We start from the raw sequence: 288,358 nt of genomic DNA, 5'->3' as shown, positions 1-288,358 counted from the left end.
TGTGAAAAATACCATTGGAATTTCAATAGGAATTTGCAAATTGTTTTGGGTAGTATGGACATTTTAATACTTAATTTTTTCAATCTATGAGCATAGAATATCTTTCAATTTATTTGTGTTCTTTAATTTTTTCATCAATATCATACCATATACAGATTGTTCACCTTAGTAGAATTTATTCCTGGGTATTTTATTCTTTTTTATGCAATTGCAAATGGGATTGTTTTCTTTTTTAAGATTTTCTTAATTTGTAGAGAGAGGGGAAGGGAGACAGAAAAAGAGGGGGAGAAACATCTATGTGTGAGAGAAACATTAATCAACTGCCTCTCATATGTGCCCTACTGGGGACCAAATGTGCAACCCAGACATGTGGCCTGACTGGGAATTGAATCAGTGATCTTTCTCTTTGCAGAACGACACCCAAGCGACTGAGCCACACCAGCCAGGGCAAGGGATTCTTTTCTTTTCTCTCCTTTTCTTTTTTCCTCCCTCCCTTCCTCCCTCCCTCCCTCTCTTCCTTCCTTCCTTCCTTCCTTTCTTTCTTTTTTTATTGTTGTTCAAGTACAGTTGTTTCCATTTCCCCCCCACCACTCCTCCTGCCCCACCCACCCCCACCTCCCACCCTCAATCCTACCCCACTTTGGCTTTGTCTATGTGTCCTATATACACATTCCTTGATGGCCCTTCCCCTATTTCCCCCCATTATTTCCTCCCCCCCACACCCCTCTGGTTACTGTCAGTTTGTTCTTTATTTCCATGTCTCTGGTTATATTTTGCTTGCCTGTTTGTTTTATTGATTAGGTTCCACTTATAGGTGACATCATATGGTATATGGCTTTCACCATCTGGTTTATTTCACTAACACAGTGCTCTCCAGATCCATCAATGTTGTCACAAAGGGTAGGAGCTTCTTTCTTTCTGCTGAAAGAAAGAAATGAAAACTTACCCATTGGTCTTCACAAGGAATCATAGAAAATTAGAACTGAAAGACACAAGTGAAGCCAGGAGTAGGCACAGGCAGTGACCACTTACCACCTTGGAAATTAATTCTAAAGTTCAGGCAGAGGCTGGACCTGAGAAGTGGATGGAAATAGAAGTTGATGGAACTGTCATGCTGTACTCCCCATGACAGCCCACTACCACAAGTATCTGGACAGAGATTGGATTAGCCAGTAGGGAGTCCAAGGTGTTACAGTAGTAGGCAATTTTGACTTAATTGCAGACCACTTTGTTTGCACCTGAGAGTTTCAATAGTGAAATTGGAGACCTGACAACCTGACACAAACATGAATACTTTGACTCATCTCTGTAGTGATATCATGAACTCTGAGGGAGCTAGCCTTCATAAAAAATATTCCCAATAGATAGGCATTAGGAATATTTATGTAATTATAAAACAGAAAAAAATGAAGAAACTAGGAGACAAAACATTAATCTCAAAAGTATAAAGACAAAGGTGAATTTTCAGTGACATTCTACAATATTATGCTGAACCAAGAAAGCTGCAAAAGAGTACATACTATATGGTTCTATTAATATGAAACTCTAGAAAAGACAAACCTAATCTTCAGTGACAGAAAACAGATGAGGCAGAACAGGACTGTTGGAATATTGGGAATGTTCTGTGTCCTGATCACAGCGATGGTTACATGGCTGTGTACAATTGCCAGGACTCATCAAACAGTACACTTATAACGGCTGTGTTTAGTGTAAGTGAAGGATACTTCAGTAAAGTTGGTTTGAAGAAATTCTCTCCTCTATATTTCTGTTCTCCCCAAATCAGCTTACTTTAGCTTTCTACCTTACCCCTCTCTCCCTGATACCCTATTACTTTTTGAGGACTATTACATTCATTCCTTTCAAATATAAATTAATTTTGACAGCCCTCAGCAACATCCAATTCTCACAGCTCCACCCTTTTGCTGATCTTCAAAACACAAACTCCACCAGTTGTGATGAATAAAGGAACCCCCCTCCTTGGAAGATAGGAGCTGAAAATTGTAAATATTTATAAGTCATTATTTTTTCTCTGTCATATTCAAATAAGTTGCCCAGTGGTGGTGATAAAGTCTTAATTATAACCCCAAAGTACCCAATTTACCAGCTCAGTGACCTTCCACTGTCCATTTACTTCAGTTAAGACAAACAGCATGACCTGACAGAGAAGAAATATTGTGGGACAGAGAAATTGATAAAATAAACATGTTTATTATGCCAGCTACAGCTTTGTACACAAAATTCCCTTTTTGTCTTCTAGTTAATTCACTGTATTTGAATACACATCAGGTAAATCCCATTTTCTTCAGGGGTAGGAGATGAGGAGGTTGAGGGATGTTAATTTGCAATCATATCAGGTGTTGTGTCACCCAGGCACACTCCTTTACAGAGAAATGTATGTAATTATCACAAGCAAGGACCACACACATATCAAAGGTCATCTGAGCTGAAGTTATGTGATTTAGGAATTCAGTAATGTTCTTTTTTGTTGCTACTGCTTTTTGTTGTTTGTTTGTTTTGTTAAAAACTAACAACCAAATGTACAAATCTAAGATATATTTTAATCACAAGTTTCTGAAGAACAACTCACTTATTGTCTTTCTACCATTTCAAGTTTCATTCATTCATTCTTTTCCTATATCCTGACCCCATGGCAACAGTACTCAGCTAAGAAACTAAGATGCGTATAGGAAAGGTACTTTTTTCTCCCCATATCACCAATTAAGTTAGTTAAGGAAAAAAATAACTCAGCCCTAATTGTCTTTTAGAATACAATGTGGTTTCCGCCCCCCCTTAAATCAAGGGCTATTAATCCACTGGAAAAAGTAAAGACAACAACAACAAACAGATAAAAACTACCTGGCTTTTTCTGCTTTTTTAAAAATAATTTTATTTTGAAGAGAAAGAATTATGCCCTGGCCAATGTAGCTCAGTTAGTTGGAACATTGTCCTGTAAACCAAAAGGTCATGGATTTGATTCCCTTCAGGACCTATGTCTAGGTTGTGGGCTTGGTCCCCAGTTAGGGCATGTGCAAGAGGCAACTGATCAATATTTCTCACATCAGTGTTTCTCTCCTTCTTTCTCTCCCTCCTTTCCCCTCTCTCTAAAATCAATAAGCATGTCCTCAGGTGAAGATCTAAATAAATAAATAAATAAATAAATAAATAAATAAATAAATCTTTTAAAAGAAGAAAGATATAACATCTCCCACATATCTGCTTTTTTATTATATTTTATTAATTATGCTGTTACAGTTTTCTCAGTTTTTCCACCTTTGTCCCCTTCTACCCAGCCGCTGCCACTAACTCAAGCAATCCCCACATCTTTGTTAATATCCATGGGTCATGTGTGTAAGATCTTTGGCTACTCCATTTCCTATACTGTACTTTACATCCCCGTGGCTATTCTGTAACTGCCTATTTGTACTTCTTTTTTAAAATGTATTTTATTGATTATGCTATTACAGTTGCCCCACTTTCCCCCCTTGACTCTCCTTCACCCTGCACACCCCCTCCCACCCACATTCCCCACCTTTGGCTCATGTCCATGTGTCATACATATAAGTTCTTGTCTTCTACGTTTCCTATTCTATTCTTAACCTCCCCATCTATTTTCTACCTACCGTCTATGCTACTTATTCTCCGTACCTTTTCCCTCTCTCTCTCCTCCCACTCCCCTGTTGATAATCTTCCATGTGTTCTCCATTTCTGTGGTTCTGCTCCTGTTCTAGTTTTTTGCTTCATTTGTTTTTCTGTTTTTGTTTTAGGTGTGGTTGTTAATAATTGTGAGTTTGCTGTCATTTTACTGTTCATATTTTTTTATCTTCTTTTTCCTGGATAAGTCCCTTTAACATTTCATAAAATAAGGGCTTGTTGATGATGAACTCTTTTAACTTGACCTTATCTGAGAAGCACTTTCTCTGCCCTTCCATTCTAAATGAAAGCTTTGCTGGATAGAGCAATCTTGGATATAGGTCCTTGAGTTTCATGACTTGGAATACTTCTTTCCCACTCCTTCTTGCCTGCAAGGTCTCTTTTGAGAAATCAGCTGACAGACTGATGGGAACTCCTTTGTAGGTAACTGTCTCATTTTCTCTTGCTGCTTCTAAGATTCTCTCCTTCATTTTAATCTTGGCTAATGTAATTATGATGTACCTTAGTGTGTTCCTTCTTGGGTCCAACTTCTTTGGGATTCTCTGAGCTTCCTGGATTCCCTGGAAGTCTATTTTCTTTGTCAGATTGGGGAAGTTCTCCTTCATTATTTGTTCAAATAACTTTTCAATTTCTTGATCTTCCCCTTCTGCTTCTGGTACCTCTATGATTCAGATGTTGGAACATTTAAAGATGTCCTGGAGGTTCCTAAGCCTCTCCTCAGTTTTTTGGATTCTTGTTTCTTCATTCTTTTCTGGTTGGAGGTTTCTTTCTTCCTTCTGGTCCACACCATTGATTTGAGTCCCAGTTTCCTTCTCACCACTCTTGGTTCCCATACATTTTCCTTTATTTCACTTTTCATAACCTTCATTTTTTCCTCTGATTTGCTACCATATTCAATGATTCTGTGAGCATTCTGATTACCAGTGTTTTGAACTTTGCATCTGATAGGTTGGCTATCTCTTCTTCCCTTAGTTGTATTTTTTCTGGAGCTTTGATCTGTTCTTTCATTTGGGTCATTTTTTTTTGTCTCCATGCCCATTACATAGTAACGGGTGGAGCCTTAGGTATTCACCAGGGTAGGGCAACCCACGCGACTGCATTGTGATGCTGTATGTGGGGGAGGGATCTGAGAGGGAACAATGGCGCTTGCCCTGCTCTCTGCCAGATTTCAGTCACTTCCCCTGCTACCCACAATCAAATTGGGTTCTTCTGGTGCTGATTCCCTGGTTGGTGGGTTTGTGTATGTTCTAGGACCCTATGGGTCTCTCCAGTGAACTCTCCTGTGAGGCTGAGGGTTTCTCCTGCTGCTGCCTCAACCACCCACCCCCCAACCAGGTGTTTTTCAATCAGAGATTTGAAGTTTTATTTTCCTGCTCTGGAGCCCTGGGTTTCAAGGTCTGACTCACTCCCCAGTTGTTTCTCCTGGTTTATCTGCATGTGAATGTGGGACTGCCCACTCCACCAGCCATCACTTCCCTGAGTCTGCCAGCTTCCACCTTGCTGGCCAGCTGCAGCTTTGCCCACCCTGATCCTCCAGCTGCTGCCCTACCACAAGTCCTCTGCGCCTAGCTGCTCATCTCTGCCCCTCCTACTTGTCTGGATGAATGTTTCCCCTTTAACTCCTTGGTTGTCAGACTTCCATACAGTTAGATTTTCTGGTTGTTTTTTGTTTTTAAATTTGTTGTTGTCCTTCTTTTGGTTGTGCAAGGAGGCACAGTGTGTCTACCTACATCTCCATCTTGGCTGGAAGTCTGCATCATTCTTCTTGACAAGGCCCACCTTCAGGAGAAACTAGTTAACCAAAGCCTTACCTTCAAAGGTGTTCCCAACTCCAGCCAACTCTAGACATCCTGTCCCACCTAATGTTGGCAGAAAACTTGAGAAACACTTGTAAAGTTAGCAGTCAAAAGGCACAGGCTCCCTAAAAAACTGAGACCTAATCATATGACTATGAAACACTTTACCCCCCAACCTCAGCACTACATTAGTAGAGGCTTTCTTATAGCAGTTATCTTTACTCAGGACATGATGTCCAGTTAACAACAACAAAAATGACAAGGCACACTAACAGGCCAAAAAACTTGGTAAACCAGACAGAACAAGGATGTTGGAATTACTAGATCAGAAATTTAAAATAAGTATGATTAATATGCTAAGAGCTGTAATGGATAAAAAAGACAGCATGCAAGAACAAAAAGACAATGTAAGCAGGGAGATAGAAATCCTAAGAAAGAACCAAAAATAAGTGCTAGAGATTAAAATCACAGTAACAGAAATGAAAAATGCTTTTAATGGACTTATAGTGGACTAGACATGGCTGAGGAAAGGATCTCTGAGCTATAGGCTATCTTACTAGAACCTCCAAAAATCAAAAAACAATAAAAAAAGATTAAAAAATCAGAACAGAATATTCAACTACAAAAGGTATAACATATGCATTCTGGGAATACCAGAAAGAGAGGAAAAAGTGAGCAGAACAGAAGAAATATTTAAAATAATAATAACCTAATGACCAAGAGTTTCTCCATATTAATACTGGACATCGAATCAAAGACCCAGAAGTTCAGAGAACACTAAGCAGAATTTAAAACTAATAAAAATTTAAAACCTACGTCAGGTCACATAATTTTCTAACTAAAAAAATTGAAGATAAAGAAAAAAAAAATCCTGAAAGAAGCCAAAGGAAAAGACAGCTAAGCTGTAGAAGAACAAAGATAGGAAGCCACAGAAGCAAGAAGGGACAGGAGTAAAAGTTAAAGTGTTGAGATATTAAAAAAACAACAACAAAAAAACCAGTAACCTAGAATTCTGTACTCTGCAAAAAATTTCCTTCAAAAATGAAGAACTAAAGACTTTCTCAAACACAGAAAAATTGAGGTATTTTGTTGCCAGTGGACCTGTCTTGTAAAAAAAAGTTAAAAGAAATTTTTTAGAGATAAAGAAAATGACATAGGGCAGAAACTCAGATCTACATAAAGAAAGGAAGACCATTGAAGAAGGAATAGTGAAGGTGATATAAAAACTTTATTTTTCTCATTCTTATTTGATCTAAAAGATGACAGTTTGTTCAAAACAGTAATAGCAATACATAAGTATAGTCAACTGATCTTTGACAAATGAGAAAAGGCAGTACAATGGAGCAAAGACAATCTTTTCAATAAATCATGCCAGAACAACTAGACATCCACATGCAAAAATAAATAAATAAATAAATGAAGCTAGACACAGACCTTACATCCCTCTCAAAAATTAACTCAAAATGGATCACAGACCTAAATGTAAAATATAAAACCATAAATCTTCTAGAAGATAACAGGAGAAAACTTAGATGACCTTGGATGACTTTTTTTAGCTACAACAGTAAAGGCATGGTCCATGAAAGAAATAATTGATAAGCTGGACAGTGTCAAGAGAATGAGAAGAAAAGCCATGGAGTGATAGAAAAAAATATTTGCAAAAGACAATCTGTTTAGAGGCTATTATCCAAAATATATAAAGAACTCTTAAAACTCAGTAATAAGTAAAGAAACAACGTAATTTAAAAATGGGACAAAGACCTTAACAGACATCTCATCAAAGATGATACATAGATGGCAAGTAAGTATATGAAAAAATACTTCACATCATATGTCATCAGAGAAATACAAATCAAAACAGCAATGAATTACCATGACCCACTTATTAGAATGCCCAAAATCCAGAACAATGACAATACCAAATGCTGACAAGGATGTGGAACAACAGGAATTCTTACTTGTTACTGGTAGGAATGAAAAATAGTACAGCCACTTTAGAAGACAGTTTGGCAGTTTGTTACAAAACTAAACATACTCCTACCATATGATCCAGCAGTTTTGCTCCTTGGTATTTACCCTAGATATGACTGCACAAAAACCTGTGCACAGGTGTTTATTTTTTTTAATGTGAAATAATGGGCCTAAAATGGCAATGAGGCAAAAAAAAAGTCAAAGATATAATTGATACAAAATTTATATGATAACATCTAATGCATTTTTCAAAAGTGGACATACACATTTACATCTAATTGCTACAGGCAGAAAAAAGAAAATATTATGATTAATTACTAAATTTACTATATTACTGAGAGGATATGCAACCTTGCTGGGCTTGGGACAAGACTCCAACTCTCTAGCTAGAACCCATTGCATTTTAGTATGTAAGGAAGACCAAGGTATTGCCTCTGGATGGAGTACCTGGATGTGACCTCAAGATGCCATTCCATTGAGAAAGGGATGAGCATGTTGTCACTGAACACAAGAAAGTATACAGTGCCAGGAAAGAGTATCCTTGGAGATGTGCAATAAAGGTGTTGTATGACCTAGAAGGTAGAAGGTGGAATATGCACCAGACAAGAAGCCTCAAAAAAATCATGCATACAAAGCCATATGTGTGTGCAAATGTTTAGAGAAGATTTATTCACAATTGTTCAAACTTAGAAGCAACCAAGATGTCCTTCAGTGAGTGAATGGATAAACTGTGGTACATATTCGGCATCATAAAGAAATGAGCTATCAAGCTACAAAGAGACATGGAGGAATCTTAAATGCATATTACTAAGTGAAAGAAGCTAATCTGAAAAGGCTAATTTCTGCATTGTATGATTCAACTATATAGCATTCTAGAAAAGGCAAAATGGTGGAGACAGTAAAGAGATCAGGTTTGATGAAGGCTGGGGGCAGCTGGGGTGGGGGAGAAAAGGAATAAGAGGAGCACAGAATTGTTTAGGGCTGTGAAAATACTCTGTATAATACTATAATGATGGTTACATGTCATTATACACTTATTCAAACCCACAAAATGTGCAACACCAGGAGTGAACCCTAATGTAAACTATGGACTTTGGATGACAATGATGTGCTCTGGGAAGGGAGGACTCACTATTGTACAGCAGGATGCCTGAGAAAGTAGATCTTAAGAAGTATTCTGGTTGTCTATTTTTAGAGTTTGTATTAGTCTGATTGGGCCACCTTAACACAATACCACAGACTTGGTGGCTTAAGATGAGTCTGTGGTATTGTGTTAATGGAAATTTATTTTCTCACAGTTTTGGAGGTATAAAGTCCAAGATGAAGACACTATCAGTGTTGGTTTTTGGTGAGGCTCTCTCTTCAGCTTTCAGGAGGCACCTTCTCTCTGGATCCTCACACAGCCTTTTCTTTGTACACACATAAGAGAAAGAGAGAGTTCTATTGTCTCTTTCTCTGCCTCTTAGAACACCAGTCCTATCAGATTAGGGCCCACCCATACGACCTCATTTTACCTTAAATACCTATTGTAAAGGCCCTGTCTCCGAATATAGTCACAATGGGGGTAGGGGATTCAACATATGAATTTTGGGGACGAGTTAGCCCATAACAGAGGTGAAGTCTTTAAGTCAGTCTGGAAAAAACTTTTATTGCTATAGTTAAAATCACTGTGGTGGCTCTATTATTGACCAAACACTGCCTTTTGCATTAAACCAACTTGTTTCCAAAGTTGTTCATCAAGAAGGCGGTGGGTAAATTTGCATAGAAATCATGGTGCCTTCTAAGAAAAAAAGCTCAGACACTTTCCCTTTTTAGATTCAATGTTAGAACAACTTTGATAGATTGAAGGATTCCAAATGATTAAAGTTAGGAAGAAAGAACAGTAAGGATCCTAATGGGAAACTCAACCTGAGAGAGTGGGTAATCTAGACAGGTTACCTAGGCTTAAGTGAGGAGGCTGGCTCTGTCCTTGCACAATAGCAAAAGTTGGAATGCCTACCTGATCAGCTACACTCATTGCATATTTGTACAATGATTGTGGCATGTGTAAATTAAAAGAGCAGTAACATTAGAACTCTGGCAAACAGTTCTCTTGATCAAGCTGGACGAGGAGGAATGTCACTGTGGGAAAGAATAAGAATACATCAAACTCATGTAATGCATAGGACTCAAAGCAGCCAAAAGAATCTTGAAACAGAATAAAGTTGGAGGACTCACACTTCCATGTTTCAAAACTTACTAAGAGCAATTTCAGCCATGAAAGTGTGGTACTGGCATAAAGATAGACTTATAGAACAATGAGATAGAATTGAGATTCCAGAAACAAACCCATACATTTATAGTTAATTGATTTTTGACAAGAGTGTCCTTGTATTGTCAACAAATGATCATGAGACAATTGGATGACCAGATGCAAATGAATGAAGCTGGACACTTATCTCATACTATATACAAGAATTAACTCAAGATGTATCAAGTTACTAAATACAAGGGCTAAAACTATATAATTCTTAGAAGGTAATGGGAAGAGTTTTGTGATATGGATTTGACATTGATTTGGATATGACATAAAAGCACAGGCAACAAAAGAAAAAATAGATAAACTGGGTTACATTAATTGAAAACTTTTGTGCATCAAAGAATGCCATTAACAGTGTGAAAAAGAAACCCAAAGAATGATAGAAAATATACCTGACCATATATTTTTATATATTGATATGAGATTAACATCTAGAATATATAAGGAACTATAACTAAACAACAACAACAAAAAAGCAAACAACTTGATTTAAAAATTGGCAAAGGATGTAAATAGACATTTCTCCAAAAAAAGATGTACAAATGGCCAAAAAGCATGTGAAAAGATGTTTCAAGTCATCAGCAATCAGGGAAATGCAATGAGACACCTTTTCATACCACTATGATGGTTAGAATTTAAAAAGTGGAAAGTAATAAATGTTGGCAAGGATGTAGAGAAATTAGAACACTAATACATTGCTGATGGGTGTGAAAAATGTTGCAGCCACTGTGGAAAACAGGCAGTTCTTCAAAAAGTTACAGATGAAGTTACCATATGACCCAGAATTTCCACTGTTAGTTATATAGCCAAGAAAAATAAAAACATTATTCTACAAAAACACATGTACATCAATGTTTATAATAGCATTATTTATTGTATCCAAAACCCAGCCCAAATATCCAATTACAGAAATATGGATAAACAAAATGTAGCATACTCATATTATTGGACCATATAAAGAAATGCAATACTGATACAAGCTACAGCATGATCAAACCTTGAAGATATCATGTTAAGTGAAGGAAGCCAGTCATAAAAGACTACATATTATATAATTCCATCTGTATGAAGTGCCCAAATCAGGCAAATCTATGAAGACCCAAAGTAGATGTATGGTTGCTTCCAGCTGGGGGTAGATAGATTGTCAGGAGGGTGCTAGGTAATAGGTATTAGAATTTTTTTGAGGTGATAAATATGTTCTAAACTTGGCTGTGGTGATGGTTACACATACCTGTGAATACACTAAAAATCACTTGTGTGCTTTATATGGATGGATTGTATGGCTTGTGAATTATAGCTCAATAAAGGTGTTTAAAAAAAAAAAGAACAAACAGGCCTTTGAAGACCAGAGCAGGGCATTTAAAGCACCTTCTTAAGACTTTATTGCATCACTATGCCTGTCAGCACTGTGGGTGCTGAATAAGTGTCTGCAGAATCGCATTAACTCCCATTTCAAAGAAACAAGCATCTGGCACACCTATGTTTAAAGAAAAATCATCAATCTGAACCCTAAACACATTTTCCCTCTTCACAGATCTGTTGCTTAAAATGTCAAACCTTTGTAGGTTACTTCCTCACCAGAGAAGCTGAACCCAAAGGTATACAGCTGACATTAAACAGGGTAGATACTCTGTTACATAAACACTTCAGTCACCGCACCAAAGGTGTCTTATTTGCCAAACTTGTATCTGTAAAATGCCAATTTAACATCTGTCTGATAAAGGTTTAAATAAAATTATGTATGAAAGTGCTTAGCAAAGTACCTGAAACAGAGTAGTCCTCCATAAATGGTAATTATAACTATTATTATCCCCTACAAGAAAACTCTTAAAAGCATCTTTACTTATGAATCTGCCTATTGAAACAAAAACTTGATATCAAATTGTATGGATGTATGGTCATTTCAATTTCTTCCACTTTCTGATTTAAAATGAGTTATTTAAGCAAAATATTTAATAAAAAGTCAATTATCTAGACAGCTAAGAAACTGTTTAATATTTGTGACACAGTCACATTCACCTAATTGTTTGGCCACAGCTACATAATACCCTCTTTTTTAAATTCCACACAAATCACAAGTATTAAAGTATTGATTTTCTACATGGAGGAGGGATAAAAGAGTGAAAGGACATTGCTTTACTGCATACCAAACAAAGGTTACCAGCCCAAATATTTTAGTTCAAAAGCATTTTTTTCAAAATACTGGGGGAACAAAGAATGAGATTCAGAGAAGTGCTTTTCATCTAGAACCTGCAGTAGAGCACTACTACTGCTGCCCTAGCAGCCAGGTCACTAGATGGCTTTGCAAAGGAAGCACCTGTCTCGACCTTGCCTAGTGTGAAGGACAGCAGCTGCATTGTTACTCTGTTCTCATTTGCATCTCTCTCAGTCAAGATGCTTCCCAAATGTTTCTAGAACAATGATCTCAATGTCATGAAACTTGTTATGACTTCCCACCTGTTCCTCTCTATCCCACAAGCAACGTCCTCACTCAGCAAAATTCAAAACTTAGTTCTCCTCCTCCCCACCCAGCCCATGTAGACAATGGTGATGTATCGTGTGATGAACCAAACGCTGCCAATGGACTTATGGTCAGCCCTTTTCTATTTTAAAATATATTCAGAGCAGACACCCACTTAAGTTTTTAGTTTTGAGGCACTGCTCCCAATTACTGAAACTAAGACCAGTACTTGAAAAATGAAAGTAGTAAAAATAGTGATTTGGGGTTTAGATACAAAAGTTATACACACCTAATGTCACAGGTCAAGTTCCCCTGTTCCATCTCTTCCTCAGGACCCTCTCCCTAAAGAAAAAAAAAACACTCTGGAAAAAAAAAGAGTCTATTGGGAACCACCACCAATGAGAGGGAAAAATAAGCAGGATTGGGCAGAAGGAGAAGTTCAATTGAAATTCATTTGCAGTAGAGGCCTCTGCTGACCTTCAAGGGGGAATAGTGGATCTGTCATGGCCCTTCAGGGTGGGCTTCCCTTTGCCTCTCTTTGCCAGATATTTGAATTGGAAAAATCAATCTGCCAGAGAGATTTGCTTCTCAAAGAGGTGATTAGGATTGTAGGTTGTCCGAGGTCCCCCATGATTGTAAAACAAACCTCTACCTGGCAGATAGATAGATGCAGGTAGAAGTGGCTGATGTGACAGCACTCAAAATGGTCATTCTCAAATGAGGACCGTGTATTCCATGCCTTCAACAAGGACACCTACCCTCCTTGCTAGTAAGCTCCAGAAACAATCCCAGACTCGAGAATTTAAGAACCTGATGCTAAAGCGTTTAAAAAAATATTTAAAGATGTTCTTCCAAAGGGTGAACCCTTAAAGCCTGGATCTTCCCATGCCTACTTCATGCTCAGGAATTCACTTAATAATTTACACAAATGTGATTTTTGTGTGCCATTCACATTGGTCTCTTTAACAGTGCTTTGAGTTTACTGAAGTAGACGTATTGAGTTGTTGTTTGTTGTTTTCTTTTTTCTTTTTTTTTTTTTCAGAAATGGGTATAAATTTCCCTAAAGACAGGTGTGGGTCAACCAGGCAAATTGCTTACATACTAACTCAAATTATTCTATATAAAAGTGCTGTTTAAAAATACTGCAAAGTTATCCTGCTATCTTTGTTGTTCTTTTTTTTTATTTGAAACTTTAAGCCAAGTTCTTTCTGAAGACCAGGTACTTTAAAAAAACACTGCATATAAAATGTTTGAGAAATTTAATTTTATTTCACATATGCAGGCAGAAAGTTTGGGGGAATTCAACAAAAATAATTTTTATAGATGCTCATTACATTTCTTTACATTGTTTCTACATGGGTATTCCACAAAAGAAAAATATTTCATGTATTAATTGATTTAAAAGTAGGTGCCACTGTTAGTGGAATTGTAGACTGGTACAACCACTATGGAAAACAGTATGGAATTTTCTCAGAAAACTAAAAATGGATCTGCCTTTTGACCCAGCAATTCCACTGCTAGGATTATATCCTAAGAACCCCAAAACACCAATCCAAAAGAACCTATGCACCCCAGTGTTCATAGCAGCACAGTTTACAATAGCTAAGGTTCAGAAGCAACCTAGGTATCCATCAGTAAATGAATGGATCAAAAAACTATGATACATTTACACAATGGAATTCTATGCAGCAGAAAGAAAGAAAGAGCTCCTACCCTTTGCAACAGCATGGATACAACTGGAAAGCATTATGCTAAGAGAAATAAGCCAGGTGGTGAAAGACAAATACCATATGATCTCACCTTTAACAGGAATCTAATCAACAAAACAAACAAGAACAATATAACCAAAGGCAGTGAAATTGAGAACAGGTTGACAGTGACCAGAGGAAAGAGGGGAAGGAATTTCAGGGGAAAAGGGGAAGGGTTTGTAGGAACAAGTATAAAGGACACATGGACAATAACAAGGGAGGAGTGGAAACGGGAAGGAGGTGGGGAGGGCTGGCGGGTGGTCTGGATGGGAGAAAAAGGCAGAAAACTGTACTTGAACAACAATTAAAATTTTAAAAGTAGATGCCAGTGTTTTACAATTTTTGTTTTAAAAATTAATTTTATATAATGGCATTTCTTTTTAAAAAGTTGCTGGAAAACTTCTGATGCAGCAAGTCAGCTTGGACCCCATGCAGAATGCTAATTTGTGGGTTAGTTTTCTATCGGTGGAGAACAAACTACCACAAACTTAGTGGCTTAAAATAACACCCATTTATTAACTCATTGTTCTGTAGATCAGGAGGTTGGGTGAGCTCGACTGGGTTCTCTGCTTAGGGTTTTATGTGGCTGAGGTCCCTGTTCCTTTGCTGGTTATTGGATCAGGGTCACTCTCAGTTTTAGAAGCCAATCTCCAATTTTCAAACATTTCCCTCTCCATCTTCAAGGCCAGCAAATGGCATCAAATTCTTCTGCTTCTGCTGTTTCTGGCTTCCTCTTCTGCTAGCAACTCATGAAACCTCAATGCTTCAGTAAGGGCTTATGTTAGGTTAGGTCCTCTCAGATAATTACCCCATTATTAAGTTCAGTAGATTATCAACCTCAATTATATCTGAAACATCTTTACCATGTAACATAATATAATCATGGGAATAAAACCAGGGGAAGGAGATCATGGGGTTCTCTGAGAATTCTGACTGCCACAGCCCAGGTAAAGGACCAAGCAGATTGCCAAAGTGAGATATACTGTCTCTAACATACTAGCCTTCTTTCTGGTGCCTTGGAAGCCAAATAGACAGCAATTTTTTTTCTTAATCAATAGAGGGATTGCTCATTGTGAATCTATAGTCTCAAGAAATTTTTCTTTGTGAGCAGAACCTAAGTTTTGTTAGGGTTTATTTGACACTCCTGCAGACAGGAGGGTGATAGCATGGCAGTCAGGGCAATTGAGACTGAGTCTTCCCACTTCTCAACCAACAGGACATTAATCTATTTAGTGAAAGCTTAGGACATCAGAGGGTAGACATCCTTGTATTAAATCTTGATTCACTCATTGGTGACAAATTAGGGCATTGGGGAATTTGCCTTACCACAACTTCTTCCCCATGTTTCATCTAGATCAAGAGGATCCCTCATGGTATTTATGGGATGGGTAAATACAAGTGTGTAACACATAGATTCTTCCTGTACATTTAAATGTAGATGCAATAATGGAACAGTGACTTGGCCCAAAAGTCCTATCTACAAGTTCATGCTCACTTCCTTTTCCTTTTCCTCTTCCTTTTCTTTGTCCAAATCCCATCAGTTGAATCAAGTGCCCTTCTCCCTAAAGGACCAGGTATGATGATCTCCTGGGTGCCTGTATTCAGCAGAGCCATAAAATTTTGAGGCACTGACCTGGCTGGTGTGACTCAGTTGTTTGGAATGTCAACCCATAACTGAATGGTTGCAGGTTCGATTCCCAGTCAGGGGACATACTTAGATTGTAGGATTGATCAGGGCAAGGATAAACTCTGGTCTGACAACCACTCAATTCTTCTCTCTCACATCAACATTTCTCTCTCTCCTTTCCTCTCTCTCCAAAAAACAATGAAAAATGAAATGTCCTCAGGTGAGGATTAAAAAAAGTTTGAGGCACTCCCCACCCTGCCACCAAGTTCTCCAGAGTCCTTACATGGGTGTATATGACTTCTGTTCAGCTCTGTTCTCCCTAGGGACATGGAGACCTTGGCCCTACCTCGAATAACTTTTCTCCTTAAAGCAGCCAAGGACCACAGGGAGGGAGCTGGGAGATCAGAGGGACACAAAAGGAGACAGTTGCTCAATGCCAGTAAGCAAGCGAATTTTCGGTTTCAACTGGGTGCCTTCTCAGGCTTACCCAAGTAACTTTTTCGGCCCACCAAAACTCTGTGTTCTTATTGATGACACCATTTATTTTAGCACTGGAAACCCTTTGAGTCAGCAGCCAACCCACATTATCTATTGGCTGGGATTACAGGGCATGATAATATCTGATGCAGACACCGGCCCACAGTGTCCACGTCATTATGGATGAAATGAGACATTCACATGGACTACAGAGTCTGGTGGAGGAAAAGGGACAGCATGGCTTTTCCCTCAAGGGGAGCAAAAGCCGTGGCCTGTGCCGTGACAGGTCTTTATTAGGTTTCTCTGCCGGTTACAAGATGGTTAAGAGATGTACAGGGCCTTGCCAAGAGCCATTTCTCACCGAATCTCTATATAAAACCTGAGGATAAGATGACTTTGGCTCTTTCTTCTGAAAATGCTTCTTAATTGGAATGCAAAGTGATTCATCACAATTTAGAAAATTATAGGTAAATATGGCTAATAAAATCAAATTTTAGGGGAAGGACTCATGACTCCCCCTTTTTTTGTTTTTTAAGAAGATTTTTAAAAGTATGATGAGCCCATTCTACAATTGCCTGACCTGTCGGATTGTAAGGTATTCCTGTTTTATGTTGGATATTCCAATGCTGAAGAAAAACCTGAGTAGAATGGGCAAGGTATTTAGGGTTATTATCAGTTTTAATTTGCTGAGGCCATCCTAAATGACTAAAGGCCTCAAGCCAATGTGCTTGTATATTTTTAGCAGATTCTCCTGTTAAAGCAGATGCATGTAGGGCATCAGAGTAAGTATCAATAGAAATATGAATGTACTTGAATTTTCCAAAGGGAGCATTAATGAGTGACATCTGTTTGCCAAATTATTTAAGAACCTAGTCTTCAAGGATTCCTGTAGATGGGGGTGCCTTGCTAAGGGCTTGGCAATCAGGATACACTTTAATGCTTTGCTTAGCTTGGAAAGACAGGTCCCCTGCTATTTCTGAAAGCTGCAATGAGTTTAAGAAGCAAGTTGTTCTCAGGACCTGGTAGCTCCTAGGTTCAGAGTTTTCAAGGAAAGTGGGAAAGATTGGGGGGGGTAGGTGCTCTGAAAAAATATATTTCAGACAAAAATGGTTACACGCCAAGGGCCTTTTGTGACTCGATTGACAAACCGTTCCCTCCAGGAGAATAGCCAGTTCTTCCCCAAGGAAACAATTAGTGTTTACAGGTACTGAGTTAAAAAGTGGTACTTAATCTTCCATGGAGAAGGGCTAGTTCTCTCTGGGCAACAGTACACCTAAATTTCATTTTTACAATAAAGGTCACGGCTCTGGCATATACAAGGAGGATTCTTAATACTTCTTTAACACGTCACACCCCCATCCCACTTATAGCATGCTTTAGGATTGACAAACTCATGAACACATTCATGACTTTTAGAAACAGTTTTTTCTCTACTGGCAAATACATTTACTCTTTTTTAAAATTGGAGTTTTGACCTGCTCTGTTTCTAACCTGGGCCAGTTCACCCCTCCTTAGGCAACCTGGTGGCCCCCCACTCCCGGGAACTCACCATATTGATGCCGAACTTAGTGCAGACACCCCATCGGCACAGCACACTACAGCCCAGAACTCCTGGGCTCAAGCGATCCTCCTGCCTCAGCCTCCCGAGTAGCTGGGACTACAGGCGTGCACCAGTGTGTCCAGGACTGCACCCGGTGCTGGGTGAGGGGAAGGTCTCCCCCAGTGTGCACCGGGGAGAAAGGGAGGCAAGGGAAACCAATCTCCCCCTCTGTGCTGCTGTCGAGAACCAGCAGAGAGACGCAGCCCTGACTCAACTCACTGTGAGCATGCACAGGCAGGTGGCTACAGCCGTGCTGTGCGTGTGTGCGCACAACCGTGCTTCGGCCGAGCTCACCGGGCGGGCTGTGAGACTCGGCAGCTAGCGCAAACCGCGAGAAGGACCTAGATAGTGCACATCGGTCCCTTCTCTTCCATAATTCCAAATCTAAAAATCCCTTATCTGGAGACATTCAACAGCCCCATAACTGCTGAACTAGCTTAAAACATTGCTCTTGTTCTTTAGAGAGCCGGTTCCCCATGGTTGAGGACTCACAGCAAAGTGGTCACAAGAGAGGGTAGCAGGAGAGGGTGATCTAGGAAGAAAGACCCTTTTCCTCTGAAATCCAACACAACCTTATGACATTCCTGAAAAGCACTCGGGGTCCTCGGCCCTTACCTGGGCTAATGTGCTCGTACTCCAACCAAGTTGGTGTGTTGTCCATGACCATGATGGTTTGTAGCCCTGGGTCTCTGTTCATGGGTGCCAACTGATGCAGACACTGGCCTGCAGTGTTTGAGTCATTATGGATGAAATGAGACATTCACATGGACTACAGAGTCTGGTGGAGGAAAAGAGACAGCATGGCTTTTCTCTCAAGGGGAGCAAAAGCCGTGGCCTCCACCATGACAGGCCTTTATTGGGTTTCTCTGCCCATTATATGACGGTCCTCATTTACTATGCATAGGTTCGTTTTAGGTGGTTACCTTTTACAGAAAACAAAGGAGCCAATGCTGCTAATCACATCACAGAAAAGGGATATTTGCAAATGAAAAGGCAAAAGTGGTTTACCAGTTACACTCATCCTTGGAAAGGTTTAGCATAAATTTTAGGAAGTTACTTTGCAGTAAATGTCCTCAATTCAGGGTGAGGGAGTTTTAGCAAAAAGCAAGAGTCATACCGGCCTAGGTACATTGCAGGCCCGATTCCCCATGGGAGAACCTATCTGTGGTCATGGGTCCTGTGCATCTCTGAGTGGGAGCTGGGCCCATGCCACACATAATGGTCTCCTACAAACATCTTTCTCCTCCTTCCTGGAGGAGAGGGAGATATAACCAAAGCACCATTTGTAAGCCATGTTTCAGTTCTTGCCACTCAACCTCTAAACATTAAGAGCTAAGGTAGTAGGAGACTCTTACTCCCCACCCAACACCATTTGGGCAAAAGCACTCACTACCAAATCCCAGGAAGTCTTCTCATGTTGTAGCCCAGCTGATGAGGTGATGGGATTTTTCCATTCCTATTCCGGAAAACTGTGGCTGTCAGAATGCTATCTTCACCACCAAAAAATATACATAGGACCAACTCAAAATGGTACTATTCTATTTAACAAAACACTGAGTTGCTTTTCAGAGAAAACAGACCAAAACCGCAAGTCATGCAGCTGAAGCATGAGTAGAGGAGAGAAATTTGACCTCCAGCTGTACCCTGTACCAAAGTCTCCCCCCATTAATTCACACACACATCAACACTCTCTCTCTCTCTTTCTCTCTCTCACACACACACACACACACACACACACACGCGCGTGCGCGCGCTCGAAACCAAAGGAGTGGGACATAACCAGAACTTGACCACCTTATCATAACTGGCCAAGCCCCAATACCCTCCAATTAAAACTTGCCCCACCAGCACTTTTGCATACTTTTTTTCCTCTAACCCCCAACAACCTACCCCAACCCTGCATTGGGGAGTTTTGGCTTTTGAGACAAAGCTTTCCCCGTTCTTCCTGCTTAATGCTCTGCAAACAAAATGATGAATTTCTCCACTGCAGCTCCCAGTGTTTAGTGCATGGCTCTGCTAGCACTGCATGAACAAACTTACTGTTCAGTAACAAAAACTTTTGAGATCTAGGAAGAGACTGAATTTTTACCCTGATTACAAGCCAGCATGTTAGCCTATTACTGTGTCATGCATGTTGGCAAAAACACAAGTCTTCTGAGTCACACACAAAGGACTTTATTACTCATGCCACAGCATGCAGCTAGAGCTTTGTGTCTGTGCCAGTTACCCTTTCCCACCAAGTCCCACAGAGGTGATGTGAAGGATCCCAAGTGGATGCTACACAGGCAAGTGGGTTTGTGTCACAGATGAAGAACCCTGAGCTACAGACCAACCTACCTGACCTTTGCCACAGAGTGAGACATTAACTTTATTAGACTGGATTGCAAACAAATCTGTCCTCTGCTCTGGCTTCCAAGAGTTGTCAGTGCTTATGCTCACAAGACATTCAGAAATGTGACAGACCTATGGGATTTGTCTCCCCATAGGGACATCCACTCTGTCTCCCGGTGGGAAAATGGCAAGTTTCTGGAATAGCACCTGTGATGGAAAATATTATTCCAGCCATTTCTGAAAAATACTGTTTGCTCCAGTGATGTTGGGCAATAAACCTTTCAGTGACTTCATTGCTCTGTCCTTAAAAATGAGGATTTAATAAATGTACCACTTAGGGTTCTTGGAAAGATACTATAATACATGTAAAGAACTTGAATAGTGTATTCCACATAGTAAGGGTTAAGTAAATACTGCTGGTTTTATGATTAATTATATGTAGCTAATATATGCATCTTAGTATTTCTATAAAGGAGAGATTCTGTGAAGTGAGAGTACTTAGTCATGGGATATATACTTGTTCAAATTCTGATTAGATGATGCTAAACTGCCCTCCTAAAGTGTAGTTGTAGTCTACATTCCCACCAACAGCACACAAAAATGCAAATTTTTAAAAAAAATCTCGAATAAAGTTGGTCTAGTTTTGTAAATTTATACAACATAGCATGTAAAAATGAAAACACATGGATTGTGTTCCAAATCTACAGATTATGAGTGACTTTGTTCTATGTCTTTTTTTCTCCAAACTGTAATTTCTTTATCTATGAAATGGGGACAAGGCTGCCCATATCTATCTTATGAAACCACAGTGAGACTCAAGTGAGTTAATATAGAAGAAGGCATGTTATAAACAGTAAAGATATTATTTATGAAGTAGGTCTATGCTTTCATATAGCCTTGTTTACCATATGAACATTTAGATCTATTAGATAAACCTTAGTAGATATTTAAGTGCTTACATGGCAGCTTCAAGTAGCTATTGTGAATTTCACAGTTCTTGTCTCTATTGGCTCTAAAACTACCCAAGCCACCCATTGTGGAAAAAAAACTATTCTAGAACAAGGGTAAGGAGATTTTCAAAGTGGTCTACCAACTTCTCAATCATAAAAGCAGTGAGAAAACACTGAGAAAATAACTCATTACATTGGACTAAATAAGATTTTTCAATTTTATAAAATATTAAAAGCCAAATAAATGATAGGATGTCAGTTTACAGTGAAATCAGGATTCTAGCAAGCACTGTGGAAAGTGTTGGGAACTTCCACAGCAGGAGGAACTCAGGGAGAAGGCATAGCAGCAAGGACATGGGGTAACAAAGGGAATGAAAAACTAGGAAAATTGGCATTTGGACAACAGTGGCAGAATATGATGAAACATACTATGCTGCATCCTACCAAGGTTGATAATAAAGCTAATAGAGCAATGACCTGTGGCCATGAAAACCAGAATGCCAACTAATGTTTTAGGTCTAAACAATCTTGGAAGTCTACAGTCTCTACTAGTTTTAACTCAGAGTTAGGAATAAAATATTGAACAAGGTTATTATCTCATACCTGAAAAGTTGGCTCCCTGGCTGGAGGGAGGAAGATATTCATTTGCCATGAAGATCACCACCTTTTGGTGCAAATAATAACTGCTCTCAGAAAAATGGGGTATCGAAGCTTTTTAAGAATTCCAAATGCCCTATGATATCTCAAAGAACAAAGAAATCTATCTAAAGTCACTCGCAGTCTCAGGATGGGTGACCTCCCAATACTGGGATTCTCAACATGTATGGCATAATTTTTGGCTGCCCTCACCATGTTAAACATACTCTTGTTTGCCCACTTCCCTTTATTCTCTACTGAGTTAATGTCTCAACAGGCAAGGTCATACCATGGCTCTTCCTGAACATACTCTCCTTTAGAAATAACTCTAGTGTTCCTCTCTGAGCCTAGAGGTTTCTATGAGATGAACTAGAACTATCACTGAATTTTATTTTTATTCAATATTTTCTTGTTATGTATAGACATGAACTACCATTCACTGAAACCTACTTATTCTCTATAATTTGGGAATTAATTATGGCGAGTTTTTGAAGGCACTGTTTTAAGTGTTTAGAAATAGAACCAAGCAGCCATTCTTAGAAAAGTAAATCAAGTCAATAAAAGAAAAGAAAATGTCTTGTATTTTTTGCTATAAAAGTATCTGTATCAAATTACCCATGTTGTACTACAGAGGCTTGGAACATATTTTTTTCCTTATGTAACTTTTACTCACTATTTTTGTTTTGTGGTGAATAAATGAAAAATGGAATAAGAACAAGATGACCTTTCCATTTTGTCCTAAAAGGAAAAACAGGAAGAGTGAGCACTGCCATCTTTTGGTTGCACAATATAATAATTTTATATTGTTACACTGAATAGCCGGGAGAATACTGTTAGTCATCAAATGAACACAAACATTTATCTGGCATGAGTCAATTCTTTAAATATTTTCTCATATCTTTCTTCTCTAAAAGAAAATATTTTCTCATATCTTTCTTCTCTAAAGTAATCACAGAGATTTTGAAATTTAATTTGTTTTAATAGTAGACATAAAGTGGCTTTGTTCAGATTCACTTAAAACTACTAACAGTTCTAATTATATTTAATAATTCTAAAGGATTCTGAGTGGGAAAAGAGAAGAAGTGGAGAGTTTTTTCTTATTCAATCATTAAAGCCTATTTCATAATAGCAGGGGCCAAAAACTTGAGCAAAAGGCTGGACTTCCTAAGACAAGGAAATGTTATGGCAGACGCTGCCAGATACTCACTACAGGGTTTCATCTACACCAAGCACGAGAAAAAGTATAGGAAGTCTGGATGTGGAATAGGTACATTCCAGGAATGTCCTATTTTTTAAGGAAACATTGTACTACTATAGAAGGAAGCCCTGAGTTTATCAAAGCACACTATCGGGGCCAGCCTCTTAGCTGCAGGGAATTCATACACACTGCTGCTCCATGACACATATTTCACTTCCAGGAGTCCTAAAGAAAAAACTTGGAGTAAGTAGGTAGAGAGTATATATTTTGAAGAGAAAACTTGTGAATTTGAAGAGGAGATAATTCTGGAAAGGAAATATAATGCCCTCAGCTTATGTGTGAATCCAAAAAGGGAGATATCAAAATAAGATTTTTAAAAGGCTCATCATGGCATAAAATAGAGTATAAAATCCAAATGAGGGTTTTAGGGATATTTGGGATAAAAAGGGACATATGGAAATGTCACAGCAGTTAAGCGAAAGGAAGTGAACTGCATTTGACATACATTTGAATATCCTTGAGTCTATCCTGATATTCTCCTTTTGCTGTAGAAACACATGCCACTTTTCTACATATACTTACATGTTTTCTTCCATAAAAAGGAATGGAATTTCTTAGTGTTATATGAAACACACACACACACACACACACACACACACACACACACACTTCAGTAGGGTGCCAGAGAATAGACTGGGTAGACTGGACTCAGTTTCCAGTCACGGGTCTCCACCACCTAGCCAGGCACCCTGAAGTCCAGTAGTTTCCCTCAGCCTTGCTTTTCCTAATCTGCAAAACAAGCTTGCTGGATTCTGAAGCTGGGGTCTGCAGACATTTTGCATCTACAGATCACTTTCAAAGTTCTCTAAACTCTCTAGTTTGAGAAATATCTGACTAGATTATTTCTAATAGCCTTCCTCCCTCTCAAATTCTAAGACAAAAGATGTTTTTCTTCACTAAATCCTTCCATACCTAAAGAAGGAAGAAAAGTCAACATGTTTAGTTTTTTCCTCTGTATTTTTTCTTTTCTTCTGACATGCAGTCATTCCATTGTTCTGAATTTCTAGAGCATTCCAATAGATATACATTTAATTTAAAATTTTCTAGTGGCCGCATTTTTAAAAGTAAAATAAAACAGATGAAGTTAATTTTAATAATATATTTTATTTAACCCAATATATCCAAAATATTGGTTCAATATGTCATTATTGTAAAAATTAATGAGATGGTTTATAATCATTTTTAGTACAAAATCTTTGAACACCCAGTATATTTTACACTTAACTACACATCTCAATTCTAACTACTCACACTGTGAATGCTCAGTAGTTACATGTGGCTGGTGTCTGAAGATCCCATGTCCAGGAATGTCCAAATAGAGTCCTATTGATGAGAGCTGACTCTCTGTCATCCAGGTTCCCTGAAATATTTTTCCCAGTCGAGTTATCCAATCCCAGAACCTAGAGAAGGTCTAGAACCCACAGAAAAGGTTCAGAATCTGAAGGGCCATCTCTCTACTCTAAACTCCCCTGTGCAAATATTTCCTTCCTCACCCAGCAGTCCAACCCTTCTTAGAACACTTTGTAAAAATATACTTGAAAAGTGGTAATTCTTTCCTTTCTTACCCTAATGCTGCTTCTCCACAACACACCCAATAGTATTTTTCTCAACAAACAATTCCCTGGGGAAGAACATAATTACCTTTCTATCTTTGGATTCAGGCAGATAATGATTACCCACAAAATCCCTGCTGTAGAAACAAAAACATTTGTATTAGTGTTCTTCATTTTGTAAACAATGGGGAAACTTCCATTCATTCACCAATTCTATTGCAGGAGACCTGATTCAAAAACTGTTGCAATTACTGTATTTTTTTTTGCCGTTATTGTATGTCATAATAGCAAAAGAACATGGGAATAATTAGTCTAGTTTGGACAGCAGTGATCTAGATTTCCTTTGAGACATTATGCCTATCCTTTTACTTAAACACCTGGAACATGAGTAATTGAAGTAAATAAGAAATTTTGCAAATTGAAAGAGGTAGACTATTTCATATGGGAGAAGATAAAGATTTTTTCATTCAGTCAACATATTATATAAAACAAAAGTATTGAGTTCAGAGGGTAAAGAGAAGCTCTGGATTGAAGTGTTTCCTCCTTTCTTAGGGAAAAAAAAACATGAGCATAGACTTATCTAGATCAACACCTGCTTACTTAGGAGCAGTTTGTCATAGTGTGCCTCTCCAACTCTTTCCCATCTCTCTAAGTACAGGTTTTGGCCAGCCAAAAGGGCTGGAGAAGCTAGGGGACAGAGGTGGGTGGGGGCGGGATGTCAGCATCAGATAAACCACCAAGGAAATTATTGGTGGGAAAATGAAATCACACTATATCTCAGTCAAACCAATGGCTTTGATACTGATTAATTTGTGTGCTCTTGGTGTTGATGGTTCCACACAAGTAGCATCACGCTTTCCCTCCATTCGTCATCATTGGTATCAGTTCAAAAAGTTGAGCTCCGATGAAAGGAAGAGAGATTACAGTGTACATAATTTAAAGATTAGATTTGAAGTACTGCATGAATTCATGCAATAAATTAGCACTGTACATTTTTTGAAAGGTTGACACTTGCTGAAATGATGTCACATTTTGGTGTTCCTTGAGACAATTACTACAGTAACTTTCCTAGGTCTCTGTACTTTTCCCAAAAATTGCCATGGGTGCCTGAGCATCAGTTCCACAAAGGAGGGAGGTGGACTCTGTAATAATGAAAATGAATGGGGAAGGTCAAGCAGTTCAGTGGCCTAACCAGTCTTAACTTTCTTAAAAATAAATGCAAATGGATTCTTTTTGTAAGAATACATGTCCTGCATTTTTTTGTGTGTGTGACCTGGCTACCTGTCTATCACTAGGCAAAAGTGGACTATGATTTTCTTCATTTCAGCAGTTATTATCTTCTAGCTTTAGGCTGAAAACGACCTTTCCTCCTATCTTCATCCTTTACTCAATCCTAAGGAATTATAGAAATGACTCGCAATAACCACTATACGGTGAGTAAAGGAGTGAACAAACTGAAAATTAGCTTAGGCCCTTCAGATTCTTGTACAGGAATCAGTTTTCTTCACTTTGCCCCACCAAGTACTTCATTTAGAAGCAAAGTCTCCAGGAGGAAATAGAGTCCTTACTCACTCGTCCTGGGCATCTGATCTGATCTCCTTCACATTCCACTCAACTATTTCTCCATCCCAGAATGGGGTTTTAGGCCACTCCTTTGAGAGAGATGAAGCCTGTCAAGAAATGTGAAAGTTCTGAAATTTACCCAACTTACACTGTAACAAGTTATCCCATTACTGTTCTGTGAGTGCTGGCAGAAGACACAAGACTCCTAGGTCAGAGACAAAAGCCTTTATTACTAACAGCACAGCCAGCAACATCAGCACATTTGCAAAAGTTTCCCTGGCCAGCACATAACACAGCACTGATGTGTGGGTCTCAGGTGACACCTGCATGTAGAGTGGGTTGCCTTACAGGAGAGGAACCCAAGGTCAAGGGCCCAGCACTTGAGCAGGCAGCAAACAAGCCACTTTCCCTCCAATGTGACCTACTTAATAACCTCTGTGACTAGAGAAACTGCTCTGTATCAGAAGACAGGAGCATGCTGGGACAGTGAGGGCACATGGCAGACTGCTTCTCCCAACAGGCTCGCATACATTTGATAATTAGACGTTTCCACTCAAAATTACCATAATCCAAAATCCCACACCACCAAGTGCTGATAGCCCCAGGCTGGCTATTGAAGACTGCATTGTGTTGTATTCATTGCTGAAGGAAAATGAGATTGTAGGATATAAAACTGTCTTCCTATGTTTGAACAAAAACACTCAAACATACCCCCCCAACCTTTCCACAGTTTCAGTTCTTGCCAGACTATTACATAAACTCTCAGTTCGTGTTAGATTGTGATACCGAAAAAGACACATCACCTAGTCTCCAATTTGGATGAAGATTTCAACATAAAAAATAAATATGTCCAATAAGCAACTCAAACTTCATATGTTCAAAACCAAGGTTCTGGTCTTCCCCATCCCTCACACCTGCTCCTCCTGTGGTTCTCTGCATTGCAGAGAGCAACTCCATCCTCCTAGTGGCTCAAGCCAACAGTTTAGAGTCATGCTTGCCATTATCTATTTATCTATCTATCTATCTATCTATCTATCTATCCATCTATTCATCCATCTACCTAATCTCTCATTTCACAGCCTGCTCAGTGAATCCAGATCCTAACCTGTGCACTCCCTCCATTGTAAAGCCACCATAATGTCTTGCCTGGATTATTATAATTGCCTGCTAACTGTTTTGCTACTTAAGTCTCTGCTTCCTCCTGTTAATTCTAAATCCAGGAGCCAAAGTGACCCTTTCAACATGAAAAGCCAGATCATATTTTTCCTCTGCTCAAAACTTCCCGTTGACTCCCAACTCATTCAGAATTTTAGAGAGTCCTTACAGTGACCTTCCAGGTTCTATATAATCTGTAACTCCTGCTTCCCTCTCTGATCTTATTTCTGACTATGCTCCTGACTGCCTCCTCTCCAATCACTCTGGCCCCCTATCTGCTCCCAGAACACAGATGGTGCACCCTAGGTGGGGCTCTTGCACGGCTATTTCCTCTGCCCTGATCCTTCCCAAATGTCCACAAGTGTCTGCTCATCCCCTGCCCAGCACCCCCACACCTCTTCTTTCCTTTTATCCATAGTACTTATCACCATTTGACACGCTACAGATGTTTATTTTCTTGTTATTATCTGTTTCTTCCTGTTAGAATGAAAGCTCTGTGAAGTCAGGAATTATTTCTCCACTATGCTCATTGCTGTATTCCCAATGCCTGGAACAGTGCCTGCCATATTAGGCATCCAATAAATGATTGTCAACTTCACTAATTCAGCAAGTATTTATCATTGCCTTTTCAGTTTGCAGTCTAAGGACAAGAGAAAGATATATCAACAGGAAATTATAACATAGCAGGTTTAAGGCCACATTTAGAGAAGTGTAAAGTATTCTACAGTGATAAAGAAAAACTAGGTTGAGGAGAGCCAGATGTGAATCATTTTAAAAATAAGGACCCCCAGAGAAGTCCCTCTGACATCCTGCATGTCCTGATTTGGCATACCCAGCATATACTATCCCACCCAAGGCATTCTGGTGGTTTTGTTCTAGTTGTGATTATAAATGTACCAGCCATTGCCTTTATAAGTAATAGCAAAATAAGGGACAATTTACTTGTCAAAGGTGATGGGAATCAGCTAAAGCAATGTTAAATCAACAAAAATGATTTTTAAATTAGTTCATAGTGCTTTGTGTACTTTTTACATTGAGTTTAAGTATCTTTAAAACTTTACTGAACAATGTATCTAATTATGCCAAATTATTTTTTATATTATTAATGTGGGTATATGTTTCACACAATTATAATCGTATGGACCTACATAACTTTTTAAAATCTATACCTTTCATGGAATGTCACTTAATTTACATACACACTCCATAGCATGGTCTGTGTGGCTTTCTCACATCCTTTCAGTCATCCCATTTTTCAGCTTCTTTTGATGATTTCTCTTTCTTTAATCAATATGGGCCCAAATAAGCCATCAAATGGAAGCTTTCTCTGTAGGCCCAGGGTCACAAAATCAACTTTTAAAATAATCATTTTCCTTTTGTCTTACATGCCTAGAAGTTCATGTGTTTTGTTGTTTTTTATTGAGGCTTTAATTGGGGGGGGTGTCTTTGTTTTCCACAGGAGAATATAAGTGATAAAGACAATATCATTTCTTTTTCCACAGGACATGGAGCTTTGCCTGTGTCCCCTTCCACTGTCCCCACACACCCTTCGGTCTGCCTTTCTCTTCTCCTGAGCCCATGGGAAGCAAAAGATCCCCTTCAGGTTAATAAAACTCAACAGTGAACAGTTAATATGTGACAAGTACTGCCAATGTGCCAAATATTCTTACATGCTCTGCCACTGATCCGCATAACACCGCCACGAAGTCGGCACACACGCAAACCTCAGGCTCAGGGAGGGTGAGCACCTTGTCTGAGGTGACCTGAGTATTGTGTGGTGGGACACGTTTTTTCCCCTTTAAAGGTAAAAATTTTATTTTTGAGGAACTTCATCCTGTACATTTTCAAAGACAGTCACATGAGAAAGAAAAAAGTTATCTTCTTCTCAATCTAGATATAAACAAGAAGGACATAAAATTTCTTTTTAAATCACAACACTTAGAAGTCTAGCATCAGCATCCAAATGAATAAAAATGGAAGGGAAATGCACTTAGTATATATTTTTTATTTCTTTGGTTGGGGTTCTAGCTATGTGGCTTGCTATTTCTTCTTTTAATTAATATAGCCAGAACAGTAAAAACCAGGAAATAAACATAAACCCAGTGGTTGCTGAAACTGGAGAGGTTGCTCTCTTGTTGTCTGTGCAGACATTACCAGGATCCCTGCTGGTGGGAAAATTTGCTGACATTTTACCTTTGTAATTGTTTGTTTTGTAAACATTCTAATGTCCTCATCTTGGTTAGTCTTCTACTTTATTGCCTGGATGCTTCTTTGGTTTTGATAAGGCCACGGCCTGATTTTTGCTTTGTTTTTTGTTGCTGTTGTTGTTTTTTGAATGGACAATTCTTTAAGTAACCTGCTGATAATAAGGGTGACTGGGGAGGCTGGTGTTACTAAACCAAGCAACATTGGTCTGGGAAGCTGACAAGGAGTAACAAGGCAGTGAGCAAAACCGCAGCGGTCACAAGAAATCATTAGGAATGTCGACTTGTAGAGTTCTGGATATATTTGTTCCTCATCTTGGAGGAAAGGTAATTGGGTTACTTTTTAGAAAGGCTCCTTTCCTAGTTCTGGTTTTGCTCTGGAGTGAGGACTACCTAATTTGATTTGAGTAGAATGGTGGTAAAGCCCCTCAGATTTAGGTCCCAGTATAATTCAAGTTGGCATGACTGATGAGCACAATAGTGAGAGCCTCAGCAACTTGCAGGACCTGGTTCTTCATGACTGCTCTCCTCCCACCCCATTACCCCTCTAGTGCAGGACCAAGTTTTATTTCATGTCCCGAGGACAGCACGTCCTGCAGAATTCTGCCCTGGTCTCTCGGTTTTCTGCCTAAGAAAAGACCCTCTCTATTTGGCTCAAAAGGTTCCTCTTGCCAAATTCAAACTAACTATGGTCTGAATTGATTGTTATGTGTTCCTCTTCCCCTTTAACAACCCCAACCCAGAAGTTGCTATGGCTTTGGCTCCTAGAAAACCAGAAACTGCTCTTGCCGTTTTTTCTATCCTTTTCAGTTATCCAAAATATTCATCACCAAACCTTTATGATTGGTTTGCCCTTAAACAAGACTTGGCCCCTCTTTATTATACTGTTCAGTTGGCATCTGGGGCCATGGATCCTGGTGACCACAATGGCAGGTGTGACAATTGGGGAAACCATCTGCCTTGCATAGGATCTTCCAATAGCAGCTGCAGCTTCCTGTTTGAAAGCTCAAGCCCCAAAAGACCCACCTCTAAGTCAGAGTTTCCAGCCTGGGGGACTTTTCTAGTCTTTAGCTCATTTGCACAACAGAGATGACACTAAACACAGGGGCTCCCCTGTTCCTCACAACTCAGGTGACCAGCTCTTGCCAACCCACTCCCTTCCCTTGGCTCTCTCTGATTATTCATGTATGAATTACACATCTTCCCCATCAAGAGGACTGTCTTCTGGTCTGGTCTGTATTAGAACATTCTCAGTTTTGAACGGTATTTTTCACACTGCAGTCTTCTACGTACTGTAGACACAATTTTTGTCATGGTTGAGTACCACCTATAGCATTCATGCATTCATTGTTTTTCTGCGAAACAGCTCAGCTTTTAACTTTAAACTTAACTTACCTCTGTGTTGTCCTAAAAATATCATTTTCAAGATTAGTAGTTTGAGGTGCTAGTGATATATTTTTAAATACACATAACTAAACACATCATTATGAGAATTGAGCCCATTGGTGTCAACATGATACAACTTTTTGTTTCAGGAGATTCTTGCCCAAGAAGATACGATCATACACCAATAAGTAACTTTATTGTTTGTTTCAGGAGATTTCTGCAAATGACTTTATTTAGTTTGCTGAGCTGAGCCAATTGTAATCAGACAGCTGTTTGCTCCCCAGAACCTTGCCTTGCTGTGTCCTCCAATCTTGAACCATTATGTCATAAACTGTGCCCAACCCCAATCCATCCTCTGCCTTGGAAGACACACCTTCAAGCATTTGATCCCAGACCTCAAAACCCTATAAATATTCTTCCTTGAACTTTCTTTCTGAGGCACAACTAATTTTTGCAGTAAGTCTAATAAACCACTTTGCACACTCAACAGGTTTTTCTGGTGGTCTTTGGGAGCTGACAGTCAGCAACTATGACATTTTAAAATGTTCAACCATGTACCAGCTAAAAACACCTCATACACTATGAATGGTGTGCATAGACAAACATTTCCTTTAAAAAACAAACAATGAGAGGAAAGAGGTCTTCTAGCACTCTGTTCTCTCCCACTACTTGCCCTTTTCCTCCTGTCCCTTATTTTCTTCTCCTCCCCTCCCCCTGTCCTCACCATGAGGGCCCTTTTTGCACCTAATCTCTCCCTGCCTTCTATGACTCTGAAGGCAGGTACAAACTAAGGGGCAAAGGTGATTACTGACAGTTGAGCAGATAATATTACCTTGGGAGTTAGAAAGTAATAACCAGCCCCTGTGGTTTGAAAAGACTGTTAACCTAAAAAAGGATAATGGACCACTCATGGAGCCACTCATTACACTGGCCATGTTACATCCAAATTTCAAATAGATGTGAAAATTTAGCACTCCAATACAGAACAGTATCAAGCTCAGGTAGTTGCTTACATGGTATGATTTGAGAGTGTTGAGAACCCTCCTCTTCCCCAAATTTCTTGATTTTCTCCCATGTCCTTCACAATGCACAGGTTTTAAAGGATATAAAATTTTAGCTTTAACTTAGGGAAAACATTAACTTTAACTTAAGAACTCCCTCTCTGGTGCTTTGAAGATGCAACATTTCATAATAACCATTGGCATTTATTGTCATTGTCTTAGCAATAGTTTGCCAGTTCAGTTTCCTCTGGGATAAGGTTGCAGCAGGTTGGGGAAGGAAGAAGGAAGAAGCAAAAAGCATTGAGGAGAAACCAAACCAGTGAGAAGGATGCAATGGAGCTGGACACAGATACAGAGAACAGATCGGTGGTTGCCAGAGGTGGGGGGTGGGGGATGAAATAGATGAAGGGAGTCAAAAATTATGAACTCCCAGTTATAAAATAAATAAGTCCTGGGGATGTAAGGCACAGCATGATCACTATAGTCAACAATACTATATTGCATATTTGAGACTTGCTAAGAAAGTAGAGCTTTAAAGTTCTCATTACAAGTAAAAAATTGTAACTATGTGGTGGTGGATGTGAACTAGACTTATTGTAGTGATCATTAGCAACATATAAAAATATCAAACCATTATGTTATACACCTGAAACTAATATAATGTTATATGTCAATTCATATGTTACTCTTCTCCTGGGACCTGCTCTACTGACACAAAATACTATTGTTATCTTTAGGCAGTAAGTCCCCTAGGGTGGCACCATCCCTTGAGAAGGAAAAACCATAAGAGACACAGGTTCTGTGAAATATAGAAGGCATTATAGAAGTAAGGAAAACACTTCCACTGAGACTTGCCATAAATGAAACAGATACAAGCAGAATAACTGAGCGAAGAGCTAAGGCTCTCACTGGACTGCCCTGAAGAAGAAAAAACCCTTATTGGGGTTCAAGCTAATTCACAGGTTTTAAATTGTTTTAGGGATACTTGCAATTCCAACAGAGAGAAATCTAGGGCAATGAAAGAAAACAAGACCTATTTAAAATGATATCAGTAAACTGGCAACCCCTGCTGTTTCTAGTAGCTACTTAGTTTGTGTGCCTACCATGCGATGGGTCCATTATCTACTTACACATTTGTTTCTGACAACAACTCCATGAAGTAAGAATTATTAGCTTCACTTTCAGTTTCGGATGCTGAGACTCAGAAAGACTAACATACAGCTAGAAGTTTCTGTGTTGAGATTCAAAACCAGGACTGTCCTGCTCCAAATATGTGCCTTATCCGATAAAGCTTTGGGATCAGTCCTACCCTATCCTTACACCAAACAGAAAAGAATAGGCTGGGCTGACCAGAGTAGAGAGCCAACTTACACACCTCTAATGGTGTCCTATTTACTCCTTGAGGGCATCTTAAATGGCCTTTTGTAAATAAAGAGAGCATGTTTACATACAAGGAAACCTAATTCATTTGAAATAAAACATAGATTTTTAGCTTTAGTTTAATTGTTTAGAACACTAAAGTCTTTTTAACGTTGTTGACCTGACCCAGAAGATGAAAAGCTCTTTACATCATGTCCTAGTACACACAAACACACATACGTGTACCATAAGTTTCACAGAATAATATCCATTCCACACTTGGGAGCATTTGAACATTTTAGATTCTAATCTAGTCTTTTCTGTTGTTCATGGTTTTCTTTAATGATTCTTTATTTTTATTATTGTGGTAAGAATACTTAACATGAGATCTTCCCTCTTAATGAATTTTCAAGTGTACAATACAGTGTTGTTAACTATAGGCACAAGGTGGTTCAGCAGATTTCTAGAACTCTTTCATGTTGTGTAACAAACTTTGCACCCATTGAACATCTTCCTATTTCTCCTTCCCCTCAGCTCCTGGCCATCAGCAGGAGCTTTCGTGTGTCTATTTTATATATCTTGTAAGTGGCATTCTGCAGTGGAAAACAGTATAAAGACTCCTCAAAAAGTGCAAAAAAGATCTTTTCTTTTTTTTAGTACAGTCACAACCCATTGTATTGATGTCAGGATCCATATGTTTGAAATACATTGATTGCAAGGAACCTTGAATTCTTTTTTGCTTTAAATTACACAGTAAAGTAAAGGTGATATGGAAGACATGTGAAATAAGTAGAAAGAGCAAAAGGGGGAAAAGAGAAAGAGATTTAAAAAATTAATTATCAATGGCCACTCAGTGGAAAATTAACAACCTTATGCATTTTTAATTCTTGAAAAGAGGAAGACATGCTACTTATAAATGTTGCTTATTTTTTTCCTACAGATTGATTAAAGATAATGAAATACCTAATTTGCACCCTGACAGGTTGAGCATCATCTGGTAACTCAAAAGGCTGCGGGTTCAATTCCCAGTCAGGGCACATGCTTGGGCTGCGGGTTCTTTCCCTGGTTAGGTCAACATGTGGGAGAAGCAATAGATCCATGCTTCTCACAGCAATGTTTCTCTCCCTCTCTTTCTCCTCTCTCTAAAAATAACTAAAATATTTTAAAAAGTAAAACACCAGATTTGCTTCACTAAATAAACATTTTAAAGTCCAAAAAGAAACTAAAACTCAAAGGTGAGTTCATCTTCTGTGTCTCAAATAATATTCATCAGCTCACTTGCTAACAAGTCTCTCTCTGAAGCAAATGCACCAAAGTGGATGGATATCATTGACCACTAGATGGCAATATAGAACAGGAGTAGCTCTTTCCTTATCTGTGTTTAAAACAGGTAGGTTGATCTATGCTGCAGAACAATTTAGAAACCCAGGGTTATCCAGTAATTCACATGAATTTAGCCTGAACAGTTACTCAATACTCCTGGCATGTTTCTGACTTGTTTTAGACCATCCCAGAATTTCAGCTTTATTCTTGTTGACTGGCTGGCATTTAAAATTAGTAATATTCTTGACTATTTCCTTGTGGCAGTACAGATGAACTGATGCTGTAAAAAGTCAAAGCCATCATAATGTCTGTACTTACTAATAATCTGAAAATTCAGCATATGCCATTAAGCTTTTATTTCTTGCCTCTTCCATGTAACATTTAAGAAATACCATGGGTCCTTGCATCATTTCTCACTGCTAACAATTTGTCTCTCTCTTAGTTGTTCTACATATCGTAAAGTTGATGGAAATATTTAATAGACATTTTAGTTCTTATTGTTTAACTGAAAACAACAGTTTTCTCAAATATACACTGGGAAGCCATTTTCCCTGAAAGAACTAATAGCTAGTAGTTGAAAATGTAAAATAAATAAAAATGTATGCTTTTTGAAATATGGAATCAGTCTTTTGAAATAATTCTATGTATGAGAGATTTTTTAAATTCTCATCAAATGCTCTAGCTGGTGTGGGCTGACCACTGGCCTACAGACCAAAAAAGTTGCCAGTTTGATTCCCAGTCAGGACACATGCGTGAGTTGCAGGCCAGGTCCCCAGTTAGGGGCATGCAAGAGGCAACCAATCAATGTATCTCTTGAGCATTGGTGTTTCTCTCCCTCTCTTTCTCCCTCCTTGCTTTCTAAAAATAAATAAATATTTTTAAAAATTGTCATCAAGTGATGCCTGTTCATAAGACTTATTTATATTTATCAATACTTGCAAGTCTTACTTATTTTTGATGTAGGTAAAGTGAAGATATTTTTGAATGATTGTCTCTTGCTACTTATTATACTTGTACATCATTTGAATTTTTATCAGTAAATACTTTTTTTTTAAGTGGTTCTTTTTTTTAAGATTTTATTTATTTATTTTTAGAGAGGGAAGGGAGGGAGATAGAGAGAGAGAGAGAAACATCAATGTGCGGTTGCTGGGGGTCATGGCCTGCAACCCATGCATGTACCCTGGCTGGGAATCGAACCTGGGACACTTTGGTTCCCAGCCCGCACTCAATCCACTGAGCTACGCCAGCCAGGGCTAGTAAATACTTTAACAAACAGAAAAATAAAGATATTTTGTTATAAAAATAATATGTAATTAGAGAAAATGTGCATTTTAGTGCAGCATAATCTAGAAAGTTATTACTAACAGGTCAGTTGAATGCTCACACAATTCAAGTGCTGTGTAGGTTAATTTTGAATATGAATTGCTGATTTAGGAAATAAAATTTCTTAATGTAAGTAGTTTCCACTGTGTTCTTATGGGTAATTAACTATCTTTCTTAAAGTGGAAAGAATAGCAAGTTGTTCATTATTCTTATTGTAAAACAATTAGTAAGACAGCTGGCAATAGCACCTTTATTTGTTAAAAAAGGCAAAATCGATATATATCTAATGTTTTACTATTCTTGAAGCTGCACAGTAACCCACATCCATGTGGTGGTCTGTAGGATTAGAGTTTAGGAATCACTTTCACTTGCTCATTTTATACTTTTAGTAGGTGTATGACACAGGTGGGGCATATCAAGGTTCTAAGAGAAAAGTTTCTACATAAGGTCATACACCTAATGAGTCACAGGGCCAGAGAAGGACAAACTGTGTGATTCTGAGTCCCAGCTATTTGTCTTTCATTTTTGGTACTTGAAGATTGTGCCCACAAATGTTCCCTGCAGGTAAATGAGGAAGAGGAAGTTTTTTTAGCAGACATTTAAAGTATTGGTTGCTCCTTCTTGCTTTTTGTTTTTTCACCTACATGTGAAGGGTGAGCTGGAAAGAGACAGGAATGATTCATAATAGGCTGCGTGGGCCCATCATGCTCACATCCAATGTTGAATAGCTTCTTCCTGACACCTGTGGGGTGGACTATACAGGTCCTAATGATCTTGAATCTTGATGCCATATTGATTTGTGATACTGTCCATCACCTTTCAAACTGCAACTCCCTGAGGTATAGCCATGTGCTCATTCAACAGATAAGTATGTATCAGCCACCTCTGAAGTACCAGGAACTTGTGTCAGATGCTGCATATGCAGAGGTGAGCACAGCAGACAAGCTTCCAGCCCACATGGAGTTTCGGGTCTAGCAGCATAGACAGACACTGACAAAATAAGCACACAGACAAACATGTAATCACTAATTCCACTATAAGACAGGTGTAAAGGCTATATAACAGTCAATAACAGAGGGAGATATAATTTAGAGGGAGAGATGTGTCAGGAAGTTTCTCTAAAGAAGCATTATTTGAGTTGAATGAGTAGGGCTTTGCCAGGAAGGTTTGTAGGAATGTTCCAAGAAGGACTGTACTATACAAAGACCCTGAGGTAGGAAAATGCTTTGATTCACTTGTTAGAGGGACTGAAGTTCCTGTGGCCCCAGTAGAGTGAGCAAAGAGAGGTGGCAAGAGAAAGGAAAGAGATGCAGGCAGGGGCCCTAGCACTGGGACATTGTAGTCCATAGTAAGAATTTTGTCTTTTATCCTAACAACAGTGATAAGCCATTGATGAGTTTTAAGTAAATAATATATGGAATCTCTATGCTTTTAAAAGATGACATCAGCAGTTTTGATTGATTAGAGTGGAGTAAGACTCCCAGTGGGACACCAGCTCAGGGGCACCTACTGTAGTTGGGGAACAGAGGGCCGCTGCAGTAGGGTGGTGGCAGGGAGGTGAAGGGAAAGAGAAATATCCAACTCCGGGTTGAATAGCATGTAGGGGGTGAGCAAAAAGAATGTGGGGCTGTCATCTACTGAAATTTGGAAAACAAGAGGAGCAGGCCTAGTGACTGGATGGGGTGTGATCAGGAATTCAGATGTGCACTTATTAGGGATGAGAAGCATGGGAAACATTCAAGTGGAGATTCAAAGAAAGCATTTGGATTTAAGGGTTCATTGTTGAAAAGAGAGGACTAGGCTGGAGCCATGGCTTTGAGAAAGATCATCCTAGAAATGGTACTAAAATACAATGAAACTGATGAGACCACTTCAGGACAAAGGAAAAGAAAAAAGGCCCAGAACACAGCCCAAAGAAACTTCAACATTTAAAAGTAGATAAAGGAGAAGGAAATAGTAAAAAAAGCTGCAGAAGGAAGCACCAGAAAGGCAGGAGGAAAACCAGGAGAGTGTGGCGTCTAACCAGGCATAGAAGAGATGCTTCCTGAGGAGGAAGTGGCCAAGGATGCATATGCCGCTAAGAGGCCAGTAAGACCAGAACCGTACCCTGTGTCTTGGAAAAGCACTTGGCAGTAGTTCAAAGAAAAGAGCGCAACATATGAGAAATGCAACTTCAACTAGAAGTAGCTAGCATCCTCATTTACTTTCAAGGAGGAACTTTTACCCACATAGCTATAAAACTAGCCTTACTGGGACATTTGCTTTTGGAGTACTCAAATACAGGTTTTCTATAACAGATTAGTAGAAGCTAATTGTATCACTTTTTCCCTTAATATTTAGTTATGAAAAATTTCAAACATACAGAAAAGTTGAATGAATTATGTCATGAATACTTGTGTATCTATACCTAAATTCTACAACTAACATCATGCTATACTTGCTTTACCACATATCAGTCCATCTAATCATCCCTCTATCCATCCACCAATCCATTTGGGTTTTGGATGTGTTTCAAAGTAAGTTTAGACATAAGGACATTTTACATCTAAACACTCTAGCACCTATGTCAAAAGTTAAATATTTCATGCCTTTTGACAAATATGTATCCTTGTGCACCATCCTATTAAGTTATAGAACATTACATCACCCCAGAAAGTTTGTCACTTCTGCCTTAACTTTAAGCAAGTGTAGATAATGTAGGTGAGAAGTCCTAGTGCTGGACTCATGGTAAGAACATGGCAAGTGTTAATTCCTCTTTCCCTTCTGCCAGAGAACTCTACCACCACTTGTATAGATTCACCCACATTTTCACCAAGATAGAAATAGACATTGAACTCTTCCTAAAAGTGCAATTGTAAACATTTTACAATAAACCCTTTGTAGAGGAGGACAATGGCATCCAGTGAACCAACCCCAACTCAGGAAATAATTCCTCAAGCAGAATCCTGTTCTGCTGGTGCTGAGCAAGCTTATGTCAAAGTCCTCTTATTTGTAAAACCAGAACAATAACCATCTGTATCATAGAAGTATACAATTCATTGGTATTTTAATATATTAACTGATACAGCCCTGGGGGAAAAAGGTAAAAAGATTTTAACATCAGTCTGTGAACACTTAGATTAACCAGATGTCTTTTTAGTTTGCCTCTCGGTGATGTATCCCGCCCCACCCCCGCATATTGTTTTGGAGAGGACTAGGGGGCATGGGACCCGAATCAGGGGTGTTCTGTGTGGAGTGCTGCACCTGCTCAGATTTGGCACCAGAATCAGGACTAAAGTTTCTAATGTGGTCTCCACAGTTCAAATATCTATTGTTAACTCTGAGATTTAAGCAGATCATACATGAGAGTGAATTGTTGGATTGAACAGAGGGCTTCTCAATAACTTACCCTAAGCCTGGTTTTAAGGAACCCAGACACATAACGTGAGGTAGCAGCACTTTTCAAGATTTCACTAAAATTTGCTTGAGTCTTTTTTCCCAATCTCTGTGAGAAGTCTAATGATCTCTCCAAATTTACTTATTAATTCTTGAGATTTTACAGACTTGTATTTACTTCTAGTTCCAAAATTCTGTTCTTGCTGAGCTCACATCTCCCTTGGGGTCCATGTCCACTGTTGTCTTTCTTCTGGGCCAACCCAGGCATGGAATTCAGCCTCTTTCCTTTGATTTCCCCAAAATCAACTTTCCCAAGCTAAGTGTTGTGGAATTCCATTTCTCTATCTTTAATCTCTCTCCCTTCTACTTTCCTGATTGTTGTAACCCCATTCCCAAATTCCTGTTGATGTTTAGATTCCAATTGGTTTAGCTGTGACTTTACTTCCTTATATTTTCCATCCATGGCCAATAGCCTTACTTCCCATCCACAGTAGATAATCAAGGTACTTTTCTAAATAAAGGTAGTTCAGTGTCAAAGAGTAACTTTGACACTGGCTGGTGTGGCTCAGTGGCTTGAGTGCTGGCTTGCGAACCAAAAAGTTGCCGGTTTGATTTCTGGTCAGGGCACATGCCTGGGTTGTGGCCAGCTGGGGACATGCAAGAGGCATTGAAGCAATGTTTCTCTCCCTCTCTTTCTCCCTCTCTTCCCCTCTCTCTAAAAATAAATAAATAAATCTTAAAAAAGTAACTGCTGCAAATTAAAATAAATATATACACACAGTGAGAAACACAAAAACATATATGCATGCCTATATGTATTATATAATACATTGAAATACATAAATAATTACATAAATATGGGTATTGTTAAATATATATGCATATTGTATATATATACACACACAACATATATACCCTACTACATAGATGCCTCTACATAATCTAAACTATTATGGGACTATGAACTCTAGCTCCTGCCTCTTTTGGGGGTTCTAATTCTCTTCTTTTTGTTTGTGCATTGCTAAAGATTCTCCTCTGTAATGGAAATGGATCCCATATAATTTGCATTGTTTAGTTTGGAAAATGAGAGACTGAAAATGTTTGTTCAGTCACTCATTTATTCAACCACATAGTCACTCAACATACAGTAATAGGGCACCCACAATAGATGGCCATATTGAATCCTATGGAAGAGAAAAAAATGAGTAAGCAAGGGAGGAGTTTATATCTTTAGAAAATTAAAAATCCAGCTGGCTATATACACTTAACACGTGAAACAAAACATCCTCAAATGCACAATTCTCATCAGAACAGCAAACTAGAGCAGAAAGCTAAAGCCTTGCAGTGTACACCAATGCTGCTGTTTCAGCAAAATGAGCAGGAGGAAAAAAACCACTGTGGTCAAAAGAAACTGCTGGCTTATGGATTTTTTTTAAATTACAATTTGCATGCTGTTCTAACAGTGTTAGTTCTGCTTAGATGGCACAGTGGCTTTCATGAAAATATGAGCTCAGCCTTGCCTTATGCCTGTTTAAAAAAAAGAGGTCATGTAAAATGACTGTAGTAACTGCACCAGGCTAGTTGAAAACCACAGTGTCTTTCAGATGAGACAAAAAAAACCACACACTGGAAATTTTTTGCCTGTTAAAAACCCCTTGAAGTTGTCTCAGAAACATACATATAGGCAATTTCCTCTTTTCTCTTTAGGAGTGTCTTCAAGGGAAACAGCTTTACAAAACTGCAATGTTACACCAGTGGAACAGTTTAGAAGCATGGGTTAATTTCAAATTGAGCAGCAAATGCTTCCTTAGTATTAAAGTAGTGTGGTAAGGAAGAACCTGGGCTTGTCGGTATCTGGCTAAATTGTGCATGCCTTGAAAAGAAGTCATTCTGATTCCCCCGGGTCTACACAAACTCCTGTCATGAGCACTGGGAATCCCGTTCTGCTAACACACTGGCTGTGCTTTGGGCTGTTGCTTTCTGCCAATTTTGTTTTAGATTGTGGCAGAAGGTGAAGATGCAGAGCTGAGACAAGACAAAATAATAAGAGAAGTATTTTTAACCTCTCTAACATGGTTATATTTGGGATTGGAGACTTAATCTTTACGTAGCTCTTCCAAATCTCTTCATATAGTTCTGCAATTTATGGCTGAAATCTACACTGAATATTCTAATTATTTAAAACACTTTAAACCACTTTGGAACAGAGATTAGTAATGACTGAACACATTCATAAAAACTCATGCCATATATACATTGTTACAATGTCTACATAAAAGCTGAGAACTTCATCAGTGTTCATTTGATATCAGCTAAGGGCAAAAAACAGAAAGACTTTCTATCTTATATGTTGATAAACATGCCTTATATGTGGTATTAGTGATTTTTTTAATCCACAAATCAAATATATACTTAATGTACCCAGGAGGAATTTATATATGAATTTCATGAAGAATAGCAAGTATTAAGATAATGACAGGATAATACTGGTGTATGAATCACCTGTTTCTCAGTGGTAGTAAAATATGATACTATTTTATGAAATATGAAAATATGACTTTTTTCCATAGCACCTGAAATATACAGTGGTGCAGGGACAGTAGTCTCCCCTCACTCACAGAGGATATGCTCCAATCCCCACCCCATGGATGCCTGAAACTTTGGATAGTAATGAACCCAGTATACACAGTTTTTTCCCACACTTACATACCTACAATAAAGCTTAATTTATAAATTAGGCACAGGAAGAAAGTAGCAATGATAATAAGATAGAACAATTATAACAATACTGTAATAAAAGTTATATGAATGTTGTCTTGCTCTCAAACTGTTTTATTGTACTGTATTCACCTTTCCACTTAAAGGAAGCACTTTACAGCTTCTCGTTGGCATATCTGAATTGCTGGCATCACTAGTCTTGCACTTTGGGCCACTTTTAGATAAAATAAGGGTTACTTGGACACAAGCTCTATGATATAGTGACAGTCAATCTGATAACCAAGACAGCTACTAAGTGAGTAACAGCAAGGAATGTACACAGCACAGAGATGAAGGATGCTGGGATCGAGTCACGACCTGGCCTGTGTGACACTCGCTGATTTCATCACCATCCTCAGCATGGCACATAATTTAAAACTTATTAATTGTTTATTTCTGGAATTTTCCATTTATTTTCAAACTGCAGTTGACTGTTTTTCCTTGCATCTTTCTGTGAAAAAATTAAAGATAAGTTATTTGTTAGAGGAAATGCTAATTGTCTTAATTTGAAAACATTTAGCAAGATGAACCTGGCATGCTGGATGTGAACATAAGAGAACTATGCCTGTTTCATACGTGTGCAACACTTAGTTCACACACTTCCCACCCCATGGAAGAACTGGCCATTCCTGGGAGGTCCTGACTTCTCACATAATGCCCCATCTTATTCTTTCACTTATTGACACTGCTTAATGAAATCAGGCAAACACATGAGGTACTCTAACTTGAAAGTCCTTTAAGTCGATACTTCAAATTCTATCAATTATACCTAGATTTAATATTAATTCTCTAAGTTTGCCTGAATGCTAGAAAAGTATGCTCCTTGTATTAAAAAGGTGATACTATAAACAAGTGGAGAATGGAGAGACTATCAACAAATGATGTTAAAAGTAGCAGAGGTGACTATCTCAGAGCCCTAGGGTTTCAGGTGACATTTAATGTATTTCTTAATATTTTAAATAATTGCTTGAATTTTAATAATGACCATGAATTGTTTATATAACCAGAAATTTATTTCTATTGTAAAAATTACAGTATTCAAAAAATTGGCTTTCTATATGTAAGTAAATAAAAGGAGATTCTTACATAACACTCTATTCACAGATAAGTTACAGAAAGAATAAAAACCAAAATATGTGAAGCAAAACTTTTACACTGTTAGAAGGGAATATACAGATTATCTTCATGACCTTGACTTAAACAGAATTTCTCAAAACAAGACAAAAAGAGCACAAACCGTAAATGGCAAGATTTATAAATTTGCTTATAATGTTTAAACAACACCAAAATTAAAGCTTAACTTGAAAATTTGATTAAAAAGCCACAGGTGAGGAGAAGATATTTGTAATATGTATTAAGTATCTAAGATACACAAGAATTTAGATTAATAAGCAACAGAACCAAACCCCTAATTTTAAAAAAGGCAAAATAAGGAATATAAAAGGAAAACTAAATAGCCACAAATTCACAAAGCAAAATTTGTGAAAACCAAATTCACAAATATATGCTCCTGGCTGTACTTAGAGAAATACAAATTAAAATTAGATACCATTTTATATCCCTCTGATTATCTATAAAATGTTTAACCTGACAATATGCAATATGGGAATAGATGCAGAACCTAGGAACTTGCATAAAGTGAAAATAAATACAACTATTTGATATCAAATTAACAACACAATAAAAATAAAAATGTATATTCCTCATGGTCTAGAAAGTCCTCTTCTAGAGAAACTTGCAAATATGTGCACAGGAGACAGTTACAAAAAATTGGGAATAATCTAAAATCCATCAGAGGGGGAATGAAAAATAAAGGATATTATATTCCCAAGGACATTAAAATAGGAGTTTTAAAAAAAGTTCTAGGTCTCTGTATATTAGCATTGTTAACATAGATCACACACACACAAAGGTACCATTGGGAGAAAAAAATGGGTTACAGAAATGTTAAAACAGTATGATACAAATTTACTTTAAATTTAAAAAACACTATATATTGAAGATGGATATATATATATACACACACACATACATAATAAGTAGAATCATGTACTGGAGGATACTAACAAGGGCTGTCTCCTGGGAGAAAAGTAGAGAAAGGCAGTTGAGGAGAGGAACAAAATGAACCTAAATTTTATCTGAATATTTTATTACTGTTATTAAAAATGCATATAAAGCATGGTGTAAAATATGAAAGTAGTATACTCAGATTCTCATTTTCATTGGTCAGAGGTTCAGCCAGCCATCCAGAGTCACAGAGCGTCTGATCTGCAGGGGAAGGACCTGCAGTGCCCTTGGATGGGACTGCATTTAGCACTAATAGGATGATGCAGTGCTCCAGCCTCAATTTCTATTTATAATCATGATGTAGGTAAAACACCACTGGATGCTTACATGATTCTAGGTGATATCGCCCAAAGTGTGCCCAGTGTGACCCACCTCACTCATAAATACCACAAGATACTGTAAGACATTCTGAAATAGACATCCACAGCATTGGAGGAAAAGGCAGCTCTGAGACTGATGAAAATTATATTGAGAAAAGAAATTGAAAGCATTTTGAAGAAAAACTCAGATTGGATGTGGGATTGATTAAACCAGTCGAAAAATATCTCCCCCCCCAAAAAAAACAAAACACCTGCCCCTGAACATATCTGCACACAGCCAAAGTACACCCGGTTCTCTCAGTGTGAGGAACACACATGATGAAGAAAGAGGGCATTGTCTTGAGGCATCTGCTCAGCCTGTTTCAGACTCTTCATCAGTGTACATTGCTCTAGTTAACCTTATCCTTTGTGTTGAACTTTTGGGGGCTCTTAAAATCAGCTTTAGTCTAAGTAAATCCGTGGCTATGTTATAAAGCTGGAAATAGAAAAAAAGTACTTCGCTAAATCTTTCACAGATTACTATATTTGCCTATGATTTGAAACCAAACTTGATCAAAGCTTTTTGATTAAACCAGAAAAAATGTGATTTATTTAAAAATAAATATTTGGACTTCCACAGATATTGACCTTTCTGGCTGTTTTGGGTGATTATAGCCGGACCCAGTTGCAGGCATGGGAACCACCACATTTTTGGCTTTTACCGTGCAAGACCTGGAAGAGCTTTAGAAGTTCAAGAGACCAAAGTGAGAGTACAACCAAACCTCTGGGATCTTGCTGGATTGTTCAGGTGGAGGTAGGGCTTGGTGGGATCACAAATCTTCCCCCCAGCTTTGCTGAAGGAAGCCAAGCTCTGTGTTGATTTATAACTGTTAGCAACTATTTTTGTCAATATTCTAAAAAATTATTGGGAAGTCTGAATCATTAAAAAAGTTATCAATCAACCCAAAGATAAGGCAAGCAGTTTTCTTTTGAGTAAAGTACAATTTGGTGTTTTTCCCATGTAGATGTCTAGGTCAGTATAAGGATAAACCGTTTGATGTTTGATACAAGCCTATGTATCAAAAATTTAAAAAGCTACATTTCTCAGAAGACTCCTATGTTTTTTTTGTAACCTCCTCTTCTTTTTAACAGGCCTAGTTAATACAAATTTAGTCTGATAAGTATGTCTTGAAAATAGAACATTCTACAAGTTCTATGTATTAATTACTAGCTGGGGTACTCATAGTATGCACTTGCAGTGCTATTGACAGACCCTGGAGACAAAGCTGATAATCATCAGGCCCTGACACCCATCTGGCATACTGGCCAGTGTCCATTTTAATTGGTTAGTACCTGAGCCTTACCAAAAGTTTAACACTTGCCTATCACCCTGTCCCAGAAGATCATTATGGCTCCAGGTGCATGGGTGCTGGCAGATTAGGTATCTCAGAATTGAAATCTGGTCAAGCTGTTCCTGATCCATTGCTCTTCCAATCTTCCTGTCCCCATTGCTGGAGCACAATCTGGACTTCATCGCTACCCTTAACCTTGACCAGTTCCTAGGACCTTAGGCAGGAAGCATCTGAACCTCTCCAACTCATCGCCCTTGACTTAGTGCTGAGTCCCTAGTAGGGAATACATGGTCTGACACCCTGAAGGCCCCTACAGCTTTTCTTCTATCCTTCCCCCCTATGCCCCCACTTCTACACAGACACACAGTTGTTCTCAGGATGTGCCAGCCTCTTTAACAACCCTAGTCATGACCTCAGTCATGTTGCTGCCTCTTTTCTCTGCCTGGAATGCATCATTTTCAGCAAAAGTGGTTGGCTGATATGACAGAGCTCCTTGATCACTCATGTTTCTTAGAACACTATTACCTTCTGTTTCCAAAGCAAGTTCTGGTTCCAGTGGAAAGCGTGGCCTCTTAGGGCTGCCCCCGCTTCCTCAGTCATAGCAGTAATACACTTACCTTGTACTTGTACTCTCACTTTACATGTTATCATTAAAATCCTTGCACAACTTTTGTGAGGGAAGAACCATTTCCCCCATTCTACCAATGAGAAAACTGAATTCAGAGGCTAAACAACTTGCCCAAAGTTACAGTTCTGGAAAGTTAGGAAGGTGAGATTCAAACCAAAAATGCTTCGATTCCAAAGCCCATGCTTTTCATACTGTCTTCATGGCCCAGTCTTAAACTCACTTCTTTTTTGTTCCTGTTGCCTGAGTTCATGTTTTGCTTCATGGTCAGTATCAAAGCCTCTAGGACTGGGGCCCTGATTTGTTTTGGCAGCTCATCCTCTGTGAATGGAAGGCTCCCGCTGACCCTGACTGAGCCCCCACATCTAGCTCTGTGTTGACACTGTTCCCTCTCACTGCCTGGCTGCCTGGATATCCAAACACAACCTGAACCTGCCATCACCATGCTCCCTTCTCTGAGAGGGTTCTAGACTACTGCAGGCTGGATCTCGGAAGCCAACTGCTGACAGAAACTATGATCTCTTGTTTCATCCCTTTGCATAAAACCCCAGAACCTAATTTTCTTTCAGCACCAGCAACAGGATCTGAGCCCCCATAGTTCACCCCGCCCCAGTGAGCAAGTTCACCTACAAATCTTGCCCCTCTTCCCCAGCCTTCTCCATTGGATTCCACATCAACAAGCTATGTCTAGTTCTTTCTTGAGGCACCAAGCAGGACAACTTCAGCAGAACCAATTCAATAAGACTCTGACTTAAGCCTCCTATCTTTGTTTATTCGTTCACCAGCATCATAAGTTGGGTTTCTCCAGAAGCCAGCTTAAAGATTTCAGTGAAAGTTTATTTTGGGGATGACCCAAGGAAATGTTGAGTGGGTTTCCCCTGTGAGTACCTGGGGTTCAATGTCACTGAGGAACTATGGATGACAGCATAGAACATATCTCTGAGTCATCCCACTAAAGAAAGGAAAGGAAACTTGGGGATTTTTCCTCCCATTCTCATGGTCATTGGCTAAGGCCTGCACCCTGTACTTTGGGCTGAAGCCCTCAAGTGGAAAGTTGTGGGTGTTTACAGTTGGTTACTCTGGCATATATTGTTATGGTGAATACTTAGGGGTTATAGACAGAGCACAGACAGCCTCTGATACAGTCAGTAAAAATAACACTTTGAACAATGTTGTTTCAGTGATTCTGGAAAGCATCCAGAGGAACTAAGCATGTCACAGTGAATACTGCCTGTAGAAGTCTCCCAAGGTTTCTTACATTTGGCCCATGAATTATATATCACAGCCCAAGTAGGACTGCTGTGGAGCTCCCTCCCCACCCCATCTCTGGCACATGCACCAGAATTCTCAGGTCTTTCAGGAAACTCTGAGGTGTTTCCTGTGTTTTTTACTCTTTTACTAATTGTGAGAATATAGTTCATCATTCATATTTAGTTGAGTCCTCTCCTCATATGAAAGGGCATGAACTAAGGACTCTGAAGGAGCACTAATAAAATACTCTTCCTACCCTTGAGGAACAGGTAGTCTAGCTGTAAAATTACAACTTGTATCATTATTCTTCTTTGAAGGAGTACAGGGTAAGAACTAAAGGGGTGAGTTGCATAAGAACCCTTCCAGCTGGAAAATCTATAAGGATGGGAATGAAGTCAGCTCAGGACTAGAATTAAAATGTCAGCATCACAGACTTGCATCCCTTATTTAAACTTCTTCCAAGTTACTGAAGATGACACTACTTTTAACACTAAGCTGTAGTTAGTATTCTGTCTGACTCCAACTATACTGTTAACTCCTTAAGAACAAGGATAATTTCCATATAGGTTATCTATCACCACATAACAAATTACCTCAAAACTTAATAGCTTAAAACAAAATACTTTACTATTTCACCATTTCTTTGAGTCACAAACCGGGGCACAGCTTAACTAGGTCTTCTCTCTCAGAGACTTTTACAAGGTAGAAATCAAGATCTTGACCAAGGCTTGAGTCTCTTCTGAAGGATCTGCTTCCAAGCTGTCATGGTCATAGGCAGGATTAAGTTCCTCATGGACAGATAAGCTGAGGGCTTCAGTTCCTAGACTGCTGTTGGCCTGAGGCCAACCTCCTGCTTGGTGGGCCTCTTCACCACAGCAGTTTGCTTCAACAAAGCATGGAATCCAAGAAGGCAATAGAGACAGAAGACAGTCTTTTCCAACTTACTGTATTTTGCAGTGTATAATGCACACTTATGTGCCCAATTTTTTTAGGGAAAAGTAAGGATGTGCATTATACATGGGTATAATGAATACATACCATGAGTATAATAATCCTGTGTATAATGAGCACAAAACCACAGGAGCACATTATGCAAGGGAGTACATTATACATAGCAAAATATGGTAATCACAGAGGTGACATCTCATCACCTTTGCCATATTCTATTGGTTAGGGTCAAGTCACTAGGTCCAGCCCACACTTAGAAGGAGAAGACTACATAAGGCCATGAATACAAGGAAGTGGGGATCATTAAGGGCATCTTACTAGTGTGCCTGCTACAATGTTCTTAACACCTGATTATAATAGGTATCAATGGTTATTATTTTGAAGGTTAAGTATTCCTAAGAAAACAGGGCAATTTGTAAAACTGCATCACAGCAAAAAGTACATTAGATTTCAGAGGGGGCAGATCATATAATAAGAGACTTTGAGGTTGTACATTCCATTCTCATTAGCAGACAGATCTACTTGAGAATGCAGTCGTGTTCTAATAGCTAGACTGTGAGTTCGCTGAGGACAGGACTGTATCCTTTATCTTGACATTTCAACTCTTGGTCCCCATCCTGGATACATGAAAGGAACTTGGCAAACATTGAGTGGATTGAGGAATGGTTTAGTGAATGAAAATGTCTGTCCCTCATAGGACTTTTTTTCTCTTGGGTTACACATTTAACAAAATATTATGCCAATTTAGAAAGTGGTCAGGAAAAGAGGAAGTTTTGCTATTACAGGAATATCAAACAAAAGTCAAAAAGGCTTTGAAGCCTTTTTTAAAGTTCTCATATTGGCTGTGTAACTTCATTTTTCAGTACCTTTCAAAATGCTAACCTGATAAAACCTTAAGACGGACAAAAGAAACTGTATCCAGTAAAATCATTACTGTCAGAATGAGTTGTATATCACAGGCATTGGCAAGTAGAATTTAGAATGTAGGTTTATCTAGCAAGGTTGACTAATGAGGATGTAGGTGCTGCATATACCCTGGCAAGTGGCATCTCACAGAGATTCTGAGTTGAAGTTCAACAGAGAAGTAAATCTATGTGAAAATTAGTGCAAATCCTTCTCTACATAAGGTCAGCTATAAATTTTTGCAAGCCCTTACAAGTCTAGGATTGAAGTAGGTTTTAAAAATGTGGTGTTATTACCTCAGATGAAATGCTGGTTAGGAAAGAGTTTTTGTTTGTTTGTTTTGTTTTGTTTTGAGTCAGAAAAATTAATCCTTGGTTTCAGAACTGAAATACATCCTCTTATTTTCCTTTTTTTTCCCCACCCCCACCCCTTGCTTTCTTTCTCCTTTTCTTTCTCTATTTCCATCTCTATCATTTCCTCTATTTCAAGGAAGTGATTTCCTGATTCCATACATGTAAGATATTTGGAAAAGTTACAAATATTAATGGCCAATTCAGTTGTCTTGTTCTATTTTGGGTGATTTAAATCATGCATATTAATACTGACATTTCTTAGTTGTTGATAGATGAGTAAGAATCAGATTGTATACTTCATAAGAATGATAGGGGGGTGCCCAGGAGCTACAAATTATGTAAAAACAGATCCCTTAAGTAAATAATGGAAAAATGACAGTTTATTTTAAGTCCTTTGAAAAGTTGAAAAATGATGCAAATGGAAAGGACTCATCTGTTCTTAGTCAGCTTTTGACCTTTAACTATATAAACATGAGAAACACATGAGCTAGAGCTAGGAAACAGTGTTACTTCTCTCCTATCCAGAAGAACAAAATGAATCTTCCCATTAAGTTTTGCAGAGATATACTAGAGCATTATTACACAGAACAGTTGATTTAATAATGTATTATTAAAGAAGGCAGTTATTGAGATATTGGAGATCTCAGTAACTTAAAAAAAAATCTGTTGAGTAAATTGGGCCAGATCTTTTTTAAAATTTTTCTAACTCTAAAATGTTGATACCAAGACTCATCTTATCAGACTATCTCAGAATCCTTACAATGATTCCTATCTTTCTACCTCCCTAATACACAGCCACTTCATAGCTGGCTGAAAAATTCTAATACATACCTTCTCAATACCAACACACAACAGTGTGCAAGTCACTGCCAAAGGCATCTTGCTTCTGTGAAGGACCAAAGAGGCCCCAGTACCACCAAGCGCCTTTGTTACTATTTACTGAAATTACTTGGTAGGAAGTGGGCCCCAGAGGAATAGGGAAAATGGCTCCTGTAACCATTTTTAAAATTTTTTATTTATTGATTTGAGAGAGAGGAAGGGAGGGAAAGAGGGAGAGAGGGTGAGAGACAGAGTGTTGTTGTTCCACTTATGCATTCACTGGTTGCTTCTTGTATGTGTCCTGACCAGGATTGAACTGCAACTTTGGGGTATCAAGACAATATTCTAAACAACTGAGCTACCTGGCCAGTACCTCTCATTTTTTTATATTAGCAGAATCAGTTTAAAAGGGTTGTTTTTTTTTTACCTCAATCTTTTAGTTGATCTCTAACAATACTTACCTTTCACTTCTTCCAGAGGAAAATGTACCTCCTAGAAACCCTATTTATGGCAAATTCCTATGTAGCCTTCAAGTGTCAGCCTAACACTAATGCTTCCAGCAAGACTTTGGCTCCTTCCTCTAAGTTCCAATTTCATCTTGCGTATAACACTCTGCATTATAATTGTTTTTCTGCAGTTTGTAACATCTTCCCAAGAAGGTGTTACTATCTCTTAGAGGTGCTCCATTCAAGAACAAGACGCAGTTGTTACAGGTAGTTTCATTTACTTGCAGCAAGGAAAGGAGACAGGCTCTATCTCTCAGAAGGGTGTCTTAGCCATTGACCACTATTTGGTCAGTTACATGTTGATTTCTTCTTTGCAGTAGGCTACATTTATCCTATTGAGTTCCTGTCAAGGTCGTAAGTGGTGTGCAAAATACTGTGCTGCATTTTAATATTTAGCATGAATAATATTTAGTAATAATATTTAGAACTGCCCAGACCTTAAGACCCTTGTCCCAAGACTTGTCCCTTTGTATCTCCAGTCCCCTATTGCCTAGCACATAATAGGAGCTGAAAATATATTTGTACAGTACATGAAGGAGTGAAAGTCTTTTCTGACCAATTTCACCCCACTCTGATCACTCTCTCATTATACAGCTTACACTATTTATACCATACCATGCAAGTATATGAAGCAAGTGAACTACTGAGATGCAATATAATTTTCTTAGTTAAGGAATAGTTTGTTTATATGAGTGAGGATAATTGTCTATTTAAAGAAATTTTGTTTGAATCTTTTTGTAATTGGTCATGGAAGACATGAATTCAGATATGCACAGAGATTTTAGGAGGAACTTTGTGAGAGGGAGTCCTGAGTTGTTTCTTATGCCTAGAATTAAAACTGCCCAAAGGCCTAAGAATTGGCCTACTTCCCTCCTCCCAGCCCACACTCACTGGTGCCCTAAATTAAAAACTGAAATAAAAATTAATAGCAGCAAAAGAAAGTACACTATGAAGAAGTTTTCATCTATTTAAAATAAATCAGTTTAGAAGAGAATTATGTATTAATTTCTCACTTTTATTTTTCCTTTATTAGGCTATTTCTCAAAATAAACACAGCTTTATTTCATCTTTTAATAAAATAACACATTATTGAAATAAATTCAAGCAATACAAAAGGTATGGAGAAAAAAGTAAAAATTACCTTTGATCCCATCATCCAGAAAGAACTCTTATTAACATTTCAATGTGTACCTTCCCATATTTTTTTCTATGCACACACAAAAAGTGTGGTCATATTATACATGCCTAATTTTTGTAATACATGTAAATTGTACCTGTAAAAATTTTTAAATTTAATATATGGTCATTTTTCCTTTATGATAAATACCAATCTTCGTTATTTTTAAATCTGCAGAGCAGCATCCCATTGTATGGCTGTACTGTAATTCATTCAATCATTTCTCTATTGTTGATCATACAGGGCTTCCAGGATTTCAGGATGAATAACACTGTGATGAACACATTTAGACACGCAACTTTGTATTTTTCCAGTTATTTCCTTGGGATAAATTCACAGAAGTAAAATTTTTGTCGGGAAAAATAGTATGCATATTGGCCCTGGCTGGCGTAGCTCAGTGGATTGAGCACGGGCTGTGAAACCACAATGTCACAGGTTCAATTCCCAGTCAGGGTACATGCCTGGGTTGCAGGCCATGACCCCCAGCAACCACACACTGATGCTTCTCTCTCTATCTCCCTCCCTTCCCTCTCTAAAAATAAATAAAATCTTAAAAAAAATAGCATGCATATTAACAAACTGCATACATACTGCCAAATTAACCTTACTTAGAGGTTAATCTTACAACGATCATCAATATTAGTGATTATAAATATTAAAATGTTGCCAATCTGTTAGGCAAAAATTATATTCATTGTCGTTTAGTTACTTTGGTTACTTGGTAGGAAAGCACTGACCAAATTCTGAGAGAAAAGTTCAGTTGAGCCATGGCAGCTACTAGGATTTAGTCCCACAGTAATTAAGTCACAAGTGACCTGAATCTGATCATGGCTTAAGTGATGTTCTGCTTATTATTTTTTTAAAGTTTGTTCTTGAAGTCTGTACAGTTAAGTTATTGGCCTTTTGATTTTCATTTCACCTTTTCAACCCACATATCCAAGATTAACTTGAGAAGGATTTGGAAGGATCTTGAAGTTATTCCTTACCCTTCCATCCCCCCTCATTTCAGTGTGAAATAGCATGAAATGGATCTAATACTTCAGCGTGCCACTGAGACTATATCACTCTGCATTGCATACTCTTGTTCCAAGCACTTTTTGCCCTACCCCAAAACTTTCTCTTACTCATCCAGTGGTAACTTCATCCTTTTTTCCCCTTACTTTGAGTTTTGATTTTATAACTACTGGCTCTTAGTTCTTCTATTCCCTCAGAGCAAGGTTGGGCCTGCATTTCATATTACTGATTAGAAAATCCGGCAATGCAGGCCAGTCAGTATTGTTAGAGCATGCATAGAAGAGGCAGAGCACACCATGATCTCCCTGAGGCTGCTTTCGTAAGTAGGATGTGGCCTAGGATATAACTATAATTTAGAATACCTGACTAAAGTGTTCTGCAGATGAAGTGGATCACCTTGTTTGATTCTGAAAAGAACTGTGTGCAGGAACCATGTTAATTATTTTCCATAAACTGAATGATTTAATGCTTTAATTGTACTTTCAGAAACTGAGGACCAAAGTTTTACAGAATCTAGCAAGTAATGAGGTCAGATTTCAAACCCAGAGACTTCCAGCCAAGATGGAGGTGTAGATAGATACACTGTGCCTCCTTGTACAACCAAAAGGACAACAATAAATTTAAAACAACAACCAGAACTGCCAGAAAATTGAACTGTGTGGAAGTTCAACAACCAAGGAGTTATAGAAGAAACATTCATCCAGATTGGTAGGAGGGGCAGAGATGGCAGCCAGGTAGAGAGGACTTGCAGCAAGGTGGTGATTGGAGAACCTGGGTGGGCAAGGTGGTAGCTGGCAGACCTGGCAAGGTGACCCCTGGGGGAGTGGGTGGTCTCACATTCGCGCGCAGATAAACTGGGAGGAACATCTGGGGAGTGAGACAGACCACGCAACCCAGGATTCCAGTGTGGTGAAATAAGGCCTCAAAACCTCTGACTGAAAAAACCTGTGGGGGTTGCAGTGGCAGGAGAAACTCAAAGCCTCACAGGAGTCTTCACTGGAGAGATCCACAGGGTCCTAGAAGGTACACAAAACTACCCCTCTCCCCTTGGGAATCAACACCATAAGGGCCCAATATGCTTGTGGGTAGAAAAGGAAGTGACTCAAGGCCAGCTGAGAGCCCAGCAAGTGCCACTGTTCCCTCTTGGACCCCTCCCCCACATACAGCACGCCTACACAGTGATGTGGGTTGCCCTACCATGGCATATACCTAAGGCTCTGCCCCTTACTATGTAACAAGTACACTGAGACAAAAAAAAAATATGGCCCAAATGAAAGAACAAATTAAAGCTTCAGAACCAATACAACTAAGCAATGATGAGATAGCCAACTTATCAGATACAGAGTTCAAAACACTGGTAATTAGGATGCTCACAGAAGTAGTTAAGTATGGTCACAAAATAGAGGAAAAAGTGAAGGCTATGAAAAGTGAGATAAAGGAAAATGTACAGGGAACCAACAGGGAAGGGAAGGAAACTGGGACTCAAACAACAGTTTGGACCAGAAGAAAGAAATAAACATTCAACCAGAAAAGAATGAAGAAACAAGAATTCAAAAAAAATTAGGAGAAGCTTAAGAACCTCTGGGACAACTTTGAACATTCCAACATCTGAATCATAGGGGTGGCAGAAAGAGAAAAGGAAGAGCAAGAAATTGAAAACTTATTTGAACAAATAATGAAGGAGAACTTCCCCAATCTGGAGAAGGAAATAGACTTCCAGGAAGTCCAGGAAGCTCAGAGAGTCCCAAAGAAGTTGGACCCAAAACACACACACACCAAGGCACATCAGAATTACATTAGCCAAGATTAAAGTGAAGGAGAGAATCTTAAAAGCAGCAAGAGAAAAGGAGAAAGTTATCTACAAAGGAGTACCCATCAGACTGTCAGCTGGTTTCTCAAAAGAAACCTTACAGGAAAGAGGGACTGTAAAGAAGTATTCCAAGTCATGAAAGGCAATGACCTACACCCAGGATTATTCTATCCAGCAAAACTATCATTTAGAATGGACAGTCAGATAAAGTGCTTTCCAGATAAGGTCAAGTGAAAGGAGTTCATCATCACCAAGCCCTTATTCTATGAAATGTTAAAGGGACTTAGCTAAGAAAAAGATCAAAAACGACTAACAGTAAAATGACAAACTCACGACTATCAACAACTGAACCTAAAAAAAACAAAAATAAAAACAAACTAAGTAAACAACTAGAACAGGAACAGAATCACAGAAATGGAAATCTCCTGGATGGTTATCAGTGGGGGGAGAATGGGGGAAAAGGTTTATGGAAGCATAAATAGTAGGTACAAAATAGACATGGAGAGGTTAATAATAGTATAGGAAATGCAGAAGCCAAAGAACTTAAATGTAGGACCCACGGATATGAACTTAAGGAAGGGTATGTGTGTGTGGGGGGGAACGTGGGTGGGAGGGGGTTGCAGGGTGGAGGGGAATAAGGGGGAGGAATGGTTCAACTGTAATAGCACGATTAATAAAATAGATTAAAAAAATAAAAGATTGAGTGAAAAAATCAAGTTAAAAAAAGTATTCAGAGGGAGGTGGGGAGAGATGGGAGTAAAGGACAGAAAACTGTACTTGAACAACAATTAGGATAAAATTTTTTAAAAAGTATTCAAATCCAACTCCCTCTTACTATAAAGTTCATGGTTTTCATTATAGCATGTCCTCAATAGTGCCTATTTGTGATGGCTTAAATGGAAAAGAAATGAGGCACGGTAGAGCCAAAATTCCCACATTAGGTCATTAGTCTAGTTCCTGTAACTCCCAGTCCTTGCCCCCCACAACAACACACACAAAAATTTTAAAGAGATGACCATTATAATTAGGGCCAACTTCTCTGGGCTTATATTAGCAGCACTCATTTAGAACACTGAAATATACCTATTAGGCAGCCATAATGTTCATTACACGTATAGAATCAAGTCAATTTCAATCAAGCCTATAGAGTGAATGGAGTAACTGATATTCATGTTGGTCTATGCCCAGAAACAATGGATTTGAGAGTGGGAAGAAGAACAGGAATTTTCTAAACAGTACCCACATTTCTATCCTAAGGACTCTGGGAAGAATAGTTGATTGTGCATTATGTTATTCATAAGTAGAGTAATTCTAGAAATGAACTCACATTACTGGGTGTGAGAGATATTAATTCTGACATTTTCATTTGAAATAATTATTGGGTCAAGGATAGGCAAAAGTCATGCTAGACATTAACAAATCTTTTGGACCTGTAAATAGAGTGGTGCCACATGTATTGGTAGTTGAATAACCATTGAATTGAAAGCATTTTATTGGGTTGGCCAAAAAGTCTGTTTAGTTTTTTTCCATAAAGTAAAAAGACACATTTTTCATTTTCACCAATAACTTTATTGATTTGGATATTTTGAGTATGTTGGCTATTTCCTGCTATTGGCTTCTAGTGGGTAGAGACCAAGGTGCTGCTAAACATCTTTCAATGCATAAGACAGCCCCACAGCAAAGAATTACCCAATTTTTCATACAGTAAGAAGCACTGGACCATAAGATGCACCTAGGTTTTAGAGGAGGAAAAGAGGAAAAAAAATTTCGAAGTAAAAAATGTGGTAAAATATTTAATAACATAAATAACATAGGCCCCCACCTGCCCCCACAGCGAGCCAGGTAAACTACATTCAGACTATAAGATGCACCCCCATTTTTCTCACTCCAATTTTCCTCCCAAATTTGGTGGGGGGAAGTGTGTCTTATAGTCCAAAAAATATGGTATTTGGCCAAAATGCCAATAGTACCAAGAAACTTTGCAAACCACTTTTGACACATTCGATCAGTCACAGCACCTTCTCCACACATTGTACAATCTTGGTTTGTTTTTTTTTTGCTTTTCAGTTGCGTTTTTACCTTTTTTGAAATAATAAAGCATAATATGCAAAAATTGTTGAATTTTTTCCTTCCATCTTCAATATTAAAATGGCTGCACAAAAATTCACCAATTTTGATAAATTTTTAGAAAAATGCATGCTGATATGACAGCTGTCACAACACACTGTAACAAAGTTGTTTCGAACTAAGTTAAAGACAACCAAGCATTGCTAGAGCCATCATATGGAAAAAAACTAAATGAACTTTTTAGTTCAATACTTCCTGTATCATATTCGAGAAAGTGTTAACAGGCTATTTAAACATTACTCTTTGCACTGTTTCTGCTTCTACATAACAGAAATTGGGGACACCTGCTAAGTTCTTACTTCTCCTTGGGCACTAATGAGGCATGTACTTTGTCTATGGACTGTGAATTCCAAAGATGTTAGTCTACTGTGGAAGACCCCAACCTAATATTTACTGACCACTGACTTTGCTAGGTACTTTTAAAAGGACTTTATAGGTATTAACTCATTTCACTCCCATAATAAACCTATGAAGAGGGTATGTACTATTAGTAAAGTGAAGCCCAGAAAGACTAACTTGCCTAAAGTCACATAGGTAGAAAGCAGTAGAGCTAGAATCTGAACCAGCAGTTTGATTCAAGAGCTTGTTCTCCTAACTATCTTGATAGATGCCAATGAGGCAAAGAAGTCTGCTGAAGGAACATCTAGGACACTGGAGAGGTAATAATTTCTTTTCTTCCTGAAAAGTCATCATCTGCATATAATACTTGGAACTGCTTTATCTTGTGAGTCACAGCTGAGTATGGTGGAGTAGAAAGATGGAAGACACTCAGGTTTTGAGGACATTCTTGAGCAACTGAATTACCTAATCTTGGAACTGCTCTACCTCTGGAATTCTTTTCACGTGAGATAATGAATCCAATAATGTTTAATCTACTTTAGTTAGGTCTCCTGTTACTTGTAGCAAAAAGCACACTCATTGATACACATACATATAAGCATAAATGCAACCTGAAACACACGACCCTTTTAGAGATGCTAAATACTTGCACCATGTACAAGCTTTTCATTCAGTCAATAAATATTCAGTGCCTTCCATATGCCAGGTACATTGTCAATTGTTGAACTGCACAGGTTGGGGAGAGCAGGTTTCCACACCTCTGGAGGTTATAATCATGAGGTAAATGTGGTAATGAAAGTGGGGCAGGCACATTTAGGGAAGCTATCATGAAGACTACTCTAGACTAGGAGATTAGAGAAGGCCCTAATAGAATATAAAGACAACACGCATACCAGATTAAAAGAATTCATGCCATATCAGTTAGAATCACTAAGTTGTAAGTTTGTATGTGTTTAATTGGTGATATGTTTTGGTTTTAGTTGTGTAAGAACAGCCTGGCAAACCCTCCACACAAAGCAGGAAACATTGCTGTCCATATTATATAAGTTACTGAATAAATACTTGTTGAAATTTCCAGAGATGACCAAACAAACATCAAGAAGGAAGAGGTTTTTTTTTTTTAATTGTGGAAAATTTCTAACATGTACGAAGGTACTGAGAACAGTAAGGAGAACTACTGCACGGCCTCCAACAGTCAACCACTCTTAGCCAATACCGTTTCATTTATAACGCCCACTCTCCATTACTCTGAAGCAGACTCTAGATATATTATTTCACCCCTAAATAAGTCGGTACACATCCTTAAAGCAAAAGAATGGGAACCAAGGCAATTGGAGGTCGGTGGAAACCTTCCGTATCTTCAATTCTGCAATCCGTAAAATATAATTTATAGGGGGTTGAAACGGAATATTTCTTAAAGTAACCACAATAAAAAAGGAAGTGATTAAATCCTTATAAGGCTCTCCACAAGGGAATCTCACCCCATAAATCCAGGTCCGTGTTTCAATCCCCAAGAGCCCAGGATGCCGCTCAAGACCGCTTCCTTTCAAGGATGAGACACCATTGAAGCCGGCAACACAAGACCTTTTTGGGCCCCAGTTGGGCCTCGCCCCTCCCCTCTCCCCGGGAAATGCCCACCCCCTGGGCCCCAGCGTCCTTCGCGAACCCTCGCGCGCCCCCGCTGCCTCTGCGTAGGCTGCGGCTTCTGACGCGTCCGGCCTGGCTCAGGGCCGCGCACGTCGTGCGTCCTAGGCGCTCTGGGGATCCTTGACTGGCGCCGCCGGGAAATACCAACAGTTTTTCCCACCATGTTCTTCTCTGCCGCACTCCGGGCCCGGGCGGCTGGCCTCACCGCCCAGTGGGTAAGGAGGCTCAGAAGGAGCCCCGGCGCTGCCTCCGCCCTTCTCCCTCTCTCCTTGTCTCCTTTTATTGTGAGCGCACGAAAGCCCCGGGCTTTGGACAGGCCTCCAGACAGCGGCAAGGACATTGCGGCCTTTGCCCTCTCCCGAGAGAGGTTGCTGCAGCTCCACCGCAAGCTAGGACCTCTGAGGGAGGGTCGGTAAATTTAACTGCGGAGGGTGCGTGGCCTCCTGTATAGGGCTGGGGAGATTACGCCTAACTTTGTCACGGAGATGAGGAAGAAGGGGCATCTTGCTGTTCTTCTGTTTTATCCAGTTTCACTCCAGTGCCTGGATCGGCCAGATCTGTTTCCTTTGGCCCTGCTCCCGAAGGAGGCAGCTTGCATGTCAACCCCCTTGACCTTGTTGTTGACAGATTGCAGCATTCTGGAGAGAACTCTGGAATTGTAGGCTCTGGCTTGATTATTTTAGGAGCGTTTCCTTAGGCCAAGGAAAGGGTGACCGCAATGTTTCATTTACTGCATTTGTGCCTTGAATATCAGAAAAGTTCGGTAAATAATCGTAACGAACGAACTACGTAAGAGAACAGCACCACAAGTACTGCACAGCAGGATTTTAGAGTTTGAATGGTTTTTTTGAGATCCAAGTACATCTCATATTAAGGCAAGGAAATTGAATCTCAGGTTGAAACACTCAAGTTGACTTAAAAATGCAGATTACAGACATGACGAGTATAACGGCATTTACTGGAAAGAAAGAAGCCTTTTTGTCCTTGGAGTAAAATAGAAAGGTTGAGTCAGTTCTCAGGAGAAAGGGATATAGATAGTTCATAGTAGTAGAGAATAAGTTCAGGGCTTCAGAATTACACCTGAGTTTGGATGGTGACTTAACCGCCTTTTCTATCTTTTCGACTTTGACTGTTATTTTTCTCACTTAGTTTCCTCAGTTGTAAAATGGGAACATTTCCATTTTGCACAGGTTACTCTTCTAATAAACGTTTGAGGTTCTACTGTGGGTCATGTACAAGGTATCCATATAACAGTGTGGATAGTAACTATAGGTAACATTTAGAGACTAAGTGCTAAGCATTGTGTTAAATATTTAAATTCTAAATCTTGTTGATGAGGTTGGTATTGTTATTTCTTATATTACATAATCAGATTTAGACATTCCCTGTTCTTGTGGAGTTAATAGTCTCGTATAAAAGGAACTTTAGATTAAGGTCAATATACAGTGTAAAAGCAGTGTTAGTGGTATGAATAAGGTCATCCAATTTGGTCTGAAGGTGGTGTGAGATTTTTCATGCAGGCAATAGTAACAGATTGGGGAATGGGGTCAGATGGATGGGGAGAGGGTATTCTAGGTGGAAAAAATAACATAAGAAAAGACTTGATAGTTGGCAAGGAAAAGGTTCTTGCTATGAAAAGCCACAAGCAGTGTTGCTGGACTCGGTTGTTACAGGTAAAGAGTTCCAAGATGAAATGAGAGAGGTGCGCTGGGCCCAGATCTTGAAACTGTTGCATGCCATACTAAAAATTTGACTTTACCTTAGAGGCGGTGAAGAGTCAGTGAGAGGTTTTAGAGGAGCAGAGGGACATGGTCAGTTTTCTGTATTGTGTAGATCACTGGATGGAACTGAAGGAAGATTAGTTTGATGGGAGCCAGAGGCAGGAAGACTAAATAGATTAGAGGCTCTTGCAGAGCCACAGGTGAGGGCATATGAGGATCAGGCCTTGTTTACTAGTAGAAAGGGTAAAATTAGAGTATAAATAGATTTTAGTTTCTTCTGTTTTTGAGGAAGGAGGTTAAAGGGTATAAATTGAAAAGTAATGTTAACAGTGAAAAAGAACAATAACCTCAGTTAGTAGAAGAACATTTTTATCAAGTTTCTGCAACTTTCTCTCTTTTTTTTTAACAATCATTACCTGGTATATAATATATACCCAATAAGTATTTGTTGAGTTGATGAATATGTTTAATTTTTTTACTTTCAATTTTATTGAGAAATAATTGACATCACTATAGAATTTTAAGGTATACAGCATGATGGTGTGATTTACAAGCTTTTACACAAATAATATATTGTAGGAAAAACATAACATTAAGAACAACAAATAAAATAAACTCAAAAAATGAAAATCACCCATTGTCTCATCAATTTGGAAATTACCAACATGTTTAACATTTTGAAGTGCAATTAACAGACCTCACAAAATTTTTAAAAATCAGATGATATTTTTTCACTGTTTTGTAGCCTTTTTTTCCCCATAGTACATTTCGATCAGCTTTCCTCATCAGTAAACATTTCTATACTGTCATTTTTAATGCTGCTGCACAGCATTCCATTATATGTTCTGTAACTTACATAATTAGACCCTTCCTCTACTTTTACAAATAGTGGGGTGTCAGATGACCTAGGAAAACACAGGAAAAGTGAATAAAGAGGTCCCTAATAAAATTGCTTTCCTAAAGGAGAAAACTTTAAAGAAACCATTTACATTTTCAAAGAAATTGCTTATTGTCTTACAATTTTTGCTTTATTAGCTAGCTGTTATTTTCTTCAGCCACAGGCTTTTGAGCTCATCGTAGCTTAAAAATTATCAAGAACTTAGTACTGTATCTAGAAGTGTTTGGAAAAAACTAATTGTGTGACCTTGAGCATATTTCTTAATCTCTTTGACCCTCATTTTTCTTTCTGTAAAGTGCTGTAATACCTTATTGAGTGATTGTCAAGAATTACCTAAAAGTTATGAATTATGGATCAGTAGTCAGAAGAGACTTTCTTCTTTCCTTTAGTAACTGCCATTGACTTTATAATGTTGGCATCACTGTGCAGCTACCTCCTCTCTTCTAAGCCACTACTTAGTTTAGCAGGGATGAGAGGGTTGTGGTGGCATTTTCAAGGATTGTGTTTTCAGTTTTAGAATTTTTATGTTTCATTTTTATAGTTTCTCTTTATCATTTCAGTCATTGATGATTTTTTCTTTAAGATAGGACCTTAAGTCATATCTTAATATGACCTTAAGTGTGGTTGTAGCAGCTTTGAAATTGTTTGGTAATCTCTGTTGATTGTCCTTTTTCTTGGAAATGGGTTGTTTTTGTTTATTTTGTTTTGTATGTTGAGTAATTTTGGGTTATATCCTGGATGTTGTGAATGGTATGTTTTAGAAGTTTTAGATTTTGTTAGTTCTTCCAAGGAGTTGTAGGCAGTTAACATAACTGAACTCAAACTGCTACCCAACTCCCTTGTGGGAAGCAACTGAAATATTGGTTCAGTTCTTTTAGCAGAACTGCTTGGAGTTTGCCTCATGTGCATGCATGGTTTGGGGTCATCCACAGAATTTGGGGCTTCTACTCTCTTGCTCTTCCTTTTCTGGGATTTCCCACTTTCCCATGTGTGCAGTTGTCCCAAACTCACCTGTGGTTCTTCAAGCCATTAAGGTTGCAGGTTTTCTGTTAGGGTTTTAGTTGCCCAGCACCCGATTGACTGGGGCCTGCCTTCAGGCTAAAAGATGTAAGGGAAGAAAACCTCCAAAATACTTCTTTGGCTTCTTCTAAGTATAGGCACCCCTCCTGTGCCTGCGTGCATTTGGTTTTTCTCTAATGCCTTCAGAAAGCTTTTTGTTCTTTTATTTATTAAAATATTTTTTCCAGATTTTAAAATAACATAAGTGATTTAGATGGATAGTATCTACTCCATCAGCTATACTAGAAGTTGAAACTTCTGTGGTAGCATTGTTTTTTCTAAATTCCAAGTTTTGAATGAAACATTCAAATGTTTAAATGTTTCTCTCATTCCATTAGAGATTTTTAAACCTGATTTTGCAATGCCCCAGGGTATCTACATTTTGCCTTAAAGACTCTAACGGACTTCTCAAAATTAAAAAAAAAAAAGGCAGTTGTATTAGTTTTCTTTTATTGCTGTAACAAATTACAAGTTTGGTGACATAAAACAAATTTACTGTTTTATGATTCTGTAGGTTAAAAGTCTGCTATAGGTCCAACTGGTCTAAAATTCAGGTGTTGACAAAGCTATATTTCTGGAGGCTGTAGGGGAGAATCTGTTTCTTGGCTTTTCCAGCTTCTAGAAGCTGTCTGTATTTGTTGGATCACGGCCTCCTTCTTTTCAAAGCCACCAAGGGCGTCAGGCTCCCACAGCACTTCACATCACATCACATCACATCACATCACATCAATCACATCACTCTGACCTTGCTTCCACCATTTGTCACATATCCTTCTCTGACTTTGTTCCCTCTTCCAGATTTTAAGGGTCCTGAGACTACCTTAGGCTGTGATAATCCAGAATAATCTTCCTATTTTAAGGTCAACTGATTAGCAATCTTAATTCCATCTGCAAACATACTTCTCTTTTGCTGTATATATTAACATATTCACAGCTTCCCAGAATTAGGACATGGGTATCTTTGGGGCATCATTATTCTGCCTGCTACAGCCTTAAGCAGTTTAGGGGAAAGAGAAAATGGATAAATTTTTAAGTCTGTTCAGTGAGTTTTGGTAGGCCATTATTGGCACACTACAAATTCAAATCTTTATATTGGAGGTGTGAAGTCAGTCTCCATTTCAAAGATATAAACAGTGGAACTTACCTCCTCTTTGGGCACTATTTAGTACCAGACCAGTACATTGTGTAATAAACTATAGGTTCATTGACCATGTCAGTCTGCTTTTCCATTGCGAAACCTTGACTTACCATTTTTGGAATTGGGTCAGGAAGCATGTTATAAATCAGTGGTAGGAAACTTCTTTCATTCAATAAACATTGAGGACCATGTTTGTATACACTTTTTGCTTTGCCTTACGGAGGGAAAGGGAAAGTGGCTTTATGTGTGGGATACTTTGCTAGATGTTATCCCATTTTCGGGTGAGACATCTAAAGATAACCCAGGCAAATATGCCCAGAATTACATAGTATGAGCCTAAATTGGGTTTGTTTGCAAGTCCTGTTTTTTAAAACTTTTTAACCTACCTTTCTGAAATTGCTCCAGTTTACTGAGGGAGATTGGTATGTGTGGTGAAGATTTAAATTGAATAGGTGCTATAAAGTGATTTCACTTTGCTTAGGGAAAAGAGATGGTGGTTCAGGGGCTTTAGAGGGGTAAGAGGAGGAGGTTAACGTTGGTCATGATGGATGAGGGAGGTATATGGTGACCTAGTGTAGGAGGTATAGGAAGCTCTTATGTAAAAGGACAGTGACATTAAAGAGCATGGCAGTATGGACAAGGAATGACCTATTGTGGAAGATGAGGCTGGACAAAGTCACAAAGGCCTTGTATCTCATACCACAGAGTTTAGATTTTATTCTGTAGTCAATGAATGATTTTAAGTAGGTGAGTAGCATAATTAAATTGATGCCCACCACTGCTACCAAAAATCTCTGGAAATGTGGCGAAAGGTGAGATTGGAAGGCAGGAGACCATTTAGAAGGTTATGGCAGTAATACAGGAGAGAAATGAAAGTGTTTGAACTTGGGATAATCTCAAGAAACATGAAGTAGTAGAAAAAACAGAATTTAAAAATTGTTTAGTTAGAATGGGTAAGACTTGGTGACTGACTAAATTGAGAGAGCGTAAGTGAGAGAGAGAAGGGGACCCTGGGATGTTTTTCATGATCATGGTTTAGGCCACTGGTCTGTAATGACTATCTAATATTGAATTACCATGGGGTTGAAAGAAATATATTGTTACATCTTTTTTTAAGCGAGTTGAGGCATAATTTAAAAAAAAATTGTCATGAATAGCAAATCGACATAAAGATAGGAAACAAAATAAATCATCACATACCATTTCTCTGCATAGAAAAAAAGAGTTTTAATAGGTGTCCTTGGGAATCAATATAGTAGGCAAACTTACATGATAATTTCAGAGGTAAAATGGTATAGAACCTACCTGTTTGTAGATGACAAATTTATGAATTCTTTCTGTAGAGAAGCAGTCATTTGCGATTAAACTGTGGAATTACGTATCTAAGGTGGCTAATAAATTTATCAGGGCATTAAAAATATGTGTCTTGGGAGAAATTTTGGAAAATTTTTTTGTAAGTTAAGGTTCTGAACCATGATTTGCAACCCAGAAAAGTGATCTAGTCTTTACTAACATCAATTTAATGTGCTGTTACAGTAAAATAAAGATATTAAAATATTTATGATAGAAATAGTAGTCAGTAGTAGAACATGATTTTATCCTTTTCTAGTTAAATTGTTTTATTCATGTTCCTGGAATGTCTCTTTATTCCAAAGTGAAACTGAATTCAAATGGATCATTAAGTAGCATAAAGATGTTAATTCAAACTTAATATCATTTCTTTTTTGTCTTTTTTCCTATTCTTTTTATTTTTTAAAAATATATTTTATTGATTATGCTGTTACAGTTCCAATATTTTCCCCTTTGCGCCACTCCACCTCATACCCCCATTCCCTCCAGCATTCCTCCCATTAGTTCATGTCCATGAGTTATGCATATAAGTTCTTTGGCTACTCCATTTCCTATACTTCTTAACATCCCCGTCTATTTTGTATTTACCAATTTGTACTTATTAATCCTTGCACCGTTTCCCCCATTCTCTCCCTTCCTCCTCCCAACTGATAACCAGCCAAATGATCTCCATATCTATGATTCTGTTCCAGTTCTGCTAGTTTGCTTAGTTTGTTTTTTAGATTCAGTTGTTGATAGTTGTGAATTTATTGCCATTTTAATGTTCATTGTTCTGATAATAGTCTTTTTATTATGCAATTCCCTTTAACATTTCGTATATTAAAGGTTTGGTGATGGTGAACTCCTTTAGTTTTACCTTGTCTGGAAGAACTTTATCTGCCCTTCCATTCTAAATGATAGCTTTGCTGGGTAGAGTAATGTAGGTATTAGGTCCTTGCTTTTCATCACTTTGAATACTTCTTGCCAGTCCCTCCTAGCCTGCAGTCTTTTGAGGAATCAACTGATAGTCTTATGGGAACTGCTTTGTGGGTAACTATTTGCTTTTCTCTTGTTTCTTTTAAGATTCTCTCTTCATCTTTAATCTTTGGCATTTTAATTATGATGTGTCTTGGTGTGGTCTTCTTGTGTCTGTCTGGTTTGTGCTTCCTGGACTTGTATTTCTATTTCCTTCACCAAATTAGGGAAGCTTTCTTCCATTATTTTTTCAATAAGGTTTCAATTTCTTGCTTTTCCCTTTCTCCTTATGGCACCCCTACGAGTCAGATGTTGGTATGTTTAAAGATGTCCCAGAGGTTCCTTAGCCTATCTTTGTTTTTTTTTAATTCTTTTTTCTTCTTGTTGTTCTGATTGAATACTACTTTCTTCCTTATGTTTCAACTTATTGATTTGATTCTCAGCTTTATTCCCTCCACTGTCCACTATTGGTTCCCTGTAGACAGACAGATCCTTCCTTCCTTCCTTCCTTCCTTCCTTCCTTCCTTCCTTCCTTCCTTCCTTCCTTCCTTCCCTCCTTCCCTCCCTCCCTCCCTCCCTCCCTCCCTCCTTCCTTCCTTTCCCTTTCTTTCTTTTTCTTTCTTTTCTAGATTTCTCCCCATATGACCCTAGTGCTCTTCCAGCTGTTGCCCTGGTTCTGAATATCATAGAAGGTCTGAGTCTGCCAAAGTCCTAAGTCCGTTGTGGACCCTTTAGTAGGAGTCTCCTGAGAATCCCACAATTTCTTCTGCCACCCTAATCCCTGCTGGTTTTTATAGCCAGAACGTATGGGGATTTATCTTTTTGGTGCAGGAACCCTGGGCTGGGTGGTCTCATCTGGGGCTGGGATCCCTCATTCCCAAGGTATCCTTCCCAATTTTTATCTACCACACAGGGATGTGGGACTGCTATTTCTCTGTCTCTGTGCCTCTCCACATCTCCATGCCTCTGTCTCTCACCTCTCCATGCCTCTGCCTTTCACCTCTCCACCCCTTCTACTCGTCTAGATGAATGTGGCTTCTTTAAATCCTTGGTTTTGAAGCTCCATACAACTCAATTTTTTGACAGTTCTGGGTGATAATTTGTTTTGTAGTCTAGTTGTAATTTTTGCTGAGGTGCATTTACATATGCCTCCATCTTGACTGGAAGTGTAATATCTTATTTCTTTATTGAAAATGTCTCGACTTCCGGCAAGATGGAGGAATAGGTGGACGCACCGTACCTCCTCGCACAACCAAGATTAGAACAACAATAAAATACGGTCAGCATAACACCCAGAACCGACAGGGGATTCATCTGAATGGAAGTCGGACAGCCAAGAAGTTGAAGTAGACCCGTACATCCAGACTGGTAGGAGACAACGAGCCAAGTGGGCGTGGGGCTGGCGCGGGTCGGCAGCGCACGGAGGTCGGGGGAAATTTGGCGCGGAATCGGCGTGACAGCCATCCGGGGCGCAGGAACGCAGCGGTGGACCCTGAGTACGCAAGCTGCGGCTGCCGGACCCAGTGGGGCAGCGATTGTGGACCAGGGCAGAGCTTGCAGCCCAGGAGCCCGGGGAAAGGTCTGGGCCCAGGAGAACTGAACTGCGGCCATTGATTCCCCCTTGCCCCCACATATAACGTCACAATCTAGCGACTGGGGCGCCCAGCCCCGGTTAACACCTAAGGCTCCGCCCCCCACCGTAACAAGAGCGACCAGACCGAGGAGAGAGACAGGGAAAGACATAAGACATGTGTGCAACAGAGCAGATCAGTCCCCCCAGGACTCATCCTTTTGAGTGACCAAGAAATAGCCAATCTATCAGATGCACAGTTCAAAACGCTGGTGATTAGAAAGCTCACGGAATTGGTTGATTTTGGGCGCAATTTAGATGAAAGGATGCAGGTTACCATAAAAGAGATGCAGGAAGATACGCGGAGGAGAGCCAATAGAGAAAGGAAGGAATCTGAGTCTCAAAACAATACAGTGGACCAGAAGGAAGATAGAATCAACCAAGCAGGAAAGCATGATGAAATAAGAATTCAAAAAATCGAGGAGAGCCTTGGGAGCATCCAGGACACCTTTAAACGTTCCAACATTCGAATTATAGGGGGTACCAGAAGGGGAGGAGCAACAAGTGGAAAAGTTATTTGAACAAATAATAAAGGAGAACTTCCCCAATCTGGCAAAGGAAACAGTCTTCCAAGAAATCCAAGAAGCTCAGAGAGCCCCCAAAGAAGTTGGACCCAAGGAGGAACACACCAAGGCACATCATAATTACATTAGCCAAGGTAAAAAGCGAAGGAGAGAATCCTAGAAGCAGCAAGATATAAGGGGACAGTCACCTACAAAGGAGTTCCCATCAGACTGTCAGCTGATTTCTCCAAAGAGACCTTACAGGCAAGAAGGGGCTGGAAAGAAATATTCCAAGTCATGAAAGACAAGGACCTACATCCCAGATTGCTCTATCCAGCAAAGCTCTCATTTAGAATGGAAGGGAAGATAAAGTGCTTTTCAGATAAGGTCAAATTAAAGGAGTTCATCATCACCAAGCCCTTATTTTATGAAATGCTAAAGGGACTTATCTAAGAAAAGAAGATAAAGAAAAGACATGTATAGTAAAAGGACAGCAAACTCACAATTATTAACAACCACACCTAAAGCAAAACCAAAAGAAACTAAGTAAACAACTAGAACAGGAACAGAACCACAGAAATGGAGGGCACATGGAGGGCTAGCAACAGGGGGGATGGGAGGAGGGGAGGGGGGAAAGGTATAGAGAATAAGTAGCATAGAATGTAGGTTGAAAATAGATAGGGGGAGGGCAAGAATAGTACGGGAAAGGTAGAAGCTAAAGAACTCATAAGAATGGCACATGGAAGTGAACTAAGGGGGGAAACGTGGGTGGGAGAGGGGGTACAGGGTGGAGGGGAGGGGAGGGGGGAAATGGGACAAATGTAATAGCATAATCAATAAATTAAAATAAAAATTAAAATTAAAAAACAAAACAAAACAAAACAAAAAAAAAGAAAAAGAAAATGTCTGACACGGTTATTATAATGGATATAAAGTAGATGAAGTTCCTAAAAATAATCCAAAACAGGAAACTTTGAAATAGTCATGTGCTAACTTGTTAAAAATGAGGGCTAATATTTTATCAGTTTACTCTCATTCTGATTGCTTCTTTTGTTGTACAGTGGCACAAATAACACCCCTTTTTACTATAAAATCTTATTATAAAATCATAAGCATGTAATTCTGTAACAAAAATATCACAGTCAAGCACAACATATGACATTTTAGATGAAATGTTCAAATTAAAACTATAAATTATTACACCCATATTATTACCCTGCCAGCCACACTCAAGCAGGCATTACTTCTGCTGGGCTCTGTATAAGCAAATTATTTGAGCCCTTTTTTTGTTATTTTGAAGAAGTCAACTTCAGTCATTGAAATTCAGTTGCTGAAATGCTAAGCAGTGTATATATATTTAGATTTTCTATAGGAACAGAAGAGTGGCATTTTCTGTATATTAAAAAAATAAAAAACAATAAATAGCTTGATTTATATATAGCATATACATGCATCCTTCTCTGTCTAAATAGGAACATAGTAAACCAAAGGAGGAAGGGTTTTTCATTTCTAATCTGTTTGCCTATATAAGTATGTTTGGTTTTCTTAATTAAACCCATTGTTTTCCTAGACCTGTCCTTCTAAAGCAGTGATTTTTAACCTTTTTCTTCTTGTGGCACACATAAACTAATTACCAGAATAGTGTAGCACACCAAAAAATACATTTTTTGCTGATCTGACAAAAAATAGTTATAAATTTTATTGATTTACAAAAAAATAGTAATTATCTACCATTTTTGCTCCAAAGTGACTTTTTTAAAGAAAGATTTTATTTTTAGACAGGAGGAGGGAGGGAGAAAGAGAGGGAGAGAAACATCAGTGTGTGGTTGCCTCTTGCACACCCCCAACCTTCAACCCAGGCATGTGCCCTGACCTGAAATCGAACTGGCGATTTCTTTATTTCACAGGCTGGCCTTCAATCCACTGAACCACACCAGCCAGCGCCAAAGTGACTTTTTAGAAAATCAAGTGCCTATGGTTGTAATAAAGGATTTCTGGTACCAAGAATTAACCAATCAGATGCAACCTTATTCAACATGACCAATAAGATGCAGCTCTGTTATGTGACCTATATATTTATGGCTTAAGACAGGGCATTCATACTGAGTGGCTATTGTTGTGTTGACTGCTGTTATTTCTTTAAAAATATGACAATCTGAGGGAAAAGAGCTCAAGTGTCCCTGACTAAATAAATAGGTATTACATGTTTTAAAAATTCTTACAGCACACCAGTTGAAAATTGTTGTTTTAAAGCTCTGACAACATCAAATTACATTCAAGGGGCTAATAATAAGGTCATGGCTTTTTTTGTTAGTACTACTAAGATCTAAGATGAGTTCTGGCACTAATTAGTGATGTGACCTTTATGAGTGTTCATAATCTGTTTGAATTTCTATCTTCTGGATATAATTTCATGAAAGTTATAAGGATAAATAGTGTATATAAAGTTTAGTGCCTGACACATAGTACTTCTAATAGTTAATAATAGCTAACATGTAATTATAGCTAATATAGTACATACTACCTGCAAGGTAGCATCACTAAGCACTTTACATGGATTCTCTCTTTTAATCCTCACAATAGTCCTATGAAGTATGTACTATTATTATTCCAATTTCACAAATGAGGAAAGTGGCTCTGGAGCCACTTTTTAACCACTGTGCTGAATTGTCTTTATTTATGGAATCTTAGATAAGTGATGGAAACCAATTTCTGAGGTATTAGAATGTGAAAATGTAGTTCTTAGAAACAGTGAGATTGACAGTTCTATTTGGTATTGGTCCTTTTCAACATCACATACACCATCAACAGGAAAGTATTTTAAAGATTAGTTTGGTGACGTTAGAATGATTTGGATTGGCGAAGGGTTAGCTAGAAAACTGTTAGAGTAATGCACAGACCTGAAATAATGTCCGAAATAGAGTGGTGATGGTAAGAGAGGAAGAGAACCAAGGATTTTTATTTTAAAAATTGAAATGTGATACACATACATGGCAAATTATTCAAACAGTATGCAAGGATATATATTATAGTAAATATAAAATATATGTTATATATTAGGAGTAAAGAATAAGATAAAGGTAAATTTATTAATGTATGTTGCATATATTCTGAGTAGATGTCCCTCCCACTCTAGATCCTTGGTCCCCCTCTCCTGGGATAGCTACGGTTTTCTTTTATAATATTTCTATATTCATATTATTTATTCCTTTATTCTTTATATACTATTCTTTATATTATAATTATTTTCTATATTTTGAAAAATCAGCACAACATGGAGACTGGGGTGTTTGTAGATTTGACCTTCTTGTCAAGAACTGTCAAGGCTCTGAGATTTTACTCTACTTGCAAGCAGACAAGTTAATGTGCCTCAGTTTTGTGGTTGTTGGCTGAGACTCTTGGGTCAGAGACACAGGACTTTATTATTCAGAGGCAGCATGAGCTTCATGTTCATGTTGGTTCCCCTTTACCTTCAAATCCCATGGGAGTGACATGGAGCAGCCCAGATGAATGTTATCCTTCCACTGAGGAGTCCAACCACAGCTGTAACCTTTGCCCCAGAGGGAGACATTCTCTACAAAAACCCTTGAAATGATAGTCTGAAACAAAAAACTGTTAGTGTTTAGTGTCCCTGGTCAGAAGATATGCGGAGACCTGAGACCTGTGGAAAATGGTCTTATCAACATTACTGCTTTCTCCTTTCCCACTTTAAGTAAAAAAGAAATTTGTATGTTAATCTCAGTGGGGAGGAAGGAGATGGTATTTTTCAACTATTTAAAATATACTTTCGTGAGAAAAATCAGCAGTCTTATGTGGGTATAAATAACAAAAAATAATGTGCATTGCTCTCTCTCTTTTGAGAGGGTAAGAGGGAAAGAGCCTTGTCTGAGTGGTAGAAGGAAAAAAAATAATGTGCAAATGCAAGAAACTCAGTAATTTGTTCTTTTTGTGCCTGTTGAGAATGACTCTTTGTTAGACTATATTAAGAAAGCCTGATTTTTTTGGGGGGGGGTTGCTTTACAAACAGATGTAATTTATTCTTTTTTAAGTTTTATTTATTTTTTTATTGTTATTCTATTTCAGTTGTCCCAGTTTTTCCCCCATTGCCCTCCTGCACCAATCCCACGGTCACTCCCCACACTATTGTCCATTTCCATGGGTTGTTCATACATGTTCTTTGACTAGTCCCTCTCCCCTTTTTTCACCATTACCCCCTTCCCCATCCCCTCTGGCCTCTGTCAGTCTGTTCCATGTTTCCATGTCTCTGGTTCTATTTTGCTCTTTAGTTTATTTTGCTCATTAGATTTATAAGTGAGATTATATAGCATTTGTCTTCACTGACTGGCTTATTTCACTACTTGACCTAATAAGTGAATTTGGCAAAGTAATGGGATATAAAGTCACTATTCAGAAATTGATGGCATTTTTGTACACCAACAATGAACTATCAGAAAGAGAAACTAGGAAAAAAATCCCGTTTACTATAGCAACAAGAAAAAGAAAGTACTTAGGAATAAATTTAACCAAGGAGGTGAAAGACCTGTACTTGGAAAACTATAGAACACTGAAGAAAGAAATGGAGGAAGATACAAATAAATGGAAGCATATACTTTGTCCATGGATTGGAAGAATTAGCCTCTTTAAAATGTCTGTACCAATGGCATATTTCACTGATCTAGAACAAAGTGTGATTTTTAAATTGTTTTAATTCTTAAAAATGCAGTTGTTTAAATCTTCCACTTCTAAGTTCTTAAATATTTTATCCACATGTCAGCTAAGAAGATAGGGTAATGGTTTAACAGATTGTATAGTACTTTAAGAGAAACTTCATTATTTGAACCTCAAAACACTCCAATAAGTAAATATCCCAGTTTTACAGGTATAGAAATTGAGGCTTAAAAAATTGTGACTTGTGCAAGGTTATATGTTAGTGCCATAGTGATGGGCTATATACAGATCTTCAAAAAAATTAACCTGAAACTTTCATGTTTTTTTTTTTCCGATAACATGCTTTTTCATAACTGTTCGCAAACAATAGTCGTCTGTCTTCAATAGTTTGGACTTTAAAACACTTTTTGCGGGGTAGAAGTGTCTGTGTATGTAAGGTCATGTGCATGTACTAAATTACAGGTCAGCCAGAGTGTGCCTCAGTAAATTTTCCAATATGTAACTACATAGGCCTAAAGACCAATTTTCAAGCCTCTTTTTTTTAAAATTTTAAATAAAAGTATGTGACAGAATAGTAAGGAAAGGATCAAATATTTAAGCTGTTTTGAGATTGGTTGTATTTAATTTGGTGCACAGGGAAATTGGAAGGAGATAGAGGATTAACAGTGGAGGTGATAAGTTTTGTTTTGTACCTGATGAATGTTTTTTCAAAGATTTTATTTATTTATTTTTAGAGATGGAAAGGCATGCAGAAAGAAAGGGAGAAAAACATCAATGTGTGGTTGCCTCTTGTGCACCCCCTACTGGGGACCTGGCCTGAAACCCAGGCATGTGCCCCTTCTAGTAATTGAACTGTGGACCCTTTGCTTCACAGTCCACCGCTCAATCCACTGAGCCACACCAGCCAGGGCAGTACCTGATGAATTTTTTTAATGTTATTAATTTTCTGTGTCATTATTTTTAGGAAATAAGATTTTTGTTGGAATTCTCAATATTTATTTAAAACTTCCCTATGTTGGGCTTTTTAGTTGCTTGTATTTTGCTATAACAGACATTAGAGAAAGCATTTTTATATAAATCATTGTACTCATTTTCTAGTATTCTTTTTTTTAAAGATTTTATTTATTATTATTATTATTTTTTTTAATTTTTTATTTTATTTTTTTTAAATATTTTATTTATTTATTTTTAGAGAGGGGAGGGAGGGAGATAGAGAGAGAGAGAGAAACATCAATGTGCGGTTGCTGGGGGTTATGGCCTGCAACCCAGGAATGTACCCTGGCTGGGAATCGAACCTGGGACACTTTGGTTCCCAGCCCGCGCTCAATCCACTGAGCTACGCCAGCCAGGGCTTATTTATTATTTTTAGAAAGGGGGGAAGAGGGGAGAAAGAGAGGGAGAGAAATATTGATTGGTTGCCTCTCAGGCATCCCCAACTATGCAACCGGGACCTGCCCCACAACCCAGGTATGTGCCTTGGCCAAGAGTTCAATGGGCTGCCATCCAAGCCATACCAGTCAGGGCTTTTTTTCTACTATTCTTTAGGATAAATTTCTAAAAGTAAAATTAAGTTAAAAGATAGAAACTTTCTTTGGTCTGTCTGTACATGATGCCAATTTGCTTTCTTAAAAGACGATCAATTTTTACCTAATGTATAAGCCTGCCCACCTCTCCATATACACAACAGAACTGAATGTTATCTTTTAAAAAACCTCTTTGCTAATTTGATAGCTGGAAAATGTTAACACATTTAAAGTTGCATGTTTTTAATTACTGGTAAGTTTAACTGTTTGAATTTTGTGACATTTTTGTTTACATTTACTCATTTTTTTTCACAAATTTATATGTATTCATGACCTCAAGCTGTTGACTTTTTGTAATCAAATGTGTTTAAGATTCTGGAGTCATCAGTGTAGAGTTAATAGATGAAAACAGATAAGCTATCAGTGGCAAAGAACTGTAGAGTACAGAACATAGAATAGAACTCAATCCTGAAAAAACCTAACCTGAGGGAGCACATAAAAAGCCAGCAAAGTAAGCAGAAAATGTTGGGTTAGAACAAGAAAAGAGAGGACTGGATACTTTCCCTACTCTTAAATTAATCCTTCCTTACTTGATTATGAAATCCTCTGTTTTCTCGTATAATTTAGTTAAGTAACTCACTGTTACTCAGTAAAAATTGTTATTTGATTTAAAATATGTGTGTATGTATATCGTCTCAGATAAGGTGGTTGTAGGAACTGTCTTACAAATGTTAGTTTCTGTTCATCTTTCAAAGCTTTATGCTGATGTTATTATAATGTTATTTGGGAATTATGGCCTTAGTTTTATGTTTATTTTTATACAGGTTCTGGACAGGCAAATCAGGGATATAGGCATAACCTTATATTAATTCAGAGATTAACCCTGAAACAATTTGGGAGAAATTGAATAAAAGTATAACAACATAAAATGTCATATCATCACTTGATATGTGTTGCATTTTAAAAAAATTATCATATATCTCTGACACAAAAAATATAATGAACACTGTGTATCCACTTGATGCCTAAGAGAGAAACAAAACCTAAATGGTTGAAGCCCCCTGTGTACCACTAGTCAATTGAATGCTCTCCTTCTACATTATCCTAATGCTGATACTTATTACTCCCATATTTTATTATATCTACCATTCTGTGCCTGGGCCTTGTTTTGTTAGTTAAAGCGAATGCTCTATGTAAACTTACTTCTTTAGCTGAAATACTATTTAGACCTAGGCAACTGATAAATATATGATTGTGTTGTATCACTTTATTTCTGTTATGTTTGGCTTCTTTTTGAATTCAACTCTTCTCCAGTTCCATGCTTGGTTTAATCCAGTGTTCTACCATCTGTTATTAATACACCTCTGAAATCAGAGGATTTCTGAACAATAAATGAATTACTTTTCTGTGGGGATGGGGAGTGGAGAAGGTAGAAATGATGGAAGGAGCAACAGAGCAAAGAGGAATGAAATGCAACGGAGAGGGTGATCAAATGGATTTCTTCCAAAACAATTGAGTATGGTCAGTCTGCATAGCATCCATCATAAGCAGCATTCTGAAACTGTTTGTATGGCAGAAGTTTCTGAACTAAGTAAAGAAAAAGGAAGATAAAGTAGACTGTGACTCATTTGCACAAAATGAAAACATGTTTATGGATGTCCACACTAAATGAAAGCTGGCATCCAACTTGATTCAGACAAAAGTGAAAAGCCAGTAAGTTAATGATATGTTAACTCTTACAAATGTATTCCAGTGGAGTGTTGTAGAAAGAATACAGAACTCAAGATCTGGTTTTGATCCTGGTTCTTCCACTTACTCTTATATGTGACCTTAGGCAAGTTAGTAACCTTACCTTTGGGTCTCCATTTTTTTATACCTCTCTAAAAATAAAATGGGTGCGGTGTAGGTTGGTAGACCATGTCTCTTAAGATCTTTTACTTCTATAAATTGATTCTATTGTTTTTAGTTATGAATCTTAAAGTATTACCATAGGAAAAATTTCTTAAGGCTTGTGATTTACTAAATCATCTTAAAATTTTAGGGAAGACATACAAGGAATTTGCATAAGACAGCTGTGCAAAATGGAGCTGGAGGAGCCTTATTTGTGGTAAGTTACTAGATTTCTTCACAATGAAAAGACTTGAAAATTTGGGTAAATCTGTTGTAATAATCCAAAGTATCTTAAATAGCCATGTCTTTGGTATATCCTGGCCATAGTGGGAATTTAAATATAGCTAATTGTAAATTCACTACTTTTCAAAAGATGTGTGGCTCCAGCTGCACCTCTCAAGTTTAAGTTGGTACCAGGGCAACTCTGGGAATAAGAATTTAGATTATTTGGTGAAATTACTGTGAGTGAGCCCTAACCTGTTTTCACACTTTGAGTTCTTAAAGCTTAGACCTTGGTTCACTGAAGATTCTGAGGCTGCAACTTGGGGAATCCCAAAATGGCACTAGTTAGAAACTTAGAGATTTTAGTAGTAGAGAGAATATACTGGCAGTCAGCCTTTGTATTTTTGGTTTCCAGGGTTTAACTATAGGTAAAGGTCAATGACCTCCCCTCCTTAGTTGTACAATTCAGAAAGGAAAAGATAATTTAGCCCCCTTCTCTGACAAAGATACAGTTTTCAGGTGTTACTCTCATATTGTTTAACGGTGGTTTACTGGACTTGTGTGATTTAGAGTTAGTGGTATAGTTTTGTAAACTGAATTATTTCCAGGGTCAGTCCTAATTGGCATACTATTGATAATTAAATTCCTGCTTTATATTTTATCATCTTTGTCTAAAAACATTAAGTATGCAATGTTTGAGATCATTGTCCAAAGTTTTCATTTTTCCTCTTCTATGTCCTTGAAGAGAAACTGAGTGTTAACATTAAGAGATTCAGTTGTGTTCACCTTACATACAAAACATTAATCATTGTAAGTGTTCATCTCATTGTGACTCATAAGATTTCCTGTTGATGTGCCATTTCTTGTGAGTTTTTAAAGAGGGCTTGATCTTTTATGGAGAAAAAATAAAGCTTCTTACTGTTGGCTAGTTTCTGTTATGGAAAACTAGCTATTGACTAGTTTCTATTACATGGGGAAGAGATGGTGTTTTTGCACCTTACCTAAGGTAGTGAGTCCCTTTGACAATTTGATACCCTCTCTTGGAAAAATGCACATATGTTCACACTCAAAATTCTGTCTTTATAAGGCTTCCAATAATTCGTAATGTTTTGGTAATTACATTAGAAGACCTTATTCTCTAATTAAATTGGATAACTGTTTGTTTTTTTTTTGGTCCTAAAGCTACTTCTCTTAAACATTAAATAGTGATTTCTAAAATTTTCTAAAATTTTGGATTCTGCTAACATTACTTTGGTAATCATATTCATTACATGTGTATTTAATAGTTGGTTTAGTCATTCTTTTAAAAAAATTTTTATTTATTTTTATGTTTTACAATGGTTCCAATTATTTCCCCCTTCAATCCCTCTGCCCAGCCCACCCCCTACTTCCATAGTCAGTCTCCACCCCATTGTCCATGTCCATGGGTCCTTCATATATGTTCCTTGACTAATCCCTTCACCTTCTTTCAAACAGTGCCCTCTCCCCTCTCCTCTCTTACTGCTGTCAGCCTATTGTGATTCTATGCCTCTGGTTCTATTTTGTTTACTCAGTTATTTTATTCATTAGATTGTTCTTATAAGTGATATCATGTGCTATTTGTCTTTCTCTGACTGCCTTAGACATTCTTTTTGGTACAGGGATAGATAGATTTGTATCTGTTGAAAATAAAGTGAAGAGATTAAATAATCAGTAATAGTAATGTGCAAAGTTATTCACACTTTTGAGGAATTTTAATAATTTTGAAATTTTTTTTCTTTTGATTAGCACAGAGATACTCCTGAGAATAACCCAGATACTCCATTTGATTTCACACCAGAAAACTATAAGGTATGATGAAATTAACATTATAATTAATATACAAAATATTTAGTATCTTCAGGTATATAAAAACAGGTGCTTTTTCTTTGATACAGAGAATAGAAGCAATTGTAAAAAACTATCCGGAAGGGCATAAAGCAGCAGCTGTGCTTCCAGTCCTGGATATAGCTCAAAGGCAGAATGGATGGCTGCCCATCTCTGCTATGAACAAGGTACTGACTTTATTGTTGCCTTCGATCAAAAGAGGTGAGATTGTGGATAGTAACTTCCTTGTATAGAAATGTCTCTGACAGTCATTAATGTCAAAATATAAGAGTTTGAAGACCTTTAATCATTTATATATTTCCCCAAATTATATTTGTGTTTTTGTTGGTTCCCTTAGTAATGCTGAGAACTGAAAAGGTAGAGTTTTTATTCTTATTTTTTATTGTTTATTCTATCACAGATATCCCATTTTCCCCCTTCACTTTCCCTGACCCAGCCCACCCCCACTTCCATAGTCTATCCCCATACCGTTGTCCATGTCCATGGGTCCTTTATGTAAGTTCTTTGGTTAATCCCTTCACTTCTTTCCATCAGTCCCTACTTTTCCCCACCCCTCTTATAGCTGTTAGTCTATTCCATGTTTCCATGCCTCTGGTTCTGTTTTGCACATTAGTTTATTTTGTTCATTATATTCCTTTTCTGAGTGAGATCATATAATATTTGTCTTTCACCAGCTGACTTATTTCACTTAGCACAGTAGTCTCCAGTTCCATCCATGTTATTGCAAAAGGCAGGAGTTCCTTCTTTTTTTTTTTTTTTTTTTTTGCTGCATAATATTCTATTATGTAAATGTACCACAAGTTTTTTGGTCCACTAATCTGCTGATGGGCACTTAGGCTATTTCCAAATCTTGGCTATTGTAAATTGTGCTACTGTGAACATAGGGGTGCAAAAATTCTTTTGACTTGGTGTTTTGGGAGCCTTAAGATATATTCCCAGCAGTGGAATCGCTGGGTCAGAAGGCGGTTCCATTTTTAATTTTTTGAGGAAATTGCCTACTGTTTTCCACAGTGCCTGCACCAGTCTGCATTCCCACCAACAGGGCACTAACAGTGGAGAACGGGTTCCCTTTTCTCCACATCCTCACCAGCCCTTGATTATTAATGATGGTCATTCTGACAGGTGTGAGGTGATACCTTATTGTAGTTTTAATTTGCATCTCTGATGGCTAGTGATGTTGAGCATCTTTTCATATGTCTATGGGCCATCTGATGTCCTCCTAGGAGAAGTGTCTATTCAGGTCCTTTGCCTTTTTTTAATTGGATTGTTTCTTCCTGGTGTTTAGTCATATGAGTTCTTTATATATTTTGGAGATTAAGCCCTCGTCTGATACATTGTTGGCAAATATGTTCTTCCATACAGTCATTCCTTTTCATTTGTTTATGGTTTCTTTAGCCATGTAGAAGCTTTTTAATTTTGACGTAGTCCCCTTTGTTTATTTTTTCCCTTATATCCCTTGCCCTAGGAGATATATTGGCAAAAATACTGCATTGTGAGATAATATGGAATTTTACTGTATGTGTTTTCCACTAGGATTTTTATGGCATCCTGACTTATATTTAAATCCTTTATCCATTTTGAGTTTATTTTGGTGTATGGTATAAGTTGGTGGTTCATTTTCATTTTTTTGCATGTACTAGTCCAGTCTCTGAAAATGTAAAACATGGTATATTACACTTGAGTGTGGCACCTTGGAATCAACAACCTACAGAAGTGCTATGGATGATTAATTTAAGTTAGTCTAGTCATATTTAAAATGCATTTTTTAGTCATATTTTCAGCACTATTCCAATATCAAGTTTACTCATTCTATTAATATAACTACAGTTGTGTGGTACTATGTTACAGTGTATACATTATTTACAAAGTACTATACAAAACTGTATATTATCTGATTCTTATGAGAGTCAAAAAACTAATAAACCAATGTGATATAATGGAAAACATATTTGACTTTGAGCTAAGAAGTCTTGATTTTTCTCTGGACATACTTCCTCATCTGCAGTGAAAATCTTTTCCAAATGTTACATTACAATTTCTAACTGATAAGAGCTAGGAACTATTTTCAATGCAACATGGTTTCTACTTGACTGACTCTGCAGAGCTTGTGTTCTACTTCATTCTTCTTTTTTACTTTCTAAATTTTATTTGGTCTATTAGGGTAGACCACTATCATCTTTCTTGGAGAATAGGAATGTCCTCGATTTATCTAATAGAATCTCAAATGCAGATTTTAGATTTAGTTCACTGATCTCTTACTTGCTTTGTACAGTACCCTAATACTGTTGTGAACCCCTAGTATTTTTTCAACTATGAAAAAGTGTTATAAAGCAAGCTTGGTTAGCACTATACTTAGTAAACATAGACAGGTGTTTTTTTTTTAAATAAATCACATTTCTTTGGGGTTACACATTGTTTTCCATATAACAGTAGCCAACTTTCTAAATAATTATTGTGGTATTTTTTAAATTATAGATACTTTTTGCAAAAACATGTTTTTAATAATGACAGACTTTTTGGAAGTCTTGCTGAGAGGTAAGTTTAGCAGAGCAAAATAAAATAAATGAGAAACTAATATGAGAACATTTAAAAAATATTGTCCTGTTCTATTTTGAATTGGATGTTTATGCGTGAAAAGCAGGAAATAGCATATACGGAATGCAATCAAGATTCTTTCCGCTTTACATTTGAGACTTAATGTTACTGTCTCTTTGAGAGACAGTAACATTAGAAAAGCCCAACCTTACAATAAGCAAAATCCAGAAACTCATATATTAGTTCCTTAAGCATTACTATGGTTCAAAGCCTTACTTCCAGTGGTAGGGCTCCAGTATGTATATTTTCAGGTTCCAGCAGGTATATTTTGAGACAGCTTCCCAGATTTAGAAGTACATACCTAGTTTAGTAGCACCAAATAAATCACAGGTGAGCTGTGATTAAATGTTTTGAGAATACTTTTCCTTTAGAATCCCTCATATGAGAAAGTTCAACATATATGCCATCTAAAATGTCATTTAGTGAGCTCTTCTTTTATGTCAAAACAAGGATACATATGTTATTTTTAAGAATGCCAGATGGCAGCCCTGCTTGGTGTGGCTCAGTGGATTGAGTGCCGACTTGGGAACCAAATGGTTGCTGGTTTGGTTCCTAGTCAAGGCACATGCCTGGGTTGCAGGCCAGGCCCCCACTTGGGGGCATGCAAGAGGCAACTGATCACTGTTTCTCTCCCTGTCTTTCTCTCTCCCTTCCCCTCTTTCTAAAAACAAATAAATAAAATCTTTAAAATATATTTGAAAAAAAAAAGAATGCCAGACAGCAAATCCGAAGACTTGATAGATTAGTAATATTAGATCACTGAGAAAGTTGTAGCCAGGATTAGTCATGATAGACTGTGTGTGGACCAGACCTAACTGCTAAAAAATGCCTTGTACACTAACAGACTTGCCCTGCCCGAGAGAGTTGTGCTTAGATAGTGAGTCCCTTGGTCCTGAATACCTCACACCCCCACATCCCCTGCCCAATATATCAAAACAAGTATTTTCTGTAAATACCTTGATGTGAAAGGTTGGGAAGTACTACTAGTCTGTAAGATTCATAGGAAATAGTAATGCGTGGATTGTACAGGAGAGGCATGTGTGTGTAGATATGTAAACCAATAGTGGCTAGTAGGTAAGCCTTTATTCTCAACTGTTTTTCTATTGCCATACCATTTACATACATTTTACATCACCAGTAACATCAAGGTTTTTTTGAAAAATTGGTGAAAGGTTGAAAAACAATGTTTTAGAGTTTGGTCACCAAGTTTTTGCCATTTAGAAATTTTAAATTACAAAATAATGAGTTGAAATTATCAAAATAGAAATTCTTTTTTTTAAAGATTTATTTATTTATTTTTTAGAGAGGGAAGGGAGGGGGGAGAGAGAAAGAGAGGGGGGAGAGAAAGAGAGGGAGGGAGGGAGGGAGGGAGGGAGAGGGAGAGAGGGGGAGAGGGAGAGAGGGAGAAACATCAATGTGGGGTTGCTGGGGGCCGCGGCCTGCAAACCAGGCATGTGCCCTGGTTGGGAATCGAACCTGCAACACTTTGGTTCGCAGCCCGCACTCAATCCACTGAGCTATGCCAGCCAGGGCAAAATAGAAATTCTTAATAGTGAAAGATTTAAAGATTTGGAGGAAAAGGATTGTTTTGCAGAGATGAGGACTGGGGTCACCATTAGCCTCTGGGCTCTGTATAGTTTTTTTTTTGTTTTTTTTTAAGTGTAAGGTGTCTGCAAAAATTAAAGGATTTATACTTTGCACATTCCACGTACAGGTATATTTTCTGCTTTTGAAGAACTTTTCTGTTTTTACCATATTTAAGCAATACTGAAATATGCATTTTACAACATACCTAAAGCTCAATTATTAAACCTTATAATTAGTTATTTAAAAATTTCCTAATATTTTTAGGTTGCAGAAGTTTTACAAGTACCTCCAATGAGAGTCTATGAAGTGGCAACTTTTTATACAATGTATAATCGAAAGCCAGTTGGAAAGTATCACATTCAGGTCTGCACTACTACACCTTGCATGCTTCGAAACTCAGACAGCATACTGGAAGCCATTCAGAAAAAGCTTGGTATGGGATGCATTATATTTATAAACTTTTATGAAAATTATAATTGTCTTTCTAGAGTTGACCTATTTCTACCTGACTTTTCCAACTTTTGTTATCTTACTGGATCTGTACTTCATGAGTAAACTTTTGTCATCCTGTTTATCTACCTTTATTTCTTCATAAATAAAGGTTTTCAGCCTCAAGCTGAATTTTCACCTTTTCTTTTGTAATCATTAAGTATGCTGGAAAAGCTTGTAGGAATTTTAAAGTTCTCATTGTTTAGGAAATTAAGTTTCATTGTGATAGCATGTGCTATGTAAAAAAGTGACTATATTGTCCTTTTGTTCTTTCATACTAGCCTTGGGACAAATTGAATATGAGAATAGTAAGAATACTTCAGGAAGGAAAGTTTGAAATGGGATTTTATTTTTTTCTACATAAAACTTCCATTGTTGCACTTATATGTAGCAAATAAAGTAAAATGTTTTTTAAAAAATATTTCTGTTACTAAATATAATGTGAAGTACTTGCATGTTGTAAATATAGTTGGGGAGTATTGAAGTATGTAAAACAGAAACCTGAAGACTATAAACCATAATCCCCCCCCCAAGATAAAATTCTGATAAAAGTTGAGTATATTAATTTTAGATTTTATATTGTTTAGGTTTTTCATTATTAAATACATAAATGTAATATGCCTGAATTTGCTTTTGCACCTTGACTACAGTGTAATATGTATGTTTCATTTTTCTATTATAACAAGTTATTCTGCAGTTTTGTGTATACTTATCTTTGAATACTTATCCTATTATATAATGAGATTGTTTATAGGAAGTAGAATTGCTGTGTCAGATTTTACTTTCTTTTGCCAAAATGCCTTCCCTTAAGATATCAGAGTAATTGTTTTCTTCACATTCTTAATGATTGACATTAGCAGTGTTCTGAGCCTTTGTCAGTCTGATAGTATAAATGATTTTAGTAGGTTGTTCATTATCACAGTCAAAATGAAAATTGTGCAGTCTGATATACAACATACCCTGGAGAGGAGTAGGAGTCCCCTGAAATTTGATTGTTTTTAAAGGAATGAGTTCACTTAAGAAATCCTTGAATGTTCTAGTAAAATTATACAGGGTTGTTTTCTTTAAGAAATTAAGTGCTCATAAATGTTTTTTGTATACCACCATAATATGTTGTTGGTTTGTTTTCTTTTTTCTTTTTAAAATCATATTGCTATTAAAATATAATCTGGTCCTTACACTGATCATTTATATTTTTAGGAATAAAGGTTGGGGAGACTACACCTGACAAACTTTTCACTGTTATAGAGGTGGAATGTTTAGGGGCCTGTGTAAATGCACCAATGGTTCAAATAAATGACAACTACTATGTGAGTATTTCACTAAATATAAATTAAAGTTGTATGATGTCATATTTAAAATACTTGTTTTCCCATCCTGTAAATGTTGGTTTGTGAATTACTCATTTAGAAGAAACTGTTGACATAAATACCCAGAGGCTTTTTTGTTTTTGTTTTTGTTTCTTGGTATTCTGTTCTTTGATTTTCAAAAATCAAAGAATATAAAACCTTTCATAAAAATATGCCAATTTTAAAGATTTTAGTTCTTTATTTTTATAGAGAGGGGAAGGGAGGGAGGGAAAAAGAGAGGGAGAGCTACATTGATGTGCGAGAGAAACATCATTTGGTTGCTCTCTCACAACCCCCAACCAGCAACCTGGCCTGCAACCGAGGCATGTGCCTTGACTGGGAATCAAACCTGCAATCTTTTAATTCATAGGCTGTCGTTCAAACCAATGCGTCATACCAGCCTGGGGAAAATATGCCAGTTTTAGCTTCTACAGAATTGTCCACCAGATGGCTTTGAAAAATTTATTTTTAAAAATTTTTGCATTTAGCCCTAGGAGATGATATATTTGTAAAACTTTTAAATTATGAAAAATTTAGTAATTGACATATATTAGATTGGCCAAAAAGTCTGTACAGTTTTTCTGTAAAATAAAACACATTCTTCATTTCACCAATAACTTTATTCATTTGTGTATTTTGAGTATGTCTCCTATCTCCTACATGTGTAATGTTGATTGTTAATTAATGTCTTGATTTAATAGCTATCAACTTCAGCTGGTTTACCCACCTGTGGAGCATTGTCCAGTGAAAAATCTCTAGCATGAAACTCCACAAACCACTTCTGACAGTATTTAATCAGTCACGGCGCCTTCTCCATATGCCACACAAATCTTTTTTTGCGTTTCAGTTGCATTTTTGCCTTTCTTGAAATAATAAAGCATAATATGCTGAAAATGTTGCATATGTTCTTTAGTTTTCAACATTAAAATGGCTACATGATAATTTACCTGTTTTTTTCTTTAAGTGCATGCCAATATGACAGCTGTCACAATACAACCTAACAAAATTGTTTTGAATGAAGTTCAAGACAACTAAGTACTAACTAGAGCCACCTTACAGAAAAAACAATCTTTTTGGCCACACCAATAAATACAGAAAAGAACCACCAGGACTTAACAGATAATAACATTTTCCACACTTCAGTAAATTATTTTTATTCTTATTTTTATTTGTAGAGATAAGCGATAGATGCAAGTAAACTGTTCTCATTTCTACCCAAAGGCCAATTATTTCTATTCATTCCAAGAGGTTCATTCCACTATTCATTCCACTATCATATATTTAGTGTATATTCTTCCTTTACATGTTTTTCAACTTTTTACATATATGTATACAGCCATACTAACATGTAATTCTATATTAGTTTTTCTGACAATTTTACAGAGATAGTATCATACCTCTTTTTCAGTACTGTTTTAGCCAGATACCACAAGTTTCTTTTTATTTTATTTTATTTTTTTAAATCCTCACCCGAAGATATGTTTACTGATTTGGGAGGTGTTGGGGGGAGAGAGACAGAGAGACAGAGAGACAGAGACAGAAACATCAGTTGGGTACCCACAACCTGGGTATGTGCCCCAACTGGGAATCGAACCCACAACCTTCTGGTTTTGGGGATGATGCTCCAACGAACTGAGCCACTTAGCCAGGGCCATTTTTCATAAGTTTTGGTAAGTAATAGTTTCAACATTTAGTTCTAAATATTTTTAAATTTGCATTTTGACCTTAGACATAATACCCATAATACCCAAGTGTGTAGTCTATTTATCTCTTTTTTTAATTGCCTCCTAGTCTAATGATATCATGGTTTTTATTTATATCTTGTTAGCTCATACTTCTTAAAAATTTGTTTGTGGAAATTCTTTGAGGCTAGTATTAAAGGTGTATTCTTCAAAAAGAGATTTGCTTTGCTACTGTCTAGAAGTCCTGGAAATGCTACTGACCCAAAAGAGAGTCCCTCATACCTTCCCCTTAGCCCCACAAATGTTGTAAAGTTCTAGGCTAGCAGTTTTTTAAGGGATGGTTTAATTTCTAGTTACCAGCTTTTTGGGGTTTTAACTTCATGTGGTTTGCATGTCTTTTGTGACCTGGGGCTTTGTCCCTTGCCACTCTAGACCAGCAATTTTCAACCTTTTTCATCTCATGGCACACAAGCTAATTACTAAAAATTCTGCAGCACAACAAAAATTATATTTTTTACCGAGCTGACAAAAAAATTTAAAAAGGTATATATTTTTTAAATCCTCACTTGAGGATATGTTTTTATTTATTTGAGAGAGAGAGAGAGAGAGAGAGAGAGAGAGAGAGAGAAACATTGATCAGTTGTCTCCCATACACACCCCAACTGTGGATCAAACCCTCAATCTAGGTCTGTGCCCTGACTAGAAATCAAACCTACAACCTTTTGGTGTACAGGATGATGTTCCAACTGAGCATCTGGCCAGGGAGTTATAATTTTGATTCATTCACACTAGACAGCTGTTGTATTGGCTGTTGTCATTTTTTTATTTGACAATTTAAGGGAAAAGAGGCCAGTGTCCCTGATTAAATAGGCAGTTATGCATGTTTTAAAAATTCTTGTAGCATACCAGTTGAAAATCACTGTTCTAGACTATGAAACCCTAAAGCTAAGTTTGCTTGGTGTTCCACTTCTCTACTTGGGTTTTCTTTGAGTTTTTGGTTTCTGGGTATTTCTTTTTGCCAGTATATTGATGAAATTTAAAAGCATTTGCAGTTGTTACAACAGGAAGTTCAATCAGGATAGCTATTTTGCCATAATGCCTGAAATGGATATCTATAACTTTTTTTAATGAAGGTGAAATTTGATTTCTTTGGCCTTTTAGATTTCTAGGGTGTTTTCATTTCCTGTAGTGATTTTCTTTATTTTAATGATCAGTAATTTAAATTTTTTGTCTATTTCCCATGCTTTAAAAAAAAGCCCTTTAAACATAAGGCAACAACTGTACCTTTTCTTATAGTTCTGCAATTTATTCATAATAATGAGGATCTTGATTTAAGGAGGAATTAGACAGTCAAAACTTTATATGAAGTGATATAAAGCTAAATATGGTAGCCCATGGATTCCAAGAGCTAAGATTCTTCCAGTTAGTAGTGGTATAGTCTTTGGCAAGGCAGTTATTTTTATGTATCTCAATTCAGTGGAAAAATGCAGCAGTCATACAAACTTTGATTGGATCCTACTTGGGGGAGAAAACAGTTACCACATTTTGAGGATGGTTAGATAGAATTGAGTATGGACTTGACATTTGATTTTTATTAAGGAATTATTATTAGTTAATTAGGTGTGGTAATGGCATTGCTATTTAAGAAAAATTTTTTATTCTTAGGAGATGGCCACCAGAAGTACTAGGGGTGCAGTATTATGTCTACAACTTGCTTTCAAATGGTGCAACACAAAAAAGAGCATATGGGTACATAATGTAAATAGGGCAATTTAAAAATTGTTCAGTCTGGGTAGGAATATGGTTACTCATGTTAGCTTTATAAGTTCTCATAATAAAGATTTGGGGGGAGGCATAAAGTCATTACATGAGTTTAAAGATTTATTCTAGCTATGAAGTTCTGAACATCTGTTAAACCATTAAGTTTCAAAGCAACTTTTTCTTTTCATAAACGTTTAATTCAACCAATATTAAAGCTTTTATGTGATCAGGTACTGGAGATACAGTATTGAATCATGATTTCCCTAGCATAGTACTAGGGTACTACAAAACATTTTGTTAAATACTTAACAGTTTTGAAGGGAGAGAGGGGATATAATGTAGTTTAGGCATTTTTCTCTTAGTTTAATTTTGCCATTCTGTTTTGACTGTCTTTTGATTAAACTTGGGTTGTAGCAGCTAGGCATACAAGTACAAATATTTCAGTTGTATTTGTTATTTAAAATAACAGAACCCTTTCTTGAGTTAAAAATTTTACACAGGGGCCTGGCTGGCGTAGCTCAGTGGATTGAGCACAGGCTGTGAACCAAGCATCGCAGGTTCGATTTCCAGTCAGGGCACATGCCTGGGTTGCAGGCCATGGCCCCCAGCAACCGCACATTGATGTTTCTCTCTCTCTCTCTCTCTATCTCTATCTCTATCTCTATCTCCCTCCCTTCCCTTTCTAAAAATAAATAAATAAAATCTTTAAAAAAATTTTTACACAGGTGCAGTATATAAAATATAGAGCAGTTTTAGTTGAAATGGAGTTTGGAGGGTTAGGGTCATCAAAATAAATGTGTCAAAAATAAGGGTTTGTTTTTTTTTTAACTTTCTCTTTGAAAATTAAGTGAATTTTGAAACTGAATTTCACCTGGGAAAGAAAGAAGATATCACTGGGATAGTAGATATTTAGGTCATATACTTTTAAGTTACTATGCTTGCTGGTTCTAATTACTATTTGCCATCTCAGTGTTTCTTCAGTGGCATAGCATTTGTTGAGCATCTGCCATGGCACTGTTCTGTTTTATATATTTTCTCATTGAATTCTCAAGTATGTTTACAATTGAAGAAGGACTTGGGAGGCTGAGTAACTTGTCTAATATTACTAACTAGTAAGTGATGGAGTGAGGACTGAAATACAGAACTATCATACTTCAAAGCACTAGTCTGTATTGCCTCTTCTGCAGCAGCTCTTATTGCATATTGCATTTAGCAGTATGTACTATATGATATATAGAAGTTATTTAGTTGCTCCTACCTTGATAACTAACTTGTAAATTGAGAGAGACAAACAATAAACTAAGTGATGTTAGGGATTTATACAGCTTTCAGTAGTAGAAAATAATTCTAATATTTTTTTGTAGGAGGATCTGACACCTAAGGATATTGAAGAAATTATTGATGAGCTCAAGGCTGGCAAAACTCCAAAACCTGGGCCAAGGTATGCTTTTATTTTTATATAATAAATTTTAAAGCTTTAGCCTGAATGACTCTTTCACATAAACTTAGTTTCTAAAACTTTATACTCCTACCCTTACTGGTGTGGCCCAGTTGACTGGGCTTCATCTCATAAAGCCAAATGTTGCCAGTTCCATTCCTAGTCAGGACACATGCCTAGTTGCAGGTTCGGTGCCCCGTAGGTGCACGTAGGAGAGGCAACTGGTCAATGTTTCTCTTTTACATCTGTGTTTCTCTCCCTCGCTCTCTCCTTCCCTTCCCCTCTTTCTAAAAATAAATAAATCTTAAAAAGAAAACAATAAAACTTCATATCCCACGTTCACAAAAGTTGTTAGGAACTTTGGATAGTATCTATACCAACCCATCATCTAAAGTAAGAATTTTTTTCCTCCTCTAAAACCCTATCAGATAGTCATCTAGTATCTACTTGAATGTTTATAGAGAAGGGAAATTTACTACAAAGAAATCTAATTTATTATTTAAAAGTTCACATTGCCAAAAGATTGACTCCAAGTCTGTCTCCTAATATCTAACGGTCCTATTTTACCTTTTGAATTAACAGAAGGTAAATTGTATGTGTATTTATGTTTAATATGTATAAAAATCATTATATTTATGTTGTTTACTCAACTGGGTGTTACTAATATTTGTGGGGTTTTTAATATATTTTATTGATTATGCTATTATAGTCGTCCCATCCCCTCACCTTTAATCCCCTCTGCCCTGCACAGCCCCTCCCACCTGCATTCCCCGAGCCCTTAGTTCATGTCCATGGGTCATACATATAAGTTCTTTGGCTTCTCCATTTCCTATACTATTCTTAACCTTCCCCTGTCTATTTTGTATCTGCCATCTATGCTACTTATTCCCTGTAGAAGGTAATTTTTATACATCTTCCACATGACAGATGGCTCTTTAGTCACTTAAAATAGCTATCTTGTCTTCCCCATATCCTTTTCTCAGATTTAATATCCACAGTTGTTTCATTGTTTTTCCTTGTATTAGAGAGTTTGGTCTCTCTCCTCTCAGGTTTTTCTAGTTGACTAGTGACGTTCTTAATGTGATACAAAGTAATTACATGGTTTGTTTGATACACACACACACACACACACACACACATGCGCGCGTGCGCACGCCATATGCCAAACAGTATGCAGAGCATTATAGGACTGTCTCCTTTTTCCAGACATTATGCTTGTAATAATGAAGCCTAATTACATCAACTCTGGCCTCAGATATATTACACCATTAATTGCATGTATAATCAGTTATGCATAGATCTTTTTCAACTTAAGCACAGTTTACCTAGTTTGCTCCTATCCTGCGTTTGTGTTATACTAATTACCAGTACTTTTCTTTCAATTATGAACCTGAGCCTTTGCTGCTAAATAAACCTCTATTCCATATCTATTTGTTCACATCACTTCTTAATACTAGTAAATATTAGTATGGTTAATACAGTTGTAATCCTTTTGTAAGTATTTCTTTCTGCTTATATTATAAAATTTCTTTCATTCAACATATTTGTAGGTTTTAATGTCCATATAGTATTCTAATGTATTGAAAGATCTGTGATATGTGTGTGTGTTTTAAGATTTTATTTATTTATTTTTAGAGAGAGGGGAAAGGAGAGAGAGAAAGAGAGGAAGAGAAGTATTGATGTTTGAAAGAAACATCAATCAGTTGCCTTTTGCATGCCCTAAACTGGGGACCTGGCCCACAACTCAAGCTTGTGTCCTGACTGGGAATAGAACCAGCAACCTTTCAGTTCATAGGCCAGCACTCAATCCACTGAGCCACAGCAGCCAAGGCTGATATGTTCTTTATTCCCGTTTTAAAATGTATTTTCCTACTTTTTGTTACAAATAACAAAAAACCCTGCAGTTGGATTGCTAAGTCAGAGGGAATGACTGGTTCTATAATCTGTACTCTAGAAGTACTAACTTGTTCCGGCAGACTAATAACCCTACCTAATAAGAAAAAGAGGTCAGTTCAGGATAACTTAAGTTTAGTAAAGGCAAGCTGGCCCCTATTGACTATTCTATTCTATTCTAAGAAACATATACTTCTTTTAACATTCAAATTGAATTTATTTAAATTGGTTTGGAATTTTCTTCCAAGTTCTTCACTTTCTTGGGCTATGCTTATGTTTTTTGGGGTAAAACATTTCTATGTGAAGAATCATTCTCCGTTTTGGAGGCTACCAAAGTGAATCCCTTTGAACATTACAGTATCTTTCTTAGCCACTGGTCCTGTCTCTTACCCCTGCTTCAAAAGCAGCTATCTTACCCTCCCCCCAAAACCCCCAGAAAAGTCTGTATCTTCCACAAACTTCAGCTTGTTTTTAGGACTCAGATGTTATGCTGCGCTTGTATTTATACTCAAATCTATAACTTCTTTCAACTTTGGGGTACTTTTTTTGATCAATTGATTTTTTTTAGAGAGAGAGAATGAGAGAGAGAGAAAAACATCGGTTTGTTGTTCCACTTATTTATGCATTCATTGGTTGATTCTTGTATGTGCCCTGACCAGGGATCAAATCCGCAACCTTGGTGTATTGGGATGACACTCCAACCAATTCAGCTACCCAGTCAGGACTGGGTACTTTGTTTTAATATGTGAAGTGCAGATTTCTTCATAAAATCTACTTGGTTTCTTTAGATGTTACCTTTTCTTGGTGTTTATAATTCTGTAGTCATAATTTTGCTTCTTAGAACCTTCTTCCCTTCTACCAATTACAGTGTTAATCCAACATTAATATTCTGTCCCACATTGCTTCTTTGTCTGCTTTGTTCCATGTCCTCACTGTTCATTTATTTCACAAACATTTCTGGGTGCATGCTCCATGCCAGGCACTATTTTAGGTTCTGCATGTAATTATAAACAAGGTAAAATGGTCAGATATTTTATATTCTAATAATGGAGATAGACAGCTAATATAATATCTGAGTATTAATGCTAAGACAAAGCAGAATTAGGGGTTCAAGAATGATTGGGGGCAAATTTAGTCAGGAGGGGTCTCTCTGTGGTGGTGACATTTGAGCCATGACCTGAATGATAAACCCAAAGAAACCATGTAAAGAATTGGAGTAACAATGTCCCAGGAAAGGGGAAGAAGATGGAGTAAGTCCCTGGAGGAAACACAAGATGACAATATGGTTGCAGTGAAGTGATAAAAAGGAAAGTGGTGGAAAGGCTCAGTGAGGTAGATAGGTGTGCAGATAAGTAATTTGAGTTGAATCCTAAATATAGTAAAAAGCTGTTGTTGGAATCTTTCCAGTAAGGAAGGATAGAGTGATCTTGTTAAAATTACTGTCCTAGTTGCTGAGTGGAGAATATTTGAAAATTTAGTGGATGTTGTGGAGCAGAGGAATTATGAGTGATGTCTAGCTTTTTGGTCTGAGTACCTCCATGGTTCCTTTAACTAACATGGGGAACATGTGGGGTACAGCAGGTTTAGGGAAGAAGAGTCATTTTTTGTACATGTTAAGTTTGAGATGTCTACTAAACATCCATGGTAGAATGCTAAAGATATATATAAGCCTGAAATTTAGGGGACAGATTAAGATTGGTAATATGAATTAGGGATTCATCAGTTGTTATAGATGGTATTGAAAGCCATAAGTCTGCATGAGATTACCAGGGGTGAAATCTGTTGTGTTCAATATATGAGATATGATAACATTGTATTTTAACATTAATAAAGAGTAACTGAGCACCACAGTTAAGCATTTTCAACATCTAATTATAGAAGGAATGTTGATAATCAGTAATTGTAGATAGTTCTTCACTGAGATTGTTTTTATAATGTTCTAGGTCTGAGCCAGAGACTTTAGAACTATTGGTTTCTGAACTTCTTTTATTTTCAACTTATCAACTCTTAATAAGCAGATATAAATCTTATTTTTCAATAGTTGCAGAAGGTCTACCAATAGTATATGTAAAGGTTGTACATTTTACTTTATTTTTATTTTTGACCCTATTGTAGATGTTCCCCTTACCTCCCTCCCCCTACCCCATCTTTTGCCCATCTCTATCTAGCCTGCCCCCACCTTCCCTCTGGCCAATACCCCACTGTTGTCTGTGTCTATGGGTTATGCATGTGAGTTCTTTGGCTGATCCCTTCACCTTCTTTCACCCAGTCCTCACCTCCCCGCCTGCCCCCCTTGCCTGACAGCTGTCAGTCTATTCTATGTATCCATGCCTTTGTTTCTGTTTTGTTTGCCACTATATATTTTTTCATTCATTAGATTCCACATATAAGTGAGATCACATGGTATTTGTCTTTCTGTGACGGGCTTATTTCATTTAGCATAATAATCTCCAGGTCCATCCATGCTGTTGCAAAATGTGAGATTCCTTCTTTTTTACAGCCTTGTAGTATTCCATTGTATAAATGTACCACAGCTTTTTTATCCATTCATCTGTTGATGGGCACTTGTATTATAAATAATGTTGTATAAACATAAATGGGTGTATATATTCTTTTGAATTGATGATTAGGATTCTTAGGATATATATCCAGAAGTGGGATTGCTGGGTCAAAAGGAAGTTCCATTTTTAATTTTTTGAGGAAACTATATTGTTCTCCACAGTGGCTTCCACTGGTCTGCATTACCACCAATAATGCACTAGGGTTCCCTTTTCTCTACGTCCTCACCATCGCTTGTTGTTTGTTGCTTTATTGATGGTAGCCATTCTGGCAAGTGTGAGGTGATATCTCACTGTGGGTTTAACTTGCATCTCTGATATTTTCATATGTTTTCTGGCCTTCTGTATGTCCTCTGTGGAGAAGTGTCTATTCAGGTCCTTTGACTATTTTTTTCAATGGATTATTTGTCTTCCTGGTGTTGGGGTGTGCAACTTTTTAATATATTTTGTAAATTAACTGCTTATTAGATACATCATTGGCAAATATGTTATCCCATACAATAGGATATGTTATCCCATACAGTAGGTTCCCTTTTTGTTTTGTTTGTGGTTTCTTTTACTGTGCAGAAGCTTGTTAGTTTGATATAGTCCCTTTTGTCTATTTTTTTCCTTTATTTCCCTTGCCCTATGAGATGTATCAGGAAAAATATTGCAGTGAGAGATGTCTGAGATTTTAGAACCTACGTTTTCTTCTAGGATTTTTATGGTTTTGCTACTTACATTTAAGTCTTCTATCCATTTTGATTTTTTTCTGGTGTATGGTATAATTGGTGGTGTGGTTTCATTTTTTTTGCATATACCTGTCCAACTTTCCCATCAACCATTTCTGGGTTCTGTTCAGTTGATCTATATGTCTGTTCTTATGCCATTACCAGGCTGTTTTGAATACAGTAGCCTTGTAGTATAGTTTGATATCAGGTATTGTGATTCCTACAACTTTGTTCTTTTTCTCAAGATTGCTGAGGCTCTTCCGGCCAAGATGGAGGTGTAGGTAGATGCATTGTGCCTCCTTGCACAACCAAAAGAAGGACAACAACAAATCTAAAAACAAAAAACAACCAGAACTGCCAGAAAATCGAACTGTATGGTAATCTGACGACCAAAGAGTTAAAGAAACATTCATCCAGACCAGTGTGCTGAGACCCCCCCAAAAAAAAGAAAAATAGCCCAAGTGAAAGAACAGATCAAAGCTCCAGATAAAGTACAATTAAGGGATGAAGAGATAGCCAACCCATTAGATGCATAGTTCAAACATTGGTAATCAGGATGCTCACAGAAATGGTTGAGTATGTTCACAAAATAGAGGTAAAATTGAAGACTATGAAAAGTGAAATAAAGGAAAATATACAGGGAACCAACAGTGATGGGATGGAAACCGGGACTCAAACCAATGGTTTGGACCAGAAGGGAGGAATAAACATTCAACCAGAAAAGAATGAAGAAATAAAAATTCAAAAAAATGAAGAGAGGCTTAGAAAACTCCAGGACAAGTTTAAATGTTCCAACATCTGAATCATAAGGGTGCCAGAAGGAGGAGAAGAAGAGCCAGAAATGGAAAACTTATTTGAACTAGTAATGAAGGAGAACTTCCCTAATCTGGTGAAGGAAATAGATTTCCAGGAAGTCCAGGAAGCTCAGAGTCCCAAAGAAGTTGGATCCAAGGAGGAACATACCAAGGCACATCATCATTAAATTAGCCAAGATGAAAGATAAGGAAAGAATCTTAAAAGAAGTGAGAGAAAAGCAGAGAGTTACCTACAAAGGAGTTCCCATTAGACTATCAGTTGATTTCTGAAAAGAAACCTTATAGGCAAGAAGGGGCTGGAAAGAAGTATTTGAAGTCATGAAAGGCAAGGACCTACATCCAAGATTGCTCTATCCAGCAAAGCTTTCATTTAGAATGGAAGGGCAGAGAAAGTGCTTCTCAGATAAGGTCAAGTTAAAGGAGTTCATCATCACCAATCCCTTATTCTATGAAATGTTAAAGGGACTTATCTAAGAAAAAGAAGCAGATCAAAAATATGAACAGTAAAATAACAACTATCAACAAATGAACCTAAAACAACAACAAAAAAATGAACTAAGCAAATAACTAGAACAGTAACAGGTTTACAGAAATGGAGATTACGTGGAGGGTTATCAGTAGGGAAGGAGAAGGGGAGAAAGGGGACAAAGATACAGGGAATAAGAAGTCTAAATGGTAGGTACAAAATAGACAGGGTGAGGTTGAAAATAGCATGGGAAATGGAGAAGCCAAAGAACTTATATGTACAACCTGTGGACATGAACTAAGGAGGGGGAATGCAGGTGGGAGGCGTGGTGCAGGGTGGAGGGAAATAAAGGGAGGTGGAATGGGACAACTGTAAGAGCATAATCAATAAAATATGTTAAAAAATAAAATAAAATGAAAAAAACAGATTGCTCCACCTAATAATGAACTAACAGAAAGGGAAATGAAAAAGCAATCCCATTCACAATTGCTTTAAAAAGAATAAAATACTTTGGAATAAACCTAACCAAGCATGTATAACTAGAATATTATAAGACACTGAAGAAAGAAATTGAAAAAGATACAAATAAGTGGAAACATATAACATGTTAATGGATAGGAAGAATTAATGTCATTAAAATGTTCATACAACTGAAAGCAATCTTAAAATGCAACGTAATTCCTATCAAGATTCTAAGGACATATTTCACAGAACTAGAAGTAGTACTTCAGAAATTTATTTGGAACCACAAAAGGCAACAGCGAGCCTGAGAAAGAAGGACAGTGTTGGAGGAATCAAGCTACCTAATATCTAACTATACTACAATGCCATAGTAATCAATACAGCCTGATATGGGCATAAACACAGACATAGATTAATGGAACAGAATAGAGAGCCCAGAAATAAGCCCACACCTTTATTATAGTCAATTAATATTTGACAGAGGAAGCAAACATATACAATAGGTTAAAGACAGCTTTTTCAATAAATGGTGTTGGGAAAATTGGACAGATATGTGCAGTAAAATGAAATTAGACCACCTGCTTATATCACACACAAGAATAAATTCTAAATAGATCAAAGACTTCAATGTTAGACCCAAAACTATAAAAATCCTGGAAGAAGATATAGGCAGCCAAATCTTGGACATTGCTCGTAGAAATTTTTTATTGGACATATCTTCCCAGGCAAGGGAAATAAAAGAAAAAATAAACAAATGGTCCTACATCAAACTAAAAAGTTTTTGCACAGCAAAGGAAATCAAAAAAATAAAAAGACAAACCACAGAATGGAGAACATATTCGCCAATACCTCTGATAAGGAGTTAATATCCAGAATTTTTAGAGTACTTAGAAAACTCAACACCACAGAAACAAACAGCCCAATTAAAAAATGGGCAAAGGACCTGAATAGACACTTCTCCAAATAGGACATACAGATGGCCAATAGAAATATGAAAAGATGCTCAATGTCACTAATCATCAGAGAAATGCAAATTAAAACCACAATGAGATATCATCTCACACCTGTCAGAATGGCTATCATCAGTAAATCAAGAAAGAACAAGTGCTGGTGAGAATGTGGAGAAAGGGGAACCCTTTTGCACTGTTAGCAGGAATGCAGACTGATGCAGCCACTGTGGAAAGCAGTATGGGGAAACCTCAAAAAATTAAAAATGGATCTGCCTTTTGACCTAGTGGTCCCACTTCTGAGAATATATCTGAAGGAGCTCAAAACACTAATTCAAAAGAACATAAGCACCCTTATGTTCATTGAAGCGTTATTTACAGACACCAAGATATGGAAGCAGTCTGTGTCCATCAATAGATGAGTGGATAAAAGAACTATGGGACGTTTATACAATGAAATTCTACTTGACTGTACAAAAGAAGAAAATTTTACCCTTTGCAACAGTATAGGTGGACCTGGAGAACATTATGCCAAGTGAAATAAGCTAGTCAGAGAAAGAAAAATACCATGTGATTTCACTCATACGGAAATCTATTTCCATATGAGTAGATTCCATATGAGTGTGATCTAATGAGCAAACTGAACAAACAAGCAAAGCAGTGACAGACCTGTAGACAGAGAGCAGATGACAGCTAGTGGGGGGGTGGTTATGGTGTGGAGGGATTGAGCAAGAAGGAAAAGGACTCATGAACATGTACAACACTGATTGTGGATAAGAGTATACGGGACCAATGTTAATGGGAAAAAATACAATAAAGATTAAATAAAAAAAGATTGCTGAGGCTATTTGGAGTCTTTTTTGTTTCCATATACATTTTTGGAATATTTTTTTCTAGATCTGTGGAGAGTTGCATTGAATCTATAGATTGCTTCGGGTAGTATGGACATTTTAAAGATGTTAATTCTTCCAATCTATGAACACAGTATATGTTTCCACTTACTAGTATCTTCCTCAATTTCTTTTTTCGGTGTCCTATAGTTTCCCAAGTATAGGTGTTTTACTTCTTAGGTTAAATTTATTTCTATGTATCTTATTTAGTCTTTTTTGTTGTTGTTACAGTAATAAATGAGATTGTGTTCTTAGTTTCTCTTTCTGATACTTCATTATTGGTGTATAAAAATGCCACCGATTTCTGAAATATATTTGTGTCATGCTACTTTGTTGAATTCATTTATTAGCTCTAGTAGCTTTTTGGTGGAGTCTTTAGTGTTTTCTTTGTACAATATTATGTTATGTGCAAAAAGGACAGTTTTACGTCTTCCTTTCCAATTTGGATGCCTTTTATGTCTTGTCTGATTGTTGTGGCTAGAACTTTCAGTAGTATGTTGAATAAGAATGGTGATGGGACATTCCTGTCTTGTGGCTGGTTCTAAGGGAAACACTTGTAGTTTTTGCCCATTTAGTATGATGTTGGCTATGAAAGGTTGTATTTGGACATGGTAATTCTAGAATGTCTTCCCAGCATGTGAAAAAAAGACCTTACACTCTTTCTTGAAGTTCTTCCTCTAACTCTTTCTCAAAGTTAATGTCTTGGATATATATGATAATAAGAGATAGTGTGATGAAAATTACAGTACCAAATTACAAGTTTTTTTATGCCAAAGCTCTCTGCTTACTTATTTGAGAGAGATGCTCATTGTGAATTTTTGAGTAATGTTTCAGTAGTAACTATTTTCTGAGTACCACTATGAGGTCTACCCTGGCAAAATAATTAGTAAAAAATGATGCCTCTGTGCTGTTCAAAACTGCTTTTTAATTTTTGGTAAATGATAGCTAAATAGAAAGCTGATGGTAAAATAATACTCTTTCTTATTTTAACATTAATAAACAAATATTTGTATACTGAGGTTGTTCTTATTTTCAATTAAAGTACTGAAAATAACTTCTAAACTTGTTTTCAAATTACTAATTAACATATGGATGCTTTTTAGTATCCATTAGCTAAAGTAATTTTGAATCCAATTTCTTCATGTTTAGTTTTATAAAGACATCTTAAATTAGCCCTTCTACTTTGAAAACTTGGCCACTTTTCTTCCCTAAGCAGATCATGTCTTGGTAGACTTATTTTCATCCATGTTAGCTGGGGGGGTCTCTGCAGGCGGAGCCCTCCCACAAGAAAGTATACAAGTTTCATTCTTTTGCATGTGTCTATCCAGTTTTCCCAATGCCATTTATTAAAGAGTCTTCCTCTTAGGGTTCCTGCAAAGATGGAGATGTAGGTAGAAACCCTTTGCTTCCTTGCACAACCAAAAGGAGGATAACAACCAATATAAAAACAATAAACAACCAGAAGTGTCAGAAAATCAAACTGCATTGAACTCCAACAGCCAAGGAATTAAAAGAAACCGTCAGCCAGACCAACCAGACCGGTAGGAAGGAGACATGCAGACAGGCCTACATAGAGAACCCGCAGCAAGGCAGACCATGCGGGCAGGGCTGGCTGAACGAGAAACAGAGACTCACAACTGACTGTGGACTATGGTAGGGGTCACCGTGGTGGGAAAAACTCCCAGTCTCACATGAGAGTTTGTTGGAAAGTGGGCGAGAACCCAGCAGGCAAGCTGCATTTTTCCCTCTGACCCCTTCCCCACAGACGGTGTCACAACACAGCAAAGAGGGTTGCCCTGCCCTGGCAAATACCTAAGGCCCTGCCCCCCTACAACTTAACAGGTGCACTGAGACAAAGAAATATGGCCCAAATGAAAGAAGAGAGAAAAACTCCAGAAAAAGAGCTAAGTGATGGGGAGATAGCCAACCTATCTGACTGGAATTCAAAACACTGGTAATCAGGATGCTCACAGAATTGGTTGAATATCATCGCAAATTAGAAGGAAAAAATGAAGGCTATGAAAAGTGAATAAAGGAAATGTATGGAGAACCAACAGTGACAGGAAGGAAACCAGAACTCAAATCAGTGATTTGGAACAAAAGGAAGAACTAAACATCCAACTGGAATAGAATGAAGAAACAAGAATTCAAAAACATGAAGAGGGATTTCTGGTACAACCTGAGGGATCTCTGGGACAACCTGAAACATTCCAATATCTGAATCATAGGGGTGCCAGAAGGAGAAGAACAACAGCAGGAAATTGAAAAGTTATTTGAAAAAATAATGAAGGAAAACTTCCCCAATCTGGTGAAGCAAACAGACTTCCAGGAAGTCCAGGAAGCTCAGAGAGTCCCAAAGAAGTTGGACCAAAAGAGGAACACCAAGGCACATCATCATTAAATTAGCCAAGATGAAAGATAAGGAGAGAATCTTAAAAGCAGCAAGAGAAAAGGAGAGAGTTACTGTCAAAGGAGTACCCATAAGACTGTCAGCTGATTTCTCAAAAGCAACCTTGCAGATAAGAAGTGGCTGGAAAGAAGTATTTGAAGTCATGAAAGGCAAGGACCTACATCCAAGATTACTCTATCCAGCAAAGCTATCATTTAGAATGGAAGGGCAGATAAAGTGCTTCCCAGATAAGATCAGGTTAAAGGAGTTCATCATCACCAATCCCTTATTCTATGAAGTTAAAGGGACTTATCTAAGAAAAAGAAGCAGATCAAACCTATGAACAGTAAAATGACAGCAAAATCCCAACTATCAACAACTGAACCTCAAAAACAAAAACTAAGCAAACAATTAGAACAGGAACGGAACCAAAGGAATGGAGATCACATGGAGGGTTGTCAGTGGGGAGGAGGAGCAGAAAGATCTGGGTTAAGGTCCAGGGAATAAGAAGCATAAAATAGTAGACAGGTAGAGGTTAAGAATGGTATAGGAAACAACAGTCACAGAACTTATATTACAACCCATGAATATGAACTAAGAGGAGGGGAAATGCTGGAGAGTTGGTGGGGGCTGGGCAGAGGCGGGGGATAAAGGGGACAAAAATATTGGGAAAACTATAATAGCAAAATCAATAAAATATACTTAATAAAAAAGAAATGTACACTTGAAACCTATATGATCTTATTAAGCAATGTCACCCCAATAAATTTGATAAAATAAAATAAATAGAACTAACAAAAAATATTGTATAGAAAACCAAGTTTTCTAGACTGCAATCAGGTTAAAATGATGAATGTACAAATAGTGTTGGAATGGCTAAAAAACCAGATTTACCTTTTGTGGTGGTGAGAACAGGTTGTGAGAACAGATAGCATTTTAATCATAAATTAACAGGGAAATTTTATTTTACTTTATTATGTGGAAACCCTAGTGTAAATTGTAGCTGTCAGATGAATGGATAGGGCCAGATCATTGCTGCTGTATTTGTGTTGTGAAGCATGTTTACAGATAAATGAGGGGAAAAATTACGTGACTAGTAAATTAAATGAAGTTTATAGGCTTTCCTAGGAGATTTTACAGCTTTTGTAATATTTTAATGTGCATTTTGTGAATGGTGGGGAAAGGAGAAAGTTTACAGGCAGATATAACAGACCCCTGGAACTCTTTTTTTCTCCCCCAAGTATGTCTTGGGGTTGTCATTTCATGGAACAAACTTTAGGAAGCTGGTCCAGGTTATTCTTAAAATAACTTTCTTATATAAAATTCTATAATCCTGTGAAGAGTTCAGGGAGTGTACATAGTTAATTCTTCCATTTATTGTTCCAGGAACTTTGGTTTTTATAATCTTAAATTGGCCCTTCGTGTTGGGTAAAGAGGGTAGCTGAGCTTAAACCATAAGAGGGAACCTATGAAAGAGGAGAAGAAAGGGTCTTCACAATAAATTAATTTCATTATTTCATTGGCAGTCAAAGAATAGCAGGTATGCCTGTTACTACTTATTTAAAAATTACAAAGCCAAATATTATTTTTTATTGAAGTTGAATGTCACTTTCCCACTTACCCTACAACAATTTCAGGCTCTGACATATAGTACACGCTGTCTGTTTTTTTTATCTGGTTTTTATTGTGACCTATAATGCAAATATGTTAAGTAATTTCTTACTCTAGGCATTCTTTGTTACAATTTTCTACTTTGTTACTTGCATTATATAATGTAATAGCTAGAAATATCTAATAAATGATTATGTGGGTTACTTTCCTGTCCTCTTGGCAAAAAAATCATTTTCTAGGACTCTAAAAAGCAACTTAAAAGATTGATGATGGAATGTGAAGGGCAAAGACAGAGGGCATAAAAAGATGTAAAGTGAACCAATTCTTCAGCTAAAACCTGTAGGAGGAATAAAGCAATTTAACAAAGTTAGGGAATAGGAAGGGTGAAGTCAGAATAGGTGCTGAGCTAGGCTGTTAGACAGGGCAGAGGTTGAGTGATCACCTGGGAAAGTATGTGTGTGGGTGACACAAAACAGAGAAGTTTTTCTCTGTGAATCAACTCTGTGTTGCTTCTCTTCATAGATTCCTATATAAGGACATAGTCTTCTTTTCTTTGTGTCTGTGTTAGAAACCTTGATCTGGTTCCTGTTTTTGGAAAAATGAATATGGTCTTTAAAAACATAAGTACAAATAGGTTTTGTCTTTACTGTTTCTAAGGGACATCTTCCCAAATCTTCCAGTTTCTGTTTACTTTCAAATATAGAATATAAGTGTGTATTCCCTTCTGTTCACTGTGGCAAATTGCAATCTAAATAAAATTCAAATACAAGAATAATAAATGTAGTAGCTGTTTTATTAAAACGCAATTTTAAAAAATGTCTTGTGAGTTGGGTTATTTTCCTGTAGTTAAGCTCTGATCCTTAGGCAGTTGATGAGTCCCCTGAGACTTGGTTTCTGTGTGTGTGAAATAAAGCCAGTGTCACTTGTCTCATGGCATTGTTGAGATTAAATGAGCTAATAAGGTATATACACTGCTCAATAAATGGAAACTAGTTTTAGCATTGTTTTTATAATTATAGTGAGTTTTGATATTCACTATGTCAGTTTTCTTGTTTAAGAAGAGAAAAATCTTGTAGCAGTTGAAATGTTTGTGTTAAATAATCTATGCTACTTCCTGGGGGGAAAATAGTTATTTAACTGGGCTGTTGTAAGGTAACAATTATAATTTCTTTAAGTAAAAATTTATAAATGGTAATCATTAATAGTCAATTTAATGTTACTTGCTTTTCTTTTCAGGAGTGGACGGTTTTCTTGTGAGCCAGCTGGGGGTCTCACCTCTTTGACTGAACCACCCAAAGGACCTGGGTTTGGTGTGCAAGGAGGCCTTTAATTTATATTGGATTGTAAATATGTCACTTGAAAATAAAATATCAATCTTCTATACATACATTTTTAATATTATTTGTTCATTTCAGCCTTTGTACACCTTGGTGGTAACCTAGCAACTTGCACCTCTGTAAGTACCATGTCAAAACATCAGAGCTCCATTTTAAGATCTTCAGCTATCTATGGCTAACTATGAAGACATTATTCCATAATCTAGTTAATAGTAACTCCAATGCCCCTGTTTTCAATTGCCAGGTCATTTTTATCAGTAATACTAAGTTATTGTGCCATAAAAATTGAAATTTCAAATACATTTTGCTTTTCCATCTTTAGCCATAGCCAAGTCTTAAGTTAACATGATCTTTCTATAAACCTTATATATGTCAGTGTACCCTTTAAGTATTTTTATATTTATAGCACTCAATTGTTACTGTATATCCAACTGGTAACTGATATCGCAAGTGGATTATAGGTATAAGTAAGGAGTCAAGATAGTTGTATCTAGATCATTTGAGTCCTTTAAAAAAATTTTGCCCATTTTTCTTGAGAATTCTGTCATATTTAACATTAAAACACTGCTTTTAATGATGGTGCTCTGAATACCTTTTAAAAATACATGACAGGTAAAATTTCATTATAATGATCCAAGATGGTTCCAAACTGTAAGTGAATACAGATTAAAATTTCCTTGAAATTTCTAACAGCAGGAGATGACAACTATATCCTGGCCTATGTGTTTATCACCACTCACTCCCTCATTTCTTCTCAGTTCTTAATGGGGCTGTTTTTTAAAAAGGTATATTTGGAGACAAAATTTACTTATTGCCATTTAATGGCAGAAATAAACCAAGAAACCAATTTTTCATCCTTCCTATTGGCAAAGAATTTAATGCCTATTTGGTGATTGTTTTGTTTTTGAGCTGATACTTAAAGTTACTAGGGGAAAAGCTACTGAATCCTCAGAATTGCTTGCTTTGTAATGAAGGGGCCATTGCTCCAGATAATTCTTAAGAGCACGTGATAATAGTTGTCAGAGTATTCACTGCAAAGACCTTACATCTGTATAGATTAAGTCATATAATAAACTATGTTCTGAGATTATATTTTTCATTTATTACATTCACCTTCCTGAAATAATGGCAGTTTCTTTAAAATGATCTAACTAGACTTACTGTAGTAAAACATGAGTTGTTGATTCTAAAGGTGTGAATATCTAAGATGGAGAGTAAATTTTGCCTAATGGGTTCTAGCTCAGTTATCAAATAACACACGTTTTATGTGTCTTCTAGTAATAACCCTAAGTAAATGTGATGAAATTTAACTTGGGTTAAGAATAATATTTAATGCTTGGGATCCTTGACCTCCTGGTAATGTTAGGAAGACAGACATTTCATCCACTTGCTGAAGATGGATTCTAGGACTTGAACTAATGGAAGACCAGGCTATACAATTAAAAGCCGTGTCAGCAGCATCCTAATCAACTTGCTTGTGGATATAAACTAGTTTTTTTCAGGCTTTTGAGACCTCTATCCATATCTCTAATAAGAATTTATTGATTTATGTATCTGGCTTCACATTGCAAAGGAAATTTACCTTAAGTTTTTTTTGGACCTTTCAAATAAATAGTTGCTGATTTATAACTTGCCACATATAACCTTAATGTGAGCTTCATGAAAAAATTTTTTTTGCAATTTGATTTCCACAAATAACACTTATAGGTAGTGTCCTGTTGAGTGTAGTCAGCACAGTGACTTGGATCATGGTTGCCTGAGTCTTTCATGTATTCAGTGGTTTTAAGAAAGTTGAACATATAGCTATTGCCATAAGCCATAGTTAATTCAAATTCAATATTAGCTACCTTTCAATTTTGGTGTTAGGTACTTAGTACTATACAAATAGCTATTGCCATTGCCATCCATACTAGTCAAGTTCTATGCCAGTTACTTAAATGAGAAACAACTTAATGATTTAAGCAGAGTTAAATTTTTAGTAATTGTTTTTTTCTTTGTCTGTTGTGCCATAAGTATCCGAATCAAATTTAATAGTTTTCCACCTGTGGCTACAAGTTGCTCTCAGTATTATTTTGGACCTATGTTTTAGAGTAGGAAAATAGGGAACTGGAAAACGAAAAAATACTGTTACTTAATGCAGGTTTATGCTTTAATATAGTTACTTGTTGGGATTTAGCTTTCTTTGTCAAGTTTGAAATGTTACATTGTCTGTGGTGACAAAATTTGTAACTGTACTCATTAAGTCACAAGTGGGTTCTGCTGCGTAGAGGCCATTATTAATGATGAGGAAGGTGGTTTCACTCCAATTATAATCCCTTTGGTGGTTAAAATAAGACATGGCACAAATTTTCGAGGATTAAACCTCGATGTAAACAAAGTGTCCAGAAGGTAGTTGGGATAAAATGGTTTCTCTCCAATTACGTAACCCCTTTGATGTTAAATGAAAACATGTACAAATTGTAACAGACTAACCTCAATGTAAACAGAAAGTATTCAGAAGGAAGTGAGGACCCGCTGCTGGGAGATGCAAAATTTTCCTTACGCACTTTTCTCTGGTACCTGCTATGTTCTCTCTGAAATACCAACTTGGATGTTGAAAAAATTCACTTAAATTTGTATTAAAATGTCATTGGAAGATGTGAATGAGAGAGAGCGTTATTATCAAGTCTGTGCTGTCCCTGCCCTAAGTGCACGTTCCAGTTCTTTCCAGACAGCTTCACACACCCATCTGGAGCAAGCGAAAGTATGCAAGAAGCCCGCCCTCTGAGCCACCAGCACACGTAGGGGCCCCTAGGGCTCCCGCACAGGTGCTGCGGCGCAAGCGCCTTGCGGCTCGGGGAAGGGCGGTGTGCTGATCCCCGCCTCTCCGGACGCACCGGAGCCAGCCGGGGGTAGTAGCCACAAGTAGAGCGGTAGACGCTCCTCCTTTGCTTCAAACCGAAGTAGCAGCATCGAGCCTATAAACCCGCCCATCCGTCCCTATAAAAATACTGTGAATACCCCATGCAGACTCTATTTTTCTTCGATACCGCCGCCATTTCCAGAAGTTTGCAGTGCTATCCATTGACCTGATCGCCACAAAAAGCTACTGCAGATTCCGCTGGCCGAGCAGCGTCAGCGACTCCTGTGCTGCTTCCTTGCTCCAATTTCTCCCCTCTAGGGCTGGTGACAGTGGAGGGGAAGCAGTGACAACTGGGTGGGGTGAGGGAGAAGGACAAGCAACTCCGGGTGCAGTTCCGGACTGCACCTCCCCCACCTCCCACTTGGTACCTTCCGACTTCCCCGCCCCGTGGCTGGCGTCGAGCTGAAAGAGAGGCGGAGCGGCGGGGAGGGGCCGGCGGAAGGGGTGGGGCGGTCACGCCGCGTGTCCCGTGCCCGCGGAGTCACGTGGCCGTACCGCAGCCAATTGCCGGGCGACGCTGCCCTGCGAGCTAGGAGGCTGTGGTGAGAGACAGACCGAGACCGGAGATGTTTTTAAGCCCGGCGTCGGTGGTGGTAGTGGCGGTTGCAGCAGCGACGAAGACAACGACAGCGACAGCAATACCTAAGCACGCGTTCAGGGGATAAAGCTTCCTGCGTCGACCGAGCCTCAAGTCCGTGAGGGTGAGGGGGGCGTGGCGACAAAGCCTGGAGGAAGAAGGGGCGCGGTTTCGAGCCCAGTCTCTGGTGCCCAAGAGGAGACCTCTCAGTTCTTCCCTGCTGCCGGCCTTCCCTCCCCAGAACAAGGTAAGGGACGCGACCTGCCCACCTCGTTCCTCTCTGCGCCGCCTAGCCTGGCCTGTGAAGTCGCCCGGCTGACGGTGACAAGCCGTTTGTGGCCCCGGCGCGGGTCCGCCCCGCCTGCCGCCTCCCCTCCAGGAGTGCCGAGGGGCCGCAGCGCAGCTGGCAGCTGCCAAAGGGGTTAGGGGTGCCACGCGGGGCGGGGCTGGGCCGGAGCTGGACTCTCCAAGCCACCGGTCCTCGCTCTCGGTACTGGGCTGCCGCCGTCTCTCGGAACATGGCGGGGCCGGGAGGAGCGTGTGCGTGCGAATGTGCGCGGCGGCCCGAGAGGGCGCCGTCGGCTTGCCGCCGCCCGACCCGGCGGGGCGGGTCGGGGCGGGGGTGGTACGCGCCCAGCTCACCGTGCGCGCTCGCCAGCCTGCCAGCGGAAAGCCTCCGCGGCCCCTCCCTGAGGGAGCATTTGAGGTACTGGGGGTCGGGGAAGAGGTGGATGAAAGAGAGAAGGAAAATTGTCACTCTAATAGTCTCGGGAAGGGAGAGCGGCCACGCTGCAGTCCTGTCTTAAACGCCAGTGTAATCTGTTCTTGTCGCATTGGGCAGTTGGTTCTCTTCATCATTCTTTGAGTGCTTATTCAAATGATGTTCTTAGACCTTTAGAGTACCTCAGGTTCTTAAATCTTATTTTGAGATGTAATATGGAGTGACGTAGCCTGAAGGATCTCAAAGCGTTAAATAAACGGTTGTACAAAGAGGTTACCGAAGCCCAGCTGACAGCTGTTTTAATAACAACAGTAAGAAACAGATTAAGATGGGAAGTTAACACTATTACACCAGTTGAAACCATAAGCAACATTTTAAGCAGTGTAGTCATCGACGTTGTCATTTCCAGTGGACACCCGCGGGTGAAATGGGTTGCAGATCCAGTGATCTGTAACGCTTTGGAATTACTATCGCTAATCCTGAAGGTGGAGTGAAACTGTGTTCTCAACCATCTATATATTTTTTTATTTTAAAAACGTTTATGTGAATTATAAAGGAAGATGAACTAACAAAGTAGCTATTTTTAAAGAAATTGACTGTTTATTAAAAACATATGCTCAAGTAGGCTGTTATAAACGTTGGGCACTGATCTGTGTTAGTTTCTTTAATCATTATAAAAAGGCTTTCCTGGAGATCAGTTAAGAACTGGCAGAACATACGATCTGTTGGTGCCAAGCAGCTTAAAAACAAAAATGAGGTAGTGTCAACTGTATAAGATCAAGTTGCTATGTTAACTAATTATGTTGTTAGGGAATGTCTTTAATTTGGGCTAAATGCAAAAACATTTTAAAATTTGAAATGTTTTCTCAGGAGATTATAGACAAGAAGAGACTACTTAAAAATCTTTGATAGTTCACACAAGCGCTAACTACATTTCTGAAGATCGGCATATGGTTTGACTAAGGTCAAGCAAGCTTAACTATTCAGGGTATGTATTGTATTTTAGGGACAGGCAGGATGTTAAATGAAGTAAAAACTAAGTTAAGAGGTACTCATGTAAGGAAAAGTTAAAAAAAAAGTGATAGGATGCCCTTAATGTTCTTAATCTCTGATTTCCATAGTTGTTGCTAGAATGGTTTTTATGAACAAGTAGAGCTGGGATAGTGGAAATCTCTGGGTGTGTATTTCATGAAGAATATTTGAAGAAAAGTAGAGACAATATATTCAGATAAGGAAGGAACTTAGGGGAATATATGTTGTGCAGTCTCTGCTTTTAGTTCTTTAAGATCAGAAAGGGGTCAAAAGGCTTTTTTTTTGGTGGGGGGTGGGGGGTGGGAGTGCCTAACCAGTGAAATGACTTCAAAAGGACAACATTTTTCATTAAGATACTTTCATATTACTTTTTTCCATATCGAATTGGTTGAAAATGTGGCTGATTATTCCGAGATAGATTGGAGAAATGGTAGTTAGTAAGGATATTTGGAAAACACTTCATTGGAAAAGAGGCTTTTATTCTAAAGAATAAGAAGAATAATAGTAAAAAAATATTAAATTTCTTGGGATAAGTTGATAGCAGTTAAATTTTCTTTAAACTTTTATGTTTTAAAAGCATCATTTCAGTCTAAAAAGAGAATGATTAGTGGTGTTAATTATTTCTGTCATAGTCCATGAGAGGCTTAGACTGCTTTCTGTATATAAACTTGATAATACTGAAGAAACATCTATGACAGGTATGAAGAATTTGTCCAGTAATTGTAATGGGTTGCTTAAGAGCTGTGGACACTCCTTTCTGATTAGGAACTTGTTGCCAAAACTAACATCAACATGTATTTATAAAATGCCTTAGAGTACAGTCCTCAAGATTTATCTTTAGCACTAGCAGGGACATCAAATTATCTAGTCTGTTACCTTCATTTTACAGATGTGAAAATAAAGGCCTAATAAAGTGAAATGACTTAATGATGTCAGCATAACTAGTTAAAACACGCTGTGGTTTGGGGCTAGAGATTTCTTGCTGTGAAGATGCTAATTTACCTCTTCTTTAAGTAGTAGTGGAAAGAACATTAAAATGTAAGTGGAAGCTCTGGGTTTAAATTCTTGAGTTGTCACTTCCTAACTGTGGTTTTAACAAATCACTTTAACTTTCAGAACCTTGCCTTTTTAATCTAAAAAAAAATATTATCCTACATAATTTACAGGGACATTGGAAGGAACAGATGGATTACACATGACTATAAACTTTTATACTTACAAAAAGGGGTGATGTTATTATTATTTTTAATCCTCATCCAAGGATATGTTTATTGATTTTAGAGAAAGTGGTTGGGGGGTGGTAGAGAGAAGCATCAACCTGAGAGAGAAACATGGGATGGTTGCCTCCCATAACTCCCCGGCCGACAACCTTTTGGTGTACAGATGCTCCGACTAACTGAGCCATCAAATGTAAGTGTAATATTGTTTTTAAAACGAATACTGTTCTTTTTTTGTAAAAAGATGTCAGGATCCCTTGGTTTTTGCTTATGCTTAGCTTTAGCTTTGTTTTCAGCACCTGCTGTTTTACAGATTATAACTCCCTGTAGATATATTTTCTGATCCCCACTTAGTTTCTAATCTTAGTAAAGCCTCTTATGGAACATTTTAAAAATTGCAGTTGTTAGAGCCTGACTTCCTCTGGAGAGAATATGAAGTTTCTTCATACAGCATTTAAAAACATTCTCCTATACACTCATGCATGCATAATCCGTTTAGCAGTGGTTTTTTAAAAAGTAATAGTGAAAGTGTCTTAGTTGCAGTGTAATTTTGTCTGTTACTAGTTTCCAGATATGGCAGTAACAGGAGATAATTTTCCTTTATAAACTTAGCTTTGAATAGTTCATGTTAAGGTTATCTTGTAGATCTAAAATACATAGAAATATTGAGACAGTTTTGTTCATTGGCTTCTGTTAATTTTGAAGACCTTTACTTCTAGTGCTTTAAATCAATAATACTGGAAACCATATGTCAATATTTTAGTATTACACATATTATTTGTAAACTTGAAGCTAAAGTTTATGATAAACATGTTGAGCATTTAGAATATGTAACATATCTGTGTTCAAAGTTTAAGTGAAATATTTCAGATAATTTTTATAACCTTGTAAAACAGATACTATTATTATTCTAACATGGCTAAGGAAAATGAGGCTTTGAACATATTTATGTGATGTGTAGATACTCATGGACCTAAAAACGTGACAGATTATGTTCCCTATTTTTAATCACTTCTCTGTGTTCTGTCTCTTAAGAGTTAGCTGATTTTGAAAAGTTTAAGGCAGTGTTCCTTAAATTTAGGAATTCGTGGGGATCAGCTATTCTACCTTATACTTTCTTGGTCAAGAAAGCAAAAAGAAAAGAAAAACAAATACCTTATTAGAATTGTAGAAGATAGGCTAGCAAGCCTATGAGATTACAATATGGTTGTTGGGTTGTTTTCTTTATGTGAGTTGTCAGAAGCAAATTATTCTCAACATCTACTGAAGGACTATAGTTAACATTACAAGAGGCTGTTCTAACAAACTTCACTTTGATATTGATATTGCTGTTTTAAAGAAACATACTTTAATCACAGTGACTGAAGAGCAAGATAATTCATCAAACTCATTTAGGACTTTTATAAAGGAATAGATACAGCAATAATAAACTTGAGTTTGTCCAGATTAGAAGATAGCATCTAAGACTACATTTTTTGATTAGTGAGCCCTTCCAAATTTTTAAGAAATTCAAACTTAAGTTTTTAGAAAATTAAGTTTATACACAGAAATGCTTCCAAATTGACATAAGTGAAAGAGGTAAATTTTGAAGCCACAAGTTATGGGGTAGAAATCATTTACTTTTTTTGGCATTTAAAAATTTTGTCATCTTTGGCCAACCTCTTTAACATTTTTTTATTACAGTAAAATTATTTCAAAATATGTAGTTACTTTTCTGGTTATCAGTTTGTATTTGGGCCATAATTGGGGGAAATATCACAGATATTATTGATCAATACTACCATATTGTTTGAAAGAGTTGTTAGAGCTTTGTAGTTTCTCAGATTTCAGTCTGTTTTTCCTCCTACATGGGAGTTTTTTGATATTTTAACTTCTAATAGAAAACAAAAACTATGTGTGTGTGGCTCTTTTCCTAGAATTAGCTATATTGACTCAGGATAAGATGTTAGCCCTTGCTGATGTGATTCAGTGGATTGAGTGCTGGCCTGGGAACCCAAAGGGTCGCAGGTTCTATTCCCCATCAGGGCTCATGCCTGGTTCTCAGGCCAGATCCCCATTTGGGGGGCGTGTGAGGTATATATCTCACACATCGATGTTTCTCTCCCTCTCTTTCTACCTCCCTTCTCCTCTCTCTAAAAATAAATAAATAAAAATCTTTAAAAATATTTAAAACAAAAAACAAGAACAAGATAGTATATTAAAAATTATAGTGCTTTGTAGTTTATGAAGTACTTTGTACATCTGATTTCCTTTGAATTTCTCAGCTATTCTGAGATCAGCAAATCTGATGTTATTGAACCATGGATAAGATACAGGTTAAAATTCTCTGGAGTAATACTAGACTTTTGAAATTCATTCTTGAAAGAAGCATTAGCAAATCTAAAAGAAGAGGAAAGAAACACTTGTACTTTTATTTTTTCTTCCACCAAAGGCACATTGTACTCCATTTTCTTTTTATTCTATTCTGCTTCTGAAACTTAAGCAGGGTAGAACTAGACACTAAAACCATTCTTTACGATGTGATATTACTAATGAGTGGTGAAGATTAATAATGTTAAAGACAGAAGAGACAATTAAAATTTTACAGAATGTTTTATGCCATAATTTGCACAAAAGTATTACAACTAGGTATAAAGCCTTAGCGTCTATTTTGAAGTTCTATTTTAAAGTTTTGCAACCTCTCAGTTAAAGTAAATCTTCATTACCAGAATTTAATTTTGACTATTTGGAAGTTACTTGGCGATTAAGGAAAAGGACTTTTATTGAGCTTCTTTACTCTAGGTACTGTTAGATACTTTTATATATGTTATTTTAATATGACAGTAGATATCTTACATATCTAGTTATTAAAATATTTCAAAAAGTTGTCACTGTTATATCTCCAACTATAGATATGATTACACAAGAACTAACTTGGAATTTTTAAGTATTATATAAATGTAAGTATTATTTTGAGAGAAATTTTTTCTTAAGATCAGCCCCAATTTATTAGTAGATTTATAGTTCAGTTGCTCACCCGGTACTGGTAATTCAACCCTCAGAAATTATCTCTGCCTTCCAGGACTCATAAAAATGAAGAGGAGTATTCTCTTTAAGCTGCTGTGGAACAGGAAAATAATCCTTATTTATCAAGTTTCTGTTTATCCTCATGTTATTGAAAGTGAACAGGAATATTTGACAGCAAACTGGCTTACTCATTCTTCCTTTCCTTTGTTTTTACCCCTTCGTGACTCCTTCCTCTTTAGGTGCTAGTGCTCTCTTGCTTTTGCAAATAAATGAAAATAAATCCATTACCTATTTATTGTTGGTTAACAATTTAAATTCATGTTATTAAATTTATATTACTTTTAGGTAATATATATGGCATGTAAATTATATTACATGTTAAAGCTTTTATCTTTTGGTATGAATGTGGGTCATTAATGTGGTATGCATGGGGAAGTAATCATTTGCACTTTCTGTTCTGTAAATTGACACTTGATATCCTTTGGTTGTTTTTCTGTCTTAGTTTCTTACTCAAAATTTCTAGAAGTGGCAATCAAGAATTTAAAGAATTTTTAAAACATTTATTAGGGTCTTTAAATTATAAAGTTAATACATGTTTACTGTTAAAATTAAAATTATATAATAAAGGGGTTCTACTTTTGGATATTTTTTTTGGAGTGGGGACAGAAAAAGCAGGTTCTATGGAAAGGAACTGCACAGGGTAACCTTGTGAAGTTTATTTCTATTTTACAGATGAGATTCAGTTTTAAAATGATGACTGTATTGCCTACTTACAGAACTATACATTTGAAGGGGTTGATGATAGTAATAGAAAAGGGCAGGGTAAAATGATTGATTATTTTTGAGCCTTTGGGGGGAGGAAAAATTTATTTGTATTATGGATTTTTACAAAGAGTGAAAACTCTTGAATGATCCAGTCTGACTTTGTGTGATAGATTATCTCTGGATGTTGAATTTGAAGCTAACTGGAATTTTTATCTTTTTACTTCTGAATTTTCAAGTTTTGCCACAGTGGATAAGTGTTATGGATATAATAAAGAAGATATTAAACATTTCATAATTAGTTAACAGATTTTAATTGCTTCTATGAACAGCACTCCAGTTAGCATTTTTGAGGTAGGTATGTGGGACAATATAGTAAAGACAATGTTATAGACTGTCTTTTTAGGTGTTTCAACTCAGTGAACAAAACATAGACATGTGAAATAAGACAACATTATTATTCTTTAATTGTTCAGATTTCTAGTTGGTTTGGAAAGGAACATTGTAAGCCCTGCAAGGACATGGATCATGTCTGTTTTGTTCACTGTTGCAACCCAATTCCATCACACTGTAAAAGGTCTGTGTATTGAATGACCGAGAATGTCAATGACAGGAGAATGGTCTGACTGGCATAAAAAGGATGGACTTAGGAGTAAGGGAGAAAAGATGGGTAGCATATGAGAAAGGCTATGATTATTAGGATAAGGGGCATAATAAATATGAATTTCCAAAATGCGGAGTTATGTAACACTATATTTTAAAGGAAATAATTCTAGATGTTGTATGGAATTCAGTTAGGAGGCAAGATCATTGAAAAGGTTCTTAGATTATAAGGTGTATTAGGTCCCAATGCTGAACACATATCTGAAAAAAGACATTATCTTCTTGTATGTCTTTAGCAGAAAGATAATTACTTAAAGATCCATAATTAGGGAGAGATTCTGTAAACACTGAAATTATATTGCAGATTCTTTAGTAAATCTATAGTCAGGAGAAAGGACCTATAGCTTTCAGGCTGTGAAACAGGTCGGTCCAAAAAAGACTAAGAATCAGTGACTTGGAAATTTATTTTCAATTTTTGATGTAGAACTATTCCATTCTTAAATAGTCCCAAACTTAGGTTTTTAGGCATTATCTTTTATACTATATTTCCTTTAATAGATAAAGCTGTTTAATATTGGTCCTATCACTGGGATTTACCTTTTTTTCCAGTTCATAACATTCGCGTGATTATATATTAGGATGTGTTTTATTTTAAAAGTAAAACCAAATAATGCTCATATTCTTTCCCATTGGAGTTGGAAATTTCACAGCACCACCCTTTTCTTGTTACTTTTTCACAACTATTAGAATACAGTGAAGTAACTCTGTGCTGGTCCCTTATTACCATATTTCTCTTTATTCTCCTCAGCATTCTTCGGCAAGAAACAGTTTATAATTCTAAATTGCCCTGGTCCAAAGAGCTACTGAATATGCATACTGCTACCTTCAGCCAGTTTAGAAGTGTGTGTGTGTGTGTGTGTGTGTGTGTGTGTTTAAATGCCGTGATACATGCAGTTATCCTGAATTCTTGTGTGTAATATAGTAGCTTTATGTTGGAAAGTGAGAGCGATACTGAAAAAGTGAGGTAGCAGATCAGGACTTAAATAAAGTCCAAACAATTCAACTCTGGTGTGAAGTCATGTGCAAGCCACAATTTGGGTTATAATTGAAGTAGTGTTATAACCAAAACTATTGTTGGGTCTGAGTGGGAATGGTATGGTGTGGTATACAGATTATAAATAATACATTAGTATTGCTCTGTCATAGAGGAATGATTTCAGCTACCTCATAACTTCATTAAGAGTTTGGGTATAGATAAAGGTGTTTTTCAGGAACATGGGCTTATATTGCAAAAGCAGTGATTATGATAAACTATTCCGGCTTTTTATATGGTGATCTTTATCCCAAATCTCTTATATTAACATGTGCCAGTATTAAAACTATGCCCAATTATGTAAGCAATTAAAAGTCCTTTCCACCCTGGTGATCAGTGGGGTAACATGTCACATCCAGATTGCCCTCACGTCCTAAAAGTCCTGTCCTTATATCTAAGGCTAACCTACGTGCTGATCATTTTTTAATGAAAGCAGTAAAAGTAAGTTAGGACATTATTTGACATTAAATTATGAGTAGTACTTAGAATGGCACCTGAGGTATATGTTGAAAGATCAACTGCTTGTCTTTTGAGGACAGGGGAGGAAGCAAAGTTACAATATCAAAACCTTTTTATTTTGAAATATTTCACATAATTTAAAAGGTATAGAAAACAGCAAAATGAGGGTACCTATCAGCAGTTAATAATTAAACATTAGAAATTCAGCCCTGGCTGGTGTGGCTTGGTTAGTTGGAATGTTATCCCTTGGACCGAAAGTTTTGGGGGGTTTGATTCCAGGTGAGGGGTCATACCTAGGTTGTGCATTTTGTCCAAGGTCTGGAAGCATATGAGAGCCGATGTGTCTGTCTCTTTCTGTCTAAATGAAAAAATGTCTTCCACAGAGGATAAGAAAAATTACAAATTCAACTGAAACCCCCTATATTCCTTTCCTTCATCGGTTTCCTAACTCCCCCAGGGGGATTCCTGTCTTCCTGTCTTCCTGTCTTTGCATAAACTTTTTTTCCAATAGTGGCTTTTCCCTTTCTCTAGACCTCTGTAAGTTTGTTTCTTTCTTCAAAATTTACCTCAATGATGCTTTCATTTTTAACTGTGTATATTGTACATAACGGTAACAGCAGTCTGACTTAGGGGAAGTTGAAAATTAAGATTGTATATATGAGGTAGAAATCTCCTTTAGTATCCAGGCAAAGGAAAGTCACACTAAAACATTGCATAGTGCAGAAGAGAATTTATATAGGATAGATGTAAGATTAACCTAATGAAATAATTATTTTAGAAAGATTAGTCTGGTAGCAGCACTGTGTGGAGCAGTGGGTCTGAAAGGAAATGGAGAAATGCTAACTCATTTTGACTGATCTTTTCTCCTGATTACCCTATATTAATGAGATTTTATTTGGTCTCCATACACTTTGCCATTTTGAAAGAAGAGAAAGGACCTGGTGGCAGAATACTTAATTATGGTGTTTCTAGTTTTCAGGATTTGGGAGATTACTCCTGACCCCTTTTAAAATCTGTTGACTGCTTAGTGCATGTGTAGTGGATCTTAGATTTTTGCCTTCAGGATTGGTCATTTTTTCAGCTCCCAACACCAGGGATGCAAGCAAAGCTGCCTACCCATTTTCTCTGAGCTGTTGCAGCCCTCTGCTGGTCTATGGAAGATGCACAGTGTAGAACCTTGAAGAACTAGGAGAAAATCAGTAAACTCAGCAACTCGTTTTTAGAATCTTAGAACCTTAGAAGACATTTATGTCAGCTGTCCCAATTGCAGATGAATATTTTATACATCTATCTTAACAATTATATAAATAAATGTAGGTATTAATAGAGGTATATATTAAATACCCTGGGCAAATAGATCGCCGTGAACACAATTGCCTATATTACGTAATTTCTTTTAAAACTCTAAATGTCATTAGAATGTGGTCTTTTGTGTTCCAGTTGTTTGACAGTGTCAAAAAAAATCTTTTGACCACTAATCTCTTTTGTTAACATTAACTAATGAAGTAATGAGGATTTAATTTTTTTTTAAATTTGAGGTATTGTTTAGTTATTACTATTAGAAGATAAATACAACAATTAAATGCAAATTGCTTCTTTTAAGTGATTTTCAAAGCATTTTTTTTGTTGTTGTTGCTGGAGCCAGAAATTTGGGTATTACTCTAGCCTCCTTGCTTATTTGCTACTATTTCTTTCTGCCTTACAGTCTGGTTATTATACTTTGCGTGGTCTTCTCTCTCATCTACTGCTAATTCCTCTTTAGTTTGCTTTTCAAAGTTTCAGCAGGGGCATCTTTCTACTCAAATTATGTTACTACTTTTTTTTTTTTAAAGCCTTGCTTGTTTTTCATCAAGGTCAAACAACATGATGACAAGGTGCTCCATGATGTGACCCCTTGCTAATTTTGTTTTCTGCTGCACTGTTTTTCAATTTTTGCTATCCCTTCAATGTGGCCTGCTTTCTTGTGGGGTTTGTGTGTTCACACCTGTGCTCATGCTTTTTCTTCTGCAGCCTCATCTATATCTGTTCCATCTATGTCTACCTGCCTCACAGTCATCCTTAAGACTGTTTCAGTATTAACCTCTTCTGGAAATGTCCCAACCGTAGCCCTGATATACAGCATCCGAATTGGGTGGTCCCTTTGTGCTAGTACTATCATATTTCTGTAGCATTTATTATTGCATATAGTAATTAACTTGTCTTTTGCTGCTTAAAAACTGTAAATTCCCTTTAAGCTAGAATTGTGTCCTGTTTATCTTTAGTTCTATTGCTTGGCATAAAATGCTTAGTAAATGTTAAATGGTTGAATAATTACGTGAGCAAACTGGGGTTTGATAGCTAAAGGAAATTCCTAATATTAAATATTTTAACAATTCATTTTTTTGAAGTTAGGAGAATCAGTTCCTCTAGATCAATGCTTATTTGATAATATGTTTATATTAAGGAAAGAGAGGAAGAGATAAAGAATTGTGAATTTTAGAGCTGGAGTGGACTTCTTTTTTTTTTTTTTTTTAAGATTTTATTTATTTATTTTTAGAGAGGGAAGGGGCGGGGGAGAGAGAGAAATATCAATGTGTGGTTGCTCCGGGTCATGGCCTGCAACCCAGGCATGTGGCCTGACTGGGAATTAAACCTGCGACACTTTGGTTCGCAGCCCGCGCTCAATCCACTGAGCTACACCAGCCAGGGCTTGGACTTCATTTTAAAACGAAGAAACTGAAACCTAAAGAGTTTATTAGAAAGAGTTATAAGAACTCAGGTGTTCCAGTTCATTTTTTATTTTGCTGAATTCTGCCTAATATATTTTGCCTTAGACTTGGCTAGGTTTATTAGATATTGGTTGTTTATATATATTTCAAGCAGTTGAGCTATTTAACTATTACTCTATTTTATATCATAGCTTTACCTTTGTGAAATTTTGAAGGTGATAAGCTCATATAACCAAACCAAGTTAACCATTTATAGTGTGTTTACTTTGTATAGTCTTCTGAATTATCTGCCATGCTCAGATTTCTAAAATGTATTTTAGCAACCCCAATCCAGAGTGCAGCCTGTCTTTATTGTATTGAACCTCTGTTCTGAATATTTGCTTCCTTTTCTATTCTGGTGGTTGGGTTTAAAAACATAAAACACCTTTTTACCTCCTTTGCTTTACCTCTGTCTGAAGCAGTTTCTCACTTGCCATCTTATTATTCTTTCCCCTTGGCTTCTACCCAGAGAATTGTAGTCCTCCAGAGCAAATCAAGTGTAAGTCAACCTATTATTATTTTTAACTTTTTATTTGAAGATTATACAATGCATGTTCATTAAAAAAGTTAATATAGGATTATATAAAATAAACCGTAAGTATTCTTTAAGAGTGTTTAAGGATATTGTTGAGGACAGTTTATTTTAAAGGATGTGGGTGCTTGTCTTCATCCTTGGCATGCGTTGGTTAAATTTGTGATTTTATGATACTATTGTGTTGACCAAAAGTTTTGTTGTTTTTTTCTTTTTTCTATAAGATGGCTCTAGTGGTGCTTAGTTGTCTTTAACTTCATTCAAAACTATTTCATAAGATTGTATTTCATAAGATTGTATTGTGACAGCTGTCATATCAGTGTGCATTTAAAAAACTTACTAAATTGGTGAATTTTTGTGCAGTCCTTTAAATATTGAAGATGGAAGAAAATATGCAACATTTTTGCACATTATTCTTTATTATTTCAAGACAGGTAACAACTGAAATACAAAAGAAAAGATTTGGGCAGTGTATGGAGAAGATGCTGTGACTGATCAAACATGTCAAAAATGGTTCACGAAGTTTTGTACTGGACATTTCTCATAAAACAATGCTCCATGGCTAGGTAGAACAGTTGAAGTTGATAGCAATCAAATACAGACATTAATTGAGAACAATCAATGTTATATCATGTGAGAGATAGCTGGCATCCTCAAAATACCCAACTGAGTGAAGTTACTAGTGAAAATGAAAAGTGTGTCTTTTATTTTACATAAAAAACTAAATGGACTTTTGGCCAACCAAATAATTCCTTGGTCTGGAATTACAACCATCATATTCTTATGAGGAAAATGTTACGGAATTGCTGACAGAAAATATTGTGGTGAAATCAACCATTGCTTACTTGGGAAGGTATAATAAAGAAAGCATGATCCTTTTTCATAGTCCAAATGAAAAATCTTGAATGGTTTAAGTAGTTAATATCCAATCTTGAATGGTTTAAGTAGTTAATATCCCAGAAGCATGGCCTTTTATTTTGAGGCCTTTCCCATTTTATTTTTTTACTGATTTGAGAGAGAGAGAAACATCAATTTTGTTGCTCTACTCATTTATACATTCATTGGTTGACTCCTATGTGTGTCCTGACTAGGTATTGTACACACAACGCTGGCACATTGGGACGATGCTTGAACTAATCAACTGAGCTATCTTACCAGGGCCTCTCCATTATATTGTAAAACTACTTTAAAATATGAAGATCCCTGCCCAGGTATCTCAGTTGGTTGGAACATTGTACTGTGCACCATAAGGTTGCAGGTTCAGTTATTGATCGGGGCTCAGTGTTTGTCTCTCACATCAATATTTGTCTCTTCCTCTCTCTCTAAAATTCAAGCATTTTTGGGTGAAAATTGAAAATAAAACAGGAAATTAAGCCGTTTGGTGTTTGTTTAACTAGGAAACACTTAGTATTTATTTTGATTTATTCTTTATTCTAATGGTTTATTCTTTTTTGCCTGGGGGAAACAGTAGTAAGGATGTCATAATTGTTTAATCATTTAAGTTACCATTTTTTTTGTTTTGTTTTGTTTTTAAATTAATCTTTGATTAAAAAAAGATTTTATTTGTTTATTTTTAGGGGGGAAAGGGGAGGGGAAAAGAGAGGGAGATAAACAATGATGTGCGAAGGTTGTATTGATCTGTTGCCTCTCGTACACCCCCAGATAGGGACCTGGCCCACAACCCAAGTGTGTGTCCTGACTGGGAATCAAACTGGTGACGTTTTGGTTTGTAGGCCAGCACTCAGTCCACTGAGCCACACCAGCCTAAGCTAAGCTGTCATTTTTACATGCATAGAAAGAAAGAATTTGGAGTGAAATTTTTTAAACCTCTTATTCTGGAATCAGAATTAGAAGGATAAGAGATCTTCAGTGTCATCTAGCCTAACTTTACTTTTAAGAGGAAATGGAAATACTGAGAAGTGATGAAGGTTAACCAAAAAGTCAGTGGTATATGTCAGAATAGAATAATTCTGTTCTATTAATAACCAGTTATTTTATAGTAACTCATAAGGATCATTGAATTTTGTTGCTGTGATTTGATCCTTTATTAGTTGCCTGTATTCTCAACAATTTTGGAGAATGCATTTTTACTCTCACAGCAGCTGCAGCTGAATGAAAGCTGATACAGGGAAAATGTTAGGAATTCCCATTCCATCCTTATGGTTTTGCCTTTACTTTCTTTAAGTAGAATGTATAATTGGTAAGTTTATAGGGCAGTATTTGAATTTCTTTATTATATGCACCAAGAACTGTGCTAAGACATCATTTTAGTTCTCATATCCTTAATACCTGCGCTTTATAATTTCAGGTGAAGAAATTAACTTGGACTTTGTTTTCAGATGTATTTAATCTAAAGTGCATGTTCTGGGGACTTCTGGACAAAATGGCAGACTGAGTGAGCTCCTTTTTTCAAATATGTAGAAATGATAGATAAAAATAAAACATTTTAAAAATACACAGCTGAGCTTCAGAGCCTGAAAGATGAACCTGCAGGTGCCATTTTTTAGATAAGAAAAACTAAATCATAATAGTAAACAGAAATTGAAGCCCTCTCCTTAAAGGAAAATAGATACTGCTTAGTGAGCTTTGATGCAGTATTGGAATCTATAGGCCCAGGAATGTCAGGGAGCTAAGCCTAGACCAGGAAGGATCTGAACTATTCATGAATAGGGCCTTAAAAAAAAAAAGTAGTTCATCTACCAATCTGTGTTTATATTTCTTTTTTTTTTTTAAGATTTTATTTATTTTTTAGAGAGGGAAGGGAGGGAGAAAGAGAGGGAAACATCAATGTGCGGTTGCTGGGGGTCATGGCCTGCAGCCCAGGAATATACCCTGATTGGGAATCGAACCTGCGACACTTTGGTTCGCAGCCCGTGCTCAATCCACTGAGCTACACCAGCCAGGGCCTATATTTCCTGATATAACTTTTTCCTATCCTTTTATTTTCAATCTTTTAATATCTTTTTGTGCTCTCTTTTACAAAGTATGTTGAATTTATTTTTATCCTGCTTAAACACTCTTATATTTTGATTGACTTCAATCCACCTTAATTTATTATAATAACATATATTAGAATATTGATATTCTGTTTGCTATCCATAGTCAGTTTATTAATTTTAAGTATATGTGTGTGTATATACATATTTATGTACTGAATTTTTTGGACTGTAAGATGCACCAGGCCATAAGACGTGCCTAGGTTCTAGAGTAGGAAAATAGGGAAAAAATTTTTGAGCAAAAAATGTGGTAAGATATTTAATAACATAAATAACATAGGCTGCTGCCCCCCAACAGTGAGCCAGGTAAGCTACATTCGAACTCTAAGATGCACCCCCTTTCCTCCCAAATTTGGGGGGGTGTAGTCCGAAAAAATATGGTATATGCTTTTGCGTATATACATACTAGGTCTGTCCAGAAAGTATTCAGCCATGCACTATGAAAAAGAGAGACATTTATAAAGAAGATACAAGATACATTATACATAGGACAATGACACCTCAGTCCCCTTCAAAGTGGGCCCATTTGGACCTCACACAGTTCTCCCAGTTGCCATCAGCTGACCTGCAGTATTTTTCTGAATCTCACTGATGCACTGAAATCTCTTTCCTTTCAAAGGTGATTTTAGTTTTGGGAAAAGCCAGAAGTCACAGGCTGCCAAATCTGACCTGTAGGGGACCTGAGTAACCTGGATGATTTGATGTTTCACCAAAAAACAATGCAAGAGATGTGATGCATGAGTGGGTGCATTGTTGTGATGAATCTGTAGATCACCAGTTGCCCATAGCTGCAGCTATTTTCATTGTGTTACATCTCTCAACCTATGAAGAACATTCAGTGTAGTGCTCCTTATTTATTGTTTGGCCTGGAGGGGTATACTCATGATGGACAACACCTTTCCAATCAAAAACACCGTTTACATTTTTTTTCCTATTTAAGAGATTCCACCATTTTATTTTTTCCTCTTTTTTTTTATTGTTGTTCAAGTACAGTTGTATCCATTTTACCCCCACTAATCGCCCCACCCCAGCCATCCCTACCTCTCACCCTCAATCCTAACCCCTTTTGGCTTAGTCCATCTGTGCTTTATACAATTTCCTTGATGACCCTGCCCCCTTTTCCCCCCCATTATCCTCTTACAGCTCCCCTCTGGTTACTTCTTAATTTCAGTTTCTTCTTAATTTCAGTGTCTCTAATTATATTTTGCTTTATTGTTTGTTTGGTTGATTAGGTTGATAGGTGAGATCATACAGTGTTTGTCTTTCACTGCCTGGCTTATTTCATCAGCATAATGCTCTCCAGATCCATCCATGCTATCGCAAGGTTAAGAGCTCCTTTTTTCTTTCTGCTGTGAAGTATTCATTGTGTAAATGTACCATAGTTTGTTGATCAGCTCATTTACTGATGTGCAGTTAGGTTGTTTCCAATGCTTGGCTATTGTAAATTGTGCTGCTATGAACATTTGGGGTGCATAGGTTCTTTTGGATTGGTGTTTCAACATTCTTAGGTATAATTCCAGCAGTGAAATTGCCAGGTCAAAAGGCAGTTCCATTTTTAGTTTTCTGAGGAAATTCCATACTGTTGTCCACAGTGGCTATACCAGTCTGCATTCCTGCCAGCAGTGCACTAGGGTTTCCTTTTCTCCACAACCTCTCCAACACTTGTTGTTTGTTGATTTGGTTATGATGTCCATTCTGACCAGTGTGAAGTGGTATCTCATTGTGGTTTTAATTTGCAGCTCTCTGATGGCTAGTGATGCTGAGCATCTTTTCATGTGTCTCTGAATCCTCTGTATGTCCTCCTTGGAGAAGTGTCTGTTCAGATCCTTTGCCCATTTTTTAATGGAGTTGTTCGCCTTCATGGAGTGGAGTTGTGTGAGTTTTTTGTATATTTTAGAGATCAAACCCTTGTCCAAGATATCATTAGAAAATATATTTTCCCATACAGCTGGTTCCCTTTTCATTTTGCTGATGCTTTCTTTAGCTGTGCAGAAACTTTTTATTTTGATGAGGTCCCATTTGTTTATTCTTTCATGTCCCTTGCTGTAGGGGACGTATTGGTGAAAATATTGCTGCATGGAATATCTGAGATTTTCCTGCATACATTCTCCTCTAGGACTTTTATGGTGTTGTGACTTATATTTAAGTCTTTTATCCATCTTGAGTTTATTTTTGTGTATGGTGTAAGTTGATGATTCAGTTTCATTTTTTTTTGCATGTAGCTGTCCAGCTCTCGCAACACCATTTGTTGAAGAGGCTATTTTTACTCCACTCTATGCTTCTGTCCCCTTTGTCAAATATTAGTTGACCATAGAGACTTGGATTTATATCTGAGCTGTCTATTCTGTTCCACTGATCAATGTATCTATTCTTATGCCAGTACCAGACTGTTTTGATTACTGTGGCCTTATAATGTAGTTTGATGTCAGGTATTGTGATTCCTCCTACTTTGTTCTTCTTTCTCAGAATTGCTGCAGCTATTCAGGGTCATTTATGGCTCCATATAAATTTTTGAAATGTTTGTTCTATATCTGTGAAATATGTCATTGGTATTTTAATAAGAATTGATTTGAATCTGTAAATTGCTTTGGGTACTGTGGACATTTTTGATGATGTTAATTCTTCCAGTCCATGAACACGGTATATGCTTTCATTTCTGTCTTTCTTAATTTCTTTCTTCAGTGTTGTGTAGTTTTCTGAGTATAGGTCTTTTACCTCCTTGGTTAGGTTTATTCCTAATACTTTATTTTTCTTTTTGGTCTATCAAATGGGATTTTTTTCCTGATTTCTGTTTCTGATATTTTATTGCTGGTATACAAAAATGCCTTCAACTTCTGAATATTGACTTTGTATCCCGCTGTCTTGCCAAATTCACTTATTAGGTCGAGTTGTTTTTTGGAGAAGCCTATAGAACTTTTTATGTACAGTATTATGTCATCTGCAAACACAGTTTTGTTTCCTCCTTTCCAATTTGGATGCCTTTTATTTCTTTTTATTGTCTAATTGCTGTGGCTAGGACTTCCAATACTATGTTAAATAGAAGTGGTGAAAGCAGACATCCTTGTCTTGTTCCTAATTTTAGGGGAAAAGCTTTTAGTTTTTTCCTGTTGAGTGTGATGTTGGCTGTAGGTTTCTCTTATATGGCTTGTATTGAGGTATGCTCCCTCTACTCTCACTTTGCTGAGTGTTTTTTATCATACATGGGTGCCATACCTTATCAAATGTTTTCTCTGCATCTGTTGATAGGATCATGTGATTTTTGTTTTTTACTTTTTTTAATGTGATGTATTCCGTTTATTAATTTTTGAATATTGTACATCCTTGGTTCTTACCGCATCCTGGTAAGAATCCCACTTGATTTTGGTGTGTACTCTTTTTAATGTATTACTGGATGCGGTTTGCCAATATTTTGTTGAGGATTTTAGGGTCTGTGTTCATCTGCTATATTGGCCTATAGTTTTCTTTCTTTGTTGTGTCTTTATCTGTTTCAGGATTAGGATGATACTGGCTTCATAAAAAAGAGTTTGGGAATCTTCCCTCTTCTTGGACTTTTTAGAATAGACTGTGAAGGATAGGGGTTAGCTCTTCCTTAAATGTTTTGTAAAATTCTCCTGTGAACCTGTTCGATCCAGGGCTTTTGTGTGCCAGGAGTTTGGGTTTTTTGGGGGTTGTTTTTGTTTTGGTATTTGTTTTTCCTTTTTTTTTAAAATTGTTGTTCAACTACAGTTACATCCATTTGTGCCAGGAGTTTTTTGATTACAGTTTTGATTTCATCAGCTGTTATCCATCTGTTCAGGCTTTCTGCTTTTTCTTTATTCAGTTTTGAAAGGTTATATGTTCTAGATATCTGTCTATTTCATCTGGTTTTCAAATTTCTTGACATATTTCTTTGTAGTAATTCCTTACAGTCCTTTGTATTTCTGTAGTATCAGTTGTAATCTGTTTCATTTCTGATTTCTTTTTTAATTTGGGTCTTTTTTTTCTTGATGAACCTGCTTAAAGGCTTCTCAATTTTGTTTCAAAGAACCAACTCCTGGATTTATTGATATGTAGCATTGTTCTTTTAGTCGCTGTGTCATTTAATTCTACTCTGATCTTGGTTATTTCCTTCCTTCTACTTACTCTGGGCTTTGTTGTTGTTCCTCCAGTTCTTGTAGATGTAAGGTTAGCTTGTTTATTTGAAATGTTTCTATCTTTTTTAGGTAGGCCTGTATCGCTGTAAACTTCCCTCTCAGGACTGCCTTTGCTGTGTCCCATAGTTTTTGGACTATTGTGAGTTCATTTCATTTGTTTCCATAAACTTTGATTTCTTTCTTGGTCTCATTCTTAACCGTTCATTGTTTAATAATAGCATGCTATTCAATCTCTATGGATTTGAGTGTTTTGTTTGTTTATTTTTGTTTTTGGTATTTTTCCTTGAGGTTGGTTTCTAGTTTCAGACCCTTGAGAAAATGTTTGATATGATTTCAATTTTCTTGAATTTCTTGAGTTTATTTTGTGTCCTACCATGTGGTCTATGTTTGTAAATGTTCCATGTGCATTTGAAAAGAATGTGCATTTTGCTTCTCTGGGATGAAAGCTTCTATATATATCAGTTAAGTCCATTTGATCTAGGACATTGTTCAATGCCACGCTATCCTTGTTGATATTTTGTTTGGAAGATCTATCCATTGTTGACAGTGGGGTAATAAAATCCCCTAGGATAAGTGTATTGCTGTCTGTATCTTTCCTGAAGTCCTCCAAGATGCTCCCTTATTTGGGTGCTCCTATGTTGTGTGCATATATGTTTACAATGTTTATGTGTTTTTGATGGATTCTTTCCTTAAGTATTATGAAGTGTCTTTCTGTGTGTCTTTTTATGACCCTTGTTTTGACGTATGTTTTGTCATAAGTATTGCTAAAGTGGCTTTTTTTCTTGTCCATTTGCTTGGAATATATATTTTTTTTACTTGTTCAACTGTCACTTTATTGTAAAGATGATAGAATTAATTACAAATATAAATGATAACTCGTTAGTCTTTCGTCAGGCAACAAATGTTATTCCAAGCACACTGCTTATTCAAAAGTGATCATCGGACAATTGAAAATGTGGAGCAAGAAGGACAAGAAACATGTTCCTGGCCAACAGACTGTTTTAATTCTGCCATTGGATGGAACTTGTGCTTTTCATTTTTAGGTGGGGTGAGCTGGACTCCAGTAGAAGGTGACACAGGAAGCTTTTGTCACAGCCTGGCTTCTACTCAGTCAAGTGTTTCCAGCTGTGTTAATCTAGATCAATTCATTTACATAACTGGCTGTTCTTGGGCCTTCTTTGGAAGTAGCTTTAGATCTGCAGTGCACTTGGCAATTGTCTCCTTTTCTTGCTGTGTGGAGATGCTCTGCACCACGGGCTTCTCCACCCAATTTATCATGTGCTCTTGCTCCTTCTGACACATCATCATGTTCTGCACTGAGATGTGATAATCTAGGCAATTCTTTACTTCCTGGTGCACTCTATAAAACCTTTCCCGGTAAGTGACCTCCAAAGCCATAGCAATGTTATTCCTCTGGACATTGAAAAGATAATGGCACTTTTGAACCAGTGCCTGCTGGGACTTCTCCAGATCAATTGCATCCTGGATATCCTTGATGGAAGCCTGCTTTACTTCTGGTTGGGGGATTTTTTGCTCATTGAGTTTATCAACAAACTTCCCAGTAGAGATGCTGTATTTTTAACCATAAAGACAAGCAGCCCTATGGTTGATACAGCAAAAATGGTCTCTGGAGTGACCATGTATATTTCTTTGAACAGGAAATATAGGATAAGCACGGTTCTGAGCACATAGGGTCCTCTTACACTGGTTTTAGGATAAAGGGACTGGAAGAATTCCTCAGGGATCAGCCCGTGGTGAACTTTTCCTCCATATTCTTGAAGAGGTGGTACAGGGGCAAGACTTGGCTATCTAGTGTGGAAGATCCTTGTTGCCTGCCATGCCCCTGGCCCAAGAAGGGCTGCATTCTTTAGACAAGGGCCTGCTGCAGCAGCAGTGGGAAGTATCACTCGAGACAGCATGGTCAGTGAGGGTCCACTTGGAATTCTTGTCATCCCAGTGACCTGGATGAGAGAATCTGCCAGGGGTAGGAGCAAGATGGTTCTGCTTGGAATATTTTTTTCACTTTCAGTCTGTGTATGTCTTTTGTTCTGAGGTGGGCCTCTTGTAGGCAGCATATGTATGGGTCATGTTTTCTTACCCATTCAACTACCCTGTGTCTTTTGATTGGAGCATTTAATCCATTTACATTTAAGGTTATTATTGATAGGTACTTATTCATTGCCATTTTACCCCCTTGGTACCTGTGTTCTCTCTCTCTCACTCTTCTTCTTCCTCTTTTCAAAGCAGTCCCTTTAGCATGTTGCAGCGCTGGTTTGGTGGAGGTGAATTCTTTGAGCCTTCTTTTGTCAGAGAAACTTCTTATTTTCCCATCCATTTTAATCGAGAGCCTTGCTAGGTAGAGTAGTCTTTGCTACTCTACCTTTGCTAGAGTACCTTTGCTACTCTTGCAGGGCTTTGCTTTTTATTACTTAGAATATATCTTGCCATACCCTTCTGGCCTGTAGTGTTTCCCTTCAGAAGTCAGTTGCTAGCCTTATCGGAGCTCCCTTTTGTATGTTAGTTCCTGTTTCTTCCTTGCTACCTTTAAGATTCTCTCTTTGTATTTGAATTTTGCCCTTTTAGTTAATGTGTCTTGGAGTGGGCCTCTTTGGGTTATCTTGATTGGGACCCTTTGTGCTTCCTGGGTTTCTGTGACTTTTTCTCTCATCAAATTAGGGAAGTTTTCCATCATTACTTTTACAATCAGATTTTCTATTCCTGGCTTTTCTTCTTCTCCTTCTGGTATGACTGTGATACTGATATTGCTATGTTTTATGTTGTTCTGCAGGTCCCTTAACCCCTGTTTATTCTTTTTGAGTCTTTTTTTCCTTTCTTGCTCTTTCTGGGAGTTTTTTTCTACCTTGTCCTCCTGCTCACTAATTTGATCCCCTGCTTCATCGAGCCTCCTTTGATTTCTTCTACTGTGTTCTTCAGTTCAGAAATTGTATTCTTCATTTCCTCTTGGCCCTTGTTGATAGTTTCTATGACCTTTTTCATGTTGATATAGTTTGTAGTAAGTTCCTTGTAGTTTCCCTGTAGTTTTTGGTAATTCTCAGTGAGCTCATTGAGTTTCCTTGCAACCATTGTTTTGAACTCTATCTGAGAGTTGGCTTGCCTCTGTTTTGTTTAGTATTCTTTCTGAGGATTCCTCCTTCCCTTTTGTTCAGGAGTTGTTTCTTTGTCTTCCCATTATTTGTGAGATGACTCTTGTTTGTCTCTGCTTCTTAAATTGATCTGATTTGACTCCCTGAGCTTGTTGAGATGTGAGTTTCTATGGTAATAGACCTGTGAGATTCAGGGTGTAGTTTCCTTGATCTCTTGAACTAGATGCTCTTGGCATGCCCTTTATGCCATTGATGTTGGCTCTCTGGATGTAGTTGAATTTGATTGTTGTTGGGTTGTTCTTTGGTGGGTCCTTCCCTCCAACTGGTTGAGTGAAGGTCACTCTGCCCATCACATCTTGTATGATATGCAGGTGCAGCCAGGTTTAGCCGAACATCATTCTGCTGTGTGTCTGAGGTTATAAGTCTTCTCTCTTGCTATTGTTTAGTTGTTTGTTCCAGGTGTTGTTCTAGGTGATTTCTCCTCAATTTACTTGGAATGCCACATTGGTCCTGGGAGGAGGTTAGTGTGGCTTCCATTCACTCCTCTGTTATCTTGCCTCTCCCAACATGGTTTTGATCTTGCTGCGATTTTGCTGTGACTTTACCACACCTTCTTTGTGGGTAGAGAACCAGGTAACTTCAACTGGGACAATGACTGAGCCTTTGTTTCCAGATCGTAGTGGTAGACCCACAATTCATCTCCAATTATGATCTCTGACGAAATCTGGTTCATTGGTAGCAGTTTGAATCTCATTAGCAACAGCAGAACGATGTTCCTTCTGCTGTGGTAATAGAAGCCAGGGAATGAATTTTGCCATGACATGTTTCATACCAAGATCCTGCATCAAAATGTTGGATACAGTTTTGGGAATTCCTGTATTAGTTTCTAGTTCTTGCACTGTCAGTCACTGATCTTTGTTCAGTGCAGCCCGTAGACATTTCGGCATTTTCAGGTATTCTGCTTGTTGCAGGCCTTCCATAATGTGGATTACTTTCAACAGATTCTCAATCATCTTTGAAGTATTTGTGCCATACTTTTATTTGAGCTGCACTCATTCATTGTCCCAGATGCCTTCTGAATCATCTGAATAGTTTCTGTGGAGGAATGTTCAGGCCTAACACAAATTTGATGCAGATCCATTGCTCTACTCACTCAGTCATTTGGAATGTGACGTGCTCTCTGAACAACATCTACTGCTCCCACTGACTAGTCCAGTGAAGTCATCATTGTTCATGCAAATGCATTCCAGTCCACTCCCCTTGGCTGCTAGGTTACATTGATGTCGCAAAAACCGGTTTCATTATATTAACTGTGTTTGCACTTTTTCCGGACATATCTCATATATATGTATATATGTTTGTGTATATACATATATGTGTATATGTGTGTGTGTGTGTGTGTGTGTGTATTCCTCCAAAGAAAAGTACCTTAATGACTTTCTCATTTATCTGTAGTCTCCTTCACCCCATCCCTTTACCCCTCAGTTTCCCAGCAGGTATGTCGATGTTCTGTAGAATATTAGTTTGGGATTGTTAGGGGTGTTTCTCAAGTGTCTATCCATTCTTTTTTTACTTTTTTATATGAAATATACTTTATTAAGTTCATCATTCACTCTTACTCCCATCCATCACATATTATCCTCATATATTTCTTTTTTTTGCTTTTTTGTCTTTTTATTTTTTAATTACACTTGATGTTCAATATTGCATTAACTTACGAAGTCATCACCCTGACAAACGTAGAATCCATCTGAAACCATATGTGGTTATTACAATATTACTGACTATATTCTCCATGTTATACTTGACATTCCCATGAGTATTCTGTAACTATTAATTTGTACTTCTAAATCCCTTCACCTTACCATCCAACCCCAAACCCTCTCTCATGTGGCAACAGCCAAAATGTTCTCTGTATCTATGAATCTGTTCCTTTTCTGCTTATTTGTTTTTTAGGTTCCATGTGTAAGTGAAATCATCTGGTAATTTTCTCTGACTTAATTCATTTAGCACAGTACAGTCTAGGTCCATCCATTTTCTTATAGATGGTAAGATTTCATTCTTTTTTTTATGGCTGAGTCATATTCTGTTGTATATATACTTTGCTTCTTATTCATCTATTTATCTATTCATACATACTTAGGATACTTCCATATATTTGCTCTTATAAGTAATGCTGCAATAAACATATGGATGTATATGTCTTTTTGATTTAGTGTTTTAGGTTTCTTTGGATATATAGCCAGAAGTCGAACTGCTGGATCTTTCTTTGTCTCATATTATAGCCTTTTTTTTTGGGGGGGGGGGGGGGTCTGTTTTGTCTGTTGTATGTATTGCTACCCTAGCTTTTGATTTGTTTCCATTTTCATGAAATCTTTTTTTTCCATCCTTTTACTTTCAGTCTGTGTGTGTCTTTTGATCTGAAATCTCTTATAGAGAGCATGTATAAGGGTCTCATTTTGTTATCCATTAAGTCACTGCATGATTTTTGATTCGAGCATTTAACCCATCTGCATTTAAAGTAATTATTGGCCCTGTCTGGCTAGCCCAGTTGGATACAACATTATCCCAGTGCGCCAAGGTTGCAGGTTTGATGCCTGGTCAGAGCACACACAAGAATCAACCAGTGAATGCATCAATAAGTGGAACAACAAAACCATTTCTCCCTCTCCCTCCCTTCTTCCTTCTCCCCTTTCTCTTTCTCTCTCTAAAAATCAATAAATAAAATTTTAAAAAGTAATTGATGGTATGTAGCTATTGCCATTTTATTTATATTTTTTTCTTCTTGAAGAAGTGCCTTTAACAATTCTTGTTATACTTGTTTGGTGGTGGTAAACTCCTTTAGCTTTTTCTTGCCTGGGAAACTCTGTATCAGTCCTTCAGTTCTAAATGATAGCTTTACTTGGTTGAAGCTCCTTGTAGCATTACTTTAAATATTTCTTGCCAATCTCTTCTGGCCTGCAAAACTTCTGTTAAGAAATCAACTGACAAACTTTTTGTAGCTCTCTTGTAGGTAACTAACTGCATTTCTTTTGCTGCTTTAAAATGGTCTCTTGGTCTTTAATCTTGGCATTTTAATTATGATGTGTCTTGTTGTGGGCCTCTTTGGATTCATCTTGCTGAGGACAGTCTGCTTCCTGGACTTGTATGTCTTATTGCCATCACCAAGTAGGAAAGGTCTCTGTCATTATGTTTTCAAATTCTTGCTGATTACATGTTTTCTACTTACTTATCTTCTGGATTGCTAATTTGATTATCTGCTTCATTTACTGTTTATTTTCTGTAATTCTCCATTTAGTTAATGTACTCTTCATGTCTCACTGCTTCATTGTTAATGTTTTCAACTTTTTTAAGTTGTTTTATTTCTCACTAAATTTTTTTAGCATTCTTACAGCATTATTTTGAATTCTATGTAGTAGATTGCTTTTATCCATTTCATTCTTTTCCTGAAGTTCTGCACTTTCATTTGGGAGATTTTCCTTTGTTGTCTCATTTTGGCTGCTTCTGTGTGTTTATTTCTATGTATTAGGTACAGCTGCGATGTCTCCTTCACTTGGTGTAGTAGCCTTATGTAGTAGATGCCCTGTAGGGGCTCAGTGACACAGCCTCCCTGGTCGCTGAGCTGGGGGCTTCAGACGCACCCCCTTTGTGGGCTCTGTGCACTGTCCTGTTGTAGTTGAGCCTTTATTGCTGTTGGCACATAAATGGGAGTGACTGGCGCCCAGGAAGATAGGCTGTAACTACAGCACAGGAGCTGCTGTGCAGGTGCCAACCCCATGGAATAAGACTCACTTCAGCTGTGCTTAGATACGTGCTGAGTCTGCCCATTGAATGTATTGTTCATAAAGGTGGTTGGGTTATAATCTAGCGTGGTCTGAGGCTGTCCATCTGGTGCACTGGCTCTATGGCCCTCTGGGAGGTACAAGGTTAAACACTACATGTGCCCTACCCCAGGGCCATTTTGAATGAGCTACAGAGCCATTGCAAATAGCTGCTACTTTTGCTGTGCTTGAAGGTGCCTAGGCGAGGCCACGCTGCAATTTGAGGCTGGCTGCCACTACTGCTAGGTCTCTGGCCACTTAGGAAGAGTTATGGGGTACACAGAGGCCAGATACTGCTTGTTTGAGTGATTTTAGTCCACAGCTTGAACCAAGACAGGTTTTTTATGGAAAAGCCACTGGAAACAATCCGGCGTACTCACATTGGGGCCAGCCGGGTCTCAGGGAATCACCTGGGTGGGATGAACAGTGTTAGCCTCAGATATGGCACTTGTTATCAGCCTCTGTAGGGGAAGAGCTCAGCAAACAAAAAGTGGCTTCTGCCTGTACTTGTGTCTCAGAGAAAGCTGCTCTTCCAACCCTCACCCTGCAGCCAGACAATTCAGTTTCTCCCCATTTGTTCCTAGTGTCTTTCGAGCTGCTGCCCCAGCCCTGGAGCTCAGAGCAAGTGAGTCTGAGTAAGTCAGTACTCAGGCCTTTTAAGATGAATGCCTCGGTGTCTAGGAAATCTCTGCCTCATTCAGCCACAGTCTCCCCTGATTTTTACAATCAGAAGTTATGGGGAGTTCTCTTCTGGGACTGGAACCTTTAGCTGGGGGTTCTGATGTAGAGATGGGACCCCTTGTTCCCTAGGGGGACCTCTGCATACAAGGTATGAGACCAGCCTGTTCTGCATCTCTTTCCCATCTTCCATGTTGACATAGTTTCTTCTTTATATCCTTTGTTATAGGTTATCCATTCAGCTAGATTTCAGGTATTTTGAATGATGGTTGTTATATGATTTAGTTCTAATTTTGATGAGGTGTGGGAGGCTTCAGGTATTCCCCATCACCTTGACCAAAACGATTTCAATTCTTGAGTACCTACTTAAAAGCAATTCTCAAACAGAGTGTTTATATATAAACATTTTAAAGCCTTTCTTACGCCTGAAATTATCATTAATTAATCCTTTTTTAAAGATTTTATGTATTTATTTTCAGAGAGAGGGGAAGGGAGGGAGAAAGAGAGGGAGAGAAACATCAATGTGTGTTTGCCTCTGACATGGTCCCCCACTGGGAAACCAGCCTGCAACTCAGGCATGTGCCTTGACTGGGAATCGAACTGGTGATGCTTTGGTTTGCAGCCTGCACTGAATCCAATGAGCTATACCAGCCAGGGCAATTAACCCTCACTTTTAAATGATAGCTTATTTTTGGACTTGTGGCTAAGATGGAGGCGTAGGTAGATATACATTGCCTCCTCGCACAACCAAAAGTACAAAAAAAAAAAAAAGAAAAGAAAAACAAAAAACAACCACAACTGCCAGAAAATTGAACTGTATGGAAGTCCAATAACCAAGGAGTTAAAGAAGAAACATTTATCCAGATAGGTAGGAGGGGAAGAGACAGGAAGATGGGGCAGAGAGGAAATGTGGTAAGGTGGCAGCTGGAGGACCAGGTGGGCAAGGCAGCAGCTGGTGGTCATACCTTTGGGTGTGGATAAACCAGGAGGAACAACTGGGGAGCAAGAGAGACTGCTCAACCAATGGTTCCAACACTGGAAAACTCTTCAGCACTCAAAAACTCTGGCTGTAAAAACCTATGGGGGTTGCAGGGGTGGGTGAAACTCCAAGCCTCACAGGAGAGTTTGTTGGAAAGACCCACAAGGTCCTAGAACATACACAAACCCACCAACCCTGGTAATCAGCACCAGAAGGGCCCAAGTTGCTTGTGGGTAGCAGGAGAAGTGACTGAAAGCTGGCTGAGAGCAGAGCAAGCAGCTTTGTTCCCTTCTCTGACTCCTCCCCCACGTACAGCACTACAACACAGCAATGTGGGTTTCCTCGCCCTGGCAGATACCAGGGGCTCCACCCCTTGAAATGTAACAGGTGTGCCAAAACAAAGAAATATGGCCCAAATGAAGGAACAGATCAAGACTCCAGAAAAAGAACGAAGTGACCATGCAGAGTTCAAAACAATGGTAATTAGGATGCTTACAGAAATGGTTGAGTATGGTTGCCAAATAGTAGAAAAAGTGAAGACTATGCAAAGTGAACTAAAGAAAAATATACAGGGAACCAACAGTGACGGGAAGGAAACTGGGATGCAAATCAATGCTTTGGAACAGAAGAAGAAATAAACATTCAACCAGAGCAGACAGAAGAATTCAGAAAAAATGAGGAGAGGCTTAGGAACCTCCAAGAGAACTTTAAACATCCCAACGTCCGAATTATAGGGGTGCTGGAAGGAGAAGAAGGAAGAGCAAGAAAAGGAAAACTTATTTGAAAACATAATGAAGGATAACTTCCCCACTCTGACAAAGGAAATAGACTTTAGGAGTTCCGGGAGGCTGTGAGTCCCAAAGAATTTGCACCCAAGGGAGCACACACCAAGGCACGTCATAATTAAGTTATCCAAGATTACAGATAAAGAGAGAATCTTAAAAGCAGCAAAAGGAGACAGTTACCTACAAAGGAGTTTCCATTAGACTATCAGCTGATTTTTCCAAAGAAACCTTATAGGCAAGAAGGAGCTGGAAAGAAGTATTCCAAGTCATGAAAGGCAAGGACCTACATCCAAGATTGCTCTATCCAGCAAAGCTTTCATTTAGAATGGAAGAGCAGAAAAAGTGCTTCTCAGAAAAGGTAAAGTAGTTAATAATCACCAAGCCCTTATTATATGAAATGTTAAAGGGACTTATCTAAGAAAAAGAATGTAATCAAAACTATGAACAGTAAAAGGGCAACAAATTCACAACTATCAACAACTGAACATAAAAAAATCCCACAAACTAAGGAAACAACTAGAGCAGGAACAGAATCGCAGAAATGGAGATTACATGGAGGGTTATCAGCAAGTAGCAGGAGGGAGAAGAATGAGGGAAATGGTACAGGGAATAAGAAGCATAAGTGGTAGGTACAAAATAGATGGGGAGGTTAAGAATAATATGGTAAATGGAGAAGCCAAAGAACTTACATGTAAGACACGTGGACATGAACTAAGGTGAGGGAATGCTGGGGGGGCGTGCAAGGCAGAGGGGAATACTTGTTTGAAATTCTTTTCCTTAAACATTTTGAAAATATACTGCATTGTTTCTTGCATCATATTGCCTTTTAGAAGTTCTGATATCAGGTTTTTTTTTTCCCGTGTGTGTGACCTACTGTTCCTCTCTAAAACATTCTGAATTTTTTTCTTTTGCCTTTTACAGTTTATAATGTGTTTGGCTGGATATAGTTCCCTTATTGTTACATTTGGCACTTGGAATCATTTGTTGAAAATCTGTTTTACCAAGATTTATTCTGGATACTTTAATTTGATATCTTTTATCTTTCCTCCATTTTGGTGAATTATTGGTCAGTTTTTCAAGTATTTCGTTGTCTTCCTTTTTTTTTTTCCTTTCTGCCGATTCTATTATGTGGTTTCTTGTCACATCTAACTTCTCCTTTTCTTTTAACTTTAGTATTTTTATTTTTCTTTTTGTGCCACTTTCTAATGCCTTGTGCACCTATCCTTGACCTGACTTTTGTAGGTCACTAATTTGTTCTTTGGCTTTTCCATTCCATTATATATCTAATCTGAAGAGTTGTTTATTTGAATTACTATGATTTCATATTGTATTTTTTGTTTGCTTTGTTTAGTCCTATTGCACATTAGCATATTATTAATCTCATCTCTGAGGTTTTTAAATGCTCTAAGACAATATTCATATGTATATCCCATTAATTCTGCTTCATATAGGTGGTTTAGTGTGAGTTTAGACTTTATTCAAGTTCATGGAGAAACTAATAAATTAAGCAGGGCAGCAATATCATGTTTAATTGATTTATTTTTTTAAGTAGTATCACCTGATATTTAGTTTTTTTAAATCTTCTCCCAAGGATATGTTTATTGATGAGACAGACAGATAAGACAGACACAGATATCAATGTGGGAGAGAAACATTGATAAGTTACCTCCTATATGTGCCCTGACTGGAAATTGAACCCTCAACCTTTTGATGCACAGGACAATGCTCCAACCTATTGAGCCACCTGCCCAGGACTTTTTAGTTTTAAAAGATCATTCTGACTACTCACTATAGAAGGTAAGTTGGGGGGAGGGTGTAATAGAGTAAGAGGAAGGGAGGAGTTGGGGTGTGTGTGTATGTAGTAGCCTATTTAAGTGATAATGGTGGTTTGAGATTCAGAAATGATGGGCAGCAATTGAGATGGAAAGACATGAATTTAATTTGGGATATGTTTCAGAGCTTGAGTCAACATTTCTGAATTTTTGGATTAAGTGATGATGGATGGTGGTGACATTTATTGAAATGGGTGGGTGTGGAGGAGGTTTGACAGGAAAAATCAAGAATTTTCTCTGGTCTTTTTTTTGGTGTATATGCCTATTAGACATTCTTGTGAAGATATCAGATAAGCAAGTGGAAGTACAAATATGGTGTTTTAAATAAGGACTGGAGATGCAGATTTGGAAGTCAGTGGCACTTAAAGTTGTGTTTAAACTTTAGTGCCACGGCACTAATTAGATCACTTACGGAGTATGTGAGAGAATAGAAAGGGTTCCAGGATTAAGTCCTGAAGCACTCACAACTTTTGTAAATTCTGCGGAAGAGAAGAGGTTAAGAAAAATGGAGCATCTTTTAAAGGCTTATTTTATCATTTGTATAATTTTCAGCATAATAATTTATTATACTTTTTAAGCCAGATTTTTATAAATGGATATTTAGATTTCCCCCTTAGTGTTTTGGGCATACAAATAACATTTTAGTGGATGTATTTGTGTATTTTCTTCGTGTTTTTTTTTTTTTTTTTAATTTTTTGGTATTAGAGGAAGGGAAAGAGAGAGAAACATGGATTTGTTGTTCCACTTATTGATGCATTCATTGGTTGATTCTTATATGTGCCCTGACTGGGGAGTCAAACCCACAACCTTGGCACATCAAAACAACACTCTAACCACCCGAGCTACCTGTTCAGGGTTGTTTATTTATATTTAAATGGCTTTGCTAAATTTATCACCATCAGCAATGTATGACTACTCTGGTTTTACCAAAACAGCCTTAAGTTTTGTCAGTCTTTTAAGTAAAAAGTCATCCCGTTATTTTATATTTTTAAAATTAGGACTGAGATTGAATACTTTCATAGGTTTACTCAACATCTGTATTACTCATTCTTTGAACTGCCTCTTCATGTCTTCTAATTTTTTGTGTATGGTAAATTGTCTTTTTTATTGATTTGTTATAACTGATTATTAGTTATCTTTTATATGTATTACAAATGTTTTCACTTGTCCTCTGATTTCTGTTTATCATATTTGCACTTCTACTTTTAAATTTTATTTAGAACTTAAAAAATTACTTTTAGCTTTGATACCATGTTTTAGAAAGGTCTCCACTGATTGGTTGGGCGGGGGTAGGAAGCAGTTGATCATTGTATCAGGTTCTAATGTCAGTCTTGGCATTGTTCTGTCTGGTTACACAACTGAAGTAAAGATGTTATCTTTCACTTGATCAAAACTGTTCTGCGATCAGCAGATCTGAGGTTTTGTTCTTAAGGCAGTTTGATGCTGACCAGAATCTGCTGTCTTGAGGACTTAATGATTAAGCAAGAGAGTGGACAGAAACCAGAGTCATCTTAAAGAAATGGAGTTTCTGCATGGTTACACTAGCCTCTTTCTAAGACCACTTCAAAACTACAGCTAACCTACAGAACAACCATCATTCAGAACCACCTAAAATCCAGCAAACAGATGCTATAACTAAGGATATACAGAAGAGGAGCCATGTTGAGAGTGGTAGGAGGGATACAGACATGAAACAGGCAGTCCCAAACTCAAGAGTGGTGGTTAAAGGGATATTGTGGCTGCAGATGTCCCCCTTGAGGAGTTGAGGGGTCCCAGCATTACATTAGGCTCCACAGACCAGGGGCCCAGTACTGGGAAGAGAAGCACCTGTAATTTTTGGCTGCAAAAACTATCCAGGATTGTGGCTGAGTGAGGTTTGCTTGAGTCCGAAGCATTCCTTTTAAAGGGCCCACATGGACTTACTTGTCCTGAGATCTTACACGGGGGCAGCAGCTTAAAAAGTGCCAGGGACATACAGGAAGAAACTAAATTGTCTGGCTCCAGAACAAGGGCTGGAGGGGCAGCTTTCTGCCAGACAGAAGTGCTAGCAGAAGCTGTTGTTCCTTTACTGAGCTGTCATTCTATAGGAGCTTGTTGGCACCATATCTTGAGTTTCTTTCAGCCTGGCTAATATTGCCTGCCTTATCCCAGCGATTCTCTGAGATGCTTTCCCACCCACTGTGCCAGCCTACTCAGGCTTCTTCTTTTGCATTTTTTATACAAGCATCCTGTCTTGGCTCATGCTGCAGACTTTCCTAAATTCTCTCAAAGAATCACAAACCCCAAACAAGTAGCCTCTGGTCTAGGAATGCCCCTATCTCTTGCTAAGCAGCCCCAACTCCAGCACTAGTGGCAGCAGGCTTCAATTCACAGCTTACTCTCTCCCAGGCACCTCCAAACCCATGACAGGTGGCAACTATCTGTAGATCACTTTGTACCTCATACCAGGTGGCCCTAGACAGGTTACAGACAGCTGCTGACCTTGGCCTTCACATTCTAGGAGACCCCAGAACACACCTGGTGGCCAGCTTCAGACTACACAAGAGTACCACCCAACTGCCTCCACAAACAACACACTCAACAGTCTCAGCAGGCATAAGAGCCCTGCTAAAGCCAGTTGTGCTACATAGGTTTAGCCCCCAAACAACAGATCATCCCCTGTAGTCACAGGCAGTCCTTAAACCAATCAGCTTGGAGGAGGGTATTAGTCCGCCCAAACAGCTATAAAGGCTCAGGTACAATAGAAGGGCACATACAGACCACACAAGGACACATCTGGAGCACCCAGCTCAGGTGATCAGGGAGATTTCACCACTGGTCTCCACAGAACACCTACTACATAAGGCCACTCTACCAAGACCAGGAGTTGTAACAGCTCTACCTAATACATAGAAACAAATGCAGGGATACAATGAAAATGAGGAGACAAAGAAACGTGTCTCAAATGAAAGAACAGGGTAAATCTCCAGAAAAAGAACTAAATGAAATGGAGACAATCTTCCAGATAGAGAGTTCAAAGCAATGGTTATAAGGGTGCTCAAGGAATTAGTGAGAACTTCAAACGGTTAAAATGGCACATAGAAGCCATAAAAAAGAACCAATGAGGTATGAAGGATACCCTAACTGAAATGAAGAATTTCATTTACTGGTAATGAACAGTAGATTAGATGAGGCAGAAAAGTGAATCAGTGATTTGGAAGGTACAGTAACAGAAAACACCCAATCAGAACAACAGAAAGAAAAAAGGAATCCAAAATAATTAGGATAGTTTAAGGAGCCTCTGGGATAGCATCAAGCTTACCAGCATTCACATCATAAGACTTCCAGAAGAAGAGAAAGAGCATGGAATTGAACACCTGTTTGAAGCAGTAATTATAGGAAAATTTTTATAACCTGGTAAAGGAAATAGACATTCCAGCCTAAGAAGTGCAGAGTCCCAAACAAGATGAATCCAGAGGCCTGCACCGCGACACCTCATAATTAAAATGCCAAAGATGGAAGACAAAGAACCTTAAAAGCAGCAAGAAAAAAAGCAGCTAAATTTCCTTCAAGGAAGCTCCCATAAGACTGTCAGCTAATTTCTCAACAGAAACTTTGCAGGCCAGAAAGGTTTGGTGAGAAATATTCAAAGTGATGCAAGGCAAGGACCTACAACCAAGATTACTCTACCTAGCAAAACTATCATTTAAAATAGAAGGATAGACAAAGAGCCTCCCAGACAAGAAAAAGTTAAAGGAGTTCATCACTCCCAAACCAGTATTATTAAAATAATGTTAAAGTGTTGTCTTTAGAAGAAAGAGAAAGAATATATATGAACAATAAAATGGAAATAACTACATATCTATCAGCAATTACTTTAAATGTAAATGGATTAAATGCTGTAACACCTACAGTGGCTGAATGGATAACAAATCAAGACCCTTACATATGCTTGAGACTCACTACAGGTCAAAAGACACAGACTGAAAGTAAAAAGATAGAAAAAAGGATTTCATGAAAATGGAAACAAAATTAAAAGCCAGAGTATGACAATATAGACTTTAAAACAAAGGTTATATATGCAAGACATGAAGAAGGACCCTGCAATTTCACTTTTGTGTATTTATTGAAGAAACCCAGAACACTATTTCAGAAAGAGATCTGCATTTATATGTTCATTTACAATAGCCAAGATATGGTAGCAACCTAAATGTCCATCAGTAGATGAATGGATGAAGAAATAGTGCATATATAAAATGGAATATGACTCAGTCATAAAAGAAGAATGAAATCTTGCCATCTGCAACAACATGGATAGACCTAGAGAATATTGTGCTGAGTGAAATAAGTCAGACAAAGACAGATGCCACATGATTTCACTTATATGTAGAATTTAAAATAAATAAATGAACAAACAAAACAGAAACAAACTCAGAGTACAAAGAACATTTTGACAATTATCAGATAATAGTGGGATTGGAGGAAGGAGTGTAACAGGAAAATTCGTTAAGAATTAGAAATTGGTAGTTACGAAATAGTCACAGCCATATAAATCATATAGTCAGGGCATATAGTCAGTGTATCATAATAACTGGTGTCAGGTGGGTACTAGATTTATCATGGCAATCACTTTATCAGTTATGGAAATGTCTAATCACTGTGTTGTAAGAAAAATCATACTGTATGATTGTTATTTTTATAAAACCATAGACAAGAGAATGAAATCTTGCCATTTGCAACACTGTGGGTGAACCTTGAGTCATTATGCTAAGTAAAATAAATCAGGCTAGGAAAGACATCTACTGCCTGATCTCACTTATATGTGATATCAAAAACAAAACAAAAACATCAAGCTTATAGATACAGAGAATAGATTGATGGTTGCTGTGGTGGGGATGTAGGCAAAAAGGATGAAGGGATTCAAAAGGTACAAAGTTCTAGTTATAAAAATAACTAAGTCAATTTAGAACAGACAGGTTCACTGGATTTTAACAAACTAAGAAAAATTAATACCAATCCTTCTCAAACTCTTCCCTAAAATACATAACCAGAGGGAACTCTTCTCAAAATCATTTTATGATACTAGCTTTATCCTGATAACAAAACCAGACAAGGACACTATCAGAAAAGAAAATTACTGATGAATATCCCTGATGCACATAAATGCAAAAATTCTCAACAAACATTAGCAAACCCAATTCAACAATACATTAAAAGGATCATATACCATGATTGAATGGGATTTTTTACATGGATGCAAGGATAGTTCAACATTTTCATTTCATTGTGATATACTACATTAATAAAATGAAGGCTAAAAAATCATACAATCATCTCAATAGAAGCAGAAAAAGCATTTGATGAAATTTAACATTATTATAAAACTTCAACAAAGAGGGTATAGAGTGAATGTACCTCAACATGATAAAGGCCATATATGACAAGCTCGCCAATAGCATCACAATCTACAGTGAAAAGCTGAAGCCTTTCCTCTAAAATCATCAACAAGACCAGGATGCCCACTCTTAGCCCTTTTATTCATCATAGTACTAGAAGTTCTAGCCAGTGCAGTTATGCAAGAAAAAGAAATAAACAGCATCCAAATTAGAAAGATGTAAACTATCACTGTTTGCAGATGACATCATATTCATATACAGAAAACCCTCAAGATTCCATCCAAAAACTGTTAGAACTAATAAATTCAATAAAGTTACACAATACAAAATCAATACACAAAAATCAGTGTATTTCCATATACTAATAACAAGCTATCAGAAATTAAGAAAACAGTCCCATTTATAATTGCATCTAAAGGAATAAATTACCTAGAAATAAATTTAACTGAGGAGGTGAAAGATCTGTATATTGAAAAATGTAAGATATTAATGAAACCAATTGAAGACACAAAGAAAAGGAAAGATATTTTACACTTATGAACTGGAATAATCAATATTGTTAAAAGTCTATACTGCCCAAAGGAATCTACAGATACAGTGCAATTCCTATCAAAATTCCAAGAGCATTTTATAGAAATAGAAGAAATAATCTTGAAATTTGTATGAAACCACGATGTGACCCCAAGTAGCCAAAGCAATCATTAAAAAAAAATTATTTTATTTATTGATTTTAGGGAGAGGAAGGGAGAGAGAAAATATCAATTTTGTTGTTCCACTCACTAATGCATTCATTGGTTGCCTCTCATATGTACACTGACTGGAGATTAAACCTGCATCCTTGGTGTATTGGGACAATTCTCTAACCAATTGAACCTACCAAGCCAGGCTACCAAAAGAATCTTGAGAAAGAACATCAAAGCTGGAGGCATCATGCTCCCTGATATCTAACTATTTTTACAAAGTTGTAGTAACTACAGCAATATGGTATTGGCATTAAAACAAGGACATAGATCAGTGGAACAGACTAGAGAGCCCAGAAATAAACCTGTGCATATATGGTCAATTTATTTACAACAGACGAGCCAAGAATGTATAATGGGGTAAGGACAGTCTCTTCAGAAATTGCTTTTGAGAAAAGTGGACAGCAACAAGCAAAAGAATGAAATTCAACCACTGTCTTATACCATATACAAAAGTTAAATCAAAATGTATTTAAAACACTTGAACATAAGACCTGAAACCTTAAATCTCCTTGAAGAAAACAGGTAGTAAAGTAAGCTCCTTGACATCATTCTTGGTGATGATTTTTTGAATCTGGCAATAAAATGAAAGTTCAACAGTGGGACTACAACAGATTAAAAAGCTTCTACACAACAAAGGAAACCATCAATATGAAAAGGCAACATACTGCATGGGAGAAAATAATTGCAAATCATATATCTGATAAATGGTTAATATCCAGGATATGTAAAGGACTCACACAATTCAGTAGCAAAAGCAAACAACCAAATTTAGAAATGGGCATTAGATCTGAAAACGTTTTTCAAAACAAGGCATACAAATTGCCAAAAAGTACGCAAATAGATGCTCAACATTATTAGTCATCATGGAAATGCAAATCAAAACCATAATGAGGTATCATGGCTGTTATCAAAAAGAAATAATATGTTGGCAAGGAAGTAGAGAAAATTGGTGGGAATGTAAATTGATGCATTCACTATAGAAAACAGTATGAAAGGTCCTCAAAAAGTTAAAAGTAGAACTACTATATCATCTAGCAATTCCACTTCTGGGTATGTTACAGAACAACAAGGGGGGCCTGGGACGATATACTATTACCGAAAGGAGCCCTCAGGTCCGTTATGTCCACCATCTATAGGAAAGATGTCTCTCAATGCCAGAGATTTGTGAAAAGGAAAGGAAAGGTTTATTTAATGCTATACAAACTTAAAGTAGTGACCTAATGTTTTCATCAAAATCCTAAAGTCCCTTAAAACACCCACAAACATACACAGTCCTTCCTTACCCCTTTGCCCAGTCTGGGGTACCGTATCTTAGGGAAGGAAATAGAAGTCTGTGGCTCAGGCAGTCCCAGGTTCTTCCCAGTAATCCATCTTGGCTGGGAGACCTCCCGAGGTTCTCGGCACCCTCAGCTGTGTCGCTGGGGTCTCTGCTAAAGCCGGGTGGTGGTTCCCCCTACTAATGCTGTGGGGGTCCCCACTCTGGCAAAGGCACGAGGTTCTCTTTCCACTGCTCCAGCCGCGTGGTCCTCTCTCCCAGGGTCACAGGAGTCCCCACTCAGCCAAAACCATGTGGTTTTCTCTCCAATGGCTGCCGAGTTTGTGTTTAAATCCCCGAGCCAATCTTCCTCTGTAGCCCCATTTCCAGCTCCTCCCACACTTGGCCACACTTGCCCTCAATCTCCCATCCTTTCCAGCTTTTCTGGCTACCATCATGGGTCTGGACAGGTGTGGCCCCATGTTATGAAGCCAGTCTTCTCCTAGCTCCCATGCAGGCACTGCAACTTGGGGGACCTGCCCCCCAGTCACATCTTGAGGGGGGGTCCTTTCCATCCCCCTGGCCCAGAGCATGGCCATAGCTATTTAGCATATCTAAACAACCAGCTAAAGGCTATAGGTATGTTAAATGACCATGCCATGGATTAGCAGCAAAGCTGTTGCTGTACAAAACAGCCCTGCATGTTCTTGCTCCATGTGCCCCTTCCTCCAACTCATACCTGTGGGGGAAGGGGTGAAGATATCTTAAAATCTCCCGGACACTTTGAGTTCTAGACCCCATTTCAAATGCCCATTTGGGGTCCCCCCTCTTGGCTGCATCCTGTGACAGGTATTTATCCAAAGAAAACACAAATTTTAACTTGAAAAGATATATGTACCCCTAAGTTCATTGCAGCATTATTTGCAATAGCCAAAATATGGAAACAACCTAAGTGTCCATCAGTAGATAAAGAAGTGGTATACAAGGTGGGGCAAAAGTAGGTTTATAGTTGTTCATAGGAAAAATCATAATAAATAATACAAGAATAAACTTTTTCATGTACTGACAAATGTTAACCTACTTTTGCCCCACTGTGTGTACACACAGTGAGAATAGAATAATATTTAGGAATAAAAAAGAAAGAAATCTCTATTTGCAACAACATGGATGGACCTTGAAGACATCATGCTAAGTGAAGTAAGTCAGCCAGAGAAAGACAGTTGCCATATGAGCTCTCATGTATGTGAGATCTTATATTTCTTTCTTTAAAAAAGATAATAGATAAGCCCTGGCTGGCGTAGCTCAGTGGATTGAGCACGGACTGCAAACCAAAGCATTGCAGGTTTGATTCCCAGTCAGGGGACATGCCTGGGTTACAGGCCATGGCCCCCAGCAACTGCACATTGATGTTTCTCTCTCTCTCTTTCCCCCTCCCTTCCCTCTCTAAAAATAAATGAATGAAATCTTTAAAAAAAAGTTAATAGATAGAGAACAGATTGGTGGTTGCTAGAGGGAGGGGTTGGGGGGAGCGTAGAAATGAGTTAGAGGGGTCAAAGGATTTTTTTTAAACTGGGGGGAATGTAAGTCATGGGGATATAATGTACATATGGTAACTGGTTAATACTGTGTTGCATATTTGAAAGTAGCTGAGTGAATCTTAAAAGTTCTCATCACAAGAAAAAAATTTATAACTATGTAAGGTAAGAGATGCTAACTAAACTTACTGTGGTGATAATTTGCAATATATACAAATAAGAATAATTTACATTATACACCTGAAACTAATATAATGGTACATGTCAAATATATATCAATAAAAGTTTTTAAAATGGTAAATTCTATAGCAGATGTATTTAACCACTATTTAAATACATATAAAGGTATATGCAACAAAAGTGAATCATAGTTTATTTTTCTTTTACAAATCAATTGGAAAATGAGGATGACCACAGTAGAAAAATGTCAAGGGATACTAACAAAATTCTGAGGAGGAAAAATGGAGAATAAGTGGCTAAAGTGGAGTAACAAAGTTTTTGATAGAAGTCAAAAACCGAACAGATCAGATGTGAGATGAGCTATAGACATGAACCTTAAAGAAAACCATGATGGGAGCAAGATTGGAGGTAGAGATAAAGGCTATAGGTGACAAAAAAAGAGCATGAAATTAACTGAATAGGAGGTATATAGATGTTTTTCTGTGAGGAAGGTACAGGGAAATGTTGCTTTCTCATTCTCAAATCATTAAAATTAGCTGGGGAACTTTTTCAAAATAATGTTTTTACTTTAAAATAATTTTATATACATAGAAAAATTGAAAAGATAGTACACAGAGTTTCCATGTATCTACACAGTTTTCTCTGTTGTCAGTGTTTTGCATTAGCGTGGTACATTTGTCATAGTGGATACACCAATGTTAATATCTTAACTGCTTATTCAGATTTCTAAGTTTTTACCTAATGTCATTTTTCTGTTCTAGGATTTTTTTAGGATCCTGTCTAGGATGACACTTAACATTTAGTCATCATGGCTCCTTAACCATGTCTTGGCTTTGGCCTAACCAGATGTTCAGTTAGTTGGAACATTGTCCTGTACACCAAAAGGTTGAAGGTTAAACCCCTGGGTCAGGGTACATTCCTAGGTTATGGTTCAGTCTCGGTAGGGGTGATATGGGAAGCAACTCATCGATGTTTCTCCCTCTTTCTCTCCCCCCCGCTTCCTTTCTCTCTAAAATCAGTAAATATATTCTCGGATGAGAATTTAAAACAAAACAAAACAAAACAGCTCATGGTTGTGATAATTTCTCAGACTTTTCTTGTTTTTAATGACCTTGACAGTTTTAAGGCCAGGTGTTTTTCTCCACAATTGAAATTTGTCTTAAGTTTTTCTTGTGATTAGACTAAGGTTATTACATGTTTTGGAGAGAAAGATCACAGAGTTGAAATGCTTTTTCATCACATCTTGTCAAGGGTACATATTGTCAACATGATTTATCAGTGTTATACTTTGATCACCTTGCTGAGATAGTGTTTGTCAGGTTTTCAAGTTAACCCCCCCCCACCCATATTCTTTTCTTTAGAAGGAAATAATTCTGTGCCAGCCCACATCTAGAGTGGGGAGTTATGCTCCACCTCCTTGGGAGCAGGATCTATATAACTACCTGGAATTCTGTTTCATGGAAAATTTGTCTCCCATTTTTTTAAATTTGTTCAATCATTTATGTTACTATGGACACACAGATATTTATATCTTGGGCTATAACTCGATGCTACCTTATTTATTCTGTTGCTTCTGATTTTTTTAAACGTCTACATATTTTAGCCTTATCAGAGGAAAGCTACCCCTCTTCCTGTCCCTGTTAACCTTGTCAAAAATGCACTTGTACAGCATGAGTACTAATTGCCAAGTGGCCAGGGATCTGTGGTAAAGCTAAGTATATCTGATAACTTAGTTGGGAAAGATTTTCTGACAAACTGAGTTTGCTCTATACTTGTTTTGTAGATGGAAACTAAAAACAAATCCTAGTGTTTTGTGATATCCCTATAAAGAATTTTTAAGTCAAACTTAAAATGTTTGGAAGTTTGGAGTTGGAAGATGGAGTGACCAGAGCAAACAGAATAAAATAGTGTCTTAAAACATTGATTCTGAGCATCTAGGGCTCACTAAATGCTTTAAAAACAAACAAACAAAAAAAAACCTATATAAAGATATCAAAATACAGACATTTCTTTGTTAGAGGAGCACTTTTATAGATTTCACTTTTACAAGTGTAATCTACATGCGATAGCATACAACTTTACAAATGCTATTATCTATTTGTTTTCCACAGTTCTTCTTTAGCCATACTGCCAACTACAGATGTGTTTTTCTTGTTTTTCCTGTTTTTCACATAGTCTACCAGGAGTCTTCCTTGGATTTTTTCCCCCCTTAATCCCTTTTTCCTTTTGTCATGTTGAGTAGTTTTCCCCCACAGGCAAGCCAGTGAATTCCTTCTTGAGCAGCTTTTAGAAGCGAAGTTTGGCCTCTTCCTAGGGACAATTTTGTCCTCTTGGCTTAGAAGACAAAATTTCTCCAAATTGTTAGGTTTAGGATGTAAGGTAATTCATAAAAAAGAGCAATTTACTAATGTTTTTTTGAAGAATCAATTTACTAATTAACTATTATACAACTTAGTTATTACACTGCTGCTTATTAAATTTGTTACACTGTTTGGTTAAACTTTACATTGTGGATAGTGATATACAGTTTTATCAACAGTTTTTGGCAAATTTGCAAAAACTGGACTTACTAGGCATGCATGCATTATGTTCCCAAAAATGAAGTATGCCTTATGTCCCCAAAATGAGTTGGTTTTACTCCTTTTGCTAAAGCAGATGTGTATATAATCCAAGAAAGTTTGCTTTAGAATGATTTTTTTTCCTACTGGAAAGAAGTCTTGGGTAAGGCAGATGGAGGGAGGTCAAGAGATTTGAGATACAGTAGGTTTCTTTCCGTTGTGTGATTATTATCTCTGGCCAACCCCCCTTGCCTCCCAGCCCCCACCAAAAGCAGTTTCTAGAAGTCCCAGCAAAGGAGGCTTTGGAAAATACTCTAAAGTCTTACTTAAATGTAAAAAGTTGTATAAAACTTAAATCATTTTCTACTTATCTAAAAGAAAGAAACGTAAATAGTGGTTTGCGAGCTTCTGCTGAGGATATTTTCAATTTAAAAATCTACAGAGGGCAGTAAAAGAAAACAAATTTTCTGTCTAGAATAGAAGAGAAAATAGACATCCAGAGAAGCTAGTTTAAAGGTTTGTAATTAAGAGGCAGTGACAAGAAACTAATAATTGCTCCAGTACTTCTCAGAGGAAACAGATTAATCTAAAAGCTATCAAGCATTTATGGCATAACTAGCAATCAATAAAGGAGCAAACTAAATATGGTGCCAGTGCCTAAATGCACTTCAGGTTCAATCTTCTTGTAAACTAAAACGCTTTCCCAATTGATACCATCCTATAAAAAGAGGAAATGAGAGTAAGTTTTTTTAAACGAGACTCTCATGCTATCTAACATGATGCTTTTAAAGTAAGATTATACCCTGTATATCCACATGGGTTCATGTTGTGTATGCATATGGTTTAATATGGTAGAGAAATCCCCTATTTTCAATTAGCCTTAGTGGATCTTTTTCTAATGAGATATTTTATAATATAAAATAGTCCCTAATTCAAGTTGTTTTTCAAACATTCCTAATGATAACCACTGGGATATTTATTAAAAGTACAAATTATTGGGTCAACTTTATACCTTCTGAGTCTAAATCTGTATTTTAACAAGTGTTCCAGGAAATTTTTCCCCCCAGGACTTCAAGGAACATTATCATGTATTTGCTTAATAAATTTGTTACAGATTAGATTTTCTTTACTAATAGTCAAATAATGTGAATTAACTGGTATTAAGTACAGATTCTGTGACCATAAAAGAACTGTGAAAATTCTGTTATTGAAAGTAGCATGTAGGAAGGAGGAATAGTGAGAGAAAAGACTGACTATATGGAGCATTTTAAGATAATATTGGCTAACCAGAAATATTTACTCATTTTTTACTCCTTGCTATGATAAAAATTTTTTTAAAGTTTTTACTGTAATTTTGACTGAGTTAAGAAGCATCTTTATTTGTGTTTATAATTGTTTACTAATGAAGTGTTTATATTGATACTAAAAAATAAATGGCATGTATACAACATCTTCATACAAATAATGTTTATTTTACACTAGAGCTTTTGATTTACTTGTATATACTAACTTGGTACCTCTGAACAGAGACTAGAATGTTTAACCTTCTGTCAGGTAATGTGAGCCTATGAATTTTTTCCCCCAAATTATTTGGACTTTTGTAGTCCTAAGGACCTTTCTAGGTCCTTAGCATTTTCATACACATTCTAAAAGAAGTTTGTCATTTTCTATAAAGACATCCTGGGATTTTGTCTGGGATTGTATTGAATTTATAGATCAATTTGGAAGAATTGTCATCTTAATATTGAGTCTTCTAATCTGTAAATGTACTATATCTCTCCATTTATTTAGGTCTTCTTTAGTTTTCAGTGTCTTGTATTGGTCATTACATGGTCTTACACATACTTTGTTGAATTTAATCATTTTGATGCTATTGTAAGCTGTATTTTTAATTGCAACTTTTTGTTGATAATATAGATAAATAAAATTAGTTTTCATATTGACTGTGTATCCAGTGTGCTTCCTATGCTTACTTATAAGTTCTAGTAGCTTCTTTGTAGAAACCTTGCCTCTGCCTGCATAGACAATTGTGTCATCTGGAAATTATGCCTATTTTACTTCTTCCTTCTGAAGCTATAGACCTTTTATTTCTTTTTTCTTTTTTTGCCTTATAGAACCTGTTAGGGCCACCAGTAAGTACAGTTCTGAATAGAAGTGGTGAGACCATCTTCATAGATGCAGAAAAAGCATTTAACAAAATTCAGCATATTTTAATGATAAAGACAAAGTAGGTAGAGAAGGAATGTATTTTATTTATTATAATAAAGGACATGTATAGCAAGCTCATGGTTAAAATCATATACAAGTGAAAACTTTAGCTTTTTGTCTAAAATGAGGAACAAGACAAGACTGCTCACTCTCACCACTTGTATTTAACATAGTACAGCCATGCATTGCCTAATGACATTTTGGTCAATGGTGGACCGCATATATAATGGTGGTCCCTTAAGATTACAATGGAGCTGAATTTCCTGTAAGAAATGGAAGGATCTGTGGTTTAGGAGGATTTTTTTTTTCTTTCTCCTCTCCTCTCTCTCACTCTAATAGGAACAGTGTCTTTGGGTCTTGGCAACAGGTTCCCTCTCACTCATAGCACTTGAATTTTGTATGCTCAGATTACATTCCAATCAATCAGCCATTATTGACCTGTTTCATCACAGCCTTTCCCCAGTGTAACATATTCAAAGGGTGCTACTGCCCTCCCAGATCTAGCTTGATGGCCTTCAGAAATAGTCACGGGGATGTAAAGTACAGCATAGGGACTATAGTCAATAATATTATAACTATGTATGGCATCAGGTGGGTACTTGAAATATCTGGAGAATCACTTAGTAAAATATGACTGACTGTTACTGAACAAAACAGAGGTTCAACTGCCTGCTGCCACAAAAGCCAAATTTGTAAGGCAGGTGCAGGTACAAAAGGAAAGAGGTTTATTCCCATGCTGCACAACGTGGGAAAATGGTGGACTTTTATCTCAAAGACCATCTTATCTTTCTGCTCAAAGCTGCAGTTCTTACAGGGATAGGTAAGGGATGGCTTATTTTTTCCCTGATCCAATGATCTTACTAGCTTTTGGCTCCATCCATTCATCTTTCTAGCTTTCACGGAATCAGGCCCTAGCTATTCATCTTCCTAACTCTTGACACACTATGGCCCTATCCATTCATATTTCTAGCTTTTGGCATACTTGGTGTTAAGAATTGTTTCCTGCCCTGGCTGGTGTAGCTCAGTGGATTGAGCGCTGGCCTGCAAACCAAAGGGTTGCTGGTTCAATTCCCAGTCGGACACATGCCTTGGTTGTGGGCCAGGATCCTGGTGAGGTTGTGTGAGGGGCAACCACACATTGCTGTTTAAAAAAAAAAGTAAAGAAAAGAATAGCCTCTTACCATGATCTTGGCCAATGGGCAGAGACTTTCCTGGTGCTCTGTTTTTATGTAAAATAACCACTATGCTATCCATGTGAAATACAAAATAATATTAAATGTAAACTGCAATTGAAAAAAATTTAAGACTACATTGCTAAAAATTATTTGTTGAGCTAAGGTCCTCTATAAGGACACAGGTTCACAGGAGCTACTTTAACAAGTATGAAGTGCCACTACCTTGAGTAAAAAGCTTTCTGTGGTAGCATAGAGCCAGTCTCTGCCTGTACTTCAGAAATATTTTCAGGTTGTAATAATATAAAGGATCGCTAAGTTTTATTTCTTCAATCAATTCAATACCAGATAGGGTCAATAGAACCAAAAACAAATTTCTGGAATCAAAATATCGAGGCCTCAGTTCTACATCCTTCTCCATATTATACACTTTTTATAAAATAAATACCACAAGTTCCTTAATCTGACCAATGGTCCAGAAGGCAGTACCCAAACCATGTTACCATGACAATCCCTTGTTCCTTTATTTCTCCTTCCTGTTCTTATTTCTACTGATCCTCAGGCTACCTTCCACTCCCTTCTGATAAATCACTGTCATGCTATTATATGTGCTTTATACTCAGCAAGTTTCTCCTTGATAGTATCCACTCAGTCCAGCCTGTATTTTTTTTTTTTCATGGAGGAGCATTGACAGCTTCGGTGTTCTATTTCTGACTCTGTCAGAAGAAAGCAGGAAAGGCTTGTGGAATGGTGTTTATAAAGTCTACAGTAGTGTGCAGTAAGTACTAGGCCTTCACATTCATTCACCAGTCACTTAGCAGAGCAACTTCCAGGCCCGCAGGCTACAGTCATAAGTGTGTATCATTTTTTATCTCTTGTACTGTATTTTTATATCATTTTTCTATGTTTAGATATACAAAAATCCATTGTGTTACAGTTGCTTACAGCATTCAGTAATGTGCTGTATAGGTTCACAGCCTGGGAGTAATAGGCCACCATACCATACAACCTAGATTGTATTAGGCTATACCATTTAGGTTTGTGTAAGTACAGTCTATGATCTGACACAAAGATAAAATTGCAATTAGGTTAGGAAATAAAGAAAAGATATCTAAATCAGAAAGGAAGAAGTTAAATAGTCCATTTGCAGATGACATGATTTTATATATGTATAAAAAATCCTAAAGACTGCACACACAAAAAAGTTAGAAATAATAAATGAATTCAGTAAAGTTGCCAGATAAAAAAATCAACATACCGAAAGCAGTTGCATTTCTATACACTGACAATGAAGTCTCTGAAAAAGAAGTTTAAAAAAAATCCATTTAAAATGACATCAAAAAAATTTAAATACTTAAGAAATATCACCAATGAGGCGAAAGATCTGTACACTGAAAAGTATAATATATTGATGACAGAAATTGAAGACACAAATAAATGGAAAGATGTCCTCCTTATTGGACAGTGAAGAATTAATAATAAAATGTCCATATTACCCAAAACAATAGACAAATTCAGTGTAATCTCTATCAAAATTACGGCATTTTTCACAGAATTAAAAAAAACAATGCTAAAATTTATATGGAAAGACAACAGACCTCAAAGAGCCAAAGCAATCCTGAGAAAAAAGGAACAAAGCTGGACCAGTCACACGTCCAGATTAATTATATTACAAAGCTATGGTCATAGTCAGTATGGTACTGACATAAAAACAGACACAAGAGCCCTGGCTGTTGTGGCTCAGTGGATTGATTGCTAGCCTGTGAACCAAAGTGTTGCTAGTCCAATTCACAGTCTAGGGCACTGCCTGGGTTGAAGGCCAGATTCCCCAGTAGAGAGGCAAGCACACATTGATGTTTCTCTCCTCTCTTTTTCCCTCTCTTCCCCTATCTAAAAATAAATAAAATCTTTAAAACACACACACAGCCCCGCTCCACCCCCCCCACCGGCACGGCGCCCCTTCCCCCAAGAAACAGCCCAGAAATGAACCCTCCATACACTGAGTCAAGTAAATAATCTTCGGCAAGGGCACCAAAAACACAAAATGGGTAAAGGATAGTCTTTTCTATATGTGGCATTGGGAAAACTGCATATGCTCATAGAAAACAATGAAATTGGACCCTTAGACTATACACAAAAGTTACCTCAAAATGGATGAAAGGCTTAAATGTAAAATGTGAAATGGTAGAATTCTTACATGAAAACATAGGGGAAAAGCTTTTTGACATTGATCTTGACAGTAATTTTATGGATATGACACCAAAAGCACAGGCCACAAAAGCAAAAACAAGTGGGGCTACATCAAATTAAAACTCTCTTGCAGAGAAAAGGAAACAACAAAATGAAAAGGCAATGTATGGGAGAAAATATTTTCAAGCTATCATCTCATAATGGGTTAGCATCCAAAATATTGGGTTGGCCAAAAAGTCCGTTATGCTTTTTCTGTAACATAAAAGACATATTTTTCATTTTCACCAATAACGGTATTGATTTGGATATTTTGAGTATGTCAGGTATGTTTTGCTGTTGGCTTCCAGTGGGTAGAGGCCAGGAGTGGTGCTAAACATCTTCTAAAGCATAGGACAACCCTAGGGAAAAAGAATTATTTGGCGAAAATATCAATAGTACCAATAAACTTCACAAACCACTTTTGAACTGTTTGATCAGTCAGGGCACTTTCTCCATATACTGCACAAATATATTTTTACATTTCAGTTGTATTTTACCCTTCTTGAAATCATGAAGCATAATACACCAAAAATGTGTATGTTCTTCCATCTTCAATATTAAAATGGCTAAACAAAAATTTACCAATTGGGATTTTTTTTAATGCACACTGATATAACAGCTGTTACAATACAATCTAACAAAATTGTTTCAAATGAAGTTAAAGAAAACAACACTATTAGAGCCATCCTGTGGAAAAAACGATGGGATGTTTGGCCAACCCAATGTGTAAGGAAATTATACAACTTAGTAGCAAAAAATAAATAACCTGATTTTAAAAATGGCCAAAGGGTTCAGCCATGTATATGAATCACTGGAGTAAAAAGTTAAGTGGTCCAGGACTTCTGGCTAAGATGGAGGGAGAGATAGACATGCATCACCTCTTCCCACAACCATAAGAAGGTTCGCAAATAACCTCAAAACAAAATACAGCCACCACCAGAAAATGAAACTATGGTAATCCAACAACCAAGGATTTAAAGAAAAAATATTCATCCAGATGTTAAGGAGGAGTGGAGACGGGGGGCTGGGGCAGGGAAGACTTCATGGTGTGGCAGTTGGCGGAATGGGCAGTCCCACATTCACTTGCAGCAGAAGAAACAGGAAAGGCCACCTGGGCAGCAATCCATCCCAGCTCCAGGCCAGACAGCACAGCCCAGGGTTCCAGCGCCAGGAAAATAAAGCCCCATAACTTCTGACCATAAAAACCAGTGAACATTGGGTCACCTGAAGAAACTGCCAGTCTCTCAAGAGTTCCTTTAAAGGTACCATATGGCTCTGAATGTTCGCAAACCCACCCACTCTGGGATTCAGCACCAGGGAAGCAGCTAGAAGGGACCAGTCTCATATGGGAAGTGGGGGAAGTGATGGGAAATGGGGCAAGTGGTGAGCAAGCTTGTTCCCTCTCTGACCCTCCCCCACATACAGTACAACACAGCAACATAGGTTGTTCCACCTAAGCTTCTGCCCTTTATAACATAGCAAGTGCACCAAGACCTGGAGTCAAAGCAGCTCTACCTAATACAAACATGGGGAGGTGCCAAATTGAGAAGACAAAAAAATATGGCCCAAGTGAAAGAACAGATCAAAACTTAAGAAAAACAACTAAGCAAAATGGAGATAGCCAATCAGATGTAGAGTTCAAAGCACTGGTGATAAGGATGCTTAGAGATGTCACTGAGTATGGCAAACACTTAAGGGAAGAAATGAAGACTACACTAAGTGAAATAAAGAAAAATCCACAGGGAACCAACAACGAAAGGAAGGAACTCAGGGTTCAAATCAATGATTTGGAATGGAAGGAAGAAATAAACAGTCAACCAGTACAGAATGAAGAAACAAGAATTTTAAAAAAACACGAGAGAATAAGACGACTCTGGGACAGCTCCAAACCTGCCAACATCTGAATCATAGAGATGCCAGAAAGAGAAGAAGAACAAGAAATTGAAACTTTATTTGATAAAAATAATGAAAGAAAACTTCCATAATTTGGCAAAGGAAATAGCCATACAAGTCCAGGAAGCACAGGGAGTCCCAAACAAGTTGGACCCAAAGAGGACCACACCAAGACACATCATATTAAAATGCCAATGGTTAAAGATAAAGAGAGAATCTCAAAAGCAGCAAGAGAAAAGAGAGTTACCTACAAAGGAGTTCCCCTAAGACTATCAGCTGATTTCTCAAAAGAAGCTTTGCAGGCAAGAAGGGACTGGCAAGAGAAATATTCAAAGGGATGAAAAGCAAGAACTACAACAAGAAAAGCAAGGAGCTTACAGCCAAGATGACTATCCAGCAAAGCTGTCATTTAGAATGGAAGGGCAGAAAGAGTGCTTCCCAGACAAGGTAAAACTAAAGGAATTCATCATCACTAAGCCCTTACTATGTGAAATGTTAAAGGGGCTTATCTAAGAAAAAGATCAAAACTATGAACAATAAAATGACAACAAACTCGACTATCAACAACTGAATATAAAAAATGAAAACAAAAACAAACTAAGCAAACAGGAACAGAATCATAGAAATAGAGATCATCACATGGAGGGTTATCAGTGGGTAGGGGGAAAGGGGAAACCGGGGGAAAGGTGCAGGGATTAAGGAGTACAAATTGGTAGGTACAAAATAGACAGGGGGACATTAAGAAAAGCACAGGATATGGAGAAGCCAAAGAACTTACATACATGACCCATGGACATGAACTAAGGGGGGCGGGAATGCTGGAGGGAAAGGGGGTATGGGCTGTAATGTGGGAAAAGGGGAAAAACTGGGACAACTGAATAGCATAATACTTACAATACAAATACTTAAAAATAAAAAGAGGAACTGCCTGGGACTCCAGAAGACCTCCATCTCATTCAGTGGCAACCCTTCCTGGTTTTTACAGCTAACAATTATGGAGACTTCTCTCTGGCCCTGAAACCCTGGGCTGGGAGACCCGTTGTGGAGCTGGGACTCCTTGCTCCTCAGGGAGGAATTTCTGCAGTTGAGATATCCCTCCTGATTTTTAACTGCCACATGTGGATGTGGGACCAGCCTGTTCTGCATCTCCACCCCTCCTGTCAGTCTTGATGTGACTTCTTTTTATATCCTTAGTTATAGGCCTTTACAAAAAATACTGATTTTAAAAAGAGAGAGGGGAAAGGAGAGAGAGAGAGAAAAACTTTGATTTGTCATTCCACATGTTTATGCATTCATTAGTTGCTTCTTGTATGTGTGCTCTGATTGGAGATTGAACCCCCAAGCTTGGCTTATTAGGAGGATGCTCTAACCAACTGAGCTACCTGGCCAGGGCCTTTAGTTATAGGGCTTCTGTTCAGAAAAATTTCAGGTGGTTCTGAATGATGGCTGTTTGGTAGTTTAGTTGTGACTTTGATGTGGTTGTTGGAGGATGGCAGCACTGTGTTTACTTCTGCCACCGTCTTCACTAAAACTTCTACCTCTTTAGTTTAAGTACAACTCCCACTACCCAAAGCATGTTGCTGAGTCTCTTTTTCCTTTCCAGAAAACTAAACTTTTGTATTTCTGAAGTATTTTAATTGGGGCAATTTCACAAGTAGTTTAAAAAAGCATTTTGAGATGGCTGGTTAAAAATAGGTTACAGCAATGGTACATAGCAAACATTGCTTATATTAATGTTCAAAACGATAGAATTCACCTCTAATCCTTTTTCAGTAAAACCTAAATGTGTAGATATTCATACATTTCTTAAATTCTCATGGAAGTACATAATGACCAAAACAATATCATGCATACAGGGACACTGCATGTCTTCCCTGGGGCCCTTTCTCTGTCTCTTAAATTAATGTCTCCAAGATGTCACTAAATTAAAAAATTTTGCTTCCATCAAATTTTAAAATTTTGCTTCCAAGGACATTCTCATCTCGAAGAGAGGGGAAAGGAGAGAGGGAGAAAGACATTGATGTAAGAGAGAAATAGGTTTATCAGTTGCTTCTTGCACGTGTCCTGAAGGAGGTGGGGTGGGGGCCAGCATACAATCCAGGCATGTTCACTGACTGGGATTGAACCATTGTCCTTTTGGTTTACCTGGAGATCACATGGAGGTTATCAGTGGGAGGGTAAAGGGGGAGAGTGGGGGAAATGGTACAGGGATTAAGAAGCATAATTGGTAGGTACAAAATAGACAGGGGAAGGTTAAGAATAGCATAGGAAATGGAGAAGCCAAAAAACTTACATGCAGGACCCATGTACATGAACCAAGAGGGATGAGTTGCTAGAGGAAAGGGGGCTACTGGGCTAAGGGGAACAAACGGGAAAAATTGGGACAATTGCAATAGCATAATCAGTAAAATATATTTTTAAATAAATGGGCAAAGGACCTATTTTCCCAAAGAAGATATACAATAGTCAAGTATATGAAAGGTGCTCAACATCACTAATCAGAGACATTCTAATCAAAACCATAATGAAATATAACCTCCTGCCAGTTAGTGTGACTTACAATCAAAAAGATAAAAGATAGCAAGTGTCAGTGAGGGTGTGGCAAAAAGGGTTTAATGGACACTATTTCTGGAAATGTAAATTGGTGCAGCTAATTTGGAAAACAGTTGGGAGGTTTCTCAAAAAATTAAAAATAAAACTGCCATCTGATCCAGCAATCCCACTTTTAGGTGTCTGTTGATGGATGAGTAGATAAAGAAAATGTGATATATATAGGGATATTATTCACCTATAAAAAGAAAATCCTAGCATTTGTGACAAAATAGGTGAGCCTGGAGGACATTATGCTAAATGAAGTAAGCCAGATACAGAAAAACAAATATTGTAGATCTCACTTATATGTGGAATCTGAAAGCACTGAACTCACAGAAGCAGAGAGAGTGAAATGGTTCAGGAGCTGGAGATGTGGGAAGTGGGGAGAAAGCTGGTAACCAACTTTCAGTTACAAGGTGAGTAAGTGTACAGAATGGTGACTGTAGTTAATAGTACTGTCTTGTATACTTCATATTTGCTAAGAGAGTAGATGTTACGTATTTCCACCACACACAGAAAATGCTAACTGTGAGGTGATACAGTGTTAATTAGCTTGATTGTGGTAATCATTTCACAATATATGCATATCCAAGCAACACATTATACACCTTAAATATATACAAGTTGTGTTTGTCAGTTGTAGCTCATTAGAGCTGTGGGTGGGAAAACTGATGAGAGCTGACATCCTTGCTTCATTATTGATCTCAAGAGAAAGAAGGTATTCAAGTTCTGTTCTGTATTAATTTCCTGAGAGTTGTTTATCATTAGTGAGTATTAAAATTTTATCAAATGCTTTTTCTGTATCTGTTAAGCTGACCATTTTTTGGTGGTGGTTGTTTTTAGTCTGCTAATACAGTGAATTACTTAGATTAATTCTAAAACATTAAGCTGCCCTTGAGTTCCTGGGATAAATCCCAGTTGGTCATGATGTACTTACTATCTTTTTTATGTATAGCTGAATTTGACTTGGTAATATTTAAAAATCCTTGATTTGAGGATTTTTGTGTATTTGATCATAAAGTATTTTATTTTGTAGTTCTTTTATAAAAGACTTATTCTGATTTTGACATCAGGGTATTGATGGCCTCATAAAATATTTCTGCCTCTTTCCTATTTCAGGAGGGTTTGTGTAGAATTGCCATTATTTCTTCCTTACATGTTTTGTAGAATTGACCATTGAAGTCATTTTGTTTTCAAATATGAAATCAATATCTAGTAAATATCGAGTTACTGAGATTGTTTTCTTCAATGAGCTTTGGTAGTGTGTGCCTTTTAAAGAATTTTATTTAAATTGTTGACTTTATTTGTATAAAACTGTTGATAATATTTTCTTGTTATACTTTGTGTTTATAGCATCTGTAATGATTCTTCCTCTTTTATTGTTGATTTCGGTTATGTAGGTCTTCTCTTATTTCTAATAAGTCTGGCTAGGGATATGTAAATTTTAATTTAATTGATCTTTTAAGAACCACTTTTTAATTTCATTGATTTTTCATTATGTTTTAAATTTGGATATACTACACATATCCCTGTTACCTTTTTATAATTGGTTCTGGTTTAACTTTTTATTGTGTGAGAACAAACTTTTTATGATTTTAATTTTAATTATTTTAAATGTATTGCATTTATTTATGGCCCATGATGTCACCTGTATTGTTCTATATTCTATGTGTCCTTGAAAAGAAATGAGTATTCAGCTGCTGTTGGGCAGATGTCTCTATAAATGTCAAGTAGGTCCATTCCATTTGAATGAATGGCACTATTTTTTTCCAGTTTTTTTATATCCTTGTTGATTTCCTATTTTAATTGAAAAAGTAGTTGAAACCTCCAGCTGTAATTATGAATTTGTCTATTTTTCCTGTCAGTTTTGTCATTTTTTGCTTCCTGCATTTTGAAGCTCTGTTGCTAGTTGCATACTCAGTTGGTAAACTGACCCTTTTATCAGTATGCAATATGCAACATCCTCTTTGCTGAGATCTATTTTGTTTTATATTGATAGTTATTCCAGTTTTCCTTTTATTACTTTTTAATGGCATCTCTTTTTTATTCTTTTACTTTTGACCACCTATATTCTTTTTTTTGGTGGGGCGGGGGCAGCAGCACTTTACATTTATTGAAGGCCTGCCCTCTAAGGAGCTCACAGGCTGGGGGCTGAGCCCCCACAAGTCTGGGGTGGGGAGGAAAGGAGGTAAAGGCAGGAAGGCAGGTGATGCAGACACTATGGACCAAGCAAAGAGAGTGCAAAGCAGGCACAGGTGTGGGACCTGGTGTGGACAGGAGGGTGGCAGCCCAGCAAGTTCTACCTAGACCTGGGGACTCAGCCAAGCAGGGGTAACCATCAATATTCTTATATTTGAAGTGAATTTCTTGTTAGTAGCATATAGTGTTATCATTTTTCCCTCCTAAAAATCTGTCCTTTAATTGGCATGTTTAAACCATCCTCATTCCATGTAGTTATTGATATTTCTGGATTATGCCTACTATTTTCATACTGTTTTGTCTGTTCCTTTTGTTTTTTATTTCTCAATTTTTCTTTGCCTGCCTTCTGTTGGGTTATTTGTACATTTAAAAGTATTTCAATTTACCTGACGTGATGTTTATTATCCCTTTGTATAGTTTGTATAATGGTTGCTCTAGTGTTTATAGTAGATATCATGGTCCAAGAACCTATGTGTAAAAATGTTTCATATTTGTTGATTGACGTAATATCTTTGGGACCTAATTTTGATTTTGATTTTTAGTGCTGAAATTGTCTAAATAAATTCATTGGAAACTAATATAAACCTTTTCCTTTAACATACAGTCTGCTAAAATATTATTGCCATGTATAATTTTCTGAATGTTCATGTCATTCCTTTGTTCACCAGTAACTTTGCTTAGTCTGCAAAGGAGGTAGTGCTTTATCGTCAGTCTCATCTAGACTAAGGCCTATTGATATGTAGGTCAGTTTTGCTTTTGAGTCATAATTTTTCTGTTTATATTATTAGTAACTGTAAGAATTACACAGAGGTACTAGCTTTGAGGACAATGGTATGTTTAAATGATTCTGTGTATACAGTAATAGTTCAAACAGTTAAATGACCTGAAGGTAAATTCTGTCTCTTGTGTGTAGTGTCAAAAAGTTTCTTTCCTCCTCTATAAAAATGAAATATTTGAACTATTTGAGCTATGGCAGTTTTTTGTGTTGGTATATACTCTAATCGGCTATATCCAGATTAATTTAATCTAGTTTAGATAATTTACACATTAATTCAGTTTACTTAAGAATTTGGTTTTATTTCTATTAAAAATCAAACAAATTTTAAAGCATCACTAGAACAATTTGAAGAACACAGAAAATTTTACTTAGACCTATGCTTCCATTTACAGGAAATTTATAGCGTATCAGTCATTCTGCTTGTTGTGGCCCAATTCATGGTCCCATTGGCCAGCAGCCTCAGTCTAGTCCAGTTTTGAGCAATAGAACTTTCTGCAATAATAGAAACATTGTACGTGTGCACTCCATAGTATTAGCTACTTAATTTTTTTTAAAGATTTTATTTATTTATTTTTAGAGAGGGAAGGGGGAGAGAGAGAGAAACATCAATGTGCGGTTGCTGGGGGCCGTGGCCTGCAACCCAGGCATGTGCCCTGACTGGGAATCGAACCTGCGATCCTTTGGTTCGTAGCCTGCGCTCAATCCACTGAGCTACGCCAGCCAGGGCTTAATTTAATTTTAATTACTTTAACTTTCAACAACCAATTACTTTAACTTTCAACAACCACCTGTGGCTAATAGGTCATCATATAGCAACACAGGTCTAACTTCATGGCTTTCCCTTTTATGTGTAAAATCCCTTGGAATTTTTTCTGGCTTTCTCAAGCTTATACATAAGCATAGGCTCTAAGAGGATCCTTGCCCTGTTAAACCAGCTTGCAGAGCAGGAGGCAGAAGGTTGAAAAAATTGGAAAGATAATGATACATGAAGTGATAATAATTACAGTACAGAATAATAATGATTGAGTCAATGAATAGATTGATAAAGTGAATAAATACCTGATGATGCCTGGGAGTTTGGTGAAGGAAAATCACTCTGGGGATTTTAGGTAAGAAGGGTTTAATTAATTTAACTTAAGTGAATTGAAAATAGAATTAGATGTTATAAAATTAACCTATGAAACCTATCAGGTTCTTAGTAGGACCTTCAGAAATAACTGCCAGACTGATACAGAACTACCAGAGAATCTATCAGTTTATATCTCTGCAGCCATGCTAGAATGACAAAACCTTTGCCACTGCTTTCACTCAGCTGCTTCTAACCACTCAGAAAACTAGAGATTGAAATTAGGCTAGAGAAGGTGGGAAGAAACATAAAGGTACAGTAGTTCTCTTTTTTTCTCTTCAATGACAAGTTGAATGGGCTTGAACAAGACAGCTCTAATTAGAAGCTCAAATTCTTCAATGAAAACTTAGTTTAGGCTAAGACAGCCTCTCTGAGAAAATAATCTTAATGAGGACATAGAGAAAACCAAATCAAACTTGCAAATGACACTAAATTGCATAAACGTTAAGTAGGTTTTATTGCAGAGGTATACAAGTAACCCTTATATATCCATTCTTTACAGATCCAGGATGAGAAGACTGATTAAAAGAAGAAGCTAGCTGAAGAGCTATAAGATGCCCAAATCTGGGTTCACAAAACCAGTTCAGAGTGAAAATTCTGACAGTGACAGCAATATGGTAGAAAAACCATATGGAAGAAAGGTATATGATTACATTTAAGATTCATTGTCTTCTTGGAATTGGGGAAAAGAGTTGTGCAACTATCATCACAATCCAGTTTTGACCATTACCATCATTGCTAAAAGATTTTCATGCCCATTTACAGTGAGTTCATTCCCACCCCCCAACTCTCAGACAACCCGAAATCTGCTTTCAAAATCAGGAATTGTAAGTTTCCAACTTTCTTTTCAAAATGTTGTTTTTGCTATTCAGGATCCTTTGCATTTTCATATAAATTTTAGGATTAGTTTATCAGTTTTCTGCACATTAAAAAAAAAGCCTGCTGGGATTTTAATAGGGGTATTAGTGAATCTGTACATTGATTCTGTATATCACTTGAATAATACTACCATCTTAACAGTGTCTTCCAATCTGTCCCTACAGAATAATCTCTCCATTTATTTAGATTTTGTACTTCATTTATTAAGTCATTCATATTTTATTCTCTTGGATGCTATTGTAGATCATTTCATTTTGGGTTTTTCATGGCTAGTATATAGAAATACAGTTGATTTTTATATAGTGATGTTATATCCAATGACTTTACTGAAATCATTTATTGGTTATAAAACTTCATTGATTCCTTTTTTTAAAAAATTTAAATATATTTTATTGATTATGCTATTACAGTTGTCCCATTGCCCCCCCCTTTATTCCCTTCCACCCTGCAGACCCCCTCCCCCCTCCTTTAGTTCATGTCCATGGGTCATACATATAAGTTCTTTGGCTTCTATATTTCCTATACTATTCTTAACCTCCCCCTGTCTATTTTCTGTGTACCATTTATTCTGCTTATTCTCTATACCTTTTCCCCCTCTCTTGCCCTCCCCCCTGGTAACCCTCCATGTCATCCCCATTTCTGTGAACCTGTTCCTGTTCTAGTCTTTTGCTTAGTTTGTTTTTGTTTTTAGGTTCGGTTGTTAATAACTGTGAGTTTGTTGTCATATTACTGTTCATGTTTTTTATCTTTTTCTTCAATAAGTCCTTTTAACCTTTCATATAAGGGCTTGGTGATGATGAATTCCTTTAACTTGACCTTATCTGAGAAGCACTTCATCTGCCCTTCCATTCTAAGTGAAAGCTTTGCTGGATAGAGCAATCTTGGATGTAGTTCCTTCCCTTTCATGACTTTGAATACTTCTTTCCAGCCCCTTCTTGCCTGAAAGGTTTCTTTTGAGAAATCAGCTGACAGTCTGATAGGAACTCCTTTGTAGGTAACTTTCTCCTTTCCTCTTGCTGCTTTTAAGATTCTCTTCTTATCTTTAATCTTGGGTAATGTAATTCTGATGTGCCTTGGTGTGTTCCTCCTTGGGTCAACTTCTTTGGGACTCTCTGAGCTTTCTGGACTTCCTGAAAGTCTATTTCCTTTTGCCAGATTGGGGAAGTTCTCCTTCATTATGTTTTCAATTTCTTGTTCCTCTTTTTTTTCTGGCACCCCGATGAGTCAGATTTGGAATGTTTGAAGATGTCCTGGAGGTTAAGCCTCTCTTCATTTTTTTGAATTTTTATTTCTTCATTCTGTTCTGGTTGAATGTTTCTTTCTTCTTCTGGTCCACAGTGTTGATTTGAGTCCTGGTTTTGTTCCCATTACTGTTGGTTTCCTGTACATTTTCCTTTATGTCACTTAGGTTAACCTTCATTTTTTTCTTCTAATTTGCAACCATATTCAACCAATTCTATGATTACCAGTGTTTTGAACTATGCATGTGATATGTTGGCTTTCTATCGCTTAGTTGTATTTTTTCTGGAGCTTTGATCTGTTCTTTCATTTGGGCCTTTTTTTTTTTTTTTTTTTTTGGTCTTGGTGCACCTGTTATATAGTAAGGGTTGGAGCCTTAGGTGTTGTTTCACCAAGGCGGGGCAACCGTCATTGCTGTGTTGTGACACTATATGTGGGGGAGGGGCCCGAGAGGGGACAGTGCTGCTTTCTCTGCTCTCTGCCAGCTTTCAGTCATTTCCTCTGCTACCCATAACCCAGTTGGGCTCTTCTGGTACTGCTTCCCGGGTGGGTGGGTTTGTGTACATTCTGGGACCCTGTGGGTCTCTTCAGCAAACTCTTGTGAGGCTGGGAGTATCTCCCACTACTGCCTCAACCCCCACAGGTGTTTTTAGTCAGAGTCTTTGAGGCTGTATTTCCCTACGCTGGAACCCAGGGTTGTGCAGTCTATTTCGCTCCCCAGTTGTTCCTCCCAGTTTATCTGTATGCATATGTGGGGCCACTCAGCCCACAGGCCGAGGCCTAGCTGGTCTGCCAGCCGCTTCCTTGCTTGCTCTGGTCCTCCAGCTGCTGCCTTACTGCAAGTCCTCTCTGCCCAGCTGCCCATCTCTGCCCCTCCTACTGGTCTGGATGAATGTTTCTTCTTTAACTCCTTGGTTGTCGGACTTCCATACAATTCTATTCTGTCAGTTCTGGTTAATTTTTGTTTTTAAATTTGTTGTTGTCCTTCTTTTGGTTGTGCAAGGAGGCACAGTGTGTCTACCTATGTCTCCATCTTGGCTATAAGTCAAAAATATCCTTTGTTGATTCCTTCGGATTTTCTACATCTGGGAGGATATCATCTTCAGATAAGATAATTTTACATCTTTTCAAGTATGGATACTTTTATTTCTTTTTCTTTCTGATTGCACTGGCAGTCTCTGTGTTTTGATTGTAGTGTTTAATCTACTCACATTTAATGTAATTATTCATAAGGTTGGACTTATATCTGCTCTTTTGTTCTTCATTTTTGTTTTGCATCTTTTTGTTTCTCAATTATGCTGCCTTTTAAAAATATTTTCCAGTGTAATATTTGAATTTCTGTGATGTTTCTAAAAGAGTGCTTCTTGAATTATAATCTTAAAATGTTGATTGAGGTGTTATAATATGCATCTTTTTACTATAGACTAATATTGATGTAAGTCCAGTGAAAATAGCAACTTTGCTCCAATATAGCTCTATTTCCTTCCCTATGTAATATAGACCAAATCTACATTTGTTAATTAATGTAACAATAGAATGGTATAAGTATTGTTTTATACAATCTTTTAAAGAAATAAGAGAAGAAAAGAAAAATATTTTTGTGAATTTCTTTGTTTTTACCTACAAACCACTTTTGGCACTCTTAATTTCTTCTTCTGGATTCAAGTTATTGTCTGGTGTTATTTCCTTAGAGTCTTAAGAATTTTCCTTAGTATTTACTCTACGACAGATCTTCATCCATGATTTCTCTGTCTTCATTGATCTAGGAATATCTTGACTTTGCCATTTAAAAAAATAACTTTATTGAACCCTAATTCACATAGCATACAACTTATTCAAAATGTAGAATTCATTAGTTTTTAGTTTATTTATAGAGTTGTTCAGTCATCACTACTATCGATTTCAGAATATTTTTACCTGAAAAGCACTGTGTACCTATTAGCAGTCACTCCTCATTCTGTATCCAAATTTTACAGCCCTGGGCATGGGCAGCCACCAGTCTACTTTTTCTATACATAGACTTGCCTCTTCTGGATATTTCATATAAGTGAAGTTAGCAATAGGTGGTCTTTTGTGACTATTTGCGAAGGTTAGTTTTGTTAGATACTAGAATTCTTAGTTGACATTTTTCTTTTATTTGACTGAATATATTATTCCACTTCTTTTTTACCTTTAACTGTTTCTGATGAGAAGTTGACTGTTAATTACATTGTGTCCTTGTCCTAAAAAAATTTATTTTTATTGCTGTTCTCTTTTGTCTTTAAATAGTTGACTGTGATTTGTTTAGGATTCCTTATTTTATGTGAGGTTTGTTGAGCTTCCTGGATTTTTCCCTTAATGATTTTTTTTTAATGTAATTTGGGATGTTTAATTTATCTTTTTGGCCACCTCACATCTGCTGTTGAACATACCTAGTACATTTTCAGTTGCTATTTTCAAATCCAGTGTTTTCATTTGACTTTTCGTAATTTTTTAAAGTGATATTCTCTATTTGATACCATCGTTGTCATATATAATTCATTAAAAAGTATTTTCTTTCTAGTCCTCAGTCTAATATCTGGGCTCACTCAGAGAAGTTTCTGTTGAATATATGTTTCCTGTTTTTTTGTATGTCTCAATTTTTATTGAAAACTGGTCAATTTAGGTCATATATTGTAGCAGCTACATTAAATCGCATTAGTTCCCACCTGAAAGTTATCATTGTTGATAGGGTTTTTTGTTTTGATTTGTTTTTAGTAAAATGTCAGGAGCATACTGGTGGTATTTGTCATGACACAGATGTCGATTTTTATGTCTCTCTTGTTTTGGTCTTCCTTCCTTGGGGTTGTGCCTGTGTCTGCATAGATAAGACAGCAGCCATTGATAGGTCAGAGGTTGTACTTAACAAACATCATGAGCCAGTAAGACTTTCTTTCACCTTCCTTTTTATTATAAGTTATTTTTTAGTTTTCATTATAGTTGGCATAAAATATTCTATTAGTTTAAGGTGTACACACTTGTAGTTAGGCATATAACTTAACAAAATGATCATCCTGATAAATCTCATACCCATCTGACATCATAAATACTTACTGTATTTTGCCGTGTATAATGCACTCCCATGTAAAACGTGCACCCACATTTTTGGCCCAAAGTTTCAGGAAAAAATCTTTTATTTTAATTTTTTAATTTAATTTTTTATTTATTTATAGATACTTTTTTGTATTATAAAGGAATTTAGGATTTATTTTTGAACATATGGATATCATTTTTACTTCTTAGAGTTACACTTTTGACACATAAGCATAAATAAAAGAACTAAAGACATTTATATAGATAAAGAATTAGTACTAGCCATGGATAATGCTCATCCTTGTTTTTCCCCTTAAAAATTTGGGTAAAAGTGCACATTATACACAGCAAAACATGGTGTTAGAATATTGTTACATGTAGTCCCTGCACTGTACTTTACATCCCTATGTCCATTCTGTAACAACTAATTTGTACTTCTTAAATCCTTCATCTTTTTCACCCACCACTGCAAACTCCCTCCCATCTAGCAAATGTCAAAACGTACTCTGTATCTGAGTTTGTTTCTGTTCTGCTCATTTGGTAATTTTCTGTTTTAGCTTGTTATTGATAGGTATGTATTAACTGCCATTTTGCTGTTCATATATTTTGTCTCTTTTTCTTCTCCTTATGCAAACCCTTTAACATTTCACATAATACTTACTGGTTTGGAGGTGATAAACTCCTTTAGCTTTTTCTTGTCTGGGAAGCCATTTGTACATGTAAGTCCTTCAATTCTAAATGATACCTTTGCTGGATAGAGTAACCTTGGTTGTAGGCCCTTGCTTTCCATTACTTTGAATATTTCTTGCCAGTCCCTTCTGGCAAGACTGCCTTGGTAAGTGACAGTGTTATGGGAGCTTCTCTGTAGGTAAGAGGTTGTAAGAGGAAACTGCTTTTTTCTTCCTGCTTTTAAGATTCTCTGCCTTAAACCTTTGGTGTTTTAATTATGATGTGTCTTGGTGTGGGACTCTTTGGGTTCATGTTGTTTGGGACTCTCTACACTTCCTGGACTTGCATGTCATTTCCTTCACCACGTTAGGGAAGTTTTCCATCATTATTTTTTCAAATATGTTTTTAATTTCTCATGCTCTCTCTCCTCCTTCTGGTACTCCATGCTGCAAATATTAGTATGCTTTAAGTTGTCACAGAGACTCTTTACACTGTCCTCAATTTTTTTTTCTGTTCTGATTGGGTGTTTTTTGTTTCCTTATATTTGAAGTTACTGATTTGATTCTCTGTTTCAGCTACTCTTTGATTCTCTGTAAATTATTCTTCATTTCAGTTAGCATATCCTTCATTTCTGACAGGTTTTTTTTTTTAAGGTTTCCATGCCTTTTTTTATATTGTTAAAGGCCTTGCTAAGTTTATCTACTCTTCCTGTAAGTTCATTGAGCATTTTTGTAACCAGTGTTTGAACTCTGCATCTAATAGATTGCCATCTCCATTGTATTTTAGTTCTTTTTCTGGATGTTTGTTCTGTTTTTCATTTGGGACATTTTCTTTGTCTCCTCATTTTGGTAGCCTCCCAGTTTTGTTTCTGTGTATTAGCTAGAGCTGCTGCCTCTCCCAGGCTTGGTAGAGTGGCCTACTGTAGTAGCTAACCTGCAGGGTTCAGTGGCACAGCCTCTCCATTCACCCAAACTGGGCACTTCAGGTGTACTTCCCCTTCTGTGTGGGCTGTGTACACCTCCTGTTTTAGTTGAGCCCTTATTCCTATTAGCATGCCAGTGGGAGTGATATGCCCAGTATTTTGGGCTGCAAGGACTGACTTCTACCACTGAGGAGGATCAGCTGTGCAGGGGCCAATCCTACAAAATAAAACTTAGTTCAGCGGGGCTCTGATGCCACCTGAGTTTACCTCTTGATAGTGTCCTTTGTGGAGGTTGTTGGGTTGTGCTTCATTGTGGTCTGAAGCTGTTCACCAGATATGGTGGTGCTGGGACCTTCTGGAGATGCAGGTCATGGTCAGCCACCACCTGTATGTGTTCTGCCCGAGTCTACTCAACATGAGCTACAAAGTGATCTGCTGATCGTGGCTACTTGTGTAGGGCTTAGAAGAGCCCTTGAGAGGCCAAGCTGCAAACCAAGGCCAGCCACTGCTAGTGCCAGGGCTAGGGTCACTTAGCAATAGATACTAAGCTCCACAAAACCAGATGCTGCTTGTTTGAGAGATTTTGGGAAAGTCTGAAGCATGAGCCAAGACAGACAGGCCATTTGTATGGAACAGCTTAGGTGGACCTGCAAGGTGGGTGGGGTGAGGTCTCAGGTAATTACCATGGTGGGGTGAACAGTGTGAGCCAGTCCAGTGGCAACTCAGATATGGTGCCCACCTGCCATCTCAGTGGAGGAAGTCTCAGAACTCTGCTAGTTCTTTTGTATGGGAGAAAGCTGCCCTTCCAGCACTCACCCTGATGCCAGACAATTCAGTTTCTCCCCATGTCCTTGGTGTCTTTTGAGCTTCTGCCCCATTGCTGGAGTTCAGAAGGAATGGGTCTAAGTATGTTTGTGCATGGATCCTTTAGGAGGACCTGGGACTCTAGGAGCACTTAGTCTCACTCACCCACAATCCCTGCTGGTTTTTACAGCCAGAAGTTACTCCCTTTCTGGCACTGGAACTCTGGGCTGGGGATCCTGGTGTGGTCTGGGACTCCTCACTCCTCAGGGGACCTTCACAGCCAAGATACCCCTTTTGATTTTTATTGTTCTATAGGCTCTGCCCTTCCTGCCAATCTGGATGTGGCTTTTTTTTAATATCCTTAGTTGGAGGACTTTTGTTCAGCTAGATTTTAGGCAGTTCTAAATGTTGGTTATTCTGTAGTTTAATTGTAGTTTTGATGTGGGAGGACACAAGTACCACATTTACCTACACTGCTATCTGAACAAGTGACTTTCTTTCACCTCTGTTGAGTGGCTTGGATGTGTGTTGAGGAGTATATTTAATGTTCAGGCATTTTTCACATCTTCCCTGGCATATTCTTTCTCTTTGACTCACTTTGATCTTGCCTTTGCGTGTGTATAGCCTCCCTCAGATCTTACCTTTTTTGTGTGTCTAGCTTCCTAGTCAACCAACGATGTTTAGATTTCTCCTAGGCATGCATGCAGCCTCCCAGTCAGTGAGAGATATATAGAGAGCCTATCACTTTTTAACTCTTTCCTGTACATTTATATAGCTTCCCTGTCAGCCAGGCATATGTGGCAATGCTATTAGTGCCCCATACATCTCCCATCCCATTTCTGCTATCTTCCTGTAAAATTTCTGGTTTATCCACCACCCTGCAATGGGGCTATAACCTTAGTGTACTAGATCTCCTTTTAACCCCCTCCATTTCTTTTCTAGCCATTTTGCTATCTTTATCAACTGTGTGGTTGGGTTGGGGATTTTGGCCCTGCACACCAATTCAGGGCAGCACTCTGACAGTAAAGATGCTGGTTTTCATCACCACACCCACCCTAGTATATCACTTCTTATAAACTGAGCACTGGCCAGGTAATAAGAGTCACCCCACACAGAATACCAGAGATACTCACTGTTCTTATATGTAGTTCAGTAGTTTTCCTTGGGGAAAAAAGTGCTTTTTACTTTTGTTCAGTTTCTAGAGTCTTTTTTTTTAAGATTTTATTTATTTACTTATTTTTAGAGAGGGAAGGGAAGGAGAAGGAGAGAGAGAGAAACATCAATGTGTGGTTACTGGGGGTCATGGCCTGCAACCCAGACATGTACCCTGACTGGGAATCGAACTTGCGACACTGGTTCGCAGCCCGCACTCAATCCACTGAGCCACGCCAGCCAGGGCCTAGTTTCTAGAGTCTTAAAATGGATGTTTTGACCATTTCTCCAGATTTATAGTTGTTTTTAGGGGAGTTAAGTTGCAGTATCTCCATTTCACCATAAAAGTTTCTCCAAATATATTGTAATGTGACAGATCTTCAGGAGAGGGATTTCATTAATCCAGTTAATTAAATCCAATTTACTTATTTTATCTAACAAATCTTACATGGGATTCCTGTTGTGTCATGTGCCTCTTCTATAACCCTTGAAATAAAACAAGAAGTGATTAGGGAGGGCATGGTCTAAACTATATGAAGACTCTTAACTGATTACCAGTCTCTCTGAAATGTTTTATTCTCAGGGCCTCTTGATTCTCTTCAATATAATTGAGGATCCCAAGGAGTTTTTTTTGTGTCGGGGTATATCTGTTGATATTTATAGTATTAGAAATTTAAGCTGAAAAATTCTAAATGTTTATTTTTATTTTAAAAATAGTAAAACTATTACATATTAACACACATAATATATTTTTCTGAAAACAACTATACACAGGCATACCTTAGAGCTGCTACTTTGGGTTTGGCCAGACCACTGCAGTAAAGCAAATTTCACATAAAGCAAGTCACTCAATTTTTTTTGTTATCCTAGTGTATTTAAAAGTTACATTTATACTATGCTATAGTCTGTTAACTGTGCCATAGCATTATATCCAAAAAACAACAATAATGTACATACCTTAATTAAAAACTACTGCTAAAAAATGCTGACCATTATCAGAGCCTTCAGTGAGTCATGTTCTTTTTGCTGGTAGAGGGTTTGCCTCTAGGTTGATGAAAAAACTATCTGCAAAGTGCGATAAAATGAGGTATGTCTGGCCCTGACCAGTGTGGCTCATTTAGTTGGGCATCATTCTACAAAGCAAAAGGTCTTTGGTTTGATTCCTAGTCAAGGCACATGCTCGGGTTGTGGGTTTGTTTGCTAGTTGGGGTGCATATGAGAGGCAACCAATCAATGTTCCTCTCCCTCCTGTTTCCCTTTCTTTAAAAATAAATAAATCTTTTTTAAAAAATGAGGTGTGCCTGTATTCCAAGACAGAAAATATTAGTGAGAAAAGTGTCATTGGTTTTTCAAAAATCTTTTCATGTCTGGCTTCACAGAAGATAGCCAGATTCTCATCTGGTTCTGTATTTAGTATGTTTGGCAATCACTTGTCATGCAGTCTCTAGAAACCTCAAGTACACATTCTTGAGAGAATGGGAGAAAAAGATACATCTTAGGTTTATTATGAGCATGTTTCTGACTTTAAATGATCTCAGGAACCATACTTTGAGAATTTATGAACTGTTGTAAGAAATATACTAATGAAAGTATTTGCTACCATATCTCATTAACTAGTTATTAATAAAGAAAGCAAAGGGAATTAGACACTGAGTTGAATAAACTGGGGAGCATACGCCTGATTGCTTAGCCAGGAAACTATAGTATTTATAGACTCATTCATACACTCCAAGGGACTGCCACCGACCTCAGAGCACAGGAAATCTCACCAGGAGTACTGTCAGCCCTCTCCACTACTGGATTGTTGGTGTGTACAGGGGAACGTGCTTTACCATAGAGGCCTATTAATGTAACAAAGGGGTAGACTTATTCCATGAAAGTGTGGAAAGTTAATTGGTTATTTTGAACAAAGAGCTCCTGATTAAAACCGAGGTGAAACCCAGAGCTCTCCCTTTTACGTGTGACCCACACTCAACCTCATGCACTTGCGTGTTCTCTCTCCATAGCCTTGTGGTTTTAGTAGCTGCATGGTCAGTGGCTGTGTAGACACATACAGGCTCAGGCAGGAGCCTGAATATCTCAGCACAGCAGTGATTGTAGCCTGGAACACAAGCTAAACTAGCTGGGTGCTACACTTGACTAAGCTTTAATGTGACACTAACTCTGGACATCAGCCTTTGTTTTCACCTTGCTGAAGACACAATTGGACTTTTTCCATAGGGACAGAGGTAGATGAGACATGGGAAACCAAGAGGTAGATTTCTACTCAAATAAACTTTGCTACATTACAATCTCCCTTTTGTGTGTCCTTATAATGCTTTCTTCACGATCCCATGGAAGAGCCTGATTTGTACCAACAACGTATTAAGTATACAGAGGTGGGACAAAAAGGAGAGAAGCAATCAATTTTAAGAGGTTCAGGGATAGTCTTATAGTAGAAAATATATTTAATCTGTATTCTGAAGGATGAAAAAGTGTGTGACCAGCAGGAAAGTGAAATTATAGGGTAGTCCATGGAAAAGATGTAAAAAAGATGTGAATCTGTACAGTAATGCATATAAAGATTGGATATAAGCACTTTATACAGGATGGAGGATAGGAGATGAGCATTATTAGACAGGGGCCAGTTAATTAAGGTCTTTTGTGTCTTGCTAAGGATCATGGAATTGATCCTGTAACCAGTGAGCCAGAAGGGAAGGGCCATAGTAGAAGCCAGCTGGCATGTTAAAAAATATAAGCAAAAGGCAGTGTGGGTATGGAGAAAAGCTGGCAGATCTAAAATACATTGAATGACTAAAACTTACTTGTGATACAGAAAAAGTTTGGTTCCACTCTGAGGTTGATTGGATTATTATTTCCTGAGAGGGAATTCAGGAAAGGAACCAGTTGTTTGAGAAGAGTATTTAGTGTGCGCTTGTTGCAGTGAGTTGGCCATCAGAACATCCAAGTAGAAGTGTTAGTCAGCATTAAGAGAGGAATCTGGTACTTGAAAACTAGAGTGAAATAAGCATCTGAGGATTTATGAAAGAGTAACCTATAGGGATGGAGAGGTCACCCAAAGGTGGGGCAAGAATGGAGGAGTGTATAATCTGAAAAATTCAAATATTTTAGGAGTCAAGAGATGGGGAGTTGAGGATGGCAGAGAGAAAACCAGGGGAGCTTACACAGAGAACAGTGACTGAGGGAGTCTGTAAGGCTAGTGCCACAGAGGTTAATAGGAACGATAAGGCTATTGAATGCCATCAGCTGAGACCCCTTAAAATGGCATTAGTAAAAGGAACCTCAGTAGAGTTGTGGAGACAGAACACAGTATTGGATTTGAGGAGAAAAAAACTTATTTCTAAATGTTTTACTATAGTGAAGTTTGCATCTGTGAAATTATACCTGGGCTGCTTGATGATACTTTTTGGGCTTAAATTTATAAGGCTAAACTTGTTGAAGCATTTATTCTTGTTGGGTACTATGTATATATCTTGTGAAAGCTGTTACTTTATGTAAGTAGTGCCCTGCTTATTGCTGGCATAAAAGTGATGTCTTTTATTTTTTTAATATACTTTATTGATTATACTGTTACAGTTGTCCCATTCCCCCCCTTTCATTCCCCTCCACCCTTCACACCCTCTCCCACCCACATTCCCCCCTTTAGTTCATGTCCATGTGTCATAAGTTCTTTAGCTTCTACATTTCCCATACTGTTCTTGCCCTCCCCCTATTTTCTGCCTACCATCTATGCTACTTTTTCTCTATACCTTTTCCCCCTCTCTCCTCCTCCCACTCCCCTGTTGCTACCCCTCCATGTGATCTCCATTTCTGTGGTTCTGTTCCTGTTCTAGTTGTTTCCTTAGTTTTTGTTTTTGTTTTAGGTGTGGTTGTTAATAATTGTGAGTTTGCTGTCATTTTACTATACATGTTTTTTATCCTCCTTTTCTTAGATAAGTCCCTTTAACATTTCATATAATAAGGGCTTGGTGATGATGAACTCCTTTAACTTGACCTTATCTGAGAAGCACTTTCTCTGCCCTTCCATTCTAAATGAAAGCTTTGCTGGATAGAGCAGTCTTGGATGTAGGTCCTTGCCTTTCATGACTTGCAATACTTCTTTCCAGTCGCTTCTTGCCTGTAAGATCTCTTTTGAGAAATCAGCTGACAGTCTGATGGGAACTCCTTTGTAGGTAACTCTCTCCTTTTCTCTGGCTGCTTCTAGAATTCTCTCCTTCATTTTAATCTTGGGTAATGTAATTATGGTATGCCTTGATGTGTTCCCCCTTGGGTCCAACTTTTTTGGGCCTCTCTAAGCTTCCTGGACTTTCTAGAAATCTATTTCCTTTGTCAGATTAGGGAAGTTCTCCTTCATTATTTTTTTCAAATAAGTTTTTAGTTTCTTGCTCTTCCTCTTCCCCTTCTGGTACCCCTATGATTCAGATGTTGGAACATTTAAAGATGTCCTGGAGGTTCCTAAGCCTCTCCTCATTTTTTTGAGTTCTTATTTCTTCATTCTTTTCTGTTTGGTTGTTTCTTTCTTCCTTTTGGTCCACTCCATTGATTTTAGTCCCAGTTTTCTTCCCATCACTATTCATTCCCTGTGCATTTTCCTTCATTTCACTTAGTGTAGCCTTCATTTTTTCATCTAATTTGTGACCAAATTCAACCAGTTCTGTGAACACCCTGATCACCAGTGCTTTGAACTGTGCATCTGATAGGTTAGCTATCTTTTTGTCGCTTAGTTGTATTTGTTCAGGATCTTTGATCTGTTCTTCCATTTGGGCCTTTTTTTTTTTTGTCTTGATGCACCTGTTACATATGAGGGGCAGAGTTTTAGGTGTTCACTAGAGCAACCCAGTTGCTGGGACATGACGCTGTATGTGGGGCAGGGGTCCAAGAGGGAATAGTGGCATTTGCTCTGCTCTCTGTCGGATTTCAGTCCCTTTCTCCACTTCCCCCAAGCAAACTGGGCGATTCTGGTGCTGATTCTAGGACCCTGTGGGTTTCTTAATGAACTCTCCTGTGAGGCTGGGAGTCTCCCCTGGCACTTCAACCCCCCAGGTGTTTTCAATCGGTGTTTTGAGGCTTTATTTCCCCGACTGGGACCCTCGGTTGCGCAGTCTGCCTCACTCCCCAGTTTCACCTGGTTTATCTGTGTGTAAATGTGGGACCGCCTGGTCAGCTGCCTTGTGTGCTACACCCCACTCCACGATCGCTGCCACACCGGGTCTGCCTGCTGCCACCTTGTGCCCAGGGTCTGCCAACTGCAGCCTGCATGCCCAGGGTCCACCAGATGCCATCTTGCACACCAAGGGTCTGTCAGCTGCTGCCTTGTGTGCCTGGGGTCTGCAAACCACTGCTTTTTTTGCCTTGACCCCTCTCTGCCCGGCTGCCAACTCCACCCCTCCTACCAGTCTGGATAAATGTGTCTATTTTAACTCCTTAGTTGTTGGACTTCTCTATGGTTCAATTTTCTGTCAGTTCTGGTTGTTATATTGTTTCTAAATTGTTGTTGTCCTTACTTTGGTTGTGCATGGAGGCACAGTGTGTCTACCTATGCCTCCATCTTGGCCAGAAGTCCAAAAGTGATTTCTTAAAAGTTCGGAGATAAGAACAAAAAGCACTTTCTACTAACATATTTCTATTAAAAACATGGTTTAGGTAAGTTAAGAAAACTTATTAATTACTGGACTTATAAAATGAATAGGAAGAATAGAAACTATTAGATTCTTCATTTGTTAGGTTTGCCTTACATAGAGGGATTTATGTAACTGGTCTGTCTCAGCCTGTTGAATGATTCAGTATTTTTTGAAGATCAGTGTTTCTTTGGATGAGAGTCACAGCTCTTTTGAGGCAATAGGCATGGTGCCTACTGCCATGTTCTGGGATTTTTCAAGCAGCTTGAAATTTTCTTCAGTTTGAAATAGATACTTGACTTCTTATTTGGACCTTAAAAGAGGAAGGGCCATAATTTCCATTCCAAATTTTCTGCATGTAGATGATGTTATTGCTGCTTCTTACAAAATGAAGTTAGAAGGGAGGTTAGAAGAAGGTATGACCATATTATTCACCTGTACATTTACAAAACTTATTCTCATGATTGTCTTTTTTTTTAGTGAGCAATTGGCCTTGAAGCCAGCCTTTAGCTTCTGTTGTGTTTTTTCTTCATAAACGTTTTAGAAATGAATATGTAATTGGTTCTGTTATGTAAAAGAGACTTATTTACAGTTTAATATGGCACAGACTTGCTGTTACGAGATCCTAAATTAATACAATAACCTGAACTAAATTTAATTTTTAAATGTGTTTAAATAGAGCATAATTTTAAATAATCTCATTCTATAGCAATATACTTTTTATGTAAAGTGCCTTCATTACCTCATCCTATGTTTTAGTAGTTAGATGTTCATCAAAAATATCTACTCACAAAAGAAAAGATTCAATAAATTTTCGAAATGATTTACAATTCTTCAAGTATTTTATCCTTTCACCACCAGTCTGTGGGATTTTTCCCCCATTGGTTTTACTTTAGAAATTTTTCCACTGCAGTTTTTTAGCAATAAATTCGTATTTACAATTTGCCAAACAAGACCTTTCATTAAAACCTTTGGTAATTTAAAACCTGAGTTACATTCATAAAGTGAGAAAGTCTATGTCAATCATTTAACCTTCCAAGTAGCTGTTCTTCATTATCTCCTATCCAAGTGATAATCGGAACATTTTTTATTCTTCACATATAATACACGTTCATTGTAAAAAGTTAGAAAATACATGTAAGAATAATAAAAATAGAAATTGCCTTGTCAGAAACCATGAAGGGTCTGAGATTTTACTTTACCCTACTTGCAGTCTAATCAATTTCATGGATTCTGGAAGAAGACCTGAGACTTCTAGAACATATATAAAGGCTAGTTTATTTCTCATAGCAATAGCAATGTATAAACATTTGTGCTTGTTCCCTGAGCTCCATTATTCACAAATAGAGGCAAAGAGAGCCAGGTGACAACTGCATATACAATGGGTTGTGTTATAGTAAAGGAACCCCAAGTCTTTTACAGTGGACAGTAAATCTACCTGACCTTTCCCCCTAAGAGAGAAAGTATTTATTTTACTGAATAGTAGATAGATCTTCCCTTTGCTCCAGAGAGAGACATTGTATCCTCCAAGGCTATACTCTATACAGATATCCTTGAAAAGATACTCCAGAACAAAGGGAGTTTAGTACCTCTGCTTGCAAAATGTTCAGAAATGGCAAAAGAGCCATGGAGGATTGTCCCCCAACATACTTGAAATGCCATTACCCCCAGTTAACCATTAACATTTGAGTTTACGTTCTTGAAGAGTTTTCTATTTACATGTGCATATTTTTTTCTAGGTAAATTTCCCACTGAGTTGGTAAAGGCTACTGGTATGTTGTGTAATAGGAGTAGTGATAAAAGGTCATTCTGGTGTTGCCATTCATTACTGTGTCTGAATGGTGTTGTAGGTTATTCAAAAAATAATACTAGCCCTGACTGGTGTGACACAGTGGGTTGGGCCTTGTCCCACAAACACAAAGGTCACCTGTTCAATTTTCAGGCCACATGCCTGGGCTGTGGGCCAGGCCTCCAGCTGGGCATGTGAGAGGCAGTCAATCAGTGTTTCTCTTGCATATCAATGTTTCTCTCTCTCCTCTCCCTCCCTTCCCTTCTCTCTAAAAATAAATAAATAAAATCTTTTTAAAAATAATACTAAATGAAAAAGACAAAATACGGAAGAAGAATGTGCCACTGAGTCTTTCTTGAATTGATAGAGTATATATATCATTTGGTAATATAGAAATTTCTAGACAATCAGAAATAACTATTTTGTGAAAGTTTTTTTCCACAGATTTGAAAATAATTTTTAAAGTATGAAGAATTTCACAAAACCCTTAGTTTAAATAACACTTCTAAAGACAGTTTTATTTTACAGAGAACAGGACAGGTTGGTTGCAGTTATGAATATTAATACTAATGACCATATTACACAGCAGAGCATGATCAGTATATTCTTGTGAACATTTTCCATTTAACATGTTACCAAACTGATTTCTTTTAACTTGTTGTCTGGCATTGAACAGTATTTTTACTGAAAGGGAGAAGGGGCATCTTATTTTTCTCAGGTTCTCTTATTAATAATAAAGATTCATATTTCTAAGGCAAATCTCTAGAATTTTGTTAGTATTAATCATGCCTTTTTATTTCTGATGTTTTGCCGTCTGGGGCCTTGCTGATTCTGGGGAGACTGCCCCTCCCAGGGTCAGTCAACCTAGAGGTAGTAAACAACTCATTTGTGACCGTGCCTTTCATATGTAAACCAACCAATCCAGACTCCATCCCCAACCACCAACTTGATTCAGTTCTTACACTCTGGGCCACTCTCCCCCTGCCCTAATTATTACCCCAGAGCCAGGTATCAGATAACTAGAGAAACTGTATGGTACCTTTACAGCCTGCTGAAACTACAGTAAGAGCTTTTGTCCACATTTCCTTCCTCTCCTTTTGCCTCCTGATCTACCTTGGTGCTTCCCCATGTGGCCCTGCATAATATGGCATATGCTCCCTTTGGGAACTGTGAAGAACAAACTGTCCCACAATGAGTGGTCTCTTGATCTGTTGGCCTTATCATACCTGAATAATAAACACACATTTTTATAGCAACCTTATGAATAAATTGCATGTCTGTGAAGCTCCATTTCATTGGCAGAAGTTTAAAAAAACGGGTTAAGAGGATTCTAATACTATTTACTTCCAGTTATAAAGTAAACTTTTATTCTTCAGCGATCTTGACTAGTTAAGATATAAGGGAGTCACATTCTCCTCATAATGTGCTAATAGATTTACCAAGAATTAATGTAGTCTATTCAGATGATACTGTAATCTGTTAAGATCATCATAGGCTTTTCTTTACTATTTTGATGCAGTGAATTGTAAGATTTTCTAATAGTGAACTACTCTTACATTCTTGGGATGAATTCTGCTTGACCATGATATATCTTTCTAAGAGTAAGTTTGATTTCACACTTTATTTAGGGTAGTTTATGTTTGCATTTATTTCATAATCAATTTAGTATATAATTTCTGTTTTGGACTCTTATGTATCAGTTTTATTCTAGACTTAAAAAATGAATTGGGTAGCTTCTTATCTTTTATGCTATACCATTGTTTACATGAAATAGAAAATATCTTCCTTGAATATTTCTTTTATAAACTAGTTTTTAGAAATACATGTTTTCTAAAAAATAAATCCATTTTTTCAGACCTTAATTTTTAGTGGTATGAAAATGAATACAGTACTTTGTATCTCTGGAATTATATTTAGGACTCAATCCTAGTTTTTATTTTTCTCTCCTCATTTTTATGATTAGACTCACTAAAAGTTTTATTCTATTGCTATTTCAGAATTACCTTTTGATCTTATTGATAAATTTTACTTTAAAAAATACAGTATTTTTATTTTTTATGCTGTTTTTTCCCCCTCTTCTTTTTTTAGTTTATTTTCCATCTCAGGTTGAAAGCTAGTGTCTTGTGCGAATTGAGTTTATTCCTGATTTGCTTCTGAGAATCTCTGCAATTGTGATGTCTATTGTTGTTTGAAAACTGTTCTTGTAAGCTCTCCTGATAAGGTGATGTGGCTTAGTTCTTACTGTCTAGTCTGTTTTTCACAAAGGAGTCATCGTCATAGCCCAGTTTAGATGCGCTGTACCAATTTGGATGTTGGATTGTAAGAGTGGCCTTGATAATTATTATAGACCATCAGGGTAGAATACTTTACCTGAATGAATGGGCACAGCATATTAATAAAACACACTCTGTTTAATTCAACCCAGAGTCACTTTTTCAGATTTGTATTTGTTCATTGGTAATAACATCTCTGTTACACTTAGACATAGACTTCTGTTATAGTCAAGATACTTTGTTTTATTATTTTAAAATTATGTTATTAAGTAAAAGTAGGGAAGTATGAATGAAACAAGTTAGAAAAATTATAATTGTTGAAATTGGTCTTACACATTGAAGGCAGTGATGGCTTATAATCTCTACTTTTTTGCGTGTTTGAAAATTCACTTTATAAAATATTTCTTAATACTGTATTGCTCAGCTAAAATTGTTTGGTTTGGGGGGCAAATATTGCTATTTTTATTTTCTTTTTAAATTATTATAGTTGTCCCAATTCTTCCTTTTTCCCCCGTTCACGAGCATCCCACGCTTTCTTCAGGGATCTCCCCCTCCTTTGTTATGTTCATGGCTCATACACGTAAATTCTTTGGTAACTCCATTTCCTATACCTGATCTTAACATCGCTGTGCCTATTCTGTAACTACCAATTTCTACTTCTTAATCTTTTTACCATTTCTCCTATTCCCCCATGCCTCCTCTCCACTGGCCACCATCCTGATGTTCTCTGTATCTGTGGTTCTTTTCTGCGTGTTTGCTTAGTTTGTTTTTAGATTCAACTCTGTTCATAGTTATGTATTTATTGCCATTTTTAAAATGTTTTATTGATTATGCTATTACAGTTAACCCATTTTTTCCCCTTAATTCCCCTCTGCCCTGCACACCCCCTCCCACCCACATCCCCTTCCTTTAGTTCATGTCCATGGATTGTACATATAAATTCTTTGGCTTCTACAATTCCTATACTGTTTTTAACTTCCCCCTGTCTATTTTCTATATACCATTTATGCTACTTATTCTCTGTACCTTTTCTCCCTCTCCCGAACTGGTAACCCTGCATGTGATCTCCATTTCTGTGATTCTGTTCCTGTTCCAGTTGTTTGCTTAGTTTATGTTTTTTGTTTGTTTGTTTGTTTTAAGGTTTGGTTGTTAATAATTGTGAGTTTGTTGTCATTTTACTGTTCATATTTTTTATCTTTTTCTTAAATAAGTCCTTTTAACATTTCATATAATAAGGGCTAGGTGATAATGAACTCCTGTAACTTGAGCTTATCTGGGAGGCACTTTATCTGCCCTTCTATTATAAAGGATAGCTTTGCTGGATAGAGTCATCTTGGATGTAGGTCCTTGCCTCTCATGACTTGGAATACTTCTTTCTAGCCTATTCTTGCCTGTAAGGTTTCTTTTGAGAAATCAGCTGACAGTCTGATGGGAACTCCTTTGTAGGTAACTCTCTCCTTTTCTCCTGCTGCTTTTAAGATTCTCTCCTTATCTTTAATGTTGGGTAATGTAATTCTGATGTGCCTTGGTGTGTTCCTCCTTAGGTCCAACTTCTTTGGGCCTCTCTGAGTTTCCTGGACTTCCTGAAAGTCTATTTCCTTTGCCAGATTAGGGAAGTTCTCCTTCATTATTTTTTCAAATAAGTTTTCTGTTTCTTGCTCTTCCTCTTCTCCTTCTGGCACCCCTGTGATTCAGATTTGGAATGTTTAAAGATGTTCTGGAGGTTCCTAAGCCTTTCCTCATCTTTTTGAATTCTTGTTTCTTCATTCTGTTCTGGTTGAATGTTTCTTTCTTCCTTCGGCTCCAAATCATTGATTTGAGTCCTGGTTTCCTTCCCATCACTGTTGGTTCCCTATATATTTTGCTTTATTTCACTTTGGGCAGCCTTCATTTGTTCCTTCATTTTGTGACCAAGCTCAATCAGTTCTGTGAACATCCTGATTACCAGTGGTTTGAACTGTACATCCAATAGTTTGGCTTTTCCTTCATCACTTAGTTGTATTTTTTCTGGAGCTTTGATCTGTTCTTTCATTTGGGCCATTTTTTTTCTTTTGGCATGCCTATTACATAGTAAGGGTTGGAGCCTTAGGTGTTTACCAGGGCAGGGCAACCCATGTGACTGCGTTGTGACATTATATGTGGGGGAGGGGCCTGAGAGGGAACAGTGCTGCTTTCTTTGCTCTCTGCTGGCTTTCAGTCATATCCCCTGCTACCCACAATCCATTTGGGCCCTTCTAGTACTGCTTCCCAAGTAGATGGGTTTGTGTACATTATGGGACCCTGTGGGTCTCTTCAACAAACTCTCCTGTGAGGCTGAGAGTATCTCCCACTGCTACCTCAACCCCCACAGGTGTTTTTAGTCAGAGTCTTTGAGGCTTTATTTCCCTACGCTTCAATCCAGGTTGTGCAGTCTGTCTTGCTCCCCAGTTGTTCCTCCCAGTTTACCTACCTGTGAATGTGGGACCGCCAGGTCTGCCAGCCAAGCCTTGCCTGACCCTGTCCCCCAGCTCCTGCCCCATCAAGAATCCTCTCTGCCCAGCTGCCATCTCTGCCCTTCCTACTGGTCTGGATGAGTGTTTCTTCTTTAACTTCTTGGTTGTGGGACTTCCATACAGTTCAATTTTTCTGTTAGTTCTGGTTGTTTTGTGTTTTTAAGCTTGTTGTTGTCCTTTTAGTTGTGTGAGGAGGCTCGGTGTGTCTACCTATGCCTCCACCTTGGCTGGTAGTCCTCTTTATTGCCATTTTAAAGGTCATAGTTTTGATCCTCTTTTTCTTAAATAATTCCTTTTAAAATTTCATATAATAATGGTTTGGTGATGATGAACTGCTTTAGCTTTACCTAATCTGGATGCACTTTATCTACTTTTCAATTCTAAAAGATAGCTTTGCTGGATAGAGTAATCTAGGTTGTAACATTGAATACTTCTTGCTGATCCCTTCTAGCCTGCAAAATTTCTTCTGAGAAATTAGCTGACAGTCCTGTGGGAACTCTCCTGTAGGTTACTAACTGTTTTTCTCTTGCTGCTTTTAAGATTCTCTCTTTATCTTTAACATTTGGCCTTTTAATTATGATGCATCTTGGTGTGGTCCTCTTTGAATCCATCTTGTTTGGGATTCTCTGTGCTCTCTCAACTTGTATGCCTATTTCCTTCACCTAATTAGGGAAGTTTTCTTTGATTATTTTTTTCAAATAGGTTTCCAATTTCTTGCTCTTTCTCTTCTTCTGGCAACTCTATGATGTGAATGTTGGAATGCTTGAAGTTGTCCCAGAGGCTTACACTATCCCTGATATTTTGGATTTTTTCTCCTTGCTGTACTGTTTGGATGTCTTTTTCTTTTTTATGTTCCAAATCATTTATCTGATTCTCGGCTTCATCCACTTTGCTGTTGATATCCTGTAAATTGTTATTTCAATTAGTGTATACCTCATTTTTACTGGATCTTTTTTTCTGCTGTTGAGGTCCTCACTGAGTTCGTTGAGTATCCTGATCACACCAGTGTTTTGAACTCTGCATCTGATAGATTGCTTACTTCCATTTTGTTTAGTTGTTTATTTGGAGTTTTGATCTATTCTTTCGTTTGGGCCATGTTTCTTTGTCTCCTCATTTGGCAGCTTCCCTGTGTTTGTTTCTATGTATTTGGTAGAGCTACTATGATTCCCTGTCTTGGTAGTGTGGCCTAATGTACTAGGTGTCCTGTGGGGTCCAGTGACATGACCTTCCCTATTCTCCAAGCTAGGTACTCAAGTTGTGTCATCTGTGTGGTCTGAGTACTCCTTCCTCTTGTAGATGAGTCTTAATTACTGTCAGCAGGTCAGTAGGATAGATATACCCAGTCCAGGCAGCTAGTAGAAGTAGCTGTGACCGGCTAGCAACAACTCCTTCTGTGGTTTTTGAAGGTGGTTAGGTGGTTCTCCAGTGAGGCCCGTAACTATCTGCTGGGTGCACAGGCTCTGGTGTTCCCTAGGCTGTGCAGGCCAAGGTCAGCTTCCACTGGGGCCCCTTGGCTTAAGCTATAAAGTGATCTGCAGATGACTTTTGTTAGTGCCATGCCTGGAGCCACCCAATGAGAGGTATGGGTCTGGGCTTAGCAGTTGGGTGTTTGAGTGGATTTAAGGTCTGAAGACTGCCTAGCCCAGCCCTTCATATGGAAAAGCCACTATTACCAGCTTGGGTGGGACCATAATTTGGATTGAGTGAAACTTTAGGTAATTGTCGGGGCAGGGCTTACCATTTGAGCCAGGTTGATGGAGACTCAGATATGATGCCACCACACTGTGGCTCTGTGTGGGGCAGGGCTCAGAAAATGTACAGTGGCCACTTTCTGCAGTTCTGACTGGGAGGAAGCTATCCCCCAGCTCTTGCCCTGATGCTGTACACTTCAGTTCCTCCCTGTATGCCCCTGGTGCCCTTCAAAGTGCTGCCCCAGTGCTGGAGCCCAGAGGAAATGAGTCCAAGTCCTTGTGTGGGGCCCTACAAGAGGAAACACCTGAGAATCCAGCAGTTTCTTCTGCTGACCCAACCCCCCACCCCTGGTTTTTACAGCCAGAGGTTAATAGGATTTATCTTCCTGGCACTGGAACCCTGGGCTAGGTAGTCTGGTGTGGGGCTGGGATCGCTTGCTACCTAGATGTCCCTCTATTTTACATTCACCACATGTGGGATTGGGACCAGCCTGTTCTGCATCTCTGCCCCTCCATTCCTCCTACCTGTCTGGATGAATGTGGTATCTTTAATTCCTTAGTTGTTAGACTTCCATACAGCTCAATATTCTGACAGTTGTGAGTGATACTTATTTTGTAGTTTAGCTGTAATTTTGTTAAGTAGGTGGACTACATTTACCCATGCCTACTTCTTGACTGGAAGTCCTGTACTTAGCTAATATTGTTATAATTTTATCATATTTGATTTTTTACTAGAGTAAAGACAAGATTGCATCTTATAGCAGAACTCCAAAAATTGATCGAAGTGATGTGGGCAAGGAGATGAAAGAGAAATCATCCATGAAACGTAAACTTCCTTTTACCATTAGCCCATCAAGAAATGAAGAACGAGATTCAGACACAGGTAGAATAATTTGTTTTTGTTTTGTTTTTTTTCTGTAAAATCTTAATCATCTTTTACTGTGGTTTTCTTCATATTATTCCTCTTTCACCCCAATAGAAAAATTTTTGTATGTCAATATCTCAGATTTACCATTTTGAGGCAGAAATTCACAGAGTTAACACTAAGCATGATTTCTTAATCAAAAATTGTAAACAGTTTGCTTTTTTTCTTACTCTCTCACTGTTTATTACAAATCTATTACTTTCAGACTTAATTTTTTGAGGAGCATTTAATAATAATGAAATAGGGAGCATAGGGTATGTTAGATTTGAGAAAAAGTTGAGTTTTTGTGACACACTATTGAACCAACCAGAGAAAAAAGTTTAGGCATTTTAGATTCAGAAATGAATCAGAAATATGAACCCCCCCCCCGCCCCAGAAAAAGGGGGATTATTGAAACTAACTGCCTAATTCATATAACTTTTTTCCTCAAAACTCTTATATGTCAGAAATGATACTTGACATCAGTCAATCTCAGAATGGATTAGAACCTTATTACCACTGATAAGTTACTAGGTTGTGTTTTACCCCTGAGCTAATTATTTCTTGAAACTAGTACATACTTGAATGTTACATATTTATCATAATTGTTTTATCCCTTGCTTGAAATTTTAAATATGAGCTATTCTTAAGAATGTTTTAGTTTCACTAACAGAAAATTCGTGTTTCAATTTGAGTGTATATACAGAGATAACGGTATATCCTACTTATAGCTTTATAGCCATCCTAATCATCAATATGTAAATGATTTTGATTCTGAAATCTAACATAGCTTTAGAAAATATTTAATTTTTAGTATACATTTTAAAAAATATTTTATTTATTTATTTTTAGAGAGGGAAGGGAGGGAGAAAGAGAGAGAGAGAGAAAGAGAGAAACATCAACGTGCAGTTGCTGGGGGCCGTGGCCTGCGACCCAGGCATGTGCCCTGACTGGGAATCAAACCTGCGACACTTTGGTTCGCAGCCTGCGCTCAATCCACTGAGCTATGCCAGCCAGGGCTAATTTTTAGTATGCATTTTTAAAAGTAGGTAGGTGTAGGTAGGTAGGTGTCTTAGCTTGAAGTAGAAATTAAAAACCGTTCTTAAACACTCATTATATTTTAAATCTTGAAAATCACTCTTTTTGGAGTAATTAAGAACTTATATGATTTGCCCAGTTTTAGTTACATTAACTTTTGCTAGAGATTTAGAATGTTGGTTTTTTTTTTCTTTTCCTGAAGTGTGATTTTCCTTATTCTTAAACAGTGTTCTGAAGCTGTTAGTAGGTCACTTAGCTCAGAAGGTGCTTTTGTACTTTTATATTTACTTATTTCGTATTTTCTCCCTGGAGGTCCTTTTGTTTGTCATTTTTAAAGTGCTTAAAGAATCAGATTTTGTTTTTCAGTGACAGTAATATTTCTAGTAGTAGTTTGAAGAAGGAAGTTAGATAAATTCAAACACTGTCAACATATTTTTAGAAATAAATAAGGTTTCAAAATGATAAACTTCCCATGAGAACCTTTTTTAATAGATCAGGTGGCTTACTTGACCTTTATTTAGAATCAAATAAAGGGGATAATGTTACTTAGGAAGATAGGAACTTTAGGCACTAAATAAACATAATTGAATTCATATTTTATTAATTGGATTATGTATTTTTCCCCTCCTACAGTTTGTCCACTTAATTGAATTTTAGAGGAATGTTGCAGCTCTCTCTCCAAGACTGTTTCTTACCAGACTCTTATTTTTCTTTAGGAAATGTTATGTGCTAGTGCTGAAGAAGAGATTGATAGATTTAAACATATATATTAATTTTTCCATAGGCTAAATTTACAAATTTTAGAAAATAATAAATGAAAGATTTAGTTTTTGCCCACATGTGCATGCGCATGCACACACACACAGCATTAAGAATTTCCCCAGGCCCAAAGCAAAATGTCTTATTTACAATCCAGCTGTCTTACTGTTATTTTTTTTTTTAAATAAAGTAGAATGCAGAGGACTAGTAAGTGATAATCCTCATATAAAATATAATTATAGCATCAAATCCCATATTTGACATTCTGTGCAGTGTACTATAATTTAAACTATTAGCTAAAATTATAAGGATAAAGATACAGAGGGAAAAATATATAACAACCCTTGTCATGATATATTTAGTATTTAAAAACCTCTTAAATGTGAAGAGAAAAATACAAAAATGGGAAAGTGGACAAAAGGTGCAAACAGTAGTTCAGAATAACAAAATTACAGTAGGAAAAGAAACATATAAAAAAAATCAGTAGGTAATCATGGAAATACAGCATATAATGGTTGACAAAACTGTTGTTGGCCTAAACCATACCAAGTGGTCCCTGGTTGGAAATAGGAACTTGCTTTATTTAGTAGGTTTAAATTATTGGAGTATATTGGTGGAGGTAAATCTGACAACACATATCAAAATCTAAAAATTTATTAATATTGTTTGGTGTTTGGTCTACACATATAATTATTGATGAGTAAAAATTATCTTTAGGTATATTCATGTTAACATTGTTTATAATAGCAAAAAGAAAAACCAGGAACATATTGTCAACTAATATAAGATTTGTTAAATTATGGTAAATCCAATGAAGAAATCTGGTTTTATCCTTAAAAATATTATAAGAGAATATGCAGTATGGAAAGATGTTTATACTAGATAAACTGAAAAATAGGTTATAGAATAATAAGTATGTTTGGTTGTGTTAGTCATATTCTGTATGTTTGTATGTGCATACAGGACAGATATTAATACACATATTAAAAGAAGACTGTTTAAAAGTCTGTTTCATTGTAGAACTAAGTCTAAACGTAGTGAGTGTGTTATATGGGCCTCATACAAAAGGATTCACACTGAAATACATAGTTTATTTTTTTTAATAAATGCTTAAATTTTTCATTTTTTTCTTATTCTTTTATATGTGTGTTTATATTTTAGTATATGATATAGAAAAGAAGCAATTCATTTAGTTTTTTTTCTTTTTATATTGGATTAAAGTAATCTTACAGCTTTTTATTTTAAAATAGTGCGTGTATAGATTTTCCAATTCTTATATAAATTTCTCTCTTTCTTCTAGTTGCTTTGACTTTATATATATTAAAGGGACACTTGGAATGATGCTCACCAGATGTTAATATTTTATTTCCAGGATTTGGGGTTATTTGTTACTTTCTTTGTATACTTCTGTATGGCTTGAATTTTTTAAATAATGAATGTATTTTTATAAAACACAGTCATTACTATTTTTTAAAAGATGTTCATATTGCCCAAGGAAGGCTCACTAGTCCCAAAATCAGCAGTAATGCCACCAGTGAAATGAGCCATTCTTAGTCTTTATTTTGAAATACCCTAGTGTGAACTGCTATGCTTATAAAGTTCAATAATGCCATCAGGGACTACGTGCTTTTCATCATTCTGCTCTGCCGCCCTTAGCTTGTATATAGGCTTTGTTTTTGGCATTTTGCCTTATAATCACAAATCATCTGCTTCTTCCTGCGCAGAAAATAGGAGAGCAAGGACCAAAAGCAAAAAGTGTTTTTTTCTCCCAGCGAGACTTCACCTATTTTACTGATGAAACAACTTTCCTAGGAACTTCTGCCTCCATCTCATTGGCTAGGCTACCCTGTTACTGGGAGATCTGAAAAGCCAAATTCTTTTTTAGCTGGGCAGATCGTCATCCTATTTAAAATTGGAGTATTTCTGGTAAGAAGGAGAGAATGAATATTGGGTAGGTAGGTGCCTTAGAGTGCTGCCACTGTATAGTATAAAGTTTTTAGCACAGTAACTAATAACTGATGTTTGTACCTAAGCAATTTTTTTCTGTACAACCAGTCATAAAATCATATTTTCCTTTTTTCCTAATTTAATGGCATCCAAGGGAAAGCCACAATTCGTTGGCATAAAAGTACTGAACAGCTATCTAGAGGCTAGACATGAATGAATCTCTTCTTAGCCTCTAAACTAAATTTGCAGTTATTTTGTTATGAGTAATGTCATCAAAAGCATTTTTACACATTGTATTTTTATTATACCCTGAATTTTTTATTTCTTTTCATTCCTAAGAGAAGGGTTGCAGTGTTAAAGAAATAAACATTTCTCTGATGTTTCTCCAAAATAATTATAGTTACAAAGTATCCAGCAGTATATGAATGTTCTTTTACCTCAAACAACATTGGGCCACATGTTTTTCTTTAGTTTTTGATAGATCTCTGTCCTGTAGAAGTAAATGAGTAGTATTGACTTCATCAATACTACTACTCATGAGTAGTATTATTTAAATAATTAGATACAACATTCTTTACTTTTATAAATACTTGTTTTCTCTTAGAAAACATTTATTTGCTTATTAATTTATTTTTGGCATATGTAGATAATGTGATATGAGAAATCCAAAGAGATACATAGTATGTGTTCCCAAAGTCTATGGTGGCAGTCGCAGAGCATGTTCAAATATTTTAAACTAAATTTTCTCTGCCTGCCAGCCTTAGAAGTTTTATTTTCCTTAAGCTTTAGATGCCATTAAAGGATTTGTTCTATTTACTGTGAGTCAAGCAGATTTACAGAGAGGAACTTTTTAAAGTAAGACTAATATAGTTTTTTTGATAACTATATTAAAGTAGTAGATTAAATCAGTGCTTCTCTTAATCACCTTTTGGTGATTTTCACGGAGGTTATTTATTACAGATTTACTCCCGTCCCTCCCCCATGATTACTTATTACAAATTTTTTAAAAGATTTTATTTACTTATTTTTAGAGAGAGGGGAAAGGAGGGAGAAAGAGAGATACATCAATGTGTGGTTGCTTCTCATGTACCCCCCCACCGGCGACCTGGCCCACAACCCAGGCTCATGCCCTGCCTGGGAATTGGACTGGCGACCCTCTGGTTCACAGTGCAGTGCTCAATCCACTAAGCCACACCAGCCAGGGCCATTAAAAAATTTTTCTGACATATAGCGCAAACCTTTTAAATCCTTCTTGCTATTATTTTTTTTCTTATTCTCAACTTACTATAAAGAACATATGAGGGAGAGATAGTCACTCTGTTTAGCACGTAAGAGTTTTACAAAAACCTCAACAGGTAGCAATAGTTACATTATAGTTTAGTCACAGTATAGCATAGAAGGAAGTGGCTTGTGGAAAGGGTTGGGATATGGAAGCTTTTAATTTTTAAGCTCCTCAATTAAGTTTTTATAGAATACAATTTAGATGCCCCAAATGTGAACATAGTTATTTGAATAAAAGTTAAGGGGTGTGTGGAATGAGGATGGGTTGATTACTTTGAAAGGAAGATTTGGATAAACTGTTATACTGCCTCCTATGTTAATGAATGTTCAGTTTATTCATATGCTTTAATCTGTCACAGTAATATGATCTACTTTGGTAATCCATTTAACTCTATTTGTTGGCACAACTTCCTGGTTGTCACCTTTTTTCCCCCCTATATGACGTATGGAGGCCATTTCAAATTTTTGCTTGTTTTTAAATAAAATTTTAAATATTCTTCATGGAATTATTTTAGTTGCAAATTTAATGTGTTCACTTTTGAAATATAAGTGTTCATTGAAAGGTTTGTCATTCAATCCATGTACCCACTTGCTTTAGAATTCGCCTAAATGTTACTTTGTTAATGATTTCACTTTCAATTGAGTGAGCCTTTTCAGTAAACTTTTATTTAGGCTTATCTTTAACATTTTCAAATGCTGCATTTAGGAGTTACTTGTTTCTTTTAACACTTTTGTTGTCTTACACCTAACTGAATTCATATTTAATGTCCATAATAGTGATACTGGAAAAAAAGTATGTGTCAATATGTTGAGAATGAATATCAGAATAATATTATTATGAGTTAAATTGGCACATTGTTTATAAGTAAAAATATCTGCTCCAGCCATATTGCCAAAAGTTAATTCTACATAATTCTGTTTGTCTCTCATGAATTGTTAGGCAGAATTCCATATTTTTACATTAGCTGGTAAACATTCTGATTTAGGCTGCTCTTTCTAAGAGGTCTTTAGTAGTAGTCAGTGTAGCATTTTATACTATTTGAAATGTGTATAATTTATAGAAAGTTTGGTAGTCTACAATGATACCGTAGTCCAGAGTGTTCTTCTGAGTAGTTTTGGCCCTCTTAAAACAAAAAAGGTGATTAAAGTCCATTATTCAAGTTTTCTAAAGATGAATTCTAAACAGAAAAACAGTGGTAGAGGACTGCATCTTTTATCATTATTCACAGTTTGAAAAACTATATAACCTCAAAGGCCATGATATGTTTTAAAAATAGCATCAGTAATATCTATTGAAGAATGCATAGTTGACTTTCTTAATTTCAATATTCTAGTTGAAGAAACTAAAATCTTAGGTATGGCCAAACCTGATTTTATATGTACTTTTGGCTTTACCCTAAAAAAATAACCTTTTGGAAAAATAGTGCGTTATCATTGACTAACTAGTGGTCTTTTGAAAAATGTTGGTTTGTTGAATTCTGCATTTCCCTTCGTGTGCTTTTTTCTTTTCTCCTGTCTCTTCTCATTCTGTAGATTCAGATCCAGGACATACAAGTGAAAATTGGGGGGAGAGACTTATATCTTCTTACAGGACATACTCAGGTAATTAGATTATTAGGGGCTCCTGTTTAGCCAGTGGTTTCTGTGACATTGCAGTTAATTATGGTACTACAAATAACTTCTTTCCAACCAGTATATAGATGTTTTTGGCTGAATAAGTGAACTAAATAATGATAACCAAATTTTCTAGCTTTTGTTGAGCTATCAGTGTATCCCATCCAAAACATGCTATGTGTGAACATTATAAGCAGAATTACTGTATAACTGACACTCAAATGTTGTACAGTACAACATCAGGGCACCATTTGTGTAGAAAATAATGTGCAAGTCAACCCCTTGTAGTAACCCCTGTAGTAAGATACCCAAGGTGCTTAGTCTCTTAGCTGTATACCCTTCACATGGTATACCAAGTATATTATTGATTTTGATAGACAGTGTCATCTGACCCTTTAATTATGCATGGTTTTCTTTCAAAAAACACATTTCAAGTTGAACTCTTTAGTCAGTTGACTTTGCTGCCTATGTTGAAATTAAAAGTGGGTTAAAATATTAGATTTCCTGGAGAAATACCATTACCGTTAACTGTATTGGAACCTCTCTATTTGGCTATGGCACCAGGTATTATGCTTCATAATTGCTCCAGATAGAAGAATACAAGCAAAAATATACCATATTTTGCCATGTATAATGCACACTCATGTTTTTGTGCACACTATACATGGGATTATTATATGCATAATATGAACTCATACCCATGTATAATGTGCACCCTTATTTTCCCCTCAAAAATTTTGGGCAAAAATGTGCGTTATACGTGGCAAAATATGGTAAATGCTAACATTTTAAAATAAAAATTAAATGTATTTTCTAGTATGTGACAGCTAATTAGTGAAATGTGTTGTCTTTTTTAAAATGGACTTATATTCTTAACTTTGAAGGTTTTTAATGTAAAATATTACTTAGTTCCTAGTATCTAAGTGTCTGCTTTTCAGCATATGACATTCAGTTATAACATCTGAAATAAACCTTCTGTTTCTGATATACTTCATTTTATAAATTTGTAGGGGTATAGAACCAACTAGTTATTCTTAAAATTATCCTAACACTGTTAATTGAGATGATAAGATAATAGTACTTGGTTATCAAAATTTGGGGCTGGGGGTCATATTTATACAGCATTAGGTTTAAAATGGGACTCTTTAAGTGCCAGGGTGTACCTCAAAGAGCTATGTGTGATGAAGCCATTCATGATCTGAATATCTTTGCTGGAAATCAGAAGATAAAATAAGCACCCAACTGTAAGAGATTTGTTTAGATACTTTAGAACCAAAGAATAATGGCAACATTTTTTTCTCAAATTATTTTTCTTAACTATGTTCATCTGTATTTGAGATGATGCCTTACACATTGACTGCTTTCTGGGAAAATGTCATATTCTTTAGTTTTTGAGACACTGATAAATTTATGAACCAGTTCCCCAAGAAAAAGTTTTGTCTCTTTTCTTTAATATACTCTACACTTAATTGGGATGTAACAGTGTTGAGCTTAGTGTTTATTCTGACAAGACCTGAAAAGAAAGCATTGTTTTGAAGATGATAAGACCAAGACATCTCTATATTTCTGAAGATTCTCTGAACCTTTAATTAAAGAACATTGGATTGTTGAATAGTCCATTTCTCTGTTTTTCTTTAGTTGTAAGTGAATCATTTGAATTAAAAAATATCTGCAGGGTGGCTGAGTGCAATTTCAAGTCTGTATTAGACTGTGCTTTAAATGAGTACATGTGTCAGTATTCCTGTGTTTAAGTTTTAAAATACTGACCAGTTATTTAGACATATAAATATATATTTTGGTTACTAAAACTTGAGAAGTACCTAATTCTTTCAAATATGTAGTGTATGATCACTTTTTTACTTAAATAGGTCACAGGAAACAAATTATTTGCAAGGTAGATCCAAAATAGCCGGAGTTTTGTTGAATACTTTAAACTGTAAAAAGCACACTTTGGGACATGTTACTCTAATACTTTTAATTTTGAATAATGGTATCTAATTATCTCAAACCTATCTTACACACCTTACTATTTACTTACCTTCTTTTCTTATCTCATGTAAAACATGAAATCAGAGAATGACTAAAGTCACTCAAAGAAAAAAATTGAATTTGGATTGGATGCTAATATCTAATTTGAATTTTAGCTTGACTCTTTGGAGTATATCCAGTTTTTTCCTTTTCAAAATGTAATTATATCTTTGATTATTTGTCAGCATGGAATTCTAATAATGAATTTATAAGTGTCTCACTTTTTTTGTTAATTGAGCATATATCACTTTAGAGCATATTCTTTTTAAAACATTGTATTGAAATGCAATTAAAACCAAAAATATAAATTGTTTTGCAAATGAGAAAATAAAAGACAAAACTTTTACCAGTATTTTAGAAATTATTTTTAAGGATAGATACTATGTATTTTTTAGTTATTTCACTTCCTCTAATCACTAGATTTTACTTTGTTCTTTAATACATCTTTTCTATTTTCTACAAAATTTTCACACTGTTAAATGTTTTATTTTTAGGTGAAAAGTACTTTCATAATATTTAAAGATTTGTTATTCAGATGGAAAACCATTAAAACAACAACAGTTTGGGTTCTTTATTAAATACAAGAGAACCAAAGTGAACAGAACATTATTAGGAAAAAGTATATGTTTCAGAAAAATATAGCCTTATCCAAAAGACTTGTTTAGGGCTTTATGAGAAATTTAGTAAGTTAGGTGAAACCTTGCTGAAACTGGATTTGTACTAAATTGGGTCATTAACGATAATGAAATGAGGAAAATAAAGATAATGTATGAAAACTCTTTTTTTAAAAGATTTTATTTATTTATTTTTAGAGAGGGGAAGGGAGGGAGAAAGAGAGAGAAACATCAATGTGTGGTGGCCCCCACTGGGGACGTGGCCTGCAACCCAGGCATGTGCCCTGACTGGGGATCGATACTTTGGTTCGCAGCCCATGCTCAATCCACTAAGCTACGCCAGCCAGAGCTAGAACTCTTAATAAAGACTGACTTACATCTTGAAATTTTTTTTTGTTTTTGTTATGTAAAATCAAATATCAACCAAAGGGACAATTCAGGAGTGGTTGAATTTTGAGTGGTTTATGGGCAGAGGTGTTTTAAATATTAGGAAATCTAATTTTTCTAGGTCATTGGGATGCCAGTATATTCTAATTAAGTGGTGCACTACAAGAATTACTACTTTAAGTTCTTATGATGTAAATAATAATATTTAATAGTATTTAATATCAAACTTTTATTGCTTCCTTGAAACTTGCTAGATTAATAAATACTTATCTCCTAGAGTAGATTAAGCTACTGGACACATCTACCTAAAAAACACCACAGTATTGACAACTAAGGTTTTTCTTCCACTGATTTTTTCTGTTGTACATTTATTTTTAAATTTTACTTACTTATTTACTTTTGTAGACCCTCTTTGCAGAACCCTCAAACCTAGATTAGTAAATCCCAGATATTTGTATAGGGTTTCCCAAGAAATATATGCCTAAATAGTTAATAGGCTGACTTTCTGCATTAGCTCTTATAGAGCCACCTGAATTAACTCCCAGAGAAGTCTTAAAGGAAAAACAGATATTTGTATATTTTTGACCTGAGGAATCCAGTTCCATCTTAATTTCCTCTCACTTAATGGGGAATGCTGGCTGCATTGCCAAAGTATTTCCCAAATAGCTAAGTCTGAGAGCTGACTTAGAACAGATCCAATCACTTGGAAAAATCTTCAGACATTTTTTAATTTTTGCAAGATCTCTGTTAACCACCATACACACACACACACACACACACACACACACACACACACACACACACACACGTCTTTAATTTGTTCATTTTAGCTTCAATTAATAGTTCTTGTTCAACTTTCCTATGACTGGAATAAAGGGATTCAGTCTTTTTATCAATAATTATTCTATGTTGAAACATGTCTTATACATGTATCTTAGAAGATTGCATAAATCATTAGTGGAATTAGGAAAGTAATTTGAAGGAATATTGCTATATAGTCTTAGCAACAATAAAGAGAATAAAATTATAATGAATGAAAAAAGTTTCAAAGATGTAACACTAAGGAATATTTGAAATGTGGTTAATGAAGTTATATGTTAATAGAAAAATTATTAAAACAAAAATTTTACTGGGAGTAAATTTCCAAATGTTACTAGTTTTCTGAAAACAATAGAATTAATTTTTTAACACATTCAGGAAGAAAATTAATTTTATAATATAATAAATGTGCTCTTTTGTCTATTGCAGTTTCATGTACATGTTTTTCATATATGTATACACATCTATTTTTAAGAAGTCATCTTAATGTTTTGCTTGTGAGTGCGTACATTTGTTTAAAATTCTTACATACTTAATAATTTCAGAGAAAGAAGGTCCAGAAAAGAAGAAAACAAAAAAGGAAGCTGGAAATAAGAAGTCCACACCAGTTAGCATTCTTTTTGGTTACCCACTCTCAGAGCGAAAGCAGATGGCACTTCTTATGCAGATGACAGCAAGAGACAACAGTCCAGGTGATATTTACCATCACTGAGTTCATGTTTACTCTTTTTTTCCCTGACTCCAGCCTTATCTTAACAGTTATTTTTAACTACTTTAAATTTTTATTCTTCCTTGATAGATGGTAGTCAGAATTTCTCATAGCATAAGTTTGTAACTTTACATTCATTTGTGTTACAATTGTTTATTGTTTATATCCTCCACTAGATGAGAAATGTGTACAAGAGCAGGAATCTTTGTATCTAGTGGACACATAGTAATATTTGCCAACTAAAATGAACAATTTAAAAACTGGTCAGTCAGCTTGAGAAATTTGTTGCCAAACTGTGTGCTTTTACCTCACCAAAGAATTTTTTTTGGCCCCAATTTCTATAAAGCTTCTTCTAGGTTTATAGTTTACTTTTCAGTTTACTAGCACCCTGCTGGTAGACTAATAAGCTCATCGTATTATGACTTTTACAAGCAGGAGTTTAGTCTGTGTTTTATTGTTATTTTATTAATTATTGTTTAAGATGTAGATAATTATAAAAAGAAAAATATCTGCAGTATATTATGTACATTTATCCCATGTTTTATTTCACACTTCCAATTAAGGAAGCATGTATGTGATTATTCATGTATTGTACCCTGAAAAAATAATTGGCAGTGGCTTACCAGCAGGACCAAAACAAACAGGGAACAAACAGACCAACATGCTAATTCAGGTAAAGGAGCTAAAAAGGTAGATAAAACCCAGACAACTGGGCTGACATAGTTATTACTATTTTTTTTAAAGAATGTTATTCTCTTTTTTTAAAGATCTTATTTATTTATTTATTTATTTAGAGAGGGGGGAGGGAGGGGGAAAGAAAGGGAGAGAAACATTGATGTATGAGACAAACATGAAAAATTGATGGGTTACCTCTCACATGCCCCCAACTGGGAACCTGGTCCACAACCCAGGCATGTGCCCTAACTGGGAATCGAAATCAGTGACATTTCAGTTTGCATGTTGGCACTTAGTCCACTGAGTCACACCAGCCAGGGCTGTTATAGTTTGGTTTTTAAATGTAAATAAGAATATTATAATAGCTGTTCTGCAGATGGTTCTTTTTAGTTAAGAGTACATCTTAGTCAGAATATATATGTAGAATTAAAGTGGAAAGTCTTTGAAATATCAAACTATTTGTCAGCCTATAAACAGACTTTAGGGTTCATTGTTTTATCTATTTCATAATTAATTTCCCATGTTTTTATTATGTTTAACCTCATTGCCATTATGGATAGTTTTGTTTTGTGTGTATGAATGTTGTTTTGGTGTGGCTAAGAAAATTTTGTATGAATTCCTTGCACATTTTGTGAATTTACAAGTATGTTATTTTGTTTTTAAGAAGTTCAGTAGCTCATATTCTTAAATAATATGATTATAAAGATTATAATAAAACTTATTTATTCATTTGACAAATACTGCATGAGTGCCACTATGTACCAAAAAGTCTTCTAAGACATCAAGATAGAGTGATGAATAAGATAGAAAAGGTGTTTGCTCTAATGTATACAGAGAATACATTATAGAAAGTCATAGATAGGAAATGGATAATTACACAATATACTTCAAAATTCAAAAGGTAAACCTTAAACTTTTTTCTTACTGAGGAAAGGATGATGTTTATTACTTTAGGGCTCTAGTTACACTAGAAAATTTTTTCCCACAGACTTTTTTCCCTCTTAGAGTAGTTGTTTCTTTTAAATAGTTGTACATTTCAGAATTATTAACATTGTACATGTGTCTTGAATCCTTAACTGATAAGAAAGCATTTTTTTTATTTTGTCTTTCTCTAGTAGTTATGAAATGGGGATGAGAGGACATTGGACATCTCCTAATTTACCATTCTTGTTTTTGATATAGAAACTCAAAACAAAAATCAAGAACTGGGAATCACAGCAAAGCACATTTTTTCTCATCACTCACTTTTTAAAGGCCTTTTCCAGACTTTATTTTTTGTAGTTCTTAAATTTCCTTTTCATATTAAAATCATTCGCTACCTTAATTTGCACTTAATATCATAGTACAACTCCAGTACTTTGAGGCAGAGGTGTGACTCTAGTTTTCAATGTCATTTCATCTAGGTCTTAGAATAGTAGCCATGAAAAATACATTTTTTTTGCAATTTATCAAATTATTCATTGAACAAGTACTTATAGGGTGTATAACTGATACTTTATTAATTATTTTAAGCCAGTTTTATGAATAAACAGAATAAAACATTTTTTTCTAAATTGGCTCATGCAACATGGCTCATGATAACCCTAAAGGAAGATCTACTCCATGTATTTGGGTCAAGTTTTAGATTGTTAGGGTGGGAAGATATTCCTAACTTTCTTTCTTCTTATAGATTCCACACCAAATCATTCATCACAAACAACACCAGCCCAAAAGAAAACTCCCAGTTCCTCATCTCGACAAAAAGATAAAGTTAATAAACGAAATGAACGTGGTGAAACTCCTTTACACATGGCAGCTATTCGAGGAGATGTGAAACAAGTCAAAGAATTAATAAGTCTAGGGGCAAATGTGAATGTGAAAGATTTTGCAGGTAAGGTTAGTAATTAAATACTAAAACTAAGGAACTAAAATTTAAAATTTATCTAAATAGATTTGGGTTATAATTTAATCCACAGTTTTAGTTTGTTCTTCTTGCTGAAACAAAAGAGTTCTAAACTGTCCTTTATTACAAAACTATTTTGGATTGTGTACATAAAACCTTGATCTCTGCTACAATTCCATGTCAGTAATTACTCACATTTTTAAATATTAAATTTAGTTTTTAGTTGATAGGTTTATACTATTTTTATCCAATTTAGGTTTTATTTTAGGTGAATTAGAGTTATATAATGTTTTCAAAGTAGCTTATTCATTCTTAAGTCTTTCAAGAACTTTTATTAACTTGAACATGAATAGCTATACAGGAGATGTGGTAGTGTTTTAATTACTCAAATACCGTACCAATACATTCTTAGTAAGTAATTCTAACAGTAAAATTATGCAGAGAACAATACAGAATTTCCCTTTTGTTTCACATACTATGATACCACACATTCCGTCCCCACAGTTTCTTTCTACAGAACTATTGTTAACAATTTGGCAGTTAATTCTTTTCATGCATTTCCGTTATCTCATATATATGTAAAATGAACATTTACTTACACGTTGGGGTTTTTAAAAAAAAAATCAAATCACTCCATCTGTATCTGTCAGCCTTTAGTTATACAGCCTGATTTTTTTAACTTAATGCCTTACAGATATTTCTGTCAGGGCATAAAGGTAGTTCTACTTCATTCATTTTAATAGCTGTAAACTGTCTTATAGTATAGATTCCATAGACAGTACTTTAGTGAACACTCTTGTAGAAATATCTCTGTATATGTATAGCTATGGAAGGATTTCAGTTAGAAGGAAAACTGCTAAATCAAAGGGAATGCATATTTAAAAATTTTTTGAAATACAGGCATGTGACCTCCCAAAACAATCTTTTTATCAATTTTCTCTACCTTCAGAAGCTCTTATATGAAAGAGCTCTTTTCTTACATCTTCACTAAAACTGGATATTATAATTTTAATTATTAGCAATCTGACAGTTGGAAAAAAAAGATCTTTAATTTGGATTGTCTTAGTGGTATCAGTGAATATATCTTCTTGTGCATATTAAAAGTATATGTATTCTGTCAATTGCCAGATCCAGTTCTTTGCCCATTTTTCTTATGGTTTTGTAGTGTTATTAATATGTAAGAGCCCTTTTAATAGGTTTTAAGTATCAAATATATAAATATTTTTACTGTCTATGGCTATGTTTGAATTTTCATTACATTCTTATTGTACTAAAGTTTTTAATACAGTAATATCAGTTATTGGTTTTATTTATGGGTTCTTTGGTATTCTATTTAAGGCAGCCCTTTTTGCCCTTATATCATAAAACCATACCCCTATGTTTAATGTTTCCAAATTTTGTTTCTGTTTAGCTTTTACACATCCCCCTACTAGATAAACTTGGAATTTATTTCTCTACTGTGTGTAAATTGGGGAAAGGGTGATATGTAGGGCTCCCCAACCCCCAAGACCAGTACCGGTCCAGGCCTGTTAGGAACCAGGCCCCACAGCAGGAGATGAGCTTGAATGCAATGCACTTGAATCACCCCAAAACTGTCCCCCTAGTGCTTGCCTGGTCCATGGAAAGATTGTCCTCCACGAAACTGGTCCCTGGTACCGAAAGGTTGGGGACCACTGCTACAGGATGAGTATTAAAGAATGACTTAAACTTGATCTTATCTCTCAAAAACCAAAAAGATTTTACTTTTCCTTTAATCTAACAAGCCACTTCTAAGCATCTCTCTTAAATGTTTAATGATAAATATGCATAAAGATTTAATTGTAAGGATACTTGTTGCAGCACTGTTACTAATATTTAAAAATTTAAAATAATTTAAATGACCACTAACAGAAGCTTCTTTAAATAAATTATGAGAGAGAGTTCCGGCCAGGATGGAAGCCTAAGTAGAAACCCTTCACTTCCTTGCACAACCAAAACAAGGATAACCACCAATCTGAAACTTAACAAACATGATACCAGAAGTGCCAGAAAATCAAACTGCATGGAATTCTGACAGCCAAGAAATTAAAGAAAACGTCGACCAGACTGGAAAGAACCTGTGGTCAAGCAGTGCCAAGTGTAAAAAACGACAATGAGGCAGCAGACCCTGGGGACAGGGCTGGCTGAAGGAGAAACTGAGGCTCACTGTGGACTGTGGCAGTTGCTGCAGTGAGAGAAACTCCCTGTCTCACATTGGAAAGTGGGCTACAGCCAAGGAGGTGAGCTGCACTGTTCCCTCTCTGGCCCCTCCCCCACAGGCAGCACCACAGCACAGCAAGGAGGGTTGCCCTGCCCTTGTGATACCTAAGGCCTCATCCTTACAAATTAACAGGTGCGCCAGGACAAAGAAATAGGGCCCAAATGAAAGAACAGAGCAAAACTTCAGAAAGAGAACTAAGTGATGAGGAGATAACCAGCCTATCTGATGGAGAATTTAAAGCCCTGGTAATCAAAATGCTCACAGAACTGATTGAGCTTGGCCAAAAAAAATGAAAAAATCAAATGAAAGATACCCAAAAATGAAACAAAGCAAAATATTCAGGGAACCAGCAGTGACAGGAAGGAAACCAGGATTCAAGCAATGATTTGGAACAAAAGGAAGAAATAAATATCCAACTGGATCAGAACAAAGAAACAAGAATTCTAAAAAAGTGAAGAAAGACTTAGGAACCTCTGGGACAACCTGAAACGTTCTAATATCCGAATTATAGGTGTGCCAGAAAGAGAAGAACAACAGCAAGGAATTGAAAACTTATTTGAACAAATAATGAAGGAGAATGTCCCCAATCTGGCAAAAGAAATAGACTTCCAGGAAGTCTGGGAAGCTCAGAGCCCAAAAGAAGTTGGATCCAAAGAGGAACACACCAAGGCATATCATCATTAAGTTACCCAAGATTAGAGATAAAGATAGAATCTTAAAAGCAGCAAGAGAAAAGGAGACAGTTACCTACAAAGGAGTGCCCATTAGACTGTTTCTCAGAAGAAACCTTGCAGGCAAGGAGGGGCTGGAAAGAAGTATTCCAAGTCATGAAAGGCAAGGACCTACATCCAAGATTAGTCTATCCATCAAAGCTATCATGTAGAATGAAAAGGCAAGTAAAGTGCTTCCCAGATAAGGTCAAGGTAAAGGAATTAGTCATCACCAAGCCATTATTATATAAAATGTTAAAGGGACTTATCTAAGAAAAAATGATAAAAAAAAATATGAACAGTAAAATGACAACAAACTCACAACTATCAACAAATAAACCTAAAAGAAAAGAAAAGCAATGAAAACAAAAACTAAGCAAACATCTAGAACTGGAACAGAATCATGAATGGACAACATATGGAGGGATTTCAGTGGGGAGGAGAAAGGGGGAATAGGGGAGGAAATGTACAGGGAAGAAGAAGCATAATTGGTTGGCATAAAATAAACAGGGAGAAATCAAAAATGGTATGGGAAACAGAACTCAAAGAACTATATGGACATGAACTAAAGCAGGGGGAATGCTGGAGGGTTGGGGGGTGCAGGATGGAGGGTGAATAAAGTGGGGAAATTGGGAAAAATATAATAAAATAAACTTAAAGAAAAAAGATAGTCACTGCAATACTATGTTGTAGAAAACTGTAATGACATGGAGATTATTTTCATTGTAGTAAGTAAAAGAAGCAGATTAAACAACATTCCCAGTTTTGTTTTAAAATTATAAAAATGAGAGGGAGATAATCTAGTAGGATTTATGCAAAATTATTTAAATTATATTTAGGTGTTCGGTTTTGGGTAATGCTTATATTCTCCTGTGTATTTTTTATTTTCTAATTTTTAGTTAAAATAATAAATATTAAGGTGGGAAAAGATTGTATAGACTTAACAGATAACAGCCCTTAAAACAAAGGAGGTTTTGTTTACTGAATGAAAGGCCCTTACAAGCTTAGTAATATTTTGCCTCCTTTTTCTATTCTTTTCCCATAGTTGACATGATTATAAATTATAGCAAGTTTATATTTATAAGCTTAAATGTTTAATATTTTTGTCAAACAATTTAGCCTGAGTGGAAATAAAATATTACCATGAATAAACCTTCTGTAAGATTAGTGGTGTTCCTAGGTATGTATGTATTGTCTGTTATTTCTTTTTCCTTCTGTGCTATATGCATTTAGAATTATATGTCACACATGGTTTAGAATATAAAAGCATTTATATATATTGATTTAGTGCAAGAGAACCTTATGGTTAAATTAGTATTCTAACTTTAGGTTGGACACCGCTGCATGAAGCTTGCAATGTTGGATATTACGATGTCGCTAAGATACTTATAGCCGCTGGAGCAGATGTTAACACACAAGGATTAGATGATGATACTCCACTCCATGATTCTGCTAGTAGTGGACATAGAGATGTAAGTACAATAGAAAAAGCAGTAATATGCATTTTCAAAATACAGACTCAGCCCAGAGTAATTTAGTTTACTTCATAGTCATGCTGTCTCCTATCATATTTCACTCTGCCTGATCAGCTCACCTGTATTTTATTTTTTGTTTTATCTGCCTCTGAACTGCTAATTCCTGTCATAGTCATATTTAGCATTATCTTTACCTAAAATTTATTTAGTTTGATAGTTAATTCAATCTGGCACAATTTTTATTTCCAGGCCATGCTGTCAGAGAACTAGATGTAGTATTAAAGTGGATTTTAGTTAACAGTTAAAATTTTACAGTGTCATGCTGCCTATCTTTTCTTAGGCTTGTTAATATTTAATGATCCCTGTATATATAACATTTATTCCTGCATTTTAGCTGACATTATTTAACATATTCAGATGGTTTATGTTTATATTAATAAAAACATTATAATCAAACATGCTTATAAGTTAATGGTATCTGTAATATTCTGAACCACCTGAGTTTTAAATTCTATTTGCATTTTAAATCTCTGGCAGGTTAATAGCAAAGCTAAACCATTCTTAGTTGTAATGAAGCACATGTTTTAAGTGTGTTTAATGTTTAATTTCATTGCTGTAATCTGCTTACAGCCAGAGCAGATCTACCTGGAACACTATTAGCAATAGTTCTAAATCGAGATTTTGTTTTTTCAAATAGTAAGTAGATTTTCTCTTAATTTTTACTTTTAGTAAAAAAATAATTGCATATAGTTTAGAAAGTCAAAAAGTACTACTCGGTTTATAAGGGCAACTGCAAGACTCTATTCCATGCCTCCCCATTTCTCAATACCTTTAACCAAAATCAGCTGATATGTAGGTGTTTCTTCTAGTAGTTACTTCTTTATTTCTAACAAGATGCAAGCTATGTTGCTTTTTAGTTTTTAGTCATTATTTATTGATCTCCTGCAATGGTTTTATTAAATATTGCTGCTTGGAGTTTCACAGAGTATACCATAAGTGTATTTCCTTTTTTGATCTTTATTACCTGGGTTAATATACTGCCTCACTCTTATTTTTTATTTAATTTCTATGCATCTCTTTTTGTTCTTCCTTACTCTATGATGTAACTCTAAAATGCCTCTAAATCATAAACCGATCACTGTGTTTAATATCATTATTGATTAGTTCACTGTTTTTGAGAAATATCTTTGTGATTTCTCGTATCCTTGTGTACAAGATATCTCGTATCCTGCTCTAATCGGGCCTAGTTGCTCTCTAGATCTGTAGGCTCTAGAGAACTGTCCTGGGATATCTCTACCATTAATCCCATGTGGAATTCTCAGTCTGTCCATGAGATTTCCAATTTCCTGGTGCCCATCTTAACTCTGAGGATATTAATTAAATCGTTCTACTTTCTGGCATGGTCATGGATTTCTCCAAGATCCTGTATATTACTGCTGTGGTTTGTTTTATTTTTCAAATTAGAGATCCGCTAACTTCTGTTTGCTCATATTTGAATGAGGTTCTTAAAAAATACTGATTGACAAGATCTGTGTTTTATGCAGCTTTTTGACTGGTGGGCTTCTCTGTAGTATGTCTGGACAAGATGACTGAAAAATCCCCCTTTTCTTCTCTCTTTAGCAGCATTCTCTGCCTTTTGGGGGGGGAATGGAATCTGTAGTGAAGATAGATAGGAATTTGATTCTGGCCTGGCCATTTTACTAACTATGTGATGTTGAACAAAATACTTTTCTCCTTTGAACCATTATCTCATCTTTAATTTATATAATAAATAACACCTATCTAAAGGGTATATTTTGAAGAAAAAGAACATGCTGTGCATGTTAACACCTTGAAATCTAAATTTTTAATGAAAGTGTCAGGTAAAAGATTAAAAGGCTACATTTATATTGCTCTCTTTCAAGTATACCTAAATATTTTGGAAACTGAAAATGTTTTCATCATTTACATTTTTCCAAAAATTATTTTTCATGGTTCTCAGAGTTTCCATTTTGAAGAAAAATAGCCTATAAATGTTACGTTTCCTAAACTTGTCCTTGCTTACCATTGGACCAGTCTTTTCTGCTCCCTTGGCAGTTCATACATATCTAAATTATTGCACTTACTACATTATTTTTTATTGATGTACTTGTCTGTTTCTTGCACTGTTCTGTGAGTACCAGGCATATAAGCTCTTTGTATTATTCTGTGTTAATGACCCCTGGAACTGCTCGTCAAATAAGAAGCACTTAATCGATTCTACGTGAATGCATGCATAGGTACAAGGCTGAACCTATGCATGGCTGGCTGAATAGATGGATGGCTGAATAGATAGATAACTGACTAAGGATAGAATGTCAAAGTCTTAATCCACAAGACCTGACAATATATAGGGCACATTTCCTTTTCCACTGAACTTACCTGAAACTGATATATTTTTTGGCTGTGTTATTTTATATACAGTGTATTCCTCCCCATCATCATTATTGATAGTTTGTCAAAGATGACTAGTTTTCTTTTTTTTCTTTCTTTTTTTTTTTTTAGATTTTATTTATGTATTTTTAGAGAGGGGGAAAGGGAGGGAGAAAAGAGAAATGTTAGTGTGTGGTTGCCTCATATGTGCCCCTACTGGGCACCTGGCCTGCAGCCCAGGCATGTGCCCTGACTGGGAATCGAACAGGCGATCCTTTGGTTCACAGTCCCCCGCTCAATCCACTGAACTACACCAGCAAGGGTGACTAGTTTTAAGTGTGATATATAAAGATTTCCTGATTTCTTAATGTAATGTTAAAGAATCCTGCCTTGTGAGTAAGGAGATGTGTTTCTATGAATACAAGTTTTTAAATATGCACATAGTTGCAAAATATTTCCAAAAGTTTATCTTTACGGTCATATTCTTGCAGGGATTCAAACACTATTTCCAGTGTCTTTCTAGAGGGAGACTGACATGCTATTTTCAAGAAACCTTTGGTTTTCCTCTACCAACCAGCCTAGGAGAGTAGGAGTCTGACTCAGAGCTATTGAGGCTACTTTTTTTTTTTCTTTTTCTTTTACTTGTGCCTCAGGAGGAGAAAAAATGAGAACCACCAAAACCCTCATTTGTATTTATCTGTATAATAAATTATGAGTCTCTACCAAAGAATTGGACTTCTTTCACTCAGAATACTCATACAACTTCAGCCATCCATAAAACATTTCTAAGATAGGAGAAGCAGAAAGAGCAGTTCTGTAGCCTGTTATAAACTATTTAGAGTAAGAAAGGATTAACATAGTTTACTAAGAACCTTATCTTTGGCCCATCTTTTTCAAGTGCATAGTAGTTCATGAGAAACATTTTTATAATAGTTTCATTCCTAGTTGTATTTTAGATACCTGTCTTTATTTTCTTCTTGTCTCATCATTTTTATTATCGACTTCTGAGTTTGTTGCATGCTCTGTTTTGAGCAACTTTAAGTTACTTTAAATTCTTTCTAGAATTTAGAATAAATAACCTTATTTGAATGAACCAACTGTTCCTGAATGATCATAGTAATATTAATAATTATTTTTTTATTATTTCCTGATAGGTAGAGGAAGCTTTCAGCAGTTTTTAAAGATCCTTTATTGTGCTTTCTCATTCAAGATCTTTAGCTTAAGGAAATAAGCCTAAAAATGGAAAATTTTTAACATAGATGTCCACTACAGTATTATTTATAATAACTAAGTTAGTATTATTTATAATAACTAATTTTTTTACCCTAGCCCCTAAAATAGCAAGATTTTAAAGGGACATAGACCCACAAGGACTAAGAGCAGAAGAAACAAGAAAATCAATATTTTGGAAGATGGAAATTAGAGGAGTGAGTGGTTACTGACCTAGAATAGGGTTTAGCACACCTTTTCTGTTAAGGACTGGATACTAAATATTTTAAGCTTTGCAGGCCACATACCACCTCCTCCTCTCTTTCTCTTTTCTGTAGTTCTCTTTCATCAGCTCTTCTTAAAGTATTTTAAAAGAATATAAAAACTATTTTTAGTTGGCAAGCGAGATTTGGCTTGTAAACCAAATTTGCCAACTCCTGATTTAGAAAACCCAAGAAAATTGAAACTAAAGCCATTCCAACACAGAATCACAGAAAACTAAATGGAATTGATGGCCCTGAGTACTTCTGCAAGTTCCTGTTTTGGGGAGGGGAGGTTAGGGGATGGAGGGATTGAGCAAAAAGGAAAAGGGATTCATGGACAACAGTGTGGTGATTGCAGGGGGAGAGTATAAAGAGAAATGGGAAAAATGCAATAAAGATTAAATTTATGTACACACACACATACACACATACATGAGACTGAAAACAAAAGGATCAGAGTCTTTTTGACCCTCATATCCCCTTCTTATTCCTACGCAGCCAGATAATTGCACCTCTCCCACCCTGGCATATGATTGGAGGTTTATTTACTGGCAAATATAACTCATATATTCTGGGTTGATATACCACAGCAGTTGAGAGTGAGGATTAAGTGTATATTAATTAGATAAGATCCAGCCTTCTTGTAGCTAGCAACCACAGTGCTGGCAGTAAAGCTTATTGTTGGCATGAGTTAAAAGATTTCTCCACGGGAAATTGAACTAGACAAAAGAGGGTGGGTGGAAGTCTGATGAAATGACCCAGTCATATTGCACTGGCATGAAATCCATCTCTACAAATTCTGCCCATGCCTGCAAACCTTCCAGTATATCTCTTATTGCCTTACTTTTAAATGTGAACAGCCAGTGATCATCTGACATTTGAGAAAAGTCTCTAATGTGGAAGGAAAAGACCAAAACAAGCAAATAGAATAGTAGGAATTTGCAGGACATAATACCAAGTGGAACTTACAAAAAAACAACAACAACCCATTAACTTCCCCAAAGAAATAAGAGAGTTTATTGTAGCCATGAAACAAGAACCATCTTTTTAAAAATACTGTTAGGTATATCGGGTGCATAGGTTCAAGGTTATGACTGCTCCACATTTGTACATGACTAATCTTAAGCCATAACATTTAAGCAGTCAGGTTATAACATGTGTTTCGTAATGGTGTGTGGTATTTGTTAATAAATTGTATCCGAGAGATACTGCAAACTCTGAAGTCAGTGTTGGTATATTGTTTTTGATTTTTTGTTGTTGTTAACTTCGAAGTCTGGGGCGGCGGGGGGGGGAGGGCGTTCATTTCATTTGCTGTTGAAAATGTCTCTCTCAGCGAGCAGGAAAAAGATGCGTTAGGTGCTATGCATCCAAAACAAGTTGCTTCTCAAAATATTTTTGCAAGTGTTGTGAAAAGTATGCCTCGAGCACAGCAATATTGTTTGTGATCACTGTTACAAAATGTTTTGCAAAGTCAGCTATTGAAGATTCTGATTAATTTAATGTTAAAGACATTTTTTTATTGTATTTTTAGCAATATCCATGTTTGTTATTTGAAAAGAAAATTTTTTATTGTTTTTATTTTTCTTTAGTAATTTCTAGATTGTAAATGAAAAGAAAAAATCCTGTATTTTATTATGTAAATATAATAAATGCAAATCTGCAGTGTTTTTATTTTTAATTCTTTTTCACATTTCAGCACATACTAATAATGAATGTATCTCTCAAACACAAGTGAACTACACTGTAATGTTTTTCACCATGACCTCTGCAGAGTTAAACAAGAACAGTGATTTTATTATATAGCTTTTAGAAATTAATATATGATAGCAGAAGTTAAAAATGGAGTATTGAGAATTAAATGTAAAGTTGAGGAACTCTCCCAGAAACTAGGGGGGAAAAAAGACAAAGGTGGAAGAGGGAAAATGAGGAAAAAGAAGGCTAATTAAGGAGATCCTTTTTTTCTTAGAAGATAGAACGGTGAAAACATAGAGAGGGCATTCATTATCAAATAAACCAGAAACTTTTCCAGAACTGAAGGACAAGGGTCCTCAGCAGAATGGATGTAAAAAAAAAAAAAAGACCAAGATACATTATGTTGGAACTGTAGGAAAATAGGGACAGATATTTGCCTCAAGCTTACAGAGAAAAAAAAGCAAATTGCACATGAAGATAACAAATATAATGGCATCAGACTTCCAGTAACACTATAAGCTAGAAGATAATGGACTGATACCTTTAAAATTGCAGGAAAAATTATTCGGTATCCAGACTAAGTACTAATCAAGTGAGAATAGAATAAAGATATTTTGTGACACGAAAACATCTCAAAATATGTACTCTCTCAGGAATCTCCTGGAGTTGATGATTTCACCAAAATGGAGTAATAAACCAAGAAAGAACATAGGATATAAAGAATCCAATACAAAATTGAGGGAAGGTTATTCCTGGGATGATAGCATAAAGGAAGATGCTGATGTGACAAATGGGGGACAAATCTAGAGAGCAACCAGTCCATTTTACAGCAAGTTAGAAGGCTTGGAGAAAGGAGTCTCTAATACAAAGTAATAGTACATATATTGAACTGAAGAGGTCTATACTTGTAGCAGAATGTGGGATGAATTAAATATGACTGTGGAGAAAACTAAGATGAAAAATTAAGATATTTAACTCTGGGGGGGAAAATAAAGTTGTGTAAGAATGGAAATTTAGTCATAGTATATTACTTGGCTCAACATTTACATTAGTCATAAACAAAAAGTTAATATAACTTCCAATATAATATATTAGAAAGAGAGAAGGAAGGAAAGTGTATGTGTATGGGAGAGGAGAGGATGGGAATTAGTGAAAGAGATTGGAATTCACATCTTCCATTCCAAGACAATGCCTAAAATCTGAAAAATAAGGCAGCAGCAAGCTGTCACTGCCATAAAAAAAAAAAATGTCCAAACAGTGAAGAATTTTTTAAAGAGATTATTTGAGTCAAGTAGGATACCTGGGAGCAAGATCTCAACAGACTGAGAAAAATCTAAGTTTACAGGTTTTTTGGTGTGTGTGTGTGTGTGTTTTATGTATTTGAGGTTAAGGAAGGAAGGAAGATTGCATGAAGGTGAGAGAAAGCAAGATTGGATTACAGGATAGGTAAGATTATGCACTTTCTTTAGAAAGAGGGGCCCAAAAGGAGGTTATTTCAAAGGTTTGTTAACCTAGTTGCACAGAAACAGTGGACCTATGCTTGCTTAAGTCAGAGATAAGCCTTTTAGTAAAATTATATGCCCAGGGTATGACTACCCACCATGGTCTGCCCAGTTAGGAAATTATGATCAGATCACTCTCTGAGGTTACCTTCTATAGAACCCTCCATTTTTTGTCCACAGTATGTTAATTAAGGATATGGACACAAGTACATTTTGCAACTTCCTTACCTCTCAGCCTTCGTAGAATTGAGTAGAGTTAGGGCCCTTCTCTGGATTAGGCTTTGGCTTAAGGATATGTAGTGGCTGGTTTAATTGCCTGTTGGGATCACTGAAACCTTCTCCATGCCAGTAATAAGGATGTTTCACTTACCATTTATGTGTTCACTGGAATAGCACTTTTAATTTCCTTCAAGAACCTTTTCTTTGCATTCACAACGTGGCTAACTGTTTGACCCAAGAGGTCTAGCTTTCTGGGCTTTCAACATGCCTTCCTCACTAACTTAATTCCTGGCTTTTGATTTAAAGTGAAATATGTGCAACTTTCATTTGAACACTTAGAGGTCATTGTAGGAATATCAGTTAGCCTAATCTCAATATTGTTGTGTCTCAGGGAATAGGGAGGTCTGAGGAAAGGGAGAGAAACAGGAAATAACTGGTTAGTGGAGCAGTTAGAATACATACAACATTTATCAATTAAGACCACCATTTACTGGACATGGTTTGTAGCTACCCAAAACAGTTAGTAAGAACATCAAAAATCACTGGTCACAGAACACTATAATAAATATAATAATGATGAAAAAATTTGAAATATTGTGAGAATTACCAAAATGTGACACAGAGACACAATGTGAGAAAATGTTGGAAAAATAGCTCTGGTAGATCTACTCAAGTCAGGATTGTCACAGTCCTTCAGTTTCTTAAAAAAAACACAGTATTGGCAAAACACAATAAAGCAATGTGTAATAAAACAAGGTATGCCTCTATTTTCTAAGTACCACAGGTATGTGTTGGGAATGTAAAGACAAAGACTTGATCCAACATGAAGTTTATGGTGTAGAGTAAGGTGATAATTTTGTTAATATTATCATAGTATGAATTTACATATGATAGAACACACTAATGTCAATGGAAATAGAAGTTCAATACAAGAAGAGATGGTAAGGAAGCATAAATAGTAACACTTGATCACCTATGAGTGTAAAATAATAAGCAGTGATGACTGCCAGCTTTCTGGCTTCGGTTACAGGTGCTTGTCACTGAGAATGGAAATAGATGAGAGAAAAGGGTGCAAGTTGAATGAACTCTCAGACCAGCAAATATATATATTTGCTTCAGATATTGTATTGAAATACAGTTATGTTCAGTTGAATGTTTCCGATGAACAGTGGGATATTTGGGCTTGGCGCTCAGAAAGAGGGTTCAGAAAGAGCAAGAGGAGGAAAGTTAATGAATGGATAATTGTTACCACATTCAAACAGTGAGTGAGATTATCAAAGAGCTTGACTGTAAAGGAAATAGAGGAGAGGAATACAGGTTTAAACGGTTTTTTGTTCTATCCATGTTTCATTTCTTGCCATTATTTTTAAAAAATATTTATTTTTAGAGAGGGTAAGGGAAGGAAAAAGAGAGGGAAACATCAGTGTGTGGTTCCTTCTTGTGTGCCCCCTACTGGGCACCTGGCCTGCAACCCAGGCATGTGCCCTGACTGGGAATTGAACTGGTGACCCTTTGTTTCGCAGACCAACGCTCAGTCTGCTGAGCCACACCAGTCAGGGCTCTTGCAGTTATTTTTTTATATGAAATAAACATAAACTGGAAATACTGGCTTCTAGAACAGAACCAACCAAAAAGAGGCTGAAAATATAGAAAGGAAGAGGATAAGGAGTAACACATAAATGAAATGAAATGACTAACCAGGCAGATCCTGGCTTTATGGAGTCCAGAGCTTACATAATTTGGTGGGAGAGGAGAGGATACCTTTAAGAACAATTTTGTAGTAATGAATACAACATTACATATAAGGCCTTGTGAAGAGACTATGAAAGTGAGGGGCCTTGAAGTTTGTTTCATTAGTCGTAAGTAAATCCATGTCAGTTTATGATAGTTTAAATCCCTGAGAGATGGGGAAAAGAAAAGAGCATTGATAGTACTATTAGCCTTAAGTAGAAGGGAAATACTTCTTTTGACACTCCCTCTAGAAAATAGAGTTAAACCTTAAAACATGGGTTTAAACTACCCATGTCCACTTAGCCTACACAGAGATTTTTTTAAAAAATAATATAGTAAATGCATTTATTCTTAGTTTCAGGTGTATACCCCAGTGATTAGATATTATATAACTTATTGTGATCATCCTGATAAATTTTGTACCCATCTGAAATCATACTGTATAGTTATTAGAATATTACAGACTATATTCCCTGTGCTGTACTTTACATCCCCATGACTATTCTGTAACTACTAATTTGTTTTTCTTAGTCCCTTCACCTTTTCCATCCATCCCACCAATCCCCCTCGTGTCTAGCAACTGACAAAGTGTTCTTTATCTTTGAGTCTATTTCTGTTACCCTTGTTCATTTATTTTGTTTTTTTAGATTCAATTGTTGATAAATATATATTTATTGGCATTTTATTTTTCTTCATAAGGAAGACCCTTTAACACTTTATGTAATACTGATTTTGTAGTGATGAACTCCTTTAGCTTTTTCTTGTCTAGGAAGCACTCTATATGTCCTTCAATTCTAAACCATATCTTTGCTGTGTAGAGTAATTTGGTTGCAGGTTCTTGCTGTTCATCACTTTAAATATTTTTTTGTCAATCCCTGCTGGCCCACAAAGTTTCTGTTGAGAAATCAGCTGACACTCTTCTGGGAGCTGCCTTGTAGGTAACTAACTGCTTTTCTCTTTCTCCTTTTAAGATTATTTGTCTTTAATCTTTGGCATTTTAATTATGATGTGTCTTGGTGTGGGCTTTTTTGGGTTCGTCTTGTTTGGGACTCTTTGTGCTTCCTATACTTGTGTATCTGTTCCTTTCACCAGGTAGGGAAGTTTTTCATCGATATTGTTTCAAATAGGTTTTCAATTTCTTACACACTCTTTTCCCCTTCTGGTACCCCTATGATGTGAATGTGGATACGTTTGAAGTTATCCCAGAGGTCATTTCGGACATGTGTCTTTGTCTTCTCATTTAACATAGTAGCTAGAGCTGCTCATCTCACAAGCTTGGTAGAGTAGGCTAATGTAGTAGATGTCCTGTAGGGTCCAGTGGCACAGCCTCCCCATTTACCTGAAATGTCACTTCAGATAATGACCCCTCACCACCATGTGGGCTGTGTATGCCATCCTTTTGTGGTTGAGCCTTGATTGATGTTAGCACATCCAAGGTCAGCCACCTGACCAGGAATTGAACCTTCAACCTTTCCATTCTCAGGACAGCACCCAGCCAACTTGAGCCACACTGGCTAAGGCCTGAGTTTGCCCTTGAATATATCCCTTGTGAAGGTGGTTGGATGGTACTTCTACATGGTTTAAAGCTTTCCACTTGTTATACTTCCCCTGGGGCCTCCCTGGAGGTTCAGCATGAGGTACAAAGGATCCAATGGCTGGTACTTGTCTTGGGCTTGGAATTGCTCAGGAGAGGTTAAGCTGCAAACGGATGCTAGTTGCTCCTAGTGCTAAGCCTGAGGTCACTTAGGAAGAAGTATGGAGTTCCCCAAAGGCAGATGCTGCTTGTTTGAGAGATTTTAAGAAAGTCTGAAGCATGAGCCAGGACAGGCCATTGGTATGAAAAAGCCACTTGAAACAGCTTGGCTGGGCCACAAGTATGGTGGGGCGAGGTCTCAGGGTATCATTAGGGCAAGGTGAAGAGTGTGGTCCAGGTTGATTGAGATTCAGATATGGCACCCACCTGCCAGCTCTTGTGGGGGAGCCTCAGAAAAGGAGCAATGGGGAGAGTTCCAGCCAAGACGTAGGCGTAGATAGAAACCCTTCACTTCCTTGTACAACCAAAAGGAGGATAACAACCAATCTAAAATCAATAAACAACCAGAACGCCAGAAAATCAAACTACATGGGACTCCAACAACCAAGAAATTAAAGAAAAAGTCAACCAGAACAGCTAGACTGGTAAGAACCCATAGAATGGGCGAGGCCAGATGAGAAAAGCCACAGCGAGGCAATGAACTGTGCAGACAAGGCTGGCTGCGGGAAGGTCACAGACTGATGGGTGGGACTTGCCGATTGGGAAATTGAGACTTGGAGCTCACTGTGGACTACGGCAGTTGCCTCAGTGAGAGAAACTGCCAGTCTCACAGGAGAGTTCAGTGAAAAGTGGGCTACAGCCAAGGAGGTGAGCTGCACTGTTCCCTCTCTGGCCCCTCCCCCACAGGCAGCACCACAGCACAGCAAGGAGGGTTGCCCTGCCCTTGTGATACCTAAGGCCTCATCCTTACAAATTAACAGGTGCGCCAGGACAAAGAAATAGGGCCCAAATGAAAGAACAGAGCAAAACTTCAGAAAGAGAACTAAGTGATGAGGAGATAACCAGCCTATCTGATGGAGAATTTAAAGCCCTGGTAATCAAAATGCTCACAGAACTGATTGAGCTTGGCCAAAAAAATGAAAAATCAAATGAAAGATACCCAAAATGAAACAAAGCAAAATATTCAGGGAACCAGCAGTGACAGGAAGGAAACCAGGATTCAAGCAATGATTTGGAACAAAAGGAAGAAATAAATATCCAACTGGATCAGAACAAAGAAACAAGAATTCTAAAAAGTGAAGAAAGACTTAGGAACCTCTGGGACAACCTGAAACGTTCTAATATCCGAATTATAGGTGTGCCAGAAAGAGAAGAACAACAGCAAGGAATTGAAAACTTATTTGAACAAATAATGAAGGAGAATGTCCCCAATCTGGCAAAAGAAATAGACTTCCAGGAAGTCTGGGAAGCTCAGAGCCCAAAAGAAGTTGGATCCAAAGAGGAACACACCAAGGCATATCATCATTAAGTTACCCAAGATTAGAGATAAAGATAGAATCTTAAAAGCAGCAAGAGAAAAGGAGACAGTTACCTACAAAGGAGTGCCCATTAGACTGTTTCTCAGAAGAAACCTTGCAGGCAAGGAGGGGCTGGAAAGAAGTATTCCAAGTCATGAAAGGCAAGGACCTACATCCAAGATTAGTCTATCCATCAAAGCTATCATGTAGAATGAAAAGGCAAGTAAAGTGCTTCCCAGATAAGGTCAAGGTAAAGGAATTAGTCATCACCAAGCCATTATTATATAAAATGTTAAAGGGACTTATCTAAGAAAAATGATAAAAAAAATATGAACAGTAAAATGACAACAAACTCACAACTATCAACAAATAAACCTAAAAGAAAAGAAAAGCAATGAAAACAAAAACTAAGCAAACAACTAGAACTGGAACAGAATCATGAATGGACAACATATGGAGGGATTTCAGTGGGGAGGGTAAAGGGGGGAATAGGGGGGGAAATGTACAGGGGTGAAGAATAATTGGGAGGCACAAAGTAAACAGGGGAAAATCAAAAATGGTATGGGAAATAGGGAAGTCAAAGAACTTATATGCACAATCCATGTACATGAACTAAGCAGGGGGTATTCTGGAGGGTTGGGGGGTATGGGGCGGAGGGTGGATAAAGTGGGAAAAATTGGGAAAAATAGCATAATCAATAAAATAAACTTTAACAACATTTTTTAAATTTTTAAAAAGGAGCAGTGGCTCTGCCAGCACTCCAGTCAGGGAGAATGCTGCCTCTCTAGTTTTCAGCCTGATGCCAGACAGTTTTGTTCTTCTCCATATGTTCCTGGTGCCTATTGAGGTGCTACCCCAGTACAGGACCTCAGATTGAGTCCAAGTAAAAATAAGTCCCTGTGTGGGCCCTTTAAGAAAAGTGCCTGGGCTCCTGTAGCCCTCAGTCTCAGCCACAATCCTTGCTGGTTTTTATAGCCAGCAGTTGTGGAGACTTCTGTTTCTAGTACTGGAACCCTAGGCTGGGGAGCCTGTTGTGGGACTCGGACCCCTCACTTTTTGGGAGACCTCTACAGCCCAGATATTTCTCCTGGTTTTTATCTGCCACCTGTGGGTGTGGGACCAGCATATCCTGCGTCTCCTCTTCTGCAAGTCTCAGTGTGGCTTCTTTAAATCCTAAGTTGTAGGACTTCCATTCAGCTAGATTTTAGGTAGCTCTGAATGATGGTTGGTCTGTAATGTAGTTGTAATTTTGATGTGGTTGTGGGAGGATGAAAGTACTGCATTTACCTACGCTGCCATCTTGACTGATCCTTATGATTTTCTGAATAAAGTTTTTTCTAGCTTTCTTTATTGTAAGAATACAGTATATAATATGCAAATGTGTGTTAATTGTCCATTATCTGTAAGGTCAACAGTAGGCAATTAGTATTCAAGTTTCGGGGGACTCTGAATTTATACATGGATTATCAACTGCAGAAGGAGTTGGCACCCGTAATTCCTACATTGTTCAAGGGTCAACTGTATACATTTTAAGAGGCCAGGAAACATGTTATTCTTGTTTATTGATTTATTCACAGAACTTGGAGCACTACTTGTTAATAGGTTCTCATTAAATAATTTGTTAGAATGTGTGATGAAAAGGGAAGAAACTGATGAGGTTTAGGGCTAAAATAGCCCAGCTTAAATTTCAAGGAGGAAATTTATTTGTAGTAGGTAAGATCATCAGGTCGGCGAGAACAATGAAAATGGAACTTGAAGACAATAATCATGATTTAAAGGAGACACTCGAAGGAATGGTGGCAGAATATAGGTGAGGCAGAAGGATGTTTGTTACCAAGAGAATGGTTGAAATGATGCAATCTCTAAGGGACTAAATCTTCCTATTGTTTAATGTTGCAGATAGTGAAACTATTACTTCGTCATGGTGGGAATCCATTTCAAGCTAATAAACATGGAGAGCGTCCAGTGGATGTAGCAGAAACAGAGGAGTTGGAATTACTGCTAAAAAGAGAGGTGCCTTTATCTGATGATGATGAGAGTTACACAGGTTCGTTTCAGATCATTTATATTCAGCTGTTTGACATGATGTTCAGTAGAACATTCTAATTCTACTTCATAATACACAAAATGTTTGAGTACCTTAGAATAATGCTAGCTATCTAATAAGAATGGTGAATTTAGTAACCACATCCTCTGTGTATATGGAGTCATGGTGCCATTGCCCTATTTTCATGATTTTCTTCCGTATAAATTGCTGGTGTTACATTGAAGCCCACTGCAGAACCTGTCCCCATTAATAGCTACCACCACTGCTCTTCTATTTTCATTCTGTTATAAATTAGACAGCTATTAACCAAACCCTTCCTGTCTTTTCCTGGCATTAATGAATCATCTTTACATTTTTACTTTTGTCATTCAGGTGGTTGAACTCTGATAATTGTTGCAAGGTAGCAGCACAATTTTACAAACAGAATTTTTAAAAGGGAGGGACCAAAAGAATATTTCAGAAAACTTTTGGCGTAGTCAGAATTAAAGAAAAAACAAGAAAGAGGCCATATACAGTTTGAAATATAACAGAAAAACTTCCTTGTATTGAGGAAAATATTTTATGTATAGTTTAGGATTCACCATGTTTAAGATAAAAATCAATGAAAATAATTTAGTAAGTCTTATAATGGACCATATCTCCAAAAAATCTTAAAGAATTCCTAGAAACAGTTAAGTAATAATATATTGTTATACATAAGGGAATAAAAATTTAACTATAACTAAATTAACCTCAGTCATTGCCAGAAGGCAGTAGAACAACATCTATAGTTCTGAGGCAAAAAAGGTCTATAGTATAGAACACCTATACTTTTTTTCTTAATTGAGGTCCAGTTGGCATATAAGGTTATATTAGTTTCAGGTATATAGCATAATGATTCCATATTTGTATATGCTGTGAAATGATCACCATAATAAGTTTAGTTAACATCCATCATTATGTATAGTTAAATTTTTTTCTTACAATAAGGACTTCTAAGAGCTGTTCTCTTAGTATCCTTTAAATATGCAATGTAGTCACCATGCTGTAGATTCCTTTCCCATAACTTACTTATTTTATATTTAAGTTTGTACCTTGGATGCCCTCACCCGTTTTGCTCACCTCCACTGCCTTCAATTCTAGCAAACAACCTGTTCTCTTTAACTGTGAGCTTGTTTTTTGTTTTTAGATTTCACATATAAGTTAGATTGATTATACAGTATTCGTCTTTCTCTATATGATTTATTTGACAGAGCATAATATCTTCTAGGACTATCCATGCTCTTGCAAATGGCAGAACTTTATTTTTGATTTAACAAAATAGTGTTCTGTTGTGTATATACACCACATCTTTATCTATTCATTCATCATTGGATACTTAGGTTGTCTTGAGCATGAGGGGGCTATATCTTTTTAAATTAGTTTTTGTTTTCTTCAGGTAAATACCCAGAAATAGAATTGCTGAATCATGTGATAGTTTTGTTTTTAATTTTTTGAGGAACCTTTATGCTGTTTTCCATAGTGGCTATACCAGGTCACATTCTGACCCAGTGCACAAAGTTTCTTTTTTTCCCCCCACATTCTTGGCCAACACTTGTTATTTCTTGTCCTTTTGATACTAGCCATTCTAACAGTTGTGAGATAATATCTGATTGTGGTTTTGATTTGCATTTCCAATTAATGATGTAGAGCATCTTTTCATGTACCTTTTTGGAAATTTCTGTGTCCTCTTTGAAAAAATGTCTTACTGAAATTCTCTGCCTCTCAGCCATTGAAATCCTCTGCACATTTTTCAGTTGAATTATTTGTTTGCTGTTAGAGTTGTGTGAATTATTTATATATTTTAGATATTAATTCCTTTGCATATACATATAATTTGTAGATATTTTCTCCCACTCAGTAGATTGACTTTTATTTTGTTGATGATTTCCTTTCTTGCACAGGAGTGAAAAATCCCAGTGTTATATTATGAGAATTCAAGCATACTGCAAAGTTCAAAGAACTGTACAGTGACTAATCTGTACCTGTATATATACATTATATAGTTGTTAACTTTTTACTGTATTTCTTTTTTTTAATACAGTTGTCCCATTCTGCCCCCTTCATTCCCCTCCACCCTGCACACCCCCTCCCACCCTCATTCCCCCCCGCCTTTAGTTCATGTCCGTGGGTCATACATGTAAGTTCTTTGGCTTCTACATTTCCTATACTATTTTTAACCTCCCCCTATTTTCTACCTACCATTTATGCTACTTAATCTCTGTACCTTTTTTCCCTCTCTTCCCATCCCACTCCCCCACTAAAGAACCCTCCTTGTGATCTCCAGTTCTGTGATTCTGTTTCTGTTCTACTTGTTTGCTTAGGGTTTTTTTGTTTTTGCTTTTTTGTTTTGTTCTGTTTTTGTTTTTAGGTTTGGTTAATAGCAGTGAGTTTGTTGTCATTTTACTGTTCATATTTTTATCTTCTTTTTCTTCGATAAGTCCCTTTAACATTTCATATAATAATGGCTTGGTGACAATGAACTCCTTTAACTTGACCTTACCTGGGAAGCACTTTATCTGCCCTTCCATTCTAAATGAAAAGTTTCCTGGATAGAGTAATCTTGGATGTAGGCCCTTGCCTTTCATGACTTGGAGTACTTTTTTCCAGACCCTTATTTCCTGCAAGGTTTCTTTTCAGAAATCAGCTGATAGGCTTATGGGCACTCCTTTGTTGTAGGTAACTGTCTCCTTTTCTCTTGCTGCTTTTAGGATTCTCTCTTTATCTTTAATCTTGGGTAACTTAATGATGATGTGCCTTGGTGTGTTCCTCCTTGGGTCAAATTCTTTGAGACTCTGAGCTTCCCAGACTTCCTGGAAGTCTATTTCCTTTGCCAGATTGGGCAAATTCTCCTTCATTATTTTTTCAAATAAGTTTTCAATTTCTTGGTCTTCCTCTCCTCCTTCTGGCACCCCTGTGGTTCAGATGTTGGAATGTATCAAGTTTCCTGAAGATTCCTAAGCCTCTCCTCATTTTTTTGAATTCTTATTTCTGCATTCTGTTCTGGTCAAATGTTTCTTTCTTCCTTCTGTTCCAGACCATTATATTTAAGCCCTGGGTTTCCTTCCCTTCACTGTTGATTCCCTGTAGATTTTTCTTTATTTCACATAATGCAACCTTCATTGCTGCCTGGGTCTTTTTTATACTGTTGAAGTACCCAGTGAGTTCCTGGAGCATCTTGATAAACCAGTGATTTGAATTGTACGTCTGATAGTTTGGCTATCTCTTCATTGCTTAGTTGTATTTTTTTCTGGAGCTTTGATCTATTCTTTTATTTGTGCCTTTTTTTGTTGTTTTTTTGGTCTTGGAGCACCTGTTATGTAGTAAGGGGGTGGAGCCTTAGGTGTTCACCAAAGCTGGGCAACACACGTGATTTGTTGTGATGCTATATGTGCGGGAGGGCTCCAAGAGAGAACAGTGCCACTTGCTCCACTCTCTGCCAGCTTTCAGTCATTTCCCCTGCTACCCACGATCAGATTGGGCCCTTTTGGTGCTGATTCCTGGGTGGGTATGTTTGTGTACATTGTGGGACCCTGTGGGTCACTCCAAAGAACTCTCCTGTGAGGCTGGGAGTTTCTCCTGCTGCCGCTTCAACCCCCACAGGTGTTTTCAGTCAGAGGTTTTGAGGCTTTATTTCCCCACGCTAGAGCCCTCAGTTTTGAGGTCTATCTCACTCCCCAGTTGTTCCTCCTGGTTTATCTGCATGTGAATGTGGGACTGCCCATTCTGCCAGCTGCTGCCTCACCAGGTCTGCCAGCAGCTGCCTTGCCACATGTCCTCTCCACCTGGCTGTCTGTCTCGGCCCCTCCTACTGGTCTGGATGAATGTTTCTTCTTAACCCCTTGGTTGTTGGACTTCCATACAGTTCAATTTTCTGGCAATTCTGGTTGTTTTTTGTTTTTGAATTTGTTGTCCTCCTTTTGGTTGTGCGAGGAGGTACAGTGTGTCTACCTATGCCTCCATGTTGGCCAGATATTTTATTTATTATGTCTGTCTACCCACTAATCCATCGTATTTTTTTTTGTGCATCTCCAAATAAGTTGCTGACCTCTCTAAGTACTTAAGCATGGATTTCATTAACTAGATTCAATTTTTGTGTGTCGCTTTTTAGGTAATATCTCTATTTGGGGAATTAATACTTCCTTAATAAAACATTCTATGAGTTTTGGGAAGTTTATGGATCTATATAATCCACCCTTATCAAGATACAGATTATCTCTTTTGATCCAGAAAGTTTCTTATACTTCCCCTTCTTAGTCAGTCAATTCCTGCCCCTACTTAATCATTTACATCCTTCATGGTAAATGAAGATTATCACTAATAGCCAATAAGTCTAGGGAGAAATTTTTGATCAAGAACAGGATATGTACCTTGCCTTTTCACATTATAAGAGAGGAAAGGATAAAAACCAAAGGTTCTATTGTAGAGAAATTCAGAAGCACCTGAACTGTCATCAAAATTAACATCATCAAAGGAGAGACAGGTGCACATCATGTGCCTTTAGATATGATATCATGAAAAGAATATATCATTTTCGTAACATTCTGGCTGAGAATGGATAATCACAAAGAATGCTCATTTTCTTCCTTTCTAAAAACAACAAAAGGTTAAGATATTCCAATGTCATGAAAAACAAATAAAGGCAGTAGAAATGTTCCAGACTATCTAAAGAGATAATAAACGAAAGGCAATACCTGCTCCTTGACTGGTTCCTGCACTGGAGGGGAAAAAATGATTATTAATAACAAGGGATATGGACAGTAAATTAGTGTTGTATCATTGTAAATTTTGAGGTTGACAGCTGTACTGTGGTAACAAGAGAATATCCTTATCTCTTAGGGAATAGTGATGTATATAGGGGTAAAAAGCCGTGATGATGTAATTTACTCTCATAGTCCAGGAAAAAATATATACACATGTATATATAGAGAAAGCACATTATAAAGCAAGAGAGTAAATGAACCGTGAACAATAGGTGACCTGGATAAAGAATACATAGTTTTAGTAGTTTTTATCTTTCTAATTTTTATGAGTTTAAAAGTATTTCCAAATAAAATTTAAAATCTGTACAAATAAAATTGCCTTGCTTTGTCTATTGAAAGATCTAAAAGCAATGACCAGAAATGTAGCAATTATTATTCTTAGTACCCAGTTACAATCTTAATATATTTTTTACTAAAAGAAAACCAAGGCTTCTTGATGCATGGGTCACCGGCCAGCAGTGATCACGGAACGCTGTGGATGGCTTGTCGAAAACACGCGAGAAAAAACATGCACAAAGACAGACTAGTTTTTGTGGAGAAGTAGGGATGGAATGGCCACCCCCTCTAGTGGGGAGCGCCCTGATTTACCATCCAAACCTGCTTTTATTGGGCTCATTTTGCATAATAATTCAGGTAAAGTACAGTACTCATTAGGGGGAAGTAAGGCACAATAGATAACAAGGAACTCTGCGGGTCTATTTTGAGTCAGGGTCAAAGAGCTGTAAAACTTTGAGGAACAAACTAACTTCCTCCTTGGACCCTTCTCATTCAACTGAGAGCACTCTAAACAAAGAAAGTTTTACAGTAATTTACATGTTCTTTCTTAGGCCTGATCACCCGGGGAATCCGCCCTTTTTAGCACAGAGCTGCACCACCCTGTCATTGTTTCAGGCTTAGGTGGAGCAAGGGAACTAAGGCAACCAAGAGATAAGGAGATTTTCTCCCAGACAATGAGAACTCAGGCTATGTCAAAGCAGAGGAGAAGGGGGTCCATCACCCCCTTTTGCTGTAGCCCCCAGAGTCCTTCTTTGGAGGGCCTTCCAGGTGATCGTGCCTGTCTTAGGTCGTTCCCCCCTTGGGAATCTTACCCATCTTTGGCTAACCAACCAAGCTTTGGGGTTCAGTTATGAATGAAGCAGCAAAAGCAGCCTTCCTGCCAGGGAGATAAGCTTTTGTCTCCTTGTTGGCTTACGGTTCCAAGGGTGTTCCCTTAGCCTTAGCCTAGGCGGGGGTTACAGCTTCTGATACCAGGCAGGGCAGTTCCCAACAGTTTCTTAGGAAAAAATTCTAAATCTGGGATAGGAAGTATATAAGATGAGCTTAGAACATCTTGTCACTGCGGATTTCAATAAAGCTATGATAGACTAATAAAAGATTTTGTCAAAAGGCCTTAGGAGACAACTTAGATCAGTTTCCCCCTAGCCAAAGATGGCATAGTTTGAGCTTCAATGAGGCTATTAATTATGAAGATTTGAAACCCATTAAATGTGTTTTAAATATTTGAGTACATGGTGATAATTTTTTAATTAATCTATCACCAGAGAATCAATTTATCTTAAAAATTAGACCAACAAAAGAGAGAAAAATAAATTATCTTACTTTTCTTACATGAATTCTATCACTGGGTAACCTCATTATAGGTGAGGTGTTTTTTAGTAAGATTAATGCAGGTAAAAAAATTGACCATTTTGCAGTCCCATTAGTTAATATAAGTAAGAGTTCAGCATCAACAGTTGCTAACATTAAATTTTAAAAAGGGAGAGAGAGAAAAGCAGTGAATGCTTCCTGATGAAGAATACACTACCATTCTTCAGTCCTCAGGATCCAGCTGGCATTTTTAGGAAATACCAAGGTGAGAGGAACATGCCGAACTGAACCAAGCAAAATCTGTACTGTGGGAAATCCTAATGGCTTTGGTATTTCAAGAGAATAAACTATATGGAAATGGAAAAAAAGAACCTGTTGGAAATAATTAAAACACTGTAACAGTCATATCAAACTTTAAAAAGTAGGCAAGACTAAAAAAATTAAGTATGTGTTTAATACATGACTTATACTTCTGGTGGTATACTTAAAAAATTACGGTCTGTTTGAAAAACAGTCTGACAACAGCTGGCCAAACACAAGAGTTCTCGTTTTTTGGAGATACATACTGAAATATTTCTAGATAAAATAATGTGAATGGAATGTGCTTCAAAATGATTCAAGAGTAGAATGAATAGAGGGTATGGATTGGCCAAAGATTGATGGCTATTAGATCTGAGTAATGGATATGTGGGGGTTCAGTTTAACATTCTGTCTACTTATGTATAAGTTCAAAGTTTATTATAAAAATGTTTTTGAAGATAATTATGCACCTTGATCTAGCAGTCACGCTTCTGGGAATACAGTGTTTATTTATAGCACTGTTTTGAGTGGTAAAAGCATAAATACATAGTTATACAGGGGATTGGTTGCATAAATTAAGGTATGTAGCCACACCATATACTGCTGTACAACTATGAAACAAATATCCTAATGCTGTACCAATTACTTGGAAGTATTTTCATAAGATATTGTTGAGTTAGAAAAATCAAGATGAATAATCATGTCATTTTTATAAAACGACCAATGTTTTAAAAACCAATATGTATGTTCATATATGTACATATATTTGTGTAAAATTTTGTAAGTATAGAAAAATCCGGAAGCATGTATACTGGGCTACTAATAAGGTATATGTAGGGATGGGGTGTGATTAGCAGAGAAGAGGATGATTTGGGTGGAGGGAAGGGAGTGGGACACGGTTATGTGATAACATTTTTATACACATAAATATAAAAGACTCAGCAAAATCTTCTCTTATCTTGCATCCCTGTTTATTTAGTCCCATATGCCCTTCCCTTCTCAACTAACCTTCAGGTGCATTGTAGTGCACTTAAAGTGCACTCCATTGAGTCTGTTTACTAACATTATTATATCAAACGTGATCTTCTAACCACCAAATCCCTAAACTCTATTTTCAGTCTCTCTGTAGAATTTGACAGTGTTGGCCAGCTTCTTAAAATTCTTCTGTCTCTGTTTCTGGGACATAATTCTCTGGTTTTTATTTAGCTTCCCAGGTTGTTTCTTCTAGAATCCTTCTAGAAGTTTCCTTCTAGAATCCCATCTGCATTTTGTCTTCATTCCCTTCCCATATCCTCTGTGTTGGTTTTTCCAAGGATTTCACTTTCTAGACCCTCTTCTCATTCCACATATTCTTCCATCTAAAGTCAACCCACACTTACAGTTCTATCTACCATGGTGAAGTCTTCCAAATACCTTTTTATTCCAAACCTTTCTCTTAAGCTTTAAACCTATATAGTTAGCCGTTCTCTGACTATTACCACTTAGAATTCCCACAGAAATCAGTGTACCAGAATGGAACTTCTTTTTTCTTCATTTAAATTCCTCTTGTTTTTCCCTTCTCAATTAATGGTAACATCAATCAGCTACACATATATTACATACTGGGTTGTCATCTTAAATTCCTCTTCCTCCTTTTTCTTCAGCTCAATTATCTAGTGACTGTTTTTGAGAATCCAGTATGTATTAGTCATTACTTACACACTGGAGATACAGCCTGTTAAGAAAACAAAGATATTAACATAATCATCTACTAACCCCTGTCATTTCTACTTTCAAAGTACTTATAAATCCATCTACCAATTACAAGCTGGAAGTCATTTGAATGTCTTTGTGCTATGTTAAATCAGGATTATAATAGCTGAAATTACATTGGATTCCATAAGAAAGCAAGATTATAAGATTTGAAAAAAAAATTTATATGGTATGATAATTTCCCATTTATTACAGCTACAAATCTGTGATTCTGGTCTCTTCAGAAAACAGTAGCTGTAAAAATCAGCTTTGTTATAAAACTTTCTTTTAGATATGCTACAGCAGATTTTTCCCATGGAAGAAGAAAGATATCTTTGAACTTACATGTTGAATTAGCATGGAACACTGGCATATTTAATTAGAGTGGAACACATCTCCTAGAACCTTTTTTGATTTTCATTGATTTTGATTGTTTCATGTGTTCATCAGCTATGTATTGGTTTTTCAGAATATTTATTTTCTACATGGTGAAAGTGCCTGAATTATTGCTTGATCAAAGTCCTTCAAGGAATGAGGCAAAAATTATCAGTAAGTATCATGCAAAGATTTTGAAGTTACTGAAAAAGACTGATGAAAATACCCAAATTTATTGCTTAATTTACATGAGGTCCTTGTAGACTTAACCTTATCAAATACCATCCAATCTAAATTCGCAAGATGTTAAAATTTAGTAGAGAATTAACTGCCCACAGACGTTTATATTTGTAAAGCCTGATAGCATTGTTGCCCATCTGGCATATCATGTCATCCATGTGACAGATACACTTTAAGTGTTGGAAAGTTAGAGGATATATAACCAATGCTATGAATTTCTGAACTTAATAAATTTGGAGTAATAAAAGACTGTTATATATGTAGAATTTAAATGTAATTTATTCCATTAGGCATTGTGCTTTATGACAGTGTTTCTCAACCGCTGTTCAACAAGCTATTGCTGATTCTAAAGATAAGGAGCTTGTACTGCTTCCTTCATTGAAAAGGTGCAGCTGCTATGAAAAAAACATCAGCTGAACTCAATGTGCTAGTCACATAATTGATTCCCATTTCTGGTACAAGCTCTCTATTTCATCACAGATTAGTAATAAACAATTTGCAGACTGGCCTCAGGTCATGGACTACACTGAGTGGCAGTTTTATGTTATGCATATCAGACATTTATGATATTGTTGCAGGAATGTATGTTTTGGTTAGTACAGCTTATTTGTATACAGATATGTGGCACTTTGAAATTTGCATTATTCTTGAGTCTTCCTGCCCCCACCCCAGCTTCTGCTCTTTTCCCATAGTTTTATTCCACATTACTTTCCTATATAGAAATTCCATCCAATATTAGTGTTTGCTACAAATAATTGCTTATTGCTATTTTGCTGACAACTCAGTCATTCAAAGAGCCAGATCATGTGCATAAAGCATAATTATGGTAGTAGAGATGTGGGTAACTCTGTGTCACTTAGTGGCCTCCCATACTTCCAGACATTCATTAATTGACAGAGTAGAGATTCTGTTACAAGTTTACAGACACTGATTTTATTACTTAAACAGAGTTCCCAGTGGTCAGAATTGAAAATGCCAGTCATTGTCAGAATTATTCACGTTTTGTAATCTTACTTTGACTAATAGTAATCTGGCCTTGTGTATTAAGCAGCTGTTATAAATTTTCCTTACTTGCATACTGAAACTTAAGCAAGGAAATATTCATATGCTCTATTGTAATAAATAGACAAGTTACTTTTAGAGTCCATTATAAAACAGATAAGGAAACTTTTAAAAAGACAGATATATTGTTACCCACTGGTATTTAGTGAGTGCATTTCTGTGTCATAAAATACACAAAATGACCAGTATTTTGAAGCCTTATTTTCTTAATATTAAAATAGTAAGTTGTAATTACTCTAAATACTATAATTTGTGAAATTCATTTCCTCAGTTTCATATTTTAGGAGTTCTGAAATATGATTGTTGATGCATGCATATATGGAATTAATAGCAGTTAATAAATTAGGAGATCAAAAGAATTTAAAAATATACCAGAAATTTATATTAAATGGATTATGTGGTATGAACAATTTAACCATAAGGAGTAAGAAACGTCATTACCTTAAGAAGTTTTAGAGCAAATCATTTAATCTTAGAAGTATAAAAACTACAGGAAGAAGTTACATAGGGTGTTTTTAGAGTGTTAAGATCTGTATCATATTTGATCATTAGGAATTTAGACTTGATAGAACATGTTTTAGAGGAAGGAATTTGTATATTAGTATGTATCTATAATTAAAGATTTACTCCATTTAACTTGTAAAGAATATTTTATCTTGTTGCTTTCCAAATGGCATTTCTAAGTAATTTCCAGCATACATGTTAGGTAACAGGTTAGGCTTAGTATGGGAAATTATAATTCATTTATTACCCAAGAACCTTATTTTATTTAACCAAGGTTCTTAGCAACCTGTTTGATTAAATCTATTTCTGAACTTGTTGAATAGCAGCAAGTACCTTCTTTGCTTTTTAGCACTTTTTATTTTTCACATATCCCTGTAGTATCAGTGCTTAGAAGAAATGAAAAGGCACTTAGGTTTCAATTACGTGCAGAGAGCTGAGCATACAGCATGGGTACGCAGTGAGATACTCTTTTATTCAATGACCAGAAATTCTAGTATAGTGTTGCATGCTCTGCTTTTTCTCCTCTGCTTTGAGACATAAGCACTTTACAGAGACTTATGAATTTTAATTTTTCAAACTTTTTTCTAAATATCACCAGCTACTTTTACCTGAATCTTAAACAAAACCTATACAATTCACTTTATTTGAAAGTCAGTACTTTTAAATTAGGTTTTATCATGTGTTTTATGTGGATTAATTATATCAACCTAGTTCTAAAGCTTAAGAATTTTTAACTCTAGGTGGAGTGTTTTACAAAGAAAAATGTCTATGTCAAATTTTGCTAAGTGGAAAAGAGAAAGAAGTTATGAATATCTAAATTACCATATATTGTAAGCATTCACCCTTCAGCAGTACCTGTAAAAATTACATAGTTCTACATTTTTTACTGGCTTATATATCAGAAAAATAAATGGGAAATTTTGGTTGCTGCTGAGATGTTCTTTGGATGTCTGCAAATTAATATACTATAAGTCTTTAAATTTTATGTTAAATAAAATAGTAGTCTGCTAAATATCTGTCTTTGAAATTCATGTAAATATAGTAGTCAAGGAATTTCTGGTGCATTTGCCCAAAATATGTATTGCAAATACAAAAACCAGTAGATTTTTTGTTTAGACATGTCAGCTTGATGATTTTCCTTAAAAATTGAATCTACCAGTGCCTAACAACTTAAAGTGAGTCTGTCACATAATTATAGTAGTTGAGATATTGCTGAATATTTAAGACTAAAATGCTATAAAGAGTATATTTGGGCAGAACCCTTAAAAAGACCTTTGAATTAAAAAAATTATATATGCACACATATAAATGAGTTCGGCCTTAGCTATATCATCCTGTCTGCAGAAAAATGTTTTATCTAGTCATGGTTAAAAGGACCTCCATGTAATATATATATTTATGATGGAATAGCTAAGACTGGGTGATTTTGTCAGTTTCCTTTAGTGACATCAAAATTTTTGTAGTGATATCAGTATTTTCAGAGGGGGAAATATCTTGATTAATTTATACTTTATAAAACCAGTTTCTATATTATTGACATTTTAGTAAAAAGGCAGTGTACTAACTAATTGAGGGAGTATATGGGGTGTTGTGGTACTTGATTCTTCTCTTTATGCAGATTTGCCTTTTAGACTTAGTATTTTTAACTTACTATATTGTCTTCCCTTCCCAGCTCACCCCTAAATAAACTTTAATTCTCTTATCTATATCTAGTAATATAGAACAGTGAAAAGATGTTTTAATACGTCATTCTTATTTCCAAATAGATGTATAGCCACTCTTTTCTTATAAAGTAGAATTAAAATACCTAACCTTTACTTAGAAAAATTTAGGTATAGAAGTGGAGATTTAGATGAGACTATATAAAATTATCTAATATTATATTTCCCTGTCTCTAAGCTATATTTCTCAATCAGTTTAGGGATATGAAAGCTGTAATGGTGTGTTTTCTAAAATACAGGTGTCTTTCTCTAATATTACTTCTTTGGCTAGGTAACAAACATTATACTTACATAATTCTTAAATATATTAGCTGTGGTTAGTAAATTATTGCAGAGCAAAGGAACAACCTAAGATAGAAAAGATGCCTGCGACCATTGTTAAATATTCATCCCAATGAAACCCAGAGACTCTCTGAAACTAGGAGGTTGTTTAGGGAGCAGTCTCCAGCAAAAGGCTGAGATTAGAGAGAACCACAGATCACTGTGAACAGCCTTCTCACACAAGGGGGGAGCCTGTTTAAAAGATTCTCCACAAAATGCTGCAGAAACAAGTTTTTCCCATTACCCATACGAAAAGAAATCCAGAGGTTTGAGGAAAACCAACTGAAAATCAAGATGAACAAACAGAACCATTGATCCTGGAGAATGTAAATAATATAGGAAGCAGAAGGGTAAGTTATTCTCCGTATTCTTGGAGATTCTTGGTGGGCAGTCGATCTACTAACTGTAACAACAAAAGGCTACTGTGAAAAATTATACGAGGAAAGTTCTTGAAATTAGTATTTATCACTACTGAAAGTAAATATTCTACATAAGACTAAAGAATACACTGGACATTGCTGAAGACCTGAGAGGTCTAAGAGAAAGGCAAAATATAAAACCATTTTTTTTTATTTTAAAAATTGGAAATATGAGAAAAATAATTTTTAAAAAAACATGAAATCATACCCAGGATATATAATATTCATCTTAAAAAAAAGTAAATGTTGTGAAGAAAATATTCTTAACTGAAAAAGGTGTTTTGGGTTTTTTTTTTTTAATTTTATTTATTTATTTTTAAAGAGGGAAGGGAGCGAGAAAGAGAGAAACATCAATGTGCGGTTGCTGGGGGTCATGGCCTGCAACCCAGGCATGTACCCTGACTGGGAATCGAACCTGCGACACTTTGGTTCGCAGCCCGCACTCAATCCACTGAGCTGCGCCAGCTAGGGCTAGAAGGTGTACTTTTAACTGAGGAAAGACTTGTGTTCGTAGATCAAAGGGGAATGTTAGGGGAAAAAAAAAGGAAAAAAACTCACATTTAGATAACATCACAACTTCAAAGATAAAGATTTTTAAAAATCCTACAAGCTCCCAGAATCAGGAGACACTTTACCACCAAAGAAAAGAAGCACATCAGATTTCTCATTCTTCATCTGATCTTAGCCAAAAGGCCGAGAAGTCATTAGATTTCTCATTCTTAAATATGTTGTTAGAAGACTAGTGGAACTAAAACTACAGCATTTTATGAAAAATTACTCTGAACCTAGAATGCCATTTCCAACTATTATTCAAGTGTAATGGCTAAACACAAACATCCTTGGACATTTTGGACATACTTTCTCTTTCTAGAAAAAAATTCAACTAGCATATTTTTCATGATACAAAATGTCTAGGAGGAATAGATGAAAATTAACTTAGAATTTTAATGAAAAGTTCCAGATTAATGACAATGAGTAGTTGGCATATTTTAGAAAAAAATGTCAGGGAACTTGGTGAAAAATGTAATTGAGAAAAGAGTAAATAACAAGTATATTACATGAATTAGATTATGAGAGTTCACTGTCATGGCACTAATGATATGAAGGCATATTGTCTAATCTGATGAATAAGAGGAAAGGCAAAAACTCTTGGGAAAATTAACTATATGAACAACCCACAGGCTAAATATATAGAGTGGGCCAAAAGTAGGTTTACAGTTGTTAGTATGGAAAATGATACAGTAATTAATAAATAACAACACAAGAATAAACTGTTATGAATACTCACAACTATTGTAAACCTGTTTTTTTGCACCACTGTTTGAAGCAGGCTAAAATGTGTCATGGATTTGGGCTGCTCATGGAGTATAAGCATAATTTCTGAAGTGCTGTAGTACTGTTTGCTTGGAAGAACCAAGAGAACAGATCTGAACTTCAGAAATTCTGTTTATTTTGTCATTTTTAAGTTAGTTAAATTTAAAGAAAATCAAATGTAATACTTTAAATAAATTACAAATTATGAATCTGTGGGCGGTGGGATTATTTTGTAGGTGGATTTTTTTTCTTACCCATCTCTATATTTTCCTGGTTTTCTAACATGAACTATTTTATTTTTTAAAATGCTATTTGAAAATAAATGAAACAAAATCTTAATGAATAAAGATTACAAAAGTAGTATAGCTTAGAACATTTTTATGCACTAGCCTGTCTCTGAATGACAGTGGCATATAAACATAATTCCAACTGTAAAGATTTTTATTAGTATTCAATATATCGAGTTTTAAAAGATTACTTAAATCTGGTTGAGTACATTACACACACAAAAGGCTTTCAATATTGTAGATATTTGACAATGGAAATCAAATCTTAAATTACTGCTTCCACTCCTGTTTTTTGAATGGCTGTCTTATTCATAAGAGCTCAGGTTTTGTACTCCTATACTTTCTAGATTCAATCCCTGGATCTCTTATCATGAATAAGTTAACCTGCATGTGCCCAGGTTCCAAAATAGGGATTATAGTTACATACTTCATGGAGGTGTAGTAAATAAAAGCTAAATGAATTAATATATGGATGCACATAGCATACGTGCTGGCATAGAATAAGCACTTAGTAAATATTAGCTTTAAAAATAGTAGAAATCTGAAAGTTATCACAGTACACACATCCAGTTATTTAAGATGCAATGTTCAGAACCATACTTTATATGCCATTGCAGCCTTATAATCTTTAAATTTAAAAAAAGTCAAATGGTAATGGAAAAAATACAATAAAGATTAAATTTTTTAAAATGTCATTTGTATTTACCATTATAAAGTTGGAAAAGTTAATCAAGTTCACTGGTTCATAGTCATTTAAAGTAGTTAAAGCATGGTTTTTTCCCTTTATTTTCAAACCTTAAAGCATAATTAACATATAATATTATATAAGTTTAAAGCATACAGTGTAATGATTTAATGTATAAATGTATATATGTATTGCAAAATGATTACCGCAGTAAGGGTAGTTGGCTCATCTCTCACCTCACATAGTTATAGTTTTGTGTGTGTGAGGTGAGAACTTTTAAAATTTACTGTTAGCAACTTCCAAATATCCGATACAGTATTGTTAATTGTAGTCATGATGCTGTACATTACATCCTCAGAACTTTTTCATCTTATCACTGGAAATTTATATAGTTCAACCACCTTTAACCTGTTTTCCCCTTCCTGGACTTCTTGTTTGTTTTTTAATAAATTGCATTACTTAATAATCATAAATGAGGTATTTTTAATCTAATTTCATGTATTTATGGACTATATAAATCAAGATATTGTATATATAAGATGTGACTATTTCAAGATCAAGCAAAGAATAGACAAATAGCAAGTTTATATTTGAAATTCAACTTGAACCTCAGGTGGGTATGTTTAAAGCATTATGTTACTTTTTCTTTTTTATTAAAAAATTTTTACATGTAAATTAACAGTAAACCTCATTTAATAATATTTTCTTTTAAATCCTCAATTTTGTATCTGAGTTGTTTTTTCAATATACTTAATCATGAAATAAACATAGAAATAGAAAGTATTCATTGACTGCTTATGGAATGATCACAAATTATGACTTCATTATATTGTTTATGTAGTTCATCTTGACTATATTCAGTGCCTTTGATGTACTGAGAAGTATATAGCATGATGGTTTTGAGTACATATTCTGGAGTCACATATACTAGGGCTTAAAGACCTCACTCTGCCACCTTTTAACTGTGTAGTCATGGAGAAATTTGTTATTAACATTATTACATAGTATTCTCAGTATATAATGTGCATACAAAGATAAATAAGACAGTTTATAGACTTGCACAAACATGGTATTTATTTTAAGCTTTCACTGAGGATAGTTTTCTTTAAGTTGTGGAAACATTTTTATTTAAACTATTATATAATGGTATTAAATTGCAATTGACAAATGAAGTACAGTTTATGTAATTGCGTCCCTACTTGCATTTTCCTTCTCCCTTCTTTGATGAATACTAAATAGTATTTTATGTAAGTGGTTGCCAATTATGACTAGTGCTTTTATCTGTAAAACTATAAATTCCACCAGACACTAATATAAAAAAATTGTCTTATTTTCATTCTATTTCTTCTTTCCCCTCATTGCACTCCTCTGTCCCCTCCATGAAAAGTATATATCTGCATATGTTCTACATTTACTTGAAAGACTGGTGATTTTCACTGCCCTCATCCTAAGGGACCACCTACCTCCATTGTAACCCTGTAATAAGTAAAGTGCACGGAGTTGTCTTTAATCTTGTACAGAGTTAAGCAAATATGAAAAATTCTGGAATTAGGCTTTGCCTTTTTTAATTAACATGTGCTTTATTGAATATGGCAGTATTTGTTGATAAACACATTTTTTTAAAGGTTTTATTTATTTATTTTCAGAGAAAGGGAGGGAGAAAGAAAAGAGAAACATAAATGTGTGGTTGCCTCTCATGCATCCCCTACTGGGGACCTGGCTGCAACCCAGGCATGTGCCCTGACTGAGAATTGAACTGGCGACCCTTTGATTTGCAGGCTGGCAATCTACTAAACCACACCACCCTGGGCTAATAAACACATTTTATTTAAATAATGTAATTTAATGGTAATACTTTTCTCTTTTTTGTCTAGGCAATGAGTTAATAATTGTCATATGCATGATACGTGCCAGGATATGATAGGCACATTACATTAATTAGTTCATTAATCCTCAAAATAGCCCTGTAAATTAATACCTCATAACAGATTACTGACCTGTTAAGTGTCAGAGCAAAGATTTGAACCTACCGTTAATGGCAGAACCTGTGTACTTTTCCATTATACCATACTGATAGTTACTAAGTATGAAAAGTTCAGAGTCAGAGGATCCTAATGTCAGCATATAATTGCAGTATGAATTTAATATATGTTTATTTGACTTAATTATACCTGTTACGAAGTGTGGCACAACTGTCATCTTCATTATATCTGAGTGTAACACCTTCTGTTGGGTAAAAATGTTCTGAAAATGAAAGTAGCTGGTATTTTTGGTTTTTGTTGTAGAGACTACCATTAACTAATTTAAAATGTTTAATGAAAGGATACATGTTTATATATAATGTCTTTTTGAAAATGTTTACATGTTATCTAATTTTGTTCAGAAAATTATAATTTTTTATCATCAACCAAGGACATTTTTTCATTTCTTTTAGAGAGAGAGGAAGGGGAAGAAACATTGGTGCCAGAGAGAAGCATGTATTGATTTCCTGTTGAACATGCCTAGACAGGGGATCCAACACGCCCAGACTGGGAATTTTATGTGCCTGGACTTGAAACAGGGATTCTACTCATCCGTACTGGGAATCGAACCCACAACCTTTCAGTTACCAGACAAAACTCCAACTAATTAAGCTACAGTAGCTAGAGCAAAATTATTTTTTAAAGTAAATATAATAAAAGTATAAGGTTTTGATTTGTTTTATTCTGTACATTGCAGAATATATTCATTATTTAAAACATTTTAAAATAGATTAAAAATTATAAGTAAATTATTAGTGTTTTTACTTTTATTATAGAACTAAGTAGAAATAATAGTATTATGAGCCTATATATACTTACTGCTATTTTAATAATTTTCATCTTATGGCCGATCTTGTTTTGCCCCTCATAATTCTATATAAATTTTTCTACATTATTAAATATCTATGATATTAGATAATTGGAAGCAATCTGAATATCTCCTCAGTAGAAGATCAGTATAAATGATTACATATCCACTCAATGTAACCTGCAGCTCTTCAAAATAGGAATGAAGAGCCCTGGCCGGTGTGGCTCAGTTGGTTGGAGCATCATCCCCTCCATAATCACAAGGTTGCAGGTTCAATTACTAATGGTCAGGGCACATACCTAATTTGCAGGTTCTATCCCTGGTCCAGGCATGTATGGGAGGCAACCAGTTGATGCTTCTCTCTCACATTGATGTTTCTGTATCCCTTTCTCTCTCTCTCTCTCCCTTTCTCTCCCTCTCTCTCTCTCTCTCTCTCTCTCTCTCTCTCTCTCTCTCTCTCTCTCTCAGCGATGAAAAAAAAATGCCCTCGGGTGAAAATAAAAATAGTAATAGTAATGAAAATATAACTTCGAAAACAAGTCTGTGGTCTTAAGTGAAAAGAAAAATGCATGAAGTGATATACATGCTGTGATATGACCTGCTTTATTATATAATAGTTTCATGCCCTTAAATCTTACCTGAAATTTCTGTATATTCTTCATGCCTTAGTTTCAGTGCTACTTCTTTGAGAAGCCTGCTTCTCTTCTTCAGTTCTCCCAAAAAGACTTCCCCAAATGCACCCTTTGGACTTAGTATGTAACTGGTAAGAGGCAGGACTAGTTTTTTCATCTTAGTGTCCCCTATTCCCTAGCATTGTGTGCCTGGTGGAGCATCATAAATATTCAAGACTGATGCTAAGTGTAGAACTAATTTGATGGGATATGCAAAGGAAAAAATTATTTCCATTTTCTAATAAAATTAATCATTTGATGAGAAACAATATAAATAGAATAATTATTTATAAACATAATTAAATCCTTGAATACTACAAGTAGAAAAGTCCTTGAGAACAAATTATAAATAAGATGTTAACAGAGAAAATAATACCTGCTGTTATAAGTTCATATTATTGTATTCATTTAATCGAGGACCAAAATAAATACTTCCCAAGTAGTTCTTTTTGCTACATAAAGTTTTGTAATTTGATATTATGTATTGCATAGTTGGGAATGAAGAGTTATATTTTTTATAAGCAGTTATAATTTCAAAAAAATTTTTTATACCATGTGCTATTGTAACTATACCAGTCTTTGGTATTTAGTAATAATACTATCTTAAAATTATCACATCTTCTTCAAAAGTAAGATCATGATCTCTCTAGAGCTCCTCTACAGTGCCCAGTACCTTACAGACACTCCAAAATACTTTGGAATTTGAATTTTTGTGTGAAGAGAATATTTGAGAGCTAGATCACTTTAGAGGAAACTTAATGTATTAAAATAAATTTATAATTTTAAAGTTAAATACTTAGCAAATGAAGTATCATATTGGTAATGATTTTTGGTTCCACCCTCCCTTGGTCAGAGGCCTCAGTTTTCCTTTAGTTAAAGGCCTGGGTTTTCTTTTCAGTTAGAGGCCCATGCATGCAAAATACAGTTTAGCTAAGAAAGGGTGCCTACCTAGGAAGAATAAAAACCTTTTTCTTAGAAATGATATCACACGCCCTGGTCAGCGTGGCTCATTTGGTTTGAGTGTCACAGATTTGATTTCTGGTCAGGGCACATGCCTAGGTTATATGTTTGGTCCCTGGTCAGGGCACATACAAGAGGCAGCCTATCAGTGTTTCTCCCTCACATCAATGTTTCTCTCCCTCTCTCCAGTCCTTTCTCTCTAAAATAGATAAGTATGTCCTCAGCGAAGATTAAAAATAGTTTAAAATGGTATCATGAAATAGAATGTAGCTGTTCTTTGGCTATTATTCATGTAGCAGTTTGAATGCAGTTAATTTTTCATGTACTTAATTTTCATATATTTAAAAACAGTGTAGGAGTTCAGCCTATTATTTCCTTTATTGTACCAAAATATATATTATGATCAAGTCTGCATTAGTACAGATAAGAAAACTAAGGAATAATTTTTATCAAATTTGCATATCTGTTCATCTGTCATAATCTTGATTATGTAATTATAAAGTAATATATTTTTTCATTGTTGACACTATTACAGATGTCTCCCTTTCCGCCCCGCCCCCCCCCTTGGTGTTTAGCACATTGTTGTCTGTGTCCATGGGCTGTGCATATATGTTTTTTAGCTATCTCTTCCAGTTCCCCCATCCCCCTCCATATATGGAATACTACATGGCTATAAAAAAGGAGGGACTCTTCTCATGCAACAGCATGAATGGACTTGGAGATTATGGTGCTAAGTGAAATAAGCCAGTCAGAAAAAGACAAATGATCTCACTCATATGTGGACTCTAATGAACAAATTACAATGAAAAAATAAAGCCAGCGACATGGATATATGGCACAGAATGACAGATCTCACAGGGGATACATTTCTTTTGATTTTTCTCATTTTTTTAACTAGATAATCATTTCTTGTATAGTCAAAACCATTCACTTGTATTTAAGTTACTGTCTTCTATTGCAATCACTTGATAACTTAGTCCTTTTAATTAAAAACCTGAACTGTAAAACAGTCTGTGATATTTATATAATTAAATCTCTTAAATTAGTGTTTCTTAATTTTTTTGCATCAAAGAATCTTAAGTTAAATATCTTCTCCAGAGCGAAAAGTACCTGTATGTAAAATTTTATATAACATGAGTAGCCAGTGTTTTCCCTGAAACCCATTCCCCTGGTTTATGGACTTCTGCTTTATAGTATGCATATTTATATTATATATTTCTGATACATGTATTGTAAATTCAGTGTATCATGTGCTTTTAGAGGTATGAGGAAAGCCCATGCTGAAGCAGATTCTCCATAAAATTTTTCCGTGACACTGTAGCAGATGTATTTCTATTGCATTATTCACCTATAAATCTGAAATTTTTTTAATTATTTGAAATATTTATATTTATATGCTATATTTTTCTCAGTCTTATTTTTCTGACAGTTATCTTTCAACCAACAACAGATTTCCTTTTCTTATTCTAGATTCTGAAGAGGCTCAATCTGTAAATCCTTCCAGTGTCGATGAAAATATTGATTCTGAGACAGAGAAAGACTCTCTCATCTGCGAAAGTAAACAAGTGATTTCCAAAGCACCTCTTCCATCTGCCCTTGATGAGTATGAATTCAAAGATGATGATGAAGAAGAAATAAATAAAATGATTGATGATAGGCATATTCTTAGGAAAGAGCTACGAAAAGAGAGTGAATCTGAAGTAGAAAAGAATAGTTTATTTGCAAAACAGGACAAAGCTTTTTATCCTAAATCATTTAAAAGTAAAAAACAAAAGCCATCTAGGGTTCTATATTCAAGTTCTGAAAGTTCAGATGAAGAAATTCTTCAGAACAAAAAGCCTCTTCCTACTCCATGCTCTGTCCCTGAAATGTCAAATTCCGATATACAAACCAAAAAGGAATACGGCGTTTCTAATGAACACAAACAGAAAGGCAAAGTTAAAAGAAAATTAAAGAACCAGAACAAAAATAAAGAGAACCAAGAGCTGAAGCAAGAAAAAGAGGGGAAAGAAAATACCAGAGTAACAAACTTGACAGTTAATACAACAGCAGATTGTTCAGAAAAGACCAGAGAGGAAGGAAATTTTAGGAAATCTTTTAGCCCTAAAGATGATACTTCATTACATTTATTTCATATTTCCAGTGGTAAATCTCCCAAACATTCTTGTGGACTAAGTGAAAAGCAGTCAACACCAGTAAAACAAGAACACACCAAAACATGTTTATCACCAGGAAGCTCTGAAATGTCATTACAGCCTGATCTTGTTCGATATGATAATACAGAGTCAGAATTCTTGCCAGAAAGCTCAAGTGTAAAATCTTGTAAGCATAAGGAAAAAAACAAGCATCAGAAGGATTTCCACTTAGAATTTGGTGAAAAATCAAATGCTAAAATAAAGGATGAAGATCATAGTTCGACATTTGAAAATTCAGATTGTACACTGAAAAAAATGGATAAAGAAGGCAAAACATTAAAAAAGCATAAATTGAAACATAAGGAAAGGGAAAAAGAAAAACATAAAAAGGAAATTGAAGGTGAAAAGGAAAAATACAAAAATAGGGATGGTACTAAAGAGCTGCAGCGGAGTGTAGAATTTGATAGAGAATTTTGGAAAGAGAATTTTTTTAAAAGTGATGAAACTGAAGATATGTTTTTGAATATAGAACATGACTCCCTAACATTAGGAAAGAAGTTGAAGTTGGAAAAAAACCTAAAAGATGATAAATCAACCAAGGAAAAGCATGTCTCAAAAGAGAAGAACTTTAAAGAAGAACGAGAAAAGATTAAAAAAGAAAGTGAGAAATCCTTTAGGGAAGAAAAAGTAAAAGATTTAAAAGAAGAAAGAGAGAATGTACCTATAGACAAAGAAGCAGAATTCAGTTCTTTAGGTATAAGTGCCAGTGAGGAATCTCATTCAATGGAAAAGGAAATAGAAATTGAGAAACAAGAAAAGCACATAAAAGAGAGTAAGGAAAAATCTGACAAACGATTTCAAAGTAAAGAAAAGGACATTGAGAAAACTGAAAGAAAAAATTCTGAAAAAGAGAAAAAGATAAAACATGAGCATAAGTCAGAAAAAGACAAATTAGATCTTAGTGAATGTGTTGACAGGATAAAAGAAAAAGACAAGCTATATTCACATCATACAGAGAAATGTCATAAAGAAAGTGAGAAGATAAAAAATATTACTATTAAAAAAATGGATGATAGAGATAAAAGTAGAGAAAAGATGGATAGAAAACATGACAAAGAAAAATCTGAAAAAGACAGGCATCTAGCAGAAAGCAAAGAAAAGCACTTGATGGAAAAAAAAAACAAACAGTCAGATAATAGTGACTACACTAAATCAGAAAAAAGCAAAAACAAAGACAGGGAGGTAGATAAAAAGGAGAAATCTAGAGATAAAGAAAGTGTGAACATATCTAACTCGAAACACTTCCAGGAAGAGAAGAAGTCAAGTGTAGCAGATGGTAGTAAAGCACAATATGAAAAAGCTTTATCCCTTAAAGAAAAAACAAAAGATGAACCTTTGAAAACTCCTGATGGAAAAGAAAAAGATAAGAAAGATAAAGATATAGACAGATACAAAGAACGAGATAAACATAAGGATAAGATTCAACTAAATAGTTTATTCAAACTAAAATCTGAAGCAGATAAACCCAAACCTAAGTCATTACCAGCATCAAAAGATATTCGACCTAAAGAAAAGAGGTTAGTGAATGATGATTTAATGCAGACAAGTTTTGAACGAATGCTAAGCCTTAAAGACTTAGAAATAGAGCAGTGGCACAAAAAACATAAGGAAAAAATAAAGCAAAAAGAAAAGGAACGATTGAAAAACCGTAATTGTTTAGAACTTAAAGTAAAAGATAAAGAAAAAACAAAGCATACACTAGCTGAGTCCAAAAATAAAGAACTTACTAGGTCAAAGAGTTCAGAGTTGACTGATGCTTATACCAAGGAGAAACAATCTAAAGATGCTGTAAGTAGCCGATCACAATCTGTTGACACCAAAAATGTAATGAATTTAGGGAAGTCATCTTTTGTCTCAGATAATAGCTTAAACAGATCTCCTAGATCAGAAAGTGAAAAGCCAGGTCTCAGCTCCAGATCTGTATCCATGATTTCTGTTGCTAGCTCAGAGGATTCCTGTCATACTACAGTGACTACCCCAAGACCTCCAGTAGAATATGACTCTGACTTTATGTTAGAGGGTTCAGATTCCCAAATGTCCTTTTCCCAGTCACCTTTTTTGCCAATTGCCAAATCTCCTGCACTTCATGAAAAGGACTTGGATAGCCTGGCTGAACTGCCAGAGCGGATTAAACCACCATATACAAGCAGACTTACAACATCCCATCTCCGATCATCTTCTGTAGAAGATGTTAAAGTAGTTACAAGTGAGGGGAGACCAACTGTGGAAGTTCGAAGATGCAGCATGCCATCTGTCATTTGTGAACATACAAAACCATTTCAAACAACACCAGAAGAAAGCAATCAAGGTGGCTTAGTTGTGCCAAGAGATACTTGTCCTTCTCCCAAACCTGAAGTATCTTCAAATGTGCCTGAAAGAGAACTTTCAAATGTGTCTAACATACATTCCAGTTTTGCATCCTCTCCAACTAGATCTATAAACAGCAAATATATTTTAGCTGATGTAAATGTTATCAAGAGTACTGCTCCAGTGGGCACTTTGATGGACAGTCCTGTTCATTTAGAGCCATCTAATCAGGTTGGTGTGATCCAAAACAAATCATGGGAGATACCTATTGATAGACTGGAATCAGTAAGCACCAATGACTTTATTGGCCCAAATTCTAGTACACCCGATCAAGATTCTTCTGTTCAGCTGTTTTGTAATTCTGAAAAAATATTGAAAGAGCGGAATACTGATTTATTATCCCTGCACCAGACTGAATTGTCAGTAAACTCTTGTGCTCAGGATGCAGCATCCTTTCTGCCTTTACAGCAACCTGGCTCTTTCTATAGCCAATCACTTTCAGATGCTGAATCTATTTCAAAACATACATCTTTGTCATATGTTGCCAATCAAGAGCCAGGTATTTTACAACAGAAAAATACAGTTCAAATTATCAGTCCTGTTTTAGATACTGATAATGAATCTACAAAGGATATGGAGAATATTTTCACCTTAACAGATGTTCAAAAGACAGATGCCTTTGTTACAGTGTACTCTGAAAGCACTATTCAAGAAGCATCACCAAATTGTGAGAAGGCTAGTGCTTTGCCTGTATTACCATTAGAAAAGGACTTGAACACGAGTGATTCTTCTTCCCAGCTAAATACACAGTATTCATTTAGCAAACTAATGTACAAGTCTTCCAGTAGCCATGAGGTTGAAAATAGCACTTCTGATATTCAGGTTATTTCACATGAAAAAGAAAGCAAACTGGGGAGTTTGGTTTTAGCTCATTTGAATGGTAAGTGTGATTCTGATTTATGCGAAATGAATGCAGGAATACCAAAAGGAAACCTAAATGAACAAGATACTCCAAAATTATGTCCTGAAAGTGAAAAGTGTTTGCTTTCCCTCGAAGATGAAGAATCACAGCAAAGCACTTTATCCAGTTTAGAAAACCATTCACAACAACCATCTCAACCAGAAATGCATAAATACGCTCAATTAGTTAAAGTAGAATTAGAAGAAAATGCTGAGGATGATAAAACTGAAAACCAGATCCCTCAGAGGATGACTAGAAACAAAGCAAATACAATGGCAAATCAAAGCAAACAGATTCTTGGTAGCTGTACACTATTACCAGAAAAAGATAGTGAATCTTCATCTCCTAGAGGAAGAATAAGATTAACTGAAGATGATGATCCTCAAATTCACCATCCACGAAAAAGGAAAGTGTCACGTGTGCCTCAGCCTGTGCAAGTGAGTCCCTCCTTACTACAAGCAAAAGAGAAAACTCAGCAGTCTTTGGCAGCCATTGTAGATTCTCTGAAACTAGATGAGATTCAGCCATACAGTTCAGAGAGAGCAAATCCATATTTTGAATTCTTGCACATAAGAAAAAAAATTGAAGAAAAGCGCAAATTGTTATGTAGTGTTATTCCTCAAGCACCTCAGTATTATGATGAATACGTGACATTTAATGGATCTTATCTCCTGGATGGAAACCCCTTAAGCAAGATTTGTATTCCCACGGTAAGTAACCTTGGTAATACATCTGCAATGCTGCCCAATAGATATATACTGCAAGTCACATAAGGAGTGTTTTAAATTTTCTAGTAGCCACATTTTAAAAAGTAAAAAGCAAGTATGTTAATTTTAACATTTTATTCAGCCAAATGTATTCATAATACTATTTCAAAATATAATCAGTATAGAAAAGTTATTGAGACATTTTGTGTTCTTTTTCTTTGTACTAAGTATTTGAAATCTGGTGTGCTTGCAGTACATCTCAATTTAAACTAGCTACATTTTAGTAAGTGCTCAGGAGCCATATATGTGGTTAGTGACTACCTTATTGAACAACACTGGTCTACAATATTTTGTTTTTCCTTAACTTTCCCTTTTGTCCTAAAGGGACAGATTATGTTTTTGTTTCTTTAACGAGTAATTCCTTTGTGTGTGTGTGTGTTTTTTATCCCTTTCTGTCCATCTTCTCTGGAACCTTCCTCTATTAAAACATTTCTTAGTATATTTTCAATTTTTCCTCTCCATTGGCCTTCATCCCCCCACTTTGTACATATTTGGGTCTCCTTCATCCTGGGGAGAAAAAGTTACCCCTTGACTGTCAGTTCATCAAGCTCACCCTCTCTGTTTCCTTCACTGCTGCACTCTTGGAGTCTGTTCCTTATGTTTCCTGTAATCACTTCCTATTCATCCCATGACTGTTATGCATTGGCTGTGGTCAACAGTAAGCTTGTAAATGCCAGATTCATTGGCCTCTTTCTTTTTCTTTGTACTTGATCTTAGTTCCATTTGATATTGTGACCATCTTGGTATTCATAAAATTTCCTTTCCCCACTCCTGCCCTGGTCTTTCTTGATGGTGCTCTTTTCTAATTCACTGGCCTCACTGGCTAATCCTATCTCTCTTTTAATGATTCTTTTACCCACCCTTTAAACATCAGAGTTCTCTAGGAATTAATTCTTCATTCAACTTTATGTCAGTATGATCGATCTTAATACTGTGGTTTCGGCAGTTTTTCTTGTGCCAATTAGTCCCCAAAATTCCTTATCTAGCTATATACCATCTCTTGTGATCTCCAGAATCACATATAGGTGCATCCTGGGCATCCCTTACCTAAATGACTTTCAGATACCTGTCATATAATAGGTATGGTTCTTTAGGAAGCTAACTCTGGAATTGTGTGTGAGAGAGTTATTTGTAAGTGCTATCAGGGACAATACCTGTGTGTGAGGGAAGCATAACTGGGCAGATCAAGAGGTTGAACTGAAATGCAATTGCAACTGTGACCTCAGGTGAAGCCACAGGAACTCTGGAGTAGGATGGCATTTCTGATAAATAGCCTGCACCCAGACAAGAAACATGACCTTGGTCATGCCAACTCTCTTCCCTGAAAGGTAATTCTTAGAGAGGAGCTCCTACTAGACCTGTCAGCCAACACTCCAAAGAGTGGGGGATCAGTGCTTCATTCCTGAATTGGGGTGTGGGAGTATTTGACCATACATCATGACATTCCTCAGATTTCACACAGGCTATAAGGAATGATTTCTCTCTTCCTCAAAAACAAATCTTTACTCACAAAGTAGAAACCTATTAGTAACCAAATTCTAACCATTCTATCTTAGAACTTTCTCCAGAATTTGTACAGAATCTGAGGGCCCTTAACCTCTGCCTTGGTTTAGGGCCTTCATCATTATCTCTCATTTAGAACATTATAGAAACTTGTTCACTTCTTTTTTCTCCTAGTCTCTTTCTGCTGGAGCACCCTCTTCTATTGTTACATTTATATCCCTTTAAAACCAATAAAAAGCTGTTTTCTTATTTAAAGATCTCAGCTGTGATTAGCTGACTTCCTGTTGCCTACAGCTTAAAATCCATATTTAAGCATAGCATAACCATTCATATTCTGACACCAATCTACCCTTCTGGCTTTATTTTCTCACTACTCCTTCCAAACTCACCCAGTGTATTCACCAGACTGAACTCTTCTGTGGAAATCTCATTTACTACTTTTGGTACTTTGGCAGTTGTTGTTCTCCCTAACTGAAATGTTGCTCTCACCAGGCCCCCTTTTTTATCCTCTTTTTATGCCTTTGTTTCAGCTGTGATGTCACCTCTGAAATCTTATCAAAGCAGAATTGCTTGTGTCTTCCTTATACCTCACCTATAATATATGTAATTAACTATTTATGTGTCTCCTTCTACCTCTCAGGTATAATCTAATGAAGGGTTAAGGCACTGACTCTTGTAGAATAAATCCCAAGTTTATCTTCAGCCATGAATACACTACCGATTTCCATAACTGTGTTTGTAGCTGTTTCTGCAACTGAATGTCCCACAATATCTTTAAAATCATTGTGTCTAATACCAAACTAGTTTTTCTTATCTCAAATGTGTTTTTGCCCTCTGCTTTAGTTAGTATCATTATCTACTAATTTCCCAGACTGAGGACCCAAAATTCAACCTTCACCTCTTCCCCTGTGCCCTTCCATCATATCAGTCACTAGGTTGTGTTGATTCACCTCACTTTCATTCCTCTTCTCTTTCCTACCACTGCCACACAAGGACCTCATTGACTCAAACTGTTTACTCACATATTTGAATATTGCATAATCAAATATTCAAAATATTGCATATGTAAATAATTCATAACTATGTGCTAAGAATTGTGCCAATGGGTGTCAGAAATAAGCAAAACAGATGTTCTGAAAAGCTGTCATGGATTCTAGTTTAGTCCCTTCTGTCAAGCTGGCCTTATTATCTGGGTTCCTTATAAAAGATACAGATCTGACTTTGTGACTACCCAGTGAAACATCTTTAGAGACTCCCAATTTTCTACATACCAAAATCCCCATCATTGCATACAAGGTACTTCCATACTTTTCTAGGCTTGGCTGAGTTACTACTTTACTGTACGTACATGATGGCCTAAGGCTGTGTTATATGCCATTTCACATCATGCCCTTGCACATGTTCCTTCTTTAAAGCCCAGTTCAGAGAAGATCAAAAAGTTTGAAGACGGATGGTTTTTTAGTCTCACATCCACAGAATATACCTGATACTAGTGTCTTTTAAATCTTAAAAGACAGACTTTTATATTACCCAACTAGTAATAAGCAACAGTAGTAGATTTAAAAGAATAGAGTTGTAAGTAAATTTGTCATTCTTTGAGCAAAATAATTTGTTAATGATTCAAAGAATATATGCTAATTTTCTTGTTTTCCTTATTACTCCTTAAAGGTTAAGAAATTTTAAATGAAATATATTGTATCATAGGCTAGAAACAGGTTAACACTATAAAAACACTTTTAAGCCCTTATGAGTGTGGCACAGTTGGTTGGGCATCGTCTTGCAAAGCAAAGGGTTGCCAGTCTGATTTCCAGTTAGGGTGCATTAGCTGAATTGCAAGTTCAGTCCCTCATTGGGGCCTGTATGAGAGGCAACCAATAAATGTTTCTCTCTCTCGTTAATGTTTCTCTCCTTCTCTTTCTCCCTTCCCCCTCTCTAAAAAATAAATAAATAAAAATTTTTTAAAAAAAACAAATTAAAATTAGAACTTTGTACAAATTATTTCACTAAAGACAATTTCTAATAAGCCATATTAGGTTGTCTTTTAGCACTATGTGCTTATTGATACATATGTATATTTGTATATACAACATGACACACACATTGTGTATATGTTTTGTGTGCCTGTGTTTACTATCACCTTTTCTTATTCCTGCAAAGATGATGTAACACTAGTTTAATTCCATTGCAGCAATTAAATTAGAATTTAGTTGTATCAAGTATCATTTCAGAAATAGGTAAAAGCAGAGCTAAGTACTATGTTTGGATGTAGTAGGGAGGTTTTTGTTTGTTTTTAATGAGAATTACTAAAGTAGAGAAACACACAGCTGCTTAAAGGAAGCCTGTATAACTTTGCAAAACTACAATAACAACAACCCTGGCTGGTGTGGCTCAGTTTGTTGGAACATCAGTTGGTTTTATTCTAGATCAGGGCACATGCATAGGTTGCAGGTTCAGTCCTTGGTCTGGGCACCCAGGAGGCTCTCATTTTTTAAAAAAACGCAATAAAAAAGATAAAAACTACAACAATAGCACCAAATTCTACTTTTACTCCTAATAAATTTAAAGAAGTTTACAGGACACAAATCAAAACACACACATATATATATATATATATAAATAAATGATACATATATATATCATTGTAATTCAAAACACACATTGTCCTGATAATGCTGAAAATAATTATAAGCTAAGATGGGGGAGGGAGATGTAGATACTTCTGGGGCTAGGAGAATATTCAGTGTTTCAAACAGTTAAATTGACTGAAAAGTTAATTGTATAATTTTACTATAATTTAATTCAGAGCACATCAGAATTTATATCTTTTATACACTAAAAGGGTTAATATTTATAATGTAGCCCATTGTTGTAAATAAAACCTAATACTTTTAACTACATATATTTTAAATTAGATTACACCACCACCTTCACTGTCAGATCCACTCAAAGAGCTGTTTCGGCAACAGGAAGTTGTAAGGATGAAACTACGTTTGCAACACAGCATTGAAAGGGTAAGAAATGTTTACATTTACATTTGTGCTAAAAAATAACAATAGATTACAAAGGTCTACGGTTTTTTGTGAATTTTTCTAATTTAAAATCAGTTTGGGAGAAAATGGTTTGTTACCTTGTGCTTATGTGGTAACATGGAGAATTTTTAAGCCTGTTTTCAGCATAACTGCTCCCATGTTACCATTTATGTTCAGTATTTTTTATACATCAAAAATGTTATTTTTTGATGTATAAAAATCTCTAATAATTTCTTACCATTTGTTGAATTTACAGAGCTCTTGAACAGTGAATTCCTAGTTAGACATTAGGATTTCCACATTTTAGAATTGTTGCTAAGTGCCAGCTACTTTAGTGCAAAATACAAAAACTGTGTTTACTGGTCCGTATTTTAGTATTCCAGTTTTCAGTGGTTAGTCTTGCTATGAAATGACAGGAAAAAAAACTTCCACATTTATAAAAATCATAAAAGTTATTTCACTTTGGATTGACAAAAGTACAACACCTTCTTAATCTTTGGGGAGGGTTAGAGATTTCTGGAAATGTGATATGACATACTTACATAAAACCTTGTCTACCACTTCTTTGATTCATACATGATTGATTCCCTAAGGCAGAGGTTCTTAATCTTTTCTGTGCCGTGGACTCTTATAACAATCTGGTAAATATAAAACCTTTTCTCAGAATAATGTTTTTAAATGAATAAAGTGATTTATAGCTTTACAATGAGAACAAATAAATAAAAGAAGCACTGATACAGAATTTGCAACACTGTGCATGGCCCATGTCATTGAGCAATGTGTTAGCAACAAGTTAGGTCACATCACATATCAATAGCTGTTTTTAACTATCAAGCATGTATACAGACAGTTAAGAATTGTCATTTAAAAAAAAACAAACAAAGCCCTAAATGACTAGAAGGAAGGACTCAATAAAGATCAGAGCAGAAATAAACAAAATAGAGTCTGAAAAAAAATACAAAAGATCAGTAAAACCAAGAGCCGGACAAGATTGACATTTAACCAGACTCATCAAGAAAAAAAAGAGAGAGGACCCTAATAAATACAATTTTAAATGAAAAAGGAGAAGTAACAGCTGACACCAAAGAAATACAAAGGATTATAAGAAAATGTTATGAATATGCCAACAAATTGAAAAATCTGGAAGAAATGGGTAAATTCCTAGAAACATACAATCTTCCAAACTGAATCAGGAAGAATGAGAGAATCTGAAAAACAGATTGCAACTAATGAAATCATGGTTATAATAAACTCCAAACAAATAAAAGTCCTGGACTGGATGGCTTCATAGGTGAATTTAACCACACATTCAAAAAGAACTAACATCTATTCTCAAACTACTCCAAAAAATTCAAGAGAAAGGAAAACTACCAACCTCATTTCACAAGGCCAATATCATCCTAATTCCAAAATCAGGTAAAGACACTACAAAGAAAGAAAATTATAGGCCATTATCCTTGATGAATGTTGATGCTAAAATCTTCAACAAAATATTAGCAAACCAGACAAAGCAATATATTTAAAAAATCCTACACTATGATCAAGTAGAATTTATTCCAGGAATACAAGGTTGGTACAATGTCCACAAATTGATAAACACGATATACCACATAAATAAAATGAGGGATAAAAACCACATGATCATATCAATAGATGCAGAAAAATTATTTGAAAAAATCCAGCACCCATTTATAATAAAAACTCTCAGCAAAGTGGGAATAGAAGAAACATACCTCAACACAATAAAGGCCATATATGACAACCTACTCCCAACTATATTATTCAGTGGGTAAAAACTACAAGTGTTTCCCTTAAAATCAAGAACAAAACAGAGATGTCTGCTTTTACCACTCTTACTCAGCATAGTACTGGGAATCCTAGCCACATACAAAATTAATATTCAGAAATTGATGGCATTTCTATACAGCAGTAACAAAAGTACCAGAAAGAGAAACTAAAACAACAGTCACATTTATAATTGCAACAACAGCAAAAAAGATACCTAGGAATAAATTTAACCTATACTTGAAAAATTATAGGACATTGAAAAAGAAATTGAGGAAGATAGAAATAAGTGGAAGCATACACTGTGTTCATGGATTGGAAGAATTAACATCATTAAAATGTCCATGTTACCCAAAGCAATCTATAGATTCACTGCAATTCCTATTAAAATACCAATGGCATATTTAACAGATCTAGAACAAATACTCCAAAAATGTATTTGGAACCAAAACAAGACTCCAAATAGCCTCAAAAATCTTGAGGAAGAATATAGTTGGAGGGGATCACAAAACCTAATGTCAAACTCTACTGCACGGCCATTGTAATAAAACCAGCTTGGTAATGGCATAAGAACAGGCATATAGATCAATGGAATGGAACAAAGAGCACAGAAATCAACCCACACCTTTATAGTCCATATTTGACAAAGGAAGCAAGAGCATACAATGGAGTAAAGACAGTCTCTTCAGTAAATGACTTTGGGAAAATTGGACAGATAAATGCAAAAAATGAAAGTAGACCACCAACTTATACCATACACAAGAATAAACTCAAAATAAATAAAAAATTTAGGTGTAAAGTCGAGACACCATAAAAATCCTAGAATAAAACATAGGCAGTAAAATCTCAGGCATCTCTCATAGAAATATTTTTGCTGATATACCTTCTAGGGCAATGGAAATAAAGGGAAAAAATTAACAAATGGGACTACATCAAACTAAAAAGCTTCTGTGCAGCAAAAGAATCTGTCAACAAAATGAAAACGAAACCCATTGTATTGGATGAAAGAAAGAGAAGGGATTAGCTAAAGAATATGTATGTATTAACCCATAGACAACAGTATGGTGATGCCCTGAGGGAAGGTGGGTGGGTGCTGGGTGGAGGCAGGCAAAGAGGGAAGAAATGGAAACAATAAAAATAAAGAATCGTCATTTGAACTGTGCAGTTTGCAGAACCACAATAAATAGGAAAAATGACACATCCTTCTACATACTGACAAACAAGCAATTAGAATTTCACAATACTACAAAGCAACTTAAATGTCTGACTAATGTGAAAACAAACAGCTTTACCATTTGTTGGCTAAATAAACTTCTAGCTGCAGAATTTCTTAGTTGTCCAGCCATGTTGCACAGTTTACACAGAAAACTGCCATCATGTGTCATGAAGCAGCAGGCCTAATTATTAGAATTTCAAAGAAGAAATTAGTATGGGAATATAGGAGCAATATCTGCAAAAGCTATAATATGAATTGAAAATATTTGATTCCTGTTCATTATAGATACAGATGAAAGTTACAGATACTTCTGATATTACTGTAGTTTATGGCATACATTCATAATTGAAAAAAATACCAGTTGGAGTTTAATGCAAAGACACAGTTTTTTCTACTCCAGATATACAGATGACCTTCCCCCTATTTTGTCCATAAACTTCTGGCAGTGTGAGGAACCCCAGGTTAAGAATTGCTATTCTAGGGTTATTTTTCTCATAGAAAATGATAACATTTCAATGCTGTACTCAGTGAATGAACACAACTTGCAGCCAGAGCCCCTGGCCGTTACCTCACCTACCCCCCTGCCCCATTCTGCCTCCCAAAAAACTAAGAGGGGATTCACATAACCCATTCTCAGAAGGTATTGTTTGAGAGGCTGTGCTCTAGATGTTCAAAGATACAACATTAAATGATGATCTCAAGTATAATATTGTATTTAGGCTAGTATTAAAACAGTATATCTCAGTTATTTTAGGGAAAGGGGCTTGACTTGAAACATAAATTTATTTATCATATGGTATTAAGGGATTTTTGGTTATTGCTTTTAATGTCTACTGGACTTCAACCAACTTTTTAGGAAGACTTCCACCTGTTCATTTCTCAGCCTCTGATCAAGTTTTAGGATATTTATCACTTTAAGTCCTACCTTAAACTTGTACTTAAATTTAAAAATCATGTCAGACTGACTTCTCTTTTGAGTATCATTTATCACATAAGAATTTACAAGAGATTAAATAGGACTATGTTTCCTTGTTTTTACTAAATTGCACATACAGTAAAACTCTACAACAATACTTATTTGGAAGTAACGTGGCCACATTCACCAACTGAAGATGGATCAAGTTCTTGTCAGTTAATGGGAGAATAGGGAACATGGTGCAGAGAAGACCAACCACACCCATAGTATTCTCTGAGACCAGCCTCCCCAGACAGAGCCAACAAAATGATGAATGTCATATAACAGGGATTCCTAGAGTTACTACCTCTGTTCTTGAAGTTCTAACCAGCCACGGGTCCCAAAATTGTCCTTATTGATGTTTAAGCCAAAAAAGGACAGTTACCACCAGATAGCACAAGTCTGTAACCAGGACCAGTATGGGTTGGGAACTGCAGATGGACCCTAGAATTTGCAGTCTGCTAAAGACAGAAGATTGCCTGGATCATTTCTATTAACCTTTTGATAGGGTGGGGGTGACTGCATGTTACATAATTAGAAGTTTTTGGACCCCACCTAACACATTAAGGAAGGAGTGTACTATGCCAAGGGTTTACAAATAGCATCAGATACAGTGTGCTTATTCATGAAAATATTCACTATAAAAAAGAAGTTAGCACTACAATGACATGCTACTTCACACCCATTAGAATGGCTGTAATTTAAAAAGACATAATTAGTGATGGTAAGTAGGTGGGAAAAAATGAAACATTCATACATTGCTGGTGGGAATATAAAATTATGCAACTGCTACTGAAAACAGTTTGGTGGTTCTTCAACAAGTTAAACATAGAATTACCATATATCCTAGCACTTCTAGTTATTTACTTAAAAGAGAGGTAAAAAACATATATCCAAACAAAAACTTGAGCATGAATATTCATAGCCAATATTCATAGCTTTATTCATGATAGCCCAAAGTTGGAAACCATCCAGAAGACCAACAACAGATGAATGGATAAATAATATGTGGTATACTCATACAGTGGAATATCATTCAGCCATAAGAAGGAATGATGTACTGATAGGTGCTACAAACACAGATAAACTTGGAAAACATGTGACGTAAAAGAAGCCAGTCACTAAAGACCACATATATGATTCCATTTATATGAAATGTTCAGAATAGATAAAATTCATAGAAATAAAGAATAGAGTTTTAGTTACCAGGGAAAGAAAGGGAAATGAGATGTGGCTGTGCTAATTGGTATGGGGTTTCCTTTTGGAGTGACAGAAATGGTCTGGAATTACTGGTGATTGAGCATCTTCGTAAATCTGCTAAAAGTCACTGTTGTACACTTTAAAAGAATTTTTAAAAAGAGACGGTTTTGGAAAGAATTTACTTACACTTTAGAACACTAGGAGTTCTCAAAATTCTCAGGCTTACTATGAAGAAAAAACTATTCTGAGGTTCAGGTTCTTTAGCACATTTTAAGTGCTTTTTATTTTATTTGAGAACAAATAGTTGAAGAATTGATGTTTTTTAAATTCTTTGTTCCTCTAGGAAAAACTCATTGTATCCAATGAACAGGAAGTTCTACGAGTTCATTACAGAGCTGCAAGAACATTGGCAAATCAAACACTGCCATTTAGTGCATGCACTGTTTTACTGGACGCAGAAGTCTACAGTGTGCCGCTGGATGCTCAGGTACAATGCTCACTATAGTTAGAATATCCTAAATACAATTTAGGATTTTTTATAATCTATTTCCATTGAGGAAACTTGAATTCAACAATCAGTAAAGCTCAAAGGAGAAAAACAACTCTTTGAGACCAGACTACTCCCAAATCACCTGATCCTCCATTTTCTAAAGTCCTCTAATGTAATATAAGGTCTAATAATAATGTTTATAATATAAAGGTTTATATATACAGGGGTATGCAAAATTAGGTTTACAGTTCTTATGGAAAAATAGGTAAGAATAAATTCTGTGTTTTTTATACTCACAACTGTAAATGTGCTTATGCCTAGATCATGTGTAAATATCTACACCATTATAAATAAAAGCAGATGATTACAAAACACATATGTGTTTAGGATAGTGCCCCTGTACATAACTTGTAATTGTATATAATGGATATTTATACATTCAGTTCTGGCCTTCAAGCAATTGGAAAGGTACTGTAAGCAGGAAAATAATATAGGCATATTGAACTTCTAGGTTGTGACCGTGCCACAATAGGGCCATGATTTTGTTTGATCTTGGATGTCACTGGAATAAATTAAGACACAGTAAGTCCTCATTTAACATAGTTGGTAGATTCTACAACTTTAAGCAAAACAATATGTAATGAAACTAGTGTTACCATAGGCTCATTGATATAAACAAGAGTTAAGTTTCTATGGTATCTCCTCAGCATTATAATAAAACAAACAACATAGCACAAAATTTTGGCCAAGGACTTACTCTAATTAAAAAGCTGTAGTGGTATCTTCAACAAAGCTTACTGCCACATGTAAATTACATAAATTCAGAATATAGGCATTACCAGTTGTCAAAATTTTTTTTTTACTCATAAACCAGAATGAAATTCATTGGTCATAAGAGAATATAATGATTTAAAAAAAGTATAAACTTGGACGATGAAGGATTATCACAAAAAAGGAGTAGGAAATGCTGTTTTAAATAGGACAAACTGGAAACACAAGGTATAAAAAGTACTGGGATGGCCAAAAAGTTCATTTAGTTTTTTCCATACATTGGCTCCAGTAGTACTTAGTTATCTTCAACTTCATTCAAAACAATTCTTCTAGATTGCATTGTGACAGCTGTCATATCGGTATACATTTTAAAAAAAAATTTAGCAGAAATGGCCCTGGCTGGTGTGGCTCAATGGATTGAGTGCTGCCCTGAGAACCAAGGGGTTGCCAGTTCAGTTCCCAGTCGAGGTACATGCCTGGGTTGCAGGCCAGGTCCCTGGTGGGGGGCATGTGAGAGATAAACACACATTGGTGCTTCTCTCCCTCTCTTTCTCCCTCTCTTCCCCTCTGTCTAAAAATAAATAAATATATAAAATCTTTTTTAAAAAATTTAGCAGAAATGGTAAGTTTTTCTGCAGCCATTTTTAATAATTGAAGATGGAAAAGGATACACAACATGTTTGGCATATTGTGCTTTATCTCAAGAAATGTAAAAATGCAACTGAAATGCAAAAAAAGATTTGTGCAGTATATGGAGAAGATGCTATGACTGATCAAACATGTTAAAAATGATTTGCAGAGTTTCTTGGTACTGTTGATATTTTGGCCAAATAATCTTTTGCTGTGGGGCCACCTTATGCATTAAAAGATGTTTAAAAGCACCCCTGCCCTCTACCCACTAGAAGCCAATAGTGGGAGGTGGCCAACATACTCAGAATATCCAAATCAATCAAGTTATTGGTGAAAATGAAAAATGTGTCTTTTTATCTTATGGGAAAAACTAAACAGGCTTTTTAGCCAACCCCAGTGTATTACAGAGAAAATTACTGAATTATCTCTGGGTTTTATTTTTCTCATCTGTTTAAAAACAAAATGTGATCAGCCTCGGCTGGGTGGCTCAGTTGGTTGGAACGTCATTCCTTACACCAAAAGGTTGCAGGTTCCATCCCCAAATGGGTGCGTGTACAGGAGGCAACAGGTTGATGTTTCGCTCTCACATTGATTCTCGCTCTCCCTTCCTTTCCCTCTCTAAAATCAATAAACATGTTCTTGGGTGAGAATATGTTTTCAGTAGATTTCAAACTTTCTTCAGCCACCAACAGCTTTATATAAGATCATTCAGGGGTAAAAATGGCCGTTAAAATGAGTAAGTAGATCTTAAGAGAGAATTATTTGACTAAGAAAATAGACAGTGGAAAGGACTTTACATAATTTACAACTTTAAAGATTTGAAAGGGAAGAATGAATGGTTTTTTAATAAATGAAATAGGCAATTTAACTTTCTTCCTAAAGGCTGGACTAGACCTTGTGATATCTTGAGGTCTTCTTAAGTTTCATGCAATTACAGAGTAATGAATCAATTTTAGAACAATAGAAATCAAACCATAAGGAAAGTCTCTTAAAGATTTCTAGTTCAGAATGGTTGAGTAAACACAGCTGTTTATTTTTTCTTCCTCCCAAAACTCATTGAAATGACAAAAGACATGTAAAAATAAAAACAAATCTATGGGAGAGCCGTATGTAGAGATGGAAAGCCACTGGACCAGAATATTAAGACATTTCTGCTGAAAACATATACTGGTAATGAACAAAATGCAGCAGAATTGAGAAACCTATAAGCCTAGATGAGTTATAAAGAAACTTTCAAAAATAAGTGAATTTTCCCAATAAACCCTCAGAATGAATCACTGGAAAACAGGATCAGTCCTAATAATTAAATTAATTAAAATAAATCACCCTAATAATTAAGAGGCAGAATACATTTTAATTGTCTTGAGGAGAACTATGGAACTGTTACCCATCCTTTTATAGCTGGCTTTATAGTAGAAGGTCTCTCAAATGAGAAGCAGGCTTGTTTTGTATGAGAATAGCTTGTAAGGAACTAAGGGGAAAAAAATAAATCTATCTTTCCTGGGTCAGGGCTTGGATTATTACTATCTTACTCTCTTACCGTATTTCTTTATTTTCAAAATTACTTGTAATATTAAGAAATATTCAACAATAAAATGTAAGTAGTGAAAACATGTTACTTGAGGAACAAGGAAGAAGTGATAATGGCTAAAATGTTAGTGTGATGCAATCTGATGTCTGCCTGTCTCTTTGATAACACTGGTAGTAAGAGTAGTAGTAATGAGTATAGCAAATGTTTATTAGATTGAGTGCTTCCTGTATGCCCAAGCATTCAAAGACTCTTAAATTCTCAAAACAAGATTAAAAGAGATATTTTTATCCCATTTTACAGAACTGAAAATTGAGAGTACATAATTAGTTCAAGATTACACAGTAAGATACAAAGCTGACAGTTGAATCTAGCCTATTTTAATTCCAAAACTCACATTGTTTTTTATATTCTTGTTTATTCTGTTACAGTTGTCCCAGTTTTTCCCCTTTGCCCTCCTACGTCCCACCCCAAACTTGTCTCCCACAGTCCATCCCCACCCTGTTATCCATGCCCATGTCCATGGGTCATTCATACATGTTCTTTGATTGCTCCCTTCCCCTTCTTTCCACCGTTTCCCCACCCCTTTCCTCTGTCAGTCTGTTCCCTGTTTCCGCGTCTCTGGTTCTGTTTTGCTATTAGTTTATTTTACTCATTAGATGCCTTTTATAAGTGATACGGTATTTTTCTTTCACCGAATAGCTTATTTCACTTAGCGTAATATTCCCTTGTGTAGAAGAACCACAGTTTTTTAATCCATTCATCTACTGATAGTCACATAGGCTGCTTCCAGCATTTGGCTATTGCAAAAGTGCTGCTATAAACATTGGGGTACATAAGTATTCTTAAAAGTTGATATAAGAATGGTATAGGAAACAGAAGCCAAAGAACTTACATGTACAGCCCATGGACATGAACGGGGCGGGGGTAATGCTGGAGGGCAGCGGGGTATAGGGTGGAGGGGGAATAAAGGGGAGAAAAAAATTGGGAAAACCATAATAACATAATCAATAAAATACTTAAAAATAAATAAAAATGGCATCACTTTGAAAAAAAAGTTGATACAAGATTTTGTTACGAGCATTCTAAAATATTGGTCCTAAAAATAAAATGCCTTCCTGAAAGACTGTGTATTTAACACTTTTTCTCCCTACATTAATGTTAATGGTAAACTTTAATATTAAATTAAATATTGAAATACATTACATTTTAAAAAGAATATCATAGGCATAATACTTGATACACATGTCTTTTTGAGAAACCTCTTTGACTCACAAAGCAGTAGGATTCTATTTAATTAATAACTAAACCCAGCATCCTAAGAATTCTAATAACCTATCAGTATGGAAATAAATGCTTTATAATTTTTTTAATACTCAGATTTTATGTTATCCTTTTTCAAAATATATTTCCATAATTCTTTAAAATGGGATATACCATAAAAAGATATAATGGCATGTAGATTTTAAAGTGGGTTATTGTATTTTATTATATTCAACTATTTTTAATGTTTTCTTCCAGTCTGATGACAGTAAAACTTCTGTGAGGGATCGCTTTAATGCAAGACAGTTCATGTCTTGGTTACAAGATGTGGATGATAAATTTGACAAATTAAAGGTATGTATGTTTGAGAAGTTCAGTTTAAATGGATGCTTCCGCCTTCATAAACAGATACTGCAGCCATATTAGAGAGGAATGATTAGGAAAGAAAATACTGGTTAGTCATGAAGCTTCACACCACGCCACAACTGGAATATAAAGAAAAATAAAAATTATGTCATATTTTTCAGGATAGTATAGAAAAAGAAGTTTCTAATGGGGATCTTCATGTTTATTGTCCAATATACAAGCCTGGTTATAGTTTACCAAATGGAAGGATGGGAAATCATTAAGAGAAGGAATATATTTTTCAAATAATCTAGAAAGAAAATCATTGGTTTTAGATTTCCAGTGCTTTAAAATCACTTTTCCCTTAGATTTTCTTTATTCTTTGGTTAATTTGGAATTTCACTATTTGAACCAACAGTTTTAAATTAAAGTCTGTGAGATAAGATAAAGATGACGTTGCAGACCCAGAAATAGTTGGCATATGGATACAGATAGGGTAAAACAAATGAATGTGTAACTCAAAAACTTTTTATACCTCTAATATATTGATCTTAATTACTAAAGAAACTGTGGATAAAACTAATTTTGAAATGAAGCAAATTTAATAAGAATAACTGATTAACTTTTCTTTTAAATAGACCTGTCTTTTAATGAGGCAACAACATGAAGCTGCAGCTTTAAATGCCGTTCAGAGATTAGAATGGCAGCTCAAACTCCAGGAACTTGATCCTGCAACCTATAAGTCTATCAGCATTTATGAAATCCAGGAATTTTATGTTCCCCTTGTTGATGTTAATGATGACTTTGAATTGACTCCTATATAGCAGCCATTACTTCCTGTTGTGTCATCTTAAACTGATAAGGCTCAAGGGTGTTATACTGTGGAATACTGCCTTTTGACAAAAATATTAATATTATGCCTTTACAATTGTTGGTAAAGTTCAACTAAAGTTTGGTTAATGTAGTAAACACTGTCATTTTATAAAAAAAAAAGAAAAGAATTATTTTGGATCTTAGTTCCAGTTTCTAATTGAAAATTACTATTTATTATTGGTGAAAGGGAAAGACTGCATTGGAGCATGTTGGCAGGCTGTGGTTGATGTTTAAAAAGTTGAGAATCTACTAACAGCGCTGGAAGTTGTTAGCACTCTAAGTAACAAGATAACCACTAGTATGCAAATCTCTTTTCAAGTTTTATTAAAATATATCAGTAAACTAAAAGGTTCAGTTCCGACCAAATAGTTTCTAATGTGGAAGAAAAACTTGGCACAAAATTTCTTCAGTTTATTATATCTGTAAATTAATTGTACAGTTTTCTTTTCAAAAGTTTAATATTGTCTTCCTTTTTAATAACTTATTTTATACATACTGTGCAGGTGTAAATCTTGTAATTAATAGTCATGATGTATACAAAGGAATTGATAGTTAAAACATGTACAAAGAAATAATTGTAAAACTGTTTTGTCTAATGTTTTATTGGACCAAAGTTGTAGTTTGTATGGGGTGTAGCAGTAGAGTATTCAGGTAACAAACCTTTTAAATAAGGCATGCATGTGTTTGAGTTAGCTTGTTTTCATCACCATAACTGTAAAGGTTGTGACTTAGTTGTATTGCATGCTTCCTATAATTTAACTCTCTTCATAAGCGATAACCTGAAGTAGTAAGGTGTTTCATAACTAGTCTCTTGGAATAGTACCTGTGACTTACTATGTTGGACATATTATTTAGAATTAATCATACTAAGAAACAGCTCTTTTTTTTTTCATCTCACAGTAGGGCCTATTCTCTCCTCCCCCCCAAATGCCTTTGAATGAAAATTCTGAAATTGTAAATGTCTATTTTAATACTCAAGTATGAATCTGTGAATATATGTAAAATATGTTGAATAAATTTTATTGGTCATGTTAAATCATTGTAAAACTTTTTTACATTGCTAAAGTGTAATGTTTTAAGCTTAATAATAACCTTTGCACTTTTAAAATAAAAACTGAGTACCCTAATGAAGAAAAAGATATTTGGTAGTCAAAAAAGAAATGGGTATATTCTGATTGATCTCTAAAATGTTCATGAAAAATTCATTAATATGTTGTATTTTTTTCCTAGAATCAACATGCAAACCATAATTTTTAGAATTTTATAATTAAGATTTGGTATGCTGTTTTAAATAAAATAATTAGCAATACACTTAGAAAAAGTTCAGTTTCTCCTATAACATGATACAGACTAAATTTTTAGTAACAGTTTTGATCTGAAATCTGCTGCTAAACTAATTAAACATTTTGAAAGGAAAATTTAGGTTATATGTATAATTAATTATAAGTATACGAGATAAAATTTATAGAACTTTCCACAATATTTTCTTGAATTATAAAATAATACTGGGTATTCTTTAATCTGATAGCGAAAAGTAAAAAGAATATATGAGGCATAAAGTGTTTTAAATTCAGCTTGCAAGTTGGAAATTCCAGCTGATGGGAAAAAATGTAAAAATTAAAATTTTTGAGTGCAAAGGTACATTTTAAGCTTAGGGATTTTTTAATTTCCACATCAATTTATATTTAAATTCATGTTGTACTTGGCATGCGCAATAAAGAAGCACGTGTAAAAATTACACAGTGCAAGAATTTTAATATAAAGGTTGTATGTGGTAGTATTTAGAAATTTAGATGGGAGATTTTGGCCTTTTTTATTGGATAATTGGGGCCAAGAAAGGCAGGGTAGATTTTGAAGCACTGGTTTTGTGGAAGTTAAGTTTATTAAGGCTGGAAACATTAAACCTAATTTATAAAAGCAATACTTTTTAATATGAAAAACAATGCAAATTTTGTTTATACTTTGCTTAAAAGTAAAAAAAATATTTGAGCATTGAAATCACAGAAAATATGAGAAGGGTATGTTTATACAGCATTTTTTGCTGATGGTCCAACCTGGAGGGTAGGGGGAATCAGTTTAGTCAAACACAACAGGCTGCAAAGGAGAAAAAGCAAGCAAGCAGGAATCTGGCATGTTTTAGTCATTCCAGCTTTTTTTAGTATTAACCACAGTTCTCACCCTCTTTTGTGGTACCTCAAGTTGCTGGAGCCTCTCTGCCATGATTGTGCTTCTACAGATTTCCTTTGTAAAGTGACTCAGAGACGATCAGGATAGCTTGAAAGAAAAGTGAATGCCTTTTCAGTGGGAATTTGTCCTTAAGTAAGTAATTAAGGGCTTTTGATATTGAAGATATTCTGAAGCTCTGAAATGCTAGAAAAAAACTTGGAATGGAGTATATGCCTAAAAAGTTTAGGATTCTGAAAAAAAAATGAAGGATGATTAGTTTAATCAGTGATTTTTTTTTAACTATTCAAATATCATGAACAAGATACTAAATTGTACCTAAGGATTTGTATTTCTTTAAATCTTGTTCTAAATCATATCTGTTTAATAAATGACTAGTTGGTATTTGTGCATGTTATTTAATAAAGAGTTATATTTTTATAGAAAAAATAAGAGTGAAATGTGTGCTAAATTTTTTTCCATTTCTATATTACTCTGTGCCAAACACTAATATTTACTTGGGCAGCTAGCAAATTTGCAGAAATGGTTTTGTTGGGGAAACAAACAGCATCTGAAGAATTAGTCTTTCAAATTTCAAGTCTGTTTAGTAATAAGGTCTCAAAAATTAATTTTAAATGTTAGACATGCTGCAGACTTCATAACTGCAAAAATGTCAAGCAAAGACCCCATGAAGCTCATTTTAATGGACTTATTAAGAATTATACATTATTCTAGAAATTGGGTTCAGTGCTAAATATCTAATTTTCTTAGTTATCTAACACATGAGCAATATTTTTAATTCTCTTTGATACCCTAACACATAAAATCACAAAATTTTATATAGAGGAAATTTCCTATTTGAAACTCATGAGATAGTTTTATATTTTAAAGAAAGTATTTGCATAATTTTTTAAAAATCTTTTAAACATTAAGAGTAGAAAGATTGTTAACAAGAGCTAATAACCTTTGGGAAAGCTTATGTGAAGTTTAATTGGCTAAAATATCTTGCAGTTCATTTTCTTAGTGGCTTCTTGGGATCGAAGTCTTCTCTGTACCTAAAATGGAGATACAAAGTCTCCACAGAAGTACTTATTCAAAAAAAAAAACAAACATCAGAAAAAACATTACAAGTAAACTACAGACTAACATTCCTTTTGAACATATTCATGTCTCAGTAACATTCAGAATAGGCAACAGTTCCTTAATTAGGATAGAAAAAGTACAAACCCATAATAGAAAAATACTTAATAAATTGGACTTCAAAAGTTCGATTTAAAACTTTCGTTCTTCAAAAGACACTGTTAAAATGAAAATGTAAGCCACAGAGTGGGAGAAAGGATTGGTTCCAAACATATCTGATAAAATATTTGATTCTAGAATACAGATAATAAATTTTTCAATTCTAACACACACACAAAAAAAACAATTTTAACAGATGTTTTTACTATAGAAGAAATATAAGCCCTGGCTAGTGTAGCTCAGTGATTGAGTGCTGGCCTGCAAACCAAAGGGTTACCAGTTCAATTCCCAGTCAGGGCACATGCGTAGGTTGAGGGCCAGGTCCCCAGTGAGGGGTGAGTGAGAGGCAATGACACATTAATGTTTTTTTCTCTATCTCACCTTCCCTTCCCGTCTCTAAAAATAAATAAAATCTTAAAAAAAAGATATATGAATGGCAAAAAAAGGCACATTAAAAGATGCTCAGTGTTATTAGTCACTAGGAAATACAAACTAAAACCAGTATATACCAACTAGAACAGCTAAGATGAACATTTAAAATACCAAATATTGGCATGAGTATTGAGCACCTAGAACTCTTCCATTGCTGGTAATTCAAAGTGATTGCCATTTTGGATATCCATTTGGTGCTTTCTTATAGTGTATAAAAATACACTTACTGGCCCTGGCTGTTGTAGCTCAGTGGATTGAGCGCTGGCCTTCAAACAGAGAGGTCACTGGTTCAATTCCCAGTCAGGGCACATGCCTGGGTTGTGGGCCAGGTCCACACTTGGGGCGATATTTCTCTCCCTCTCTTGCTCCCTCTCTTCCCCTCTCTCTCATAAAAAAACCCACTTACTGTAAATATGTGTACTTACTAGCAATTCCACTCTTAGGTATTTTCCTAAAAGAAAAGAAAACAATGCTAACATAAGAATTTGCTATCAACCTTCATAGCAACTTTATTAATAATAGCTCAAAACTACAATGAACCCAAAAGTCCATCAACTGATGAATAAACAAACTGGTATATTCATACCATAGAATACCACTAACACAAATGCATTACCAATACATGGAACAACATGGATGAATCTCAAAATCAGTATAGTCAACAAAAGATATCAAACGCAAAAGACAGTGTAACATATCATTTATATACTCTAAAAAAGTCAACACTATAGTGATAGAAAGCAGATAAGTACTGACAGGGATGAGGGTTTAGGGGAAGGAAACTGGGATAATGGAAATATGATTGTGGTTGTGGTCAAACCACTGTATAATACATTTGTCAAAACCCATCAAGTTGAACTTACATGTAAATTATACCCCCCATAAAACAAAAATAGTAATGCTTTTTATTCTTGATAATCACTGTTTCAGAGTTCTTTCAGTTGTTTTTAATTAGTATATTTATAATTCATCTGGATAGATAAAAAGAATTTGCAAAGACCATCTTTTATACATCTTTATTAGTCATGGCTTCATTGCTTTGTAATTATCAGAATGGGAAATTCAATCCTTTGGCATAGCTGGTTGGCAGTGGTAGGGTCTGGGGATAATGGTTAAACAGACTATTACAGTTGTTTTTTTTTAAAGATTTTATTTATTTATAGAGAGAGGAGCAGAAGGAGAGAGAGAAACATCAATGTGAGAGATATCAATAGGTTGCCTCTCATACCCCTAACTAGGGATCTGGCCCACAACCCAGGCATGTACCCTGACTGGGAATCGAACCTGCAACCTTTCTGTTCACAAGCCAGCACTCAATCCACTGAGTCATACCAGCCAAAACAAAACTGTTACTACAGTTTTACATCATCACTGTGAAGTCTTGTTCAATACCAGTTTCATCCTAAGGGGACCAGGTCATATCAATCATTCTATAGGTCAGGATGATTTATTTGATATAGTTGTAATTTCTACTTTGTTCAGTAAAGCATCTGTATGAAAAATAATGCTATCATCATTAGTCATGAATTGCACGTGAATTCCACAATTCTATGTAGTGTTGAGTGGTAAGTCAATCTATGTATTTATGCTTATTTCTCTGTAGATACCAAGCTGTTAGCGGATCAGGAGGCCACCAAAGAAATCAAAGACATTCCATTGCTGGCCCTCCTGGACCTCATGTCCCACCAGGCCTCATAAAGAGGCATTACAGACAGCTCACAGGTCCTAAGAATGGCCTTATAAAAAGAATCAAGCTCTCATCTGCTTCCAAAGTCCTGGAATTCTACACTTAGCCAGGTGTTCCTTTGGCTTAAGTTTTTCTACATGAGGTGAAAGCAAATACCCCTGAAGGTGAAACACATTGGATACTGCATAACTTGGTATAAATGAACTTACAAAGTTCTTTTCAGAAAGTTAATTTAGATAGGGAGGCTGGCAAATGCCTGTGTCCTGAGTTACCTGAAGAAGAGAGAAATCATGGTGACAGTGAAGGAAATAGAATGGAGAACACCAATAATTCTAAAGTGAACAGGAAGAATGGTTGTGTTGACTGTGCCAGGCATGATATCACACATATATGTTTTACTGGTTCAACTAACCCTGATAACAGTGCTATTAGGAAAGGGCTGTTAATTATATCCTTTCATGTGTGAACTACCAGGCTTGGAAAAGATCACTGAGTTACCCACAATTACACAGCTAGTAGGAGACCAAGACCCTGGGACCAATCTGACTGATACCAACTGGTTTCTGTGGCACTTTATTTAAGGTCTGCCAGGGCCTCTGAAGCTCACTTTACCTAAAGCTGGCCCTCTACCTGTTATTACCTACCCTGAGTTACCCACCAATCCTTGTTTCAAGCATTCTGAACGTTGGCCACGCCAGTGAGGGGGAGCAGGCTCAGAACATGGTGTTGGCAGTTAGGAGCAGTATGTCAAGTGGTGACTGAGGACCAGAGCCAGGATAGAGATCAGACACATATTTGAGGACATAGAACCAGAGCTAAAATACACACTACTTCCAGCTGGCATTTTATTGTGTTGACTGTTTCAACATGCACCTCCATCTATTTTACTGCACACTTTTTTACCTGTGCCCTCTTTGTCTTATATGTATCAGGATCATAGTAGGTACTCAGTAAATGTTTATCTACTTAATGAAAGAACTATACACTGAAAGAATCTAAGTAAAGAATTGATCAGAGAAGAAGGAGCTTAATTAGATAAGGTCTTGATTTCTGCAAATATGAAATGAAGACAAAATCAGTAAAAAAAACACAACATGTATTGGGTTGGCCAAAGACTCCATTTAATTTTTTCCATAATGTAAAAGACACATTTTTTATTTTCACCAATAATTTCATTGATTTGAATATTTTGAGTATGCTGGCTGTCTCCCACTATTGGCCTCTAGTGGATAGAGGTCAAGAGTGCTGCTAAACATTTTCCAATGCATAAGACAAAGAATTATCTGGTCAAAATGTCAATGATACCAAGAAACTTTACAAACCACTTTTGATACACTCAATTAGTCACAGCACCTTCTCCATACACTGTACGAATCTCATTTCTTTGCATTTCAGTTGTGTTTTCAAATAATAAAGCATAATATACCAAAATTTTGTGTATCTTCTTCCATCTTCAATATTAAAATGGCTGCACAAAAATTGACCAATTTTGATGTTTTTTAAATGCATGCTGATATGGCTGTCATAATATAGTCTAACAAAATTGTTTTGAATGAAGTTAAGGACAACTACACACTACTAGAGCCATCATACAGAAAAAACTAAAGAAACTTTTTGGCCACCCCAATATTCAACACTCACTAGGTATCCTCATGTACTGTGTCCTCAAAACCTGAGTATTATAGAAAGAAGTACTTAGGCATACCTTAACTTTGCTAAAAGGACTTAGTAGACACCAATGCAAACATATATTTTAAAAGTTGGTACCTGCCCTGGCTGCTGTGGCTCAGTTGGGGCATTGTCCTGTAAACCAAAAGGTGGCTTGTTCTACTCCCAGTCAGGTCACATGCCTGGGTTGCTTGTTGCACCCCACTCCAGTCAGGGCACATGCAAGAGGCAACTGATCAACGTTTTCTCTGACATCAACATTTCTCTCCCTTCCTCTCCAAGATCAATGAGCATGTCCTTGGGTGAGGATGAAGAAAAGTTGGAAGCAAGATTTTTAAATTTAGAGACATCCTGGGGTCATTCATTTAAGAACCAGAGAAAGGGCCCTGGGGAAGAAATGCAGTGTCCCTGTATGCATGATATTTTTTTGGTCATTATATACTTCCATAAGAATTTAAGAAATGTATGAATATCTACACATTTAGGTTTTACTGAAAAAGGATTAGAGGTGAATTCTATCGTTTTGAACATTAATATAAGCAACGTTTGCTATATAACGTTACTGTAACCTATTTTTAACCAGCCATCTCAAAATGCTTTTTTAAACTACTTGTGAAATTGCCCCAATTAAAATACTTCATAAATACAAAAGTTTAGTTTTCTGGAAAGGAAAAAGAGACTCAGCAACATGCTTTGGGTAGTGGGAGTTGTACTTAAACTAAAGAGGTATAAGTTTTGGTGAAGACAGTGGCAGAAGTAAACACAGTGCTGCCATCCTCCCACAACCACATCAAAGTCACAACTAAACTACCAAACAGCCATCATTCAGAAACACCTGAAATCTTGCTGAACAGGCTAAGATGGCATCGGAGTAGGAAGGAGCAGATTCAGCTTCCCTCTGCTCAGGGGAGAAAATCCTGACTGATCTATGGAGCAGAGAAGCAAGCAACCAACATACTTCAGCATATGTGAAAATAGGGGACCAAGGATTGTGGCAGAACCGAAAAACTGGACTCTTAAGAAGAGTGCTGCAACAAGGTAGGGTCCCAGGGACTAGCGTGTGGTACAGGGGCTGCAGCCCCAGGCCAAGTGCCCACTGCTGGGTTTGCCACAGAGTCTGGGAGAGAGCTGGGACAACTGCTCCCTCCCCAGCCAAACAAGGTCTGAGCGGCACTGGGAGGAATCCAGGTGCTAGCAAACACACAAGGGCTGTGAGCACCTTAGGAGGCTGTGGACACCGGAGAGGCTGGGTCGCGCAGTGGGCCCTGATCCCCACAGTCACTGGTCTACCTGGAGAGTTTGGCTGCAGGAGAAGCCAGGCCACTGTGTGGAGCGGCAGGCTTGAACAGGAGGAATTTCTAAAGAGGAAGGAGTGAATAGACAGACACTGTTTGGGGAATTCTCCTAAAGTGATCAATCGCTCCAGCCTCCCTGCCACCCAGCCAAGGGCACACATGCAGGGAGAGCATCCCCGCACCCCAGTCCACAGCAGTAACCCTGGGGAAAGACCTGATTCCCACACCCAGGGCGCAAGGCTGAGGAGGCACGTTAGCTTCCCAGACGGTGTGGGAGCCAGGGCAAGCACCACTGACCAAGGAAGAAAAGCCAAACCAATCACCCCTCAACCTGGTGCAGCCAGCAAGAGCAGAAAAACTGGTTGGGCCACTTTGAAACCAAGAGACTTTTTAACTTGATTCCATTTTTTTAACAATTCTTAATTTTTTAATTTTTATTGTTTTTATTCTCTTTTGATATCTTTTTCCTCTCCTGATTTTTTGTTTTATTCCTTCCTCCTTTCTTTCCTCCAATTTCATCTCTTCTTCCTTCCTTCGTCTGCCTTTTCAATTTTTTTTAATTTTTTCTAAATATCTATAAATGAGACAAAATCCTGGATCTGTGAAAAGACCAAAGTTGAACCCAAAGAAGGGGCATCACAACAACTGGTACAGTGAGATAAATTTCACTCTGCTATTACAGAGAACCTGCAAGTTATTGCATATTTGTATTATTATTATTATTATTATTATTATTATTATTATTATTATTATTATTATTATTATTATTCCAGTATTCTTACATCTTTTTTTAATAGTATTTTTGTATCCCTCTTTTTTTTTGTATAGTCTGCTTTGCTAGGCTGGATATAGTGTATGACCTGACACCTTTCCCCTGATATCTCTTTCCATAATGTATTGCTAGTCTACTGTCCTTTAACTCACCTGTGTCCCATTAGCACACTACTCGAGGTTCTGTACTCCCTATTCTTGTTACCTAGATCTCATAGATTCTGTCATATGATTGTTGCCCTAATGTTATTGTAAATAATTGCTGTTCCATGCAATTGTAATTACTTCACAACACCCCTCCCAGATCTTAGCCCATTTCAAAGTTTCCTGAACTCCATTACTGTAGTGGTTAACTCTATTCTCTCAAACACTACACCTATTTACTATCCTTTACTCTCACCTGACCTCAGAATCTGACCTCCCACAACCTCCCTGGTTTCTAGATCCAACTCACAATCCTTCCTTCCCCAACAAGAGTCTTATCTTCTTTCCATCCTTTCTAAAAATCAGCTAGCTGGGTGGAAGATCACAGTTAACACTATACATAGTCAAAGGATCTCCTATCTCTTTTCTACTTGCTGCTACTGTAAATATAGAATACTCTGTTGCTGTCTTAAACTATTTTGCCTTCCCCCTCCAACTGATGACAAAAAAGAATAAGTGGAGGCGGTGAACACCAGGATACCCACTGGAAGAGGAAAACCAACAACAAAGGAACCACTAACAGATAACAGAAGAAGGTGAAGGAGAGAGTGGTAACCACACAAACCTCAATCCAGGACCTATCTGGAAAAAAACAACTAAACAGTAGAGACAGTACCCAATACAAACAACTAAACAAGAGCAAGAGAGAATTCTTTAAACCTTATACACACGGAAGAACCAGCTTCAACACAACCTGCCCTCACCTGCACAACAAAACAAGAGGTTGTGGACAGAGTGACCCTCATTTAACCAGCTGGTGGGAAGGAACCACCAAAGAAAGACCCAACAACAATCAAAACCCAAAGGCAAACACAAAGCCAACTTAAATGACAGCCCAAGACCAGTGAGCTTGGGAGATCAAGGAGACTGCATCACTGAAACTCACTGCTATTCTACTAAAGAAGTTCACACCACAAACCCAGAGAGCCAGAACAGATCAATTTAAGAAGCTGAGGCTAACAAGAAGAGTTTCACAAACAATGGGAAGACAAAGAAACAATCCCCAAATGAAAGGAAAGGAGAAAGCCTCAGAAAGAATGCTAAATGAAATAGAGGCAATTCAACTATCAGATATTGAGCTCAAAGCAATGATTGTCAGGAAGCTCAATGAGCGTACAATGAGCTACCAGAAACTACAGGGAAGCTACAATGAACTCACTGAAAACTACATCAACATGAAAAAGGAAATAGAAACTATCAACAAGGGCCAAGAGGAAATGAAGAATACAATTTCTGAATGGAAGAACACACTAGAAGGAATGAAAAGCAGGATCGATGAAGCAGAAGATCGGATCAGCAAGCTAGAGGACAAAGTACAAGAAAAAAACCAGAAAGAGCAAGAAAAGGAAAGAGGCTCAGAAAGAATGAAGAGGGATTAAGAAAAATGCAAGACATTATGAAACGTAATAATGCCTGTATAATAGGGATACAGAAGGAGAAGAAGAAGAGCAAGGGATAGAAAATTTATTTCAAAAAGTAATGATGGAAAACTTCCCTAATTTGATGAGAGAAAAAGTCACACAAATCCAGGAAACACAGAGAGTCCCAATCAAGAGGAACCCAAAGAGGCCCACCTCAAGACACATCATAATTAAAATGGCAAAATTTCAAGACAAAGAGAGAATATTAAAGGCAGCAAGGGAGAAACAGGAAATAACATACAAGGGAGCCCCAATAAGGCTAACAACTCACTTCTCAATGGAAACACTCCAAGCCAGAAGAGAATGGCAAGAAATATTCCAAGTAATGAGAACCAGAGGTCTGCAACTAAGGCTACTTTACCCAGCAAGGCTCTCAATCAAGATAGAAAGCCAAATAAGAAGCTTCACAGACAACAGAAGTCTAAAAGAATACACCTCCACCAAACCAGCTCTGCAAGAGATGCTAAAGGGACTGCTCTAAGGAAAGAAAGGAAAAGAGAGAGAGAGAGAAAGGGAGGAAGGGAGGAACACACGTACATAAAAGGCAATGAATAAGTACTTATCAATAATAACCTAAAACATAAATGGATTAAATGCTCCAATCAAAAGACATAGAATAGCTGAATGGATAAGAAAACATGACCCACACATATGCTGCCTACAAGAGACCCACCTCAGGATAAAAGACCTACACAGGCTGAAAGTGAAGGGCTGGAAACAAATTTTCCAAGCAAATGGACAGGAAAAAAAAGCCGGGGTAGCAATACTCATAGCTGACAAAATAGACTTCCATAAAAGGTCCATAAAGAGAGACCCAGAAGGTCACTTCATAATACCCAAGTGAAGAACCACCAAGAAGACATAAATATTGTAAATATATATGCACCCAACATAGGAGCACCCAAATACATAAAGAAAGTCTTAGAGGACTTCAAGAAAGATATTGACAGCAACACAATTATTGTGGGGGATTTTAGCACCCCACTATCAAAAATGGACAGATCTTCCAAACAAAATATCAACAAAGATATTGTGGCATTGAACAATACCCTAGATGAAAAGGACTTAACTGATATATATAGAGCCCTCCATCCCAAAGAAGCTAAATACACATTCTTTTCAAATGTACACAGAACATTTTCAAAGACAGACCACATGATAGGACACAAAACAAGCCTCAACAATTTCAAAAAAATTGAAATCATACCAAGCATTTTCTCAGATCACAAGGCACTGAAACTAGAAACCAACCCCAAGGAAAAAAAACCCCAAACACTCAAAATCATGGAGATTAAATAGCATGCTATTAAACAATGAATGGGTCAAGAATGAGATTAGGGAAGAAATCAAAAGATTTCTGGAAACAAATGAAAACGAACTCACAACAACCCAAAACTTATGGGACAGAGCCAAGGCAGTCCTGAGAGGGAAGTTCATAGTGATACAGGCCCACCTAAAAAAGTTAGAAACATTTCAAACAAACAACCTAACCCTACGTCTACAAGAACTCAAGGAACAACAACAAAGACAGCCCAGAGCAAGCAGAAGGAAGGAAATTACCAAGATCAGAGCAGAATTAAATGACATAGAGACTAAAAGCACAATTCTAAGCATCAATGAATCCAAGAGCTGGTTCTTTGAAAAGATAAACAAAATCGACAAGCCTTTAAGCACACTCATCAAGAAAACAAGAGAGAAAACCCAAATAAGCACAATCAGAAATAAAAGAGGAGAGATTACAACTGATACCACAGAAATACAAAGCATTGTAAGAAATTACTACGAAGAACTGTATGCCAAGAAATTTGAAAACCTAGATGAAATGGACAAATTTCTAGAAAAATATAATCTTCCAAAACTCAATGAAAAGGAAGCAGAAAGCCTGAACAAACCAATAACAGCAAAAGAAATTGAAGCAGTAATCAAAAAAGCCCTGGACCAAATGGTTTCACAGGAGAATTCTACAAAGCATTTAAGGAAGAGCTAACTCCTATCCTTCACAGACTATTTCAAAAAATCCAAAAAGATGGAAGACTCCCGAACTCTTTTTATGAGGCCAACATCATCCTAATTCCAAAACCAAATAAAGACACAACAAAGAAAGCAAACTTCAGGCCAATATCGCTGATGAACATTGATGCTAAAATCCTCAACAAAATACTGGCAAACCACATCCAATAGTACATTAAAAAGATCATACCCCATGACCAAGTGGGATTCACTCCAGGGATGCAAGGATGGTACAATATTTGCAAATCAGTAAATGTAATACATCACATAAACAAAAGCAAAGACAAAAAACACATGATCATATCAATAGATGCAGAAAAAGCATTTGATAAGGTACAGCACCCATTCACGATAAAAACACTCGGCAAACTGGGAATAGAGGGAGCATTCCTCAACATAATAAAGCCATATATGAGAGACCTACAGCCAACATCATACTCAATAGGCAAAAACTAAAATCTTTTCCACTAAGATCAGGAACAAGACAAGGCTGTCCACTTTCACCACTTCTATTCAATATAGTACTGGAAGTTTTAGCCACAGCAATCAGACAAGAAAAAGAAATAAAAGGCATCCAAATCGAAAAGGAGGAAACAAAACTGTCACTGTTTGCAGATGACATAGTAGTGTACATAGAAAATCCTATAGACTTCACCAAAAAACTGCTTCACCTAATAAATGAATTTGACAAAACAGCAGGATACAAAGTCAATATCCAGAAATCAAAAGCATTTCTGTACACCAACAATGAAACAGCAGAAGCAGAAATCAAGAAAAAAAATCCCATTTGAAATAGCAAAAAGAAAAATAAAATATCTAGGAATAAACCTAACCAAAGAGGTAAAAGACCTAAATTCAGAAAACTACATAACACTGAGGAAAGAAATCAAGGAAGACACAAATAAATGGAAACATATACCGTGTTCATGGATTGGAAGAATTAATATCATCAAAATGTCCATACTACCCAAGCAATTTATACATTCAATGCAATACCTATTAAAGTACCAATGGCTTATTTCACAGACATAGAACAAATACTTCAAAAATTTATATGGAACCATAAACAACCCTGAATAGCTGCTGCAATTTTGAGAAAGAAAAGTAAAGTAGGAGGAATCACAATTCCTGACACTAAACTATACTACAAGGCCACTGTAATCAAAACAGCCTGGTATTGGCATAAAAACAGACACATGGACCAATGGAACAGAACAGAGAACCCAGAAATAAACCGAAGTCTCTACAGTCAATTAATATTTGACAAAGGAAGCAGCAACATAAAATGGAATAAAAATAGCCTCTTCAACAAATGGTGTTTGGAGAACTGGACAGCTACATGCAAAAAAATGAAACTCGAGCACCAACTTACACCATATACAAAAATAAATTCAAGGTGGATAAAAGACTTAAATATAAACCGTGGTGCCATTAAAGTCCTAGAAGAGAATGTAGGTAGGAAAATCTCAGATATTTCACGCAGAAACTTTTTTACTGACTTGTCTTCTAGAGCAAGGGATATAAAAGAAAGAATAAACAAATGGGACCTCATCAAAATTAAAAGCTTTTGCACAACTAAATAAAACAGTATAAAAATAAAAAGAGAACCAACTGTATGGGAAAACATATTTGCCAATGATACCTCAGACAAGGGTTTAATCTCCAAAATATATAAAGAACTTACACAACTCCACTCTAAGAACACAAGCAACCCAATTAAAAAATGGGCAAAGGACTTGAACAGACACTTCTCCAAGGAGGACATACAGAAGATCCAAAGACACATGAAACGATGTTCAATATCGCTAGCTATCAGAGAGATGCAAATTAAAACAACAATGAGATACCACTTCACACCAGTCAGAATGACCATCATAATCAAAGCAACAAACAACAAGTGTTGGAGAGGTTGTGGAGAAAAGGGGACCCTAATGCACTGTTGGTGGGACTGCAGACTGGTACAACCACTATGGAAAGCAGTATGGAACTTTCTCAGAAAACTAAAAATGGATCTGCCTTTTGACCCAGCAATTCCACTGCTGGGACTTTATCCTAAGAACACTAAAACACCAATACAAAAGAACCTTTGCACCCCAATGTTCATAGCAGCACAATTTACAATAGCTAGGTGCTGGAAGCAACCTAGATGCCCACCAGTAAATGAATGGATCAAAAAACTATGGTACATTTACACAGTGGAATTCTATGCAGCAGAAAGAAAGAAGGAGCTCCTACCCTTTGCAACAGCTTGGATGGAGCTGGAAAGCATTATGCTAAGTGAAATAAGCCAGGCAGTGAAAGACAAATACTATATGGTCTCACCTTTAACAGGAACCTAAACAACAAAACAAAGAAGCAAGCAAAATATAACCAAAGACATTGAAATAGAGGACAGACTGACAGTGACCAGAGGGGAGAGAAGAGGGAATTTTAGGGGAGAATGGGTAGGGTTTACAGAAACAAATTTAAAGGACACATGGACAAAAACTAGGGGGAGGGTGGTAATGGGAGGGAAGTGGGGAGGGTTGGGTGGGTGGACTGGAATGGGAGTAAAAGGGAGAAAACTGTACTGGAACAATGATTAAAATAAAAAAAAATAGAAAAAAATCTTGCTGAACAGAAGCCCTATAACTAAAGGCCCTAACCAGGTAGCTCAGTTGGTTAGAGCATCCTCCTAATAAGCCAAGCTTGGGGGTTCAATCTTCAATCAGAGCACACATACAAGAAGCAACTAATGAATGCATAAACATGTGGAATGACAAATCAAAGTTTCTCTCTCTCCTTTCCCCTCTCTCTTTTTAAAATCAGTATTTTTTGTAAAGTCCTATAACTAAGGATATAAAAAGAAGTCACATCAAGACTGACAGGAGGGGTGGAGATGCAGAGCAGGCTGGTCCCACATCCACATATGGCAGTTAAAAATCAGGAGGGATATCTCAACTGCAGAAATTCCTCCCTGAGGAGCAAGGAGTCCCAGCTCCACAACGGGTCTCCCAGCCCAGGGTTTCAGGGCCAAGAGAGAAGTCTCCATAATTGTTAGCTGTAAAAACCAGGAAGGGTTGCCACTGAATGAGATGGAGGTCTTCTGGAGTCCCAGGCAGTTCCTCTTTTTATTTTTAAGTATTTGTATTGTAAGTATTATGCTATTCAGTTGTCCCAGTTTTTCCCCTTTTCCCACATTACAGCCCATACCCCCCTTTCCCTCCAGCATTCCCGCCCCCCTTAGTTCATGTCCATGGGTCATGTATGTAAGTTCTTTGGCTTCTCCATATCCTGTGCTTTTCTTAATGTCCCCCTGTCTATTTTGTACCTACCAATTTGTACTTCTTAATCCCTGCACCTTTCCCCCCGTTTCTCCTTTCCCCCTACCCACTGATAACCCTCCATGTGATGATCTCTATTTCTATGATTCTGTTCCTGTTTGCTTAGTTTGTTTTTGTTTTCATTTTTTATATTCAGTTGTTGATAGTCGAGTTTGTTGTCATTTTATTGTTCATAGTTTTGATCTTTTTCTTAGATAAGCCCCTTTAACATTTCACATAGTAAGGGCTTAGTGATGATGAATTCCTTTAGTTTTACCTTGTCTGGGAAGCACTCTTTCTGCCCTTCCATTCTAAATGACAGCTTTGCTGGATAGTCATCTTGGCTGTAAGCTCCTTGCTTTTCTTGTTGTAGTTCTTGCTTTTCATCCCTTTGAATATTTCTCTTGCCAGTCCCTTCTTGCCTGCAAAGCTTCTTTTGAGAAATCAGCTGATAGTCTTAGGGGAACTCCTTTGTAGGTAACTCTCTTTTCTCTTGCTGCTTTTGAGATTCTCTCTTTATCTTTAACCATTGGCATTTTAATATGATGTGTCTTGGTGTGGTCCTCTTTGGGTCCAACTTGTTTGGAACTCTCTGTGCTTCCTGGACTTGTATGGCTATTTCCTTTGCCAAATTATGGAAGTTTTCTTTCATTATTTTTTCAAGTAAAGTTTCAATTTCTTGTTCTTCTTCTCTTTCTGGCATCTCTATGATTCCAATGTTGGCAGGTTTGGAGCTGTCCCAGAGTCGTCTTATTCTCTCCTTGTTTTTTTTTTAAATTCTTGTTTCTTCATTCTGTACTGGTTGACTGTTTATTTCTTCCTTCCATTCCAAATCATTGATTTGAACCCTGAGTTCCTTCCCTTCGTTGTTGGTTCCCTGTGGATTTTTCTTTATTTCACTTAGTGTAGCTTTCATTTCCTCCGTTATACTTTTACTCTGAGTGCTTTTGGTGAGTTCTCTGAGCATCCTTATCACCAGTGTTTTGAACTCTGCATAGGTTGGCTATCTACATTTCACTCAGTGCTTTTTCTGGAGTTTTTTTGTTTTTTAAAGATTTTATTTATATATTTTCAGAGAGGGGAAGGGAGGGTGAAAGGGAGAGAAACATCATTGTGTGGTTGCCTCTTGAGCACCCCCTACTGGGGACTTGGCCTACAATCCAGGCATGTGCCCTGGCTGGGTATTGAGCCAGTGACCCTTTGGGTCACAGGCCAGCGCTTAATCCACTGAGCCACACCAGCCAGGGCTTTTTCTAGAGTTTTGGCATATTCTTTCATTTGGGCAGTATTTCTTTGTCTCCTCAATTGGTATCCTCCCTGTGTTTGTTTCTGTGTATTAGGTACAGCTGCTTTGACTCCCTGTCATGGCACACCTGTTATGTTGTAAGGGGCAGAGCCTGGGGTATTGGCCAAGATAGGGCAACCAGCTTTGCCACTTTGTGATACTGCACATACATGTGGAAGAAAGGTCAGAGAGGAAACAATGCCACTTGCTCGGCTCTCACCCATTTCTAGTCACTTGCCCCACTTCCAGTTATGTGACTGGCACCCTTCTGGCTGCTGCCCTGGTGGTGAATCCCAGAGTTGGTAGGTTTGCATATGTTCTAGGATGGTGGTGATCCTTTAAACAGACTCTCCTGAGAGACCACCAGTTTCTTCCACCACCCCAAACCTCACTGGTTTTTACATCCAGAAGTTAGAAGGCTTTATTTTCCTGGCTCAGGAACCCTGGGCTGCACGGTATGGCCTGCTGTTGCAATTGCTCACTCGCCAGGTGTCCCTCCCAGTTTTTATTCACCACATGTGAATGTGGGACTGCCTGTTTTGCCAGCCTCTGCTGCCACTTCCTCACCACCGCCATGGCCACACTGAGTCCTCTCCACTCCCGCTCCCCACCTCTGCCCCTCCTACCCATTTGGATGAATATTTCTTCTTTAAATCATTGGTTGTCTGACTTCCATACAGTTCTATTTTCTGGCAGTGTTGGTTCTTTTTCATTTTGAAGGTAGTTGTGATCCTTCTTATGGTTGTGCAAGGAGGTGAAGCATGTCTACCTACACCTCCATCTTAGGTGGAAGTCCAGGTAATTTCTCTTAAAGGGCCCACACACTCGGAATCACTCAATCTGACCTTCAGCATGGGGCATCAGCTCAAGGTGTCAGAGACAAACAGGGAGGAACTGAATTGTGTGGCTTTGGGGTGATAGCTAGAGGGGCAGCTGTCTCCCAGACAGTGCTGGCAGAAGCCATTGTTCCTTTGCTGAGTGCTCCCCATGAACAGCACCGTATCTGAGTCTCCATCAGCCTAGCTAACACCATTTGCCTTGCCCTGGGGATTGCCTGAGACCCTGTCCCACCCAACTTCTGGGCCCACCTAAGGCCACTTCCAGTGGCTTTTTCCATACTAAAAGGCCTGGCTTGGCTTATGCTGTGGACTTTCCTAAATTGTCTCAAAGGTTCAAAAACCCCAAATAAGCAACATCTGACCTTTGCATGCTCTGTGCCTCTTATTAAGTAGCCCAAGGCCCAGCACCACCAGAAGCTGGACTCAGTTTGCAGCTTGACCTCTCCTGAAAAACTCCAAGCTTAACACAGGTAGCAGCCATCTTCAGATAAGTTTGTAGCTCATGCCAGGTGGCACTAGGCAGGGCATAGTCGGGGGTTGAACCTGACCTGCAGTTCCAGGGAAGCCCCAGAGTGAGCGTACCTGGTGGACAGCTTCAGACATCACCCAACCAGCTCCACAAGCAACACACTTAAGGTGCAGACTCAGCAAGCACCAGAGCCCTGCTGAAGCAAGTTCTGCTCATGGGATTCGCCCCTGGACAGTGGCTCCTATGCTGTGGCCACAGCCTGTCATGGTAGCCTATTGGTCTCAGGATCAATCCCTCTCATTGAGGTGCCAAAAGCAACCAAGCCTTAACCACAATAGGAAAGAGCACACCTGAACTGCCTGTTTAGGGTGACCACAGAGGCTGCACCACTAGGCCCTACAGGACACCTACTACTTAAGACCATCTTACCAAGAATATAACATAGCAGATTACCTAGTACTTGGAAATAAACATAGAAAAGAAGCCAAAAGAGGGATACAAAAACACATTCCAAATGAAAGAAACGGAGAAATATCCAGAAAAACAACAATATGAAATGAAGGCAAAAAAACTACCAGAAACAGAGTTCAAAGCACTGGTTATATGGATGCTCAAATAACTTGTTGAGAACCTCAGCAGCATTAATGAAAACATAGAAACCATAAAAAGGAACCAGACAGAAATGAAGAATGTGTAACTGAAATAAATAACACACTGACAAAAATCAACACCAGATTAGATAGACCACATGTTCAAATCAGAAATTTGGATGACAAGATACCAGAAAACACCCAACTGGAGCAACAAAGAGAAGAAAGATTTATTTTGTTTTAGTTTTTTTAATTTTTTATTTTAATTGTTGTTTGAGTACAGTTTTCTGCCTTTTACTCCCATCCCAGCCCACCCTCCCCCAAGAAAGAATTATTTAAAATGAGGATAATTTAAGGGACTTCTGGGACAATGTCACATGCAATAACATTTACATCATAGGCATACCAGCAGGAGAAGAAAGAGAAGGGGGATTGAGAACCTATTTGAAGAGCTAATGACAGAAAATTTTCCTATCCCAATGAAGGAAAAAGACACACAAGTCCAGGAAGCTCAGAGTCCTGAACAAGATGAACCCAGGAGATCCAAGATGATGGTAGAATAGGTGAAAGCTACACTCACCTCCTCCCCAGATCAAACTGGAATTACAACAAAATTATAAAATAATTATCCTGAGTAACCAAATGAAGACTAACTGAAGGGAAGTCTTATAACCAAGGATTTGCATGAAAGACACATCAAGACTGTAAGAAGGGCTGGCCCTGCTCCTACAGGTTTCTCAGCTGTGGGGGTGGGGTCTTCCCTAAGAGGCATGATGTCTAAACCCCAAGTTAGGCTCCCCAGCCCAGAGCAGCAGAGCCACATAACATCTGGCTGTGAAAGCAACAAGGTCTCCCCATGAGAGAGAGACTGGAGTCTACTAGAGATAGAGCCACCCTCTTAAAGAGACAACACACAAAATTTTGTTCACAGCCACTCCCTTTGGGCTCCTGCAGAAGGAGGGCAGAGCAGGCTAGAGATGTGTGAGTCTGGTGTTTGTGGCTCTGGGGAATGAGCTGAAGGGACATTGGTGAGGATCCCTGTGCCTTCATCATTCTCACATACTGCAGACCCTATCTTTCTTGGGTTGAGCACTCCACTTGGGTGTGGCATAAGCCTGGGGGAAAGCAATAGCCTTGTCCTCTGATACCTCTCTTGGCCAATCCTGTGGAGTTTATGCCCTGCCAGAGGCTATTTAAGTGACTGAGGTTATCAAGCAACCAGCAAACAGAGGCAGGCCAATAAGGATCTTGAAACTTTTGCTGACCTAACCCCTAGGCCCAGTGCTTATAAAAACCAGTCTTAGTGCATAGCTTGATCCTTTCCACATGAACCCTGGCCCTGTGTAGGCAGCCACAGTATCACTTGTAGATCCAAACAGGTTGCTAAACATCCATCACAGGCAATGTCTTACCTTAGCATGCTACAGAATTCCTCCAAAGAGGCCCAGAACCAATACACCCAATAGCAGCTTCAGAAAACATCAGAGCATGATCCAATAACCTTCACAAGCAACATAACCAAAGAAATAATTTGGCAGGCACCAAACCATGCTGAGGTGAATTCTGTTTTGTCTGGTTGGCACCTGGATAGCAGCTTGCATGCCATGGTCAGGGTTGAGCCTCACACACAGATAGCCTGAGGGTACCAAAGGGCCAATAACAATCAAGACTCAATTATAACAAGAAGATCTACATAACCCACACAAGGGACATTCCTGGAGCACCAGCTTAGGTGATCAAGGATACTGCACCACTGGACCCCACAGGACACCTACTACATAAGGCCACCTCACAAGGGTGTCACAGCAGATCTATTTAAAACATAGAAACAGATACAAAGGGGCAGCCAAAAGGAGGAGACAAAGAAACAGTCTCCAAATGAAAGAACAGGAGAAATCTAAAAAAAAAAAAAGAAAAGAGCTAAATGAAATGGAAGCTAGCAATTTATCAGATACAGAGTTCAAAGTAATGGTTATAAGGATGTTCAACAGCATGAAAAAAAGACATAGAAACCATAAAAAAGGACCAGTCAGAAGTTAAAAATACAATACCTGAAAGGAAGAATACACTGGAAGAAATAAACAGTAGGTTAAATGAAGCAGAGGACTGAATCAGTGATTTGGAAGACAAGGTAGAAAAACACACCCAAACCAAATGGCAAAAAGAAAAAAAAAGAATTTTTAAAAAGGACAGTTTAAAGGACTTTTGGAACAACATGAAGCATAACATTTACATCTTAGGAGTATCAGAGGAGAGGAGAGAAAGCAAGACATCCAGAACCTATTTGATGACCGAAAACTTCCATAACCTGGTGAAGGAAACAGACATACAAGTCAAGGAAGCACAGAGAGTCCCAAGAGTCCCCCCCAAAAATGACCAAAGAGGTACACACCAAGACACATCATAATTAAAATGACGAAAGTTAAAGAAAAAGAGAGAATCTTAAAAGCTGCAAGAGAAAGACAGTTACCTACAAGGGAGTTCCCATAAGACTGTCAGATGATTTCTCAACAGAAACATTTCAGGTCAGAAGAGATTGGCATGAAATATTCAAAGTGATGAAAAGCAAAGACCTTCAACCAAGAGTACTTTACCCAGCAAGACTATCCCTTAAAATTGGGAAGTAAAGAGCTTTTCAGACAAGAAAAAACTAAAGAAATTTGTTACCATAAAACCAGTATTACAAGAAATGTTAAAGGGCCTGCTAGATTAAAAAGATGGAGGAGGAGATAGGGAGAAAGAGAAGAAAAAGAAGGAGGAGGAGAAAGAGGAAAAGAAGAAGAGGAGAGGGATGTAGTTAAAATAAAATGACAATAGCCTTGGCTGCTGTGGCTCAGTGGATTGAGCACCAGCCTGCAAACCAAAACGTCACTGGGTTTATTCCCAGTCAGGGCACATGCCTGAGTTGTGGTCCAGGTCTGCAGTTGGGGATGTGTGGAATGCTACCGATCAATGTTTCTCTCACACATCAATGTTTCCCTCCCTATCTTTCTCTCTCCCCCTCTCTCTAAAAAATAAATTTAAAAATATTTTTAAAAGAATAAAATGACAATAAATACATACCTAACAATAATCACTTTAAAGGCAAATGTTAAATGCTTCTATCAAAAGACATAGAGTAGCAGAATAGATAAGAGAACAAGACCCATATACAAGGGGGGACCTCCCAAAAAAACAGGGGAGTGGACCTCTTGTAGTACAGGTTTCCCCCATTATGTGTGTGTTTTAGGAATCTATCTGTATCAGTGTACAAGCTGGCATTTGTTGTGAGAGGCTGCATTCAGTTTCCGTGAATTTTTTATGAAGACTCTTTAATACCTTTGCCCATTTCATAATGGGTGATTTACAAGCACACTGCCCAAACAGTGCTGAGTGTTCAGCAGTTTTTGACCAAAAACAGCACGACACCCATTCCCCATACTCTATCCACCCTGTCTTGCCTGAGTGACTTTTTTTTGTTTCCCCATATGAAAAAAGCCCACAAAGAGAAACATTTCGCTGATATGGAAGGTTGAAACAAAAAACAGCAGAAGCACAAAAAGGCATCAAAATTGAAGAGTCAAAAAGCTGTTTTGAGCAGTGGGAAAAAGTCTTGCTAAGTGTATTGCACAGGTGGCAAACACAAGGCCCGTGGGCCAAATACAGCCCTCCACCTTGTTTTATCTGGCCTGGCACCTTGTTTCTACCTGGCAGCAGTGCCACGCACTTGCTTAACTGTTAAGGAGTAGTTACATTCATATAGTCCTAAAATTACATTGGGCCCTTTGAATGCAACTGCGAGGCTGATGTGGCCCCCGGTGAAAATGTGTTTGACACCCCTGGATTGCATCAAAAAGACAGTACTTTGAAGGTGACTGAAGTTTAAATATGTAAGAAAAATACACAATTTTTTATAAAAAACAACTTCCAGGTTTTTGGAGTCTCTCCTCTGATTCCATGTACTGTCTAAAAGAGACCCACCTCAGAAAGAAAGATTCATACAAAATAAAGGGATAAGAAAAGATACTTTACACAAATGGAAAAGAAAATCTGGGGTAGCAATACATATTTCTGAAACAATATACTTTAAAACAGGCTATAGTAAGAGACAAGGAAAGACAACACAATGACAAAAGGAGTAATCCAACCAGAGGATATAACCCTAGTAAACATTTATGCACACAACACAGGAGCACCTAAATATGTAAAGAAAATCTTGATGGACATAAAGGGAGATATGGACAGTAATATAGTCATAATAGGGGATTTTAATTAACACCCCATTGACTTCAATAAACAAATCTTCCAGAGAGAAAATCAACCAAGAAATGGCAACCTTGAACAACACACTAGATCAGATGGATTTAATTCATATCATCAGAGCATTTCATCCCAAAGAAGCAGAATATACACTTTTTTCAAGTGCATATAAATCATTTTCTATGATAGACCATATATTAGGATGCAAAACAAGTCTCAATAAATATAAAAGATTGAAAATATATTAACCTTCTCAGACCATAATGGTATGAAACTAGAAATCAATCACAAGAAAAAAATTAAAAATAACACAAAGACATGGAGGCTAAATGACATGTTATTAGACAATGAATGAAAATGAGAACACAACTATCCAAAATCTGTGGAACACAGTGACAGCAGTCCTAAGAAGGAAATTCATATTGTTACAAGCCTATTTCAAGAAACAAGAAAAATTTGAAATGAATTAACTTTATATTTAAAGGAACTTAAAAATGAACCACAAAGTGCAGAGTGAGTAGAAAGAAGAAAATAACAAGGATTAGAGCAGAAATAAACAAAGTGGAGTCTAAAAAATCTGTACTTAAATATCAAGGAAACCAAGGGCTGGATCTTTGAAAAGATAGATAAAATTGGCAAAACATTAGCCAGACTCATCAAGAAAAAAAGTGAGAGGACCCAAAAATACAATCAGAAATGAAAGAGGAGAAGTAAAAACTGACACCAAAGAAATACTGTACAAAAGATTGTAGGAAAATATTACAAAAAAATATGCCATCAAACTGTACAACCTGGAAGATGTGGGTAAATTCCTAGAAACAAACAATCTTCTAAAATGAATCAGGAAGAATCAGGGAATCTGAATAGGCAGAATACAACTAGTGAAATTGAAGCAATAATTTAAAAAACTCCAAACAAATAAAAGCCCTGAACCAGTTAGCTTCACAGGTGAATTTAACCAAACATTCACAGAACTAACATCTATCCTTCTGTAATTATTTCCAAAATTGAAGAGGAGGAAAATTCCAAGGCTCATTTTACAATTCAGCATTATCTTAATTCCAAAACCATATAGAGACACTACTGTGGGGAACAGTGATGACTGGCATCATAGCCAAGGTTGAGCGTTTAACAAAGTTGTACTTGACTGCTTGTATCTGCAAGGTGGATCAAGCCAGCAGCAATAACAGCTGGGACCCACAGGGGTGAAACAGAAGATAGATAATGCACGCTTCAGCTGTATGGGCTGTAACTTTTGCAGTAGACATATGTATCAGTTAGATGGCCTGGGAACAGAACAATCTGTGCCTGCAGCATCTTCCTAAATTTGCAAAACATTCTTGAGCTTTATCTAACCTACCCCTTTCAAATAAACGTGGTTACCATGTTCAGGGCTCATTTCCTCTCCATCAGAGGACAGTGTCCCACCTGGCCCCCTCTTTTCCTTAAACTATCTGTGTTGTGTCTTTTCTTCACCTCCCATCAACCCTACCCAAGAACCCCCCACTCCATGCTGGTCTCAGCACACAACAAAGAAAGAAAATTATAGGCCAATATCCTTGTTGAACATAGATGTGAAAATCCTCAAAAACATATTAGCAAACAATGCAGAAATACATTAAAAAGATCAGAAACCACAATCAAGTTGAACCTATTTCAGTGATGCAAAATTTGTACAATATCCACAAATCAGTAAATATACACCACATAAATAAAATGTACAATAAAAACACATGGTTACATCAACAGAATCAGAAAAACCACTTGATAAAATCCAGCACCAATATATGATAAAAACTCCCAGCAAAATGGGAATAGAGGGAGAATACCTCAACATAATAAAGACCATATAGGCCAAACCCACAGCCAACATAAAGTCAATGCATAAAAATTACAGAAGTTTTCCATAAGAACAAGAACAAGACAAGGATGTCTGCTTTCACCATTCTTATTTAACACAGTACTGGAAATCCTACCCGCAGCAAGCAGACAGGAAGAAAAAATAGGACTTCTGGCCAAGATGGAAGTGTAGGTACACACACTGCACCTCCTCGAACAACCAAGATAGGAACAACAACAATTCAGAAACAGAATAACTACCAGAACTGACAGAAAATTGAACTGTATGGAAGTCAGACAACCAAGGAGTTAAAATAGACACGTTCATCCAGACCCATAGGAGGCGCAGAGTCAGGCAGCTGGGTGGAGAGGGGTCGAGACACAAAGAGCAGTGGGACCCGGCGCATAGGCAACCTAGGCACGCAAGACCACAGCTGGCAGACCCAGGGCACTGGGTGGAGGCGAGGAGTGGCAACAGGCAGACCCAGCAAGGCCAAGAATGTGAAGCAAGGCAGTGCATGCAAACTAGGGTCCCAGCTCTGGGAAATAGAGCCTCAGGGCATGGATTGAAAACACCTGTAGGGGTTGAGGTGCAGGGAGAGACTCCCAGCCTCACAGGCGAGTTCCTTGGAGAGACCCACAGGGTTCTAAAATGTGCACAAGCCCACCCACATGGGAATTAACACCAGAAAGGCCCAGTTTGCTTGGGGGAAGCGCTGGAAGGGACTGAAGTCCTACAGAGAGCAGAGCAAGCGCCATTGCTCCTTCTCATACCCTGCCCCCACATATAGCATCACAACCCAGCAGCTGGGTTGCCCTGCCCTGGTGAACACCTAAGGCTCCACATCCTCATACATAGCAGGCAAGACAAGCAAAAAAAAAAAAAAAGAAAGAAGGCCCAAATGGAAGAACAGATTAAAGCTCAGAGCAAATACAACTAAGCAACAAAAAGATAGCCAACCTATCAGATGCACAGTTCAAAGCACTGGTGATCAGGATACTCACAGAATTGGTTGATTTTAGCCACAAATTAGATGAAAAAAATGAAAGCTACACTAAATGAAATGAAGGAAAATGCACAGGGATTCAATAGTGATAGGAAGAAAACTGGAACTCAAATCAAGGGAGTGGATCAGAAGGAAGAAAGAAACAACCAAACAGAAAAGAAGGAAGAAACAATTCAAAAAAATTAGGAGAGGCTTAGGAACCTCCAGGATATCTTTGAACGTTTGAACATCTGAATTAGAGGGGTACCAGAAGGGGAAAAGGAAGAGCAACAAGTGAAAAAGTTATTTAAACAAATAATAAAGGAAAACTTCCCCAATCTGGCAAAGGAAGTAGACTTCCAGGAAGTCCAGGAAGCTCAGAGTCCCAAAGAAGTTGAACCCAAGGAGGAACACACCAAGGCACATCATAACTACATTAGCCAAGGTAAAAATGAAGGAGAGAATCCTAGAAGCAGCAAGAGATAAGAAAACAGTTACCTACAAAGGAGTTCACACCAGACTGTCAGCTGATTTCTCAAAAGAGACCTTACAGGCAAGAAGGGCTAGAAAGAAATATTCCAGGTCATGAAAGGCAAGGACCTCCATCCAAAATGGCTCTATCCAGCAAAGCTTTCATTTAGAATGGAAGGGCAGAGAAAGTGCTTCTCAGATAAGGTCAAGTTAAAGGAGTTCATCACCACTAACCCCTTATTATATGAAATCTTAAAGGGACTTATCTAAGAAAAAGAAGATAAAAAATATGGACAGTGAAATGACAGCAAACTCACAATTATTAACAACCACACCTAAAACAAAAACAAACAAAGCAAACAACTAGAACAGGAACAGAACCACAGAAATGGAGATCACATGGAGGGTTAGCAACAGAGGAGTGGGAGGAGGAGAGATGGGGAAAAGCTACAGAGAATAAGTAGCATAGATGGTAGGTAGAAAATGGAGGGCAAGAATAGTATAGGACATGTAGAAGCTAAAGAACTTACGACACATGGACATGAACTAAAGAGTGGAATGTGGGTGGGAAAGAGTGTGCTGGGTGGAGGGGAATGAAGGGGGGGTTAATGGGACAGCTGTAATAGCATAATCAATAAAATATATTTTTTAAAATAAATAAATCCTTTTGTAAATGGAAAAAGAAAAAGAAAAAACAAAAGGCATCCAAATTAGAAAAAAAGTAAAACTGTTATTCTTTGGAAATTGCACAATACTGTATATAAAGGACCCTAAAGATTCCACCAAAAGAATACTGAAGAGGATAACTGAATTC

The 288,358-nt window shown here is 36.8% G+C and overlaps 2 protein-coding genes and 1 pseudogene across 5 annotated transcripts; 2 read left to right on the top strand and 1 right to left on the bottom strand.

Annotated features, from left to right (window-relative positions):
* The first annotated feature begins 59,103 nt into the window (after nucleotides 1-59,103).
* Nucleotides 59,104-103,492, top strand: NDUFV2 (NADH:ubiquinone oxidoreductase core subunit V2). Its single transcript, XM_045850141.1, has 8 exons — nucleotides 59,104-59,256; nucleotides 76,527-76,592; nucleotides 78,365-78,427; nucleotides 78,514-78,630; nucleotides 82,910-83,078; nucleotides 84,335-84,444; nucleotides 89,291-89,367; nucleotides 103,342-103,492. The coding sequence occupies exons 1-8, from the start codon at nucleotides 59,203-59,205 to the stop codon at nucleotides 103,433-103,435; spliced, it is 750 nt and encodes a 249-aa protein (XP_045706097.1). The 5' UTR covers nucleotides 59,104-59,202; the 3' UTR covers nucleotides 103,436-103,492.
* Nucleotides 103,493-106,827: 3,335 nt separating this feature from the next.
* On the top strand, nucleotides 106,828-263,215 carry ANKRD12 (ankyrin repeat domain 12). 4 transcript variants are annotated; one of them, XM_045849633.1, is made up of 13 exons: nucleotides 106,828-107,168; nucleotides 163,767-163,905; nucleotides 186,579-186,726; nucleotides 193,306-193,374; nucleotides 197,780-197,920; nucleotides 200,288-200,488; nucleotides 204,779-204,921; nucleotides 218,882-219,029; nucleotides 240,287-244,989; nucleotides 249,462-249,560; nucleotides 255,078-255,221; nucleotides 259,675-259,770; nucleotides 260,400-263,215. In XM_045849633.1, the coding sequence occupies exons 2-13, from the start codon at nucleotides 163,819-163,821 to the stop codon at nucleotides 260,583-260,585; spliced, it is 6,165 nt and encodes a 2,054-aa protein (XP_045705589.1). In that variant the 5' UTR covers nucleotides 106,828-107,168; nucleotides 163,767-163,818; the 3' UTR covers nucleotides 260,586-263,215. The 4 variants fall into 4 exon arrangements, with proteins under 4 accessions (XP_045705589.1, XP_045705588.1, XP_045705590.1 ...); XM_045849632.1 differs by having other exon boundaries at nucleotides 106,829-107,168; nucleotides 197,780-197,926; XM_045849634.1 differs by lacking the exon at nucleotides 193,306-193,374 and having other exon boundaries at nucleotides 106,829-107,168; nucleotides 197,780-197,926.
* LOC123825973 lies at nucleotides 127,372-128,141 on the bottom strand (annotated as a pseudogene).
* Nucleotides 263,216-288,358: the final 25,143 nt, after the last annotated feature.

This window comes from Phyllostomus hastatus, unplaced genomic scaffold (genome assembly GCF_019186645.2).
Source record: "Phyllostomus hastatus isolate PE091 unplaced genomic scaffold, TTU_PhHast_1.1 phas_contig_80, whole genome shotgun sequence".
Taxonomy (NCBI): Eukaryota; Metazoa; Chordata; class Mammalia; order Chiroptera; family Phyllostomidae; genus Phyllostomus; species Phyllostomus hastatus.
Note: the sequence above shows the minus strand (reverse complement) of the source record. Positions and strands in the feature narration are given on the sequence as shown.

Bases quoted from the DNA above. Each gene is read 5' to 3' on its own strand.
- NDUFV2 (XM_045850141.1), top strand. From the start codon at position 59,203: ATGTTCTTCTCTGCCGCACTCCGGGCCCGGGCGGCTGGCCTCACCGCC. The intron at 76,593-78,364 runs GTAAGTTACTAG...TCTTTTGATTAG, and splicing joins CTGGAGGAGCCTTATTTGTG to CACAGAGATACTCCTGAGAA. The intron at 84,445-89,290 runs GTGAGTATTTCA...ATTTTTTTGTAG, and splicing joins AAATAAATGACAACTACTAT to GAGGATCTGACACCTAAGGA.
- ANKRD12 (XM_045849632.1), top strand. From the start codon at position 163,819: ATGCCCAAATCTGGGTTCACAAAACCAGTTCAGAGTGAAAATTCTGAC. The intron at 163,906-186,578 runs GTATATGATTAC...ATTTTTTACTAG, and splicing joins AAAAACCATATGGAAGAAAG to AGTAAAGACAAGATTGCATC. The intron at 249,561-255,077 runs GTAAGAAATGTT...TTGTTCCTCTAG, and splicing joins TGCAACACAGCATTGAAAGG to GAAAAACTCATTGTATCCAA.